Here is a 288,358-nt window from a genome sequence, read left to right as displayed (position 1 = left end):
GGACAGAGCTCTGAACTAGATGACCTTTAAAGGTCCCTTCCAACCCAAACTATTCTATGAGTCTATGACAGGTAGACAAATATTATGATCCACATTTTAAAAGTGATCTGTGATGGGAATGTCTCAATTCCTGGATAACTGATGTTTCACCTTTGCAGAGATGCTGACAAACTTTTGCCAGTAATATGAAACAGAAACTGTCGATGTTAAACAGCTTGAAATCTAGATCTATTTATTCAGAGAACTGGGGTACTTCCATTTCACAACCAAGTCTGCAAAATAATTGAAAAAGGGAATTAATTTCTTCTGACTTTCAAGCCTCATTTGTGTGATTTAACCACTAAACCAGGCCTCATAAGAGTTATGAACACACCTTTCCAATTGTGCATTGTTATAAATGTACAGAAATTAATGAAGAAGTGATCTGTTACGTATTCAGAGACAACTTGGTTATACATGTGTAATAAAAAAGTTTACACCACATAATGGCATAAATTATGCACTATATCTGCCTTAAAATTATACTGCTATTCCCATTCCCTGCACGCATGTAATGTTCAATCCTGATTTTCTTATTTTTCTCATCAGTTTTCTGTTGTGTTCTGTTTAATTATTGTGTATCAGTGCTGTCAGACAGAAAAGCAGTTGAGAGCAGTAATTTAAATAGTCTGATATTACTGTAAGTTTGCAGGACTCACAGTGTATGCTGTGTTTGTCTCTTACCAGAAAGAAGGCTGCAAGAAAGAGCTTGAACAGCGGATGGAGTGATTTTCTACTTTGCTGTAATTTCCCTCTCCTCTTGTTTCTGTCTTGTTTTGAATTTGAAAGAGCAGGAACAGATTTTGACACAAGCAACAACAGGTTCAGTCTAATCCAATGAACTTTTGCTGATTTTTACAAAAAAGGACCATTAGTACTCGTTTTCCTTATATAATTTCCTACACCAAAAAAGGAGAACCTTACATAATGCCTTGTGTGTTAAAAGCTTTGACCATTTTCTTAAAAACATTAAAAAACCCAGTGGTAAATGGCTACTCCCTGGCATTAAGCAGCTAATGCTCACTATGTGAAATTGCAGCACTGAAACATTCATTTTGAGTTTGCCCCAACCTGAAAAACCTAAACAAGTTTTCTGGCTCATGAAGTTAGATTGCTATGTTACAATTTACTTCTTTAAGAAAACTATTATTTCCTCTCAGAGCTGAATGGCTCTCAATCTTCTCGTCTATTGTTGAAGAAATACACAAATGCCACATTTAAATTCCCAAAACAGAGCCAGATCAAAAAATGCTAGTAGCAAGTACAACGTAGCTGGATTTCAGTGATGAGGTACCAGTCAGATTTGGCAGGTCTGGTCATAATGGTCAGAGTATAGATTTGCCTAACTTTTGTCTAACATGCTACCAACTAAAGCATTGCCTGGAAGCATCAATAGCAGCTTGGCTATGTGAGCATCTGCAGGACAAGGAACACATCTAGGAAGTTTTTATGACTTGGATGGCTTTTACATCAAATGTCAGTGACACTACTGTCTTCTAGAAGAAAGCAAGCCCCTGCCCTGCCTCCAGTGAGTTAATTGCCAAAGACCTAGACTTCTTTTGCCCTTGGCCAAATTTAGAAATGTACAGGGTTTCAATTATGTGCCCTCCTCTTAACATTCCTTCACGGCTCACTAAGGCTGGCCCTTTGCTAGTTTGCTACTTGTTGTGCCTATTTCTACAACTCTTAATTCCACATATGAAGCCAGACACTTCAAAGTTAGCATAGCAGTTTTGAGCACTGAAATGTCTACATCTCCTTTTGAGTCTGGGTCTTAATGTGTAGCCCTCTAGAAATACAGGAAATTTCTAGATATTTAAGTGTACTTAAGAATTTGACTCTTCCACTTAAGAGGATGAAACTTTTATTCTCTAAATACCCCCATTTACCTCTACTATGTATGTGATAAACTTGAGATTTGAAATAAACCAGGCCTTCTATGGCAACTGATACACTGGCTTAGGTACCTGAAGATGCCCCTGGGCATGGCTGTCACTGCTCAGGTCCCTGGGGCTCCCCCCACCCACCCACACCGCAAGACCCCATGTCAGCCCCCAGGGCCGTCAGCTCCTGCCCCAGCAATGCTGCATCAGGGCTGGTCTCCAGCACCCCACAGCCCTGCCTGGCCACAGGCTCTGCTGAGCTGCGCCCACTCATGGGCTGCCATCCCAGCCTGGCCTCAGCACACCCTTGTCTCAGGTGCCCAGTGCCCAGTACACAGCTATTAGACTCACAACTTGGTGGCTAACCTTCTTTCTATTTGAAAGATTATTAGTCAAAACATAAACCAGAAGTGCAAAACTGCAAAACTGCATATCATTAAGCAGAAACACTTTGAAAATTTCAAGTAGTCTGATCTTAAATGATAAATTATTTTTTCTTGAAAATTTTTATTAATATTTGCATTTTACTAAATTACACATTCATTCTCTATATATCATATTAGTTTTCCCATGCAATGAAAGTTCTGTCTCTTGCCATAATTCTAAATAGGAACATGAAAATACCTTCCTTTTTATGTCCATTAAAAAATGTTGTGCAAATGGTACAATTAAGTATGTTATATTCAGTAGTGATGTATTCCAAATGAGACAGAGAGGTAGCCAGGTAAAACCTGCTTAATTTTGGGCAGTTCTAATGTGTTATGAAATGATGGTTATATTAGGAACACAGATTTTAAGAAAATAAGCAAAGGATACATTAATAACCAGGTTATGTGAGCTGCTTTTATTTTTTGGCACGTGCTATCCCTGGCACATTCACACTGTAGAAATCACATGTGCTGCCTTGTGAACCACAGCCCTGTTCAAAACAATAATGTATGCGAGATGGTAACACGTGCTGTCTGCATCTAGCCAGGTCGTCTTTTATAATCCTGCCCTTTAAAAACTCTCAGTTCTGAGTAGGTCACGGAGCTTTGGAAACACACAGGGAGAATGATGGGTTTAAATGAATATTTGACATTGTCTGAGGCAGAATATTGAACATGGTAATGAATCCATTCAATAGAGTGCTTCCCATATGAACCTAATCTCAGGCACGCAATTCATGTTACAACACTCCTGACAGCCCATACTTAGTAAATGGTGGACTCGCACATGTTCCAACCCGGATCCTCTAGACACAAAATTACAACATAGTTACCTTTCTTGTTTAAGGAAACGTACCCAGCAGCGTTATTGCATACTTACAATCATTACTGCATTATTGCATACTTATGGAGCTTTTAAATAGATTATACAGGCCTAAGGGAACTGGAGAAACTTTCCCCTGAAAAGAGGGTGAAGTACAAAAGAGAAAAGGATTACATTCTTAGGGAAAAGGAACAACCCCCAAAATGGACAACTCAAATTTTATTTGGTTTTGATTTAGGTATTGAATCTTATTAAGACAAAAATGTTGCTTTTCTGGCATATGGTTTGTTTCAAACTGGGTCTCGGGGGCTAAAGATACTGAAAATACTTTTAAGTAAGTAAGTAAGGCAGCTGTACCTTTGCCACTAGATACAAGTTATAATAATTCTCCTTGCAGAGGTGATTTATGGTGAGATGATACTTTCAAAGAAGTAAGAAGCATAGTCAAGAAAAATACTTGAAAAGACAGTAATGATTTAAAAATAAAAGGATCTGAAAATGCAAACACGATTCCTTCAGAGGCACTGGTGCTTGATCTAACAGTGTTGTTTGCAATTTCTTTTCCTTATCACAGAGGTGATAGAAAACAATTCTCTCCAGCCCCCAATCTGGAGTTTTCACAGAGAATGCCTACATTGCAGTCTCTCATATTATTTTGCTCTGTGTCTTCTTTGCCATTACCGAGCATAGTTACCATAGAGACAAAAAATCCTCAAAGGCTTTCTGCCCCCACATTCTCCAAGTGAGTTTCTGGGGAATGAAAGGCTTTAATATCTTTTTTTTGAGTGTTCTGCTAGTATTAGATATGACTTGTTCTGCCCTCAGTCCATACTCAGCAACAAAAAAGATGAAAAAATCCTTCTTTACTCCCCTCTCAAACCCTGCCAAAGCTGAGAAAGACAAGAAGCCAGCATGTCTTCTTCATTAGAGCTTAGCTATCAAAATAAACAGAAAGGCAAAAGGTAGCATAACAGTGACACTTCCATTCCTTGGAACTGATATGTATTTCATTATGAATGTATTTTCATTTGTCTTTTTGAAACAGGCCATGTAGCTTGTTTATACAGGCTTTTCATTACATTTTTTTAAATGCCGCCAAATAATTTTTAGCTTATTACAGTGAAATGTACTTAGGAGACAAACTTTTCAGTGTGTGCTGATTTATGGTGTTTGGGGAAATAAAAAAGTTCATTTTACAGATGAAACTGACTCTTTCTAAAGCATAAAAATGTGTATATTTAACAACTTGCAATTTAAAATAAAACTTTTATGTTGGATTTATTTATCTTCTGGACTTTAACATATTCTAAACATTCTAGTAGATAAAAGCTAAACTGCATATTTTAAAAAAGAAAACAGTCTCCATTAAAGATGAGTTGCCTTAAAAATGTTTTCTGAGAGAATGATACTACAGGATTTTGTTTATCTTTTCATTAGCTTTTGGTTTTATGGAGTTCCATGTGCTGCACAATTTTGCCTTACACCAAACAGAAGTACACATGACTTCATGTGAAATCTAGCAAGCTGTTAGCAGGACAATGGATGACTAAGGAAAATACAGGTAAATAATCATTTACATCCAAAGTTAAAATTCATTCAGTCCCATTTTTTCCCAAGATCCCTTGCCACAGTGAATGGACTACTAATTTCTGATTAATGTACATATGATATAAATTTAGAAATGGTCTGTAGGACAGGAGTTTGTAAAAACCACAGGTAGGTGTTGTGAATACTGCAATATGATTATTTCACACACACACACCCCCCCCCCCCATTTTTTCCTGGTATTTTCTTCTTTCTATTTTTTTTTCTACATTTTTTCCTACCTTCTACATAGCCCATTACAATGACTTTTTAAAGTCTTTTGTCCTTCTGATTTCCTTCCCTTATCACTTCATCCTGTAGAGAGTGCTCATGGATTTCTGAAGAGGTTATGTCAACCTGAAATTTCAGCAATTCTCACTTTGTTATTTCCTTAGATCTCTGTAGACATTTATTAATTTGGTATTTAGGCAGTAGATGCAATAGTGGGATTTTGTTGTTTTTTTTCAAAGTGCAAATACCTGGTTCATTATTTTTAACATGAAACAACAACAACATGCACTGCATATTTAATTGCATTTATAAGTGTTTAAATAACTTGAATCTGACTATTCCATGATAAACTTCTTTAAAATAAAAAAGTTAGGGTAAAGGAATGATAATACAGCTGATGGCTCTGATTATAGGGTTTTGTTCTTTTCTTCTGCAAGCTGTACTAAACCAGTATCTCTTAGCCTTTATTTCTCTGAATGAGAGACTAAAAAAAATTTAAGAAGTGAAAGTATTTGGGATCTAATTGAGAAAGTTGTTCATAACCTTTCTGGTTTAAATTTTGAAATTTTGCTGCCTAAAATGCTGTCATCACAGGCATTAGAATGTAATTGTGATATCTGGCTTACAAAGGGGGGCTGAAAATGGTTTTGAAGATCATGCAACTTTGCACAAAAACTGAACAAACTGAAATTAATATCCCTACAGCTTGATTTGAAGTTTGTAGTATGAGCTTGCGATCCCTTGTTTGTAAATTAATAAACTATCCTTGTTCAAACCCTCTCATGAAAAGCCTCCAGTTAGAGGAGGAAAAAAACCACAAACCACAAATCAGGATTGAAACCAATGAAGAAAAACAAAGAAAATATAAGCCTCTGAGGAGGCTGCAGGACTGAGCACACATTAATTGCCTGGTCAATGTTATAATTACAATTGATTCCAAAAAGCATCACTCTTCAAGCCTAAAAAGGAAATGTCCCAACATGTACAGGTTTAATTTTAATTTTTATTTTTCTTTTTCATTTGCCAATTTGTCAAAAAATTCTTTTTTGTTGTTATTTAAAATATTTTACTGAATTTAACACAATGATAAAAATAAAAAAGAAAGAACATATGAGCTCAAGAGATAGGTATTGATTCAACCCTCCACCATCTGTAATATGAGAAAGGGGGTGGGGATATCAATATTAAAGTGTTTAGAGCAAATATTGATATCAAAATCTGTGAAAGACAAGCATGGGAGGTGACAGTGGAAATCATCAGCTCCACCTACACATTACTTCTTGCAAGAACTTCTGCTCAAAGAGCAAGAGTAGCAGGAGAGACATGAGTGAAGATGGGTTTGTACTAACACACACCCTGAGCTACTGAGGTGTAGGCAAATGTGCTCCAGTTGAGTTTGCTGTAAGAAAGGCGTAATCTCTGGCAGAAAAGCAGGACTGACAAAGTACAGAAAATAAAGTCTTAAACCATGACAACTGTTTGCTTTAATGGACAAGATCAATTTCATGGGATATTTTATTGCTGAAACATGTCAAGAAATAAATATGCCAGGTTTTACTTCAGCCAGATTGGAGTGAAATCACAGATCTACCTAAAGTTGTGTAACTCTCCATAATACCTGAAATATATTTTCATGAAGTCATATAGTTGTCTCCCAGCACAAATAAATTCATACACACACAAAGCTGCTGCAAAAATGTTTAAATACACTAGGGAATTCCTGAAAATAATTTAAGCTCAGAATAATTGTGTGAAGGGACATGAAAAAAGATATGTGGCTATAATATTCAGCTAGACACTGCAAGCAAGAGTTACCAAATACCATTGTTTCATGTACCTTCAATAGACATTTTCACCACTGAACTTAGCTTCCTACTCAAAATACATTTGTTAAATTTATCCAGTCTCCTTCACCATTTACTTTTATTCTCATTAAGACAAGTGTAAGTACCTCATTACTGGAACCACTTTTTCCTTTTAAGTACAAATGCTATTATAAATTTGGTTATGTTCAGTCCTGAAGCAATCCCAGCTACTTCAATGTCCCACTGATGTTACATAAATTGCAATTATTGAAATGCACATTTATTTATATAGAATAGAATAGACCCTGCCTTGGCAGGAGGCTTGGAGTAGATGATCTACAGAGGTCCCTCCCAACCCTAACAATTCTGTGATTCCTGTATTATATGACACATGACACATCAAAAGAGTATGATTTGAGCTCTGGAGTATTATTCTGAGTTTTCATTTTATATATCGTAACTGCTATATAAAAGCTCCCAAAACTGTGAACATAGTGTTCATTTATATTTTTGTAAAGATATGTCACATGGGAGAAAAGCTGCAGTCAAATGTGCTGATGGCACATGTGAAATAAAACTGTTGTCAGGCTAAGAGCAGTATGACTAAAGTGTTTTGGTGAGTCAGTATTTGATTATTGAAATCAGTTGTAGGCGTAGGAAAACATGATTTTCTCTGAACAAGGACTTAGCACGTGTTAAGAGCACAACTGTGTATATGGTATTACTTCTCTCATTAATAATTGTTTTGATGTACTCATATCAAAATGAGTTAGATGTTCAAAACCAGGATGAACTTTGTTGTTTGAGACAGAGATAATAGAGTATCTGTGTACAACCCTTTGTATTTAATATTTTAGAACTCATTCACTTTGGAGAAGATTTACGTGTTTTATTAGCAACAATGAAAAATAATAATGATTTTTTTTTTTTTTTAGAAAATTTATATGCAATTTAAAAAAACCTACAAAGCTAGAGTACTTTTTTTTCAGAGAGTAGATTAAATGTTACTCAATTAAAAATTATAAGCATTTATTAAATTCAGTCCATCTTATACCACATTTATGACTTGGGCCTTGTTATATATAGGTAAAATAAACATCAGCCTGGATAATGAAAGGAAGTGTATGTGAGATATACTGGCAATACACAACTTAAGCTTAGCCATGATATTTTTCTATAGAAGCCAGTATGTCATGTTTGAAAGGAAGACAGTAATGGCAGTTTAGGGCCCCACTACTGAGAGGGAAAAAAAAAAAGAGAGAGAAAGAGAGAAAGAAAGAGAGAGAGAGAGAAAAAGAAAGAGAGAAAGAGAGAAAGAGAGAAAGAGAGACAGAGAGAGAGAGAGAGAGAGAGAGAGAGAGAGAGAGAGAGAAAGAAAGAAAGAAGGAAAGAAGGAAGGAAGGAAGGAAGGAAGGAAGGAAGGAAGGAAGGAAAGAAGGAGAGAAAGAAAGAGAGAAAGAAAGAGAGAGGAAAGAGAGAAAGAAGAGAGAAAGGAAGAAAGAAAGAAGAAAGAAGGAAGGAAGGAAGGAAGGAAGGAAGGAAGGAAGGAAGGAAGGAAGGAAGGAAGGAAGGAAGGAAGGAAGGAAGGAAGGAAGGAAGGAAGGAAGGAAGGAAGGAAGGAAGGAAAGAAAGAAAGAAAAAAAGAGAGGGAGGGAGAGAGGAAGGAAATGGGAATTCATGCCCTTCAATTTCTAATTTCAGCTCTGGGCCTTAGGTGATAATTTAGGCTATGATGGAGAAAACTTGAAATCCCATAGCAGAGGAAGAAAAAACTACACAGTCTCTATTCTTAACATAGAGACAGATAGTTGCGCATGGTATTTCATCTTGACAGCAGATCTAAATTAGACAGCAACATTCTTCTAAGAAAATAAGCAGTGTTTGAAGAAGACAAAAAGGAAAGTACAACCCTGAAACTTAATTTTGACTGTTGAGGTTCTAAACCTGGAGCCAACTGACAGAATTTTCTGAGGTTCAAAAATTCAGCCTATTTGTGACAGTTGACCTGCCCCCAACATCTTGTGCCTCAAGGATTATTCAATCCTGCCCAGGACAGCTATGTTTTCATTGCTGGAAACAAAGTATAGCACAAACCTGATATAAAAGTAGAATCTTTACAGAAAATAGAGAGTGGCTAAACAAAAATAGTATGTGTTTTTTTCAATACAGAACGAAGCAAAGTAAGAAACTCTTTACCCAAATATTTTATTAATACTGTTATTAGAGGGGAAACCTCATGTAATACACATAATTCTGTTATTTTTTTATGTTGTTAGGTTATGTTATTAAAGGCTGTGTAAGCACAAAGGAGGGGAAGCATAATGACAGGTGGGGATACTCCAGGAATCTGAGCAGAACAATCATAACCTTGAGGCCATTAAATGATGATGATGAAGGCATTGTCTAAGGGTGAGATCTACTGAGATGAGTCAACTAGAGAGGCTTTCCCTGGTTAAGGGTGATTACAGCCTCCAGGGTAAGTCATTCATTAGGGGATGTCAAGCAAAGCAGTTTGGGATTGTGAGAGACTTACAATATCATGAAGCATTTCTGAAAAGCACCAAAGGGAAGGAGGAAGAGGGATCAAAGTAGATTGGGAGGAACAAGCATGAATAATCGTAAGAAGAGAATGAAAGTTGAAATAGGAAGATATGCTCAGACTCATTACTGCATGGTACTAGGGACATGGGGCTTCAGCAGCCCCAACTCTACTGAGCTTCTGGATTCAGTAATTCATAACATATGTTGTTAATAGACTCAGCAATTCTTGCAAGTTAAGAGAGCCAGTCCCGAAATAATTTTTATTCCTTTCCATTGCTTCAGGCTGAGTTTCTTGGAGCAAAGAAATTCAGAGTTTTGTGATTCTTATCAGCTACTGGTGAAGTTCTAACAATGTTTTCTAACTTGTGAGCAAATACAGATTTTTACATGAGTAGGAAGTTTCAATACAGTTAATAACCCACTTAGAAAGAGGAGATAGAGAGTCCCGTCCTTCAAATTTATTGAAAAGCACAACAGTGCTGGCTGATTTACTACACATCTCTATTCTGTAGCATTGATTAAGAATGATACATAGAAATGAATACCTGAATCAGTGAAGGAAACAAAGATAGTAATATGAAGTAATTTGTTCTACCTGCTGAATGTGAAAAGGAAATCAAAACTGTAAAATCTGCAGAAAAAACAAATTGCTAAATGATTTGAAATACATAATTAGATTAAATAGAAGTAAAATTATACACACTTTTACCTTTCTCCTCAGTAGCCCCTAGAGGTTGTTCTTCCTCTGATACTGGTTTTTCTTGCATTTCTCCTCTGTAAGTAAAAGATTATTCTTCTTAAGACTAACATAAATACTGCTGAAAGAAGCTGCAGATACATTAAAGATGTAGAAAAATAACATTGGGAACTGAAATATAATTTGGGTCGTACAAAATAAAAATCAAATATATCTTATAATCTAAAATGCTATTGTCTCATGACATCAAAAGGCTGGAGTAATGAAAGGCATTTAGCAAGAGAATCTTCAGCCACCATCTTTACTAATCTAAATGAGATATTCCTCAAAATTGACACATATTGGCTTATTTCCTGTACCTCATAACTAATCTTAGTGTACTCTTTTACTAAAATTATGTTGATAAATGCACTGATAAGTTTAATACAAAGTAAGGCTACAATTTTCTTGTTCAGATATTTGGAATAGTTTACCTTTCTTCTTCTTCTGTTTTCTTTTCTAATGCTTCCTCAGTTAGTCTTTTCAAAATTTTAGGATTAATTTCATCCCTATTTGCTGAGTATGTTCTGCGTATTATATAGACTCCTGCAATACAAGTACATAACAATATTGAGTTTTATGCATCTGTATAAAATTAAAGTATTTGAGCTAGGAAAATTATTTAATAAATGATAGACAGCTTTCTAAAGCCAAGAAAATGCATATACACCACTTAATTCTTATTATACTCTTGCTTTCTAAGGTTTTAGAGATTTGATTTCAATTTCAAGCACCTAATAAACTGAGTCTAGGATATGGGAAGGTTATGATGAAAGCTAAAAGGACAGACAGCACTGAAAGGATTTATCTTGTATTTCCAAATGTCAAGCATTACTCTGGCATATATTTTGTTTGTACGCATATAAAGGAAACTATGAAGAAAAAATTAAAAACATTAAAATAAAAATATAAAGAATGTACACACAGTGTGCGCTCACAGCTCAGAAAGCCAACTGTATCCTGGGCTGCATCAAAAGGAGCATGACCAGCAGGTCGAAGGAGGTGATCCTGCTCCTCTACTCTGCTCTCGTGAGACCTCACTTGCAGTATTGTGTTCAGTTCTGGTGTCCTCAACATAAAAAGGACATGGAACTGTTGGAACAAGTCCAGAGGAGGGCCACGAGGATGATCAGGGGACTGGAGCACCTCCCGTGTGAAGGTATGCTGAGAAAGTTGGGGCTGTTTAGCCTGGAGAAGAGAAGGCTGTGTGGAGACCTCATAGCAGTAGCTGAAGGGGGCCTACAAGAATGCTGGAGAGGAGCTCTTCATCAGGGACTGTAGTAAAAGAACAAGGGGTAATGAATTCAAACTTAAACAGGGGAAGTTCAGGTCAGATATAAGGAAGAAGTTCTTTATCATGAAGGTGGTGAGGCACTGGAATGGGTTGCCCTGGGAAGCTGTGAATGCTGTATCCCTGGCGGTGTTCAAGGCCAGGCTGGACAGAGCCTTGGGTGACATGGTTTAGTGTGAGGTGTCTCTACCCACGGCAGGAGGGTTAGAACTAGATGATCTTCAGGTCCTTTCGAACCCTAACTATTCTATGATTCTATACTTCGTGGTTTAAGCCCAGCCAGTAACTCAGAACCATGTAGCCGCTCGTTCACTCCTCCCCCACGCCTTCCTCCCCCATGCTCCCAGACGGATGGGGAGGAGAGCCCAAAGAATGTAATTCCCACAGGTTGAGATAACAACAGTCCAGTAACTAAGGTATAACACAAAACCACTGTTGCTAACATAAATAATAATAATGATAAGGGAAATAACAATGGAAGAGAATACAACCACTCACCACCCAGCCCGACCCAAGCAGTGATATAACCCTTCCGGGTAACTGCCGCCGGTTTATATACTGGGCATGATGTGCGGTGGTATGGAATACCCCTTTGGCTAGTTTGGGTCAGGTGTCCTGTCTCTGCTTCCTCCCGACTTCCCCTCCTCTCTGGAAGAGCATGAGACTCAGAAAGTCCTTGGTCAGAATAAACATTACAGAGCAGTATCATAAAACCATTGGTGTTATCAGCGCTGTTCCCAGGCTGAAAGTCAAAACCACAGCACTGCACCAGCTGCTAAGAAGGAGAAAAAAGACTGCTACTGCTGAACCCAGGACAAAAGTAATGACTCAAAATGCTGTGAAAATGTAAACCTCACAGCTTCATTATTATTTGACAGAAATTAATGGGAATCAAACAAAAAGTTATCACAATTGTCCAAATTAAAAAAAAAAAAGAAAGAAAAAAGGAGAGAGAAACAAACAAAACCCCAAACCCAAAATGAAACAAAACAGATAATTCAAGGAAATATCTGTAAGCATTCTTATGGTTATTAAGAAAGAGCAATGCACTGTGTCCCAGAAACCAGGTTCATGAACATTTCAATATACTTGAAATGTCTGGGAAGCAAAGATGAGACATGGTAATGCAGCTTGTCCTTCAGTGCTTTCCGAAAGTATCTGAGATGAGATATTAAATGATAGAAGCAGCAAAAAAGATTTTCTGTCAAACAATCTAAAACTTCCCCATCGAAATGTTGCGTTTGTATTTAGTCTGTATAGGAGCTCCAGCCACAGTGGAAGAATTTTAATTAAGATGTTTGAAGTGTTACAAAATTTCACAAGGCTATGTGACTAAGTTCAGGTACTGTAGCTGAGTCGTGAGGATCATTAGCTGATCAGATTGCATGCTTTTGAAAAGTTGGTTTGGTTTTGGTTTAATAAGAAATCTGTTTTGAGCAGTCTGTGTAACCTTGGTTCGCTCAGGTTGATTTTTATATTCAGGGATATGGATTTGAAAAGCTCTCTGGACTGATTCTAATGATCAGGCAGTAAGCTTTCTTGAACTAAGTATGAGTAGACCTATCATTCCTTTCTTGAAAGGGAGGTTTCTACTACTGAAAGACCTTTGGATAATGGATTTGGTTGAACAGGTAATGACAAACATTGCCAAAGAGCAAGGAAACTTGTGGTGTGGTATGAATCAAGCAGGAAAAATCCATTAAGACATGATTTGAAAGGCAAAACTTTTAACAGCTTTTCATGCCCAGTACCAACCTTTCTTCCAGCTTGAAACAAACAATCCCTTCCTCTAATTTCATAGGTACTAAGCTATTGTATCAGTCTGGATAGAAAGTTGCTCGACTTTTTTTGACCTCATGATAGGGAACCCTTTACATATACCTATCAACACTGAAAAAAAGAGAAGATCAAGTTTCATTAGTGTGCATTTACTAACCGTTTTTTTCTGTATCCTTCAGACAGACAACAGTGTCAGGTAAAAGTCCTTTTTCTGATAAAGCTGACCAGTGATCTGTTGACAGAGGGTAGTTATCCACTACCCATCCTCCTTTTTCTGGAGCACCAGGAAACCTGCCTTTGTTATTCTTGATAAGCTGTTATAAAATGTCAGGTCAGTAACATAAAAAGACTAAGATAGTCTGTGAACTGTTCAAAAAGATTGCACAAAATGATTTTCTAAACATTATGACTTTTCCCTACTGTCATTTCAGGTCAATAAAAAGTAAGACATTTATAACTTTGTATGTCTGAATGAAATAAAAACATTTTAAATAAAAAGAGATTTATGTGCCAGTGATTTTCTAAGGTTGCCTGTAAAGATTTTAGATTCCACTTTCAGTAGTTACACAGCAGGGAACAAATCTTAAACAATTCAATATTCTTGGATAAACATTCATATAAAATTCTTTTCAGACACTCGTATCTGGCATTGAGCTCTTTAATAGTGATTATTAAGAGTATAAGAATAAGGTGAGCATACAGTGATACTTCCCTCAGATAATTCTCCCAAGCTTTAACAATTTGTAGCCCAGGTACTTTGCACAACAGAAACAATGCGTGTGTGTGTGTGTGTGTGTATGTATAGAGAGATGTAAGTCCTCATAGATTTGTCTTTCATGATCTTGCTCAGTCTCTCCTTAATCGTGTGTAAGCTTTCAAACTATGTGATATAAACAAAACTGATCTTTCACATGGAAAAATGAAGAACATATATCAATAATGTATAAGCTGTTATAGGTTGCTCTTAGAAAACAAGTGCTTTGCCATGTAGTATTTATAGCTTTACCTCTGCAATAGCACTCTCCAATACTTCAGCATATATTTCAGGTGGCAGTGTAACTTCAGAGACTGATGCACTTGTTGTGGCTTCTACCATTGCTTGAACTTCTGGGTGGTCAGCAGTTATCTCTGCCATTCCTAACAATGCAGATTTTTTTAAAGTTAAAAAGTCACAAAATTCTGAAATACTTATTTCCTCTGGTCAGGAATAACTGCATCACATGGATATTGAGTCTTAAGCACCAACTCCTTCAACCTCACAACCTATTCTGACAACAGACACAAACTGCAGACTTCAGTGGAGTTTCATAGCCTCGCTATTTAGGGCCCAACTGGACTTGGGAGCCCTCAGTGCAGCCAGGAAGCCATTTAACTAATTATAATGATATATCGTCCTTTGCATAATTTTTAGTGATTCTCTCAAGTGGTAGAATTTAGTAGGTAATTAACTAAATAATTTCATTAGGAATAGGAAATACTTTCTGGGATAATTATCTCTAGATCTAGATTCAAACATCCAAAAATATTTAATTTCTCCTTCTGAAGCTTTCCTCCTTTGTGTGACAATTTACATTCTTCATCTGTTTGTAGTTCTGTTTTGCAATAAAATCACTTGAGCTCGCCAAGGTTATTAATTAGGATTAAATTCTTATTAATCCTAATTTGATTTCACATACTATCCTGAAAAGTATTTACATACATCTGGAACATGAAACTGTTTAATGATTTTTATTTTGGTGTGATAGTTCACCACTATTCTTACTGCAATGACATTTTTTGTATCACTGTCAACTTCTATGTTTTGCAGCACCAAAGGAATATACTGATTTCTTGTTAGATATGTATCTATACATGAGTAAGTCAAACATGGTGATTCCTTGCTAGCTGAATAAGACAAAATGGCTTGACTGTCCATTGGAACCATAGCTAGAGCTAACTGGAAATGCAATTCCAATTCAGTGGAAAAATTTAATTTTAAAATAAATAATTTTGAAAAAAACCAACCAAAACCATTCACTTTTCTGAAAAAGGAACATCTAATTTTTGTTTAAAATACGTAAAAATAATATGTTATTTTCACCTTTTGAAAATATTTGCTGAATTTATCAAGCTGCAAACACCTGGGCAGCTTACGAAGTCTAAATATGACCAGAGCTGGAGAGTCTTGTGAATGTGCCATCTGAGGCAGCATACTTGGCAGGCTGCTCCAAAGTGGAAAATACGTACACTGTGGGTTCACATCAGGCTAGCTGATGAGGTGTTTTCTTGAAGAAAATTTAAATTTTGCAGAGATTTAACTTGTTAGAAAGTCATTCAAATGTAAAGTTTTAAACCAGTATCAATCAGAACTAATTTCTTCTTTGAAAAAGAGCTCAGAAAACTCTTTCTTACATTCTTGTGGTTTTCAGCTTCTGAAGATTTACACGTAATATCAAAAATACTGAATTTTACTTAGCTGTCCCCTTCACTGCATGTACATTTAGTTCATACTTAATGCACAGCAACCGTAACAACTTCTGTAATAATTTCTAAGTCAAAGTGACAGCAATTGCTTCAGTTAAATTACCTAAAGCAAATAAGATAGCTTCGAAGACCATGGAACACCTTATTCACCTGATTCTGTTGACTGTTCTTCCATCCTGTTTTTTACTGCTGTTATAGCTTTTTCTATTATGTCCCTCCGCATTTGCTCCAAGTTTTCTTCTTTTGCTTTTTCTAGATGGGGTTGAATGAGTTTGACCATATCAAGAACCTAGTGAAATTATTTGAAAAAGAAAAAATATCACAGAAGAGAAATGTAGCATCAGATACAACTTCTACAGAATGAAATGAGTTTGGAAAAGCTGTGCTAATTTCAGGAAAAAATACATATAATTCAAGTGCAGGGTTTTTTTTGCAGAAAAAATATTTTCTAATTTGCATTTACATTTCAGTATCTTATATACAAAAGTTATTCATGGTATTATTATGCTAAAATATAGTATTTGTTATATAAACAACTGACACAAATACTTGTCTTACACAGAGAGTAAATATTTTTGAAATGTAGCTACTTTTATACAAATGAGTTTCACTAAAATATTGTATTTCCTCTATAATCCATGTTTGCAATGTGTAAATAACACAACAAGAATAAGAATGGGCTTAACTGTTTTCCAAGCCTCAGCTGATACCCTTGTTACACAAGGCATTTACAAACCTACCTTTCCTTTGTATTTGTGTGCAATTAGGTTACAAAGAGTTGTTCTTCCAGAGAATGGAGGACCAAATACTAGTACTTTACAAGGAGGAAGTGGCATTGGTGGTAACAGGTAAGGCCGTGGATTCGACATAAATGCTCTCAATGCCGCTAGGGATGACAGTATGTACATTTTACCTAGAAAACTTAAAACAGAAGAGAAGCTAACAGACATAGACAATTATGTTATAAAATAGAAATAAATAGCGACAAATTCCACTAACCTGACAGCTAAGTCTGGATTTCCTATTACAATGTCACCTTTCTTTAGAGCCACAGGACATGCTTTCCCCCATCTGCTTCTACGCCATCGATATCTGTGTGCTATTAGTTGGTAAGACGACAGAACCCGGAAAAGTTCACCCTGTTTATTAAAACAGCAAGAACAGCATATGTAATTTTTGACTGAAGCTACATATGCCATGTTCTTCGTCTTTTTTGAAATATTTTGTTGGAAAACAAGAAAACCTGACTAGAAAACCACCCTTCTTAGTATACTTTTTAAAAATCACATGGATAAGAATTACAGGACAATTTTAAGGAGAAACAATTTGTTTTTTTCAAGTTTATTTAATAAAAGTAGTACCTAAAATAGTTCCTCTAGCCTTCATTTACTATTTTCAGAATTTTAAACTGATAAAGAGGTACAAATCAGCCACTTACTGAAGATGATAGAAAATGGCCAAGATTTCTTTTAAATGGGATAAAGAAAGAACTACGGTCTGTGAGGGGAATAGCAAGGTCAAAGTATCTCTTTTTGGCACACAAAAATGTCATGTGATAGGAGTAAATTTAATAGACCTTTACAGAATATGAATAGTGAGTTAATCCTAAAATTTATGCTGACTCTAAATTATACAGAATAGTACAGACAGATGCTGGCTGTGAAAAACTGTAAACAGGCCTCCAGAATCTAGGAAGCTGGGCATGAAAATAGCAGGTTTACACAGAAAATGATGGGCTGTCATTTACTGCCACTACTCAGGAACAGATCTTGGAATTGTAATACACACTTCCATGAAAGCATTTGGTCAATGCCCAAGCAGTCAGAAAACCAACCTGAATGTTAGGAATGATTAGCAAAGAGAGAAGATAATGGTTTAACTTTTGAATTGTATAAATCCTGCTTTCATCTTTACTGCTATGTGCATTGGCTACCCTCATCTCAAAAAGTATACAGTAGAATAGGACAAGTTTAAAAAAAAGATAATACGACTGATCAATCACACAAAAATATTTTCATGTAAGAATAAATAAGATTAAGTAGACTGGAACTCTTTGGTCCAGGAACAAAACAGCTATGTAAGAACAGACAAAAAATCTGAAATTATGAGTTATTACAGGGCAGATACAGAGAACAAAACTACTTACTGGCTTTTGTGTATCAACAACTAGAGGACACTGAGCTAAAAGGTGGCAGGGTCAACACAAAGGGAAGCAATTCTGTATAGAATGTCCAATTAAGCTGCAGAACTCCTTGCCCTAAATACTGTGGATGCTAAAATTTACACACAGATTAACACAAACACACAGACTAACTAATAAATACAGATGATCTCTCACACATAAAGTCTTTCACTTGTGAATTTTGTCAGGTACTGAGAAAACAGAAAAGCAAAAGGAGGGGTGTTTCTCTGAAAATGTATAGTGAGGTCTCCCCGTTACGGTACCATTTATGCATTCAGAGTTTTGATTAAGAAATAGGAAAGATGACTGCAAGTGTATATAGGTGAAAACATTATGCAAAGATCAATTTTTTTATTTTTATTTGGAAGGACAAATTATAATTGTCATGATTCAGAAAACTTCAGCACTAACTAGTCATGTTTCTAATTATTTACATGTTGCTAAATTTGTATTAGCATGCTGTTTCTCATCAGGAAAAGAGCAGGCAGGAGTCAGCTGCTGAGATTGTAATCTTTTGGCTAAAGTTTCTTTATTTTCTTGGAAGGAAATAATTCTTCCTCTATTGCTAAACAAACATTTTGCTCAAAATCTTATTACAATAATCTAACTTTTTTTTTTTTTTTAAATGCCAGAGTATTTTCTTTTCATACTCTTTAAGTGGATTTCAGTACCAGAATTAGCTTAAATTCACATTTCTGGAAAATCAAGGCTCAAAAAATACCCTTATTGCATAGAAAAACAAACTGGTTGCTATGAAACAGAGATTTTGTAGTATAAGCTTACAGCAGTAAAGAAAAAAATATTTTTGTGGTTATTACAGCCAATCACATTTTAGAAAAGCACACTTACATTTTCCAGTCCCTCCAGCATTTCTTCTTGATCACTTTGAAGTCTGGTTATAGGTGCTCCAGTTCGAACACCCAGAGATTGAAGTTGAACTGCCACTGACTGAAAAGAAAATAACTCTTGACTTAGTCCCAGGCAAAACTGCTTTTGTGTTATCCAAAAGGACCACCAAAGTATTTTTAAAATTGCAGCTTATCATCTATATAATGGCTACCTATACACTAAGGCCCAGTTTCTAGCTTGGAGTCATGCTAGTTATTGAGCTGAATTTTATTTGGTAGATACAGGCTGTGCAAAATGCTGCATCACACATGGCCTTTATGTCTCCTAATTATGCTGTGAATACCAAGCCATCTAAAGGAATAGGCTGTGAAGGGTTCTTTCCCAAACAGCCCTGGAAGTATTCAGATGAGCTTCAATCAGAAAAGGAGGAAAGTCTCTTTAGGACATCAGATTATGCACAATTGGAAGTAATACAACTTCGGGTAATTCCCTCAACATAAAAAGGACATGGAACTGTTGGAACAAGTCCAGAGGAGGGTCACAAGGATGATCAGGGGACTGGAGCACCTCATGTATGAAGACAGGCTGAGAAAGTTGGGGCTGTTCAGCCTGGAGAAGAGAAGGCTGTGGGGAGACCTCATAGCAGCCTTCCAGTATCTGAAGGGGGGCTATAGGGATGCTGGAGAGGGACTATTCATCACAGACTGTAGTGACAGGACAAGGGGTAATGGGTTAAAACTTAAACAGGGAAAGTTTAGATTGGATATAAGGAGGAAATTATTTACTGCAAGGGTGGTGAGGCACTGGAATGTGTTGGCCAGGGAAGTTGTGAATGTTCCATCCCTGGCAGTGTTCAAGGCCAGGTTGGACAGAGCCTTGGGTGACATGGTTTAGTGGGAGGTGTCCCTGCCCATGGCAGGGAGGTTGGAATTAGATGATCTTCAGGTCCTTTCCAACCCTAACTATTCTATGATTCTATGATTTAAAAAGATACTTAAACCAGATGTCTGACAATGAGAATCAGATGATATTAAATTTAATTGAAGTATTTCCTGAATGTAATCTTGATTGAATGCAAGTATTCTTAAAATCAAAAGCAAATTTTGCCATGTTTGGACTAGTCTCATAATAGGTCTTTGCCTTATAGGTAAAAAGTTTGGAATCATTACACAACCTGATAGCCTTCAGTATAGATTTTCTGTTGTCATGTTCACAAAAAGACATGAGTCACATAAATGAGGACATTTTCTGTTCCAACTCTACAAAATTAGTGTGGGGTGGTTTTTTTTATGTTGTTGCTTTTTGGGGGGTGTTTGTTTGCTTGTTTGTTTTGGTGGTGGTTGTTTTTTTCTCCCCATAGGACCACCCTTGGTGGTAAAGTTTAGCACAAATTTAAATAATACATACAGAATTATAATTGTTCTAACAATTTTGTTCAATTTGCTTCGAACAACAGTGGGGAAACTGCAGAAGCAGCTCACTTCCTACATTGTCAAAGATAATCTCTCACTTCATTTCCAGCCCCATACTTCAGGCTCTGATTTGAAGCAATTCTTATTTCTGAAGCAGAGGAGAAGATTATTTACATTCAAATTTTAGCATTGTATTTTTTTAATAGGGAGAATGAGTTGCTATGTTATGACCTCAAAAGCTAGACACAAACACCCCAAATTACTAAAAGAATGAAGTGTTTTCTGTTACATTGTAAACCAATATCAAATCTAATAAAAATCCTGTAATTATTTTAGACACCAGCACAAAATAAGCCAATTCTGTAAATATACTGAAAATATCTTGACTCGTCATTAATAATATGTTACACTAATACACAAAGTAAAGTGCAAAAAACAAATGGGTACAATATAAAAGAGTTTGTAGCCTGCCTGAAAATATTTTCATGTAACATATACGTAAGCCTAGGGCAATGCAGTGAATCTTATTATTGTTTTAATAAAGCAACAAAAGCAAGCGTTTCAGAGGTCATGCTTTCCAATAGCAATTAAATGAGTTTTATACACAATTTAAGATTTTGTGTAACCTTAATACAGGTTACACAACACCTTAATAAAGAATATTAAAACTTACTACTAAAAGATCATCTGGTTGCTGATTTCCATCCACTTCAATAAGATGCTCACAATCCTGTTCAGCCATCAAGTCCTGTTTAAGAACAAAGACATACTCATCAAATCAGTATAGTTAACAAGATTACGACATTGAAGCTCATTCTGTTCCTATACATATCAAAGGCTGGACTCCTGTGGACTCAGCAAAACCAAGATTTTTGGTACAAGTCATAAGTCATTTGATAAGTCATACTGATGACTTATCAAACCGTCTAAAGAGAAACTTTTATTTGGTGATGTTTAAATACAGAGAGAATTAAAAATTGAAGTAACAATGAGTTCAGAAAACAAATATCCTAGCTCAAATGCAAGAGAGCTACAAAGAATCAAGACACAGTAACATTTTGCATATGAATTCAACCTCTAATTGTCTAACTACCCCAATTCTCTTTTGGAAAATGGTGGCAGTGTCGATTAACAGATCTTTTGGAAATACCAGCAACGAGACCAACATTTTCATTTTGGTCGCAAAGCACAATTTCTATCAAATTTGAGCAATACCTTTGATTTTTCTTATTTTCAATTTTCCCATTAGTAAATAAGATATTAGACTAAAATAGACATCCCATGTCAGTTGTCAATGTCTCTGACTGAGGATTGAGAACATTTACTCCATTCCTGTCAGATGTTGGCCTGACCCCAGCCGTGAAAATGCCTAATAAAGGTGACTTTACGACTTTACAACTTTACAACTTAACTTACAGGCAATCTGTTCTGGTTCTGTACTACACTTACAGCTGGAGTTTATTTCCCTGCATCCAGTCTAAATCTTTTATACTATAAATTAAACTGTTTGCCATATATTTGGTAGAAATAGATCACTAATTACTTCTTTCTATTACTCTTCTACAGAGAAGATAATAGTGTTTACTTTATATACAATGGTCTTATTGGTACATCCATAATACTTGCTTTTGTACAATAGGATCGTATTTATTGACTCAGTTTTCAACTAGTTATTTCACGTGTTGCAGTTGTTCATTAGGTTTTCCCCTAACTGTAGTATTTCACACTTATTCTCCTCAATTTCATCCTAACAATTTATCAAGAAATCAAAGTACCTATCCCAGTTCAGGGCAAACTGCACATCTTACCTTTTTTTTTTTTTTTCCAATTTCATCATCCCAATCTCCACCTGAGCCAATGATAGACTCCTATGTTCTTCAAATGTACTAGTGGACAGCTAATACACTGATACATTTCTCATTAATAAGTCTAAGTAAGACCTACCAACTAGTGGAACATGTTGAAAGTGCTGAAGTTTGGTGTACAATGTAAAGTCACAGTTAATTTAAACAACTTTCCATTAGTTCACTTATGAGAAATCCATGGGAGATTGTGTAATGATTAATGATAACAACTCTTTGCTTTTCCCTTTGCAGCAGTAACAAGTTTGTTGTGTGAGCAAAGAACATTGAACCAGTTTTATATGATTTTATCTACAGAGTTATCTAATCCATAGCGAAATTGATGGGGTTAAATAAACAAAAATTGTCATGTGTGCAGCAAACATGAGGCTTTTGCATTTGTTTGTATCAGAAGGAAAAAAAAAAAAAAACAACAAAAAGGGGGGGGAAGAAAACAAATTATTGCTTTGGACCTGGTCTGGGGTTTGTGTTTTGCAGGGGGAGAGGAAAGATACATAGTAAATCCAATTTTCATGAACCCAAGGAAATTAAAAAGCTGCAGAAATAAAATAGGTGATAAAGCAAACTGATGGGCTAATCAATGTGTACATAGATCTGCAGGCAATGGAGCAGGTGAGGAAGGGAACCTATTGGAGTGGAAGTCAATGGATGAAAGAGCAGATTTGTTATAGGACTGCATTCTAGGATGGACTTCAGTAATGGTGATACATTGAGCTCTTCAAATACTTCACTTCCTTGATTTAGGAAGCATCTTTGGTGGCAGATACGATTTCACTTTTAGAACTCAAAATGGATTAATTTGTCTTGACTCCAGAGTGGAAACAACACCAGCAGATGACAACTTTGTATCATTGATTTCAGTATGAAATTCAGAACTTGGAGGTATGTTCTAACATGCCTTGTGCCCATATCCATACCAGAAATCTCAAACTAAAAAAAACCAACCCAACAATGAAAACCATGCAAGATATTTAAAAAAATATTTTGTTATATATAATCACATTATTTTGCTTTTTCTTACTTCTAAATGATGAAGCATGATATCCTTATACTTTCCAACTCTTTTCTCTGCATTTTCAAGAAAATCTTCAGGCCTCTGCACTAACTGATGCAAAAACTCTGACTTCTTAAGTGGATCTTCTTCAGTCTGCAGAATGAAAGTTAAATATTTAGAGATACAGAAATAATAACTATTTTTTGTCTTTATTCAAAGGTAAATAAAATAGATTTCCAGTGTATTGCAATGAGTATTAGTCCAGTGATTGCTGACTGTGATCCTGTACTGATGAAGTGTAGATCCTGCAAATTCAGAGGAATGTGACTAGAACTTGCAGTGGTAACTCTCTGGCCAGTATTATAAGTCAGAACAATTCAACCTGAATTCAATATTAATACCTTAATGAAAAGAAAAAAAAAAAGAGAAAAGAAAATCCATGGGTAGTAGTCTAACACCTAAATCAGAAAACAAGCTACTATCCTGCAAATACTAGTAAAACTTGCTACAATAAACAAAATTTTAAAACTCTTTTTTCTTTTTGCTTAGACCCAGAAACAGGCAATATGGAGTAATACATCTCCTTATACAACCTTTTAACTTACGGAAAGAAAAAGTTCAGTGCCTTCTGAGTCAGAGATTGAATCCAGGTTAAGCTGTACAATAACCACCATTTTCTCTCATTTAAATCTACCACTTAAGCACTATGCCACATCTCTTAAAGCAGAACAGAAACTGACTTAAGGTTAAAGTTGAGCAGAAGTTTCTTCACTATGAGGGTGCTGAGGCACTGGAACGGGTTGCCCAGAGAAGTTGTGGCTGCCCCATGCCTGGCAGTGTTCAAGGCCAGGTTGATGGGACTTTGAGAAACCTGGTCTAGTGGCAGATGTCCCTGCCCATGGCAGGTGGGCTGGAACTAGATGACCTTTATGGTCCCTTCTAACCCTAACCATCCTATGATTCTATGAAAATTGTTCTGCTTTGTGAAGAGTACATTATAATACTTTGCACTCTTTAGATGTTAGCAATATTTACCTGTTCTTCCAGCTCTTTGTCTTCTTCTTCTGCTTCATTATCTTCTTCCTGCTGACCTTTCTTTTTCTTATGCTTTTCTATAATGTCAGGATCCCACTGGTTTCTCTGATACACCTGCCCTGAATCAGGGTGTTGTCTTTGTCCTGATATTCTTTGGCATAAATCATAATCTGAACACTAGCAAGGAATAATTAAAAAGAAATCATGTGTTTATTGTACTGCCATAATACTACTATTTTTTCTGAAACTGCATAATGGGGGGTAAGAGTCTGACAAATATTTGGATTCATAAACTTCTCCAATGACATTCTGAGTAAACACGAAATTTTCAAAAGCAGCAAATATTAAAGAAAGACTTAAACACTTGCATAGTTTTTCCCCATCAGCATTTTACATTCTGTATCAGGAGTGTAATCACTACTTGAGCACATTGTACCATGCAAGTTATACTTTCCAGTATAACAAGTGTAGGTGCAGTTTATAGATAAAAGTACTTTGCAGACAGGCTCATGCTTGCTCTTTCAATTTATGCCAAAGTGGTTTGGACTTGAGCAAGATTAAGTTAATTTTACAAGGTGCCTCTGACCTCTCAAAGCTCTACTATTACCCAAAAGCATAATGCTATTGTGTCAGAAGCTAAAGGAGTTCAGCAATTTGGAGCTCTGGAAGAGAAAGATATGGTCTTTCTAGAAAAGCCCTCCAGACACAAATTTAGTTTAACATTAAACACCGATAAATCTGCATGTGGTATGTGGTGGTTGAATTATTAAGATTTAAGAGGTTTGACTAAAAAGTCTGTCCTAACTAGAACATTCCTAACTAAACACCCTAACTAAAACATTTACCCTAACTAAAACAGTCCTTTCAACTAAAAGCTAACAATCTCTGACTGTTTCCACTTCCCTGCTTCTGAGCTAAGTTAACACTGGCTGTGCCACTAATATATGCTCCACGAGAGTCTTCTTACTACATTGTCACATTACGTACTATTTGATTCCTCCTTAGAATTGTAGCTGTTAGCAAGATACCTGGACTTCAGATACCTGACTTTGCAACACTGAAAGGATTGTTTTTCTTTAACTCTTTCATTTCTCTCTTTTCTTTTTCCCCCTGCAACAAAAAGCCGGTTCGGTCTTTCCAATCACTCAGCAAAGGACAAGGGATCAGAAGAGGAGATACCTGAATGTTCACTGTGATCATAGTTAATAAAGCTTCTATCATCTCAGCTGTCCTGAACTATACATGCATTAATACACACTTAAAGTCCCCAGATCTCCAGAAGGTCTTAAGATAGATACCATAAAATTCTACCATGGAATTCGAGGTGGGCCGCAATAAAAAATAAATAATCTTTCTTCCTTTCTAATCACTGACACCTACCCTTCAGACATATATGAAAAACCTGAGATAACACAAAAATACTGTACTTAGAATCACAGAATCATAAAATAGCTAGGGTTGGAAAGGACATGAAGATCATCTAGTTCCAATCCCCCTGCCATGGGCAGGGACACCTCCCACGAAACCAGGTCACCCAAGGCTTTGTCCAACCTGGCCTTGAACACCTTGAACACATTATTCCAAGTGAGGTCTCACGAGAGCAGAGTAGAGGGGCAGGATCACCTCCTTCGACCTGCTGGTCATGCTCCTTTTGATGCAGCCCAGGATACAGTTGGCTTTCTGGGCTGCAAGCGCACAATGAAGCTGGCTCATGTATCAACCGAACCATACAGCTTGGTGTCATTGGCAAACTTGCTGAGGGTGCACTCAATCCCACTGTCCATGTCACCGACAAAGATGTTGAACAAGATCGGTCCCAACATCGATCCCTGAAGGACACCACTCGTTACTGGTCTCCAGCCAGACATTGAGCCATTGACCACAACTCTTTGCATGTGGCCATCCAGCCAGTTCTTTATAGACCGAGTGGTCCACCTACCAAATTGATGTCTCTCCAATTTAGAGACAGGGATGTCTTGTGGGACAGCGTCAAACGCTTTGCACAATTCCAGGTAGATGATGTCAAACGCTCTACCCCGTCCATCAGCTCCATAGCCCCATCATAGAAGGCCACCAAATTGGTCAGGCAGCATTTCTCCTTAGTGAAGCCATGCTGGCTGTCACCAAGCACCTTGCTGTTTTTCATGTGCCTCAGCATGCCTTCCAGGAGAATCTGCTCCAAGATTTTGCCAGGCACAGAGGTGAGACTGACTGGTTTGGAGTTTCCTGGATCATCCATTTTCCCTTTCCTGAAAATGAGGATTATATTTGCCTTTTTCCATTGTTGGGAACTTTATCTGACTGCCATGATTTCTCAAATATGATGGACAGTGGCTTAGCAGCTTCATTCCCTAGCACCTTCAGGACCCGCAGATGGATTTCATCAGGTCCCATGGACTTGTGCACATTCAGGTTCTTAAGATGGTCTCGAACCAGATCCTCTCCTACAGTGGGCCCAAGGTCTTCGTTCTCACAGACCCTGCGTCTGCCTTCCAAGACTTGGGTGATGTGGTCAGAGCCTTTGCCAGTGAAAGCTGAGGCAAAGAAATTCAGAACCTCAGCCTTCTCCAAATACAGGGTAGCCAGTTCTCCTGAGAGCTTCCGGAGGGGGCCCATGTTGTCGCTAGTCTGTCTTTTATTTGCAATGTACCTATAGAATCCCTTCCTGTTATCCTTAACGTCCCTAGCCAAGTGTAATTCTAACTGGGCCTTAGCTTTCCCAACCTGGTCCCTCGCTTCCCGGACTACATCTCTGTATCCTTCCCAGGCCACCTGTCCTTGCTTCCACGTTTTATAAGCTTCTGTTTTCCCCTCAAAGTTTCCTCAGCAGCTCCTTATCCATTCAAGGAGGTCTCCTGGCCCTCCTGCTGCACTTCCTTCTAGCTGGGATGCAACACTCCTGAGCTTGTAGTAGGTGATCCTTGAATATCAGCCAACAGCCTTGGGCCCCCCTGCCCTCTAGGGCTATTTCCCATGGAACCTTACTAAGCAGGTTCCTGAAGAGGCCAAAGTCTGCTCTCTTGAAGTCCAGGGCAGTGAGCATGCTGCACACTCTCCTCACTGTCCTGAGGATCTCAAATTTGACCATCTCATGATCGCTGCATCCAAGGCTGCCCTGGAGCGTCACATTTGCAATGAGCCCTTCCCTGTTGGTGAGCACAAGGTCAAGCATGGCACCTCTCCTTGTCGGCTCCTCTATTACTTGCAGAAGGAAATTGTCTTCCACACAATTGAGGAACCTCCTGGATTGCTTCTGCCAGGCCGTACCATCCCTCCAACAGATATCAGGGTGGTTGAAGTCCCCCATGAGAACGGCCTGCGAGCATGAGGCTGCTCCTATCTGTCTATCGAGTGCTACATCCACAGAGTCCTCTTGATCAGGCGTTAAGATCAAATTGTTACAGAAACAGCAAATTGATTTCTACAGAAAATACAAAGCTTTTGAGATTGCATTGCTGGCAATAGGCCCACTGCACTCATTTCCTGAGGTATCTCTTGAAGTATTCCAATAATTTAGGGTATTTCTATATTTCTACAGTCATGTAGCTGACATGACTGCTATAGGACACAGCACATTTTGAAACAGGGAAGGAGAAATTCAATCTGATATGTTTTCTCCTTTCAAAAGTGCATTTTCTGTCCTTTTTCTTGGAGAGAAAATATTTCTCTAAATTGGTCTGCTAATAACAGTATTTCATCATTTCCAGAGTTATCTAGAATCTCCCTTCTCTCTTTTTGGTATAATGAAAATGGTTACAATTCTAACATACCTGTGAAAACAGCTTGAACCCACTGAAATCAAAAGCAATATTATACATTTGATTTTGGGACAAGGATTTTGAATGAGCATTCAGTCTCAGTCATCTTCCCAGGGGAGAAGATGATGTAACTACAAGAAGTCAAGAATTCTGTGTTCTTTCTAGTGTAATTAGTATCACTCTTCTATTTGTACTGTTGCACATGAAACTATACAACATATCTTCTCAAGAACTAGGATTTCTCAGTATCTGGTATTGAAACAAAGATGGACTTTCTGTAGCTGAAAAAATCAAAACTGCCAGAAAAGCAGTACACTGATATGTTTCTCTGATGTTTTAAGGTCTTTCTATGAGCACAGAAAGAAAGGTTTAAAATAGGCACTCACAAATTTTCATTTTGGTCAAACAAATTAAGTCTCAAAAATATGACTTTCACAGAATTAGATCTTGCAAAGTCATAGACTAGGTCCATGCACTGGAATTTAGCATCTGACTAACCACATAGGTATTACAACTAGAATCAAAATCCCAATAAGAATGGAGCACAACACCAGAGGCTGATTATTCAGAGTTGGCTTGGCAGCTCTTTCTGCACATTCAGAGTAAAAGATGGAAATACTCTAGCTGATAATAAATAAAAAAAAATTGCAAGAGAAAAGGCCTGAGCCCTTGTTCATTATTATATATACCACTACTTCATCTGCATTGAATCTGTCAAAATTTGGTGTGGGGGCCAGCTAGTATTCTTCCCTGGTAAATACCTGGGCACAATCTGCAGAATGTCACAAGCCTGGTTTTTTCCCAGCAGGCAGTCTGGACACGGACACGCCATTCTGGCTAACAAGATAGATGAGCTGCGTTCTGCCAAAGCAGTTGGCTTGATGCCTGAAGAGTCACTCTTGATTCATTTTATTTACTAATATGGACGTAGCTGGCAAGTCCATTCTTCTAAGTTACACTGAGAAAGTCTTCTTAATCCTATACTAACAAAGATCTATATTTCTCTCTCTATGATCAGAGTCACTTTTGTAAAACGTCTGGTCTGTCACATTACTGTCATGAAGAAATTGAGATTTGTAAGTGAGATGAATTAATAATGACTAAGAAGCAGTTTCACAGTTATTGAGTAAAAAATGAAACAATTAGCTCTCTAACATCCATATATGAAAAGGTCCTTCCAGAAACATATGCATGGCAGATGCACATGTATCCAAAATTCCATAATAATCATGTTATTCAGAGTTTTCTTGAAAACCTGTGCCTTCCATTTGTTAGAAATGCAAAAACTAAGTGCTACTGAAGTTTTAGGAAATGTTTACTATTTTACATGAGTAATACTTATAATGGAGTGAGCTAGTGTAATTTCATTCCAATACAAAAGAGAACAATTTATTATTGCTCAAAAAAATACTATATGCAGATGCAAAGGGAAAAACAATATCTTTTGACATATGCAGCATATGAGTTCAATAGTAGTTAGAAAAATTACTAGCAAGTTACTGAAGATGACATTACCTTAATGTTGATCAGGAAATCCGGTTTTAATTTTAGATTCTTTATTTTCTGTACTTGCTGTGAAACAGTCATGTATTCCTCTGAGAGAGAAGGAAATCCACTGAGAACATAACCTGCCAAATACATTTTATTAAATATATCTATTAGAAGGTTATGACAAATATAGCACTAGTTACACTCACCTCCTTTAAACAATACATGTATTTCATGGCACAACTCTAAACCATGTACATGACATAACACTATTAAGAAAATTCTGCACCCATGTCTACTTCAGATGAAATACAAACAAAAGGGTGTTTTCAACTTGATAAAGGGCTCTCAAAGTCTGTGAACGCAGTTACGAAATATAAGAAAGATGTAGACATTAAAGATCATACTCAGACCACCTGCTTCATATGTCTAGCTCAGACACTGGAGCATGAAAAATTAATAAGCTTTTAGTGACCACTTTTGCTACTATAAGACTTTATAAAAAGCATAGCAAAAGGAAGACAATCTATGGTACAAAACATTTTAACTAGGAGTCCAGGCTTTTTATACAGCCTTTACAGAACTTCACTTCCATAGACAATCATAGAAGTATAGAATAGTTAGGGTTGGAAAGGTCCTTAAGGTCATCTAATTCCAACCCCCCTGCCATGGCCAGGGACACCTCCCACTAAACCATGTCACCCAAGGCTCTGACCAACCTGGCCTTGAACACCGCCAGGGATGGAACATTCACAACTTCCCTGGCCAACACATTCCAGTGCCTCACCACCCTAACAGAAAAGAATTTCCTCCTTACATCCAGGCTAAACTTCCTTTGTTTAAGTTTTAATCGTTACCCTTTGTCCTGTCACTTCAGTCCCTAAAGAAGAGTCCATCCCCAGCATCCCTATAGGCTCCCTTCAGATACTGGAAGGCTGCTATGAGGTCTCCCCACAGCCTTCTCTTCTCCAGGCTGAACAGCCCCAACCTCCTCAGCCTGTCTTCATACGGGAGGTGCTCCAGTCCCCTGATCATCCTCGTGGCCCTCCTCTGGACTTGTTCCAACAGTTCCATGTCCTTTTTATGTTGAAAACACCAGAACTGCACACAATACTCCAAGTGAGGTCTCACGAGAGCAGAATAGAGGGGCAGGATCACCTCCTTCGACCTGCTGGTCACGCTCCTTTTGATGCAGCCCAGTATACAGTTGGCTTTCTGGGCTGCAAGCATACAATGACGCCGGCTCATGTTCATTTTCTCATCAACCAACACCCCCAAGTCCTTCTCCACAGGGCTGCTCTGAATCTCTTCTCTGCCCAACCTGTAGCTGTGCCTGGGATTGCTCCGACCCAGGTGTAGGACCTTGCACTTGGCATGGTTAAACTGCATAAGGCTGGCATCAGCCCAGCTCACAAGCATGTCAAGGTCCCTCTGGATGGCATTCCTTCCCTCCAGCGTATCAACCGAACCACACAGCTTGGTGTCATCAGCAAACTTGCTGAAGGAGCACTCAATCCCACTGTCCATTTCACCGACAAAAATGTTGAACAAGATCGGTCCCAACATCGATCCCTGAAGGACACCACTTGTTACTGGTCTCCAGCCAGACATTGAGCCATTGACCACAACTCTTTGCATGTGGCCATCCAGCCAGTTCTTTATAGACCGAGTGGTCCACCTACCAAATTGATGTCTCTCCAATTTAGAGACAAGGATGTCTTGTGGGACAGCGTCGAACGCTTTGCACAATTCCAGGTAGATGACGTCAACTGCTCTACCCCCGTCCATCAGCTCCATAGCCCCATCATAGAAGGCCACCAAATTGGTCAGGCAGCATTTCTCCTTAGTGAAGCCATGCTGGCTGTCACCAAGCACCTTGTTGTTTTTCATGTGCCTCAGCATGCCTTCCAGGAGAATCTGCTCCAAGATTTTGCCAGGCACAGAGGTGAGACTGACTGGTTTGGAGTTTCCTGGATCATCCATTTTCCCTTTCTTGAAAATGGGGATTATATTTGCCTTTTTCCATTGTCGGGAACTTCACCTGACTGCCATGATTTCTCAAATATGATGGACAGTGGCTTAGCAGCTTCATTCCCTAGCACCTTCAGGACCCACGGATGGATTTCATCAGGTCCCATGGACTTGTGCACATTCAGGTTCTTAAGATGGTCTCGAATCAGATCCTCTCCTACAGTGGGCCCAAGGTCTTCGTTCTCACAGACCCTGCATCTGCCTTCCAACTTGGGTGATGTGGTCAGAGCCTTTGCCAGTGAAAGCTGAGGCAAAGAAATCATTCAGAACCTCAGCCTTCTCCAAATACAGGGTAGCCAGTTCTCCTGATAGCTTCCAGAGGGGGCCCACGTTGTCCCTAGTCTGTCTTTTTAGTGATTTCGGTTTTCGTAATTTTTCACAATAGTGAGCCTGAATATCCCTTTGGGATACACAGTGCTCCTGGAACTTAAATCCTCTCAAAAGGAGGCAGGAACACAGTGTGCATATTGAAGCACCTAACTTTGCAAGCATCCATTTACTCAGGATTCACAATGCTGAGTCCTCTTTGGCAGAGAGACACTGAATGTCTGGCGGTAATAATACCTTCTTCCTACCGTATAGCAAGGAACTCAATATTCATGAGGCCAGAATGAGAGACTAAAGAACAATCAGGTGGATTTTTTAAGTCTAATAGTGAGAATATTCCCTCAGAGAAATGGTTCATGCTCAAAATGCGTAGAATTTTATGCAATAACATTTAAATGCAGGACTAATACAAAAACATAGTAGTAGTCTTTGCAAGAGGTATTAGGACTGAAGATGACTCTTTCTTTGGGGAGCTATTATCCGTACATGCAAAATTTATATTGTCATTCCTCTAGGAGGCACACAGTGACCCACACCTTAAGTGTTTCTACGCAAGCTCACTGGAGCTTTCTCACTGGGGTGTGCATTAGAAGACTGCAGGAAATAATGGCACACACAAAGCTAGAGCACCCACCTTTCCCACAGAAAGTGTGTGTAGATAGGTCAATATGCATTCTCAGAAAAGAGAATGCGTGCTTGTAAACTGTCCGTGTTTGAGAGAGGGTTTGCATGTTTGAGTGTATTGTTTGGAATTAGTTTTAGGACGGTGTTCAGAAATTTGCAGGTGTTGATTAGTATTTGGCAAGTGTCTAGTGCTGTGGATTGTCTGTTTTGTGGCTAATATTTAACCTTTTCACGGATCACCAGTTCATTGATTATCAGTTAATTGTGTATCATTAAAAAATCTATAAACAACTTTGGTCCTGATATAAGTCATGCTAATTGAACAGTTTCCCTGTGACATAGATTTTTAATTTGTAAATATTATTTAGGTTAACATAAGAACTTCTGGTTGTTTTCTTACTCTATTAAAAAAAATAATTGTCAAGCATGTCAGCTAAATGGGGCTTATAATTCTGTATTTTCTTACCTACAATACCCTAAATTATAAATACGCTTGTTATTTTCCAGTCCCTAACTTATTTTTTAAAAAGACATTATTATCTCAAGAAATAGCTTCATACCTGACCTTCAGAAGTACAAAAAAAAAAAAACAAGCAAACTGTTTTTAGTGACTTACAATTTTTTAAATATTTTGCTTTAGTACTTCCAAATAACTTTGACAAATCAGTCTCCAACATGTGTTTATTATTTAAGTCAGAAGAGTATAATTGAAAATACCTTACTGCGTGTACTGTTTGGAAACTTCTATTTTACAGTGTTAAAACCAAATGTTCAAAGTAAAAAACTCAGCCTCTCACACAAACTGTTTTTAAAATCTTTAATGAATAATTAACAGTGAATTGACTGATTAGTTCCTGCTGAAAGTCTACTTAAGCTTTCCAAGGATTATATTAAGATCATTGTTGCTAAATAAAAAATCATAAGAACTAGAAAATAACAAAAATTGGTTTTGGGGCTGAGATCTAGTTGGCAGGATAAATAGTGAGAATTCTATTCCTTGCTACTTTGGGTCATCTGTAATATAGAAAATGGCTTGGCTACAAAAAGCAGACTTTTATCAATTTCATAGACATGTTTCCAGTCTCTAGGACCTTTGTGGTACTCTGTGATAAGACACATTTTAGGCATTCATCACCAGCATGACTCAAAGAGGGGAACTAAGATAACATACATCTCTTCGTGCTTCTAATAAAGACCTGACATGGATTAAGAAACTGGCAGTTCCGCTGCTACTTCCTCCCTCATAATTTTGTTTTTTTATAATCTCCTTTTTTTTAAAAAATCTCTATTTCTCTTTTGCATAGCGTTTTAAAAGAGTAGTTTCACCAGGTAAGGCTGCAACTTTTGCAAAACTGTTGCATCTTGGACTAGGAAAGGAATAAAAGCAATTGCAACTGAAAGCTCATAGAAGCATGCTAGTTTTCAGAGCAGCAGAATGGTACGTTTGTAACATTTTCTTGTCACTATATCTGTCTCTCTCCTATAATGGAAATTTCAAATAAAAGCAGCAGCAGGAAAAAGAAATTAAATTTTCTTTTACTTTCTTTCCACTTAGCAATATATTTGTTTTCTCTTCAGGAAAACACGTTCAGATTCCAGCAAATATCTACAGCGCTAGACTTAAGAGCCTCAATTAACATCATCTTTCCTCAAAAAGAATTAGTATCACTACAAACACTATTGTCATCCAACTTATTCCCAGTGACAAAATGCAAAGCAAATAAACAATTTTGTAAGGGAAAAAAAAAAAAGGAAGGGTAATAGTTTGCATTTTCAATATTTTTTTTTTTTTTGCTATCTTGTTTTCCTTCTTCATTATTTTAAATGTTCAATATATTTTTGCCAGTGGGATTTTGTAGTTGTTGTTCTTACAGAAATATTCAAGAGAAAAAAATCTGTATTTTAAACCATAGAACTTTTCTAACCTGATACAACTGTTAAATGAGAGTCATAGTAACACTTAAAATTTGGGGCAAATTCATTTTCTCAAAATTAACACAGCATAGGACTGGTATGACACTTTCTGATTTCCCATATTGGTAAATTCATCCGTAAATACATTCTCAGTTTAGAAGTATTCCACAACTGAAGGAGCACAAGAAAAAGTTCTACTGTCTAAAATAAATTATATTTGAGCAGTAATGGATGCAAAGTGTATCATAATTGTAGGTAGCTCATTCTAAGAAGCTTAAGTTATAAATATACTTACCAAAATGAGTAACTTGTGGTGACTCAATCTTTTTCAGTATCATTTCTGTAACCAGTTCTTCGGAAATACTTTGACCTTTAAAAAGCAACTCTTGACACTAAGGTAAAATTCAAAACATAGTCTTACATAACATGTATTTGTCAAGAATGTGACAAAACTCATTAGAAGGTAAGACATTTACCTTAAACCCATACTCTGTTTTTTCTTGAATATTTGTTTGGATTACTTCCAAAGCTGAGGAAACACAACAGATGGAATAAATTTAAAATAATTAATAAAACACATATTCTATAAAGACATGTACATGCAGATACATACATACACATTCACACATAGGAGTATGAGTGCATCTTTCATCCAGAGATTATATTGTCTTTAACCACAGAGTGTGTCTTTCTAAGTTATGGTATCTCAGATCTTTTCTTTCATTCCCTTAGTAACTTAGCCCGATAAAAAGGACATGGAACTGTTGGAACAAGTCCAGAGGAGGGCCATGAGGATGATCAGGGGACTGGAGCACCTCCGTATGAAGAGAGGCTGAGAAAGTTGGTGCTGTTCAGCCTGGAGAAGAGAAGGCTGCAGGGAGACCTCATAGCAGCCTTCCAGTATCTGAATGGGGATCACAGGGATGCTGGGGAGGGACTCTTCGTTAGGGACTGAAGTGACAGGACAAAGGGTAACAGGTTAAAACTTAAACAGGGGAAGTTTAGACTGGATATAAGGAGGAAATTCTTTCCTGTTAGGGTGGTGAGGCACTGGAATGGGTTGGCCAGGGAAGTTGTGAATGTTCCATCCCTGGCAGTGTTCAAGGCCAGGTTGGTCAGAGCCTTGGGTGACATGGTTTAGTGGGAGGTGTCCCTGCCCATGGCAGGGGGGTTAGAACTAGATGATCTTCAGGTCCTTTCCAACCCTAACTATTCTATGATTCTATGTATGTGTGATCCAAGCAACCAGACTGTTTTTGAATGAACAGCTATTATATTTAGGGCCATTATTATATCTTGTCATCCAGAACTTGGTACCTTCTGGCAATGTCTGGGTAGATGACTTCCCTACTGTCTAACCCTACAAATAATACTGATAAGTGCACAACAGAAGCCTTGCAGGATTACTTTAACTAATGACTTATAGCAAATTGGCATTCCTGCTGTGTAATTCAGATGTGGTTTTGAGCTCAAACACTTCACAGATTTTAAAAGTAGGTTTTAGAAAAAGAACTGTTTAGACACACAGAACTATCTGATTTAAAAAAGTTCTTAAAAAAACCACTCCTTATATAGTCTAATTATCTAAATAAATACTTAATAAATATCTTAAATAAATACTAAATTTAACACCCATTAAATTCAAAGACCTCTTCTCTGTCTCCGTGAACAGCGACATCATAGCAGAATGATCCTGGAAGTCTTTCACACTTCTATACCATTGAAAGAAGCAAACACTTAAAAATGTTTTTAAATACCCTTAAGACCACATCTATCTTACTGATAAACTAGGCCAGGGAAAGGTCCTGAAGCCAGATGACTGATACCTATATAGCTAAAATCTTTCTTCCTAAAACCTGGTGGCTGTTTTCAAACTGCTCCTAGTAGTAATGATGACTTGCTCATACTATCCTTCATACTGTGAATAGGTGCTTAGGAGAGCAGTATTTGCCATAGGCCAAAACTGAGACAGGGAATGTACTAAGCAATACAAATAACTGAAAATCAGCACTGTATGTGTACCCTGACCCTGATTTATTTATGAGTATAAATTATTTACCAATTAATTGGAGAAATGGATAGAAAGTATTTTGTGAAATTAAAAAGACTGCAAACTATTCTATTGAATAATTCTCTAGCATCTTGGATTATTTTTTAACAGATACTGATACACTGGAGTGAGTCCATTGGAGGGCACCAAGATGATTAGAAGTGCTGAGCATACTAGGAGCAGTCAAAAGAACTGACCTTGTTCAGCCTGGAGAAAACAGGATAGCTCTTATTGCTGTCTAAAACCACTTACTGGCAAGGCACAAAGACAGAACCACTCCTTTCACAGAAGTGCAGATAGGACAGGAAGCACTACACACAAGCAGGAACACGAAGAATTCCAGGGGGGTAATTAGGAAGCAATTTTTCATTGTGAAGGTAGTCAAACATTGGAAAGTGTTGCCCAGAGAGGTGGTGGAGTCTCCGCCCTTAGAGATATTCCAGATTCAGCTGGATATAGTCCTGAGCAACCTTCACTAGTTGATCCTGCTTTTAGTGGAAGGCTGGACTCAATGACCTCTGTACATCACAGAATCATACAACCGTTTGAGTTGGAAGGGACCTTAAAGCTCATCTAGTTCCAGCTTTATGCCATAGGCAGGAACACCTTCCACTAGACTAGGTTGCTCAAAGCCCCTTCCAACCTGGCCTTGAACGCTGCCAGGATGTGTAGAGGATGACTAGCTAAAAATTACTTCTCCCAGATTAATATTGATATATATTGAATTTCTTTGTTTCTTTGGTTTTGGTTTTTTAATGTGGAAAATCAAAAAAATTGATAGACATCTGTCAGTAGTGGTTTAAATACATTCAAAGAGTGTGGATTGGCTAAGATCATTTTGAATTTCGTTCTGATCTATGTTTTGACCAAGCATTAATATTTTGTTGGACAATACTATGAAGTAAAAGTTTTATATTTACATAAGTCAAAATAGAACTTTATGAAAACAGAATTTTACCATGTTATAATTCAAAATCTTCAAAATAAAATAAAGATACACCATTTGACAAATAACCCTACATACTCACAGGAATACAAAGTGTTACGCTATCCACTAGAGGAATTTTATTAGAATAATAAGAAATGCCAGGGGACACATTTAAAAGAAACAAAAAAGGTAATGAAAATTGATACGTGGTTATTTCATAAACAGAATAACTGTACACATATGCACCATAAAAATCAGATTTATAATTTGGTGTTCCCAAAGAGGCACTCAAGAAACTGCTTCATAGTTAAGGTTATGATGTGCTTTCAGTCTTTCCACTTAAAAAGTTTATATTAGCCTTCAAACTTCTAAGACAAATCTCATGGAAAAGTTTTCTTTTTTCATAAAACTTAAGTGAATAAATCAAGATTTGTGATTTATAATGTCACAGATACAGGGCTTTAAAAAAAAAAAACATTTATTTACTGCTGTCAAAATTAGTGCAAAAGAAAACTGCCTGAGAATTATTTTTTGTAGGAAACTACTTTCTTGGAGAGATGCCTCAAGATATATTAAAAATAACTCTCTAGTGATATAATGACAGGGAATAAGATAATGTTACAAGCAACAGGTTTTACTCTGCAGATCTTCAAAAATATTTGATGGGAGGGACCTTAAAATGGAGCTACATAGTTTAGAAAATGAACTTATATATTCTATTCTGGTAAATGCATGGTGGAAGAAATGAACTACACCTTCTGAAACAAGCCATCAGATAATTTTGGTTTAGAAATTTGAAAGTGCCAGGTACTATTCCTTCCATTATTACTCATGCTGATCCAAAAACTACATTTCTGGTTCCTGGAGTTCCTGAAGTCCCCCTTTGTATTAGTCACTGCACAAACAGAAAGGAAAGATCCTTCTTATTTTTCATGGTCTGTACTGAAAAATCTCTCTGCTCTCTGGAGTTGAATGAGTTGCCTCCATGTGAACAAGAAGGGTCACATGAAACATCTTACAGGACTGGGAACAGAATTTAATCATGTGTTATGTATATCCTCACCTGAAAAAATTAAAACCAGAAAAATTTAAAAAAAGCTGTTTTCTAAGCCTCTCTACAACTAAAGGCTATTTTTCAGCAATTGCATTTCTGGAAAAATGGTTACTTGGTCCCTACCAGTAGTCCTTACCTCATTCAGAAACTTGCCATTTTGAATTACAGGCAACAGTGAGGACATTCTAAACCAAAAGTTATTATGAAGCCAATGCAATATTCAAAATATAGTGTCTGTTTACCTTCTATGAAAATGCATTTCCATATTTGTGCCAATTTTCTCGCCAATGTTTTCTTTCCAGAGCCCTTAAAATGAAAAATACACATTTAAAAGGAAAACAGGTACAAGGAAAAAAAAACCCAACCAACCAACCTAAAAATATTACACAATAAGGAATATATTTTCATACGCTAAAAGCAATTAAAAGCTACCACGAAGATCAGGACCTCTGAGTTACGCATAGACACACGGACAAACACAAACATTCTTTTTAATACCATCCTTTATTTTAACTGCCCAGCATTGCTAATATACTGTTACTGCCTTTTGCAGTCATCTTCAAAGTAATTACATTGACTTTGTTTCTGAGTATCTCTATCTAAAATTCAGCTATGATTTGCTCATAAATTCCTATGAGAAGTTCGTTAGGACTGAATTTTATTACCTTCAGTCTCAAAGCAAATTATGACGCAAATCTGTTCGGCCATTTTTGAGTAAGATACAGAGGGATAATATTCTTTGACTAAACCACTGAATATAAAAAAACTGCTCTTGTTAGTCCACAAACCTGGTTTAGATACTGACAAAATGTTTATTTTATCGCTTACATGAATCCTGAGGAACCAAGAGAACCAAGAGTAATGAGGCCTCTAAGGTCTACCTGCAAGGTACAGCTACATAAATGGGATTTTGCAAAACTCACCATCTTCCACCCTTAGGATTATGCCCTTTTCTGAAGGACATACAAAACCACCTTTATTTGACAGTCTGTTTGTCCTAGATAAATTCTATTATTAAAAAATAGTAAAAAACCCACAAATAAAACACATTCTCAGTTAAGAGTGTATCAGTAAACACTCCAGCCTACTCATACCTTTTATCTTACAGGTGTGATGGGAATATATACATATGGTTTTGCTTTAACAGCAATGTGATTTAATTTAAAAGATGTATCTTAAATAAGATAGATGATCTACACAACAGCTGCCATATAGATATTATCATAAAAGCAGAATTTAATTCCTTTATCTTCTGGCCAGGCCTGTGCAATTTCAAACCTTTGTTAAAATTTGTATTAATATCAAGCACCTACTGAGGGCACTGATGAGAATATATATTTATTCTATGGTTTTTGCATTGTCTTTTAATGAGTATTTTATGCTGGTTTGGTCTATAAAAATGTAAAGTTATCTTCTTCGTGTAAAGTTAGAAATTCAGTGTTTAAAATGAGGCAAGCCAGTCTGCTGTAGTTTTCTACTGAGCTAAATGCACTGTTTCATCATGAACCTAAGGCACACTTTTGGCTATCACCTTAGATAGTATCACTTTGATGTTTGCATCTCATCCACTTGTATAACACCACCTTGCCTCCTTTCTCAGTTTGGTCAGATGTAAAGATTTGCAGTCAAGCATTACCTAGCAACTAGAGCCAAGGAGCAAAAAAAGGATACACAACTGTGCAAACACTAGGGTTGGAAGCCTTCCAGCCCCCTGAAAGTCTTTAAAGAAAGGAAACATAGCCTCAGCACTATGGCCATTTCCCATGATATAACTTGCCACCATCATGTGACTATGTGCTGGCATACTGCACCACAGCATGGCTCTACATTAGTGCATGGTGTGGAGCAGAGAGGGACTGAGGCTTGACTTGGTGGGTCAACTGTCATCAAAGCTTGGTTGATTGCCAGTTCTAAGTGCACACTGTCTACCTTTCTACCTGCTAGGTATAGCAAAGCAAATTTCCATACTGTGATTTCAGGCTCTGTTGTGGTAGCTAACAGAATCACACACAAATGCAGAGGACAGACTGCTAGAGGAACTTGCTTTCACACTGGTAGTGGGGTGCTCTGAAGGCATCTTTCACAGGCAGCTGCAACATTCAAGAGGAAAGCAGCTTTCAGGGCACCAGTGGTATGTTTAAGTGCATACCAGATTGAGTATAGACATTAGGCAACCTTGCACCACAAAAGAACCCCCTTCAGCAAACTGAGGTACTAATGTAAAACCACATATAGAGTCTTCTACATTTAGAAAAAAAAAAAGAAGTCTAGGATTAGAAAACATCAAATGTATCTAAGTAAAGGAGGCCACAAATTATTTGAGAAAAAGAGACAGCTTGAATTATAGTTAAAATACAGTACAAATCTCCTTATTGGAACAGCTCAGTGTACTTCAGTTATTCCCAAATATATGACATAAAATTATGTCAGTGTTTTTAATAATAAAGTTAAAATATTTAATATCTCATTGCATGTCTGAAAGTCTGTATATTAACCTGATGGTTCTTTTATGCCTATTTATGTCTTTAATCTGTCAAGACTTTTAGAAGTTACAACATTGAAATAAGATAAAACCAATCCAGTTGCCAATATGAAAAGAGAAGAAACTTTTTGAGCAACATGTGACTTTTAAGTACAGTTATAACAATTTCAATTGTAACTGATTGGTCACTCGGGCCAAAATTTGGCCTCATTAAATGAGATCAGAATCTTTACCAAACTCTGCAGGATTTGCAAAGTGCAAAAGAGTAAAAAAGTAGGTCTTTGATCATTTTGGCCACATTACTAAACTAATGTTTTGAAAGGAAAAGTATAATTGTTAGCAGAATATCTGAAGAACAAACTTCTATCTGACATCTTACTGGCTTTCCAAGGATAATTAAACAAGTGGGCTTGGACAACAGAAAGGATTTTTCAGCTTCATCTTCATTGAAGATGTCCGCAAAGGGCTGAGCTTGTTTTTCCTCTGCTGAAGCCATATATATTAGCCAGGACTGGAAAAAAAAAAAAAAAAAGAAAGATTGCTATAAAATACATATGTGTAAAATGACACATACTTTAAAAAGGAACTGAATAATAATGTGGTAAAAGGTGAATCGTTTTGTGATAAAAGCTGTTACAAGAAGAGCACCATCACTGTCAATGAAACTACTCGCTGAGCCCACAGCTATGTATGTGAGTAAGGCTTTGTAGAATTAATTTGTGGTTCATGATCTGTTGTGTCATTCTCACATAAATCCCAGCTCTTTCAGGACTGGGACTGTACATCCAGCGCTACATAACAGAGTAAAACAGAAAGCAGTTTCTAGTCAAGGTAAGCTGGAGCAAAATTTGGGTGGGCCTTTCCAACAAGTGGAGTCCAAAAACATGAGGTGCCTGATAAGGCCTTTTTTGAAGAAGGCAAACTTGCTTTCTTTAGAGAAACACTCAAGTCTCAACCCCATGCCCACCCCAGTCATTTTAAAATTAAAATACTCTACTTCAGGTTGAAAATTTGAAAATGTTTGTTTTGAAACTTTAAAATAAAACACTCAGATACTTTCAGAATAAGACCTTCTGAATAACAGGGGAAGTATGTTAGTGTTAAGAAACCCACCACATACAAACCAAGCTTCCATTTCTCTCACACAAACTCAGCGGCTGAACTTTAGCGTTTCCAGCAGTTTCCCTCCTTCCCAAACCTTTACAACTAAGGGGCAATTTCCTAATGACAAACACCACTCCAACCAAACCAAAGACATAAACTAGCCCCCCCCCCCCCCAACTAAAAGCCTGGTGGGGCTTTGATCCCTCTCCGCCCCTCCAGAACTCCCCTGACCGACAGCAACGATCCGACCCCGCTGGCCGGCGCCCCTCGGCGAGAAGGGGGTGGGTGGGAGGGGGTGTCACTTACGTAAGAGGAGTGTGGGGAGGGGGCAGAGTGTGGGCGCAACGGCCGCCGCGCGCGCTCGCCGCCGCCGGCTGCGTACCCCGTTACCCGGGCAACCGAAGAGCACCGCCCCCCTTCCCTTCGCTCCGCCCCCCGTGAGGGTGTTGAAAGCGGAGAGCCCCGCCTTCGCCGGAGCGGGGCTGCGGAGCTATTCCTGGTGCTGATCCTGAGCGGCTACAGCAGCTGCTGACGGCGCCGGCGCCAGCGCCAGCACCAGCACCAGCACCGCCCCGCCTGCACTGGTGACTGCCGCGCCCCGCCCCGCCACGCCGCGCCGGCTCTACCACCCCGCGGGAGCGGCGGCGCAGCCGCCCTCTGCCGCCCGCCGGTGGGCGCGCCTGCGCGGTGGCGTCCCGCCACTTCCGGCTTCCACCCGTCCGGTTTGTGGGCGGTTAGTGTTAGTCCTTAGCTCCCGTGTGTCCCGTCCCTCCACACGCCCCTTCAGCAGGAGCTCGGCTGCGCTCCCGGTTGCTGGCGGGCACCCCTTTCCTCTCCTGCTCCCGCCGCGCCTTGGTGCCGGGGCGAGGCTGGAGCCCTGCGCGGCCGCCATGCCGGCGGCGGCGGCCCTCATGATCAGCTCAGTGCAGAAGCTGGTGCTGTACGAGACCAGGGCTGTAAGTAGCATCTGCCCCACCGCCGCTCCCGGGGGGCGGGAAATGCTCCCTGTGGTGAAAGCTGCCGCGCCGCGGGTCACACATGAAAACCTACCAACAACTCATAAAAGTTTACTTCACCGTGTCCCTGCGCTTGAGCGAAGAGCCGGTTTCTGACCTACGTGCGGCTGGCATGCCCAAGCCAACCCGCCGAGCTCCGCGGAGCTGTAAGCGGAAGGCCCAGTCATCTGGGCAGGCCGGGGCAGCGTGAGTGCTGCGGCGGGTGAGCCGTCGGAGTTTAGGCCCCGCATGGCCCCTGCTGTTACTGCCTGCTTGTTTTGTGTGGCTTTTGTCACTCAGGCTGGTGTTGATTTGTGCTGTGATGAGTTAAAACTGGACAGCTAGAGTTGTCCAGAATTAAAGGTTTGAATTAAGAATTTAAACAGTGTGGCTAAAGTGGTTGTCCCCTGCCCGTCTGTTTATTACTTCTGCGACATTTCTGGTCTCATGGTCTAAATAGGCTGTGGAGCACCTTCCAGGGTCAAATCTGACCTCTGGCAGTAAGCTGTTCAAGATTTTTAGCATTCCTTAATCTTCTGTTGCAGAAACGGTAGGGATGTGCGTTTGCTACGGGCAAAGTGGACTGGAGGTTTGAGTGGTAATTACTGCTTTAGCCACGTGATGAGCACCATGTGAGTCAGAATCTGGTGGTGTAAATAACCTGAGATAATACTGCTGTTTATCATCCTTTAGCTGCCAATGAAATGTCTTTATGTGAATTTTCTTTTAATATTTTGTTTTGTTGTTTTTTTTTTTCCACTGGAGGTAGTTTTGGATAGAGGTGGGTGCCATGGCTTTAAATGCAACAGTTAGTTCTAAGTTCAGTTGTTACCTGCAGTGGTAATAGAAGACAGTTTATATACGGAAGTCAGTGTAGGCTCTTGAAAGCTTGCAAAAGTAGCACTGAAGGGAATGCATCTTTGTGTGAATGGTCCCAATACACAGAAGAATCTGACTTCTTTGATTCTGTTAGAAGTAGGCTTGTTCTTCTGTGTCAATTCCCCATTAAACAGCCTGGAAAATGGAGGAGAAAGGTTAAAATGTGTAGAAATATTAGTATCAGTAAATAAAAAAAGAAAATTGAGATTACTTTTGGTTTCCAGAATGTTACTTTTTTTTCCTGTGCCTACAGGAATTTTGATAGTTGCCTTAATAATCTTACTCAGCATTGCTGGAAAACACTGTTGTTTTATTTTCAGCTAAATTAATGCTGTATGGGAGGAGGGCATTGGGAAAATAGGATTCCTGAATTTAGTTGTTCTTGGCTCATAACTCATGCTGCTTCTCAGATAGCTGAGATTTGGCTTTTTGTGACTGGCATGCCTGGCTATCTGGTGTACTTCTCTCTGGGCTGTAAGACGCAAGTGCTGAGAGACAACATGCTGTGTATAGAGACAGTATGATGGTTTTGGGTTCTGTCTGGTAGCTACAGTTCTCTATGGCCTTCCAAGCTGATCCTTTTAGTTCAGGAACCACAGATTTTACATCTGGCTAGTGGTAGCTAGCAATATCCACCCAAATGGACAGGTTTGCTCATGCTTTCCTGTGTTCAGAATTCAGTAAGGGTCAAATCCAGCAGTCCTAATCACTTCAGGAGACAAGATAGTGTTGATCAGCTATGAAATGCAGGGGTTTATATGTGCCATCTGAAGTACCTCAGCTGACTAGCAGTGTCTCAAAGCTGTTTCTTCAGTTGTGTCTTGCAGGTGATGAAAAATGGAGTGTTTTCCCTCAGTGTGGTTATGTTCTTAAAAAATAAAAAGGTGTGAATTGCAGCTTTTTGAGTTTTGATACTAAAATTATAGTCCTTTTTGGTTTGTAGTTTTTTGTTTTGGTGGTTGTTTTTTTTGTTTTGTTTTTTGTTTTAAAGGAAAATGCTATGGGAATAATTTTGGTGTAATTACTTGAAAACAGCTGATGCACTAAAGAAACTCACAGACTAAGGTGTCTTAGAAAGGACTTATGGAGATCTTCTAGTCCAGTCACCTGCTCAAAGCAGCTTCAACAAGAGCATGATGAGGTTTGAAAACTTCCAAACATGTAGATTTTACAGCCTCTGCAGACATGTTTTGCTTGATCACGCTCATGTTTTAGAAAAGGAAATTCCTTATAGTAAGTTGGAATTTTTCATATTTCAGCTTGGATTTTTTGCATCTTGTCTGTCCAGTGTTCATGCCCCAGAAGTGTCTTACCTACACCTTCTCATTAGATCATTTTACAGGCAGTAAGATCCTGCCAAAGCTTTCTGAAGGCTGAACAAACCCAGTTCTCTCAGTCTTTCCCGATGCATCATGTACTCCAACTTCTGATCATTCTTGTAGCTCTGTGCTGGACTGACTCTGCTATGTCAGTGGAAGACTTGATCAGGTCACAGTGAATTTCAGAGGGAGGTTTGCTGTTACAGCTGATTCAGTGTCATGTTGGCTGGTGACTGAAGCTCCCACTTCTTCTCCCCAGTGCATCCTTATTTGCATTAAATCCCACAATCATGCAGTTGCCAGCTGTGACAGTCACTGATAGGATGGAAATATCACCCAGACATAAAATTTAATAGCTTTCTCCTGTTTCAGGTTACTCTTCTGATTTCCCTAAGGCCATATACTTGCTAGATACAGTGAAAGTACATGGGACCTGGCATTTTATCAGGTATAGTGTAACTTGAAACTGTATCCTGATTCCTTGTGGAGACCTTGAGTGGGCAAGGAATGACTTACATTGTCAGCAGCGGGAGAAACAGTGGAGATTACACTGATTGTACTGCTTATTCCTATTAAAGCAGAAAGAGGTGACATGGATGAGAATGTGGAAATGGTTTACGGGGGGGGGGGGGGGGTTGGGTTCATTTTTCTTTTGAGTTACGAATACAGTAGCATTATTTAAGTCAAACAGGAGAAACTCTGGTAGTGTTATTGCAGTCAAACAAGGAAGAGTCCTGGAGGTGAGAACTGAATTCACAATGTTGATTGAAGCAATGGAGAGTAAAATTCTATATTTTCTATTAACGTTTATAGCAACATAGTTGTTGAGACCTTTCTTTTAAACTAATGTTTTGGGTCAATAAATACCATGGAGCTGTGAATTGTATCTCCTCTTTGTCCTGGGAAGTTGAAGGCTTGTTTAGAAGTAGTCAGAAACATGAGCTGAAACAGTTGTGTTCAGATCAATGCCAATTATCTTTCATTTTACACATACATTTGCTGCTGAAATGCACGCCAGAGGGCACTAAAGATATTTCAGCAATATGACTAATAAGAAACAAAAGATGTTTTCCTCTCCAGGAGAAGGTGGATTTCTGTGTATCCCCCAAATGAAGCCCACCAAAAAGCTGTAGGTTAGTTCATTGGAAATTATCATTCCCCATAGGAAGTATGACATTGAACAAGTCAATTTGTGCAGTTGCTGTAAAGGCATATCACTTGCCTATCTTTCAGGATATTAGGAGGCTTAATTAATATTATTTTATTCTAATCATGTTCTTCTACAGTCTCCGTCTCCACAGTATCCAAATGACTTATTGAAGCTTATTAAGCATTGCGACTAGCATAATTACCTGTAGATTTCTCTGCCTTTTACCTCTGGGAAAACTGTTTGTCTTATTTTGGTTTTTTTTTTTTTTTTTTGATTGTTTTAAATTAATTTTCTTCTAAAAAATAATGCATTGGTTTATACAGGTTGTTATCTGGTGCACTTAAAATTTTTGAGTGTCGTAAACAATCTACAGGGCAAACATTAGTTATCATAATTTTCTAGCTAGAAGTGGCTGTGAGATTTGGTCTCTCTGGAATGATTTCATTAGCAGAAGACAGCCCCTCTCTGCTGACTGTCCTATTCCCTCTGTAGTGGTGTTACAGGAATAGTAATGATGTAATGGAATAGAGGATGGAGTAGGGGCAAGTGAAGGAGTTTTGTGAAACTTAGGGAAGTACTTCTTCTGTCTTAAACGTCTTGATGTGCTGCCAGATGTGTGGCAAAAAAATAGAGAAACTTAATCAACTAGTGTATGTGGGATCTGACACCATTTATGATTACGACAGATACTTAGTGGAATAGCAGTGATAGGAAGAGAAGTTTTGAAGGGTATATGCTATGGAGGCAGGACAAATGTGAAGTTCAGAGGTGGTAGCACCATGCAGCATGTGAAAGATGTGCTTTCAAACATCTACCTAAGTTGTTTTGGTAACTTACATTCTATTTCCTTTGTCCTGGGTGTCACTACATAGTCACTAGATCAACGGGATGAAGAAAAATAGGTATTTTCTATCAGTATTTTTTTATTTTCAAAACAAAGTTTGTTATGGTCCTAAAAATAAATGAATATATTTCCTTGTTTAGGGTAAGGATTTACTTTGAGTACAACTGTACAGAATAAGGGTAAAGATAAAACGAGTAACAAGAATAAGGTTATGAAAATGGGATCCATCAGTGTTTGGGTAGAAATAAAATTAAATATATTCAACATGCAAATTTGAAGATGTAAGCATAGTAAACAGTGGAATGACTGTAAATATTTTCAAGCTGCTCTAGTCAAGGGTGGTGCTGAGACTGGAACATGACGAGCGGAATATTTAACCCATTTTGAAGTCCTGTATGAAAGTAATTGAAAATTGAGGTAAATTGCATAAAATACAGTGTAGACTTACAAAGATGCCATCAGATTAACCTGGTTGTTTTGCACATCGTCATTTAAAAAAATAGGTGGCCTTATGCATTTAAACCAAATCCTCTATGGAGGTGCAGTGCCATAAGGAAAATCTCTGGCTTTGCTAGTGGAAAAAAGGAGGTTAGTAGAGAATTTAGTGTGGAGTGAATATGGAATGATCGGTAATGTTATAAACCCAAAATGTGAGTCAGCTCTGCTTAGAGTTTTGAAATATTGTAAATAATTAGGATACTCAGAGCACAAGATAGCAAGAAATTATGATGACCCTCATGAGTAGGTAAAAGAACGCATTTTCTGTCCATATTCATTTGAGAAATAAGGCTGTAGGATGCAGAGTGGGTAGCAATTTCTACATGCCTTGAGAGTGGTGCTTCACAGGGTGTATTCTTAAAATTTCTCATCTTGAAAGAGCGTCTTTTGAACAGTTTCAACAGATTACAGGAAGTAGACAGCACACCAACTGAATTTTTGCTATTTTTATGTACCTCTTTTTGCCTGGCGTACCATCTCTTCCTTTCTTCATGTCATTCTGCCAGATTCTACGGGATGAAAGAAATACTTCCTGAATTGCTGAAGGTTCTATAGAAAGAATGAACATAGAGTTTTTGCTGAACCTCACATCTAGGTGTAATTATTTTTCTCCCCTTCTTTGGTGTAGTAGAAAAAAAAGGCTAAACCTATATCTTTCTTAACACTATTTAATACCTTGTTTGTGCTTTGAAGATTTCTGATCTACAGTCAAGTTCAGTATTTATTAAAACTACCACGAAAATTTGAGGAAGAGGCTTTTTCTTGCATAACTTTATGCCCGATGTGAAGGAGGGTGGAGATTTGATGGCAGGTGACAGTTACCATTGCACTTCTCAGTTAAGGGTAAAGTAGCGAGGTGATAATGTGCTGATTCAAAGTCAATGTTTACATGAAGGTTTTTCACATCTGGCAGCCCAGTGTGTTGACAGAAAGTGTGATTAGCGTGTAAATGCCTTCATGTGTTGGGTGCCCAGGTACTGGAGGGGTGCAGGGTGGCCTCTGTGAGAGGAAGCAAGAAAGCAGCTGGCTGGGGGTCTGGCAGCTGTCCAAGGGGAAGCCACCACACTTCCTTAGGGTTTTGTGATTTTAGACATATCCTTGGGCTCACTGGGTAACTTTTGCAGCGTTTTATCTAAGTATTTTCTCTATGCTATTTTCAGGTTTAAAAATTGTCTATGTTAGTGCATTGCCATATTTTTTAAATAACTTCTAGTGTATTTGCACTTTTATTTCCTGCTGATTGAGCTGTGTGTTGCTTTTTACCTGATGAGTGAAAAAATGTTCTTTACAATGCTAACATTTATTAGTGATAATTAGTCTATACAAAGAAGCAAATAATAGTTTTAGACCAGGAGTTCTAAGAAGTAATCTTCTTAAAGAAAAAAAAAAAAGTCTAGAGGCAGAATGTTTGATTTCAGAACTATTATCCTGCCATTATAAACAACAAGTTGCAATAAGGTTTTTTATTTTGTTTAGACTCCTTTTAGAAGGAGCAATTTTTATTGGTATGGCTGAATCAAAAGGTTGATAAAAGAAGGTGTAATGCCTTTCAATTAGATTGTTTTGGTTAAAACTCAGTCCCAGGTGGAAGGGACAGTATCACAGTATCACACACAGTATGCTAGAGATTGGAAGGGACCTCGAAAGATCATCTAGTCCAATCCCCCTGCCGGAGCAGGAACACCTAGATAATGTTACACAGGAATGTGTCCAGGTGGGTTTTGAATGTCTCCAGGGAAGGAGACTCCACAACCTCCCTGGGCAGCCTGTTCCAGTGTTCCGTCACCCTCACTGAGAAGAAGTTTCTTCTCAAGTTTAAGTGGAACCTCTTGTGTTCCAGTTTGTACCCATTACCCCTTGTCCTATCATTGTTTGCCACTGAGTAGAGCCTGGCTCCATCCTCGTGACACTCCCCCTTTATATATTCATAGACACTTCTAAGGTCACCCCTCAGTCTCCTCTTCTCCAAACTATAGAGACCCAGCTCCCTCAGTCTTTCCTCATAAGGGAGATGCTCCACTCCCTTAATCATCTTTGTTGCCCTGCGCTGGACTCTCTCCAGCAGCTCCCTGTCCTTCTTGAACTGAGGGGCCCAGAACTGGACACAATAATCCAGATGGGGTCTCAAATGATTTTTCCTATTTTATGGTTGCTTAGTGATAATTGTGCAATAAATTAAGCTTCAGTACAGATCTCATAGCTGCGTGGTGCACTGCTGCGGTTGGTAAAGTGCACTTACCAAGTTTCAGCAAAGGCCAAGGGCAGACTAAACCTGGAAACAGCATGTTTCATCTCAGGTGATGATTGAAGGGCTTTGGCAGAGTAATATGAGGAAGCCTGTGCAGTTTCTCCTTGTGTGCTATTCTGCAGAGAAAGTACTTTGTTGGTCAAGATTGTCCATTTATCTAAATGTGGTGGTTTTGCTGTGGAGTGGAATTGTCTGGGACATGTGAAACATGCTTCAATTTATTCAGTTCAGCTTAGTTATAAATGGAATAAGAGAATAAGGATAGAAACTCCAAGAAAGGTTTCTACAGCTCAGCCATGGTTCTCATTTCTTTAACCATAAGGACTTGTATTAATCAAAATAGTTGTAAACAGTACAGTGCATTTGAGCTTTGATTAATTTTACAATTATAATACAAGCTCAGTAATTAATTTATTTGATGTTACATGCTCAGTGTTGTGTTGATTTGGTATTTTTCTTTATTCTTTCCTACTATTCATGTGATGGCAAATTTAATTGTGGTACATGTCACTGATAATGGTTTTGTTTGTGCTCCATATCATCCAGTAAGACAGACTTATTTATTCAATAGATGCATAAATTAGGTAGCAGAAGCAGCTAATGCTGAAATGTCTTATTTGTTTAATTTTTGCATTGTTGGTTTTCATATCATCTTTGTTTTCATTTCAGATCTTGAAAGTTGAATGTGAGCTAGCGTGTCATGCTGTTTTTCAAGTAATTTTGTGGTTGTTGATTGTTAGTCAGTCCTGAAAACTTCCGAAGTAGAAGTCCAATTTTGGGATCCTTGTTTTGAGGACTAGTCCAAATTCCAAAGTTTTTGCAGATGTTTCCTTCTTTATAACTTCAACAGGAATATCCTCTAACATGCAGTGGGTAAGATTCCCATTTGCTAAACAGATATTTGCCATTGCCTGGCTTTCTAAGAAGGTAGCCTTTTTAAGTCCATGGATCCTGGGTTTTGATGCTGTTCTTAACTGACCTTCCCTAAATACATAACACAGCCTAGCTTTCTAATGTAAAGCAACCCTGCTAAGTTAGTCTTTAAAGTACGTCAAAGAGACCTTGTTAAGTACCATTCATTATGGTGGTTGCTACCTTAGTCTGTGGATACAAATACTCCTCATGAAATCTAATTCTGCTGCTCTGAGCAGCAGCACCAGCACTTAAAGCTGGCACTGTAGCTGTGAGTAGCTCACCATAGCAGCTGCTTGTGATGTGAGTGATGTCTTCCTCATAGCACTTCCTTATGTTTAATTGGTCTATTAAAATGAAAATGGAGAAGTATCCAGCTGAACTTCTTTAGTAATAACATTTGCAACTCCATATCCATTTCTTTGTCTCTCTCTTCCTGTGTGTCATGTGCTATGTTCCAATTTTAAATGTGATCTTTGGTCCAAACTGCTGTTTGGACAGGCATTTTAGAGTTGTACTGTTGTTTTTATTCAGGATGATTTATTGGTAACCATAGGTGTCACTTTGGGAAGAAACTGCACTCATTTAATGAGCTGGACATCGGAGATCACTGAACTTTACTGTAGTAATATGGACTACTTAAAATTGTTTAGCTCTAATTAACAATTACTACAAATAGAGAAGTGGCAGTCTTAAAATGCAAAGTAACTTATCATTTCTGTTACAAATAAATGGTATTTTCCTCTACCCACTCATCTTCTACCATGGTATGGTGGAATGGTCTAAGCAGGTGTCTGTCTTGGTGATTGGGAATGTCTTGGTGGTAGGCGATGCAGAAAAGCGCTATCTTCCACCTCTGTGTCATTCAGTGCCATGCAGTGGGGGCTTCAACCCACTCCATGTTGTTATGATTTCCCTCCTGGAAAGGGCAGGTTTTGGCCCTAAGGAATCTCCTGTGCAGGGTACTCTTGAGTGGGCAGGCTGGGGAGCCTGGGCTGTGCACAGCAGGACACTGCTGCTAAAAAAAAAAACAGTAGGATATAGTTTCCTGTGACAAAGTGCTGATTCAAGGCCTTCAGTAAGGGAGTGATGTGATGGCAAATGGCTCTGAAGGGCCTTCTTTACTATTATTTGGGAGTAAACAGCAAAACTTGCTGCTCAGTAAGCATTGTAATGTCAGTGTACAAGGTGAATCCAGGAGTTGGTGGTGTTTCTTTTATGCTTTTCAAGTATCCTTTTTTCAAGTTTCCTTTTTTAGAGCTTATTGACTAGATGTTTTGTGACTTCAGGGAAGCTAAAGAGGGCTTAAAGTTCTTTCACCTTAAACATTTGGACAGTTAAATATGTTTCTTGACATGTGATTGGTATAACTCACAGAATTCTGAGGTCTGTGTGAATGTTATTGATTTCCTTTCCCACGTCTTAAATCCATGTGACTTTTAAAGTTAAGAGCTGGCTGCGTAGGTCCACATGAATTTGCCATGCTTTCCTGTTAGGCTGAGCATTATTAATGAGTTACACCTTGCTGTGTGATGGCACCACACTGATTAAATGAATTAGTAAAATGAGAGCTGCTTCTAGCAAGTCAGTACTGCAACTTGTGCTTACTGTTAATTCCTCTAAATGTAAAAATTCATTTGTAGTTTGATTTGCTTAAATGAGAAATTGACACTTTACATGTTTATTGGTTGTCTTTCATATTTTAAATGAGAAATAAAGCTAAACTTAAACAAAAAGTAGTGGTTTTAACCAGGCTGGCTGGTGAAATTAAACTTGAGTGTTGTGGAAGAACATTGGTGATAAGTCTATCAGAGAAAATGTAAATAAAAAATGAGGAAAACTTGCAGTATTTAAGTACTTAAAATTTTCCTGTGTTTAGTGTGGACTAAGAAAGACCAGTTGTCAGAAATAGCAATGGACATAGAAACAGTAGGTTTAGATCATGAGAAGTTACAAACTCATGTTCATAGGCTTCAGCTAGATTTTACAAAGCAAGTGAGAAGACAGTGATGGCTGGGGCAGGGTGTAGTCGGACAGTGCCTGGTGTAAGTTACATTTTTCCCCTCTCTACAGAGTTTTTCACCTTTTTTTTAATTTTACATTTTTGTCCTCCTTGTACAGTGGAGAGATTGAAGTCATAAGTTGGAAAGGCTGATTGTATACAAATGTACCTTCCTAAGGTACTGATGTCTAAACCAGTTTATTAACAGTCCATATGGAATATTATATATTTGATCTTAGTTGAAATGGATCTAGTCTAGAAACTATATAAATGGCACTGTTGATGTCTTATGTTACAATGGGCTTTGGTTGCTTTATCTTGTATAATATTCTGACTACTTTTTTTTTAATGTAGCGGTATTTTCTTGTCGGAAGTAATCCTGCAGAAACCAAATACCGTGTTTTGAAAATAGATCGCACTGAACCAAAGGATTTGGTTGTAATTGATGATAAGGTGAGTGCCCCTCTTGATTTATTTTTTTTTCCCAGTTATTCCAAATAATACTACCCATATTAAGCTGAATTAAAATATTACGCCTTTAGTCTGTTTCTGCAAAGGTATGTTACAGAATCAGTCATATAGCAATTGAGATTGAAGGAGATCTGTGGAGGTTTTCTAGTTCTGCCCTCATCCTCCGAGCAATGTCAACTAGATCAGGTTGCTCAGGGTCATGCCCAGTCATGTTTTGAGTATGGCTGGAGACTCTGGGTAACCTGTTCCAGTGTTTGACCATCCTCACAGTAAGAAAGCTTTTTCTTATGCTTGAATGGAATTTTCTGGTTTTCAGTTTGTGCCCATGCCTCCCATCCTCTGATGGGATACCACTTGAGAAGAGTCTGCTTCAGACTTCTTCACTCCCTTCTATCAGGTATTCATAGACATAGGTAAGATCCTCTCTGAGCTTTTTCTTCTGGAGGTTGATCAGTCTCAACTCTCTCGGCTTTGCCTCATGTCAGATGCATGTTAGCATGAAAATGACAAGTTACAGTAAGGGAGTGCCGAAAGATCTCCAGACAGCTGGTTCACTTAATCAGATTTTCCCAGTTTTTTTTGTTTATTATGTATATGTTCCCGGTGATTTTCTTATGTTCAGCCTTGCTGTTTTAAGTGCAAAATACTTAAATACAACTTAATTGTGATCTAGCCAGATTTTTAGTGTTTATGATATACCATATCTGAAGCAAAATAAATAGCAGCAGCAAGAGCTTTAATGTACACAATAGAATAAAACTTGATTTCTTTCCAGAAAGTTTATGGTTGAGAATCTTAAGATTTAGAAATGTTTGGATTCACATGTGACCATGACTATTTCTATTGTAGTGGATGGTGAATTTTGTTCTTGTTGTACTTGTTGGTAGGACTGAAAAAGGAGACAGAGGATGTAGAGGAGATACTTGGTTTATTGTATACTGAGTAAATTCTACTATTCTTTGACATGAAATACCATTTAACTACCAAAGCAGTAACTTAAGTCACTTTTTAATTTAAAGCATGTGTATACGCAACAAGAGGTGAGGGAACTTCTTGGCCGTTTAGACCTGGGAAACAGAACAAAAATTGGACAGAAGGGCTCTTCTGGGTTGTCTCGAGCTGTCTCTGCTTTTGGTGTAGTAGGTAAGTGTTTTGTTTGGTTTTATAAAATCTTTTATTTCTTGACGTGAGGTTTACTGTGTCGCACTGTATCTATCTGTCTCCCTCCCTTTATTTTTATTTTTAAATTGGATTACGATTGAGAAATTTCTTTCTTAAAGATAAGTAAGTTTCTATGTGTTTTGTGAAAACAGGTGGCCAGTACAAGGGTGAGATCTGTACTGTTACTAATCTCTTCTTTGTTGTTAAGGGATAGATCTAGGAAACAGCCAAACTATAAAAGCTTTGTTGAAGATCTCGCCCAACTCAACTCATTGTAAGCTACAAACCATGTGGAACCTTGCCTTCTGAATTCCAGAGCTCATGGAATGCTTTTTAAAAGAAAGCAAAAGTTGACATTCTTTATTAGAATGATTTCATTTTCTTTGTGGTTTTGTGTTTTTTTTTTGTGTGTGTGTTGTTTGTTTCAGTGACACATGTAAAGGTGTGGGTTTTTTTGTGTGTGTGTATTCAAACAAGTATAGCTGACTGGTATGTCAGCTGAATTTTTAAATGCTGATCAGATGTCCATAATCCTAGAGAATTGCCTCAGAGATTTAACAGCTTCTAATTTCATCTGAAAGTCACTACTCTCCTGCCTGTTGCCAGATGCTGAGGTCGTTATATTGATGAGTGATGTCTCCAAAGTAAATGTTAATGTGTGCTCTGACAACTCCCAAGAATACTTTGTGCTTTATCTGCATTAGTATATAACTGGACGTCTAAATCCAAAGTTGCAGAGGAGGTGGAGAAAGTAATTACTTTAAAAGATGCTCCTGAATTTTTCATAACACCCAAAGTGTAGAAAATATTATTAGTATTCTAACCTAAAGTGGCAGATTAAGCAAAATTTCTTCTATATTCTTTTTGCCCATGGAGTGTTTTGGATCTTAGCACTGGATCCTCTTTTCAGAAATTCATGAGATGAGGTTTATATGAAATATTAATTTAAGGGTATTGGTAATACAGGGAAACATAAAGAAGCCACTGACAGTCTTGTAGCATTGGCTTTTTTTTGCACAAGCTGTCAGTGCTCACTATCTAAATATGTGAAAATATATTTGGTTGGAATGTGATTGTGTTCAGTGAAGACTTACCATCCCAATTGTGTATTTGTTTGTATGTACTCTTTGTAACAGAAGAGTTTCTATTCTGTAGCTGGCCAAATGCGTTGCTTATCAGATAAGGTCTATTTCTAGATGATTTATTTAGAAGTAACATGCTCTCTTACATGCTTTAGATGTCTTCCATCTTGATCCTGTCTAAGCTGTATAAATACGTAATTTGAGTGAGTGCACTGGTTGTTTTTTTTCTCCTGGCTCAGGTCTGGTATTTTTTGTAGAATTGGAAAAGACGTCTTTGTTCTGTTCTCCAGTTACTTTGTTAGCCAGAGGCAGTGCATTCATTGCACTCAGAATGGAGGGCCTGATAGTCTAAGTTCTTGTTCACTGTATAGCGTTTAAAAGTAGAAATTGTTTTTAAATGGAGAGAATCAAGCAAAGGGGAAAGGCTGGGTTTCCTATGAGACTTTTAAAATTCAAAGGATAGAGGCTGTCCATATAAGTGATTTCAGTACCTGGAGGATACAGGAAGAACCTTGCTATTTAACAACTGAAATTCAATAGTCTGCCTGCTTCAACTGGAAGATTTGTTTCTCTTGTCAGCGGGATCTCCTGTGCTTGTGCAGGTGAGAGCATTTTTCCGAGGGGGGCTAATAAGGCAGAAGAAAATATCGCAGCTCATTCGATCACATTGCAGACTCCAGCAGTGACAGGGAGTAAAATGTGTACTTTGTTCATCCTTCTTTAATTCATAATAAAACCTAAAGAACTGAATATAAATACAACTGAAAATGTGAATCGTGAGTTGTTTACCCACACCCCTCACCCTCCCAGTTAATAGATTAAGAAGGACATGGAGCTATGAAGACAGGCTGAGAAGGTTGGGGCTCTTCAGCCTGGAGAATAGATCCTAAGAGATGATCTCCAGGTCCTTTACAACCCAAACCATTCTATGATTTGATGACAGTGCAGTAGCGAATGAGTTTCAGGCTATTCACTAGTAGCAACCCGTCAAAGCAGCTACCTCCAAGAGCTAATTTGTGTGATTTATTAGTTATTACAACTTAGTACTGCTGTGTCACTGTCTATACTGTATTAGAAACACATTTGGGTTCAGGGATATTTAGGTATTTCTATTTCTAATTTTAATTTACACATTCATATTGCATTGGAAAGTTTGTTACGATGTTTCCTAATTACATGTAGTAGAGACATCCAAAGAAGCAACTTGGTGAAGAAGCACGGCTATGCCCTGTAATGTTAGGGAATGAGGGTGAGGGCTTCTTAAGTCTCTGGTTTTAGGTAGTAAAGCCAGACACTGCCTGTTCTACTTCCTGTAAAAAGCAAATATACATGTGTCTTAAGTAGACAGCAATTTATTCTGAATTTTTGATGTCTTAACTCTGCTACCTAGTATTAAAAATATTTACAGTGGAAGGGGAGAAGATAAGTAAAATCTGTGTACTTTGTTGGTTGACACCTACTGGGGGAAACTGTAAAACTGTCTATGTGTATCTGTATTTCTGTATGTGTATATATATGCACATTGTACGTAACATTATGAACAAACAAAAATTCTATGAAGTCTTGGAACAATTCTGATGCCATTGTTCTAAATATGTTTGATCAGATCAACACAAACATCCAAGTAATACCATTTTAATGCTGTTTTAACAGGTTTTGTCAGGTTTTTAGAAGGCTATTACATTGTGTTAATAACAAAAAGAAGAAAAATGGCAGATATTGGAGGTCATGCAATATATAAAATAGAAGATACAAGCATGATCTACATTCCAAATGACTCTGTAAGAGTCACTCATCCTGATGAAGCCAGGTAAATAATGGTGGTACTCTTTGATCATTTTCTAAGCAGTGGTGATTTCCTTCTGTTAGTATGTCATTCAAGCCATTTTATCTTAGTTGATAAGTTAACATGGAAGGATGGAGAATCGGTCACAAGTTCTGTGGCCTCTAGCCTGGAGAGTAAAACAACTGTTATAGTCTTTCGGAGTTTTTTGTCCACGTCTTCATGTCGCCTGTGTGTCAGAGCTACATCCTAGCAAATATGCACCTGGAAGCATCCAGTATAAACATTGTTCTTACAAAGGCAAAGTAATACTAATACTGGTTTATATTGTTCAGAGTACAATTCTTCTATTAGTATCTCTAGCATCATGTTAATCTCACCTGAAGAGATTGATTTATTTATTTATTTTACTTTTTGTGAAAAAAGAAATTTGAGCCTTTGCAAGGAAGCCTTATAAGAAATGTACAACCACATTCTGGTGGTGTTTTTATCAGGGTGGGGGAGCTTTACTTCTATGAAATAGGAAGCACATGTTATCAATAAACTGCTTTCCAGTCTGTACCAAGTATAAATAGTCAAAAAGTGATGGATTTTGATAAACTGATGTCAGGTAATAAAATCAAGGCAATGGGAGCTACTCAGTAAGTTTCCACTTTGTTATATGACTGATTGTAAACCTCAGTCTCCCTCTTAGAATGAAGCAGACTGTATTCTTTAACCTATATGTGTATGGTGTTAGCCATTTTTTCATTCATAGAGTGTTACTGAATTTGCAAATTCTTTTCTGAGAATTTGCAGTAGTATGGCATCTTGAAATACGTATTTCTTTTCTTATTCATTCATTCGAGAATAACTGTGAAAATCTTTTAATTCTTAGATAGTGCTCTTGGGTGTTTGCTTGCATAAGACCTAGAGAATTTGACCCACATATGTGGAAAACAGCACTACAACTTTATCTGCAACTGCCTAAATAAGCAGAGTACATACATGAGTAGGCATACATGAGTAGACGTACATGAGTAGACACTGGGTTAAAAAAAAAAAAAGGCACTATTTGATTTATTTAGTCCAAATGCGACATTCTAGTGGAATTACCTGTCAAAACAGTTACAGTAAGATACAAAGGGAACATACAGCAGGAGTCAATATTTATATGTAGTTTAATTTCTGAGATTCAGTGAATGACTTCTTGGAACTGTCTGATTAAAAATTTCCCTTCTAATTTGAATTGCTTTGCTAGGTATCTGAGAATCTTTCAAAATGTGGACCTTTCTAGCAACTTCTACTTTAGGTAAGTATGAGTTACTAATTCCTTTAAAAAATTGTATACTTACACTTGCTATGAAATTCTGCTTTTGGATTTTGATAACCAACATCTTTAGTATTCTGGGGAAATAAGACACGTGATCACTCTGCTTGTCCATTTTCATCTGTGTCTTTTGAACCTGCTTTCTCCTTCAGCAAATTGATTAGATATATAGTCTTCATGAACTATAGAACTATTAGCATAGTAAAAGGTAGACGCTGAAATTATTGTTTCTACTGACTGTTTAGCCTTGCCAGATTACTCTTTGTAAAAGTATTATAATTTCAGAGGGTTTGCTTGTCCTGTCATTTTATCTTTTTTGATCTCATTTTCCAGCAATAAAGCTTTGCTTTGATTAGCAAAGATAGATAATAGGTCCTCATCCAAGATATACCCTGCACATGGTGCATCTTTCATAGGGCATTCTAGGCATTATTGATTCTCTTGTATTTTCATAAATACCATACCTAAGACAAGTTTCTGTGTCCTAGCTACTATAGCACATGATACTTTTGGGACAGCAGAAAAATGGGGGAAATATGGTGGTAAACCTGGCAGTACTAGTTAGAAGCCTTTAAGACTTAAAAAGGTAAATGAAAAAAACCTTCTTGTGAGCACCAAAAGGTGTGTCATTCTAGAAGATACTTCCTCTTGGAAAATAAAGGCTTCTTGTCACAACTGTATCTGTGAAGACAAACCTACCAAAGTTTCGTATCTGTGTTGTGGTTTTCCATGAAAAGGCTTTTTCATAGTGTAAAACCTGACTTTTTCTTCTGTGCTTTGTCTCTCGGCCCTAACACTATACAACTTCCTTTTTTATTATCCTGCTTAGAGAGGATGAATGTATACTGTTTCTGTGGTCATGCATATAAGGGAAAGGACAAGGTTTTTATATGACTCCCTGATAAACACATTTATCAGCTTAATTTAAATTGTTCTTGGCTGAAATCGTAGCATATTTGTCTGCATGGTTTTCGTATTAGTCCTGAACAGAATTAGAGGGTAGTTACAGGAAAACATTTGGTCTAAGGGGAAAATGGAGGAATAGCCTGAGCAAGTCTTTTACTGGGATACTTTTTAAAGATTGTTACATGTAAACTAAGCATGTAACAAACTGGGTTCATTTTTCCTAACAGATAAGCATGGCAGGTTGTTCTTATGAAAATGTGGTGAATATATTGGTTAGGCTTTGTTATCATTAGTGATAAATCTAAATGTCCAATGTTTAAAATTATTTTTGTAAGTTGTTAATAGTAAAAGTAATTACTGATGTTGTATTAGGCTAAAATGGAAATTTGTGTGTATTTCTGATTCAAGTGTTATGTAAATTTAGTTTCTCCTTAGGGAGATGAATCTTAGTGGCTTATAAAATCTAGCAATTAGTGTAGAGTGTTCTCAGTATAAAAGCCACAAGAAGCATAATTTGTTACTGTTATGGAACTAATTAAACAAAACCAACCTTTTCTTTATTCTGCAGCCACTGTCTTAAGATGCATCTGTGCTGCAACCACAAATTTGAGGACATGTAATTTTTGTCTACCCGAGTTTTGGCTGCTTTGACTTCAGGTAGCAGTTAGAGCATAGTACTTACTTAAAACTCAGAAAAGTGAGGTTGTCTATATGGATATTTCCAGTGGAATAGCTATTTTTGATCTTCAGGACTATTTCTTGGGACATAGTGAATTATGTTTGATATACTTTGTCCAAAAGGCATATTCCGTTTTCAGTTATAAGAAGAATATAAATTCAGTTTCCACTATTTCTACTGTAAACAGTTTCTATGTTGGAAAACTTATTTTGGAAATCAGTAGTATTATTTGCCATTATAGAATCTGAATCCATATATCTTGTTCAAAAGTCTTCTTTTAATGGCTAAAATAGTGTTAAATATAGAGTAAGGGCTTTCAGAGAAGTCCCATGCATCTATAGTTATTAATACATGGTAACTTTCTATCAGTTACAGCTATGATCTGTCTCACTCCCTTCAGTACAATCTTACTGTCCTGAGAATGCCACTTGAGACATTAAAAACTGAAACAACCCAGACCCGACAAGAAAGTTTTGATATATTTGAAGATGAAGGACTTTCAACACAGGGTGGAAGTGGTAAGCAAATATGCCTAGTTAAACTGATGTTGGTCAAGAATACATTTAAAGTATGTTCCACTTAAGTTTAGTTTTGAGAAACATTTGGGTCTTTTGTATTGGTCACCAGTCTCATAACAGTTTTGAGTTAATAAAAGATTACGTAAAGTTCCAATTACAGACATTTGAATAATGCAGTTTCTAGAGGTGATTAATCATTGTTTTGTTAATTTACATTGCAGCTCAGGGAGATAATTGAAGTTGCTGACATTATTCAGCAATTGATTATTCAACTGACTTGTAAGACTCCCAATAGGAATGAATTACAAAGCATGGGAAGCAATGACTGATTAATACATATTTTTATTTGTGTTGGAAAATACTGATGACAGAGGAATTACATGATGTTAGTATCAATTTGATGTAGTAAGCAGTATCATAAAGTCTGAGAAAAATTATTGATTTCAGTTTGAATCACTTTGGATCAACGTATTCGTAAGAGTGTGAAGATAACCAGTCAGACAGGAAAACTGTTTTCTCTCCCTTTTGCTTTGCTCACATTCACATACAAAAGTTCTCCTGGAATTCTTAATAATGGATTTCATTCTGTTGAGGTTGATGGTTTTTAGTTTTATTGCCCTGTGACTAATTATCTGAATGCTTGTCAAAATTGTGTTTTTTTTTTTTTAACTATTACAAATGTGACACCACGTTTTACTTAATTGTGAAGTACAGTGCTAGGCTTGATTCATAATAAATACATTGCTCTAAAAGTAGTCTCAAACAGGTGTGGAGATTCAAGTAGCCTTTTTAGTAATAGAACACCATGCCTTTTAACTACATCACTTGTAAGCAGAAGAATAGGGTAGAGTAAGTCTGCTGTGCTGTACTGTCTACTGTAGCACGTCTGCCTGCTATTTTGCTTAAAACTGTGAACCTGATATGGAAGCCAGCTTAGATACAACATCTGGATCTGTGCTAATTGAATCTTACTGGTTATAGAGGCTCAACAGCCTCTCTGCATTACCACCCTTATTTGTAGTCACCTGCTGTGTAACTTCTGTTGCAGACAAAATATAATACACAGAGAAACATGATACAAAATCCCACTTGTCCTAGAGTAACTTTGTTTTTTTGAGGTACTGTGAATTTCATGACTTGTCTTCTGCCTCTTTTAACCAAAATGAACCTTCCAAGGCATTGAAGAAAGAATTTATTGATGCTGCCTTCTGTGCCTGTAAAGTGGACTCTGAAGGTCTGACAAGCACATAGTTAAAATACAGAAATGCTTGAAACAGCCCCAGACCCAAATTTATGCAAGATAAACTTGGACACTGTCCACCCATTTTTCACACCCTTTTATCACGCCTAGAATAGACCTGCACTGACTGCAGCTGAGAGAATGGTAATTAAGTGTTAGGTAAGCAAGTAATTGTCTCTGATGCTGGAACTTTCTATGTTAAATAGTTTTAACATTTTTCATACTGTCATTTAAAAGCCTAAAAGTAATGGTATATGCAGTAAACTCTAAATAGTGGAGGGAGCAATAATTCCTCTGCTGTAAAGGCTCTTATGTGCAGGATTCCTCAGGAATCCATACAATGTCATCTCTATGTCTTTGTGAAAATTTTGGAGAAAAAAGATGCCATAACCTTGACTGAGCAGTGTGCTGATTTCCAGTAGATAGTAATAACATATCCTTCATATGATAGAATATGTATAAGAAATAGCCATTCAAGAACAAATTCTCACCAAAGCAATGCTGCTAGAAATGAGAAGGAAGGCAAACTGCTGACCAAGTGCTTGTGGCCCGGTTCTGCTGAGTGTGTACACTCCTTCACCAAAATGGTTGTATCATTTTTTCTTGGGCTAATGGTTAAGTTTGATGACTAGATAGCAACATTTTGTTCAACAGCTGCATTTTCAGTTTCAATCTGTTAGAAGAACTCATCTTTTTCCCCCAGCAGAGGTTGTGCTAATTGACATACTGCTATGATATAACTTACCATGCCAGAAATTTAATTTGCTAAAACTACACAAAAAATGTAGGTAATACAATTCTTGTCCTCTTCCTTTTCCTCAAGACTCATTTAATTCCTTTCACCAGCTTTTAGTGCTAGTTGTCATCTTGGTCTTAAATTTTGCAACAGAAAAAGACTTAGGTTCCAGTTATATCAGAAATTGAATTTTAATTTGCAAGTTTACAATAGCTGCATCTCTTGTGTCAGTGCATATCAGGAAAACCACTCTAAATTATGGGACAAGGAGATTGATGTGCATTTTGTGAAGGTGGCCAGGGATATACATGATCTTCCAGAGCTTAATAGGTAACTCCAGAGCTGACTCGGAACTGAAAAGCTTATAAAGTCCTGCTATGAATGTGTTTTTGCCTGAACTGGAATTTACAATTGGGTTTATTTCCCTTACTGTAAAATCCTCTGCTGCTACCATGCAGAGATGTCTTTTCAGTACTGTAAGTACCAGAAACTTCTGCATGAAGGCATTCACATACTTCAGTGACTGGCAACGACAGAAATATTGCAGATCCTCATAAATGCTGACCTTCATTCAGCATGTGCCTGAAGTTATCTGTGTTTGGCAAACTTCAAATATGTGGGTAAATGATACGCTGAATTACAGTCAAAGGAAAATCAAAATGAGGGTCTAGTGACCTGAATTTTGAAAGTCCAGTGCAGGTAAGCTTGCTTCTTAATTGCTAATGTGTTTTCATTATAACAACTTCCTAGGTGTATTTGGAATTTGCAGTAAGCCTTATGAAAAGTATGTGTGGAATGGCAAGCTTCTGGAGGCAGTGAAAAATACTGTTCATCGTGACTGGCTGCTGTATATTATTCATGGATTCTGTGGGCAATCAAGCATCCTTTTACTGTTGTAAGGAATGTTTTAAAACTTTTTTTAAATTTTGAATATGTGAAATACATTGATTTCTTTGTCATGTAAATACTTTTCAATTTTAGAACTATTGGCTGGCTTTTATTTTCATTACTTTTCTAGGTTTTATGCTAAATATAACAACATAACAGTGTTTTTTAACAGAATTCTCAGAGAGACACTGTTTGTAACCATGGGGTTTAGTAATAAAGAACTTGGGAGGATTTTAAGGCTCAGCTGTATCTTTTCACATATGTTTGAGGAAAGGGGGAAAAAAGCTAAACAGAACTGAACTGCTGACCCAGACATGTTCTCTCACTAATCTTTAAAACAGTTTTTAGTAACAGATTTGCAGAAATTCTTGTATTTATTCTGTTTCTGTTGAAGATGATGATAGAACTTTAGGCCTACTTTTCGAGTAGAGTTAAGTAAATACTAGGATATCTGAAAATCTTTTTTTCTTGGCTATGTATTATTTGAAATGAGTAAATGGGTTTATGTATATTGTAGTATTAGCAGAAAAAGCCCAAATGCATATCGCACTCCAAAAAAATGCCATCCCAACATTTTGGTAAGAATTTAGTATATTACAGACACACTCTAATTTAATCATCAACAGCATAATGTTTGTTTAAAAGCCTGTCAACAAAGTATCTGGGCAAGCAAATACAATTGTGAAGTTAAGGTTAGTGGTGTCTGTAAAATTTGATTTTAGGGTTTTTTTTATGATTATAAGGCTGCTGGTCATTGGCTTAGTCCCCAGACAGAAAGCTAGATCCATTTTTTATATACCACTATTTCATCTGTGGTCTTACTTAATCAGTGTAGTAGGAGAGAATTTTACCACAAGCGTTATGCCTGCTGCTACTTCATGTGTGGCATTAGTCTTTGCTCTAGGTATTTGATGAACAAACATCTTTCCTCTTTCTTGTGCCTCCCTTGCACTAAGTAAGCAGTGATAGTCATGCTAGACATCTCATTCTTTTTTGTTTTTAATAAAAAAAAAGCCTAAAAGGAAGCCACCACTGCACCTGCAGCTGTTTGTCTCTGGTTTTCAGTTGTTACCTAAGTAGGTGCAAATTTATCTACTTTTCCAGACAAATAATTAGAGGGTGACTGGTGTACCTGATCTGAAAATAGAAGCTCGCAGACTTCAATCCCAGTATTCACTAAAGCAGTACTGGGGGCCCGTTGTGAATCTTGGGCCTATTTCACTTCTGTTTCCACTTCATAAAATGGAAATACTTATCTTCTGTATGATGTGAGAAGTGGTTGATGTAATGTAGATTCCATTTTCAGAGTTCTTAAAAACCATTGTTGAAAAAGCCTATGCTCTCGCCAAGCTGCAAAAGAAGTTTGGAAGTGGTACTCATCACCGTTAAGGACATGTCAGGAAATCATATATTTCAGTTTTGTACACTTTTTTAAGAATTTGTGCTTAAAGTAAGTGAATGAAAAATTGCATGTGAAATGTAAACCTTAACTTCTCTCTCAAGAACTGTTAATTTATGGTCGCCCTATATACGTCACTCTGATAGCTAGAAGATCAAGCAAATTTGCTGGAACACGTTTTCTGAAACGAGGAGCAAACTGTGAGGTAAATTAAATCTGATTTTAGGGGTTCCCTCGTACCCTCCCCAACTATATGAAAGCTTGAGCTTGACTGACTGGAGAATTGAAATGTTTTAGAGAGTTGTTTCAGTTTTGGCTGTAAATTATGCTATTAGATAATGTAATCATATTCTTAATTGAGATAATAAAGCTGTTCTTAAAATAATAAGTCTTAACCAGCAATGATTTTTTTTTACACTTACAGTTAATGTTATTTCCAAAATAGAGGGGGGGAAATCTGATAATATGCATTTAGGGACAAATAGGAATTTAACCTTCAGTGGTGTTCTCACTACTGTGATATGATGTCTCACTGTTTAATTGTATGTAATGATCAGTTCTCTATAATGCATGCAGCCCTGAAGTGTCGTGTCTATACCATACATCTATTTCTGTTTGTTTTAGGGAGATGTTGCTAATGAAGTAGAAACTGAACAAATACTTTATGATGCTTCAGTTATGTCATTTTCTGCGGGAAGTTATTCATCCTATGTTCAGGTTCGAGGATCTGTCCCTCTGTACTGGTCACAAGATATTTCAACTATGATGCCTAAGCCACCCATAACATGTATGTACAAATTCTTTGTGGTAGATTATATTTAGCGCTGTCCCCTACAGGCAGTAAGTGAAAACTAAAAATGAATGAATTGTCTATACTTTTTTCTTTGGGAAGCTGTAAGTTAAGGTAGATCAATGTTCTTTATAATAAACATCATGGCATACAGCTTTTTATATGGTTGAATGTTGGTATTTGGTGAAACTGAATAGAAAACAATCTCTGTCTTAGACTTCACATTCAGAAATGGAATACAAAAACTTCTGTTTGAAGATGTCAGCTTTCTTTATGCTTTTGTATACAAAATCAGTTACATGTACCTTTGTATTGTGACTAAAATTTTGAGCCTATTGAAAATCCTGGGAAAAAGGCTGGCTAACTTTAGTGGGGCCAGAATAATTGTTCTGTGTGAGCATCTCATTAAAGTTTTGGTGAAGAAGTTGCTTCCAGTTTGGAAAAGGGAAGGTTTTTGTTAACAGCTTTTGCATGAAAAGAGGGGGAAGTATGTAATTGTATCATTACTACCAAAGAGTTAGCATGTGTTTTGTGAAGAGTATGTTTAGGGGAAAGTTATTTAAGTGACTCTGCAGCTCACTTAATATTGTCCTGAATTTATGTACTTATTGCAGTGGACCAAGGAGATCCTTTTGCACATGTTGCTGCTCTTCACTTTGACCAAATGCTTCAGAGATTTGGTTCTCCCATTATTATTTTGAATCTTGTGAAGGTACGAAAATTTTAGTATGTTCTATATGTTTTCTAATTTTAATATTATACTTCTGTAGAGTCTCTGTGTAATTTTTCATTATGTTCTAAACTAATATTAGCTCACAAATGCATTATTTTCTTCAGGAATTTCATCCTATACAGTACAGTACATAACTCTGCTTCCACTACCACTCTTCAAAAAAGTTTACTTTTCAAAAAGTTGCTTTCAGGTTTTTTCTATTACCAGTTAGATGTAAGTCCAAATAAATTTACCAATAAATTTAGTTGAGCACTAAAACCACTAAAATAGTGTGGTTTCATGCAAAATGAGGTTTGTAGGCTTCTTGACACTGATGACTAAGTTACTTGAAATATTATGATACTTACCTTCTTTATTTTGCTCTGCCTGGTAGACTTATGGAAGTATGAGCGGGATAGAAAACTGAAGCTTTTGATGTTAGCTAGTAAGCGGTGCCATTGTCAGCCTGGCTGGACTAATAGGGGGAGCTTCATTGTTTGCTGCAGTAATTCAATTTACTCCTGTGTAATAGGCTGAGGTACAAATCCTGGATTCTGGGTGGCACTTTAATTTTGGTTATTACATCTTGTATTTGTGCTGTGGGGTTTTTTGTTTCATTTTTTTCTGTTCTGGTCCAGCCATTTTCTGTGGTTGTGGCTGGTTCCACATTTGAATTTAGTATATTGATTTGTTTTGCTTGAATCATATCTTACTTCTTTTTTGCCTTTAAAAAAAATCATTTATCGTGTTGTAGAACTATATTCAGCAGAATAAAAGGACCTTTTTTGTGCATGCAGGACCTATTCCTGGTATTAAAAAACAGGGAAAATTCAAAAGGAATGGTTTTAAAACTCTTTAAGTTGTAATAAATGGAAGTAGATAATCTATTTTCTATTTCTAGAAGCTTTCCTGTGTAGGAGTGCTTTTAAGACTGTCCAGGACTGTGTGGAATCAGCACAGGATAGCATTTTTTGACAAAATTATTTTATCTCTTGCAGCCATAGTTTTCAAAAGCTGTTGCTATAGTGAGTCTAGGCTCACATGACCTTGACACGTGAATCATTATATGCTTTTATTCACAGGGCTTTTGATAGAGTGGCTGAAAATGTGTCTTTCTTTCCCTCCCTAGATGCTCAATATTAAAACGTTAAAGTTCATGTTCCTTTATTACTAGACTAGATGATCTCCAGAGGTCCCTTCTAACACTAATGGTTCTGTGATTAGAATCATAGAATTATAGAATAGTTAGGGTTGGAAAGGACCTTAAGATCATCTAATTCCAACCCCCCTGCCGTGGGCAGGGATACCTCACACTAAACCATGTCATCCAAGGCTCTGTCTAACCTGGCCTTGAACACCGCCAGGGACTGAGCATTCACAGCTTCCCTGAACAGCCCATTCCAGTACCTCACCACCCTTACAGTAAAGAATGTCCTCCTTATATCCAATCTAAACTCCCCCTGTTTAAGTTTGAACCCATTGCCCCTTGTCCTATCACTGCAGTCCCTAATGAAGAGTCCCTCCACAGCATCCTTATAGGATATAAATCTGTGTCTTCCTATATCTGTCTGTGCTGGAAATTTGTTAATTAGTAATGAATGCATTAGGTTATATATTTAAAGCAATTTCTATAATGTAGGTTCATTAGAAGTTTTAGTTTGGATGAAGTTGAGAGGAAAGCTGTGCTAATATATGGAGTACCAACACATATATGGTATTTTCAGAGAATGGCAACAAAACTAAAAATTTTTTTTTTTTTAAATTATTGCAAAGCTGGGAGATGGTAACTGTTTTTCCCCATCTCCTATCTGTAGTAGAGAAGAATTTGCCTGCTTTCTCTTGTACACCAGAATTAAATGGGACATTTTCCTTTTTGCTTGTCTTTTTCCTTCTCTTGTCTTTGTCCATTTCTTTTTTTATTACTACTTCTGTTTCCATGTGCCCTTCTTTGCTGTTACAGGGTTCCATTTTTCAGGCAATGATTATGCACAGTTGAAACAAGTGACATTTACTACTAATACAGATCAATTGTTAAAACCCCAGAATATTTAGATTTTTCTGTCTCTTAATGACTTAATTGTAGCATTTATGAAGAACTGCCTGTTGTTACAGCTTTCACTTTAAATTTCTGATACATATACATACATGTATATGTATATGGGTTACATACATTTGTTAGTAAAAATTGTAATGTTAACATCCTTTTCTTTTTGCTAAAGGAACGTGAAAAAAGAAAGCATGAAAGGATTCTTAGTGAAGAGCTTGTTGCTGCTGTGACATATCTCAACCAGTTTTTGCCCCCAGAGCATGCAATTATATATATACCCTGGGATATGGCCAAATACACGAAAAGGTAGAAAAGATCCTTCTTTGTACTAGTGCTTTAGCCACAGTGAAAATAACTGTATGCTACTGAGTGTGTTGTTTTTCAATTGAATGTATTGACAGTGAATGATGGGAGAATATTATAAAGGCCTACAGGCAGAATAAACCCTCAGCTTTTTTGGAGGATTTTTAATGTTTTCTGTGTTTTCTTACAAAAGTGGAGCAAGGCCTGAAATCTTTGAAATTCTCTGCAAAGGAAAATTTTAGAAAAAAGCTATTAGAAAGACATCAACATTCACTTTTTATTTTGAATTAGTCAAAACACTGCATTTGTCAGATACTCCTTGTCAGTCACTGAATTTATTGAGTTACAAAATTTTGAAAAACAAAGGGTTTCATATCAGTCACTCTTTTCAGTTTCCTTTACCAAAAGGAAATGAGGGCATTAATACCAATTTTTTAAAACATTCATATTGTTAGAAGCATGTATTTTAGAAAGGCAAAATATATACTGTAACTTTATTCTGCACTTTTGCGCAATAGAATGCTGTACTGGAATTGTGTGAAAAGGGTGAATGTTTTCTTTAAATATAGAACTATTTACAAGGCACAAACATTTTAAATCTGTATAGATTGCTACTCTGAAGTAACACACGATTTGGTTGTAAAGTTCTCCAATCTTCATATGTCTACTGTACCTTATTAATGCCAGAAACTGTAGAAGGATGATAAGTATTGGCGGGTCAACTTTCAGGTATCTGTTACTGTGTCAATCTGACTAAAACAATGGGAAAATTGGTATGGTTCAAGGGGCAGGAATAAAATTAATGTATTTTCAATTAAAATTTTATGGAAAAGCTTTGCAAAAAATCCTTATTTGCTATTTGAAATTACAAGTTTGTTCATACAGTTGGTCATGGGGGTGTGAAACTAAAGTTTGACTTAAAGAGTAGTGCTTTCACACTACCTTTTTGTTCTAAAATGGCATGGTGTACTGTTGGATGCACATGCAATTGTTTGTGTTACCACTAAATAGCAAATCTCAAAATAAGGCTAGATTTCCTTTCAGAAGATACGCTAATTCCAAGTTCTTGATTTTCCTCTTGATTGATGCTGATGAAGCTTAGTGGTCTGTCCTATCTGAGAAATGATACTAGATGATCAAAGGATTCCCCTTCTATCTTTAAGTTTGATGTATGTTTATCCACCCTTCTACAGATATAAATATGCCTGAGGTCTTTTAACAAGATTATTTATACAAGCAAAAGATATTTAGGAATGGAAGATAATGTATATGTCTGCTTAAGGAACTGCCAGTTTCAGGAATACTGAGAACATGTTTGCTTTAACATGTAGTTTTGAAGTAGGTCTGCTGGAAAGCAGTACTAGTTTTATTACTTGAAGTGTAAACACTGTAATAAAAAGTGAGTAGAACTTCATTTGAAAATAAAATTGAGTAAGCGGAAGTTGAAGTCCCCCACAATGAATGGATGGATCCCCTGATCTGAGCAGGAGGTGTAGGACATCATGAAGACCACACATGGGCAAATGTTACTGAGCAAAGCAACACCTTGCAGACAAAACGAGGGAGTATGATTTTAGCATAATCATGTATCCTTTTCTTCCTCATTCTTATTTTGCAAAGCAGTGGAAGTTTGTTAGGGGAAAATTAGTGTGATATGAAAGTCAAGAAGTTTCAGAGTTTCAGAGTCTTCCACTTCTAGTTCATGTAATGCATTTTAATAAAAGTAAACAAAAATGCTCAGATACAGTCAGTGTTTCCTAAGTCTGTAAAATCTAAGAAAACTATAGTCATAATTACTGTTGGGTAAATAAAGCTGTAGTGTTACTCTTACTTTAAATAATTTTTGTTATTGAAAGACCTTCCAAGCAGTGAATTTTTTTAGTATTAATGTATCTTGACTATGTTTTGGTTTTGTTTTTTTCCTCTTCTTAGCAAACTTTGCAATGTTCTTGATAGACTGAATGTGATTGCAGAAAGTGTAGTAAAGAAGACTGGATTTTTTGTAAATCGACCTGATTCCTACTGCAGTATCTTGCGGCCAGATGAAAAGTATGTGTAATTTAATTGATGCATAATGAATAACATCTATTCCTTGGAGAGTTGTTGGGGATTTCTATGTCTGTTATATTATTTCTTGTGACTAGAATCAGTATGAGGGGAGATTTAAATCAACTGGCTTGTGCTACCATATATGTTAGGCCTCTACTTTCCAGTTGCTGGCATTGTACCTACTTCAACTTTTGTGCGCTGAAGAAAATTTGTATGGCTTTGGAATATTTCCAGGAGATTTTGGCTGGTTAGTTGTGATGTCATTTAAAATCAGTCTTACTGTGGCGTAGAGTTTTCACTGCCTTTGCTATTCAGGAACATTAATTTTGCTGTGTGGCAGGTTTTTAATTGTCACTGTTTTTCACTGAGCAGATCAGTACATGGTATGACCTATTATTTTTTTTTTAATTATTTGTATGACATTCTGTTTTGTTTCTCTTTCAGATGGAATGAACTGGGAGGTTATGTTGTGTCCACTGGTCGCTTGCAGGTACTAAATTATACTTTATTAATTCACAGTTACAGTGATGTAGATCAGCATTTCCAAACCAGTAGTGAACCATTTAATTTAAATACCTACTTGATGATTCATGGAGTGTGTTTAAATTAATAATTATAGTAAAGAGCATTATTGCTGTCCATCCCAGAAATCCAGTTGGAAAATAGGTCTTAAAAGTTCTTGCATGGTACAACAAAACTTCATGCTGTTGGAATTCGATTTTTGCTGGAGGTAGTCAGAGAAATACTTGTATTTTAAACAAGTTTCCATTACTATTCAGTCTGCAGTGTTACCAGTGCATTGACAGTTAAAACAGTGGCATTTTAGCAAACTGCATGATGTCATGTTACCCAGAGAAGGTGAGGAATAAACATACTTAAGCCTGGTGACATTCACAGAAATTTTCACCAGTATTGAATAATCTGTATTTTGTTACAATTTCCATCAGTAAAAGAAAATAAAACTAGGAGCACTGCTTAACACTGGGAATGAGTATTTTATTTACCTCTTAACTTCAATCACTTGTGGTATCACTGTTGGAATACATTTAAGCATTGGGATCACAGTTCATCTCTGAATCTTGAGTCACACCCAAAAGTGCTTCTTTATTAAGGCAATGAATTTTAGTTGGCTAATTTGGATGTAGCCATATATATTTAAGCACAAGAATTTCCCATGCTGATATATTAAACTATGTTTCTTACAGTTGTTCATAATATAGAATAACTTTGTGTGCATTATGGAATTGACAAATGGTGGTGCAAACTGTGTAAAAGAATATGTGCATGACTGTGACCTTGAGTTTGTGTGTGTTGCTCCAGATAGAGAAAGCTTAATAGATAAGCGCCATCACAGTAGAACCACGGCAAGATCAGAGAGTGCTTATTTTTTGCAGTAGTTGCAACATAACTTGAAAATAAGACCTCCTTTACTGAAATAACATAGCTTTTCTCATTAAGGTGAATCTTTAGGGCTGTTTGTGAATAGGAGAGATGCAGTTTGTGTAATGATAAAAGCAAGAATATTTTGAAAATAGGCATTACAGCAGTTCAATGTAGCTTGCTAGAGATGAGTTGCTTTTGAACATCTTTAGAAATGGCTTACCTCAAATTTTTGTGAACTGATTTAATTTGAGATTTGGCAAGTCTTGGATAGTAGGAAAAAACTAATGATTGTGAATATAGTAATTTGTTAATTAAGAAAAATCTCTTTATCTGAATTGCTTTCCCAGACAGGAGTTCTCCGAACCAATTGTGTGGACTGTTTAGATCGCACTAACACAGCCCAATTTATGGTGGGAAAATGTGCTTTGGCATACCAACTCTATTCATTGGGATTGATTGATAAACCAAATTTGCAATTTGATACGGACGCTGTTAGGTAAGAAATATTAATAAAGTGTGTCATGGTTTTATTGTTTTAATTTTGTCAAGACATTTAGGAAAATTCTATAGAAGAAAAGTGCAGTTCTTTCTATTGGAATGATTTAAGAATATTTATTTATCCAAGTTTAAAAGATCTTCCATACTTGAACTCTTCTTGAGAAAATCCAGTAATGCTGAAAATTTATTATTCTGGAAAAGTATGTTAATCAGATTTCTTTTAAGATAACTGCTTGACTTCGTTCTCTTTGTGTGCCTAAACTTAAAGCTAAAAGCTGTCCTATAAATAAATGTAACAAAACCCCCACCCCAGTCTTTCACTTATATTTGCTTGACGCAAAATGCTGATGAAAAATGAAAACTGAAAGAAGTATCATGCTTTTATGGAGAATGCTAAACTGATACTTGTATGGCAGTCCATCTTACCTTTCTATTTCTTACTTTTCCTTTGGATAAAATGTTGTGCTTTTTGATTTATTGAAGAGAAGTTTTCAGCAAAGTTGTTCTCTCAGATCAAGTATCCATGATACTTATTCAAGCATCCTCAAACCATTTAAGAAAACTGAGCATTTAAATTGAAATGCTTTGGGGGTCATGGGAACTAAGCTACTTAATTTGTGAACAAGCTTCAGAAAATAACATAAGAGTCCTTGAGGTGATGTGGTTTTATTCCTTAAATATGTTGTCATGACTGTGAAACTGAGGGCTTCATTTCTGGTTTTGACTAGTGGTTTGATAGTTTTAGAACACGGAGATGTAACTCTTATTTCAGAAAAGACAAAGTACTCAGTCGCACCTTTACTCAGGACATACCTTCAGCTGCTCTTCTTTTCCCATTAGCTTCCAGGAGTTGGTAGTTGCCATAGAAATAACCTTACTTGCAGCACGTTGGCTCACTGCAAGCGGTGGCTGCTGGCTGCCTGATGGCCAGAGAGAGCACCCACTGGGTGGCTTCCTCATTGTGCAGTGCTTGTCATCCACAGTGTCCCAGCTGCTAGGTGCTGTGTGTTTATGTCTGGGAACAGCTGCTGCTACAAATACCAGTTGCTGTGCAGCCTTCTGGAGCCTCAGCAGTCTGGACTCTTGGATTCTAACTAGAGGGGATCCAGGAAGTGGACAGGTCTCTGATACCCGCTCTGGTATTCCCACCTACCATTTACTTCAGCACCTCAGACTGGATTTTACTATCTTTCCTTAGGCTTCACAACCTCCCCCCTTTTCCTACCCTATTTTGGGAGCCCAGATTTCCTCTGTTGTTTCCTGCTGCAGTAATCCTATGTTTGTCTATCTTCTCTGCCTCCACTTTACTTTCTATGCTCCAACCACCGAAATGTCCATCTCTTATCATCGTCTCTTAAGAGTATAGTGGTTGCTTTGTCTCTGAATTTCCTGATATCTTATTTCTCATTATCTCTCTGAAATATGGCTGTTAGCCTGGCATAAAAAGTTGCTTTCATCTGCCTGCATTTGACTTATTTTTATTCTCTGTTGCAATAGATATCTATCTGAAACAGATTTTGTCATCTAAGACTTTTTTCTGAATTAGTGTATTCAGAATAATTAAAAAATTCTCCATAACGCAACAAATCCTGAACACAAGCATGTGTTAGCTATACTGTCTCTATGGTGCAGTCTTTCACTTTGGGCTCCTGCGTTCTTGTTCCCTGCATTGCATTGCATTGAGTATGTGCTTCCTGTATACTTTCTCTTCATTTACACTCTTCTAACTGGCCAAATGGGGTAATCAGTAGCAGTCTGTCTTCCTTAATTTAGCTAATGTGTCTGAAAAAAAAAACAACAACATTTTTTCGTCACATTCTTTAACTGTCCTTATAATTCTGACTTCTCTCATGTGGTCTCATGGGCTGGCTACAATTTAGGATATCTTTTGAACTAGATTTCTGAAGTCAGCATTTTATTTTGCTTGGGCATATGAAGGATATGAACAGGATATGCATCTTGAACAGTCCAATTTTGTGTCTAGCCAGATTGATCTTAATGACTTTGTTGCACAAGACCATTTCTGCAAGCTGTATTTCTGATTCTTTCACTTTAACTGTTGTCTTATGTAGAGAATTTCCTAGGCAAAGTGTATCTTAGCAGCTCATTTTATCACATGCAGTTAAGTTCTCTTTCTACAGAAAACCACAATTTGACTGCAGGCTTAATATTTTGAGGCTACGGAAGGGTAATTCGTTTCTATCAGTCTTTTCCAAATCAAGTGGATCAGTGTCCTTAATGAATTTAAAGTTGGCTGTTTTCTGTGAACCTTTATTGCAAGGTCATTGATTCATCAATACTCCATAGCTGACTGGGAAATTTTTGAGAGGTATCATCTTACCTGCCAGTTTTTTAATCAGGTTTTTAACTTTTAGTTGACCAGTCGTCCTTCTGCTTGTATTGAAAAAACCCAACAAAATAAACAAAACACCAACCAACCAACCAACAGCAACAAAAAACAACAACAAAACCCCAAACCAAAACACAACAACAAAACAACCCAGCAAACCCAAAGAAACAAAACAAGTTATCATATATGATATCATGAGCTCTGAACAATTTGTGGTTTAGTTTATTTCTTCTGTTGTATTTTGGTTTGCTGTTGTTATTGTTGGGGGGGGGGTTAAGTTAATAAGCAGATGTTTCCTCCTAATTGATCTTTTTGTGCTTAAACTTAGGACAGGTGTTTTGTTTTTACAGAAATTGATTGGCTGCTCAGATAAGTGCTCTTCATTCAGTACCTTTGAGGACTTCAGTCACATGGATGCTTTTGCTGATTTGATCATTTTTTTATTTTTGTAGTTATTTTGTTTCTACTCTCCTTTATGCTTCTTAAGTATTACAGTGTATCCTGTGCGGATGCCTGAGTTACTGTGTTTTGCTATATTCATGTGAAATACGTTTTCACAGATTTGGTTGTGGTTTGGTGGTGGTTGTTGTTGTTGTATTGTCCTGGTTTAGTTGGCTGACTCTTAACTAAAATTCCAGCCTCTTTTAGTAAGATGTTATGCTTGTCATTGTCTTCCTCAAGCAAGACCTTACTCTCCATTTCTGAGAAGCATTTTTCAATCTGTTATTTTCTGGACTAGGATAGCCTTATTTTCTGGGACTGTGGTTTTTGTCATTGCTGGGGAGCTCTTGATAATTTTTGCTAATTGGATTGCTCTCAGTTTGGAGTCTGCTGTCAACTTCTTAATGATAGAGGACTCTCCTGGTTTTAGCCAGCTCTCCTTGTTCATCTTAGCAGGCAACTCTTTCTTGCCTTCTTCTTACATCATATTTTTCCAGCTCCAGCAAACGGTATTTGCCATTCACATTTCTTACAAGTCATGTTTATTCAGTTTGTGCCTTTCAGCCGTCATTATTGTAACTAGGGAGATTTGGGGAAAATTATGATAACTTCATTCCCAGTGGCTGTGACAGTAAATATAGCCTTGAGATATTGAAGTGTTCTGTCCCATTTAGTGTATTTAAAATACCTTAGTTTGTGAAGGTGTACAGTTTGTTTTCCCTCTGCACAATAGTAGGACACGTTAATCTTCTTGAATCTACAGAAGTGTATATTCTGTAGTGTGAGCGCATTCTGATACATTATAAATTAGTGAAAATCTAAGTCTAATGATTTTTAGTGATTATTGCATCTGAATAAAATGTCCGCATACTTACCTGAATGAAGAATAGAGACAGATCTTGAAATTTCAGTTTTTGTAAGTTAATAGCTTCATTACTATCAAGTTAATGAAATACCAGTTTTTGTAAACTGGCAGAAGTACTTAGGAGAAGAAAATGCATTGCTTGTTAAACAGAAAAACTTTATAATTACAGTACTTTATTTTTTCTTCTAAAAAACTTTTTTTCATTAGTTTGATAGATAAGACATTTTGCTTTTCCTTCAGATTGTTTGAGGAATTATATGAAGATCATGGAGACACACTTTCTCTGCAATATGGAGGTTCTCAGCTTGTCCACAGAGTAAAAACCTATAGAAAGATAGCTCCATGGACTCAGCATTCCAAAGATATTATGCAAACACTCTCAAGATACTATAGTAATGCTTTCTCAGGTAAATTGAATTTCAAGTGCCTTTTTCTTAAGCCATTATTTAAAAAGCGTTTTACTTGTGATGTTTCAATAATCCGTACTGTGATCTTACGACAGAGATCCTCTGTATTATAGTTTCCAAATAATTTGGTAAGATCTGATGGCTGTTCTGATTTGATGAAGTATTTATATCCTACACAAGTGCACGTTGTAGCATGCAGCATTATTTGATAAAAGTGAAATGATGTAAGAAGTATTTTGGAAACGTATACATGTGGCACTGACAGTGTCAGTGGCATCTGTAGATCAATAGAGAAGCAGGTAGCTGTTACAGAGCTGTTAAAGTGATGGGCAGAATGACTTCAACAAATAAAAGGAAACTGGTAAATCTAAACACAAGTAGAATGCTTTTGAATGGAGTATTTCTTATATTTCTCAGGACTTCAAACAAAATGCAAGTCTGATGCATGTAATTGTTTTGTACGAATGAAAGTTCCAAACTGTTGGATCTGTGCTAGAGAAGACAAAATTAAATTAAAAAAGTGAGATCAACAAAGTAAACAACCTATTTTTGGGGGGTTAAAGAAATTGTAAAATAGTAACTTACTGCTTTTACTAGCTTGCATCAGTCACTGATACTGTTCTACTTCGTTCTGTATAACATTGCTAAGAAAAAAATCTCTTTGAAAAATGCTGAGCCATTGCAAAATAGCTGAAAAAAATGCTTAGTGCTTTTAGAAGTTGTAGTATGAGAAATGTCCAGATGACAAACATTGAGTGCTTCTAAGTGTTCTAAGTTTTGTGTCAGTCCTCTATTATTCTTTTTCACAAAAGCTGCATAGCCAGGGAAGGATGTAGCTTTTTTTTTTTTCCAGTAGACTGCAATTATATAGAAACTATATGAGCTTAAACCAGTAAGTTGGACACTGGCTAGAAATACATCACTAATCTCTGATTTCTTTGGCTGAATTTACTGGTTTTGTTAGTGACAATTCTGTGTATGCAACAAAAGGTGAGAGCATAGTGGTTAAAGTACTGTTTCTGGATGTAGGTCATGTAATTTGTGTATTGTATTTGCCCAAATTAGATGAGAAATGGCAAGCCTGTTTATTTCAGTGATACGGTCTTTTATTGTTTGCAGTGGCAATAAGGCATGACCTCATCAATTCTTATGAGCAAAAGGAAGCACACTTGCAGGGTATCACCTGTACCAATAAATACAAGATGAAACAGATCTCTGAAGCTGTTCACTTGTATGCCAGCCACTTAAACAGTTAGATGGAAGCTTGGGTAAAGTGCTAGATCCACATTTGGCGCTGTGGTCTGCTTACAAGGACAGTCATGCTATACATGTGATTTAGTAATAAAAAAATTTGTCCTGGAAAAGGTGTTACAAAAAGAAGGAATACACAATGAAAGAGTTCATTTTGTCACCCTGGTGAACTTGTAGCTGAATATAGAAACAGTCTTTAATGAGGTCAGTATGAAAAATGAAACTTTCATAAAGTTGTTGCACACTTTCCCCAATTTACTGATGGCTTTGGTTTTGAACATGTTTGAGTCATGTATTTTTGGTGGTTTATGCATTTCTTGGATTTGAAGATTGCGTCGTTGAAACATGGCATTCAATGTTGTATTTACTGCATTTTTAGTATGAAGTTAAAAGTCCACTCTACAACACTGCCTGTTCAGCTGTCATCTGCAAGCCTGTTAATGTGACATGTTGAGAAAGATCATTTTATTCTTGAAATTTTTGTAGAAAGCAGAGATGAAGGAAGTATTTTTAGAACAAGATTCTGAGTTTCTAAAGTATGTAACTTAATATTGTTACATACTTTAAAATATAAATAAATAAAAATCTGAGGGCCAGGCAGTCCAGGAGGCAGAACTTGTGTTTCTGATCTGAGAAACATTTTTAATACTTATGAATTTTATGTACTAATGGTGAACTCAGAAAATGTGCTTGAAGTTGCATGGTGTATCAGATTCAGAACAAGACAATGTGGCCTGCTAACAGTGCCTCCTAAATACGTCACTCAGCCACACTCTTCTGTCTATGGTAAAAAATAGATTATTCTAAAAATAATTTACATTTTTAAGAAAATTGTTTCATCTGTTGACCCCAAAGTGCCTTGGATAATCATTACTAATTAAGTTGTACAGAAGAGGAAAAAGTAAAACAAGTATCAGTTAAGTGATTTGCCTGAAGGTGGTAATCTAATAGGTAAGCCTTGGACTTGTAAGAAAGGTAACTTTGAATGCAGTTCAACCCTAGTTCATGATATGTGGCTTAGCTTTTCTGTAGATTTTTCTGTACCTATAAATTTGAAGTACGTTGTCTATATAAAGAGATATAAAGAAGAGATTCAGAGCAGCTCTGTGGAGAAGGACTTGGGGGTCTTGGTCGATGAGAAAATGAACATGAGCCAGCTTCAGTGTGCGCTCACAGCCCAGAAAGCCAACTGTATCCTGGGCTGCATCAAGAGGAGCATGACCAGCAGGTCGAAGGAAGTGATCCTGCCCCTCTACTCTGCTCTTGTGAGACCTCACTTGGAGTATTGTGTGCAGTTCTGGTGTCCTCAACATAAAAAGGACATGGAACTGTTGGAACAAGTCCAGAGAAGGGCCACAAGGATGATCAGGGGACTGGAGCCCCTCCCGTATGAAGACAGGCTGAGGAAGTTGGGGCTGTTCAGCCTGGAGAAGAGAAGGCTGCATGGAGACCTCATAGCAGCCTTCCAGTATCTGAAGGGGGGCTATAGGGTTGCTGGGGATGGACTCTTCATTAGGGACTATAGTGAATGGACAAAGAGTAATGGGTTAAAACTTAAACAGGGGAAATTTAGATTGGATATAAGGAGGACATTCTTTCCTGTGAGGGTGGTGAGGCACTGGAATGGGTTTCCCAGGGAAGTTGTGAATGCTCCATCCCTGGCAATGTTCAAGGCCAGGTTGGACAGAGCCTTGGGTGATATGGTTTAGTGTGAGGTGTCCCTGCCCGTGGCAGGGGGGTTGGAATTAGGTGATCTTAAGGTCCTTTCCAACCCTAACTATTCTGTGATTCTGTTCTATGATTCTATAATAGAAGAGTGAAGAATTAAAATAATGTTCTCAGAATCAAGTTAGTGACTGAAACTTAGAAGAAGACCTGGGTTTCCTCCTAAAAATATGGGACAATCATTTTTATGGTGACTTGAAAAAAATCTTACAGGACTAGGCAAAAATTCTGGCTTTTTTTCATGCATGTTTTTAGTTATGGCATTTTAAAATATTAGTGGACATGGTGTAGTTTGGGTAGTCAACTTCTGATTTAAAAAAAACTGGTTATAAGCAAGGGAGTTGTATCAGAAAAAAGAACGTAATCTAGCTAAGAATATAGGTCTTCCTTCAACACCCTCTCTGGCAGGAATTCTGATTAGTTGAATTTTAACATTTTTATTTCATTTGTGACCCTCAGAAAGTAGGAAATGGTATTCCAAATAATACCTTTCTAGCTTTTATGCCTTTTAGAAAGTAACCTGACGTTGCAGGCATCAGTTCTAAGAGTTGCAACATGCATAATAAGCTTCTGGGATAATTTATTTATCCACAAACAAGACTGGGTATAGTAAACTACCTTGTAGCATTCAATAAAAGTAAACTTAATTACTATAACCTTTTAGTTGCAATTGTGTTGAATCTCCCATGACTAGTAATGTGTCATGTACTGCAGTTACAAGCTCAGATTGAGAGCAGTAGATTATTTTAGACTAATTCAATTAAATGGCCCCTTCAGTTCCTGTTTTCTCAAACGGTCTTAAAAATGTGCCAGTATACACGTACATTGCAGTATCTTTTGAAAAATCAGTGCAGTCTTTTTACTTGCTTGTACATAATTACAACGTTTGGTGCTAACAATGAAGGGAGAAAACCTTTTTGCACTTTTGTCTGTGCTCCGCAGTGCATTGACAGATTATTTGTTTACTTTTGAAAACAGATTTTTTTTTTCTATCTAAATAAGAAAATTGATCTGAAAAGCTCAATATCCTGTTTTCTTTGGCCAGCATTTCAAAGAAAGACAAAAGCTTTCATTATTTTTGTTCAAAATTAAGTCATTAAATTGTTCAACCCTTAAAGTAAGGCAGGGGGAGGACTGTCACCTTTTAGGTTAACTATCTGCTTTTCCAGTCACATGGTTGTGCCTGCTTGAAGACTTGATTACAAAGAATCTTTAATGCTAAAGGAAGCATGCAGTAGGAAGACATTTTTCTGATAAATGTCCTGTATTTCTGTTAAGTTTAAAAACATAACTGCATAAATGAAACAATAAATGCAAAAGAGAGTTTGAGTCCTTTTGCAGTGTAACATTTGAACACCAGTCTTTTTTTCTTTTGCTATGAAGCAAGGTAAGAAGGATTTAATGAACTGCTGCTATTGACCATTTCAGACAACAAATTGGTTAATTCATTTGGTATGAGTTTAAATTCAAGCTGTTTTCCACAGAAGAAATTTAATTTAGTTTTATTTAATTTTAGCATCTGTCATATAAGTAGTGACATAGTTTGTTAACTGAATTATCTTGTTTTACTTTAATTGTTTTATAGTTATTTAGTTAACAGTGTCAGTATACCTTCCGTTCCTGGCAGGTGAAACAATGGTAAATGAACAAAGGAGGCTTATCTCTGCCTTTGGCTTTCATAAATTACTATCAGTTTTAACCTGTTGCTCATGTTAATTTTGTCTTCAGGGCTCCTCCGGTTTCTATGCTTAGAGAACTTTCTTGGGTTTTGTTCGGCGCTTTCTTTAAACCACTAAACAAATAACTTACCAGGAAGAAAGAATACGTGTTACTGCTTTTGACTTTTTTTTTTTTAATTCTCAGTGTCTTCAACAATCTTTTTGTTTTTCCAGAGCTTTTTATTGAGTTTTGCATAGCTTTCTTGCACTGTTCCCAGCCTTCCTAATTCTCTCCTTATGTCTTGGTTAAACTGTGACACTACATTGCAGAAACAGTATGGCCTACAAACCATAAGGACCTACATATGCTTTTGAGTATTACTATGTAGAAGAGTTAATGTTCATAAAGCGATCCTCCTAGAAAATTGAAACGGTAAGGAGCAAGAAAGAAAGTAGAATAAGTATCTTTCTGCAAGAGTGCTCTGGAGGGACAGCAGAAGTATCTGTATGGGAGTATAAGTGGATAGAAAAGGAAAAAAAGTCATGTTCCGGATGAAAGGTCCTCAAGTAGGGGAGGGGAGCCAGGTTACATCTAGAGGTTTGCCTTTTTCTTCCCTTTTCCCGAGGCCTTGACCTGTTTTACACCCTGTGGCTGTTTAAACAGAAGATTCCCCTTCCAAATGCTGACCTCCATATATGCGTGCTTCCATAAAATAGGATACTTTTCTATAACCATATTGTCACCAAATTTCTACATAGCACTTCATTTGCTTAATTCCCTGTAAAAAATATGTTGCACAGAGGAAAAGAGACATTTGAATTTTGGAGAGAAAGAGGTATTGACTGAAATTTTAGTGGTAGACAGGAACCAACTTCGTCCTTGCTGTCATACTGGTGCTTTGTGGATTCTATTTCTTTTGCCTGCTTCCTGGTATACTGAGACTTCACTTCGTCTTTTTGATGCAGTGTGTTGCTAAAAGGACACTCAGCTGTCAGAATACTTTTTCTGAAATATGGAAAGAACTGAAGGAGTAACACTGTCTATTGAACTAGTCTGGACTATGCCTGTCCGGTGATTACTGAAGTGCAAACGAGGGGAGACAAGGGCTTTCCACATGCTAATTCCTCAGGGCACGAATAGTTCTCCACATACTCCCCTTATCTGAAGCTTCTTTGCATTTAAGCCTTCCTCTGCCCCTAGGACTGTGCTTGCAAAAGTCTTTATCACAGTTCACCACCCCCAAGCCCGCATCTGACTCCAGCTTTTCTTCATAACTGTTGCAACTCATCCGATCTGCAGCTAAGTAGCAAAAGAGGTTTTAAAGATGCAAGTGAGCAACGTTTCGTGTCTTGCTTCATCTACCATGGTATGTAACTACTGGATTTTAGCACTGGCCTTGATGAAGCTTAGAATATGGCAAGAGAAATTGATAATTTAAGCCAACAGGAAAAAAAGCCCAAATCATTAGAAAGTGTTTGTGAAGTTTAATCATTTTGCTGATTATGTTTTGGCTAGAAAACCTGAAAGAATTCATAATTTGTGTGTTGTGTGGGAAACTTGTGTATTGTCTGGATACTGTTTAACTTCATTAAATCATTCCTCTGTTAATTAAACTGCAGTAAATTCATATGTCAGACTCTCCAATACAAGCACATGCTTCCTGCATACACATATATATGCAGAGGTGGGAGACCTCATGAGGTCTTGCTTCTGCAAAGCCGCTAAGCAGAGCTGCTGCCTCAGCTCCTTGTGAGAGAAGCCAAGGAAAGAGGCACTAATGGTACCACCCCCATGTGCGGCAGAAGTTCAGGTCTAAAGGAAGTTTCATTATGGTGGTTGAAACCCAGAGGTCCCTGTAGAAGTCATACACGCTCTGTGAGGAGCAAACATAAACAAGCTGATGTCTGAATGAAGCTTGTGCTCTGCAGTGTTCCTGGTGTTAAGTGTATCTCTTGTCTAACAGATGCAGACAGGCAAGATTCTATCAATCTCTTTCTGGGAGTATTCAAGCCTACAGAAGGAAAACCACATCTCTGGGAACTTCCCACTGATTTTTATTTGCATCACAAGAACACCCTCAGTCTGTCACAGATCAGGCGAAGGTATTTTGCTGTTCGTTTTTCTGTTTGGTATTGTTCTAATGAACTTGAAAAAATGTGTTGTTAACAAAATAATTTGGTCAGCCTGTCAAACGCTTGCTTACTGTTTTTTAAAAAATCCCAGAACACCCAGACCTTGAAGAGATTACCAAAACTGTTGGATGTTGGTGTTTTGAAGGTTTTGGTTTAGTATGTTGTTTTCTTTTTCTACTAGAAAAAAGGCATTTCATTTAATATAAGTTTCTATCATGCAGTGTGAAAGGCCTTCAATATTTTACCAAAATACAGTTACCAATGTCTCATTAAGCAATATGCAAGTGTATTTTTTGATGGTTAGATTTAGTAAATTGTTGTATTTGAGATTAGGTGATGAGGATAACTTTTTGTGTGTGTGTAATGCACTTAGTCTGCAGCTGTGTATACCGAGATGCCCATGATTTTCTACCACCTTTTCAGCCATGTCTAGACTATTTTTCTTCATTTACATTCCACTGTAGTTGCGCTGTAAGATGTAGAAGTAATAGCGCTAAAGTATAAAGATTTTAAAGTAATTTAGAGCACTTCACAATATGGCATAATTTTAAGGATTATAAATACTGTGTGTAAGGGAATAAAAAAAATCCATTTTAAGAAAAAAAACAGTACTACTTGTTAGCTAAACCATCTCTCTTGGGAACTGTGCTGTTTGTGTCTTTGTTCATTCTGTGAGTCTTAAAGCTCTATTACGAATGGTAGATCCGAATATCTGAATTTAGGTTTTTGTCTGGGGAAAATTGCAAGGTTTAAACAGTGCATTCATGCCCTGTTGACTACTTATTCCATTAAACCATTGTGGCAGCTGGCATGTTATATGACCATTTTTAAATTTCAGTCCTTTTGTATTGCCTCCTGTGGCTTCTATGGATGCTAGCTCATCTCAGCTATACAGCCAAGTGCTGTTTCATGCACACATGAAGCATGCAACTTTAATTTTGTTGCCTACTGGTTCTGAACATTATGTCAAAAATTAATTCATCTGATATATTCAAATATACGAATGTCCTGGTCTCCCTGTCATCATTTACTTTGTAAAACTGTGTCTGTTAGTCACAGATACTGTTCTCAAATGAGGTGGAACATTTAAAAAAAATAAATTGATGGTATTCTTCATTTATTTGTTAATTATTCATTCTGTCCAGAATTTCTTCTGAGCGCTTATAATATACAACCAGATGTCTTCTTATACGAACAAAATGACACCTCCATCTAATAAGTAGTAAGGTGAAAAATGCTCTTCTAAGTAATTTTTGGTTTCTATCAAACTGTTGGACAAATTCTTTGTATAACTTCTTCCTGCCTCTCTGTGCAGTGCCTCTTTTGTATTCCTTAGTCACAGCAACAAAGGAAATAATGAAAACTCATAATGAAATCAAGGATAGAGGAAGAAGGAAGATGTTGTTTCCTGTCATTGAAACATCTTTTTACTATCTGTGCATTTCCTATATTGTATTTGTCTCTCCCTCAGAATGAAGAGCTTTCATAATGAGTTTCATATACTACTTTTTATATAATTTGTAATTCACATGAAAGGACAGTGAATATGGAAAAGGAGACTTTCTGTTACCATATTACGTACCATTTCTGAAAAAAATGCCCAGCAAAACTGGGTACGTCTGCACAGTTTCTGAAAGTACTGGATAAAATGGCTTGCTAGCATGACCTGATACAGTGCTGCAAGAGGAGATGGGACTGTCAGGTGTAACTCATTCCTTTCTTTCTCTGACATATATAGTTGATATGATTGAAGTGTGCTGCCCTGCCTGTTCTCCACCATTTGTTAAGTCCCACTAACAGGTCTACCTCTGGGCATGGTGCACGATGCTTTTACAGCCCTTACAATATTGTTAATACATACATATTTGAAATAAAAAATCAATGAAGATAAATGTTTTTCTTTTCATCTGAAGCAATGAAACAGAAGAAACTATCAGAATAATTTAGAAAGGATATTAAAGTAAATTTTGATGTGCAGAAGTCAGCTGCTTTGTCAGTCTTCTGATTTTATTATCATTAACCTTCATTTCTTCATACCCTTATCCTAAATTTTAGGATCTGAATGACAAGTGGTGGGTGGAGTACGGGGTGATTATTTTTTTTTTTTTGAAAACCAAAACAAGAGAAATATGTAAATATCTTCTATGTGTACTGAGAACTTTCTGTACTGTAGAGGTAGGCACCTAATACAAACCATTCTTGCCTCTATACCTGTATTGACATTCATGTGTTTTAAATTTCATTACCTGAGAGCAGAATAGTAGGAAGGATGCCTGTTGAAATAAATCCTATATCCACACTTGATTTATAAAGTAATGCTTACTGAAGTGACATTCTGTGGCTGGATAGTTGTTGTTATGTGTAAACGTTTAGACTGGATACAAATCAAACCTGCTCTATCAATTGAGTGTCTGTTTTTCCTGTACAGTTATACTTACTGGTGGACAACAGGTGTACTACAGCATTTACCTCTTCCTTTTGATGAAGGTAGGAACTACATTTGCTCCTTGCCTTAACAGTGTATCTCACAAAAAGAAGTTTTAGTCACAAATGCTTTTTAACTGCTTTAGATCCCCAATCTGAAGAAAAAATAAATGTTTCAGTAGTGATTGCTAAATACCTTCTTTGTTTATTCCCCCTTCCACCTACCCCCAGTAAACTATGATTTTTTAACTGCAGGATGCAAGGCACCTAACTGGCTAAAACTTGACCTCCATATGTTTATGTGTTGAGGGTGCACTTCTTTTTTTTTTTTTTTTTTTAACTTATTAACTTATATTTAGCATATATTTATAGTCCATGGTGGTCGTTACATTAGCTGGTGTGTTTTATTTCTCCAGGATACTGTTTTATTAGGAATTGTTGTCATGGAGGGAAATCAATTTATGGTGGTTGATCATGCATATTTATTAAAGATGTTCTATGCATCTTCTTCATGTCATATTTTCTTGTCTTAGAGGGAAATAGGCTGAGAAAGTTGGGGCTGTTCAGCCTGGAGAAGAGAAGGCTGAGTGGAGACCTCATAGCAGCCTTCCAGTATCTGAAGGGGAGCTGTAGGGGTGCTGGGGAGGGACTCTTCATTAGGGACTATAGTGACAGGACAAGGGGTAATGGGTTAAAACTTAAACAGGGGAAGTTTAGATTGGATATAAGGAGGAAATTCTTTCCTGTTAGGGTGGTGAGGCACTGGAATGGGTTGGCCAGGGAAGTTGTGATGCTCTATCCCTGACGTTGTTCAAGGTCAGGTTGGACAGAGCCTTAGGTGACATGGTTTAGTGTGAGGTGTCCCTGCCCATGGCAGGGGGGTTGGAACTAGATGATCTTAAGGTCCTTTCCAGCCCTAACTATTCTATGATTCTATGAATATGTCTGTAGGAAAATGCCCGTTAGGGTGGCTAGGTAAGGAGGCTGCTGTTTGTTTAGAATTTGCAGAGTCAGTAATTGTTAGTATAAAGATTATTTTGTTTTTCTTTTCCCCAGTGGCATGTCCTGAAAACAGACGCAAGTTGACAGTGAAGAAATTCCACAAGTATGAAGAGGAAATTGATATACACAACGAGTTTTTTCGGCCATATGAGTTGAGCAGTTTTGATGAGACCTTTTGCTTGGCAATGACGAACTCTACACGGTATATTGGGTTCTTTTGTGACTATAAATCTTTAACTGGAAGTTGATTTGGTGTGAATTAACTGTACATTTGATGTATTTGGTTACATCTGCGTAAGAGGAGTTTTGGCAACTGTTTGTTTTCTGGGGACTTTTTTTAAGATAAAAATTTAGAAAACGTAGAAACTAAATCACAGTACTGAAATGGGAATGCTACTGTAAAAAAATTCGAATAAGATAGCATTTAAGTTTCCAGTTATTTTCCATTAGGGGATACCAAATGTTTGGGCACTTGGCTGAGAAATGAGCTTTTCTCTGTGGACTCGGATCGCAGAGGCTTCCTTCAAAGCAATTATTTTCTAATTGTTTGGCTTTCATTTTACAATTGTTTTCTTCAGTTCATCAGCTTCTCACAGCTGGCCAGATAGTTTTGGTTGTGGTTTTGTTTTGTTGTTGGCAGCAATCAGATGGATATTCTGAGAATAATCTTAATCACACTTTAGCTAAAGTCTTCCAGGCAGGTTATGTTTCATGTAGCTTTTTGACCCAATTTGGGTGTTGGCAGCATTTTGAAAACAATATAGCAGAGTTACAGGGCTTCTTCATCAGGGGAATGGAGCAGATTGCTCGAGCCTCCTTGACAAGTGGTAATGTTTGCAGTTGTTTCATGGGACTAAATGCAACTGAAAGCTTTTTAAATTCCTGGGGGGTAATATTTACATGACTCTTAACTGGTAATGATGAAGTTAGAACTTGATGTTTATTTTATATATATATATATATATACATATATATATATATATTTATTTTTTTTTTTTTTTAATTCAGAGGGAGATGTTAGATCGTGGCTCTTCCACGAAGTTTTAAAACTTCCACTTATGAACAGTTATTCCTTTCTTTTTTGCCAGAGACTTTATGCCTAAGAATGTGGGGATTGATCCAAGTCCATTTACTGTTCGTAAACCTGATGAAACTGGAAAATCAGTGTTGGAGTAAGTCCAAAATACAAAATTTTGTTCTAGTTTTAATAGTAGTGAAGTAGTAATGCAAATATATAAACTCTTTGTGTGTGTCTTTGCAGCATATTTTCTGTTACATGGGAAATAAGTCATTGGTGTTATAGTGTAGAATTGTATACTTTGAAAATCATATCAAATTTGAGATTCTTACTTGACACTGGGAATTCTTTATTCAGACTTGTTTAATCTTTTCTGTTTTCTTATACTCTAAGTGAAACCTGTGAGAAAAGTTTATCTAGAATAAAGATAAAGAGGTTATTAAAATTTGATCATCCTGTGTAATCATTATAATACTAGTGGCAACTGTATTTTCTATTGGAGATGACAGGAAAAAAAAAGTTCATTTTGAATAATAGAACATAACCCAAACCAGCAATAAATGCCAATGCCAATTTCAACATAGTTGTTGATAAAAAATGTTATTAAAATATTTACAGATAACACTATATAAAATAATTCACCAACAGTTATTTGCACAAATGAATGTTTCATTTAGCTGCATCCTGAACTTGCTTTGTTACTTTATGCATTCTATTGTCGTGTTTGGTCTGCTGGACCACAAAAGGGCTATGCAGATTACTCCTGAACCAATTCATTCTCTCTTTCTTTAAGGAAACCTTTTGCCAGTAATGACTAAACTTTGCTGTCACAACATTATAAGTTCATCTGAAAACTTGTTGTTCTGCAAAAGGCCACAAAATTTGACTGTCTCATAAATAACATCTGTTGTGCCTTGACCCCGAGGGACTCACTGTCAATAAATGTTGAGAGTAGACTATGCTCATCACTAGTAGAACCTGATTTCATGCTACTGATGGGAATACTCTGGGAATAAGCAGAACGACTGTTCAGCAGTTCTACAGTTTATTTTTGCTAAGAATTGTGAGTTTATGGATACTTTTGAGGATAAGCTTTATTCTTCTGCATTGATATAATGTCAGATTTTGGGTTATCTAATTTCTCGACAGATATTCCATTAAATACTTGACCATTATACATTTTTCTCAGGCACTTTGCTTCAGGCCCTCCGCTGTGATTTTTAGGGTTTTTTACCAGGTAGAGAATCAGCTAGATCAAAGCCATGTTCCAGGGCTCCTTGGGTATTGCTCCTAAGGCTTCTCATGCATTGGCTGTGCAGTGGGGTAAGATATCGCTTCAGTTGTCCACCTTACCTATATTTAGCTCTTGGCAGACGTGGTATCTTTGCCTTTGTAAGTGTTCTGTTTCCCCAGGGCAATTAGATTTTGGCCACCTTCTGAGTATGTGTTGAGGGTGGGGCTATCACTTTTACCTGTATTTGACTACCTGCTTCATTCTGCAGCTCTCAGAAAGGACTATTTTTCTTGTGACCTCTACCTCATTTAGAAAAGCAGGGAAGATAACCTTAATTTTCTCTAAAAAGAATGCAGTATGTCTTCATAGCTGTCTGTAAATTTCAGTCTAAGGGGATGTCAGTTTCTGCATAACTAGAAACTAAACTTACCTCTAGTGTTTTCTCCCTTAAGGTATTTGTTCAATCTGTAGGAATTATTCTGATATATTAAAGTCCTTGTGGGCAGGGTATGCTCTCAGATCAAGAACCTTTGGGAGGATTCTCCTACTTGCTTGTGTGTGTTCCTAAAGCCTATAGAGTTTAGCTAGTTCACTACAGGGATAAATTGCTGTATGAGTTGGACTGCAAGGGGTGGAGTTCTTGTGACAGTCATGATATGCTCCACTAGAGCTCAGATGATACTGGTGACCTCCATGCATTTGCTGATTAGAACATTAGACCTACAATTCAAAACAGCATTTGCACCAAACTGCATGCTGTTGTCAAAGGCTTTTAGCAAGCTGCTGTCTTCCTTTAGAGCTTTCCTTCAGAGTACATCACACACAGTGTCAGTGTATATATGGACAATCACCTCAGTGAGGAGGTGTGGATTCCCTGTTTCCAGAACGTATTTGTGTAAAATATATTAATTGCCTGTCTTCCAGTCCCTCTTTCTCCAGAGTCCCTGAAAGACTGTGACAGTGTCTAAGAGGAAAGTGCAGCTACATACCCATCTATGAGCAGTAGGAAAGGATATAGAGGATTAAGGGTGGTACAATTTCTGATATGTAGAATAATGTGTACCTTTCAGTTTGTACAGTTAAACCCAGTGTTAGTCTACTGAATATAGATGCTGTATCTTGAGCAATTTTTGCAAATAAGGCAGCTCTTTATATTGCCTAGAATTTCTAGAGGGAGAAGTACATGGCACATAAGGAAACGCTGCTGATTAAAAAACTCAATTGAGGGGAGAGATATGGAAAAGGAAGGGGGAAAAGTGACATTATGATTTAGACTTTGGGGCCCCAGATTAAGAAAGCCAAAAAGTGAAACTTTTTCCCAGATCAAATCCAAAGATGTTACGTCTCAATTAATTTTTATTCCTTTTTATTCATTCAGTCTGGGGAAGGGATTTAAATAAGAAATCAGAGAATTGGTGGAGAAAAGCTGACGTGATCCTTTGAGCTTTCTTCAAATGCTCTGAAATAAGAAGAGATTGAAGAAAAGTAAATCAATTGGGGGTTTCAAAAGATTAGCAAGAAATTGCTCCAGAGAATGGAACTCATTTCCCCAAATAAGATTGTAACCAAAATTGGGAATTTTAAATACTTGTTAATATCACACTAATTTCATAAATACACACTGCTTTTCATAACAGGAGCAAAAGTAATAGAGAAGAAACTGTGCTGCAGCGGAAAACAGCTGCTAGTGCTCCTCCACCCCCAAGTGAAGAAGCAGTTTCAAGTAGTTCTGAAGATGATTCTGGGACAGACAAAGAAGATGAAGGTGCTGTGTCACAGCGTTCAACTCCAGTAAAAGTGACTGATGCAGGAGACAATACAAAAATCACAGAGGTAAGAAATTATTGTAGCAGGCAAGAAGGTTAATCATGGACTTAAAATTCACATTTCCTTAAAGAAAATCCCCACTAAATGTTATAGAATGGTCAGAAGTAAAGCACTGAGAAATTAAGCGAAAAAGGTCTCCAGTGTAATTTCTTTGTGTAGATATGTGATCATGAGATGCTCGAATTTGAGATCCTCAAGACAGTGAGAAGAGCGTGCAGCAAGCTCACTGCCCTGGACTTCAGAAGAGCAGACTTTGGCCTCTTCAGGACCCTGCTTAGTAAGGTTCCATGGGATACAGCCCTAGAGGGCAGGGAGGACCAAGACTCTTGGTTGATACTCAAGGATCACCTGCTACAAGCTCAGGAGTGTTGCATCCCAACTAGAAGGAAGTGCAGCAGGAGAGTCAGGAGACCTCCTTGGATGGATAAGGAGCTCCTGAGGAAAATTCAATTGAAAAAAGAGGCTTATAGTAAGTGGAAGCAAGGACAGGTGGCATGGGAAGAGTACAGGGATGTTGTCCAGGAAGCGAGGGACCAGGTTAGGAAAGCTAAGGCCCAGTTAGAATTAAACCTAGCTAGAGGTATTAAAGGTAACAGGAAGGGACCCTACAAGTACATAGCAAATAAAAAACAGACTAGGGAGAAGGTAGGCCCCCGCAGGAAGCTATAAGGAGAACTGGCTACCCTGGATTTGGAGAAGGCTGAGGTTCTGAATGACTTCTTTGCCTCAGTCTTCACTGGCAAAGGCTCTGACTGCACCACCCAAGTCTTGGAAGGCAGATGCAGGGACTGTGAGAATGAAGACCTTGGGCCCACTGTAGGAAAGGATCTGGTTCGAGACCATCTTAAGAACTTGAATGTGCACAAATCCATGGGACCTGATGAGATCCATCTGTGGGTCCTGAAGGAACTGTCCATCATATTTGAGAAATCATGGCAGTCAGGTGAAGTTCCCGACAACTGGAAAAAGGGAAATATAACCCCCATTTTCAAGAAGGGGAAAATGGATGACCTGGGGAATTACAGACCAGTCAGTCTCACCTCTGTGCCTGGCAAAATCTTGGAGCAGATTCTCCTGGAGGGCATCCTAAGGCACATGAAATCAACAAGGTGCTTGGTGACAACCCACTGAGGGGAAATCCTGCCTGACCAATTTGGTGGCCTTCTATGATGGGGCGACAGAACTGATGGACAGGGGTAGAGCAGTTGATGTCATTTACCTGGACTTGTGGAAAGCATTCGACACTGTCCCACACGACATCCTTGTCTCTAAATTGGAGAGACATCAATTTGCTGAATGGACCACTTGGTGGATAAAGAACTGTCTGGATGGCCGCACACAAAGAGTTGTGGTCAATGGCTCAATGTCCGGCTGGAGACCAGTAACGAGTGGTGTCCCTCAAGGATTGGTGTTGGGACCGGTCTTGTTCAACGTCTTTGTCGCTGGCATGGACAGTGGGATTGAGTGCGCCCTCAGCAAGTTTGCCGATGACACCAAGCTGTGTGGTTCGGTTGATACGCTGGAGGGAAGGAATGCCATCCAGAGGGACCTTGACACACTTGTGAGGTGGGCTGATGCCAACCTCATGAAGTTTAACCCTGCCAAGTGCAAGGTCCTACACCTGGGTCGGAGCAATCCTAGGCACAGCTAAAGGTTGGGCAGAGAAGAGATTCAGAGCAGCCCTGTGGAGAAGGACTTGGGGGTGTTGGTTGATGAGGAAATAAACATGAGCCAGCTTCAGTGTGTGCTTGCAGCCCAGAAAGCCAACTGTATCCTGGGAGCATCAAAAGCAGCATGACCAGCAGGTCGAAGGTAGTGATCCTGCCCCTCTACTCTGCTCTTGTGAGACCTCACCTGGAGTATTGTGTGCAGTTCTGGTGTCCTCAACATAAAAAGGACATGGAACTGTTGGAACAAGTCCAGAGGAGGGCCACGAGGATGATCAGGGGACTGGAGCCCCTCCCATATGAAGACAGGCTGAGGAAGTTGGGGCTGTTCAGCCTGGAGAAGAGAAGGCTGCATGGAGAGCTCATAGCAGCCTTCCAGTATCTGAAGGTGGCCTATAGGGATGCTGGGGATGGACTCTTCATTAGAGACTGTAGTGATAGGACAAGGGGTAACAGGTTCAAACTTAAACAGGGGAAGTTTAGGTTGGATATAAGAAGGAAATTCTTTCCTGTGAGGGTGGTGAGGCACTGGAATAGGTTGCCCAAGGGAGGTTGTGAATGCTCCATCCCTGACAGTGTTCAGGACAAGGTTGGACGAGGCCTTGGGTGATATGACTTGGCGTAAGGTGTCCCCGCCCATGGCAGGGAGGTTTGAACTAGATGATCTTAAGGTCCTTTCCAACCCTAATTATTCTGTGATTCTATTCTATGATTCTATATTAGCACAACTGCTTTTAAAACTTTGCTGTTATTGTTACTGTGCAATAGTGAAACATAGCAAAAAATAACATTTTAAAAAAAATTCCCTGGTGTATAAAACTATTGCAGTTGCAATCCCTTTAGTGCTGATTTGTATGAAAATATTAATTTGTAATTCATGTAACATTACTTCAAAATCTTTCCTATAGGTATCCATTTCGGCTACCTCTGAAAATGTCTTAGCGAAAGGGTATGCTAATGGCGACTATACAGATTTGGAAAATACTTGCTGTATTTTGGGTTTGTTGTTTTTTTTTTTTCCTGTTTGTAGTTTTGGGTTTTTTAGTCGCAAGTAATTTAAATGGTTATAGTGCTGTGCTTGTACACATTATCACTTTTAAAGAAACATCAGTATTTATGACCTCAGTCAGTGTAAAATGCCATGTCTGATAATCAACAGAGAATAAAACTACCTTTTTTCTACTACAATTCAAATTTTCATTCTATTCAGTCTTTAGCCTAGGGTTATGTATTCTTAGATAATGCATTTTTCAGCCTTCTGTAGAGCACTGTCTTCTTCCTAACCTTAATAAAGCATTTTCAATGAAATAACTAAGAAAGTGTAGTATTATTTTGGGCAATTTGGCTTAATTGTCATGCCAGTACAAGTACATTTGTTTCTGTCTGTGCAAGATACTTTCTCTGGAAATTTTTCATTATCTCTGAATAACAGAGTACCCGGCAGAGCAAGTGTTTGTTGTTTATTTTCTTTAACAAAAATCTAACCTGAAATTTTATTCTTGATTCTTACCATTGCGCAAGTGCTCATGTCAGTTTTTCTATCTGTATGTTGAACACAATTCAACACTCAGACCTAAGGTACCTTTTTTAGATTTTTAAGATGCTTAAATGAAAGATGCATGTAAAAACAAAGTAAGATTTAAGATAGTATTGAATTTTAATGGCTTACAATTGGGTGAGCTATTCTTATTGTTTCAGTAATGCACGTGAACAAATATTTTCCTATTTATTAGCACATTTTCATGCATTGAATTTTAGTTATAATTTGCATTATTAATTTTTGTCATTGCTTATTAAGGTTGCAGTGCTGAAAAGTATTACCTATTCAGTTATGATGAATTGCTGCGTTAGCAATTAACTTGGGTTATTGCTAATGTCCGCCTGCCCATTGTAAATCTATTCTCTTCAAAAGTTCAAAGCTTCTCTTAGATGCATTATTTTTGAGGGCATAGTACTTATGGAAGCTTTCTTTTCAGGAAGAACCCAAACAGGTAGTTTCTTTCTGTTCACATCTCACAGAAGTCAATAATAAAATGCTTTAGTACTTGTGGTCAGCACATATGTTTCTAAAGTTGTTCTTTGACTTTGGATCTTTTTAAATGAGAAGAAAAATATTTTTACAGTTGACTTGCAGTCACATGTCTTGTCAGTAAACCCCCTCAGTTCAACACTGAATCATTCGACATTGTTAGTGAAGCATTGCATATGCATTGGATCCTTGTTATGATTGACTGACATGATTTTGTAATGTATGAAATAAAAATAGTTTTGTTCAACCTGAGGTTTGTAATTATTTCAGAACTGACAGCAGGAAATGTGAAGGCAAATGTGGGAGCATGTTTGGAATGAATATGATTTATTCTATATTAAGTTCCAACACAGCAGAATTTAATACCTACATCATTATATCTATCCTACAAATATAGTTTATGCTACTAATATGTTGTTTTATCTGATGTTATCTTTCAAGAATCCTTTCCTTTATTTGTTGAACAAATGTTTTGAATATTATTTTTAACTAAGAAAAACCCACAAAAAAAAAAACCACAATCAATCAAACAAACCCAATCAAACACATGCACAAGCCAAGATTACTGTGGATATGAGAAACTTATTTGGTTTTGCCTGCACTTTTGAAAATATTTTCAAGTTTAGAAAGAATTCTTTGCTTGAAACCAAACATTTCTTTGAATATTGTTATGACATTCTCAGTATGAACCTTTCTTCTTATGTTCCAGAATGTAGTGCAATCAACAAAAGATGTGTATGGAGTCAATCTTTCAGATGTTCCTTCAGAAGAGGATCTCACAATATACACTAGGTGAGATAAATTTCCAGTGGTAATCAGTAAAACATAATTGGAGCTAGTTAAATGTAGCTTGTCAAAGTGTTGCTCTAGATTACATTTATTTAAATTATAAATTTTAGACATATTTGGATATATGCACTTTTCTGTTTGTAAAATCAAACTCTTTTCAGATGTCTGTGTTGATTCTAATTTCAGTGAAAGTTATGGAGATGTCTCTGAATGCAAAATTTGGAACTTCAGTCGAATGAAGGATGCTTCAGTAGAAATACGTATCACTTAATATAGTTCTAGAAATTAATAAATTCCATATGAGGAGTGGTTTCATGGTTCTAAGCTGTGTAATCTGGGGGTTTTTTGCAGTTTTCAAATGTTGAATTATGCCCGTTCATATCGGTCATTTGTGAAATAGCCTCTTCTATAAAAATGCATGCAAACCAGGAGAAGTTAAGTCTCTTTTAACACAACACATCTCTACAAATAGGACATTAACTGTCAGCCTTTCCTCAAATTTAAATGGTTGTGTGACTTTGGTCAAGGAAAATTACTTTTCTGAATAATATGTAGCCCTTTTTCTTGAATTGTTTTGGCCTTTGAGCTTGAAATAGAAAAATTGTGGGTTTTATATGGAGATCTTGGGACTGTTACAAAATATATGGCAGGTTATGAGGAGAAAAGTTGAGAAAATTGGTCAGAATAACTCACACTGTAGAAGCATGGATATCGAAGTGACAGATATTTGCAGTGTAAGTTTCAGGAGAGGGGGAAGTCCGTTTGGCCCTTGTCATTATTGGAGTTCCGTGAAATAATGAAGCGCAAGTATATGCGGCATGTGGGTTTACGTGTGCCTCTGTGTGTGTGTATATATATACATGCACAGCACTAAGCATAGTGTGCGTGATAATGTGCTCTTAAACACCGCATTGTGAACAGCCACTTGCTTTTAATAAATGGATATGTAAATTCAAAGCATACGTACTGGAAGTGAGTAATATACAGCAAAGCACAAGACAAAACGCAGCTCCTAAGGTGGTCTGGCAAATCCCCACTCAGCTTATACACTTTGAGGTAAACTGCTAAAGTGTGAGGCCACATGCTGTGCAACACCTGCAGGCTCTCCTCAGGAGCTGGGAGCTGCTAGCTTACTGTGAGCAGTTGGAGGTAGGTGTTGGTGGGAAATCATCAAGGTATTACCTCTGAGCTCCAGCTACACAAAAACTGGTTCTATTCAAGGGTAACTTGGTGTTTTATCCTCTACAAGACAGTTATCACCACTCCTGCAGGAGCCATGAAACTGTCAGCTCCCCAGGAGTGATCAGCAAATTAATGGTATGCTTCTCCAAGAAAAAGCAGTGACTCCCATTGTATCAGGAGTGCTGTTCTCTGAATTTAACGCCGTAGAGAGTGCTGGCTATGTGTTGCCATTGTTAAAAGATGCGCATTTAATACTATTGTTCTTACATTCTTTCCTTGATATCAGTATCTCACATTCTTTCCTCAGTATTTTGACTGAAGTCAAAAAGAAGCTGGTTTAATTTTTATTTTTTTTTGTTAAATGAGAAATCAGTTTGAACCTTTTGAATTAGCTCAAACCAAAACTGAACTAGAATAATTTCAGCAATAGATGAACTAGAATGGAATCAAAAAGTTACTTGTTCAATTCCCTGGTGGAGGAGATTCTTTATTGTACTGTAATCTTTTTCTTTAAAAATTAGTCAGAATAATGGAATTTCAATCCTGGAGATCACTTGGAGAAATTCAGATCCAATTCGAAGAGCCTTTTAATTCCTAAAGGTTTATTCTGCTGTTACCAAGAGAGCGATCGCCAGTGCAAGACACCAGAAATGCAAAACAATAACATTTGCTTAATAAACCAATGCTTCAAACACCTGTTTAGATTGTACAATTAATGGAGTTTGAGGAAAGGGGTGTAAGAAAACTAACATGTTGAGAAAAACACTGTATGGTGAACACTTGTGAGGCATGCGTTGAAAGGGGCTTGTATACATTTGTTTTCATTTTCTAATGTCTAATAGCAGTTATTACCTTTTTTTACTTGTAATCTCTTCAACTTGTGAAGGAAGTTTTAATTCACTAGGGTATCTTCTCATTTAGTGTTATGTGAGGGTTAATCCTTAGTTCATTAAGCCTCTCAAAACATTTTTTTCCTTTTTATTTGAAAGTCTTTTTCTGTTAATTTTTCTTTAGTGGGAGATACTCCTCTTGCACTTTTTAGTTCAGTGAAATTCCCATTTCTGTCTATTTCCCACATGCTGAGTAATTTGAAGATAGTAGAATCATGGAATCACATAGAACAGTTAGGGTTGGAAAGGACCTTAAGATCATCTAGTTCTAACCCCCCTGCCATGGGCAGGGACACCTCACACTAAACCATATCACCCAAGGCTCTGTCCAACCTGGTCTTGAACACTGCCAGGGATGGAGCATTCACAACCTCCCTGGGCAACCCATTCCAGTGCCTCACCACCCTAACAGGAAAGAATTTCCTCCTTACATCCAATCTAAACTTCCCCTGTTTAAGTTTTAACTTGTTACCCCTTGTCCTATCACTACAGTCTCTAATGAAGAGTCTATCTCCAGCATCCCTATAGGCTCCCTTCAGATACTGGAAGGCTGCTATGAGGTCTCCACTCAGCCTTCTCTTCTCCAGGCTGAACAGCCCCAACTTTCTCAGCCTGTCTTCATATGGGAGGTGCTCCAGTCCCCTGATCATCCTCGTGGCCCTTCTCTGGACTTGTTCCAACAGTTCCATGTCCTTTTTATGTTGAGGACACCAAAACTGCACACAATACTCCAGGTGAGGTCTCACAAGAGCAGGGTAGAGGGGCAGGATCATCTCCTTTGAGCTGCTGGTCACGCTCCTTTTGATGCAGCCCAGGATACAGTTGGCTTTCTGGGCTGTAAGCGCACACTGCCAGCTCATGTTCATTTTCTCATCAACCAAGACCTCCAAGTCCTTCTCCACAGGGCTGCTCTGAATCTCTTCTCTGCCCAACCTGTAGCTGTGCCTGGGATTGCTCTGACCCAGGTGTAGGACCTTGCACTTGGCATTGTTAGACTTCATCTGATTGGCATCAGCCCACCTCACAAGCGTGTCGAGGTCCCTCTGGATGGCATTCCTTCCCTCCAGCCTATCAGCTGAACCATGATAGTACTCTTGAATAGGGCTGAGGAGGATGTTTCTCATTATCTCTTAAATTTTTAAGTTTCCTTACGCCTCTAACTTTGGTTCTTTATTTTTAACCACTAGAAAATGGATGCCAATGTGTCAATTACCGTTTGGTGTACTGCATAGTTATTGTTCTGCAAATGGCCTAGTGAGAGCTGGTGTCTACTACAAGTCACTTTATGCAGATGAACAGCTTTGTGACAACATCCAGAATTGCAGCTACTTCCCATTTAATCATTTTTCAGGCTGGACATTCAGTCTATTGTTACAGTAACACTGTAAACTTCATGGGGGCTTTTTAGCTCCCCATCCATATCAAGACAAAAAAAGATTGCATTTATTTTGTTTTTCTCAAATAATGCTGGTTTAAAAAATATATGGCAATTACAGATTCTTTACCTCTTTTAGCTAAAAAGACATAGTGCTATTTATGGTCTCATGTGGAAAGTATAGATTTTACTGACGTCCTTTATTACAATGTACATCGTTTGAGAATAGCAGCAATTTATTTCACAGTAGGATTACAGTTCTCGCTTCAAGTCTTTTTCTATTATTGTAATAAAGGAAATGGAGATGCAAGATTGTGACTCTAGTTGACATCATTGGACATGTTATGTATGTTTTTTCTTTATTAGCATCAGGGACTTGATTTAAAGTACTTCAGGTTAGGTTACCTTACATTGATCTACATTAATTCTATATGCAAATGAGAAGTACTTTGAATTTGTATAGCAAATTTTCACTGAGATAACTGTGTTAATTCTCATCAAAATAGAAATGACGGAAACTCAGATTGATTGAGGTTGGAAGGGACAGGAAGTTCTTCAAATAATTTGAGGATGTGTACTGCAGATCAGCTGTGCAGAGTATCTTATTGATGTCTGGTTGCATGTGTTAATCTGGGCCTTGTTTGTTTCAGAATATTGGATAATTTGAAGCAATTAATTAAATTACACTTTTGGTTTGTCTTTATTTGGTTTGGTTCCTTTTTTTTTTTAAGCTTGTTTCAGTAGTAAGCTCCTGCACCAGAATATCTTTATTTCCACTTATAATTTTTGCATTTAGGAATGAAAGTATTCCTTCGACATCCAAAGTGATGTTGCATATTTCTGAGACTTTTGTTTCTACAGAATAGAATCTGAATGGAGCAGAAAGAAAAGCCAGAATAAGTTGTTTAAGGAATGTATTGTCCCTTTATCTTCTATACACTCTTCCATGCAGTTGCTTTTGCACTATTAACTGTCCTCTGTTCAAATGTAGTAAATATTTCTGAAATAACCAATAAGACTATATTAAGCTAAATGGAAGCTAACTATTAGGAAAGACCCTCCACATCAGAGAATTGAAGTATTGAATTACAACTAACATTTACGTCTGTTTTCAGTAGCATGGATGTGTTGGAAAGCAAACAAGTTTAAGTGTGGGAGAGCTACGTTCACATATATTTGAAACTTATTTTTCTTCTTAGACTGAATGAGATTAGTGCTTAACTAATTTTGCTCCTATTCATTGCCAAGAAAAAAAGCCATAACAGTATTTTCCATTTTCAGTGTTTTCCAGCAAATATTTGGAGGTGGGGGAGTTCTCCCAGAAGGTTGTGCTTGTAAATAAGAGATCTGGACTAACCACATTTCAGCTGAATAAACTAGACTGACTTTGGCTGAGGACCAACCAAAATCTGAAACTTTTCTGTCTTCTGCTGAGTTTTCTGATAGGCTATTTTCTTTGGAAAAAAGGCACAGGAAGTTGACTGTAGCAAGCTGCCTGTTTCATAGGGGTGGAAGGTCTGTTTGTATCCCTGGACATACTAGGTGACACCAGTTAACAGGCAAATCTTTTTCAAGCTAAAAGATGCTGCTGAGTTTGCACATGCACCATGTAAATTTTTAAAAATCCCTTTTGTTTATCAGAGAGATAGATCATGATCATTGACTTACAGAACATGACTTAAAGATTCATTTTTTATATCATCATCTTTCATTTGATGAATTTTGGGGAAATAGTTCTTTTATTTATTTGATTTATTCTCCTGTCTACTGCTTTCCACAGGTTTGTTCAGCTGGGACAGAGTCAGCATAAACAAGACAAGAACAGCCAGCAGTTGTGCTCAAAACACCACTTGGATAGGGTTATAAATTTGTAAGTATTCTTTTTTGTTTTCCCTTCAGCTTGCTTTTGCTTTTTTCTTTAGACCTGGAAAATCATCAGGTAAATTTGATGATAAATTGTTTGAGTCATACTTCTGTTGCTTTTTTTGTTTTTGTTTTGTTTTTTTAGTTTCACCTAGGCAGTTTTTATTTACTTTTGTCTCTGGAGTATGTCATCTCTTACCAAGCAGCACAGCTACTTCATAGTACTACAAGGCCTTTACTGCAATCCACTGATTTACAGAAACTTTAGCTTTGTTTCTTGTACTGCTTCTAGTCCACCCCTCCCATGCTGATGGAGTGAGTGATGCTTGAACACAGCACTTAACCCAAGCAAGGGATAGAGACTGGGAGTGTCTCAGTAGGGCTGAGAGAGCAGGATAACATGAAACAGATTTAATATTGTGTATGAGACAGTTTTGCCTAACAGCAGTGCTTTGTAGTTTGGTATTGTATGCATTTAAAGTGATGATACCACTGTGCATGGTTCATCGTTCACTTGCACTTTGAAGGTAAATGTCCCTGTAGTTTTATTAAAAAATACATCTGATGGGTATTAAAATAATAAATTAGGTTGGCAAACTGTAAAACTGTTTTTTAAATGTGAAGGAACAACCTTGAATGTTTGAAGGGAAATGGTTATTAAGAAAATATTTTCAAATAATAGGAATACTTTTGCCGTGAGCAAAGGCAATTGCTTTTATGTAATGGCATTTTTGATGGTGTAGGAGATAATCATTCTTTTCTTGCCCCCTTAGAGTAAGTTATTCCCCATGCTATGCTGCTGTAAAATGAACACAGCATTCATTAGAGTCTATCCACATAATTCTGATGGGTCAGATGTTCATTTTTCTCCTTTCCCAGGTGTAATTTCCATGTGTTTCTGAATAGTGGAAATGTAAAAGTCATAGAGCACACAAATCTGTGTCTCCTGTCAGTGCTACTGTTCAAGTCATGCAGATCCTCCTTCTCTGACAGTTCTATGGAATGTGCTTTTCTGTGCAGATCTGAGAGGAAACAGGGTATCTTACAGTATATAATCTTTTCCCCCTAAAATTCTATCTTTATACAGCTTAGTTTTTTTCTTCAGTTTTTGTTCTGCAGCTTTTTAAAAGCATTTAAATACTGTTTGGACAGTGACAGATTTTTCTTTCAAGAAAAGTTATAAATGTAGCCATTTCTTAGAGGCATGTTGTTCAGTTCTGAAATGAGGAAGCTTTCTCAGAAACAGAGTTTGAATTTCTGCTCTGAATCAGAAATTTCCTTGGAGAATACTAACTTTTTAGAGGCAAAATAACATGAATGTACTATACTCAAGATTAGATCAAAAGAGAGGGTTTTCAGTAACAGCAGCTGAGGCACATCTTGCACTTTCTGGGCTGTGTATTTCCTTATTTCTCAAGGAGCACTTGAGGAAATTGAAAAATTATGGTAACTTGTATTAATTTAATGTTAGGTGCATTTTTAATTGAAAAACGAAAAAAAAAGGCGAATTTGATTCTCCAGTAGTTCCTTCGAGATACAAATGCAATTAAACCCCAGTCTTTTTCATAGTAAAATAAATCGCTCAATCTAAAGCTTGGGTTTCTCATCAGCACTGAGATACAATGTAGGCTTAGGTTAGTTGCTGTCATTTCCACGCTTTCAAAGAAAACCTTTTTTCTTTTTTCTTTTTTTTTTCTTAATTCTTTTTCAATCGTAAAAGCCCCTCACAACTTTAAAAGCTTTTGACCATTTTTATCAAATACGTAAAGCTAATACTTCTTTTTGTATTTCTTATGTTTACAGTGTCACTTCAGTAATATTTATGAACTCAAATATGTATTGTAGAAGTACAGAAGAGATGCTTCTGTCTTAAATTAAAAGCTGTGAGCACAGATTACGAGCAAAAAGTGGATATGTGAACAGGAACTGCAGTGACTCAGTGAATTAATACTGAGGAGGAGTGGAGAATGTGGAAGAATATTGAAGTTCCTCTTTTTGTTCACAGAAATTCCATGAAGGAAAAATAGAATAGAATTTTAGAGCTAAAAGGAGCTAAACAGAGCTGGATTACTTTTAGCACAATCTATTATCATGTATGTGAAGAGAGACATTGAGAGCTGTAGTATAATTACTGTTGGCAGACACAGTGCGCTTGTTCCTAGTTCCCTAGTACTCATTGCTGTGTAGTGTAAGTAATACTGTTGAGAAAGATACTCTCAGTAACTTTCTAAATGTACTTCTTGCATTTGTCACGGAGTACAGAAAATTATCTCCTGAACAGGGACTTGAGTGTTTTGATTGACTACAGCCCTTCTGGAGAAGAGTGTGGAACTGCTTTAATGCTGTTATAATAGAGTAGCTGGTTGTGTACATCGGAGTACAAGCTGTCTTCAGTGCCTGTACCCATTGTAGCCTATGCAGTATAGCAGCAATGTTTGTGCACCAGCTTTAATTCATTCATGGGTATCTACTCTCCTGTTAGGTTTTGTGAGGCACTGATGATGCTCAAGCAGGAGAACACTTTAGTGAGTGATACCTGCAGCATGGTCCAGGCCTGTGTTCTCTTTAAATACTTGAAAAACATACCTCGTCTTCAGAGATAGGCCATACAGTCCATGTTTTCAAAAAACTCCCTTGATATTAAATGTGTAATCTACGTACAAGTAGTATATGGGCTTTTTTACTGTTTATTTCTGTGTATATGCACGTTATATACATTATTTTCTCATGAAGATAAAAGTAATTAAGCAAAAATCAGTGAACAGTGGAGCACCCTGTGCTTTCCACTTTATTAAAGAAGTGGAAATTAAACGCTCTGCTGGAGTATTTTTAATCTATAATACCGCTTTAAAACATAAAAAGTAGAAATAGGGCAGTACAGTTTATAACTTTAATGAAGTTTTTTAAAATACTGGTTACTTTTGAGAACTCCTGCCTCAGTTTAGAGCAATTCTCTTGTTAATTCAGTACTTCCATTTAACATTGTTAGTATAATGACTTTTTTGGAGGATTAGATAAAAATAGCTTTATAGTTGTAAACATGGCATTGTTACTCATAACTGTACTATAAAGGTTGGTATTCAACTTGTAATTTTTCTGCGTATTTACATGCTAGGAGTTCTTGGGGTGTTTTGTATGTTGAAAGGCAGAAGTAAATGAATAAAGGATGTTTAAATGTTAAGTTCAATGAATAAAGGATACTTAAGTGTTAAGTATATTTATGTTATACATTAAACCCATGCAAAATATCTAAATAGTTTCTTGACTCTGCTGTGGAAACAGTGAGTCAAAAGGTGCCATTAGTCAACAAGTGACTTTGGAAAATACAAGTTATCTTGGGTTCTGAACTGTGTCATTAGTTTCACAGTACAGTGATTTTTTGCATGCGCTCTGCTTCAGATATGCACCCCACTATGTTGCTTCAGATCAAAAAGTTACATGAATGTCAGTGAAAGTGTTTATATATAATATAAAGAATTGTTATGAGTATTCTTGGAAATTATAGGTGAATAACTTGTTTATGTTGTCATCTGTTTACACTGAGCTTAAATCACAAAGGTGTCTTATCTGTCTTCTCCTGATAGGGTGGCGGTCGGGATTTCCTTTTTCTTCTATACATATTCTGCACTTCAATAAAGTGCTTTCTTGCTAGGTAGCCCCTTGCTTTGTCAGAGCAGCACCTAGTCTTCCGCAAAGGTGCTTTGCAATTTTTTTTTATCCGTAGTCTGCCCTTTGAAATCTCCCAGAGGGGTCTGAATAGATACTGTGTTTTTACCTACAACTCGTTTTATTTCTTCCGTTTCTTGGAAACAGGATAGCTATGCCTCTTAATTAAAACAAGAACTGCTTCAGCTGCTTAGAGATATAAATACCTGTGTTAAATTGGGAATCATCTTTCTTACTTCCCTCCTTATCTAAAAACTCTTTTCCTCTATGATGGATTAAATTCTTTTCTGTTTGCTGACTATTTGGATTCATTTTACTTTGAGATGTCCTGTACTGGATCTCACATTCTTTAACAGCTGTATATTAAGAAGCACATATGACATAATTAACCATTTTGGATTATCTGATCCAACATAGATGTATTACTATAACTTTTAATTTCTGTTTAGACCCCCATGTATCCACTGTTGTAAGCATTCTAAAAATAGCTTTAAGAATTAGCCTTTCTCACTTAATTTGACTCTTTCCTCTTTGTGACTCTCAGTATTTTAAACAAAACATTTATGTGATTCTTCAGCATTTCCTGCCTGTGATAATTCTCTTGAAATTTACTTGTCAGGCTGTTTATAAATTACCTGGATTTGTCTTTTATCTGAAGATGAAAGATTGCCCTTCACTGGGATTCTGAATGGTTTTAGCACCGTCTTTGTGCTTGTGTCTTGCAAAATGGCTTGACTAAGATGACTGTTACTGAGAGTATCTTCATTTTATATTCTGGGGAAGTGGTTTGAAAATCACTGTGGGCACTTTCCCTGAAAGTACTTAGTACTTCCGGCTGGCTAGAAAAGGCAAGAGAGTATCAAGAATCAACACCACATAAAAGGAATAATCTTGTCATTTGGGGCTTGAAGGCTCTGTTCATTTTTGGTCACACACCTCAAAAGAATTCTACTGGGAAGGCTCTGGGGAAAAGCAATAGCATGATTGGAGTTGTAGGATCGGAGTTGTAGGGAAAAGGGCTGTCTGGGAACTGAAGGTTATATTTATAAAGTCCATGTTGTGATGGTTTATTAAATGGAGTTTGACAGGTGAAAGAGTTTGGTATGTTTTACGTCACAGCACGATTGGGTTTGACAGTAGAAGTTAAACTGAGAGAATTCTAACAGCTCATTGCCACCAAAAGGGGAAGGTCCTGTTCTTTCCCTTCCTCCCTCCTTACCACTTGCTCTTTATGTTACTTGTGCAAGCTTTGCTGCTTGTTACAGTGCTCCATAAATCAGTTCAGCTCATCAGTCTGCAGCAAACTAATTTCAGCAAAAAAAGCAAATAGTTTCCTGGTAGATTAATGAGTTTATTTAGACCAGTGAAAGTCACTAGGGCAAGCACAGAAGAGACAGAGCCACGGGGTCAAATGCAGCAGAACTTTCTTATGCGACTGGTAGCAATTTGTTAGATTGGCTCAGTTGTCTTGTATAATACCATTATGACAGATCAGGGAGCAGAGCATGAGCTGTTTCCAGGGATCTGGGGAAAATGGTTTGAACTCCTTGTGATTCAGATCACTGTGTGTAGGAGGAATTGTCTTTTTCCCATTCATCTGTTCTGTCAATATTAAGCTCTGAGCTTTTCAGATGAAAAAGCTTATGTGCCTAGCATTTTTGGTAGAGTTGTCAACTGAGATGCTGAATATTATTTTAACAATAAAACTGTTAACATTTATCTGCCTCATGGTGACTTAGATCATAATTTTAATTTATTTATATCTGTTTAAAATTTTAAAAATTACATTTTTAATACCTGAATGTTCACAGTTGATCTGGGGTTCCTCCATGTTTCCTCGCTGTTTACAGTGAATCATAAATTAAAATCTACATGTCAAATCTCATACCATCCATTGATGTAAAGCTTGCAACAGTGGAATGCATACCTTCAGAATGATACATGAGTTGTGATGAAATTTGGCCATCCTTTTTCAAAACCCAAGGGTGCTTTTTTATACTGAAAAAAATACTTCAAGCTATAAAATAGTACTTAGTGCAATTCTGACTTGATGGGGACTTTGCTGTTACTGCAACACACATAAAAAATTAGTTTGTATCTGCTGTCCACCTGGTTTAGCCTTTCTGTGTAGCATGTGTTAAAAAATTAATGTAGTAGTCTCAGAAGACTAGAAAAAAAATAATCCAAAACCACAAACCAACATTTTGAGGTTTATAACTGGTCTTAGACTCTTTTTATTCTTAATATGTGAAATTCTGTTGTGTTACTAAATTTGCCTTTTTCCAAATCATAAAACACTGTTGTATCATTTAAAGTAGTGATCACTGTTAAAATGCTTCAGAAGTTCTGCTATTTGAATCTTGGGAGAGTTTTGTTGTTTTTTTTTTTTATTTTGGGGTTAGTGGGCTGGTGTTTCTCACTTTTGCCTGTCAAGTCCATTTTGACCATAATGTCAGCAGCACTGAAATCATATTCACTAAAAATAGGACTGTAACCAGTTCCTGTGGAATATAACAGTAAATCTAGCTCTTTCTTTTTTGCTTTTGTTGAATTTGGAATTTTGTAGTATTAACAGTTTCTAGCAAAAAAAAAAAAACAGAAAGTACTGAACTATATGCCACCTTAGCCCATCAACTTTTAGACTTCCTTAATGTATTCTCAGGACCCTTTTCAACCTGTCCTCTGTCTTCTCTGTGAAGTGATAAATTTCTATTCATTAGTTTAAGAGAACTGTCTTCCTCAAGTAATCCTACTTGAAAAAGTAAGTCTGAGCTTTGCCCTTCCAAAACCATACACAATAGTCGTTTGGGGTTTGTCTTGGTACTTGTTTTGTTGTGCCCTGCACTACCCCTAGGTTCATTTGTGTGTTTGATCTTTAAATTTTGAATTAGTTTGAGCTCAGTATAAATCATCCCTATTTAAAAGATTGATCATTCCTCAGAGACCACCTTTCTGTATCAGATGTTCTGACCTTCTCATCCCTTCTGTCTGCACTGTAGAGAAGCTGCTTCTAATTTGGATTGTAAAATGCTCATTTAGATGTATACCTGTGTAGAAAGAGTCCCTTCTTTCTCTAACCTTTGAAACTATACATGCTGCTGAAATTCCAGATGATTGTTGTAGGAACAGGGTGCAGTCCGAGTTTTGCTGCTGGTTGGTTCTGTAAGATACAAGCACTATTATTGGACAGAGGAGGTTTCCTGTCTTTCAGTCTTCTCCACTCACAAAGAATGTAACTGAACCTTTGTTATATGGAGGTGGTGGTGCCTAAGGAAGGAAAATTCTCTTGAAAGCTTTTTCAAGAGCACAGCAAGCAATTTAAAGACATACTGTCTGGGGGGGCGAGGGAGGATCAACCAACATACCAACAACAAAAAAAAACTCTGGTTTTGTTGGAGTTTTGTAGGTCAAATATATTTGCTTGGGATTCAAATAAGGTGACAGTACATTTTGTCCTCTTCAGGCATGCTTTAGAGACTTGAGGAGAACTAATCAATATTGAAACAAAGTGGTTTTCTGGTGACTGCTGTATTTCTGAGAGCTCTGAGCTAAGCACATCACCATGCACTTTTCCTTCGAAGTATGGTCCATCCTCATTATATATATATATATAACTGAAGATTTTAGCTGTATATGCTTTTACTGAAGAGATAATGTTGCTCTTGGTGTAACCATAACACCATGGAGCCTGCTCACAAGTGGGATAAAAATGAATGCACTTTACATGTCAAAGGTGCTGTCCTTCATGACGTGTATGTTCTTATCTGTGCAGTTTTCACTGGGAGGCCATAGAGATACAGATCTCTATAGAGATCTGATAGTCAAGTCATAAATAATGTGCTGTCCTTCGCGACTGTATTGTAAGATATTAAACTTATTAAGCAAATTAGATTTTTACATAATAGTGTTAAAGAAAAGACTTTAATTAAATGGCTGGATAATACAAGTACTCTACTATAGTTACAGCTTAATACAGGGTTATTAATCAAAATTAGCATGCATGAACATGCAGTTCTTTCAATATATTTTTATCATGTTGAAGTAAGTAGGTGGAAAATTGAGAATTAGTTAGTAAGTATTCAAAATTATATACTGTTCGCTGCCCAGCTTCCATGAGCCTAAGGAAATGACTTCTGACTCATTAGTGCTTCAGAAATGTCGTGTCTTTAGAAAAACATCAATAAATAGAGAAGGCATCAAGTTAGTGTTGTGGCTTTGGTTTTGTTCTTTTACTTCATTATTCACTTGCTAGTTGGCTAGAGAGGGCAGCTATATCTGAGTAAATGACATCTTTTGGTGTTAGATAGTGACATTGCGAACTTATTACACATGCTAGCGTCAAATACAATTGCTGGAGTCTCAGATCAGATGCTTTCATCTAGGTAAATATCTGCAAAGTTATGGTTGCTTTGAAAAGCAATCTACTTTTTAAGCATTTAGATAGAAAGTGAGACTAATGTTTGGTATCAGTTCTGCAAACACCTACCTTAATATTTTATAATAAACTATCAAGAAAATGTTAAGTATCATAGAATTTCCATAGTGTTACTCATACAGTTTGCCAATAAAAGCTAAAATAAAATGCTGATTTTAGTGAGAGTAAATAGCAGAGGTTGGACTCTTCAGAAGAGCTTCAGCTCTTTTGAAATTAGAGGTTTGTGTTAAAACTCCTGAAACTTGTTGAAATAAGAGTTTTAAGAAAAGCATAAAAATGGCAGGCATTTTGGAAATTTTATCCTAATTATACGGGTAGGTAACTTGCTCACATTTTTAGTATTTGTTTACTTTCCACTGTAGAGCCACAGAATTCTAAGACTCATAAGCCTAAACAGGAATTGAAAAAAAGGAAAAATAAGAATATGTTGTAAGCAGTAATTTTTGCAAACTTTTTGCAAACTGTTCAGCTTTACTTTTTTCTCCAGTTCTAGAATAGCCAAATGCTTCTGTGATGTAACCTAGCAAATTCCGTTGACATCCTGGTAAAATGTAACTTGGTTTTAATTATGCAGCCAAATGTGGGTGGCCAGTGATTTTATTTTTCTCAAATTCAGTAGTTTACCTGTATAAGTAATTCTGTCATTACAGTCAAAGTATAATCAACTTAGTGTATTGCTGTGTGTGTTGGAAAAATACAAATGTAAATATGAAATTGAAAAATACGACTTTCATCTTGAAAGTCATATTTTATTTTTACATACTATATTCCAGCTGTAGTGGAATATTATTCATACTATACTGTATGATACATTGCAGTCATTTTATAATGATGATATAAGGTTTATATATAATGTGTCATCATCATCATCACATGATGAAACATCCAAAATCCAACATATTTTAGTGAGAAAAAGAGCTACAAAGTAAGGGAACAAGGATTTTTTCGGTCGTTTTAAGAGATCTTGGATTAGAAAGTGTCAAATGTTAGCTTGTGCTCTTAATGTAACTAGAAGATTATTACTGCATTTCATTTGTAGAAGGGCTCTGCCATTGTTTGGGTGTCCCAGTTTTCCGTTGTTTTTCCCTTTAAAATAGATTGTACACATAAAAATACCTCTTGTCCCTTGAAGAGCGCCCAGATAGTGAGTCATGACAGTGGCATCTATGGAATCATAGTTCTGTCAGTTGTTTTTTTCGTGTAGCTAATTTCAAAATTTGATTTCCTCTAAATTAAATAGATGGAAAAGTTAATGCATAGCTTACTTCAGATGGCAATGTTAAGTTGTGGAATCCAAACTCTTCTGCTATCACACAGGTAAAACCTCTGTACTGTTCAACTCTGGGAGTATTTTATAAATAAATTACTAAAATATCGCTGGGAAATGTACATAGTGTATTTCTGAATACAGCTGAAGTGCTCTAAAATGGAAATTGCTACACAGGTACTTTTAGCATTCATTTATTATATATTGACTATAAATAGTTTTGTTGTTACTTTGCTATTGGTAGTGCAGAACACATTGCTACTGAAGAGTTTGGCTTAGAACCATAGAATATTAAGAATTAGAAAGGACCTTGGAGGTGATTTGATCCAGTCCTCTGCTCAGAGGAGGATCAAATTAGATGAGGTTGCTCAGGGCTACATATACTTGACTGTTGAATATCCTTAGGGAAGGAGGTTCCACAGCCTCTCTGAGTAACAATAGTGACTGACAACCATCACAGTGGAAAAAAAGTTCTTTTGTATCTAATTGCAATATCCCATGCATTCCCTTTTTGAAATTTGTCTTTTCATCCCACACTTCAAGTAGAGTCTGGTTCCACACAGACCCCCTCCCATGAGGTAGTTCCAGCTAGCAGTAAGGTTAAGCTTTTTCTCTCCATGCTGGACAAACCCAGTGCTTGCAATCTGTCTTCATATGCCATGTGCTCCAGCTCTCTAATCATCTTGGTGACCTTTGCCAGACTCATCCAAATATTTGTCTGTCTTGTACTGGAGAACCTTAAAGGAGACACACACTGCTCCAGATACAGTCTCTCAAGCCCTGAAACAATCACTTCCCTTGACCTGCTGGCTATGCAGTTTTCGAGAGTTACAGTTAGAAGACAAGCTTCTACCTTTTGAGTGAGTCTGATTAACAGCATTGCTTAGAAAAGGTCTGACAAACTCAGGTTCTTACAAAATTTCAAACTTCGTGTTTTTCTCATTAGTGGGTTTAGATATTAAGATTCAAATATACTATGTGTTTTATGAGGCTATTTAAAAAACATGCTTTCATAAGATATCAGCAGTCCCAGTGTACAAAGAGCTATTGTTGCTAACAAGTTGTCTGTTTCTTTGTAATTAGATGGAAATTTCTTGTCTGATAAATCCTTTCTATTCAGAGCATAATCACGTGTTATAATTGCTACTACGTGGATAGTTCAATGAAGTTTTTCTGTTTTCTGCTGTAACGCATGGCACAGATCTGTTTCAACTGGGGTGCTTACTCACCGAGGAAGGATGAAGAAATGAGGGCAGAGTGGAGGGAAGTGAGAAAGTATTCTGTAATGTGATTAGTGACAACTTACCTAATTACCCTACTTGGAAAGCTGGGTCTTATCAGGTCTGCAGTAGTGATAAAAATCTAGGTAAATGAATTATCTAGTTGGACATTGTCCTTTCATTGACTGTCATGTGTATTTCAAGGAAAAGAAATACTCTTTCTGTGGAAAATTTTTACCTGAAGTTCCAAATATTCTCTATGTTTTTTTTTTTTGCCAGAGTACCCATCTCCGCCTTTTCTCAAGACAATATTTATGAAGTTCAGCCTCCAAGAGCTGATAGAAAATCAATAGAGATTTTTCATGCGCACATTCAGGCTGGAAGAGGAGACATGCAGCCCCTGGGAAAAGATGACTTCCTCATGTACAGAGAGTACATTCGAAACAGATATCTGTAAATACGAGCTGGATTCTCCTGCAAAGTCTACTGTACTGATAGGTCATAAAAATAATTTTAGAAAGGAAATCTAGTTTTATTATTTTGCAGTAATAAATTTATTATCTAACATTTATATTTATTATTCTTTACTAATATCCATTTACAGTTTGTGCTTTACAGGATAAAAGTGATTTAAGTATCTTCTTTTCAGATGAAAGAGAAAGTGTATCTTAAGAGACTAGGTACATAATCAGAGCACGTACCGTCACTGAAGAATATATAGCAATTTATGGCAAAGAAAATTCTGCAGCTTTAGGTTTTTATATTAATTTCTTACATTGTTTGCTAGTAAAGCTGATTCTCCTACATAAGAATCAGAATAGTTTTCTTCCTCTTTGTTCCATGACAGCATTTTTATTTTTTTTTTTTACAGCAGAATGTTTTTTGATATTTCTTTAGATTTTTAACAAACTGAGTGCTAAAATGACTTCCATCAAGACAAATCAGCTTTATAACCCTAATTTGTGTCAAAACTAATCTTACTGGTGCTAGTAGCTACAGAATCTGTCACATGCCGGTGAAGATGGTTTGTGACAAATTATTATGGGCTTCTGGTAGGAATCCGAGGTAAACCACTTACTGACTGCATCTGCGAATGAAGGAATGCTCTCCACTTTATTGGGTTTAGTCTCTTACAGGGCACAAAACCATCCTGTCATTTTTCCATATTGCAGGCATTACCCTTTTTGCAGCATTGTCTTTCCATCCCTGTGTCTGTGTTTCTGCAGGATGCAGGGTGCTAATGTTACTTTTTACTAGGCTTGCATAAAAAAGAAAACAACACACAAACCAAGAATTCCAGTTTAACACTGCCTGAATGATAAACTTTCAGTCTGAACAGATCTGCTGCTTAATACATGTAAAGGGTTAATTTAAAAAGAAAATACACCCATCATCCATCTAGCAAGTTCAGTTCTACAAAAGACTCAGAGATGCTGTCTCTGCATCTACCTATTTTATTCCATTCTTGTGATGGTAAGGTTCAGGTCTCAGCCGTGTTAGAAGTTCTGAATAGATGCTTATATCTCCCTTTCAGAAGCTGAAGGAAAAGTGTGTGAAATACGTATAAACATGAAACGAATGGATTGTGTTGGCTCTGGAGACTAACATGGTGTTCTCTTTAACTCTTCAGTGCTATTAATAATCTTTCAACTACATGGACAAATAAAATAGTTACGAGAAATTTGTTGGTTCTCCTCCAAAATATATGTAGATTGTTTCAGTGTGTTTGAAGGTTGCACTGAAATACAGTACCAAAATGAACACCTTACAATGATGACTTTGGTTCTTGTGGAGTCAGGAAGTACAAACATCAAATGAGAACTCAGTCATTTCTGAGCCACTGGTTCCTTGATGCTTCTCCCAAAAGCTTAAGCTTTGCTCTGTGACCCTCTTTGGACTGATACTTTTGTGCCTTTAGGAGCAGTTATTCCCCAGTGTTTTCACTGGAGGTTTCATTCCCTTGTGAGTTTTGCTTGTGCTTGCAATGCCAACTGACTTTTTGTTCTCTCACTCTCATTCCTTTCCAGAGAGACTCACCTGTGGCGCTGAAATAGGATCCTTTTAATGTGCACACAGCTATAGCTACCAGAGGGGAGAAAGCAAAAGAGCTATAGGTAGTTCTGGGGTGACATTTGTGGCAGCTTTTTGTTTTGCTAATGACTTCTTGAGATTTTTGTGCAGGATCCCAGGGAAGTTCTGTTGGCTTTCACAGACTCGGGCCAGATTTCACTTGTATAAACTCCAAAGCATGTAGCCTGTCAAATAGTCATGTTCTTTTTCTTCTGACTTTTTGGTAGTTTATTTGATTTCCTTTTCTCTTTCTTCTTCACCACCTGTGGTTCAGAATTGTTTTTCTTACCCAGAACTATGCCACAAGTTGTAGATTTCCCACTGTATCAGTCTTCTCCTTTTGGAGATCTCACTTTCTGGAAGAAAACTATGTAAATTTTATCCTTTTGTTGAGAAAAAAAAATAAATTGCCATTTCTTCAGCAACCCATATCCCTTCTTTTTAAATGCATGCTGTGGCATTATCTGTCCTGCCTGATTTCCTACTTCCTGTAGCAGTGACAGACGTGTGTATTGTTTCTCTTGGGTTCTCTGTGTCTTTGTAACATTTTCTTGAGAAGTGGTTGGCTTGGGTACAGGATGTTAGTGCTTGAACAAATTGTAGACATCACTTAGAATCTTTTCCTCTAGAGAAAGTCAAGCGCTGCTCTGATTAAGAAAGTAAGAGAACATTTAAAGTGGTCTGATTGTCTCAAGTCCTGCTATAGCAGCACTCTACATCCTACTGCGTGGAGTTGTCCCAACAGAAGAGAGCCTTTTTTTTTGTTCATACTCCCAGGGAAGTGGGTACAGCCTGTTTGAATAAGCTGGTGTTGGCACATGTCAAGGTTCACTGGTGTGTCCAGTGAGGGATTTTGCAGTGACAAGGCTTGCTTAGGTCCTTCAGGAGTTCTGATCCTTTCAGTTCTGATGTCTCTATTCCCTCACAGCACCTTTTCCTCAATATTAATGGTGGGCTCAGACATGCAGAGAGCTGGGACTCACTTCACCACCTTCTGTGACTGTTACCTGTGCTAAAACTGACATTAACCATGCCGCAGGGTTAAGCTCAAGGGCAGGCTCTGCTCCTCCCTGGGAGGGGGGGACACAGAGGACACCTTGCACACACAGCTCTCCTGGTGTGCTGGTTACAGCAGGGAGGATTCCATTATTTCTCAAAGAAGGAAAATAATGCTGATGAAGTTACTGTCTGATTATACCCGCTCTCTTAATCCTGGAATATAATCAGGATGTTTGTTGGCTTTGGGAGATGGGTGTTAACACATTGACTTGTGTGAGTAAAACCTCAGGTTGAAAAGCAGATTCACATACTTAAAATCAGGGACTGATTACCTTCATCTGAGTGCTTTCAGAGAATACTGATCTGAATCCGTTCCTTAAAGCATGTGTTACCATATCTCGGGTATCTTGACAAAGTAGGGTTAAAATGTCTCTGGGACGCAAGGAAAAGCAGCTTACAGGCTGTGTTATTTATTCTTCTTAAGATAAGCAACATGTTACTTTTAACACATTAACACTGCATCAGGAGCCATTCTTTCTGTGACGCAGAAAGTGGGATCCCATCATCCACATACATTGTCCTGCACTAAGGCGCTATTAAGGTAACAGGCAACAGCTTATATGCTATGTCAGGTTCATAGAGGTGGCAGTATTTTATGCCTACCGCAGATATTTCCTTCCAAATTCAGGCATCCAGGTGTAGTTAGCAGCATTGTGTGTTGAGCTGGTTTTGCAAAAGTGCTGATGCTCAAAATCCCCCTGAAGTTCCAATATTCTCCACACATACAGCCACTTTATATCCAAAATCCAAAATCATTCAGACCTGAGATTTTGCTGGAAGTTTCTTTAAACCTGCCATCAGTGAGTCACCTGTCCTGGCTGTGTCCCCTTCAAACCTTTTGTGCAACCCCAGCCTACTCACTGATGGAGTGGTGTGAGTAGCAGAGTAAGCACTGCTCAGCAGTAACTAAAACATCCCTGTGTTACCAGCACTGTTTCTAGCACACATCCAAAACATGGCCCCCTTCTCTAGGTACTGTGAAGAAAATCAACTCTATCCCAGCCAAAATCAACATCCCTGTCATCTGGTAGAGAAACCCTTTTTCCCTAGAACTTTCATGACCTTTCCACAGCATGACCTAAGTGAGCTTTTCAGGTATTTTTCCTTTTGTTCTCCCTTTTCTCCACATAAACCACAGTCCCTTACCAAGAGTGAGCAGGAGCTCGCATCTTAGTGAGGCAAGGGGAAAAGGAAAAAGGCAAGTATGAGAAGAGCTACGGTAGTCTGAGTGAAAATAGGGGGTTGGACCTCAGTGAGGTTTATTTGAACAACAACAGGAAGAGCAGATCTGTGGGGAGGCCATAATTTAGTTGCTAGGATCTGCGGAATTGCTGTGCATGAGCCTGAGCACATGCACATCGTTTGCTTTCACGTTGTCAGGCAAGCGGGCAGGTTGACATTACAAAGCTGGAACGCGCCGTGTCACAGAGCCCCAGCTGGGTGTGTGAGCATGGGTCCAACATGTACCAGGACACGTGGAGCCAAGGGCTTGCGCTGCCGTGGTGGGGAGGAGGCTGGATTGTAACACGTGTGAAACAAGCAGCAAGCCTGCACTTGAGACATACTCCATACCCACATGAACCCTGACGGGAGTCACAGCAGTTGTTCGGAGGATACACGTGCCAAGCCTAATTTGAATTTCCAAAGGTCACTTTTGTCCCTCTCAGTGTACTGGCATTCTCATTAACAAGTGTCTCCAGCTGTCCTGTGCAATGGCCTCAGGGACTTGCTGTTGTAACCAACAGTGCAGCACAGGGCTACCACTGAGGCCTTGGGCTCATCTACTCTGCTCTCCGCTTAAGAGGTGTCATAGGAGAGGAGGCTGTGTACCAGACACCCTATTTTGACTTAGCAGGCATGTCTTGCTGTGTGTCGCATGAAACCTGTAGAGCAGCTTTCTGAAGGTGCAGGTTGGTCTGCAGGAAACCTGTCTTACCTGATGTCAGTAGCTTCAGATCCAGGTAGGCTGTAAACAGAGAGGAGGGCTTCCAGTGGTGAGCCAGCTAACCTGTCTTAGAGTAGTCGTCCCTGTGCAGGTGCTTGTTTCTCCCCGTTGTGCCACCTCAGAGGAACCTATACAACTGGCTTAGCCAAGATACCTGCAATTAAAAGGTAAAATTAGATGACTTCCTTGGCAGCCTTTATAAAACCTGGCAGAGCTGTGAGATAAGTGACCAGAGCTATAACATTGTAGTCAACAATTGATTCCTTACAAAATGGTTTTATGGCTTTAATGGGTGTCTCAACCACTCACACACATAGGTACACCTCTGGTACAATGCTTCTCTAAAAAAAAAAAGGGCATATACTACTTCAGGGCTACCTGTGTGGTCAGGAGTAGATAGGACTTCTGATCTATGGCCAGCCAGGGCACAGAATGGGATGGTCTGGTTCAGCAGAGCTCGTCAGTCATCAGTGGCTTGACCAAAGCAGGGCTTGTCTATGTCTCCATCACTGATGGGTTATGGTCAGCTCTACCCACATCAGGAGCCTTGTCCAGGAGCCAGCTCTCCTTGACTCCTCTGAGACTCTCAAAGCATAGCTCTGCTTCTCTGCATGATTCCAGCATGTTCTCCATCTGCTGTCTTGGCTTGGATCTCTGATGAACGCTGTGTTATGGAATGGCTTTTCCAGTAACATTTATACCATTAAAGACTCTGCAGACCCATCCACTTCCCACTCATTAAGTACTTTTCCTTCAAAGGCTGGGTTTGAGTAGTGTTAGTTTTCACTGCAGCCTGTGGAGCAAAAGTGAAACGTGGGGGAGCTTCACTCTGCCCAAAGCACAATGAAGTCTGCAGCCTGAAGATGAGGCTACCTGCTGCCTTGGTCAGAAGTAATTGGTCACAATTGGTAATCTTCACTTATCTTCCCCAGGCTGTTCAGCCTAGAGAAGAGAAGGCTGCATGGAGACCTCATAGCAGCCTTCCAGTATCTGAAGGGGGGCTATAGGGATACTGGGGATGGACTATTCATTAGGGACTGTAATGACAGGACAAGGGCTAACAGGTTAAAACTTAAACAGGGGAAGTTTAGATTGGATATAAGGAAGAAATTCTTTACTGTGAGGGTGGTGAGGCACTGGAATGGGTTGCCCAGGGAAGTTGTGAATGCTCCATCCCTGGTGGTGTTCAAGGCCAGGTTGGACGAAGCCTTGGGTGACATGGTTTAGTGTGAGGTGTCCCTGCCCATGGCAGGGGGATTGGAACTAGATGATCTTAAGGTCCTTTCCAACCCTAACTATTCTATGATCTGCCATATAAATACCACCTGGCCCCTTACCTACTTCATGTATTCTGTTTTCAGATGTTCAGTAGAGTGTATGTTCCACAGGCCACTGAATCTCCTGATCTGTTTTAATCACCACCACTCATCTCCTCCATGCTGCCATTTATTAAATGTTTATTTTTTCCTCAGCAGAGGCTCAGTGATTTGTCTATTAGATATGAATGCAAAAATAAAGGCCGCATTTCATAAAGGCAGTTAACACACTTCCCTTGCTCTCCACAGGCTGTCACCTCTCTTCTCAACTGCATGGATGTGTTTCAGACTGAACATATCTTCATGGCTGTATGTCAACGCATAGGCACATGCAGTGGAGATGGACCAGCTTGGGCTGGCTTGGGTTTCAATCACAGCAGGAGGCAGAAAGCATGAAGCATTTTGAAAGAGCATTGCTTTTTCCACAGAATCCCCTGAAGCTGAACAGTTTTATGTTTTGTTAGAGGATAAGTTTTCCAGTGCAAACTAAAAATATCATTAAAACACTGTCAGTACTACAAAGTGTTTGGTACAGTATGAGTTTTCTCAAAGGAACTGTTTAACTTGAGCTGATTATTAGATCAGTCTGTAAATCCTCTGAAAAATGTTTATCCTCAATGTAAGTGCCATGAGGAAAGATACACATGCATTCTTCATAAGAATAAGATGCTTTCCAGCTTCTAATTGAGGAGTAACCACAAACAACCCTGTAAAGAAATTGGCATGCTTTGATATTTGGATGTAATTAATACTTTTGCTCATGTTCTCACTCAGTCAACAATTTTGTTAACTCTCAAACAGTGCAATTTTGATACGCTGTTCAGGTGGTCCATGGCCCTGGCCTTTATGCCTTCAGACCACACAGCAACCAATAGCGCTGCAAGTTGTGACCTTCTGTGCCAACTAACTACAAGGTGAGAGTGAAATCATAGAATCATAGAATGATTTGGGTTGGAAGGGACCTTAAAGATCATTTAGTTCCAACCCCTCTGCCATGGGCAGGGCCACCTTCCACTAGAGCTGGTTGCTCAAAGCCCCGTCCAACCTGGCCTTGAACACTGCCAGGGATGGGGCAATAGATGTTTCCCTGGCATCCTCTGGCACAGGGCACAAAGTCTGAGGAAGCCCGTGTTTATTTCAGGTTCTGGTGGGAATGCGGTGTAATTGTTCTCCCCATCCTTTTTTTTCACCACAGCTTCCTCTCATCTGCCTGTGTTAACAACCCAAGTGCTTTCACTCATATTTATACTCTTTTGTCCTAACATCTCCCTGCTATTCTCTACATCCCTGTCAAGCAGTGCCGGCCCCTGGCATCCCTCACCCAAAGTGTGCTGACAGGGTAGGCAAATGATGGGGCACACTGGTGTATCTGATCTGTAAGAGGGCACAGGGGAAGGAGACAAGTAGTGTGATCTCTAGCTCATAGTTAGGCAGTCTAGGTTTAGGTGGCTGTTGCTAATGGCTTTTGTATTTAGATTGATGGGGATTCCAGGATGGATTTGGAAATGAAATTTCTGATTTCTTCCTACTCAACCATTAACTAGAACACTACAGGAACACTGCATTTTTTGAGTTGAATGAGTCAAGGCTCAGTCTTATCAGGCATGAAATAAATAACTTTCTGCTGAAGCAATAAGGAACTTACTTAACTTGCTCTCAGAGCAGGGTTCAATAAAACCTACATTGATCTGAGAAGAAAATCATTAACTTCAGGAAAAGAGGGGGTATATTTTTCTGAACAGGAGTTAGTTCCATTACCACTGAAGGCCAGTCTGCTTAGATAAGTGGACTTCTAGTAACTTTGAAATCACAGAGAATATTGGGTTTGTTTAATAATTTAACAAATAGTTTCAATGAACAGAGGCAGTGTTGGCCTAGCCACAACCAGACAAAGGCCATTGTGGATGTATTGGGTTTGCATAGCAAGGTTTTGGTAGCTGGGGGGCTACACAGGTGGCTTCTGTTAGAAGCTGCCAGAAGCTTTCCCCGTGTCTGATAGAGCCAGTGTCAGCCAGCTCCAACACAAACCTGATGCTGGTCAAGACTGAGCCCAACAGTGACAGTGGTAGCATCTCTGAGGTAACATAATTAAGAAGGGGGAAAAGTTACTGTGCAGGAGCAATTGCAGCCGGAGAGAGGAGGGAGAACACATGAGAGCAACAGCCCTGCAGACCCCAAGGTCAGTGCTGAAGGAGGGCAGGAGGTGCTCCAGGTGCAGGAGCAGAGATTCCCCTGCAGCCCATGGAGGTCCATGGTGGAGCAGATATCAACCTGCAGCCCATAGAGGACCCCACTATGGGGCAGGAGGATGCCTGAAGGAGGATGTGACCCCAGGGGAAGCCTGTGCTGGAGGAGGCTCCTGGCAGGACCTGTGGCCATAAGGGGGACCCACATTGGAGCAGGTTTGCTGCAGGACTTGTGACCCTGTGGAAGGGACCCACACTGGAGCAGTTCATGAAGAATTGCAGCCCATGGGAAGGACTCACATTGGAGTAATTTGTGTAGAACTGTCTCTTGTGTAAGGGACCCCACACTGGAGCAGAGGAAGAGTGTCAGGAGTCCTCCCCCTGAGGGGGAAGGAGCAGCTTTACTCTGATTTGACTGTACTAAATTATTTTTCCTCAGGTTGAGTCTGTTTTGCCTCTGATAGTAACTGAGTGATCTCCCCCTGTCCTTGATCCCTGAGCCTTTTGTTATATTTTCTCTCCCCTGTCCAGCTGACGAGGGCAGTGACAGAGCAGCTTTGGTGGGCACCTGGTGTCCAGCCATGGTCAACCCATCACAGTGGAAAATGTCAGTAAAACCCAGGGTGAAAAAGTCCAGGATGAGGATGAATCATCAACAGTTAATGGCAGAAATTAACATTTTTTTTTTAAGTTTACTCAGTAGGAAAGCACTGATTTGCGTTTGGCTTGAATTTTGAGTGACCTGGCTTACCTTTCACGGATTTTAAGCTGAAAAATATGCCTAACTGAGAGTGTTTATCCTGCACAATCTGTGACACATTGTCCATCATACACCATAGATGGTGCCCACAGGCATAATAATTACTAGAGCATGCAGCCCATTGTAGCCCCTATGCATTTTCCTCTGAAATGTATTCCAGGAATCATGCACATTTATGGAACACTTAGAGACACATGCATCTCAAACTGCAGTTCTGTTTCCAGCTCTTTTCTCAGCAGTAACACAGGGGACAATGACATCCACTACGCTTCCCTGACCATTTCCAGAATCCTGGTTTTGGTTGTTATGACTCTGTTGAACTTCATGTGTTCAGGCTAAAATTTTTCGTGGCAAGAAGCAAGAAATTTTGACCCTGTCTGCTGTATAGAAGACAGTAACATACACTGAAGGCACAGCATGAGAACAACAGCATATGTATAAAATATATTATAAAATATATATACAATATTATCTACAGTACACACATTATATAAAATATATAGCATAACCCAACATAATATAATGGGGTTTATATATTAATATAATCATAACCCAAACTGGATAACTCATATTGTTTGCCCTAGCCCACCTAAGAGAGAAGCAAGATGGGTAGCCGTTCAATAGGACGGTTTTGTTTGTTCATTTGGGCAATTCTCATATCATTGCTGGTAATACAAAACAAAGGTATTTTAAGATCTCACACATGTCACTTAGCCTTGATTAGGATCCTGAGGGCTTCTCACTATGGGCTTTCTGTCAATGGTACTGCTTAAATACTTACAAAGAAACATGTATTTAAGTACTTACTGCTGGAGGGTGAGGGCATTGGCAGCTTGCTAGGCTGAGCCCTTCCCTCTCCTCACTGCCAGACACGGCGCTGGGAGGGAAGGAACTCAGCTATGTCCTTCAGTCACAACTATTTAAAACAATGCAATGGAGGGGAGAGAATGAAACCAGCTGACAGGAAATGGTAACACCTTGGAGGGGTACTTCTATCACTTTTATCCTCCTTTGACCACCTCTATGTCCTAGCAATCATACTGATTTCAATGGAGTAGGCTCCCCTTTGGCATGTATTTAACAGACTGTAGCCGTGACTGAAAGCAGTGTATACACTCATACATTATTCATAGGGTAGGTTGAAGAGCTACGGTACAAACTGACTGAAAGTAATGTGAAGGTGACTACAGAGAAGTCCAAAATCTATCTGAACCTCAAAGATCCAAATTACAGGCCTGAATCTTGTTTAGACGGAAGAAGGGAACTGAACTATTTGGCCATCAGAAGAAATGTCCAGGTTATAGAGTAGCTGCACTCGGCACCAGCTGGGTTCTCTGCTACGCATGTGTTTCTCGGGGTGATTTTCCAGGTGAAGAGCCAGGAGCACCACCACGTGAAGACCTCAGAGGTGTTCAATGCAATGTACAGTGTATAGCAGTAGCTTGAAATGACAGAGGCATCAAAAGAAACTCTGCAGCTGCTGCTGACTGCACTAAATACACAGAAGGACAATATCAGGGGGGGTTTAATTTCCTAACAGGAGATCAAGGAAAAGATCAAAACTTCACCTGCATTAAAGTGAGGGCCTAGACCATAAAAGCCTGGTTTCTCCAAGATGACTATGTGAATGGATTTTGAAACCAGGTGCTTAAAGTGGTGTCCTGGTACTGTAAGCAGAGAAGGGGGTGCACTGGCACCCCCAAAAATGAGGCACAGTTGCCCCTAAAGGGCTGTCGAGGAAGGTGCTGTCAGCACTGTTGGAGCAGGGAGTGATTCACCGGCTTGCAGCAGTCTAAGAGAGGGGAACAGATGACCAGAATCAGCATTTAATAAGTTTATTCAGCATCTTTTGAGCCCAGCTGCCCTATTGCTGCATTTTTTTCCACAGACCTGGAAATAATAACCTTTATTTAAGTGTTTATATTCAGCCATATCAGCATGTGCCTGTTCCAACATTAAGGCTTTGAAAGGGATATTCGATATGAGACAATTATTTGCTAAGCCATCAGGTTCAAAAGTAGATTTTTGGAAATAGGCATGACCAGAGCTGTTTTTTAAAAGTGACCTGCAAACAGCTTTTTAAAACTCAGCAGTTTTGCCTTTTCACTCCATGCTGCCTCCTATTCACCAGGAACCGAGTTCATTTCTGAGCAATGACGACCTCAGTTCTTGACCCCCAGCAAAACAATTGTTTGCGTTTTTCAGGTGTCCCACCTGTGTCCTTGCAAGACCCAGCCGCATCTAGGAAACAACAGTATCATTGACTACATCATGATGGCTACAGTTCGCTCTCCCATTTGAATCTTGCATATGCTAACAGTCAAGTACTCCAAAATAAGGTATATTTTGTTGGGTTTTGGTGCTAAAAATAAATGACTGTAATGAAAGGCACTGTAGGTACCATTACATTTGTGCTAACTGCAATTAAAATGCATTCTTAAATTCATCAGGTTGGATTTTTGGTGACTCATCCATTGCTTTTCTCTCTGAATTCAGATATTTTCAGAGCATGGATGAATTCCAAGTATGAAATCTCAATTTAGACAGGATGAAAGAGATAACAGCAGGTTGGGAAAGAGACCAAAATTAAGGGAAATTTGATGCTTTGATGAAGATGGTTCCTCTTTTTTTTTTGCATCAGCATCCTGACTTCCTGCTCTCACAAGACGAGGGTGTAGCAGCCATGGCTGGGACAGGCTGATTTCTCTCATGTGCTCTTCAGTGAGGATTTGCAGCTCTCTCCTCCTAGTGCAGCCTGTGCTACCCCACTCAGTGACCATGTCATGCAGCAAGACTAAAGCCCACTGAAAAGCTGCACTGGTTTAGCTACATCCCAGAAAGTCTGTCCCCTGTGCTTTGTGTAGTTGCTTGGATATCTGGCATCCATGGTGCAGACCTGCAAACCTGATGATCTTGGGTCTGCTGCCGTGTTTAAACATGTATGGCCACCATTTCACTCACCAGGAACAGTTTATCAATGCTGCTTGGTCTGTAATCTGCAGGCTGAAGCTTTAAAACCACAAGTGGTTCAGAGATTTAAAGTCTGCAGCATCACAGTGCAATTAAGGCAGAAGTACCTGTGTGCGCGTCCTACTGGTATGGCAGTGTTTTTCTGTGAAGGCTCTTGGGTGCTCGCTTTCATCCCACGTCCCTCCTTCCTTCCCCACAATCCCAAAATGATCAGGAATAATCGGGATTTCTTGAGCTGAAAGCTTTCAAAGCCTGCATTTCTGCAGAGCTTTGCAAACAGCCAAGGTGTGATTCATGGGAGCTTGGAGCCGCGTGAGGTCCAGAGCAGGCAGCGGGAGGGCTGCCTTTGCCACATGGTTGCTCTGGTGCTGCTGGGGCCAGTTCTCTGCTGCAGGGAAGCATGGTTATAAAGAGGTCGTAGGGCATCCAACACCCGCAGAGCCCTTCTGTACAATCCTCCCAGAGAAATCAGTGCAGAGAGGCTGCTCTTACACATTTCCTTCTCAGCCTTTTGCTTTCCATGGGCAGGAGCGAGCTGTTCCTTGTTATAATTCATCTTGCTTCCATGAGACACACAGCCGACTTGCTTGGCAGGTGGGAGGCCCAGCCCTGTCTCTCAGCTCAGTGCAGAGGGATTTTTGGCTTGCCAGTGCCATTAGCCAGGAGCCATAGCCTCCCAGGCCATGCCTCGTTCACTGAAATGCCCAGCCCCTCAGTTAAACACCCTTTATTTAAGACCTGTCTTCGTATCGGTCATTGCTGTCACTGGGCATGGAGGCTCCCTGCAAGCCACAGGCATGCCAGCTGTGTTGCTGGTGCACTGAACGCCAGGTTGTGACCAGAGAAAGGTCATACCAAAGCATATTTCAGTGCAAAATCACCTTCCACCTGGGAGAAACTTGTCCCTTCTGTCCGTGAGACTGCATCCTGAGAGTAAAACCCCAGACCCGGTTGTGCCAAATCTCAGCCACCGGGCCAGGGGTCTTGCCACCGGGCAAGGGCCTGTGTCCTACAACACCCTCCCCATCTTCTCTTGCCATCTCACCTACTGCCTCATATTCATCAAGAGCAGAGAACAGCATTTCTTTCTGTAGCTGTAATTCTTGCCATCTACCTGCCTCTGCCCTGCTGATTGCTGCTAACCATGGGGGTTTGCTGTCTCTTGGTTTGCTGCCGCCTGGCTGGAGATCAAGTCATCCCCATAAAGGAATTTCAGGCAATTCCTTGAAAACACAGTGGCAGCACAGCACAGGCAACCCCTGCCATGGTGAGGGCAGTGGGGGAGAAAACTCCAGAGCCAGCTGCTCCCATTGCTGTTTCCTGTCCTCTGTTACATACCGAAGAAATACAGCGTTAGGAAAGGATTAACTCCCTGTGTACGACTGCACTTCTGGCAATGGCTGTCCATCCACAACAGGCTGCTGAGCTGCAGCTCCTGCATTTGGAGAGGTCCAAGGGGTAACAGCCCATGTCTCCAAGGAAATGGAAGTTTTTCTGTGCCAGTCACCTTTGCATGAAGTTCTCCCCCTCACTCAGCAGCTGTGTTCACCTCTCCAGCTGCTCAGCTGTTCACTGCCAGGATTTTCTAAAGGTCCCTGGTGCTGCATGAGAGAGGAATAAAAGTGAATTTGGGTGGTTAGAAATGGAGGCATCTTGTGCAACCCATGAGAGCATTGTTGGACCAGCAACTCTGGTAACATTCAGATACCCAGTAAAGGTGTGTGCCCCATGAGTGATTAGATCAAATAGATCACTTACTCGGTAGAGTAAAAAACATTGTGTTTTAACTGTATTATTGGGGACAGCTGATAACCAATAGAGAAAACACCATTAGAAGTATATCAGTGCCACACACAGAAAAAAGCCCTTGTTCTTGGTTTGGACGCTGCATGTGAGCTCAAAACCAGCTTCAAGGAGGTCACTACAAACACACCAAGGGATGCTCCACTGAAAATGAGCTTCATGTCTTTTTCAAGTCAGACCTGAAGTATTCCCCTACCTGTAGCAGGGCAGCATCTGGGCATGGCAGGGGGCTGTGTGGAAACTCAGGAGTGGTTCATCTCTAAAATTGTACTGGGGCATTTCCAGATAAATCAATGAAGATTCATCTTTCCACCTTGAGAGTGCAAACTAATTTAGCAAGTTGTCTGATCCTGGTGATCTACAGAATGTCTTTAACTAGAAAAGAACTCTGACTTTACAGACATTTAAAATAAACATTTATATGCTCTTAGATAATAAACACAAGCAAAGCCATGTTAGCTCTTTAAATGTCAGATAGATAGGGGAGCATCATTTTTTGAGAGTTCTTCAAAGTATGTGGGTTTTTATATCTTTTGACTCCCACGAGGAATTCACAACAAGGTTTTCTGAGCAATTTAGTTTAAATACCAAAGCTACTCAACAATTTGCTCAGGGAATGATATCTGAGAATAAATGGTGTTGTCCTTACTGTCAATGAATAGCTCTTTCTGTGAGATATTTCAATGTACAGTGCCAGTGTTTTAACATGCAAAGCAAAGAAAGGCTAAGCTCTACCTGAAGTTTACTGGCTAATGTGTAACTGGGAATAGCAGAAGGGCAATAAACATAGAAGTGCTTCGGGGCTTATGGAAATCTCTGACTCAAGTTTGATGACACAAAGGTTGTCGAAAAGCCACCAGCACTGGGATGAAGCAGACAAAACACAGCAGCGCAGTGTGCAGCATCCTCCCACAGCACAGAGGGAACTCAGACAGGACAGAAATGCTATTGCTAATCTGCTCCTCTTCAGGCAGCACACGTAGAGCAGGATTTTGCCTGCTGCTGGCACCACCTGCATGGTGAGAGGTGGCACCGTGGGTGGGCAGCAAGAGGGGGTTCTCCAGCCTCCATCCGATGGGGCCCCTGCTCCCAGCTACATCGCTGAAACAGGGTTGGACCCCATTGCCATAGGGCTGTGCTGCTGACTTTGTTTTGGATGGTCGGTCAGCTTTTGGGTTTGTGCCTGTACTGTGAAAATCAGGGTCTTGCAGTCATAGTCAACCTCATGTACAGGAGTGACTTCTCATAGGGATCTTCTTGAAGGGTAGGACTTGCTCATTTTCTTTTTCTATGTGTGCATGCACAGTGTGCAGGTGTGTGCATGCATATAAATAAGTCCTAATAATATCATTAAATTAATTCCTCCTGTTGCTATGGGAACACACACAATTGCATCCAGCGTGTGCAGCAGAGGTAGGTTATAAGGCTGACATTGGAGCAGATCTTTGAGCTTATTTTCTAACACATTTTCTTTTTCAAAGCAGACTGGGGAAAAATAGGAGTGCCTGAATCCCAGAGCTGCAAACCAGGAATTACTGATCTTTTCTCCACTTTAAAGGAACCACTCTTCATACCTAACATTAGCATGCCCACCTGCCATGCCAGCCTGCACTTGGGGCTGTTTTCCAAGGAGATGTGGCAGCGCCACAGGAGCCGGCAGTGCAGGGCATCTGCCCCTTCAAAGCCTCGCAGTGATTCATCAATTTGCGGAGGAAAAAACCCAAATCCCAAAACCCACCCAAACAGCAGAGCCTTGCAGGACAGCTAAGGGTCTCAAAGTCATGATCCTCCAAGCCAGGTGGGGTTTGCTCCTGGACTATTGTTGGTCTCAAATAAGAGTTCCCATGTTGGATGGCAAATGTGCACACAACCATCCCCCACTGATGGGCACTGTTTTAGAGGCATCATGGTCCAAAAGGTCTGGTGGTGAGGAACCCTCTGTCCTGACCACCACCACCACCACCACCAGCCTTGCTGAGGGGCTGGGAGGTCTCACAGTACAACCTCAGCTTCCTCATTCCCTAGTTGCAGCACAGAGAGCAGTATTTACCCATAACTTCATCAGCAGGGCCATTCAATTCTCTCCCTGCAATGTACAGGTTACAGCCCTCTTGCTGAAATGGACCGGTCACCTCAGGGACATTTTCTTCCTTTCCATGGTCACAGCAGGACTACAAAGCCCTTCGAGGTGAAGGATCTGTTTTCCCTTCTTTTGACTTCTAGTCCAAATCTGAGCATGGTGTGGCCCACGTCCAACAAGCAGCCACCTGCCCCAGGCAGGGACACCTCCTCCAGCCTGAGCTGGAGACAGGGACACCAGCAGCCACTCTGTTGGCTGTGGGGTATCTGCAGGGACAGCTTTCCTGTGACAGGTTTTCCCTGCTCTGCCTTCCCCCTCTACACCACGTTGAGAAGGCATTAGTCAGGGTGCTTGAGATGCTTCGGTCTTTAGGGGTTCTTCATCAACTCCTTTTCAAAAACATGCTTCATCACATTGGGCTTGCTACTTTCTTTACAATCTATTTACAATCTTATTGTAAAGGCTCTGACACAGCGCCTTGCCTCGCTAGCCCCACAAGAGCATACTTTGAAGGGTAAGCAGCAGTTTGAATGGAATATGAATGGAAAAATATTGCGCACAGAAGAGTAGTTCTGCCAGGTTTCTCTTTGACTTATGCTGTGGTGGACTTGCAGGCAGGGTGTGAGGAGTCAGAGACCGTATCATAGTGTTCAAAACGATGAGGGCACACAGGAGGCAGAGCTGGAAGCACCTGGTATATTGCTACTTCCAGGCAATCAGATGATCTGCAAAGAGCCAGTTGCCTGCTTCTAAACTTCACAAAATGCAGTTAACCCCTAGGTCAGCCTCAGGCCAATCAGGTGTGACACATTTTGGCTCTGGCTCAGTCTTGTTCCATTTGGCTTTGCTGGTTTTTCATTTCCGTAGTGCTTTGACTAGGAGGGACCAGCAGTCTGAGCCCCGCTGTGCGCTGCACCCTCTGCTCAGCAGAGGTAAGTGGCGGTGACCTCCACACATCCCTCAGTCCCTTGTAACAGCAGGGGATTGATGAAGCAAGATGAATGAGCCACATCCTCCTTTACAGTCAGCTATGAGGCCATGTCAGCCTCGAGCTGCTGGTCAGGACCACCTTTGGGGATGAAAAGGGAAAAAAGGAAAACCTTTGCTATTGTCAACTCAGAGGACACAGCTGGCCAACATCTTAGATACTTGACAGGAAGGTGAGAAAGCACCTTGATTATGATTATAATAATAATAAAAAAAATGAAGCCAGCAACAAAAATGAAGCCAGAAACAATTCCTTAAGATTTGGAGGAAAAAGCCTGCTATATCCTTTGAAGGCAAGCAGCTGAAGCCTTGCTGCAAGAGGTCTGGAGACCATTGCCCTAATGCAAAAACACAGAGCCCTGCAGAAAGGTGTGAAGAAACTCAAGAGTTGTAAGGACCCTCCACCCCGATGCACACTCATCCAATTTAATCCTACCCATGGCTCCACACTCCTCAGAGCCTGGCTTAACACATACTTCTAAAATTATGGCTAATTACCATTTGAAGAAAGCAATTTCTGATCCAAAACTTACATGCAAGAGTGGTTATCCATGTCAACTGCCACCTCTTCCTTTGACTTGCAGCTTTGCTAGATTGGGCTGCATTCTTCAGGAAGACTTCCTTGGAATTATTTCCAGATGGAGAGCCTTGCCTTTAATTGTAACTGAAATACATCTGCTCAGGTTGTAGCCCTTTAACCAGAGGATCCCGCTCTTCCAAGAGTGATAGCTTGTCTCGCCCCTTCTCCACCTGCTCTGCCGATTTTTGTGCTGGCTCTGAACTTTACCAGTGGTGGGGTTTGCTTTTTCTTTATCATTTCCTGTTTTGCTGATACTGGGTGGTTTATTAAAAAGTAATAATTCAGACATCAGTGAAGGCAAGAGCCTTTGATTCCCCCCTACCACCACTGTGCACTACTTGGTGCGATCCGGTACTTGGTGTAGGTTTTGACCCCTGCACTGTGTGCCTTCTCAACACCATGTCTCAAAGATCTCTAACATTGCAATGTCACACAGTGACAAGCCACATGCTTTGGAGAAATCAAGTGTACTTTTCTACAGAGAGGTGTTTATCCCATCAAAGGGGGAGCCTAATCCCACCACAGAGGGAAACAAAAAGTTGTGTAAGGTGATCTGTCTTCTGAGAAGCTGTGTTAACCACATTAGTTAGGTTTGCAACATGTAATAGTTGCTGCTAGATTTACCCGTGCATCTTCGTTTAGCCAGGAGGGCTTCTCCCCAACAAAACATATTGTCATGGTTTTGGGGGCTTTTTACAACGCTTCTGGAACTGTTCCTGCAAGAGCACCCACAGAATGATCTGAATGATGTCCGGGTGGCATCAACATTTCCATCACTAAACTCACATTCCCATCAGTTGCATTATACTTTGGAAAACCAGCCATTTTAGAACCCTAAATATACATCTGAGTGTTTTGTACTGCATTCTGTTTGCACAATGTAAATGTCAACAGAGTCTGGCCGGGGTACCTAGGCAACAGCTAATTTTGAGGTCAGTGATTAACTCTTCTTTGTCAGAGTGTAATTTACCATCAAATTATCTCTAGCCAAATATAGCACTTTCTGGATTTAAAAAAAGGCCTTATTGCTACTTTTAGACATTATTATTGGTGGCAAGTGATGTTTGCTGCATTTTCTTCTGGTTGAAATACTGAGGGGAGGGGAGCAGTCTCTTAGGGAGGATGCCTGCTCCCCTTACTCTGGGATTCCCAAGAGGAGGAAGCAAAGACTCAGCTCAGCCACGGCACACCGTGTTTCAGTGTTTGTGGTCATAGCAGGGAGCAATTGATTTTTATTTTTTATGGCACATATACACACTTCCTTGATTAGATAAAAAGTGGATGCCACCAATTAGCACATATATCAACAGTAAAGCACCAAAACTCTGTTTTGCTCCTTCCCTCCCCAGAGCACTTTGCTACCTTCAGCTCTTCAAGCTCCCTTGTTTTCTGATTAACTTCTGGCTACTGACTCAACCCGTAATTTTGGATTTAAATCTCTCTAGCATTGTGTTTCAAATGCATTCTCTCACCTCATATGCCTTTTTGGAAAGAATAGTGCAAACCTGATAGCATATATTAAAAGGTCGTTCTAGCAGTCACCTCAGGAAACAGGCCCTTCTGCAGGGATTAGAGATTAAGCAAGCATCCTTCTGCCTGGAAAACTACTCATTTGTGATCTACATCAATATGGGCATTTGTTTGGAGGGGTCCAGGCCTATGGATAACACACCACTGGGTCCTCCCCCTTGATTTGGTGCTGCCAAGCCAAGCATGTGCTCACCTGTAGGATGAGGAGGAGAGGAGCAGGATGGATGCCCACAAGAGGATGATGGGCTTTGCTTGCTTCCAGCACCTGCACATTGCTTTCCCCTTGAATTTTTCCCAGCCTTTCCAACTGCCTTGGAGATGTAATCATCCTGGCCACTATGCTCTCCCCTGTAAGCATCCTGCCATGCTTATAGCTTTACCCATGCACCTTTACCCTTGGTTTACTTTTATGTTAGAGCTGACACCATAAGGAAAAAGAAAAAAAAAATTTAAAAAAATAGAAGTTTTCTGAGAATTTACTATTCTCTGCCACTGCTGCAGCTAAATAATCATCATTTGTTTCTTGCTGGCAGAGACCCAGGCTGCTGAGCAATAACAGGCTTGTTTTGAAGTTGCTTTAATTTGTTCTCTTAGAAGAAATGTCCTTGCTAAGTGTTGCCAAGCTGGCATGTAAAGAAATATGAAATTGCATTTTGTACCTGAAAGACTCAAATAAAATATGTAAAGCGCTAAACATGATAATAATAAGGGTGCATAAGTAGATGCTATTGGATTAAACCCAAAACCTTACTGTCTCTGGGTAATGTTTAATTTAACATCTAATACATTTGCTAGGTTATATGGATTTGTGCTGTGCTGTGATGCTGAATTCCTAGGCCAAACAGCCCAGGACAACATTCCCACTGGTGGGCAGGGGCCTTGCTTTCTCCCCGTACTGTGCCCTACTACTGAAGGCACAGCCTTTCTCTGCGCAGTAGCTCTTCCCCCACTTTCTCATTGTTAACAAGCAAGATATCTTTTCCTCTGTTTTTTTTTTAGTACACAATCTTCTCTGATGTGTAGGATTTCTTACAGTTTAGTGAGTCCAACCCACCTAGTGTTTCTTGGCTACCACCTTGTAATTAGGGAGGTTAGTTGAGCCATAAAAGAGACTGCCTCTGGAGATGAGACAAACTCTGTCACTGGAGTTTTAAGAGCAATTGTAAGGGCAAATTGGAAAACCATCTATCAGGGATAGCTGGTTTTGTAGTGAGGCTATGTGGAGATGTACCAGAGCAAGCACAGGGAAGAAAGCCTCACTACATCCTCACAGGGTGATTGAAGAGGGGGATTTTGGTCCTGTCTGAAAGACAACATTTCTGTATTACAGGCAGTGACTGCTTAATGCCTTATAGTTGGTTTTCCATATTTTTGGTAGGACATGTAGTTAATACATTCCTGTGGGAGATGAGGAACAGGGAACCAGACCTACCCCTCCATTTCCACAGGGACTTGTTCAGTCACCAGGTGAGTACCTACAGGGCTCTGTCTGGGCAAACATTCTCTCGCTGGTTTTAAAGCCCTGATGAATAAGCCCTGGTCAGGTCTCTCAAAGCAAAGACATGGGAGCAGTTCTGGGGAGAGAGTTCTAGTGCAGATCCTTCTTGGTCAGATGTGCAACTCTACTTCTTCAGCACATCCCTCTGGCCAGCTCCACAGAGGTCAAGGCTGAGCTTATTCCCTTTTCCATTTGGATCCTATTCTGAGCTCTACCTGCTCAAGGGATCCTCATCATTGGGATTCCTGGCTTAGAAACAGGTATTTTCCTACTCTGTGCTGGCAGGTACTTTATTGTAGTTCCCCAAGCCCCTTATAGGGACTGGCCTACGCAGCCAGTTCTATGCTGCAGGCAGGGAAATTGCTCTTGCAATTTCTGAGAGCAATTTCTGAGAGGAAGATGGGCACAGTGCTTTTTCCACAATGAAATTTATTTTTAGCTTGGGTTTTAGTTTCTGGAAAAATTGTTCTCAAACTTGCTATTAACTTTAATGAAAAAAATATACCTACACCCTCCTGTGAACTAACTAAACAGCAACTTACAGGGTCATATGAAACAACACAAATGTTTTCATGAAATAAACTTGCAGCTTCTTTTTACAATGCAGCAAAGGACATTGGTTAGGTAAACTCAGGACTTCCTCACTTAGATGTGCAGAAAAGCCCTTGAACAATTTAAAGGCTAGTTTGAAGCCATTTAAAAACTTGAGCAAAAAGGTTTTGAAAAAGTTTAAAAGAATAAAAGCAATAAAAGACCTTATTCCACTGCACTAGATGACACATCTAATGACGAATGACCTCTGCTGCTTCTGATTTCTTTCTATCAACTGAACAAGCAGGTCAAGGAAGGAAAAGTTGCAAAGTACATATATTTACCTTCGCTATATTAATCACTTATCTCTAGAAATAAACAGAGTGGACCAGAGGCTATCATTTTTAATAAAGGTAAGCAATGACTGTGCCTTTCCTAACGAACTCTATACAAACCCATGTGCAGCTCTTTTAGCATCCAAGTGTTGCTAACAAATATTATTCCTTCGGAAGCTAAAGCAGCCTAGGTGGCTGATGGAAGTGGGCTGACAGATGTGGAGATTGCTAAGTAGATGTGTAATCTCATAGTCACAGAGTCATAGAACCACAGAAAGGTTTGGGTTGGAAGGGATCTTAAAGCTCATCAAGTTCCAACCCCCTGCCACATGCAGGGACACCTTCCATTAGACCAGGTTGCTCAAAGCCCCATCCAACCTGGCCTTGAGCACTGACACGGATGGGGCAGCCACGGCTTCTATGGGCAACCTGTGCCAGCGCCTCGCCACCCTCACAGGGAAGAACTTCTTCCCAATGTCTAATCTCAATCTCCCCTCTTTCAGCTTAAAGCCATTTCCCCTACTGCTATGACTGTAAAAAGTTCCTCTCCAGCTTTCTTGTAGCCTCTTTAGCTACTGGAAGCTGTTCTAAGATCTCCCTGGAGCCTTCTCTTCTCCAGGTTAAACAAGCCGAGCTCCTTCAGCCTGCCTTCATAGGCGAGTGCTCCAGCCCTCAGAGCAGCTTAGTTGCCCTCCTAATAAAAAAGCTCAAGCACCTGAAAAAAAATACCCAAGCAGCAGTCTCTGGGTGGTGAGCACTCAGAAGGTGTCTCCCAGGGGAGAGTCCCTGCCTGACTTAAGAGGTCAAAGCTGCATCAAAATCTCATCCTGTCCGAAGTGGGAGTGGTAGGAGGAGGAGGTTTCATAGCCTGAGACCGAGCCACTGTCAGCCACGGGCAGAACCAGCAGCTGCCAAGACTGTGGGATAGGGCAGGAAGAGGGGAGGCTGGGTGGGAGCTCTACCCATAAAGGGAAAAAGGGTGGAGGAAGAATCTCACATTAAACTGTTGCAAAGAAGTCCTTTAAGAGCCATAAGTGAAAGCTCACACTCGTGTTTGCTCTATTTTTCTGTACATACCCATGTTTACATTCTCTTCTCGTTGAAAATGAAACGCATGACAGCTCAAACTCTGCAGGCTTCAACCTAAGGTTCAGTTCCAATTCATCCCTGATAAAAAGTATTTGTCACCCTAGTTAAAGCATATTTTCACCTATTTATGTGAAGTTTGTCCCTGTACTTTCAGCTAGTGATTCACAGACCACATAACACAGTACTGCTTTCCAAAGCACCCATAAAATCTATTGAAGAAATGCAGCTTTGTGAATGCGACAAAGTAAACCAGGATTTTCATTCTAAGCATGTGCTAGAAAAAGTGTGATAGTTGTGCTTATGTGGTCCCATATTGCCTTATTTTGCAAGTAAAATAGATTTTACAGACATACAGGCTGTTTTTTGGGCTGTATCTGAATGGGGGACAGAGCAACCGAGCAGCTGAAATGCACCGAAGGGGAGTTACAGCACCACGAGTGCTCCCTCGAGAAGCACAGTCAGAGACCACGTGGGAAACACGATGTGTGGCAGACAAACGGGACTGGGTAGGACACTACCGAAATCTTAAATGGTGCCTGAACCCTCCTGAGGTTTATGTCATCAGTAAGTTTTGCAATGCAGCATGTTTGCAGGTGCCTACATCTGAAGGATCAGCCAGGGGGTATCTCTGATGAGTGACACCCGTGACAAGGCTGAATTCACCAAGTCGGGGAAATGAGGAACTCGAAGAGGTGCCTAAATGGATTGCTAAGTGCTTAAAACATCTTTTCACACCAGCTGCATAGAAATCTCTGAAATGTCAGCACTGGTTAGCTCACCATCTGTGTTATCCCTTCTCTCTTCCCCTCCTCCTGCCTTTACTTTAAGGCTTCTTTATGCTGCCAGAAGAAAAATGACTCTTCAATATTTTCAGCGTGTTATTGGAGAGATAAATTTTGAAGTGCTTTTTATGTTTTGGTTCCAACTCATGCTATGTAAAGCACATTTAATAATACTTAACATTTACTCAGCCTACTTATTAATCATTAAAGAATACCAACTATCAAAATAATCCATATTTAACTGAAATTAAATAATCACATATTAAAATTGCACCGCGATATTGCTCAGCTCTCAGAGCAGATGGAGAAGTCAAGGGGAGAGGTTTTACATCGTTTATCTCAGCAACTTTTTAACTGTGTTGCTGCTTAATTTTTGGAAATCTGCTAAGATAATTACTGAGGTATATCATAGGCTGTGCTTAGGTATGCACTGCTGAAACACAGCTTCTTACTTTTACATTCCCCTGAGAGATCTACGGATCCAGTCTCAGCTAGGAAGTCAAGATGAAAATATCCTGATGAGAGGGCAGGTCCTGCCAGACCTCTTCCCACTGCTCTTTATGGTGCTGGGATAAATGAGTATGGCTGTTAGGTGACAGCTTTATCTACTCTTTGAGTCCTCTTTGTCCTAAAACCATTTGAAATTAAGAGCAATCCAGGTGGCTCACCTTTTGTTGGAACGACTGAAGCAAGAAGCTGCCTTTAACAACAGCTCTGGAAATATAAACAGTTCCCAAGGAGGTGTAGCCATTTTAATAAGTGTGGTGCTGGTCATTAACCCTGACAGCTGATACTCGGCAATGTGAGGGAGGTGAGGGAGATGCACAGCACTGCTCGGTGAGCTCAGTAAGAACTGGACATGGATTGTAAGAGCATCCGCCTCTTGAAAGGGTAAAAGTCCAGAAAAATGTTAGCACTAATGCGATGGAAGGACTCAGAAAACACCTGATAACAGGGAGCAAAGTAAAGATGGACACATGCATCTCCCTTTCAGAGACACACTACAATGCTTGAACAATCTGCTTACTGGGTGAAATACAGGACAAGAGGTAAGGGCTGTGAGACTGGACAGGCTCATAGGTCAAAACCTCTTCCTACATCTTACTCTGAGATCCAAATGCTCTCACGAGGTTTCACCACACATGAAATGACTTCTGCCTCAATAGCACGGGTTCACAATGTTTTCAGTTAAGAAAAAAGTATTAAAGAACACAGAGGTTTAAACTGACATATATCCAGAAGATAAAATGCATGCGCTGCCTCATGATGTACATGCTATCATAGAAAAGACCTGCCATATACTTGTCTCCCAAAGGTAGTAAGTTGGTTAAACATGTGACAAATCACCCACAATTGAGACCTCCCACACCACAGTTCATTACTGAAAAAAATAAATTGCATGTTTCAATTTATCTTTTAGAGATGCCGCAAAAATACTGCAGATATTGTATTTTCACCATGGAGCCCAGGTGGCCCATGTTTGTAAACCTGACTTGCTAAGTTTGAATGGCACCATTTTTAATCCAGTTTGGAAGATGTTTGGAATAATTTATTCTGTCACAGACCTTTTAATTAATGTTGAAACAAGCCACCTCTGTTTGAGGGCTAGATTGGAGGATTTCCCCTAGGCAAGTCCAAGATTTTACTTTACCTTGGGTTTTACCTTACCTTATTCCACCTTGCTCAGTAGTGTCCATTTCTGCACTAGGATACTTGTGGTCTCCATCTTAATCCAAGCTAATGTTGACCACACTCAACCCATTCTTTACTTGGCAAAGAGAATAAGATAACACTGCATTTTCTGAATTGTAGTGGGGGTATGTGGCCAACTGCTTGAGCTATGTAGGCTTACAAAACCCTCTTAAACCTTCTTACCACTGGTTTTGCTGTTACAAGTGCTGTTATAATGCCTGGGAAGACATGGGGAAATATACAAGCAGTGGGATACCATGCAGAAAGAGGGGCTGTGGGCTAAAGTTGCAGTGAGGGGAAGTCCAACTAGATAAATCTTTATAGTTGAGGGTGAAGCAGAGGCGCAGGTTGCCCAGAGAGGCTGTAGAGTCTCCTTCCTTAGAGATAATCAGCTTGACTGAACACGACCCTGAGGGAAACCTTTGCAACGGTTGATGCTGTCCCTGCTCTGAGCAGGTGGTGGGACCAGAGAAATGCCCCAGACCTGACCCCCACAGGTCATACCCAAATTAAACTACTCTGAGATTTGTGTTTCAGAAATCCTGGGAAGGAACAGCTTTGGCAGTTTACAGAGATACAAAGTGTCTGCAGCTTGTCTTAATAATAGTGTTTAGCCTGCAGGAGGAGGTGGATGGATGTAATGAATGATGAAACTCTAATTCCCACTGAATGTGCCCACCTTTGCCTGTGTCGTGGCCTGTGTGCCTTCTACGTGTGGACTGTCCAAGACAGTAAACACAATATTTTTTAATGTATTGCTAAAAATTGTACCTGAGCAGTTTGCATCCTGTTCCCATAACCGAGAGGTCATTTGATTGCTACAATATTTTGATCATCCATTGCAGAACAAACACTCTACCAGACTGGGGTGGGAGGGCAACTTTTGGCTTGTCCCCTTAGCACCAGGAAAGCCGTGTTGCTGCAGATGAAAACTACCTGCTACCCACGTTTGTGTAGAACTGGGTTTGGTAGTGACAGAAGAAGCATGACCAACAGGTTGAGGGAGGTAATTCTCCTCCTCTACTCTGGTCTCATAAGACGCCACCTACGTTATTGCATTAAGCTTTGAGGCCCCCAACACATGAAGGATATGGACGTGCTTGAGTGAGTCTAGAGGAGGGCCACAAGGTGCTCTGAGGGCTGAAGCACCTCTCTTATGATGACAGGCTGAGAGAGCTGGGCTTGTTCAGCCTGGAGAAGAGCAGGCTCCAGGGAGACCTTAAAGCAGCTTCCAGTACCTGAAGGGAGCCTGCAAGAAAGCTGGAGAGGGACTTTTTACAAAAGCATGTAGTGACAGGACAAGGGTGAATGGCTTTAACCTGATGGGACATATACGTTTAGATATTAGGAAGAAGTTATTTACTCTACGAGTGTGATGAGACAGTGGAACAGGTTGCCTATAGAACCTGTGGCCTGCCCCATCCCTGGATTTGTTCAAGGCTAGGTTGGATGTGGCTTTGAGCAACCTGGTCTAGGGGAAGGTATCCCCTGCATGTGGCTGGGGGGTGGAACTAGATGATCTTTAAGGTCCCTTCCAATCCAAAACATTCTATGATTCTATGACTAGCACAAGACAGTTCTCCTTGGCTTCATTGGTTCATATGCTTTAGAGAGGAAATACCTTGGCTGCTGGTTCATTGTGAGACACCATAGGGTGAGACATGGAAAGAGGGACTGTTTTTTACAAACGTGCAATTGGGTCTTCTCTGGTTTGACGTTATTATTTTGAGGGACATCAGGCAATAGCGTGGATTCTTTCGTTGGTAAACAGATTGTCAGCCCTAGAGTATATGCTATTTAAAGGGAATCAGCGTGAAGCAGGCTTTTCCACAGCAGTTTGTAGCGCTGTTTGGCACCACTTACGTTCCGCGGTATACAAAGCCCCCGGCAGGGTTCAGGGCCATTCCAGCGAGCGCCGTCGGAACGCAAAACTCGCCCTGTTCTTCCCTAAGGCTCCGTGGGGGCACTCAGGGCGGGGAAACCACCGCCTGCTCCCGGCCGGCAGCCGCAAGGCGCCTTCACTCGCTCCTTCTCCGCCCGCACCCCCGAGCAAACCCTCCGGCTGCGGGGCCGTGCTGCGCCCCGGCGCAAAGAGCGGAGCACCGGCCCGCGACCGCCCTCCCGCCCGGCTTGACGGAGCAACCGAACCCGCTACCACCCGCCCTCCCCGCCCCACGAGGCCCGCCCCGCTTTCCCGCCGTTGACGTCAGCGCTGCCGCCAAAGCCGGGGCGGGGCCGGGGCGGGGCTCGGGGTGCGGCCGGGCCGGCGGGAAACTTCTCCCTGTTCAGCACCACAGACAGGGCGGGCCGGCACCGCCGCCCGGCATGCGCGCCCCGCCGCCCCGCGCCCCGCTCCACGCCGCTGCCCGCGCTCAGCCGCGGCCCCCCGGGCGGCCATGGAGCTAGCCCCGGCGCTCAACCAGAGCGGAGCGGCCGCCCCGCGGCTGCCGGCAACCGGCGCAAGCGGCGGCAGCAACGCCTCGCTGGAGCTGTCGTCGCGGCCCCCCGCGCCCTCCGCCGTCAACCCCTGGGACGTGATGCTCTGCGTCTCCGGCACCGCCATCGCCTGCGAGAACGCCCTGGTGGTGGCCATCATCTGCTACTCGCCCTCCCTGCGCACCCCCATGTTCGTGCTGGTGGGCAGCCTGGCCACCGCAGACCTCCTGGCCGGCCTTGGCCTCATCCTCAACTTCGTTTTCCAGTACGTGATCCGCTCCGAGACGGTCAGCCTGCTGACGGTGGGCTTCCTTGTCGCCTCCTTCGCAGCCTCTGTGAGTAGCTTGCTGGCCATCACGGTCGACCGCTACCTCTCCCTCTACAACGCCCTCACCTACTACTCGGAGAGGACGGTGCTCTGCATCCACACCATGCTGGCGGGCGCCTGGGGGGTCTCTCTCTGCCTGGGACTGCTGCCCGTCCTGGGCTGGAACTGCCTCCACGACCCTGCCGCCTGCAGCATCGTCAGACCCTTGACCAAAAGCAACGTGACACTGCTGTCTGCCTCTTTCTTTCTCATTTTCCTCATCATGCTCCATCTCTACATCGAGATCTGCAAGATCGTTTGCAGGCATGCCCACCAGATAGCTCTCCAACAGCACTTTCTGACTGCTTCACACTATGTTGCCACCAAAAAAGGGGTCTCTACCCTGGCTATAATCCTCGGGACTTTTGGAGCCAGCTGGCTGCCCTTTGCCATCTACTGTGTAGTGGGAGATCCCAACTACCCTTCTGTGTACACATATGCCACGCTTCTACCCGCTACCTACAACTCCATGATCAACCCCATCATTTACGCCTACAGAAACCAAGAGATCCAGAGGTCCATGTGGGTGCTCTTCTGCGGCTGCTTTCAGGCTAAAGTGTCCTTTCGCTCCCGGTCCCCCAGCGATGTCTGAGTCTGACTTTTCTCTCTGTCATACCACACCGAGTGACAATCTACCCAGTGAACTATCACAGTGCCTGTTCTAAACTTCAAACTGCGTCGTGAAGTCATTGGAAACATGCTTAAGTATTAGCACTTTATACATGTTTGTATCTCTGAGAGTGGTTCGGGGTATGGGGTTTTGGGTTTCATGGGGGAAAAAAGAAAAAGTGGTTGTATATAAATTTGCACATCACATTTGTAAAGTGAAGACATTCCAATACTGCTTAATTATAGCACCTTATTTCTAGCTGCTGACCTGCCACAACAGTGTTGCCTTTCTGAAGGGCAGAGAGGAAGAAAGTTGGGTTTGTGATGTATTTGTATGTGTGCACGTGTTGGGGGGGTGGGGGTGGTGGTGGTGTATGTATGTATGTATGTGTGTATCTATACTTTGCTGCACAACGTTGATAAATTATGACATTTTGTACATGAATAAAAACATATAAAATGTAATATAACTTTGTGTGTTTAGATGCTTTTAGAAATAAGCAAGCTTGCAAATTTGCCTGTTTGAGCAAAGTCCCTTTGTTTACTTTTGAAAGCTCCTGGTGTAATTCTGCCTAAGGAGATCATCATTCACTATGGAGATGAAATACTGCACCAAGAAAGGCACCTTCCTGCTTGCTTGCTTGTTTGTTCTCTTCTTTAGTCTGGCAAAGGGGGAGTAATGAAAAGCACAAATGGCTTTTATTTTCCAGCAACCAAAGAAACAAAAAGCCCAGTTAAATAGGCTGCTAATTACAGCTAATTTGCCAGGTTTCCAGTAGCTTTCATCTTCAAGTTGTAAGTTAGCCCTTCATGATAATGCTCCATTAAAAAGTTATCAGACTGTGGGGAAAAATCAGACTCTAAACCCAGCTCTTTTTGTCCTCTTGTAGTCTAACACTGGGGGGGGGGGGGGAAGGAAAAAGGTCACAGTCTTCTTCCCTGAAAGCCTGTAAAATGCTCAGTAAATAGACTTTCCTTATCATCCCCGGTTCTGAGGGGAACCTGAATTGTTTCTCCTCCTCCTTTGTTTGGACACCGTGCTGTAGAAAAATCATTTAAGTGCATCTTTGCTGCCTGCCTGTCTTGGAGCAGTATCCAGTTTTCTGATAATCCCACATCTTAGTGGCTTGAAAGATCCCATCAGAGGTCAATGTTGTTCAGAGTTCAGAAACTCTTCTTCCCTCAGGTTCATATTCACAGACCACTGATTTATTTAGAGCAATGACACGCATGGCAGATCTCAGAAGCAGTGTTACTGCTTGTTTATATACAGTTATGCTACATTTACATCCTGCTTATGTTCTAGTTTACCATTATCATTTCATTTTATATTTAAGGGCCAAAATAAGATTACTTTTATGTGCCTAGTACCATATGAAAAGTTTAGATTCGTGTTTTCCAGCTTATGACCGAGCAATGCATCAAGCCTTTACCTGCTGGAGCAGCTGGGCCACAAGGATCCAACAAGCCTCACCAAGGCTGTGAATCAGTAATGCTGTATTCATGTGTGTGCAAGTATTACGAAAACCAGTATCATTTCTCTGATAATACAAAAGATAGTTATTAAAAAAAAAAGAGGTATATTCCAGATTCAGCTAGCCCCATTATTTTTATCAGTTCTAATAATCACAAATGTGATATTGTAATTGATTAACACCTTCAGGCGTGCCAGTTCCTCAGGGCACTGTTGCAGTCACGTTGCAAATATGATTTAAACCATATCTTATGATAGGTCAAAATGCTGCTCAGATGGAGAACTCTAAAAGTTGCTAGTGAGAAAGATTATTTTTTCCCTCTTTTAAGCCCCATATCACACACTAGGTCTAAGCCTGTAAATAGAAGAGGGCAAGTCCTGCCCTCTAGCCCTGAAGCTGGGTGGCACAGAGAATGCTTGAACTCATTTCCCCCTGAAAGCTAGGTACCAAACTGCTGCCTGGAGCATCCTGGCCCTGCTCTGGTAACCTGCACAGACTCAGACAAAGATGCTGCATCACCCACAATAGTAACTGCTGACAATAAAAACCAGCAAGTGCCTCAGACTGGTGAAATCGGGACAAACTCTCTGGTGAAACTGGAAAATTGCTATCTGCTAGGCTTCAGTCCCATGAACCTCTGTCATTCCTGTGTGGGCTGAAATAAAACCGCAGGGCAGGGTTGCCATCAGTTCCCTTACTGATTTCCTCACACTCTGGCACCAAACCTGCACCCAAGTGTGAGTAGAGCCTGAGCAGGCTCCTGGGAGCCCTTGTGAAGGCTCTGAAGACCAGTATCAGCTCTATAAGCCCCTAGGAGAAACTTCATATGCATCTTTTCAGCCCATGAAGTTAGGGAGACAGAATCTGCCGGAGACCACCCCTGATGCCACCTCCCTCCATTAACTCTCTTGGGAACTGGGCACCAGGGATTTTCACCACAAATTCATTGAGCAGTGGCAACCTGTATGATAATTAGATACAGAAAGCTTGGATGGATAGAATCCTACTTGAGCAAGAAACCGCTTAATCCAGGAGAGCAAAGGACGTAGGTGAGTTACCTTTCCATTTTTAGCCCAGAATGCTATCTGCTTTGTTTCATTTTATTAGTAAATGACCACATTTTCAGTTTAGCACTTTCCCAAGTGATTTACTCTATCTACAACAGAAAGTTGGATCCCTCCTGTTACAAATGTGACTCTTCTAAGCTATTTCCCTGAGTGTTCTTCCCCTTTCCTAGGAAGCAAGTTTGGGTTGGAGTGATCTTAGACATTCACACTGTTGGGACAGTACAAACAAGGGTTTTGTTTTGTTTTTTTTTCTATATACCATGTTCACAAAGCTTTTGCTGACCCATAATTTCTGGGAAAGATTAAGGCAAAAGAGGAGAGAGTACTTGGATGGGTTTTTTTTGGTTAGTCCTGAGAGTGGAATTGATGTCAACCTGCTTGCAGTAAAATACAGCCTTTCAATTTCAAAGTGAGTCCTAGTCTGCAGGGATACCTGAGCAGAATAACATAAAGCAGACTACATAATCTCTAATCTCCCAAAATAACATCTTACTTTAGAAAAAGAAGAGCTGCAATTCTGATGGAGGAAATCTGGTAACTGTGTAGAGCATGATGCCTATATTTTCCTTGTTGAGATTTTTATTGAAACAGCAGACATTTATTTGAGAAAATGGAATTGCATTTGCTGTATATCTGGACCCACAAACTCCTCCTGCTTTCAGACAATGGCACTTTTACCTTTGTCATGAAGTGATTTGTGGAAGACAAAAATTCCTGGAGCCCCTGTTGCCATTCACTGGGCAGTGCATTGCTGTGATCCCCACACAGCCCCAATGGGGAGCCAGCTTGGGGAACAGCCGTGTACTGTGTCTGATCTTCTGCTTCCGAGAGTCAGCGAACAGCTTTGCATGCACAGAGACTGCAGAACTGCAATAGAAATTGCCATTACCGCTGGTGAGTGCGAATCTTCCCTTGTCCCTGCGGGCTCATGGGCTCAATGGCTTTTACATTCTCACATCAATGGCACAGTCTGTGAGGGGAGAAAACACTGCGCCAGGTACAAGTATCAGTCCCAGGTTTGGTAATGATTTATATTATATGCAGCCTTTACTGAAAATGGAAATGAGATTTCATGCTTTGCCACCCTTAAAAATTCTTTGGCTTATTCTGATGTAAGTAAAATAACGTTGGTCTTGGTCTAAAGAGCTCTGAGCCTGCTTCACTAAAGCCAGTGAAGCTCTATTGCACATCAGCCAGGATAATGACAGCATCTCATTATAAAAAATTACCATTTTGAGGCAGGAAGTCCTTGGCCTCAGGTCCAATTTTCATTCAAAACTAATGGTTTATTACTAACCTTGAAACTCTTAGGAGACTTTCAGTGCCTCAGAAGGCCTGATCCTGGCAATTTCACTTGCATGAAGTACCTCTTTCTGTGATTAGCTCCCTCATTTCAGCAGGAGCATTTACAGGAAAAGGAGCACAGCTCTGGTGAGGAGGGCCTGGTCAGGAACCAAAAGTCTCCCCACTGCTGGATTTTCTGTGGGGTTTCTGCTGAAATCAGCGGTGTAACAGTGGAAACGAGACCGACTCTGCAGGCTGCTTTGTATGAGTCACTGTGTATTAAAAAGCCAGCTGGATTCAAAACCACAGGTCAAACAAAACCTCTTTATTTAGCTAAGCAAACAAAAGGACAAACCACTTTTAAACCTGAAAAGTGAGTCTGTACATATTTTTATCAATGCAATGATCCACAGGTACTAAGTAACACCCGGCAAAGCACTAGAAGCTCTAATCTCCATTCTGCTGCTCTTATTTTAAAAGGATAATTTTTTTTAATGAGGTAAAAATAATTTCTGATAGTGCAGCTGCTCCTCAGCTCTCCGGCTACTTTTTGTGGTAGTCATTTGAATAGAAAAAAGACAAGGGGGGAACAAAGAATCATGTTTTCTCCTTCTTTGCTGCTTCCTGATGGAGACAGGCAACTCAGAGATCAAGGAGTGACCAAGCGGGTACAATTCATCTCTGCAAGGAGGATGAGCACATCTGAAGCTCACCTTATCCCCTGCTGGGTTTGCTTGTTTGGGGGATAGTCTGAGTTAGGAGGTGTATCCCCATTACCTGGTCTTCATAGACTGAATTCCTCCCTGAGACCTGCTGCAGCTGAAAGCTCACGGATCAACTCCTAAGCTGCATTTTGCTTAGCAGTGCCTCATGGAGCTCCCCTTGGTGGAGAACTGATATGCCTTTCACTACCCTCTCGATGTTTAAACTCTTTCCTCTGACCATAGAAATCTCCGCAAAACATTCCCCCAGGGACAGTTTTATTTATTGAGGGCAGTAACTTGGCATGGAAATAATTCAACTGCTGCTGGGGCACCTGGAGAGCCGTAAGTACTGATTCAGCACTGACAGCAGAGGTGGCAACTGGTTCAGAGAGGGCACGTCTGCTCGTGTCAGCTCCGCCTGCTGCAAAGAAGTGACAGAAAGCAACGGGAGATGAAGCAATGGAGTGGTCTCTGTGCAGAGTCCACATGTTACAGCAAAGCCTGATAGGATTTTTTTTCGGCAGATTCACATTGGGTTTTTTATAATTCTACTTTGTTGGCATCATAATAGAAATGGTGGAAGAAAATGCTCAAGGCAAAACCCAAACATGTTAGCACCTGAGTGAAGGGAAGAGTACACTGGTTCAAAGTGGGACACACAACATGGAAACAGCTCCTCTGGCGGGTACCTGTAGTACATCACTGAATGTGGTGTGTCCTTCCACAATGGGGTGGCTCTGCACACAAAACAAAAGACCAAAAGCATTTCTTCACTGCGGCGTTGTTTGAGCTATCATCAGTCTTAGACCCCTCAAATGGACACCTGCATGCACAGGCAGATCCTTTGAGCTGCCCAACCTACTGTACAGCCTTGTGAAGGAATAAAACATAGTCCAGATCCACTTTTCACACTGCTTTTGAGCACAATTGACTTCTAGCTGCAAGCCCAGACTTAGCAATCGCCTGGAAGACAACTTGCCTCTTCCATCCCCTGCTGCCCTTTGTGCCCTGACACAAGATGCTTGGGCAGAGCACCTTTGCACCATTCCTTGTGCCTTCCCCTGCTACACGGGCTTTCTCTCCACCCAGGCAAGACCAGAGTGAGGCAGGCACTGAGCCCACCATCGCCCTCTGCACCTGAGCGCAGCCAGCTTTGGTTAGTCCATGCTTCTTGCTGTTTTCCTTAAAAAACCCTTAATGTTTTCCTTTATTTTCAAGCAGAGGAACCCTTGCTTCTATCATGCATGTTTGGGTCTGGAGCAGAAACATCTAGCATCCAATTAGGTGCATTAAACACATTTAAAAGACCAAATCCATTAAGAAAAAAGAAACAAAATTTATAATGCCCCAATGGTGCAGAAGCCAAGACGTGTCCTTATTGTCTTCACAACCTGCTATTTGCATTTGCTGTTTTTAGCTTGTATTTCTGTGCGCTTCACATCACCCACACCAATGGACGGCATATTGGCAGAGAGGGTTTTTTATGCAGTGGAGATCTGTCATCACTGTTGGAAACTCTTGTTTCTCCAGCACAGGCTGTTTTGGTTCAGTGATGCAGGAGCAGGGCAGGCTGGCTGCAATGCTTCAGGCCCAGGGGCTGGATGGGGCGCGAGGAGGAGAATCAGCTCTGGGGGAAGGAAAGAAGTTCTGAGCTGGGGAATTATTTTCATGCATCTTCTTTTTTTTTTTTCTTTTCTTTTGTGCTACTCCGTGTCCAACACTTGGCAGATTTAAATTGAAATCCTTTTTCCTGGAAAAGAGTTCCTCTGAGTGGCCTGCTTGTCATGCGGCTGCTTCAGTTCGTAGCTTAACTGAAAGACTGAGATTTTTTGGGGAAGGTTTGGAAAAAGTTTGTAAAAATTAGCTTGAACCTTCTGTCTTTTTTTGAGATAAGGCATATTTTGTGTGGATTGGATCTCATTTTCTCACTGACAGCATGATGGCATTCAGGTTAGTAATTACATTTGAAACCAAGGCAGAAGGAGAGGCTCTGGAAACATTCTCCAAGATCTAGATTGTTTAAATAAAGGTTGAGTCTTCTACAAAATGTAATTAAGTCTACGACACACTTCAAATGACTGATTTTTTTTCTAATCACCTTCAGTGACACCTTATCCTTTGCATCATGGTGAGATAATGTGATTGCGTACCTGCAGGCAGATACAATGTGTCACTTTCAGTCACTGATGCTTTTTATAGAAAGAAGTGCACCTAGGTAATATGAAGATGCTGTCAAAAGAAGTCTCGTCTGTTGGAAATTGAATGTATCAGTAAATATGGGGACCTTGCTGCTTTCCATTATCAGCCTCTGACTTTTGATACTGTGCTAATTTTTCTTAATCAGTAGGAAGTTAGGCTTTCCTAAAGCATTTAGCATTTTTCCAAGCAGTGGTGTATTCTGTTTTAAAAGCCATTGTGCGGTGGCAAATAGGGAAAATGGGAGACCAGTAAATGAACGGCTCCACCTTTCTGTACACTTGCTGTTCTATAAATGGCTTAAAGAAAGCAATAAGGTCAATTGAATTACACTGTCAAAACAAACACATCAGAAAGCCTTTAGCAAGGAGAGTTTGGGGATAAAGTGTGACTTTCAGCAGCTCCCCAACTTGATGTGGCTGAAGCTGGACTCCTTTCTCACAGGAATCAGAGCTGCTTTGTGGCAAAGATAGACAGTCATGTGGGAGACAGGCATTTGCAGAGCAATCTGTTGTATGGGGCCTTGCTCATAACACTGGAATAGAGCCCTAAGAGTTATCAGATACTGCCTCTTCATGAAGAACTGCTAATTGAATTATTTTAATTTGAAATGCAATTGGAAAGATTAGCATACTTTGCAGGCTGGTCTAAGAAAACGCAACAAGCTCTTCCCCTGTGGCAGCACTTGTGGCTCCCTTTTAATACAGACATGCAACCCTGGATGCCCCATGCTGGCAAGAGACAGAGGGGAGATGGCAAACCAGGCAAGATGGGGAGGGCAGCCCAGCTGAGGACAGCAGGTGGTGGTGACATGCTGCTAGAGGGCCTTCCTCCCCACCCTGTCTTGCTGCCTCTTGAAGAAGCTTCAGTCGTGGTTTGTAATTTCCTGTCTCAGTCAGAAACTGAGACTGAGCAATCCACATTTATGTCCTTGAGCATGGCACCCACAGGCAATAAAAATATCTTCTAAACAACCTAAGCCAGCTTTTACATCATCTTGCCTTCACTCCATTTCCAAATACCTTAATATGATGTTTACAACTTTGTCCTGGTATCACCTCTCTTTACTTCCACATAGAAGTTGCTGTTCCTGCTTCTCAAAATTACTCTCAAGTGACTTCCCTTTAAAATATGTAACACTACCTAAATCCACAGCAGCAATTTCTTGGCTATTCCAGCACTTTGAGCTATTGACTTGCTGTGATGTGCTCACTGTGCTGTGGGTAACTGGCTGCATCCCCCCAGTTCACCCAAGCAAAGGAGAGAGAACTATTGCTCAGCACAGCTTCCCATCAAGATGTGTTTCTCAAGAGCTCTTTGCACACATCATCTATCACGTAGATGTCCATCTTTCTGCAAACTCCTTTATGCTGTGAAGCAGCAGTGGTGGTTTCTAACTTTTTAAAATGTTCCTTTGTAGAGAGATACAGAGGAAACCTTTATGGTTAGTATTACTCTTCTTCTGGTTTTAGTTGTTAAGGTCTTATCTGGTAGGCAGCATGGCCAGCAAATCTGCAGAGCCTGAGAGCCTTTTTATTGCTTGTCTGTGCTTCTCCTGCTGTTGATTTTATTTTGTTTTCTTTCTACAAATGTAACAGCTGCTTTATGAAATGTGCTTCATAACTATAGTACAGGAGGAAAGCCTGACACAAACTTTAATTCTTCTGTGAAATCTCTCAAGAGCATTGAGCTAGGCTCATAAGCAAAGGGAGGAGAGCTTTGTATGAGTGGAATTTCTCTGTAAAGCCCCCTGTGAGAGCAATGACTGGGGGTGTGCTGCCAGAGCAGGAGGATGTACCGAGTCATGTTCCTCAGGTGTCTGTCTCAGCCAAAGTGTGATTCAGTTTTTTCATAAATGACCTGGATGATGGAGCAGGGACAATACTTACTCAGTGGGCAGCTGCCAGGCAGCTGGGAAGGGCTGCAGTTGCCTTGGAGGACTGCCTTGGTTTTCAACGTGATATTAACAAGTCTGAAAGAGAATCTGGGAAAAGAAGGAGATAGGTAGACTATCAGGGCAAGCACAGCAACTCAGCAGGAAAATCAGCAGTGCAAGTCCAGGATGCGGAGTTACCAGCCACAGAACAAACCCATGGAGGAATACCATGAGCTGATCTTGGTCAATAGTCTCACCTCACCATTTTTGAAGGCTCAGGGAAGCTCCTCCAGTATGTGGAAGCTGCTGCGAAGGTGGAAGGAAATCTTGTGCATCCAACACCCCTGGCTTGTAGAACAAATGAGGGGTTTAAACGACAGCAAGGAAGAGTCAGACTTGACACTGGAAAACTAGCAGAAATAAAGGAACACTGGAACAATCTGTGTAGGGAGGAAGCAGGGACCTTTCTCACTGGAAGCCTTTCACAGCAAGTTGCAAATATCCACCAGGAACAAGACAGGGAGAATCAGTCTGTCTCCAGGCAAAGCAACAGATTGAATAAACCCATGAGGTCTCTCCAGTGCTATTTTATTATGTCACTGTTATAGTCACATGTACTTCTTTAATTTGCTGTTTGCAAATACTTGAGTAGCAGGTATTCAGATACTACAGATGCTACTGTTGTCTACCTTCTGTTTAGGCCAGATTTGTGATTTAGGTTTGTGATTACTTCGTTATGTAGTGCTGGCTTCCTAGAGCCAGCAATTTTTCTCCCAATTCATACAACGTCTAAGCACCACAATGGAGCCCATACAAGCAGGATCATTTATGAATAAATGCAGCAGGCTTTTTCCCCAGAATATTTTCTACAGAATGCCAGCATCTTCTTAATCAAGCACTGAACTCTACGTTTGCTTCTGTGTATGTACACACAGCTTCTTAAATTAAGTTTTGTTTCCTTGGACTTCCTTGTGTGCAAGCCCATTGCAAGGAGGGAGCGCTACAAATCATCCCTCACAGTAGGAAGTGCTTTGGTACATTTCCCGTAATGATTATACCCAGCTGACCTCCAAGTTGTGATAGAGAAACAACTGAGGTCCTCTAAGGACAGCTGAACCTGCAGGTACAAACAGACATGTTCTGTTTCTTTGAGATGCTGCACAAGGAAAGACTATGGATAAACCATCTTTCCTCTTTCGCTAACACTGGATTTGGAAGCTGGTGAGAAAAAACAGTCTAGGAAAAATGTCCCAGGTAAAGTGATTTCCAAGGAGATTTTTTTTATTCCAGGTTGTTTACAACAAACAGGAGGGAAGAGTTATTGAATCACTATGAGCTCCTAATACCAGACTGCCATCCCCTGTTCACAGCTGCTGATCTGAGCCCTTCCCATCAATACAGTGTGAGCCACCGCTTGCCAGGCAGAGTGAACAGCCTCCAACAAGTAGGGTTGGTGCTACCAAAAATAGCAGGAATGGAAGAAAATCTCCTTGGGATGCTTTAAGTCTGTTGTATGTGCTCTGTTAGCAGCTGGCATAGCACTATAGAGACTGCAAATTAAATCGTAACAATATGGATGAACAAATGGGGTGGAATTCTAGTCCATGTCATTAGGACACAGGCATTAATTTTAGTTAATGGTAATTGTGACGTACTGGTGTCTGACAGCTGAGTTAAGGTAGGTATGTTTGTGCATGTTTTCAGAAGCCAGTGTCTGAAGCCTCAGAGGACAGACGTTATGGCTTTGACAGAAAGGTCAGGATAGAAGGGATCTTAAAGGAACATCCAGTTCCTTTTCTGCTCAGGCCATTCAGGGAACCTGTGGAAACTAGGATAAAATAATACCATCCCTCTGACAAACTTTGACCAAGCTTTGCTGAGAAAACTGGAATAAACTAGAGTCTTTGTGAAGGTTGGGCTCCGAAATTGCCAAAAAACTCCACCAACTTTTACAGCTGGTAAATACAAAGCAAATAAGGGAATCGATATGTAGCAATGTAGCCAATACCCTGATGAGTAGGAAACTGCGTGTGTTTGTATGGGATAGATCACATCAGACAGAATCAATAGACACGTTTTTCAAAGCTATAGGCTTGGTGACAAGAGTAGACATTTATCTAAATTATAGTAACTTTCAACAAAGTACCTTGTAGAAAACCTGAGGAGAGGCAATCTGTTCAGATGCTCATGCTGCTGAGTTTGAATTAATCAAACTTTCTTAGTTAAATAAAAGGCAAGAATTCAGCTTTTTTGGACTATTGAGAGATGATGACAGGATGCATTTTGAATACAGATTGGGGGCCAGGTGCTGTCCAGCACCCATAGAGCTGTGTGGTGCAGTCATCATCCCAAGTGGAAACTCCTCGTTCACTACGCTAAATAATTGTTGGCTGAAAGCCTTTATATGGCTTGGAAGATGTGCGTTACAGAGCAAGCTGACTACAGCGAGTGTCACTTGGGTGCATCTTTCTAAGGACTTGTGAGCCCCAGGCCCTTTCCATGGGCACACTGTGAAAAGAGATACAAGAACTGACTAAAGGAAGAAAAGGCAGAGGGCTCTTTGGACAGTGGAAGTGGTATGAAGGGGTCATGAAGACACTTGTTTCTGGGGCAGGCATGGTGGCATGTGGCAGTGGGTACCTGCGCAGATGTGGCTGTTACCCAGAAAGGACATTTCTGCCGTGCGTGCAGCTGGATACAAGATTCACAGCATTGGGTTTGCAGCAGGATTCCAAGCATTGTGTCCTCAGCAATGGGCAGGTTGGCCACATCCCTCATACGTGGTCCTGCTCCATGGCCAGAGTTTGGGTTAAGTTTATGGACTTGACTCATTTTGGCAGCTCACATCTGTAATGTGCTCTCTCTGCTTTCTCTGCTGTGCCTAAACAGTGCTTCTGGTAACCAGCTTTAAAATGGTCATAGCAAAGCACAAAGCAGTCCTGTGTGATCAACTGCCAAATAAAATGCTACCCTTGTTGAAGTTTTCCCAGAGCATTTGCTTTTCTGTGGATATGAGGTTAATAGAGATGTTTAAAACAACCACATGGTTGCAATAAGAATTCATATTATCTTGTAGCTAGCTCTTTGTGTTGGCTTTACCTTGAGAAGGGGAGGAGAGATTCATGCAGCATTTTTTTCTGTACTATTGAAAATGTTCATGTCAGAAAGGTATGTGACACAGGAATATGGGCAGTCATCAGTGATAATAACTCTAATCTGCAGAAAACTAGCTAAAAGAAAGCTAGTAATTTATCCAACATCGTTGGCCTAATTTATTGCAGCCTGTAAAAGGAAAATCTGTGCTTAAACACGCTGCTGAAATCACAGACACCAATACCGCAATATCTGGTCGCCGATAAACATACAGCCTTTGCTGCTTGCATGAAAATGTTTAAGAGAGAGGGATCAGTTATTTCATTTAAAGGGACTCGGGGGGTGTTTGCCTTGCCAGCCACATTTATTTCTGAGCAGGCTGGCCTCTTGCCACCTCACACTGCAGCTCAGCCCTGCACCGCTTGCCCAGGTTCACTGGAAGGGGCAGGATAGGCATCAATATGGTGGTAAAATACTGGCACAGGTTGCCGGAGAGGTGGTGGATGCGCCATCCTTGGAGACATTCAGGGCCAGGCTGGATGTGGTTCTGGGCAACCTGATCTTGAATTGAGCCGAAGTTGTCCCTGCTCATTGCAGGGGGGTTGGACTAGATGGGCTTTGAAGGTCCCTTCCAACTCAAGCTATTCTATGATTCTGTTCTATTCTGCGATTCTATGGTCAACCAGGCAGTAACAAACACCAGCCCAAGTGCACATGGATGGTCTTGCGGGGGTAGCAGGCTCCAAATTTATACATACTTACTGGTTTCCTTTTGTGATATACTGTTGTGCCAGCTCCATGTGGAGAAGTGCCTCTGAGAGCCAGTCACCATGGACAAGCAGCTTTGCCCGGGTGGAGGCTGGGGCTTGACCTATGAATCTGAGATGCAGAGAGGTCTCAGTGGTGTCGCTGCCATTGCCTCTCTCCTTCCCAGGGTGGACAGAGCCACTCTGTTTGGGCTGCTTCTCCCCAGCACCAGGTGAATGTTAGGAGACAGGTATGGCTGCAATGAGTAAAAGCCTGGGCATTTATCGCTGTGCTTGCCTGTAGAATGCTCATTGTTTTAACCTGAGTGATGCTCTCAAGAAATGTCTCTGTGGCAGCCCACCTGTCCTCAAACACCTGATTAAGAAGACATGTTTTCTTGCAATGTCTTATGCCTACAGATGAAACAGATACTCAGAAATTCATTTGTAGACTTTAGTTTTCTTGAGCACTGCAAATGTTTTCAGCCAAACTAGGCTTTCCTGTCTTCCAGCATTTCCACACAAGAGTAAAAGCCATTTCCCAGGCTGCTGCTCTGAAATCTCTGGGAGGTGACAGCATTCAGCTTGTCACATCACCAGCTTCTCTGTTTATATGCTTAAACCAGGACCTCGGAGGTCAGCTTTGGCCAGCTCCTGGCAGGACTGTTTTTCACATGGTTGTGTTGTTCCTAATGACCTGGGGCTGCGGTGAGGATGGGTGAGAAAAGCCCCGCGCAGCAGCAACACAGCATAATAAGTTCGCAAACATGTGAGTGCCAAGTATGTTACTTGCCAGGTGTCAGTGAAACGTAATGAGGCAGAAGCCCCATCTTTCAGTGTTTATAAAAGTCTACACTTCTATAAGATCGCACAAGATTATACCAGCCTATAAGGAATTAAACCTCCTTATTCCCCCTGTGTTCCCCCAGTGGTGCTGTGAAGATCACAGCTTTCCGACCGGCAGAAACACCATTTCAGTGCAGAGGAATAGCTGCATGTGAATGGCGCTCTGCTGATCCTTAGGGAACAGCTCACTTACCCTGCTATGTGCCATCTGCTGCTTCTGCCCAGTCTAGTTTATTTAGTAATTAGCACTCGGGTGAATTTTCCTGCACGAAGGGCTGTGCTGCTGCTCTGCTGGGGCCAGCATCCCTCTGACCAGTTTACAGCAGACTCTGACTCTGCTGCTCTTGTGCATTTAAATCCATGGCTGCTAGTGCTCCTTCCCACAGCAGAGCTGGGTGTTTTTCCACTCAGGATCTTTCTGCAAACAAGGGGGACCATTCTCAAACCAGCTATGTCCCACTGGCAGAAATAGCACAGGAACCTGCAGATGACCTTTTAGGCTCCAAAACATCGTGGCTTCTTTTGGGAAAGAGATCTTGTGTTATCCAAAGTCATCTGGGTGCTTTTTAAAAGTGCTCTCAAGCTCTCTTGGGTCTGAACTGATCTGTGGTCTGCAGGAGGCTAAAGCTGGTACACTGAGGCCAAGGAAATGCTTTGGGTTTTAGGAACATTTTGAGCCGCTGGTCAGACATGGGCTGATTGATTAAATCCCTCAGAGGAGCGATAGGTCTGCATCAGGGAGGAGCAGATGGGCATCTCTGCTGTGTCAGGCCATTGCCTTCTGTAAAGCAAAGGTGTTTCAGAGCTCTCACTACAGGAACCACCCCAGATTTATGTTTAAATGTGTTTTATGTGGCTTATGGCCTTCCCAGTAGGAGACCAGGACGGTGGGGCTGTGACACCTGCTCCAGCTGCACTGCAGCAGGCCTGGGAGGGCTCAGGAGGTGGATGCAGGTCCGGCTGCTCTGAGTCCCCCCATGGGTCCCTTCTCAGGAGTCCCTGTGCTTCATGGTGCCCGTGCTATGGAGCTGCTCACAGGGCAGCAGCCGTGCTGCTTTCCCATTCCAAGATGACCAGGGGAAGGGAATTTCTCACTTGATTCGGGGATTCTCCCAGGACTCCTCTGGGGCTTGTTGTGCCATCTCCGGGTGAGCAGGAGGCTGGGGGGAACTCCCACCACATGAGGCATCCAGCCCCCATTCCATGGAGCCTGGTCCTGCAGCGAGCATCCTATGAGTGACACTGGTGACCCTGGATCCCGCTCCTTAGGTATCCAGCCTCTCTGAAGCCGGGGTGATTGCGGGATGCTGCTCCAGCCGCAGGCTGGTTTGCTGTCTTTCTGCCGCTTCTTTAAACTCCTTCTCGTCTCATAAAAGAAAAAAAGGAAAGGAAGGGAGAGCCAAAAATAGCAGTAAGTGGTAAACGGGAAGCATGAGGGGCCTTGAAATCAAAAGTAATTAAAATCGCTTCTTTTTCTCTTGAAGAGAGCCCGTGAGCCGCGCGGGAGGCTGCGCCCGGCCCGGCCGCGGGCTGTGGAGCGGGAAAGTGCTGCCACCTCCCGGTGCGCACCTGCAGCCCGGCAGCGGGGCCGGCTGCCTGGTTCGGGTCCCCGCCTCCTGGCCGGTGCAATGGAGGGAGGCGGGAGGCGCCGCGCTGGGTTTCAGCATGGCCTGAAGTGGGTTCACGGCTGGCCCCGGGGGCAGGCAGCTCAGTGCTGGAGCAAACCCACCCGCGCGCCAGCAGCACAGAAATCCTGCTAACTTGCGGTGGTTGATCAAACGTTACCTGGTGGTGAGCGGGAGCGAAACAACACGGACAGACAGGGAAGAAGCAGCCTTGCCAGAGCAAACAGCCAAAAGGAAAGCAGCTCTCTTCTAATTCTATTTATTTCATTATGATTACATTTTAGTTACTGTGCTTGCACTGAAGGAAGGCAGAGATATAAGGTGGTAAATGTGGGGTGAATAGTTCCTACTGGTAAGTGCAAAGCGGCCTGTGTCATTCTTCTGAAGACTTATGACCTGCAAAGGGAGAAGGGTGGCCGTCCTGCACAGGCAGATAAAAATCTGCTGGCTTGTCCCCGGCCTGCCTTCAGCTGCCCCTGAGCAGCCTACTTGTCACTCAGGAGGGTGCAGATATGTATTTTAAGAATAAATGCAGCATGCAGTCAACACGCTGCCCAGACACAGCGGGGATGGCCATGGTTCCAGGGAGGCAGCTGGCCGCAGGGCCCTGCTCCCCACCTCTCCATGACAGAGAGAGCAGGGGCTGAATTTTCACTCCAGCAATGCTAAGAATAACATATACGATCAAAGGGTTGGTTTCATCTCTGGGGATTGTGAGTCTGCTGAAGGTTTGCTGTAGGAAATAAGGGGAGAAGAGCTGGTCTGGAAAGGCCAGACTGTCTGAGTAACAGTGTCTATACGCTGCTCTGTTTTCAGATAGCTCTCTATCAAAGCAGCCTGTAGCTTGCTAACCAGCTTCTGACGTTTTAAAGCATGGTGTGAATTAAAACTGAAGGTTTGCAAGGGCCTCGTTGTTGCACTCAGTTGGAAGAAGTGGAATTTGGGGCGTTTTGAGCATGAATGAATTGATACATCTTACCCTCTGCCCTGATGAACGAGGGTGAAAGCAGAGAAGGGAGAGGTGCTGTGGGCTGGAGAAGCAAGGAGCCACCTTCACATGCCCTGGTAAAACCAGCCACAAGCTGCACAAACCAGAACACCCCACAGGTGAGGGCTGCAACCTTGGGGATGTGGACTGGGTGCTCGAGAGCAGCACAGAAGTGGATGTGGCCAGTGATGGGTGCAAGCAGGGCTCACTGCAGGCTCCTGCCCACCGTCATCCCCGTCTGTGCAAAGCTCTGCTTCCTTTTGTGTAATCAACAAATTAGGTTCTGTAATTTACCTTACTAACAAGATGCTCATATGCTCACTCCTCCCCCTTTCTTTTCAGAGGTTTAGCAAGCAAACAGTGGGAGACCAAGGAATTAAAACCGTAAAGTAATCTGCATATGATCAGTAATTACCGTGAATCAAACCCTCCCCCAGTTCAGCTGGTTATTATTTCCCTGATAATGTAATTCTCTGTGCTGACAGAACTAGGAAATGCTCATTTTCACCAGAATGGCAAATAATTTCCTGCTGTGAAGATAATACTATATCAAGCAGTTTAGTGTCCAGATAAATCCACCTAATGAAATTTATGGGGAATATAAGGACTATTAAAACCAGAAAACAAACCCTGCAAAAGTAATTGCTCCCATGTGTGTTGCGAGGGGAGGATATTTTGCCAGCAGAATCCCATTAAACACCTTCTTACAGGTGTCACTGTCTGTGCCAGCACTGAGGGTTGATGTGGGTGATGGCAGGGTGCTCCAGCAATCATATGTGGTTGCAGCCAGGTGAGCCCCTTCGGTTTGCCCCTGTGGGACCTGCTCCAGCCTAGGGGCAGAGAGAGGGCCCCGTGGCCACTGCTGGGGTAGGGCCTCGGCCCCAGTGCTCCTCAAAACACCTCTTGGCTGCAGGGGGTGCAAGGTCAGCGCTGCTGCGGCTGTGGGGACGGGGCTGGCTGTGCCCTGTGCTTGCAGGGCTCCTTGGAGACGCTCACATCCCAGGATTTTGTGAGCTCCAGAGTTGTGATAAGTCAGCCAAAAACCCAAAGAGGCATCCAAGCCTGGTCTGAAACCCCCTGGGATGTAAGGTGGTGACTTTTCCATGTCACCCCAGAGATCTCCCTCAGAGACATTTACAGAGAGTGACCTGCAGGCCTGGGAAGCTCAGTTATGTTCAGGTGCTCCCAGAACTGGGCTCTCCGTGCAGAGGAGTGGAGGAAAGACAAGGGCTGAGTCGCTGCTTTCTACCTCTGATTCATCCCAAAATGAATCATCTGTACTGAAACTCCTCCCAGCAGGAGCTGGGGCACAGCAGAGAACAGAATATAGAGAAGCAAAGCAGTTACCCTAATGTTTTATTCTAATTAATCACCTCTGAACTACTGCCAGGACTCCTGCAGTACGATGCTGGGCAACACATGTCCCACTTGGGATCACTGCCAGCTTCCTTGTGCTTTTAAAACCCAGAAGACACAGTGGTGGAGGGCAGCCCCCAGACCTGGCTGCTCGATGGTCCCCAGCATCCCTGCACAAGGCCATGCTGGCCACATGTCCTCCTGCTGATGTTTACAGACTGGTTTTGGCTTTGGCATGAATGGGCAGTGCCAAGGCTACACCAGGAGGCTGCTTTCTCGTGAGGTTAGAAGCCTTGGGCAGTTTGCTGGAGTTATTTCTGCTGGTACTGAAGCACAACACCAAGCTGTGATAATATGGCACTGACTATGGATGCTTGCCCCATGGGAATGAGTGGGGAGGCCAGAGGCAAGGAGCCCTGTTCTGAAGTTTCTAGAATGTGGTGAAGAAAATGCGTTGCAGACAAGTGGAAGTGGCTAAAACACAGTTTAAAACTGCACTGAAAGGAGGTAATTTTTGAAGCTTTTCTTGGAGTGCTCCTGCCATGAATCTGGGTTAAAATGTCATGGTTTTGTAATAACACTGTCATTAAAGGCATTAAATAGGGAGAAAGGAAAATGGAAACAATCTGTCTGTAAGGGGTCCTCAGCTATCTTATGTCTGAAAGTGAAGCCATTCAACCATCAGAGAAATGTGAGGAGGGGAATATTCAGCCCTGCTTGGCGAGAGATGCTCAATACCTGCCCTAATCCATCCCCAGCTGTTTCCAGTTCCCCACAGGAATGCTGCTGGAGCAACTGCCTAAAGCCTGCAGAAACTCTGAAAATAATTTCAAAGAAATGGGACAGATGCAGTTTTCTGTGGAGGCTGTTCCTGATGCTGCTGTCACAGGCTGCTGGCACTCTGGGAGCATGAGTGATGACTAACGTGGTAGGAACCATTCTCCAGGCAAAGGGGCTAGCAAGGGAGAAAGACATCTGCTTGCAGCGCGGCAGGGATCAAAGAAAAACCATGGGCTGCACAATATTGGGTCTGTTGCTCCAATGGGAACACGATGGGCTGCTGAGCCTCACCCTCGTGGGGTCTGCTCCGTACCGCAGTGACCATTTACTGGCACTTGTCCGTGTTTTCTCTTCTAGCAGCAGTTGGAATGGGGATGAGGTTCCCATCTCCCGCCTGCTGCTCTGCGGCCGCCTGGTGGGGTGCTGCCAGACATTCATTAAGCTCTCAGAGCTGACAGCTACATAGCTCATGGGAAAAGGTTATTCCAGGTCCTTACAGCTGGAGCGGGTTAGGGAGCACTGTCTCAAGCAGCTCAAGGGGCGAACGGGGGGACACTAACACCTACCAAGGTCTGGTGATGTACCCCAGAAGCAGTTTGGAAATCAGTAAGGTCTGTACTGGCTGCAGCCACAAAGGATGTGTGAAAAGTCTCCTGAGGCAGGCTACAACCCCCAGGAATCAGCCAAGTGGGAAAAGTAGCCAGGAGTGGAAAGGAGAGGGAAAAAGTGTCTGAGTGCCCCTAAAAAGGGAGAATGGTATTGCTGCCCCTGGCGTCTGGCTGTGAGTCCTCTCCTGGTGTTCAATTTGCCACCTGCAAAAGAGAATGAGAGGAAGTCTTTCTTAGCCTGTAGCTGAGGCGACAGAGCAGACACTTGATGGAGCTCGAGTCGAATTTCCATCATATCCCTGCTGATGCAGATCTGGGCTGCAGAGGCTGCGCTGAGGCTTTGCTTTGGTGTCTCCTCGGAAGTGCTCTGGTTTGTGCAGACGCTGGGTTCTGGGGCCCTGGCTGCTGACTGCACTGCTATGGGTACTCTGCTGTGAGCTAGCAGCTTTGTGGAGCCGTGCCTTGCTGCTGGGCAGGGGTTTCTGCACCATGCTCCAAAGCTGGTGCTGACACCCCCTGCCCACGGTGATCCACAGGCAGGGGAGACACAGCCCACCAGAGTCTGTACACATGCTCAGAGCAGGCCACCAGGTAAAGCAAGCAGGGATGCACTTCAGGGGTGGCAGCTGCATAAAAGCTGAGATCCCAGCACTGTGGAGAATGCCCATCACAGAGATCTGGGGCTGCCGGTACTGGTTTGCACTCTGCAGGGAGAGTGAACCATCTACATTAGTCTGTGCATTCATCAGACAGGCAGTGGTGTGTCAGTGTCCACCTGAACGCAGAAGAGTGCACCCCTGTGCCCCACACACGGAAGGATGATCTTATCAATCAAAGGTCTATTTTAAAATACCTCCTGCTTTTTAAATCCCAATTTAATGGGATTAATTAACATAATCCCTTAATGATATCTAGTATTTAATGGTTGCTGTTCAGGGGACACTACTGAAAAACAAACCAGAATGATATCTCTTTGTAATTTTTGTTTCTTTGGTACTTGTTCACTTCCACTTACCTATTGATTTTTGGTCTATGATGGCTGCATCATTGTTACTACTTTACCATTTTGCACGTCCCTAGTCTTCTGCTCTGGTTCTGCCACCAAGTGCCTTTTGTTTCTTCTTTCTACACTTTTAATTTTGTTCTTTCCCCCTCATTTTGCAGTAGGAGAGGTAGATAATTTTTAATTGTCTCTGATTATGGGACATGAAGAGAAGCATGAAGTTGGACAAAGTTTTCTCTTCACTTACACTGAACATTACTGGTGCGTTACTTTTGTGGCAGACTTTAAGCCTTTGATTTTAACCAGCTGCTGTAAAGGTACAGAAGTAAACAACAGCCTCTGTAACAGTTCAATACCGAAGACTTGATTTAGTACCCTCCAAGACAAAGCAATCAATAATCTATTACACATCTAATCACAGGCACGAATAGCCCAGCAGCCGTCTGCACAGCATTCCACCAAAAGAGAAGGGCTGTTGGAGACTCCAGTACGAGGGACACAAATCACTGAGACTGCAAATGCATCGCTGGGGGTAGATCTATAAATGCAAATATTCAAATTCACAGTCACCTCTCGCTACTAGTGATTCATGCTACTGCTATCTGGAGACTAGTTGCTATGGCAGAAAGCTGGAGCAGTGGCAGAAGGCCAGGAATCCCGCCTTTCAAATGTTAACTGAATTTAACTCTTGACTTCTCTCAGACAAGGTTCATTACTTCCTGTGACTGTGTCATATTAAATGAGTGCTTTGTCTGCCCTGGGTACTGGTTTGGAAGGGATATTATTAATTGCCAGGCCAGCAAAGCAGGTCAAGAGCAACTGTTTGTCAGTAAGGAATTTTTTTCATACCTTTCATGCCCAGTATGTGATAGCTGCAGTCACATAACGGCCTTTTTGCTTTTTTTCTCTCCCTTCCTTTCTTTTCTTTTGCTAACTTGTCTCCTTTAGACAAGTGATGCCCAGTTCACAGCACCTGAACGCACTCAGAGCACGCTTGCTGTGCAGGCGTGACAGTGTGATGAGGAGATCCTCTACCTTGAACAGTTACAGCCTGGACACTGACATGCTGCTCTTCCGTTTGAGTGATAATGCACGCTGCTGTCTGGAGCATCCACCAGGAAAATCAGTTTTTTTTTAAACTTCAGCAAGGAGCAGGTATAAACATCAACTGAAAAGTGATTTTGTGAATGGCAGAACTACCTACAAGCGGAATTCCAGCACAAGCTCTTCTTTCAGCTGCCTAATGTGTAGACCTGGCTCCCTGCTTAAAGGTATCTGCAGGAGTGTGTACTGCGCTTTTGCTTGAAGATCATAATCCTCTACAGCTGCGTAAATGAGATCTCCCTCATTGAGTTACTGGGCCAGATTTAGCAATTTTGGATTGCTGAGATCCAAGGAAACACCTAGACTGAACACCATGAAATATTCCTGCTGTGGTGCTTCTGACATCTTTTCTTTGACATTATGAGGAGATATTAAGAAGGAAATACACTTGGAAAGTTAACTGAGAATGGCAGAATGAACCACATGGCATTATTGTGAAAACAACTATGGAAGAGAATAGCACATATAGAGAGCTGCTTCCATAGTTATGAAGGTGCAGATTCACAAATTTTGACAATGACTTTTCTCCCACAAACACAACAAAGGCATTACTGTTGCAGAGGAAAAAGCCCTGAATACAGTAAGCTATGTACAAGATTATAGTGAAGGCTGAGATGGTGACAGTAAAGTTGGAAGGGTTGCTGTATGGTATTCCTACTCCAGACTGTACCTCTGGAGTTCTGCCCAGTCCCAATAGTAGGTTAATAACCACATGCCCTTGTAGGGGCTACTATTCTGTAGCCAGTAGAACATTTCACGTTCCACATTCAGAAATCTTCTGACTTTTAACACTTGTTTTCTTCTGTTACACAATTCCATCTTCTAGGCACAAGCTTCAAGGTAAGAGTGCTCTTGCACTCCCACACTTTCCTTCTCAATAGGCTTTTGACTGTGGGCTCAGACTTGGAAGGAATTATTCCAGAGAAGGGAAACACAAAGCCCTGCACAACATGCAGTACTGCTAGACAGCACTTAAAAAATGACTTTGCAGTATCACTCATGTTGTCATCTTTCATTAACCATGATTTTGACTGCTGCTTCTCCCCTTCTCAAGATACACTGACGGTAAAGTTTTTTATAAAAAAACCCCAACCCTAAATTCTATAAGCCACAAACTACAATTTTTTTTTTTTTGGGGGGGGGGGGGTTTTTGGGGGTTACAAATCACAGTAAGATTTCTGCTTTTTTTTTTTGTTTTTTTTTTGGTAGATATGCATACAGGTATAATGTGATGACAGATGCTTTCTTATTTAATATGGATCCTTGGGTAAGCAAAGAATGTTTATTGTAACTTTGTAGACCACAGATAAAATCTTTGAAATGCAAGGACCCCCAGGTATACCAGTGAAAAGCAGGCTCCATTGAAAATGCAACAACCAGGAACATTTAAAATGACCCATTTATTAAACCAAACTGTTATTTTAACAGTTACATAAGTTACACAGCATGTTTAAGTCAAAAGATTTCACAAGGAAAAAAAAAATTAAACTTTTATTATGCAGGCAAAAATAGTACCACACAATATGTACCTGGGAGGGAAGGGAATCTCTAAACATTCAAATAAGGCCATAATTATTTAAAAACAACAATAAAACAATAATAAAACCCCCAAAAGACCCATTTTCCTTTCAGTCTGTTCAGTGCTGCTAACTATATGTACTTCTAGTGTACAGATGTAATCGAGGCAGTGATATCTTGATAGCTAGGTTTAATGCTTTAAAACTCTATCAGAAGTGGAATAAGGCTCATTAGTACATACAGCTGCCCTTGGAATGTCAATCTCAGTTGCCTTCATTAACTTAAAATTCACAAAGTGCACAGTTAAGATATGCCAAAAAATTGAAACTGCTACTCTACCAACAGCTGCCCATGCTTAATACTTAGTGGTCTATTGGAACAAAGTATGTTCTTTCAAAAAAGATGTGTAAGAAAGCCACTGTAAAACATTTAGTTTCAAAGATGCACTAGGAGCTTTTTGTAAACAGAAAAGTAGAAAAACATGGATTAATTATGTAAAGAAAAGAATACAAAAACCACTAGAAATGACCATCAAACTTTCAAAGAACAAGCACCACAATGGACATTAGCATTCGATTTTGCAGAGTACAGCAATGTAATAATTTTACTCTAACCAATCCACTTCATCGAATTCTGAATCATCTTCTGAATCGCTATATTCCACAGCAATGCGTCGAGAAAGTATAGTAGCAACATCATTCTCAATGCGCTCATGTTTAGCTTCTTGTTCACGTTGCTCTTCAACTTTGCGTAGCTGAATACCTGAAGAACATCCAATCACAAACATGTTACTTTCCTCCTTTAGCATTATACAAAGTATTTAACTCATGATTCACACAACCCTTTGCAAACAAAAATGAAGGCTGTGGACACTGTCCACCTCAAGTTCTCCATCAAGTTTTGAAAGAGAGGAATGTCAGAACGGCAGTGGCAGACCAGATTGATCAATCCTTCTACTATAATATCCTGTCTCATATTTTTCGTTAAAAATACACCCACATTTTCGTTTTTTTTCACTGCCCTGCACCTGTGCCATTCCCTTGCACTGTCAGAGGGGCATCTTGCAACATGAAGACTGCTTTACTACTGCATTGAGACATGTCAAGAATAGATACTTTACAGCTTTAAGTCTTAAACGATTTCTGAATGCCATTTATATGTGCTTGTAATACACTGATATGCGATCAAAATTCCAATGCCAATGGGTCTGTTCTTTTACCTAACAGTCTGTGAGAAACAAGGTTTTTGTCTTTTATGCAATCTGCAGGTTATCAGTAGTAGCTGCACTTTTAGGTAAACAGAAATGAAGAGATAATCTAGACAGATCATCTATAAACACATGTACTTTTTTTTTAAAAATCTAACTTCCACAGAGAACCAGTTTTGCATCCGAACTAAACATCTGGTAAGCACAACTACAAACTGGAAAAATCTATCTACTTGGCAATGCATATGCTGTAGAGAATAGAAAGCAGAAACAGACTTAAGATGCATTCCTCTAACTTCTTACACATGTGAAATATTCCATCTCTCAAAGCGAATGTGTACTTAGCAAGTGGCTGAGACCATTCCTTTTGCCCCTTAATAGCCAAACCTTACCTTTCCGTATTGCTTCCAGCAGAACACTTCTAGCATCACTGATTACAGGAAGAGTTGAAGGATGGCGTTTGGGTTCAGGTGCAGGAATCACTTGGGATGGTGGAGATGGGGGCATTAAGGGAGCATGAGGGCCAGGGACAATGGTTGTAGGAGGAGGGTGCAGAACAGGAGGAGGATGAGAAAGGGCTGCAACTGTGACAGGAGAAGAGGGTCGAATGCCAGGAGGCGGCAAGGGAGGAGGTGGTGGTGGTGGAGGCAGTCCCTGTACTTCAGCTTGTGGAGGACCTGGGTGAACTGGTACAGTTTCACACACCTGGGCAGCTCTAGTGACAGGAGGAGAGGGTTGTGCTAGGGGAGGAGCAATTGGAGGTGGCGCTGGATGTAGGACTCCAGGAGCTATCTGGAGAGGAGCTGGTGGAGGTGGCACAGCTGGGGCCTGCAGAGCAGCTGTGGGAGGAGGTGGAGGAGGTGGAACTGGGGGTGGAGGGGTGGAAGTCATTGCAGCTCTTAGTGAAGAAGTTGACAAAGCAGATGGAAGAGGTGGTGGCGGTGGAGGAGGAGGAGTGGGGCTCACAAACACTGGTGTTCTGCCTGCTGCTGGTGACTGAGGACGATTTTCTACCAAGCCAGTCGTAGAACTGAAACACAGAACAACGGGACAGTTATTAGATCTGGAGAGTGTAAAAAAATTACAGAAACAAAACCAACAAAGTAGTAGATTCACTTCTGCAACTTAAGAATATTAAATGCTGGGCATTAAAGAGCATTACATACTATGATGATTTCAAGGTATTTATAACATAGAGAAGGAAATCAAACTCTCAGTATGAAATATACATCAATCTTCCACCAGGCCTTTGCTCAAATTCAGCTATTAACTGAGTTAAGCTCTTATGCAAACCTGCATCTTTACCAAAGGTTTCCTATACTAGTGTAATTCCCTCCTCCCATCTCTAAGTAAGTCCAAATAATTTTTCTGAAGTAAGGGAACTGCTGGTTGGTTAACTGCTTTGATTCACAGAACTTTAAAAACAGAACAGTACAGGCAATGAGGATTAGTTACATCAAAATACATATTTTAAGGTTTGATGACAATATGAGTGAGGCTAATATCAAAGGTCACCGATTCTATGTACAGACAGGTATACTTATATGCTAGATACTCATAGTGCAATGAGCAGGTAAATTGAATAAAACAAAAGGGAACAGGAGAATTATTTTCTTGAAAGACCACTAAAAGATTTCTTTCAGCTGCTGTGGAAAATTACTCTAAAGAGTTATGCATTTCTGTGTATAATCTTCTGAACAGTAAAAAGACATTCTTTCTAACACATCTTGCTGATTGCAACAACCATGTCTGAATTAACTGTCCCCTACTCTGAGCTTTAAGTACCTGACCATAAAGTAAAATTTTGGGTATAAAACAACACGGGAGTGACAATCAGAGCCTCAGTCTAGAAAATACTTTAACTATGTATCCACTCCTGGAAAGGCACAGCGAAATAAAAAAATAAGAACATTAAGGGGAATTAAAAAAATAAAAAAGGCATTTGCAATTTAGTAAATATGATAAATATACAGTTTTGACAGCTGTCTTACAGCCATATATGCTTCCTTTCATGTAGGCCGAAACACAAATCTGTTGTACAAATTTCAGATTTTCAATTCAAAAATACCAAAGCTATATCCTGAGATTCTAACATCTTTCACAGAAATATTTTCCATGCATATAGCTCAGAAGGTGACACAGTCTCAATATTAATGGCAAGGTCTCCACAATGGCACCCTAGGGGGTTTAGATGCTAACCTTTCTCTCCAACTCCTATATGGGCCTGCATCTGCCCGTGTATCAGGGCTGTCAACTGACTGTCCCCAGGACGTGTGTCCTGCCTGAGCTGCATGGGAATAATACTAATGACTATTAGCGGGGTGGTGGAAAACTAAAACTCCCCAATAAATCTGCAGGTACCTAACGCAAGGTGGCACAGGTTTCACATCTCCTGCTCCATGCATCGGGGGTGGCGGTGGTGGTTCATGTGGTCTGACCAACACTCGCTCCTCGGCTCTGTTCAGAAGTTCAGTCATCTGGCTGTACGGTAATGCAGAAAGTGAATATGATCCATCCATATGGTCCACATATGCTTGAGATCTGTAGGAAAACAGTGAAAAATGACCCAACCTAACCTTTAGTAAAAGCAAGTATTAGCACCCTGAGCTACTGTTCAATACTTCAGTTTGATTTCTGTATTCACGTATCTTCTCTGCATCAATGCTGCATATTGTACTTCATAGCTTTTTAATAATTTATCCCACTTTCTATGCTATTGCTTCTAGCAGCTTCAAGAGTTTAATGATTTTGACAGGTATATCACACAACTTCTATAGTATGTGTGTGATCTTAGTGTTTATTAGTCACACTATTTTGAGTTAAATAAATAGAGCAATACAATCAGAAGTATACATATACCAGAATCTATTATGAAACAGAAATTATACTCATTGTTTCTTCTCCTTGATCCCTATATATATGCAACTATATTCTTTTGTAACATTCATGAAACACTCATCAATGTTAGAACAGTAAAATTAACAACTGAATAATTACCTGAACTTCTGTCAGAAGACATACGGAGAACTCATTACTTCAAGACCTAATACTTTATAGCTATGCAATGAATATAAGAAAGATAATCTAAATATCTATTATTGAATAGTAGTAGCAAATAAAGATGATTTAACTTTCTTGTTAATGACAACTTTTGAAACATGTCAAGTCCTGATCAGTGAGGAAATTCTCAAGTATGCAAAGATTTCAAAAAGATTTCTCTTTGCAAAAAGTAAAGTAATACTCTACATTTCCATACACTGCCACCACTGTAGTATCTAGGTCTATTAAATTTTTCAGGGGTGAAAAACCATGGCGCTGTTTTGTATCTGAACAACCTGCTCTGCACATGTAGTACACTACAACCTAAGTGCATAAGTACTGAGATAATCAAGTTTTCAGACAGGGTCCTGGACATAAAAGGAATCCTGCAACAAGTATGGGGAATCTGCAACATGTATGTATCCTGCAACAGCATATATGGAATTTGATGTACAACGCAACAGAAGGACAGGGGGAAAGCATATGTTTCTGCCAACAGTGTGACACAGCAGCTTACAAAGATAAGACACTATAAAGTTGTTTCCATTAAAATGCTTGTAACCGCAACTTGAGTTGTACCCTATTGAGCGAAATGCAGTGAGTCCATTTCATTTTCTGAATTGAGCCAAGTTTTCTATAAGCAGGTTTTCCCATTTTTCAGACAGCAAACCTAGAGTTATCATAATTATCCACTGTCACTATTAAGTTAGTTTGAAGACCTTACAAAGCTAAATAAAATACTTTCTTAGGGTGCGCTTTTGGCCAGAAAAGGATAAGGGAAAAATACAACTTTTTTTGGAGGACAATGAATACTTTGGAATTAAAAAAAAAAAACACAAAAACCCAAAACCAACCAACCAACCCTCAGAAACATACCCCTAAGACTCCTGTATTACTTGTCAGCCCTCTTTCCTATCAGACATTTCTTGGCTGGTAAAATGGACTTGGTTTTGCACAAACACCAGAAGCATAAACACAGCAGGTGTTTACCATGTGAAATGCTACTTTTAACCACCAGCAAATATGTACTGTGAAATGAGACTCCAACAGGTTTGATTCTGTAATAGCGTATAAGCAGAAATGTCAATCAAATCTTGGATTTGTTCAAGAGTAAAGAGAAGCACAGCATTCTCATTTGAGTTCCAAGAAGACGTTTGTTCACATCACACCCACCATATAGTCTTGCCAGTGTCTGCTGCACTAAAATCAAGAGACTGGAATAACAGGCATTTTGTAGGTCAAGACTTGAATGTAGTGACACACATGGGTGCAAGATTGCAACAGTGACACTACACCTTCTTCAAAATGCAGACAACACATCCTCAAGGATACAATGAATTCCAAGAATACACACTGCTATTAAAAATAACAAGATAGTAACTACTGAGGTTTGACTGAGCTAAATCAGTGATTTCCAGTACATCTCAAGAATAGCAGTAACATCTCATCATTTACCATTTTTCAGACTTGTTCACCATGCTGTATGAATATCTGTACTTAATAAAGGACAGAAATAATAAAAAGGGACCTTGATTCAAAATGTGAAGCTGGGCCATTAACAACTTCAGTGTGCTTATGTAAGAGGTTAGCATCGTCTTCTGCAAGCTCCGGGCCTTGGGCTAACTTCTGCCACTCTCTCCGTCTGTCATGAGGTGCCCGTGGCACTTTTTCTGGTTCATGAGGGCGATCCAGATTTTTCTGCTGTAGGAGAGTTGTGCAAACAAAACTGACAGCTAAGACAGTGCTTTCTGATTAGCCGCATTTAAACATTTGCTTCAAAATAATGAAAACCAATCCCAATTCAAGTGCAAGAAAAATTTACTTTCAGTCTAAATATATGTAAAGCAAAATGACTTGTAAAAAACTTCAGTGTAGTGGAAAATTAGCTGAATAATACAGAGAAAAATAACTGTATAGGTAGGGTTTTATTCTAAGTCTGAAAGAATAAATCTGACACATTTACTGTCTCTGTGTCTGAAATGTACATAATAATGGCAGAACAAGAAAGTAGATTCCCTTTGCAAAAGTGTTTGGAACATTTTCAAAAAATATAAACATATTGCTCGATTCCTATTATTTTTTTTAGAGGAAACATACCTATTAGAATGTTGTTCAAGATTTTTCACCTGTGAGATTTTCAGAATTTTGCATTATAAAAAAAGGTTCCACTGAAATTCTTTATTCTTGCTGTATTCCTCTTTTTTTTCCTCCTTTCTGAGCAATTGCTAGAAAACTTAAAAGTTTTGGCAAGCCTGATGTTAGTTACATTAGGACAGCATGAAAGCTCTAGGCCCCTCTATATTATTTTACTAATTATTAAATATTTATTTCTTAAAGTTGACAGAATTGAATACAAGTAGTTTTCTTAGAATGAAGATGACTCTGTGAAGTTTGGATTGTTATTAATTGCATAACCAAAAAAGTGTTACATGTGCAAGCAAACCCTTTCAAGGAAGAAACACCAGAAGCTATAGAAAACTCACATACGTACCTTCTGCTTCCTCTTTTCTTTTCTTTTGTCCTCAGTGTCCTGCAGCATTTTTTCCTTCCACAGATCAAAGAAGTATGAAGGATTTGTATAAAACTTCAAACCCTCTTTTCCATCATCCCTGAAATACAGTGATGCAAACACAGCATATTATTTATTGGACAACACACGAATCCAAACATTAGGGAATGGCCTAGTATCTCAGACCCTGAAATATTTTACTGAAGAACAGTAAAAAGATGAACATTGACCTCCTGCGCCATTATTCTTTACTAGCTTTCCCTCTATTCAAGGTCCTGATTTTAGAAAAGGAACTTTAATGTAACCTGCAGATGAAAAGAGTATCGTGAATCAGAGAACTCCCATTCCAGTGACTCAAATCTTGCTCTTAAAACAATGTGTGAATTTGTGCGGCTGCTCTGGTTCCAACTAATGATTTAAATTGACTTTGGGACAGCAAACAACATTTCCATTAAAGAGCTTTCTTTCTATATGCTTAACTGCTTATTTTCTTTGCTTTGCATCCAAGAGCATTACACAGCTCCATAAATACAGGCAATAAAAATGTCTTTTTCTTACCATCGTTATGCTGGGGTGAAGTCTGAGTAAAGTAAAGTTTTAATGCTTATAATGTCTTCTGCTGCCTGTATTCCTCCAGCACCTTTACAGTTTTCCAGCCTGCTCCTTAAATATTCAAGTGCTAATCAACATGAGCAATGTGCCTGGATATAGCATCTCTATTACATAAAATAAGCTAGAAATTAGTTTAGATTCATTTTATTTTACTAACCTGTAAGGAGTGAGAATGTTAAGCGGAGGAGGCTGTTCACAAATGTCGTAAGTTTCTTGCAAAGGAATAGGCAGAGTTTTCCGGTCAAACAACTGTTGATCTTGAATTGTGGAACTCCGGAAAGCCTTCCTCATTGTAATGTCCTGCAGTGACACTGAAAGGGCACATTGCCGTTTAAAAAAAAATAATCATAAATGGCTTATTATTTGGATTAATCTGGAACTGCATAATACTGACTGGAATATAAATATTAAGCATTGCTACTAGTATCCTTCAAATTTTACAGCAGATATAAATTCATCTAGCACCAGTATCAGGGTTATTTTACATTATCCTCCATTTAGCTTCATAGGAAATTTTTGCTCACATGGATAGGTATCAGAGCTCTGTCTCCCCAAAGTAGTTCAACAAATTGCTTGCTGTAGCTATAAAATATTATTCTGTAGTTCAGAAGTACCTAACAACATTTACTAATTCCTTTTCACAATTCTTTTGGTACTAAAAAGTTACTCTCTATCTTTAGGTATAGATTTTACCTTTACGCTACCAGCAAGCCAAACTTTGCATTCCTTACACGTGGGTAGCAGTTCCACTGATGGCCCACTGAGATGTCAAACCAGATCACTTAAGCTTATGCTACTGCTATCAGTGAGTTTGAATGGGATGTGATACTGTGTTCCGATACATGAAACGAGTCAAACGCTGGTTTTAATCAGACTCTTTAATCAAGATGAGTCTTCTCTGTTCAATTCAGGTGAGACACTTTGAGTTTTTAAGCACAGTAGTTAGGAGTATTTTTATGTTTATTTTATACAAACAGGCTGGTAGTAGTGCCACTTTATTCAAGATGAGAGGACATCCCCTCTCTCCCATATCACTGGGGCCTTCATCAACTATTTTTTAAGAGAGTGCATCTGTTTAAGCTGAAAGCTGCATTTTACTCTGGTTCCCGTAACATACACACGTACACACAGAGCTAGATTTCTACTGTATGATCACAAAGCAGCAGAAGGCAGGATTTTTTCCAGAGGGCTTGCATTGCATGGAATGTTCTATCTTCTTACCTAAGCATATTGGCAGCATCATTTGTGAGGCTAAAGATGGGATTTATTTGATTTTCAGCTTCTGAAGTTTATTACTGTTGGCAAGGTTTTGTGTTTATGGAGAAGTTTCCTCCTTTTTACCCTAAGGTTCTGTTTCATTACAGTGTCTTTCATTCCTTTTAATACCTTTAATTAGCTTATCAGCAGTCTTTTTAAGTATGTGAAAGAAGTATTATATATGAATGTCAGCCAGAACTCCCAATTTCTCCAGGTATTTTTGCACCCATAAATAACCCTACATATTTAGTACCTGTCATGAAGTATAGGTTATTCACAACTAGAAGAAGCAGTTTTTACCTCATCTAAAACCCTAGTCTTAGATTCTTTTGTACTTCAGCTGTTTTACCTGCAGGTTGTTGGTTTTACAAATCTTACCAAATGTACTTGTTCAGAGTTGCTTGGTAATCCTGCAAGTCTTTAAAGCGACTGTCACTTACTAGAGACTATGCCAACAAAAATGAAAGTTAGTATACTTCTCTTTGAACCTGTGTGCATTCTTAAGGCAATGAGGCAAATGAAATGTACTCCAATAAATACAGTTGTTTTAATATTAAAATGCTCACAGAGTATGTGTCACCGTATTACTGAGACCTACATTGTTCTATTAACTCTTTATTAGCAGTCCTTAATCTCTTCAGGGTGGTGGGGCACTGGAACAGGTTGCCCAGAGAAACTGTGGCTGCCCCATCCCTGGAGGTGTTCAAGGCCAGGCTGAATGAGGCTTTGAGCAACCTGGTCTAGTGGAAGGCATCCCTGCCCATGGTAGGGGGGTTGGGACAAGATATCTTTAAGGTGCCTTCCAACCCAAACCATTCCATGACTCAAACAGAGCCAGTCTAATTCATAATATCCATTTTCTTGTTTAAATCTCCACTTTCTGAAAGCATATACAAGGAGAGTAACACACCTGAGGATAATCAACCAACTCCCAACAGTAAGTGTAGATCACTTTCTTTATAAAGCTAAGCTACAAAGAAAAGGTCTTCACAGAAAACATATGCTGTAGAATTTCAAACAGCTAACAGAATTTGCTGCACTGATATCTAAACACCAGTATTCACTGAAAAGCATGCCATTATTTCAAAACAACTGACAACATTAGGACAACATTGCTAAGGAAGTGAGAGGACATGGCACAAGCCATACTGAGAATCATGATACTGATGTAACTCACATACACACAGGGATCAGGTAAATCCCATGCTGCAAGCACAATGTAATCCTGGGCCGTGAATGGTTTGGCTTACAAAGCCATTTGTTTAACTTGCCAGCTGGCTGAGAAACAGAAGCCCTCTGTGGCTTGCCACCTCAGGGGGCAATGTATGTGAAAACCTGGCTGGTCATCCAGCCACTCAGCTTTGGCTCACTGACAACCTGGCACAGCAAGAGGACAAACTGGATGTAGGAATTCAGGTGTGAGAAGAGACAAGACACTGAAGGAGGAGCTGTAAATGCTGCAGGCATTTGACTTGATGCTGGCACATTTAAGCTTCCAGTTGCCTAATTCCTAACTAGCACCAAAACCTTTGTATAGTCCAAGATTCTAAATTTCATACGATACTTTTTCCTGAAAGTCCATCTGCTACACCACTTGGGTTTACTGCAATGAATGAAAAATGGAGTGATTTCCTTAAATGTTAAGACGTTCACAATGTAAGTTAAAAACTAATTCGACAAACTGAATAAATGCCATTTTATCTTTCCTGTGTCTGTTGTTTGGATTGTACAAAAAGACCTATTATATCAGCCAGTCCAACTTTCTGTACACAGCAATATTTTCTACATAATTAAAAATTATTTCTGTCTCTCTGTCAGAAAGCTAAACTACCAACCTTTTGTATATTTGGTTTTGAAAAAATCTGCCAGTATGCTTTCATTTGTAATCAGCAGTGAACTGGGAAAAAAAAACCCTTAAATTGCATGCTACAATAACTGGGTTTCTTTTGCCTGAACTACAAATTAAATTAAAGAGCACATCTGTAGTATATATATATATAATAACATTTTACTTCCCCTTAAACCTCTCATTAAACTGCAACCCAATTGTAGTAAAAGTCAGGAATGGAGCACATCAGCATACTGACAGAAAGTAGCTACTTTTACATTTCAAGGATATTAAAAATTACATTAATTTTGCCTCATCAGATGAAAAAAAACTGTTAATAGATTTTTTTTTTTTATTCTTTTAAACTCACTCCAATGTACAATTTATGAAGAGGTTCTAGGCCGAAAATTACAGTTCTCCTAAAGATGGCAAATGAAGAAATAATGTATATTCCTTTTAAAATGGAGAGCTCTCGACACTTCGCTGTCAGAATTTCATCCTGACAAGTTTTAAGACCATGACATCTTGAATGCCACAGCTATGACTCCTGGCAGAACTGAATGACTACAGGAAATGATATACAAGTCAATGGACTCAGTTGTCCACAGTTCCCTTTCTCTGTTCAAAATTTTGCCCAGCAATTTAAAAAGTGCAGGGAAGGAAGAATGACAATATCAAATTAGCAACTTTGTCATAAGATTCCAATTAAAGGTAATTAACTGGGGGGTTGTTTGAAAATTCTCTTCAGATAAAGATTTCAGTTCCTGCAGATGCTGTAATCTTGAAGTCTGATTTCCACATTATATATTTTCTTTTTTTAATGATTATCCACTTCAACAATGCCTACAAGTACACACATATTATGTTGCCCTGCCTGATTGCTCCAGGTTTAATAGTAGTGCTAAGCAGAGAGTCTTATTTTGCTGGAACCACTCCCCTTTTTAGGTTGTCCCTAAAACAACCTAACAAGAAATTAAAATTTTCTGAAATATCTATTTATAAAAATCCAAACCAGCTCAAGTACTCTTTGGATAGAGAATGTGTGTACCTTAATTACAGGTAAACAAAGAGAGGACGTAAATGTTAGAGCAGTAATTTTAAGAGGACTCAGAAGCTGCTTTAGATGCAGCACACAGAACCAGAGAGGCCAGAGCAGCCCATTAGGGGAGATGTAAATCACCCAGCTGCATCAAGCAGTGTGGTCTCAACAGAACTGCCACATTATTTAACAAATGACATTTTGTCCAGATCCCTCTTCTTCCACACAAAATACAAATTATGCTATCATGGCTTTACCACTGAACTCTTAAGCCTTGGACACACTAATTTAAAACTGATTTACTTAATAAATAACCCATAAATTGAATTGAGTGATAAGAAAATGGGAGAAAAGGCATGGAGAGCAGTTGGAGCTCAGCCCATCTGCACAGATCTTTGAAAGGGAGGCATACCGAAATCCAACTTTCATTACATGGAGATGTGCCAGGAAAAGTTACTTTCTATATGACTGAACCATCTTTTTCTTTATTTAACTTTGGGGATAAAAATTCTTATGAATGAACTGGCAGTACTGCTGTTCTCCACATTAAGATATTACATGTGTAGGTCATGACCTAATTTTCATGTGGTCCCTGTTCTTAACTTAGATTACATTTATACTCAAATCACCAAATTCCTCTTCAGAGGCTAGAGACAGTAAGTGAGCTGGCCTTCAAAATGGGATCTACTACCCTCTCCTTTTAAGTCTTGTAATAGATTGAGTATTGTCATTGGAAAGTTGATCGAGTCTCCCATTTTCAGCAGTATAGAGCATAATTAGCTGTCAAGCCTTTTAGGTTTCGCCCATCTGATGCCACCTTTTTTGCCTATAGCAAAATGTAAAATTTCTCTTTAGCATTAATCCAGCAAAACTTCTGAAATACTGTATTTCTTATGACAAAGCAGTATTTTTAGAATGCTTAGGGGGAAAAAAAAAAAAAGCACATGTATTCAAAGCCAGAAGCCCACTGAAATACAATTCACAACACTGTTTGATTCCAGAAGCATGAAAGGCTGCTCACCCATAGCACTTCTGCCAGTAAGTTTTTTAAGCTGCTTGTCACAGTTACAACCGATACGCTGTAGAAATCAAGAACTTGATACCCTGCTGCTGAGATGAAAATCCTCTCCAGTTTGAGATTTAAATAGAATTAGGCAGTTCATATTAACGAACCACTAGAATAATACCAAAATAAGCACATAACTCTCAGTTTATGAATTCTTCTTCTGCCATGATACCATTTATCTCTGAGTGATACACAACTGTTTTCTAATACTTCATTACACTGCACATCAGAGCTGTCCTGTGTATGAGCATTTCAAAAAAGAACAACATAAAGGCTAAAGTGGATATTCTTTTAAAAACTTTAAAATTTATACAGAAATTATTTACTTGCAGTAATACTTCAAGCTTAATGACACAAATAAATTCACAAAGATGTGGTAAATTCACAAAAATCTATTATTATAAAATTTGCATATATATGGAAAGAGTTAGTAACACTATAAAGTAAATACTGAAATTAAAAATAGTTGCCAAGAAACTATACTCTTGGGGTTTATTTTCTGACCTATAAGGAGGATATCTTACATTCTAGTGACACTGAAACTATCAACCTTAGTTCACCTTCATAGCAAGAAAATGTTTTCCCAGTCCTAAAAAGACCCCCGATATGATAACTCTTGAATACATATAGACTAGTTTCCTACACAATTGAAATAAAAGTCAGTTTACTTAAGGAAAGCAGAGGATTTCTTTTTGTCTACATGCAAGTTTAGTATTTCTTCTGAGGGGAAAAAAATACATGTATATAAAAAGAATAAAATGTGTAGAAAAATTATTACAATTAAAAATGAATAATTATGAGACATCAAGAATTTTAAAACAGTGTAATAATTCAAATAATTTAAACAAAGTTCACAGCAATTCTTCTATGACAGAAAGATTGTGCACTAGGAGTTAGGATACAATCCTAACCTTGGTTTTATTTGGTTTATTATTTCAGAAAGATATTGTAATAATTCAAAATGAGAAAACATACAGATTATTAAAAACATTCAGAGCTTTTTATTACTCTGACTTTACCAGAAACATCTTGTCAAGTATCTGCAACTTGTTCAATGAATCTGATTTGCGCTGGTTTTGTTCATGCCACTTAGCTTTAAATGAATCTTAATTTCTTCCTCTTGTGTAATGACATGAGCCCAGAGGAACACATTAAAACTTGTTACTGCCTGCTGGCAAAGAGCTAGCAAATGATACTCATTTTACAAGTACAGCCTATTTGACACATGCTGTTAGCTAAGCAGAAGGACTGAAATTTGTTTCATTCTTGCATGGAGGGTTAAGAAAGGTAAAATCAAATGTTTTCCCCACACCTTCATATGTTAACATCCTCCAGCTATTTTAGCCCAGATCACGTCTAAAACAAAACTATTTGTGATGAATTTCTAAATTTCAAGTCCCAAATAGGAGAAATAGTTTCCTGATCCCTCACTTTTAAGGAAATATAATATGAAATTTCCTTTCATCTCCTTTGTCTTCATCTGGTGACTCATTTTGAGCAGACGTTTGTGAATAAGGAACACTGGGTTAAGGACTGAATACTCTTAGGTTAATAAAGATAGTAATTTAATAGGTCCTGACTGAGGACTGCATGTGTTCCTCTGAAGTACTAGCAGTCACTGCTATTCTATGCGTAGGAGACAGATCCAAAGTATCAGATTCAAGTCACACTTAACCACTCAACTTGATCAAGCAGACACCTTTTCAGCCTTGTTGTCTTTAACTGCAGTGTCTGTCCCTTTCTTTAGCTATACAGTTCAGTATACACAGTACTATGAAAAGTTACTGATCTGGTGCAGTGGGAATTACATACTATTTAAAAATATTTCTAGCAATTCTCTAACATTATATAGTTACGGATATTTAGCACTGACACCTACAGCCAAACTTGTCAATGCCCATTTACACAGGAAAGCACAATTTTTCACTTTGCTATCCTGCAACATCCTTAGATGCTTTAACTCAGTGACTCAAAACGGTCTCTCCATTTTCCTGAAATGTGAATGGCTGCCACACTAGAAACACCGCATCAACATATATCCCACTTTGATATAAACTAAAAACCAAGGCTGTCATGGGTAAACACAGATATGACATTAACACTCTGGAATACTACAGCTATTACAAGATGACAATAGTTAACAACTTGTTACTGTATATAGAAAAGATTTTTGTAGTTGTCCAATCAATAGTAAACATGGTATTTTATTGGTGTCCTGGTTTCAGCTGGGATAGTTAATTTTCTTCCCTAGTAGCTGGTACAGTGCTGGTTTTGGATTTAGTCTGAGAATAATGTTGATAACACAGGGGTGTTTTAGCTGTTGCTGAGCAGTGTTTACACTAAGTCAAGGATTTTTCAGGTTCTCACCTCACCCCACCAGCGAGCAGGCTGGGGGTGCACGGGAAGCTGGGAGGAGACACAGCCAGGACAGCTGACCCCAAATGACCAGAGGGATATTCCATACCATATAGTGGCATGCTCAGTACACAAACTCAGGGTAAAGCCAGGCAGAGGCCGCTGCTCAGGGACTTGCTGGGCAGTGGTCAGCAGGGGATAAGCAATTGCATTGTGCATCACTTATTTCTATATTCTAATTATTATTATTATTTTCCTTTCCTTTTCTGTCCTATTAAACAGCCTTTATCTCAACCCACAGATTTTACTTTTTTTCTCCACTTCCCTCCCCCCTCACATGGTGTGCAGGGGGAAGTGAGCAAGTGGCTGTGTGGTGTATAACTGCCCACTGGGTTAAACCACGACAATTTGGAAAAGAGGTGCATGTACATGATTTATGCTCACTTGTCAAGAGACTTGGAAAATCCCATTAATGTAAGAATTCCCTTGGGCAAGTCACTATTTCGTGGAAAATCTGCTACTAGCTGAGAACAGCTGTCTTTTGAAACCTGCTCTAAAATTAATGTAATGCAAAATACTTCCTTAGCTAAATTTTGTTATTAGTGAATTGCAACATACAGAGAGACAGCCTGAAGACCACGTTCCTGGTTTGACAATTACTCCTGAATGACATGTAACTATTATACCTAGACAGTTAGAACTGAAACAGCTTTCTATACTTTAACATTGGATCTCACAAGTCTGAAGTTATTTTTCATTGATTGGATGTTGCTCTCCTGTCCAGGCTTTAGCCATATAGTCTAGAACACCCTAAACCTGTTTTAGATTACAAGGCCTTTCATAGTTCCATATGTAACCAACAGATATCCAGGAAGGCAAAAAAGCTTCACGGCATTTATGCAAATTTATGTAAATTAGGTGGTCAATGTTCCTGCAGTCATCACAAAGCCTATGCATCATTAAAATCCCATACAAATTTTGTCTTATTGGCATGAGACATACCTGACTGACTTTCGGCACTACTTGTTTTCTCAGTGCTAACCGATATTTATAGTTCTTAAAGCTATTTAGGAAGACTCCAAGGGGACATACTGCATCAGTAAATGGAGCTGTACAACTATAACTTCATAAGCTGCAGTAAATAAGATGGTAACAAATTAAATGCAAAACCCCAATGTAGCAAATGGTTACATCCCATGGGAATTAGTAGGAAGGTTAAAAAAGAGTGAAGACTTATCTCCAAGCATTCAAACAATGTATTACTAATATTAAATTCATTGGTAACACTACTGTTCAGTAACCATGAAAATGTTCAGCTCAGAAAGATGCTCAAGGCTATAAAAGAAACCTGCAGCAGAAATACAAACAGACCTCTCTCTACTAATGTTTTGCTTTGTATTCTTATAATTTAAACTATTATTATTTCCATTTCAGGTATCAGTGGTGTCTGGTGACAAAAATAAGAAAAATTCAATGCAGGAGTTAACTTACATTCCTCTTCCTTTGGATCAAGCTGTGTAACACTGACAGATAACCGATCTACACGTTCTTGTAAGGAGTTGACTCTAAATGAGAAACTGTGTGCTTCATTGAAAAGTTCACCAAATATATCTTCAGCATATTTACCTGAAATAAAAAAAGTAAATAAAAAAATCAACCATACCTCAAGACAGCCAAATGAGTTTGCCCTGAAAGAGATTTGTATTTCAAGTAAGTAAATCAAAGATGCATTTAGTATCACTTGTAACAACCTGAACTTACTGAACCTATTAAGAGTGCTTCAGAAAAGTGAAATTACTTTAAAAATTTAATTCACTAACAGAAAGATTACTAAACTTTTAATATACATTTACTACAAAATTAATGTACTTCAGATAATATATTCATATTATTCATTTTAATTAGACAACTCATGTAATATTCAGACATGCAAATTAATATTAAAATAAAGTATAAAATTTAATGTATAGAATTAAAAGCAAATTGCAGGTCTCTAAAATCTCATCATTTCTCTTTAATAGGTGTGTTTTAAGACTACAGTTTGTTTTATCTATACCATTTTATCAGGTTTATAATTCACTTACCTCATTAATACGCTCCAATTGCAAATATCTGACTCAAAAATCTTTCATATGTTGCATATAGCCACAAACATGCTGCCAGGAATAATCTGCAGATACTTATGAACACTAACCCTCAAATGGGAAATAAATTAAAAATACCCTGTTGTGTTTTAAGTGTTAACATGAAAATGCCAACCATAACATCTCTACCTACGTATCTGTTGGCAGTCTCTTTATTTAGCCTAAAGCGTATTTTAACTAAATGCTTTTCCAAGCAAAGCAAGATGTTTGCTTTTAGTACAACTTGCATTCAAAAGAATACTACATGTGAATGTATATATGTATACATCATCTATAATGCAGTATTTGTTGCCATCTGTGTGTGCATTCTTTGTCAATTCTACTTCATTTTTTTAATGGATTATCAAAGACATGATTATAGGTCATAACACTGAACACAGTGTCACAAACTAAAATAAGTAAAAAAAAAAAAAAAAAACCAACAAACCAACCTGATTTACTGTATTCGCAAACCTTGCTTAGTTGACCAGAAATGTACCAAAATTTGTTATTTTCAAAAGGCAAATCATATTCTCTCCAATATTACTAGTTGCTCTTCTTAGTCCATCACACTGGCATTTATTTTTATTAACAGGGCACAAGGTTTTTTTATTTAAATAAGAGGCTATATTTTTATTTTAAATTAAGGAATATATTATTCACTTTATTCTTTTCACAAGTTTTTCTCTTGTCTCATAGGGCTCTATTCACAACTAACCCTTCGGTAAGAAAAGGGATACAGGAATCCAGCTCCCTCTGGTGTCAGTCAATGTCCTTTTTTGTGACAGTCAAATGTCAAGAAAGTAATTGTTCAAAAAAGGCTATCAAAACACATTCACCTTCTTGGGGGAAGGAAGGACAGCATGTCGCTTCCAAGCCATTTTAAAGCAGAGCCGAAAACAGAATACTAGCTAGTAGTTACTAGCTGAAAATAGAATGAAAATAATATTGCTCACTGCCTCCCTCATTTTTTTTTTAAATTGAAACTACCAAAATAGGTATCATCCATTCATGTTCATTACCACTGCAGTCAGTATACAATGGCTTATAAAATCTGAAAAAAATGATAGACCTGTTTTACAATTCTTTTCTTTCATCATTTGTTTCTCTTTATCTCCTGATTTTTCCCCATGTCTTAAACATTTGTCCAGCACTGGTATCTATGCACAAACGAAAAATTTCTAACTATCCAATACACTAATATGAAGGAACACTAAGGTAAAAGAAATGTTATTTCTGTCTTGCTCTGGGGGACTAAGTATTTATAAGATGAAGTGAAGTCAACTACAATCACCATGTAAAGTTCTGAACTTCCAGACTAATTAAAGTGTGGCAGAGAGATATAAGACATTGTGTTGTACAAATTCCTAGAACCACACTAGCATGCTGCAGAATCAGGGCAATAAATCAGCAGTATGCCCAAAACTCCTTAAATTCACTTGAACTACAGCATTCTTATGCTGTATTCATTAACAAACCTTAAGGAAAGAGCATCTAAATTAATCATTTTACAACAACTGGATCAGTTATCACCAGATCCAACCCTAACTATTCTATGATTCTGCGATTTAATTACAGGCTCTCAGACAAGGAGTGGGACATGAGTCCTGATGCAGGACTTGTCGAAAAAGCCACTTCTTTACTATCCTTTTTCATTTTTAAAGAAAGAAGTTCCAAACTTTTCAACCGCGCCTAAGCCTGGAACAGCATCATGAGAATCGGTTATGGCATCAGCAGCCTTAGGAACCACGGTCTAAATATTAAGTAACTATCTGGATAAATAAATTGAGTACCTAAAGTGCTCAATGCCATGAAACAGCATCATTTTGCAACATTCAAGAGGATGACGGTAATCTCACGCCAATGCAAGATGCATCAAGCAGGACAATCAAAATGAGATAATTACTCAAAGTTACCAGTAGTATTAATCTTCATTAATTTAGCCTTGACTCATCTGTCAGACTGCTGGAGCCTGAGGAAGGGAAGGAACCTGACTAATGCGTATATGAACAAACTTTAATACGATATATTTAGGATTGGAATAAAATTGTAAAATATTATAAAATATTTATATATTAAATATGAAATTATATTATTAAAGGCAATGTATATTGAAGTGCTATATCATTAAATTTAATAATATTGTTATTTTAATGTTAAAATAGTAAATGTGTTGATATATTGAAATATACAAACCTCAAATGTTATTACAGTTTAAAAATATAGGTTTGGAAATTTGATTTAAAAAAAAGTAGAAATTGATAAAAATATCAGAAAGAATAAGCTTTTAGAATTCAGCCTGTTACCCACCTATATGCTTTCATTCCTTGATTTCTACTATTTCCACCCCATTCACGTACTAAACAGTATTTTTGCTCAGTACAGCTTCTAAAAAATAGAAGCATAGAACAAAAGCAGCCATAAAATCTGTCTTGTGTCCTGCTGTACAATCCCTTCCCAATATACTTACACTACAAAAATTACATTATTCACTACACAATAGTTCCTTCCTACACAATATAATGTGCATACTAGAAAATAATTCTTTCAGGATAATTAGCTACCACATAAGCTACTAACAATATATAACCAGTGTCCCTTTATAAAAAAAAAAAAACAAGAAAGTTATTCTATTAATACATTTTTCCTCCTCCATTAATTCTGACACATAATTTACCCTATCCATTGCCTGCTGATTTAGCTTCAGATCTTCACTACATCAATTTTATCTAACTTAGCAAAAACCTAAGTATATCTGAGTTTCACTTGAAACTCCAGGTTTGTTTCTCATCGGATCATTTCAATTGCTCAGCTCAGTCGGTAGGAAACGGACTGAAAGCCAGGAGACTGAACTGTCTCCCAGGCTTGGAGATAAGAACCTTGACAGATCCTTGAGAACTTGAGTGACTATGGCTGAGCAAGCTCTGAAGAACAAAGTACTAAATACAGTTCAATGATGCTCATTAGGAACTTAACATTAGGAAGGTGTAAGGGCAGTCCACAAGGACTGGATTCAAGGACTACAGGAATATCAGAGTACTGAAGAGGCAACTTGGTTCCTTTAGCCAACAAAACTGTGCCAGGCATTTATCAGACAACCTTATCAGGCTATCATAAATACCAAATAAACTGTTAAAGGTCACCTCTGAAGCAGGTCTGATGCTTCTTGTTGACAACCAAAAAGAAAATGAGCCTTCAAAAGTCCCCAGTCCTGGAGGTCTGAGATACCATTTCTTATCTCCCACTTGAGGACACCATCAAGTAAACTGGCCAAGATTATCCAGGTATTCAGAAATCTGTGAAAGAGACTGCTGAGAGCTGAACCTGATGCTGAAGGTACCGGTCCTAAAGATCATTTCACAGGGAAGTCTTGCTCTTCCTTTTTTAATATCACCTGAATTCACTGCTCTACGGAGGCAAGGAATTAATGACAGAAAGGACTTCTTTCTGCTAATTCACAGTTGTTTTCCATGAGAAATCACAGACCATTTGCTCATCCCCTCATTATCATACAAGATAGACACGAAAGAGCATCACATTGCCGATACTGCCACTGCTGGGTAGACAACATCAAGAAATTAGGCAGAAGTATTTGAGAAGATGTGTGGTGTGTGTGTTTGTGTGTGTCTCTGAAGAGCTGAATAAGCCTTTAGTTTTCAAGTCCATCACTTCCCTTAGCCCATGTGTTTAAGAACACCTTCTCTAGTGTTCTCTGGCAATTATAGTAATAAGGAAGAAAGGAATGATTAATGAATAACACCTACGGAGAATACTCAATATGCTTGTGAGGACAGTGAAAAGGAGGATTCCCAGAGATTCTGCTGGTTCTGGAACACTGACTGAAGTTCTAGCTGCAGATCTGTAGAGACCTACCTCTGACAATGCAATATGCAGGGGCCTCACATGTGCTGAGATGTTGTAGAGACAGGATGAAGAGAGGGTGGTCTTTGAGCTGAAGAGGCCTGATTCTAAAGATCAGTTGCAGTCCAGACAACTGCTAAATGTTTCTAGAGAAACATTTCCTGCTTATTGAATGTTAACACCTTAAGCTACAACAAACTGAAGGTTGTCCTGAGGTGAGAAAATGTCTCTCACAAGATAAGCCACGATTAAAAACCCTCTAGGGGTTGGCACAGTAAGCAAAAAAAAAACAAAACACAAATAAATATGGAAGTTAAAAGCACCTAAGAGCGGAAAAAAAAGGAGGAGAAATAATGTTGAAAGTTAGGGTTTCACCCCTGAAAACTAACAGATGAGGAAAGAAATAATTAGGAGAACTTGGTAAAAATAGGAAATAGTAAAAAGAAAAGACAGAAAGAGGGGAAAGGCTACTAAAGGTTCAATATTAACTGAAAGTTGTTTTCACTAACAGAAAAGGCACTCCAGCTTTGCAAACAGTTATGCAGCATTCTCTATACAGAGTTCGAAGAAAAAAAAAGGAAAAGATATCTTGCTACAATTGAATAAAAGTTCTGGTCTGAATGTCTACAATATAAATATTCATTAAAGGAACATACTCAAAAGAAGAAATGTTCTCCTCCCCAGATGGAGGTGTCAGAGACCAGGGCTAAGAACAAACCCCATCAGTTACATTTCTTACGTGTCATCGAGATTCTGTGTACAGGGAACTGATGAATAAAAGGATAAGCAAGATTGGTCAATGGCTATGAACAAAATGAAGAGGTTGCATGCACAGAAGAGAACTATTTACCCATCTTCTAACAACAGCACAGCTGCACAGCGCTATCAGTTGTGTTTCATGTATGCTGAAATGCTGTAGACTTGACATACACCAACATATGCCAACTCCGGCAGCACTGGTGTACTAATTACCTGCAATATTGCTGAAAAAAGTAGGTAAGCAATATTGCTTTTCCAAAGCAGATACAGTCAGCAAGCAAGAAATACAGGGAAGAATGGCAAGGATACTAAGACATCTGTTGCTGTTGTCCAGAGAGTTTCTGTCGCCACAGTGCTAAGAAAAGCTGTCAGAAGACAGAGCCTTTTATGAAGGCAGAAAAGACTGGGAACAGACAGGGGAAAAAAAAATAATTACTTACTGGCAATACTGTATGTTGTATCAAGACAGACTGATATGCTTTCATGCTCCAGGGAGAAACACAAGGACTACCACTCAAAGGGGAAACACATATTTCATTCTTTCATCTCTACTTCTTTTAAAGGTCAAAAAAAAAATCTCAAACTGAACAATTAAAAGCAACACATCAAATAAACTATGAAAAGACTGAGAATTTGTCTGGAGACACATAGCATACTGGCATACATAACACTACTCCTGACATACGGATGTAAAGCTCTGTTCATTTTATATAAAAACACAGCAAAACAGAATTCCTGTCATTTAATGGGTATTGTTTCTGCATGCCTATCCTACTTACATATAGTATCCAAGATCATAGAAACATACCCCAGTTCAGGTTGAAAAGACCGCCAGAAGTCACCTAGTCCAACACCCTGCTCAAAGCGGGTCCAATCAGCTCTAGTTGTTTGACCAATCCAGTCATTAATAACTCCAAGAATGGTGATCTAAAGACTTATATGAAAAACTCTACACTTAGCTTTACTCCATGATGTTTTTCAAGATCCTTTAAAGTACTTGAGGCTCTAATTCCACCACAGCACTCTTTGTCCATATCATAACAGAAGAAAGCTTAAGAATGGTTGGCCTTGAGAGTCATAATGTCGGGAGATTAATCCTCTCTCTATCTGAGGGCCAGTAACTGAAAAATTTTAGAGGCAGAAATGACTATGTGCTAATTAGGTCAAAGACCATTCACTTCAATTTGCATAACTTTACCATCAAAAGCAAAAGCGGCTTTAAAGAAAATGAAGCCCTACCAGCACACTCAGCTGCTGCTCTGAGAGTCTGCAATTTAAATGCTGGTTCTCAAACATACACACAAACAAAAAGGGAGGCCTACAGAGAAGTTGGTTGCCAGGTGACTGCTATGAAATCTTGCATGGTGGTTGTGACTCACAGGCAACTACTAAAATTTATTTGCATGTCAGCAGCCCTTGCTAACATTGTTACACACTGGTAACAGTGACACACGACTTTAGATTAGTTATTTGGGTTTAAGCATGTGAGAGACAAAATTCCTATGGCAGAACTCCCAAATCTTTTTGAATTTGTATTGTTGCTAGCACAAACAAGCAAAAAAGCTAAAGAATTCTGGAACAAAATACTTTCACAAATAGTCATGCCTTTGTAACATGATGCCCCCCCCCCCCCCCGCTTTTTTTTTTTTTGAAAACATGCAGAGTATAAAACAGGAACTTGCTTCAGTTGATATAAATACTGCCTGCAGAAAGTCTACGAACACCATGATGCTATATGGAGGGAAGAACAGAAGACTGAAATAACAGGTCCTGCTCATCAGTAAAAAAATCTAAAAGACCTATTCTGGGCTTGCTGTTGCACAGTAAATGAGTGCATTTTCCCTCCTCTTTTACCACTCTTGTCATTTCCAACGTCACATGCCTTTTTGACCACAAGTGAGTCACAAGTTCATGACAGAAACTCTTCTCAAGTGAAAACAGCTCATTTAGGTCTCATCTCCCGTGTGCACACTTCACATAGCACCACATTCCTTTTACGAAAATGAGTTTACGTAATTACAGTTGCACACCCTTGAAAGCACCACTCTAACTATGCTATGCATTCAGCAAGCCATATGACAAACATGGGAGCACTCAATGGTTATTCTTCAATATTTTTTTCTCCTTTAGTTGAATTCTTCCTGTTCTGGTACTGCTTCATTCTGACCTCCTCCTGAGCAGCTGTATACACAGTATCAGCCATAGGCTCTGTATACCAAGAAAACATAGCAAAGGCAGCCAAATTTCAACAGGTTAAGTGCCGACACTATGTTGTCGAGTTAGACGCTGGTATTCTTTAAAATTGAAAAGCCAAGTGATTTGTTTGTTGGGTTTTTTTAAGGTCAAATATGAATAAAGCTGGGTTGTTTTCAAGTTGTTGTAACTTAAAGAAAAACAATCCAGGAACCAGCCTTTTCAGAAACGCTCCTTTAGAGTTCTAGAGCTTGAGAAATTCACTCCTCTCAAATGCATCGACAGAAAAAAAGAAAATGTTGCCAGAAGGGAGAAGGAGGAAGAAAAATCTTCAGATGTTTGAAATACTATGTAATAATTATATTTCTGGCTTTATTATTTTAAAAGCCAACTACTTTATTTTCTGAATGACCACAACATTACCAAGGGTTTAAGTTAAGAGAATTAAGCCCCCAGTGACATATTCCTCATTATGCCATATTCCCTAATCAAGAATTGCTCTAAGGTTAACAATTACTGACTGACTTCATCAACTACCATGTATCTGTTTCTGGCATGTTTCACTGGTAACAGAAATAACGTGCTGCTGGAAAAATTCCTAGCTTTCTAGAACACAAGTCCATGCTAGTCACCAGCCATAAAAGGAGTACATTCAAGGCTCAGCCACAATTCTCTACTGGAGATTGCAATAGGTGTTCCTACTTCAACCACAAAAACTGTGACAGTAAAGCATATTCGTTCTAAACACAGCTATTAGGACAACATACTTACTTAGGCTACTCAGTTGTCTGATTATATTTGCCAAGGAAATATTGGTGACACATTCCAATTCATTCTTGATACCTCGGGGCAGAGCTGTGTGGCACAGGTGCCTAGGGTCTATGTTCCTTTTTACCAGTGGCATTCTGAAATGTGTCAGAGGACCAGCAAACCTGCAAAAAAAGGAGACAATATACAGTTACAAGTTTAATTATGTTTTAAATTCAGATTATGTCTAAACTGACTAAACCTAACAAGGTAAAAATACCTCCATAGCACTGATGGAATTCATTGCTCTGTGACTACTTAAATCCTTTTCTCTTTGCCCAATGAAAGACTATTTCATTCTCTCTCTTTAAACCTTTACCTGACTCAGAAGCCAGTGAAATGACAATTTTTTATAGTTCATGATTTTTTTTCAATTTCCCTCTGGAAAAAAAGAACAGGAAAATCTTTGTGGTACAAAACCATGAAAGAATTACTTTCTTCTTGCTGGACTACTTCCTTATTCAGGCCAGGCAAAGTCCGACAACAATCTCCCTTTATTATGATGTCAAAGGCAAACCAGCTACCTGATCCACCTGAAATGTAGATATGACCCAATTATTATGCATTGTCATGTTACTAGCAGGAATTACCCTTCTAGTCTAAACATCACTTCTAAATCATACCTAAGGAAGATGTTTCCCTTCCACCTACACTGCTACTGGAAATAAATTCAGCTAAGAACACATCTTCCAAATACGAAAGTCTTCTCAGAAAACTTGCAGTGCAAAGTCCTCCACGACTCAGAAATCCTACCCCTCCACACCTTTCCAAATACACATGTTAAATTAATCAAGAGTCTTTACTAGTTCTACAGACAGCTTAAGAATCATCTCTGGCTGTGAATCCCAGGCTTGTAATTTTCTGCTCCCACGGCACTGATTGCCCCTGGAGTTCCCCAGGGGGCAAGTTATGCCTCTCATCTTATTACAGCTGCTTATTAAGATCTGTCCACTAAAACTTTTCTTCATGAAGAAAGGATTCCCTAAAATTCTGTAATTTTTCCATCATCTGTCAGGTAAAACACTGAATGACCAATGCAAACCTCCCATTTGATACACAGACACAAGTTTTCCACTATACAATCTGCAGTCCTAGTCACTCCACCAGACAGTCTGCCACAGCTTCATCCGTTCTCTGCTTAGATGCTTTATCTCAAAACGTTCCCAGCATGCAGCTAGGGCTTTGTGTTATGCCACAGAACGCATCTTCCCTACAGTATATAAAGATATATGAAACTGCTGTAACAGAAGGCCATGGTGGTAGGGCTAAAAATTTGCTGACCTAGAATGGCATAGGGAATTAGAAGAGTCAAAGACGACTTAATGGAGTACTTTACTCCCTCAGACTGCTTAGATTTCTCCTTGCCACTTTTCTTGAGAGTATACTCTTTCACTGAAGCCAGGGCTCACTGCGGAGAGACAGAGGCCAGGATCCGTAAGTCTACCTGAGAAACACCTCTGCATTGCCAGGATCTGATTAGACTTTATGTGCTGCATTTTAACACCATGTCTACTGCCCTTATTTTCTTGAGAGAACGACAAAATATTTTATGCTTTTGAGGGATAAACCCAATGAAAATAATTCTTCTCATCAATGACTTAAGGGAAGGATTATTCAGTTCTTAAAATTTTGTAATTTAGTTCCTCAATAATAACAGCAAAAATTATGGAAGTGGGCATGGGGCAGGGGTAAATTATAAGAACAGATTATTATTTTCGTTTTCTAGGAATATCCCAAATCTTTCTAGTCCCTAAACACCTACTTAAAAGCTTGCAACATACAAGCTAAATTAAATAAAAAAGTGCAAATCTGAACATTGCCAGACAACAGACAGAAGCAATGACAGAGTGTTTACGACTAAACTGAGACCTTAATCCTGCTGGCATAAGACACAAATGTAGCATGAAGCAAGGGACATCAAACTGGCCTCACCAGCAGAGCTTCTGCTGTCTCAGGAGGCACAAACCCTCTTCCTGCAGTGACAAGACCCTAAAGAAACCCTCAACTACAGGCTCGTTGTTATGGTTCCCCAACAGAAAATAAAGGAACCATTCTGTCACTGTCAAGGAAGCACAACAAATGATACGTGAGCAATGTTCTACAGAAGCAATTAAATATTAATTCCAGAGTTAAGCCCTTTCTTGATTACTGCTTTAATGATACTGTTGTATAAACAGCACAGTAGGCAACTCTTTTAAAAGCAGGTCCAAGCAAGCATGCAAAGAAACATTTTCACAGAAAATACAGATCTGGAGTATAAAAGTAAAAAAGAATTCTGTAAATAGCAAGCAAAAAAGCAGTTGACGGCTAGGGCACTTTTTCTTCTGTTTTATCTTATATAAGCAAGATGTAAGTGATGATATTGTTTTCTTTGATTTTATACCATTCATGAAAAAAAAAACTTGCCAAATTTATATTACATACGGATCATAAAATTTCAGATGCTCAAGTGCCAGATTCTTTAAACAACTGCGTGCAATATCAATAAAATATACAGTAAGTAATTCCAGCCAACTGCTAGATAGGTTTTAAATAACAAGTGTCTGAGTGTGTATTGCCTTTTACTGGCCTCATTTGTCTCTAGGATACAACACTTAACAAAATAGCTGAAAAGATGCAGTACTGGCCCAAACATTTTCTCCAACAGACATAAAAAGATGCTGCACAAGCAGAGATTAAGCCAGAACTCCTTGACCTAAAAATGTACAACTCTGAACCTGAATAAAAGTCCATTTACAACAATTGAAATTTTCTTCTTTGCCTTCTCTCAAATTTGCAGAAAATCTACTCTTTGACTTGTTGTTCCCTTCCTGAACCCCCACAAATACCATTTTCTAATAGCCGAATAACACAGTTGTGGCTGTCCTACCCAAAGATAAAGTATAACAAGAAAAGGTAGAAGAGAGAAAGTAACTGTGATAAAATGTAAAGTTTGAAGACAAGGATAAACTCGCAAGGGAAACACGTAATAGAAGATATAGCTTTATACCTTCCAAATTATGCATCATGTTTGAAAACTATGGAAAGCCTGAACAAAGAGTATTTCCCTGTCTCCCACAGAAACAAGGAGGGAATAAAGGAAAACATCATGCAAACATGCTTCAAACAAAAGGTATTTCACACAATGTTTGATAAATTGTGGAACGCATTGCCACGGGATGTCATATATAACAAAAGTACCTGCCAGTAATTTGTCCACTACAGACCACATACCCCCTGCAGTTTGTTGCAACCACTAGAAGGTCTTGGTAATTCCTTCCCAGTTATATTTAGCAATCCCAGCACAGGGAGCAACAGGTGTGTAACAGCAAATAGAACTTTACTGTAATCAAAAATGTCTGCTCCTATAAAATATGCCTTTCCTAATGCAGCTCTTGTCCAGAACGCTGAAAAATCCTGAAATCACTGTATTTATTATGCAGCTTTAAAGCTGTGAAAGAGGAAAACCAAACAAAGGCAATGATAAAAATCTAGCATATCCCTAAAGTGAAAAGCAAAAACACCCCCAACATACATCCCCACTCCCCACTCCCAAACCATGCATTACCCAAGTCACTTGGGCAGCAAAGGAAAAACTCATTCCGGTATCATAAAATCCTGTTACCATGTTGCTCCCAAGTAAGCCTCTGGAACTGTTCATCACCCCAACCAGGCAGAAGAGAGAAGCAGCTTGTCCGTGCATAAGAAGATCCCCTATGCTGAAAGGTTAGGTGACACCTCTTCAGAGGCTTACAGTCCTCCTCCGGCACAGGTCTCAGAGCAATCCCTCACAACAGCGCCACTGCTCCCCAGCTCAAAGCTCAGGGAAGGAAAGGCAATCCTCAAATACAAGTATCTCCTCTTCCCCACTGTGCCATACAAATCTTTGAGGCAATTTCTGAGAAGTGGCACTAGTTTACGCTCTAGTTAACTGAAAGTGCTGTACTTAATAGTGATCTTAAACTGAAACTCCTATTTACAAAGAGATGCTGCTCTCTTTTGCAGAACCACTAGCGAGAACTCTTCCCCCTCACTTCCTATGCATCCTTTGAAGCACTCCAAACTCACTTGAGAAGCCAACTCTAATCTTCTTTACAAACCCCTCTGATACTTCGGTTGTACAATGGCTGGCATAACCTCACCCCCACACATACACTGAAAGTATGAGTACAGAATATGAATGTATGAAGATAGGCTGAGAAAACTGGGGCTGTTCAGCCTGGAGAAGAGAAGGCTGCATGGAGACCTCACAGCAGCCTTCCAGTGTCTGAAGGGGTACTATAGGGATGCTGGGGAGGGACTCTTCGTTAGGGACTGTAGTGATAGGACAAGGGGTAATGGGTTCAAACAGGGGAAGTTTAGATTGAATACAAGGAGGAAGTTCTTTACTGGTGGTGTTCAAGGCCAGGTTGGACAGAGCCTTGGGTGACATGGTTTAGTGTGAGGTGTCCCTGCCCATGGCAGGGGGGTTGGAACTAGATGATCTTAAGGTCCTTTCCAGCCCTAACTACTCTATAATTCTATGTGTGCACATAATGACTGTCTAATGTTCCTGTTAACCTACCATGCTTTCACACGTAAGCTTTTAGGAATTAGGTAAAATGCTCCAGTTACTTTTTCAATTAATTCCTATTGCTTAATAAAACTTCAAAACAATAGCACTAATGAAAGTTAATTATTATCTTTCTAGATGAACAATGCTATTGAGATTTGACTATACTTCTTTTCAAAAGGCAAGTTGTTCAGTTGCTGCACAGCCCTCCAGCTATTAGAGGCCTTACCAGTGACACTCTTCTATCTCTGTACTTACCAAACACTGCTAGCAGCAGCTGAGAAACCTGCTGTTGGGGTAACCCCGCGGCTACAACCAACCCTGCTGCTGGTACCAAGAGAAAGCCCTGGGTAAGAAACAGCTATCAGTTTCCCTTCAACACACTCCTGCAGAGTATTTCAGAATTGCAGGACGTGTGGAGAAATGTTACATCACTACAGGCTTGTGGAAAGTTCGAAATGTCAGTTGTCACAGTAATGATTTGGGATTTCTAGCATGTACAGTAAGACAAGCACAACATTAAGGTGGGGAAAACTAACTAACCTGCCCAACAGGTTAACTGATAATTAAACTATACTTCAGTTTTACTTTCAGACGACCAATGACTTTTCACGATTACACGTCTTTTTTAATTAAAGTTTACTTCTGCTTAGGTTACATTTCATCCTTAGTAAACTTGACATTTTCTTAATGAAAGACTGTAATTTTTATACAATATACCAATAATGCAGTATTGAATGCCCTTGCTTTCATGGAATTAAATTTAATTCAAGCAATATCTACAGCATATCTTTATGCCTTAACATTACCATACGTCTTGTAATTTTCCTTAAACAATGTGCCACAGCAATGGCCTTTGATATGCCTCATTTAATTGATCACGTTCTATCTGCTGGCAGAACAGACCACAGCTTGAAATGCAACAACCAATATAACACTTTCCCCACCCACCCTTAGAAACAGAAATAGAATATACAATAGTCTTTATATTTGCTTGAATAATCATGTATCTACATTATACAGAATTTGGGACAGAACTAAAGTAGCTAATAAAAACCCTCAAATGTGTTAAAGAATCTGGTAAAATCAGAATTGCATCAGTTAACAAAACAAAGCTCATTCTCACGTCAATTTTTCTTTTAATTATACTACAAGACATGATGTTATACCAGCTGCAGAAAATTCAAAGATAAAGATCTTCTAATACACACCTCTATTACGCAAAAGCAAATGTGCGGAGACTTCATCCAGTTTGTTCCTCTACAGTGCTTGATGCAAGATCAAAGTCCAAGCAAAAGCTTTAGGAAAAACAGACACCAACAACATGGTGTCCTTTGAGAAAGTAGGCCACTACCACCTACTGCTGAGTCAACATAACAATTTTAAAACTCTAAAGGCAATTAACATCCCTTAAAGGACACATCTTGGAACTGAGAAGATGACAACTGACATCTTAAACTGACAATTCAACAGAAATGTGTTAAAATTACGGATTTGCAATCCTTTCTGTTATGAACCATGCCACAGAATGGAAGATCTGCTCCTCGGAACACCTCCCTCAAACCTCAGTCTTCTGCAATTAGCTCTCAAAAATTTTTCTAACAGCAAGTGACTAGGAAAAGATGACCTTATGGTAACTATAAAGCTGTCTTAAAGGAAATAAATGCAAAGTCTATTACTAGGAAGTAATGTCAATGAGTGTAAAATGAATTGTTTACATCTTGAGGCCTCTTGTACTAAATTGTCTATTCAGAAAAGTTGCTGCACATTTGGTCAAAGTAGGGAGCAATACCTATATAGAGTATGTAAGAAAACTTGTAATTATTTTTTTCTATTAAACTACAGAGTCATTAATAAAGTCTATTTCATCTGTAGTCAGAAATACAAAAAATACTGTTCCTCAAGTAATACCAGTAACAGTCTCTCAAATGTTGTCTAAATCTTTTGGAGTTGAACTGAAGATGAACTACATGGATGGATGAAGACATCAATGGGCCACTGAAGTCTCTATCTCAGTAACACTGTATAGGTATTTGATTTGCAAGATAATAATGAACAGATTTGTCTTGAGTTCAGTAAAAAAGTAACTCATAAGATGCATTTGTAATTTCTATTCTGTATTTAATATTGACTGCCTTCTGTTTTAATTGTCTGTGACAATTTCTGTTTTCTTCCTATAGAACAATCTGTAATCATCTTAGTACATCTGCCACGTATCAGAAAACAGACAAGTCCAAAAATGGGCAGGACTTGAGTTACATTCAATCTGTAAGACATAATTACAGACAGTGCAAAAAAATTACTTTCAGCTACTACCATGAGCCAATTTTCTCCCAGATGTGTAGCATAAGACCACAATCTCTCCCACATGCATGCACACCTGCACACACACAGGTACACTTTTCCTTAAAGCACATAGAAAAAAACATTTGAAAATTATGGGTTTGATTATGGGCACAAACATTTACTTCCTTGGCAAGATTTCTAGGTTTCACCTTTATTCAAGTAAACAAATGAAAAAAGGGAAATAATTTTTTACACTCAAAAAATAAAATAAAATAAAATAAAATAATGCTTTCAGCCTTATATTGGTTGCGACTATCATGAGGCAAATTATGGGTGGGAAAAAAATTAACTGATTAATTATTTGTGTGCTGACTTTTAAGAGCTTTATCTGTGATAAATTAGCTTTTCCTAAAAACAATTATTGTCACTGAGACGACTCCGGTCACGGCAGCAACAGCAGAATTCTCAGCATGCATTAACGCTGCAAATATCAATGTAGTATCAATGCAGCAAATACAACTTCATTAACAGAAATAGCAGCTGACACACCAATTCATAACTACAGGGCTACATCAAGTTTTAGAGGAGGCAACAGCATATTTTCAGTGAGTGAAACATTGCAATATGGGTTGAATCAATGAAATATGTGTAACAAAACACAACATCATAGCAACTACTTTCTCATGAGTCCAGCCCTCAGGGCTTCCATGCCACTTACAGTTCTGTTGAGGAAGACCTTTGAAAGTCAGGCTCTGCCTACAGCCCACAGTATAGCTTTGGGCTTCCTTACACACTTGACTAAAATTCCTCCCACCTGTGTTGTCTGTGCATTACTGGTCCCTCTTGTCCCAGCATACAAGTCATAGGGGCTGTCACCATCATTTATGCACTGTTCTCCTCCCCATAAACCCTAATGAAAGATTTTTCTGTGATCACATGTACTGAGCAAAAACCTAAGGATCCTGAATAAAAGGAGAAAATATCCAACTCAATATTGGTTTCTTTTCCCCAGTACAAGTGCAAAATACAACAGGGTTAAATAAACAGCATATGGCTTTTTCAAATCTTGTCCCTTTAACAAAAGCAGAATTCCTGTTAGTGAAGTAGAATTCAAACAGTAACAATTTAGAGAACAGCGGCTTACAAACACAGGCTTCTTAAGACAGTTTCTTTCTACAAGGCTAAGCTCAGGTTGATTTCATGTAACCAAAGCTTTTTTCTTTGTTTTCACCTCTGATTATCTGGAATATACGCAAGAACCACTGATTTGTCTATTTGTTAAGCAGTGATTCTTTCAACCATGTTGCTTTCTTCATTTCTCCACCCTACCAACAGCTTCTATCTTACCGTGGTGTCTTTTAAATACAAGTTGTTCGCATGAACTTTAACAAATCTATAATAAAAGCAAATTAAAAAATCCAGCCACCTTAACTGCAGTTACTTGACATGTCTAGCTAATAACTGTAAATACATTTCATCTCAATAAAGGAACTATTAAAATCAAATCGCTCTTGCAAAAATCTCACATTCAGAACTACATCCTGTGAACAGTAGGGCTGCTGGAGGCAAAAAGGCACTAAGCCAGTTGCGTATCTGGCTCACAGACAGAATTCAATAGGTGAAGTCAGATGTAACAGTTTTGCATGTCTACAGCAAGAAACATTCAGACTGATGAATTTCCTTAAGTATTTTACGCAAAAATGGAAATTAAAAAATATAGTGAAGTTTTTTCATATTACAACTAATTCCCAAAATATAAAACACAAATCACATGAAGAATAAAATTTCTGGTTAAAAACAAATTCCCTAAGTATATACATAAAAACATAACAACACTAAAGATTTCCAGATGTTAGATTATAATTAATCACTATTCGGTAGGGTTTTTTCCCTTACAATTCTTCTCGCTACCATTTAACTACAACTTTTGTTACATATATGATGATCATTATCTTCTTTACCTTCATTACCATTATCTTCTTTGCCTGTGATTACCTGTGATTTACCTGTGATATTTAAGTTTATGAAACAGTAAACAACCAGAAACTGAACAGCATATAATTGCATTCTTCAAATCCAAATGCAAATCTTAAGGGCACAAAATACTGAATACACCAATTCTTTTACTTCCAATACTGAGACTACAGTATTAAACTACACTGAAGACTTACAAAAGCAATCTTGTGAATTCACAGAAAAGAGGAAAACCATAGTCCCCAAACAGGCACAAAAAAATTAATGAAATTCAGCACATGTCCATATATTACTGAAGAAACATTTAAGCCATGCTGAACCACACTGCACTTTACTATTAGGATATTAATCAAGGAAAAAAAAACAGTGACTCTTTGCACTTGTATTTCTATTAAACTTTCTGAATAAGTTAATTTTAAAAATACAAACCATGCACAATGTATTTGGATTATATACATGCACACACACATGGCTTCCTCTAAATCTTTTGAAATATTACACCTAAGATTTGAAAAAAGAACTGCAAAATGTCTTATGAGCATCACTAAGTATTATTCAGATGACTCTGTACTCATTAGTTTTCTCCTAGTGAGCTCCAGTCAGGTCATTTGATTAAAAGCAATTTTGGAAGTATCCTGGGTTTTAATGTAGGTACAGCCAAGAATGCTCAAATTAATTTTTGATTACAAGTTTTCCTCTGTTCCCCAAAGGCTAAAAATGTATTAATGCATAACATACTATGTGATTTGAAATTGCTTTTTGAGAGCTATGTTTTATCTGATGACACTTTCTCTCTCTGCATTAATCTAGTCTTCCTGTTAACGGTTTCTATGTACGGTGTGTAACACAAAAGCCCTATGATGGATTGCAACAAAAGCTCTTTATTATAGTCTTGACAGAGACAGATAACTAATCCAGTGTTAATTTAAAATCAGAACCTTAGTACTAGAACTAAGGGAACAGCTTTTGTGGCTTTTGTATCTATCATAACGTACCTTTGAAAATTTTCTACACTTTTTCTTGAAAATGTATATTCTATATATTAAGTTACCTTTGTAACATACTCCTTTACCAGTTCACGGTAAGACCTATTAGATGCACGCATCAATTTTCTAACTTAATCTTACAAAATTTGCCAAAAAGCATGTAAAATGAATGCCGGTATACTTTTACTGCACAGATAGGCCAACCTGCTTTTGAATGGACAGTATTTTGTAGCAGTAATTTATAAATATTTAAAGAAAAGGTACCTGAACTTCCCAGCTGCTAAGAAAAGTAACCTGGCAGGTACTAGGAAGATAAGCAGTTCCACCCTGGCTACGGCACTGAACCGCTGGTTCCCCACCAGTGGTGCATTGCCAATTTCCAGAACTCCCCACGCTGAGGGAGTCCCAGGGCTGTGGCACTACTAATCACAGCCAACACCTCCCACACTGGACCACTTTGAAACAGGCTGGCTCTCGCACAAAGGCATTAGAATTCAACACACAGTGCCCTGCCTTAACAACAGAGCTGTCCTTACAAAGGGAACACAGCAGCACTCACTCCCGGTGACCAAGCCTGCCCTTCTTCCCCAGACACAAGTGGAGAACCCCCTGAAGGCAGAGCAATTCAGAAATAATTATTCCTTTGGTACCAAGCTACAACTATAAATATTAAATTACGATGTACCAAAAATGGAAGAAATGAGTGGCTGTGCTTGGGTGAAGAAAGGAAAGAATGGGAATAGACAGTCTGGGCCTTTCATGTGCTGAATCTGAGAAGGGAATTGGATACTAATGAAATAATAAATAATGTCAGGAATCCACAGTAATAATGAGACCAATGCACGAGCTACTTATGCAGTTCCCATATATAAATCCACTAGTGATACACACTATGCTAATTAGTTCTCACTAACTAAACAACAGGTATCAACAATGACTATCAGAAGCTTTTTGTGCCTCAAAACATTACTGGAGATTTGAAGAAGTGATGGTAAGCACTGCAAGAGCCAGAGGTAAGCCATGTATTTTAAAAATTAAATTTTCACTGCACTTTATGCTATGATACCAAACACATAAATGCATTTTATGTTAGGATACCAGAACCACAAATGACAGATTATTTGGTTTTTCAGTTTTAAAGAAAGAATTAAGATATATCAGCTACCAAGTAAGACATACAGATGTGTAATAATAACCTTATTATTACTAGCTGAGCTTCTTTGTAGATGACTTTCCCCCCTTGTGAAGAACAGAATTCCTCAGAAGAGGATTTGTTGCAAAAATGTGAATCTGCACAAACAGCATTTTGCCCTGTCTACTGTTTATGTTAACATGTTTGAACAGTCATGCTGTGGGGAAAAATGTATTAATATACACAGGGAATTAGTTTACTTTTGAACAGAAATGTTATTAAATATTCAACAGTCCAGAAACACTGATGATACATATTGTTGAAGGCTAGAAACTGATCATTTCATCCTTCACGTGGCATAATGCCAAAACTCCCCACTTTAGTGAACATAACATTTACTAAGTAAAGACTAGAGGACTCAGATGGGCCTGTCCCTACCCAGTGCAGTGCTGTTTGGGACAATAAATTTTCCAGTATTTTTCACATTATTTTTTCATAATTTTAGCTGGGTGGCTTCCAGCAATTTCTTGGGTAAACTCTTCTATGACCACTCTATCTCATACACAGGAAAATGTGTCAATTCTCCCTCCTTCCCTCTCAGATTTGTTCCCCTATACTTTCAGATTACACATATTAGTCCTCATTTCTTGTTGCTTGTTGTATGTACCCTTCAGGTATTTATAGTTGCTGTACTCTTCTGTGCTAACAATTCTAGCAAGTTATAATTCTGTTCCTATTTAGCACAAAAAGAAAAAGAAAGAAAGTAAAGTATCACTAATTCCAGTGATGCTTATTATCCTTATTCAAATACCACCTATTTATCAGCATTATTCTAACAATGTGGTATCCAAAATTGGAAACAGCATTCTGTTTCTGCATTTGGGTTACAGGAGCATACCTAAGCAAGTCCAAACACAGGATGGTGTTTCACCAGCAATGTGCGCTTGCAGCCCAGAAAGCAAACCATATGCTGGGCTTCATCGAAAGGAGCGTGGCCAGCAGGTTGAGACAGGTGACTCTCCTGCCCTGCTCTCATGAGACCCCGCCTGGAGTACTGCATCCAGCTCTGCGCCCCTAACACAAGGGAGATCTGGACCTGCTTGGGAGAGTCCAGAGGAGGCCATGAAGATGATCAGGGGGCTGGAGCACGTCTCCTGTGGAGACAGGATGAGAGAGCTGGGCTTGTTCAGCCTGGAGAAGGCTCCAGGGAGAACTTACTGTGGCCTCTCAGTATGTGAAGGGAGCTTGTAAGAAAGATGGAGAAAGACTTTTTACCAGGGCCTACGGTGACAGGAGAAGGTACAATGATTTTAAATTGTATTAACCTGATTTGTATGATTTCCAAACAATAAAAAACTTACACAGTATCAAGAAAACTACTCATGTCAATATTTATTAAGGAGAAATATGACACTATTTGCCCTTCTGTAATAACACTGATTAAATATAAATAAGACTCAACCCTTTGGCCTATAAAAGAATCAGCATCCATTTTTCAAATTTATGTAGCAAGCAGGTGTTACTTGCATGAAAGGTTTTAAACCTGTTATATTTTAATAAACTAATTCTAATATTTCAGCAGTTTTGCAAGCCATAAACACTTTAAAATATATCAGAAGGAAAAACTTATTTTCCAGAAAAAATCAGATTTCCTCATAATTTCACAAGCAGAATCTAAAGACCTCATATTTACATATGTATTTTTGCCTAAATTTAAATACTGAAATTAATGCTAGCCAGTATTTACTTTCACTATCCATATCTGAATTTGAGAAATATTCTTGCCAGGAAAGGAATAAATAAAAACTCATTTTTTTGTGAACACTGGAACTAATTAAAGCTGGTCCTCTCAAGGCTTTTCTGTCATGGTTGATTGTGAGCTTTAACTAAAGCTGTTCCTATAATTGGGATATCTGTACAGTGCCTTTCCTCTCTGGTTTCCTGTATCTAGTTACATGTAAACTAACACTATCACCTTTCCCTTGCCCATAACATTTGCAAAGACATACATTTTCATAATATGTGCAGCAGTTTAATGATCTTTAAGTACTTGTCCCCCTATGAAATCTGTCTAAAATTAGACAGCAGTTTAGAAATTATTGGGATGACTGCATTCACCTTCTTTTCTTGCCCCCAGGTTTGGAAACTTGATTTTGAAAATAAGTTGGTTTTATGCTATGCTTCAAACAACAATTACATCGAGTTACTAGCTGAAATAACCAGAGCCACAAATATGAAACAAGAACATACTGAAATTCACAAATTCTAGCACTTTCTGATTTGAGCTTGGAAATACAATATCCATAGAAATGAAAACTACATTTACTAAACTGGATTTTTAATCAGAAACAAATTAGTCACATTTGGAAGCATTGCAAGGGAACTTATCTTCACAGGGTCAGAAGACTCTTTTCAGTTCAGTCTTACATCAGACATCTTAACTATGATACTGTAAAGGTACACCCCACAAGGCTTACGGCATCAACATTATTAAGTCACTAAGACTAAAAAACCTGCATGTACATACGCATCAGGGAAAATAAGGTGTTCTCAGTCTGTGGGGAATACATCCATGACCCTCAATACATGTAAAAATCATAGTATCTTCTGTGATAAGGGAATCACAGTAACACAGAAACACAGATCTCTGCTGGCTCCTTTAAGTGAGTTCAGGGACTACAGGCATGATAAGAAGGTGAATCTGTTTATTCTCTACAATACAGCAAAAAGATTACCCAGCCAGCCAAGAGGAAGGACAGACCTGGTAAGGGAGTTAATAAAAGTTGGCTCCTTCTCTCTTCACAAGTATTATCAAAAGGTAGACAGTGATTGAATAGGAGTGGAGAAATGAGATATCTTTAGCTATCTCTACAGGGTGATCTGAAAAGACAGCTTGGAATTGTTAATCTGCAAACTATTGCATGTAATTATCAAGTAATAAAGACACCTGTTTGCTTCAGAGGTAGATAACAGAAGAATCAAACAACTCTGTAATTTCAGTAATGTCTTCTGCATTTAAGATATATTAACTGTAGGTATTAGGAGAATTTAGGACAAAGTACTAGAATAAAACAGTGTACACTTCTAATTATCAAATATTGGTGCTGTCATCAAAATGTCTGTTACAAAAAGAAACGAAACTGGCATAGCTGGGAAGACGGCAACACAATCACTTCAGCAGTGCCTGAGGACAGCAGTGGAAAACCACTGTTACCTACCCAAATGTCTGCATTTCCACAGAATGCGCATAAATCATGGGTGCCGATAAACAGCAGTCCAATCAATTTACATTATTTTATCTTTCTACTATAGATGTATGGAACCACCATAAATCTAAAAGGCCTCCATGTACGTCAGATTTACTCAATCCTCTTTAAAGTATAGGCTCCAAAAGAAGGATGGTTCTTGCCTTCTGAACAGCCTGCTGTTTGGAGAACCCACTTGAGAAATAGAAAGACTGATTAAAGGATAGAAGCCAGATTAAGAGGAATGAATTCATGCCTCCCTTACTGCAGTAATCAAAAGCATTAAACCACAGAGCATTTTGTGTGAAAGCACTTGAAACTGAGCAAGAAAATAAGGAAGCCAAATCTCATCCAGAATTATCAGTTTATCTCATCTCAGAAACATTAGATATCTTATCGAGGGGCATTAGCTGCAAGCAGCAGAACTGGGTTTCCAGATCTTACTCCCAGAAAATAATTATGCATTTAAATATATATACACACATTGTCATTAGATAAAACAATCTCCAGAATTATTGATGAGAAAATTAGAGAAGCGTTCTTCCAATTTCATGTGCTGGTTATTTGAAAGGCACTTTTCTTCTATTCCCTAGCCCTCTCTCCCCTAGAAAGATGACAATGTAGGTTTAAATCCCCTAGCTTGAGTGCTGCACCCATACTTCTCAGTGCTGTAATATGGCATAACCAACTGAATGCTCTATCAGAGGCAGTAATGACCACTCTCACATGCGATAAAATCAGCTATAGATCTAATCCCCAGCTTTTCAAGACATCTAGACAAATTAAGCACCTCTAAGCATGTGTGGGTGACTCAAGTTAAATGTCTCAGCTAGGCAGGGAGAAGCCTAATGTATTTATACACACAGTCTTAAGCAATCTTAGAAAATAAATAGATTTGACTATCTGAGAGCTATATACTTTGAGGGGCTAAATTTCAATTTGGGTAGGACATGCCACCCTTAAACCACAAATTAATTCTATCCAACACAGAAGACAACACTGTATAGTCCTATTCCTGAACTAAACTGATATAGCTCTATCTTAAATCTAGTTAAATCCTTGCCCTGATACTAAATTTAAGCACAATTTACTCCTTAGATGACAGGAGACATTCTATATTTATGATTAATATTAGGCTGTTTCCCATTCTAAAATGTTCTTCATTGCCCATTTTCCTTAGAAAATTCTGGCTCTCCAACTGTACTTCTGTCCTTTACTATCTTCCCAGTTTTACATAACTAAAACATATTATAATTAAAGACAATTAAAACCAGGCAACAACATGCCTTTCTGATGGAAAGACAAGTTGTGTAGTCATGGAAGTTCAAAATACCTTGATTATCACATGGACTTTGTGATAATTAGGTGTTCTTTAGATACTGATTCAGGTTATTTTACTGACTTACAGATGAGAAGACCGTCCAGGAGACTGTAACTAGTACGCTGATGGAACGCCAGTCAGGAATCCAGATAATCCAGAGACATGCCTGAAAAGGAGTGGATGTGGAATTTAATGGGGAATTCATGATAGGCTGTTATGTGACCTAGAATACCTAAGGAGCTCACCAGTGTATGGGAAGAGGATGTAGTGAAGCACCAGGAAAAAATCCATTGTACAGACCACAGATTGGAGAAGGTAAACATAGGTGGAAACCAAGTCAGAATGGTTCTGCTATTCCCTAATGGCTCACATATGGGTTAGAAGAGACTTTTTATATTTACTAATATCCCAAAGTGATTTGCCAGGAGCGTTTAACTAATGAAAACATATCAGCCACAATGGCACACAATAACGGCCAGATCACTGCTGACTGCAAGGTGTTTTCTGCCAGATAGAGGATAGAGGAGTGTCCTGAAAACCAAGAGATGTTGGCCAATATCTCTCTCAAAGAAACAGCATTATGTCTTGCACATTACCTTGAACCAGCAAAAGCAGGCATCCACACTTCTCTGATCCAACATCCCTCTCTCTTCGGCCTGAGAAAATAACTGCACTAAATTATTTTCTTGAGATGAGAAAGATTAATTCCACCTCTCTCTGGTTGGAAGAGTAGCTTTTTATTTCAGTCTTTCGTTTAAAAAAAAGAAAAAAAAAAGGTAACTGAAAAAGATGGAGGTGGTAAGGCTAAGAGTAGCTAAGGAATTGGACTAGATGTAGGGGGTTACTGAATAGAATGATGTTGAATATTTCCTTTCAAGGTGAAACTGCTTCAGGGCTGATCCCAAAGAGATGACAGGAAGAAGTAAGAGCTAAAGGGAAGCATCTCCTAAGCAACAATGCAAGGTGACGTCTGAGGTGCAATGAACACTGAGCACAAAAATTATCTGCTGCAGTGGTTGAATTCTTAAGATGCCCTTGAAACTCATGAGGTTGAAGGGGGGAAAAAAAAAAATAAAAAAATCAGAAAATTCACCTCAGAACCAGAGCAAAGACTCAAAAAAGGTCAGCAATATCACCACTGAATTTTCAGAAAGACAGTTAAATTAGCACCAAACTAAACACCCTCCATATCAGGGGCAAGGGGGAATGACATATAGTGGCACATCTCTAGATGAACAGCCATGGCAGCAAATTCAAGTGATGTTAATTGTGGGGAGGAACTCCAGAGTTACATCTCTAAGAAGCAGACCTTGTGTTAGAGGAAAATTTATTATGCAACAATTTTTGTGTTCTGTGTTCACTGCACTTTTGGTGACACTCAAAGTCAACAAGCAGACAAAACCCAGCAATTGGGAAGGAATCCCCTGACCTCACAATTCAAGTATTGCTGAGAACTGATTGGCTTTAAGTTGTATGTGAAGATAAAGAATTTTAAGAAGGGTTAGTCTTTGTTTACAGCAGTTCTCATATCCCCAAGATAAGAGAGTCCATTACCCACGCAAGAACAGAAGCTGCCATCTGAGCTTACTCGCTGGCTTGAATCACTCCTACAGTGCTGTAGTCTTATGCCATAAGATTTCCTCCACAATGTGACAACTGCTTAGGCCAAAGCTTTCAAGAGGTTTGAAAACAAACATCATTTGAGAAGCAGACTATTGATTTGGGTAGCTACACAAGTTCTTCTAGTGTTCCTGCCTGTAGTACCACCAGGGAATGAAATACACATCTCCAATTTACAGACATCTGAGACAATCAACCTACAGCATTCTTTACAGTATGTCACTGGAGGCTTTGAAGTCCCAGGGGAAAAGTAACTCTCTCAATTCTGAGTGAACTGGAACCAAGAAAGTGGCTCTAGGTACAGTAACTATATTATGGCACCAAGGTATGTAAAGCACTGACATGTAAAACTAAGAACTTCAGAGGACGTAACAGGGCTACCAAAAGCATGACCTATATCCTCTGAGCGAGAGCAACCCAAAGTTCTCCCTTCGAAGTGAGGAAATTCCCTGACATGCCTCTTTAGCCCTCTGCAAGCTGACAAGTCTTAGAGCAGTTTTTAATGGAGTGAGGAAAGTAAAGCCAACAGACTCAGCAGAAAATAGCTGAAATACTAACAGAAACAGCTTGGCTGAGAACATGTCCCTGAAATGCACAGTGGTCTCACAGTCAGAGGCAGTCTTATTTGTCCTTGATAGAAAGTCTGGCTGAAGGGAAAAATTGTAAACAGTTAGGAGTAGGATATAACATCAAAACAATGGATTTATTTTCCAGTTTAAGTTCCTGGCTGGAACTGAAGACCAGTACCAGCTTAGATAATTACTATTTAACTCGCATGGCAACTCCTGGGTGTTTAGAACTACTCTATTAGCACTGAGATGATACATTCCAATATACGAGTCAGGGGAAAGAAGGGGCACAGTAATCTGAGTATTAAAGCAACAAGAAAGGAACTGTTTCAAAATCTTTTTCCCAGTCATAAACTAAGCCCACTTCCCCCCCGAGAACTAACCATAAAAAAAAAACACAAAAAAACAACTAAAAGGAAAACAACAGGAAGAAAACCCTTCTGTATTGCTGTTAAGCTACATAAGTCCAAAGCATCTTCTCCCAATACCCAGCCTGTATCAGAGTATTTTTCCTTTCTTCTTGTATTAGCAAAAAAGTAACAAAGCCCGACCTTGTACAAGACTTTACAGCAATACCATTAAATTATCATTTTGTAAATATTTAGACAACCTTATCCATAAACAAAAAAGCTGAAAGTCATTGGCTGGCATTTGTAGTCATACAGTCATTCATAATAAAGGCTGTAAATTTTCCAGCCCATACTTATTCCCCATAAAGAAATTATTCCCTACTGTTGCTGTAACTCAAAAATATTACTACTTGTTGAAGAAAGGAAGCATCTTGCCATATAATTAGAGAGAATAAGGACTGCACAACACTTAGAGAAAAAGTGTTAACTTTGAGGCCAAGGATAAGAAGAGGTACTTATTCTTTGTAGAGCCTGTCAATGTAACAACACAGTAACAATTACATTGAAACAAAAAAAGCTTTAGGAACAGGCTTTTCTCACTACAGAAGTAGGTATTTTCACTTTGAAGGTACTTTGCTAAGAATGCTTCATTTAAATCTAAGTCTTCAATCACTGCATAGTTTTTGGTTATTTCTAATAGCTGACACTGAATGAGTAGAACATGCAGAAAATAAGTTTCCACAGTTCTCAGAAGTTTGCATGAGATTGATGTATTTTATGTCTTCAAGAAGCCTAGTTTCCTACCTGCCACTTCCAACTTGCTTAAAGGTCACCTGTTCCTTCTAAACACAACTGTAGATGGGAACACCAACTTTAAAAACCCCCTTTCAGCCTCTGGTCAGGATTGCTGAAATAGCACTGCTGATACATTACTAGGCATCCCTGGGCACGAGGCAGGTACAAAGCTGCTGAAACAGCTCCATAGGAGGAGTTCCTTGGCAAGAAAGTACTCTTACCCAGAGACCCATCTCTGCTTCAGGAAGCTCTGAAATCTCCTGCAAGTTAAAGACACTCCACTGCAGAACACAGGAGGAGATCTGACAGGGCTCCCCAAAAGAGACTCCCCTAGGGACAGCTGCTAGAAGTTCCTGCTGCTTTGAGTCACTTTGGAGAGAGCCCAACTCAATGGTTGGTCTCTTTCACCAGAGCATTATGCTTTCCTAAACCCTCCTGGCTTTTGGAGGGGGGAGGAGGCAGCAAAGCCGCCTTCTGCCAAAGTGTTCCTCTCTTGAGCCTGCCACCCTACAGAGGTCACTCAGGAAGACCGGTCTCTGCATTCAACCCATCCAGGTGCTCAGGAGACTGAACAGTGCACAAATCCACAATAATCAGATCCCAAGAGTGCTCCTGTAGGAGTTTTAAAAGACTCATAAAGCCGAGTTCAAGAGCAGGGAAGGTTTTAGATCATCTACAGAGTCCATTCTTCCATTCTAAGGGAAGGCTCAATGATATGAAGTTATTCGTAGCAAATAATTGGTTAACCTGTCCTTAAAAACATCCACAGATGTTTCAAAAAGTCTGTCAAACTCCCAAAGAAAGTTGCTGCAATGTTTCACAAAAAAAACAAAGGTCACCTGTACTGCATACTTAAGTATCTTGCTTCAGCTACAGAAGCTCTGGCAAATTTAGCTGAAGCTATCAGTGGTGTCTGCTGATGTACTGAATCAAGAACAGGTGAAAAGCAGACAAATCTTTGCAAAGGGGCATCAGATAGGTGGGACAGGCAGCTGAGTGGAGCATCTTAAAACTCAACAATAAACTTGAACAGCATTTGTCAAGAGTCTCAGTCATCTACATCAGGAGCATAGGACTTGTACTGACTTCAGGTAACTGCCAAAATTATAGAAAATTTACATGCCTTTATCCCCTTCTTACGTAAGGAAGATAGTTTATACCAAAACATTGTCTTTGTTCAACACCTTTAAAAAAAAAATAAAATTCAGATACATCTAAATCCAAAGTAAGTATGACAGAATTTGAATAGTTCTGCTGTTAACTCCAACCAAACTCATTTCTCAGTTAGGTCACAGGATGGCTCATAGGCCCAGAGTCTTCTACCTCTCAGCTGCAATCCAGGCTAGACTGGGAGTGGCGAGCAGTAACTACCACGCAATTCTTTCCAATGACCCATACAGAAACAGACAATTAAACAAGTGTACAATGCCCCGCAAAAAGGCAACCTGAAGAACAAACTGAGCCTGCCTTTTTATGATAGGGATTACTGAATTACTGAACACAAACTCTGGTTTTGAGACTGCCTCCTACATTCAAGGTTCCTGTGTTAGTTTCTAGCTCTGCGCTGCCCTCAATTACCAGCATTCAGAATAGTATCAGATGCTCTCTGATCTATCAGTTTAAAGGGGAATGGTTTTAAAACTGCACTGTAAAGAACTGCATAGAGTCATTGTACTCCATACCAAGATGCATTTTATTTGCCTCCATAAACTGAAATGGGGAGAGAAAGAGGCTATTGTCAGGCATAATTATGTGCTGTGTAGTATCCTGTGAAGCTGGAATGTGCTTGTTTTCTGACTGAACACACTAACAGTGTCTGGCACTGCTGTCCTGGCAGCAAGGTCCCCAGATCTCCTCCTTACATTGTAATGAACAATCCTATCACTGAGCCTCTCTCCTGACATTACTGCAAGAGCATCTTCAGTGTGGAGTTCAGACAGGCCTGTAATGACCCCCAAAACGCACACAGAGAAGAAATAATTCTAATTATTTCCAGATAAAAAACCCAATGAGGGAGGGCAGAAAGTAAGCAGAAGTGTCTTAGACTGCGAATCTAGCTCTAGATTCTCTCTCCTAGAGAAGGCCCTGATAGTTCCTGTAATTGTAATGAAGCCAATTCAAAGTAATAAGCAATGGTGGTAAAAATATTCGAAGTATTTTTCAGGGATTAATTAAAAAAATTCAAAGCAGATAAATCAGCCCATCAATGAAAAAAATATATCTATTTTTGCATCTACTACATTATTTCAGTAACAAACATATGCACTACCTGGGAGGCACATTTCAATAGTTACAAATATTACAAATGTTTTTCTTAATTTCAACTGGTAATGCTACTGGAGTCTTCATTTATGTTTTCCCATTGAAAAGAGCAAAGAATGAGCAAATTTCACATTAAAACTAAGAGGAAGTATTAAAGCTGTATAAATGTTCTGAGAAATTCAGGCTAAGTTGCTACCAGAAAGTATATAAACACTATATTCAGTATTTAATACATTTTAAATTATCATCTTTGGGTGGCACATACTACATTTGCCACATTTCTGTGTTAACGAAAGCATTTCACTTTTTTAGTATTAAAATAGACTCTTTCAAGTTCCAGTACAAATTAAGCAAGAAGTAATTGCTTATTCCTATGTGCTACAGGAGATGTTCCTATGTGCTAATCCTCTGCATTAACGGAACGTGTATATAAAACAAGACTATTAGAAAGTCTTGAAACAGTTTCCTACAAATTTTAGTAGCTTATTTGCTGCACTCATAATTCTATTTTTAATTCCTTCTGACAATACAGAAATATAAAGAAAATGGAAGGACTTCATTGTACAGCTCTGAAGGCTGGCTGAATTTCAAACAAAGGCTACGCGGGGTGGAGGAGGGAACACAGACAATACTTACTTATGTTATCGCCATTATTAAAATGCAAGCTTCCTGGAGCTTGTTCACTGAAATGGGGATAGTTAATCTTAAGTAAATTCCACAAAACACCTGAAAAATCTTCTGAGGCCCAGATTAAAGAACTTTCACCAGACATCCCTAGTTCTGGCACAGAGAGCTGCCTCAAAACGATATATGCTAGATCTGTACATGTAGCTGCTTATCTACAAATCCTGCTAGGATAAGTCAAAGTTGTTCAGCGTGTTAGATTTAGATAAAATTAGTAATAAGGCCAAATGACCTGTGTGGGTTTTCGTAACGCACAGAGCAAAGGGTAAAGAAGCGAGCATGAAAATTGCAACAGTTTTCTTTCTGTGCTCATTATTATTTTTACTGAGGTATCATGTTGAGTCTTAATTTAGTGCTAGATGCTGAATAAAGACATTACTCCTGCCCTGAAGATCTTATTTAGAGGTCAAACCCAAATAACTGTGGAATCTCTGACCTACAGGTACCAGACTCACCTGATGCTACAGATCAGGAGGAAATGCTTATTATGTGACTTAGTTGTTGGGTTGGTTGTTTGATTTTTTCTTTAATTAAGAGAAAATGCCACATGCTTTTTTTAAACAAATTATTTTCCCCTTAAAATGAGAAGGATATACATTTAACACAAAAATGTTCTGTCAAGTACAGAATTCTATTGTTACTATCCTGGCTGATCTGTTCAGCTATTTGTTCTATTTTATTATTCTAGGCTTTCAACAGAAGAGCTGAGAAAAGTACCCATTTGCATATTTCTACATCACCAGAACTTCCACATTAACAGCATGCACTACACAGCTCATACTTTCAGCACATAGCACTTAAGACATTTCATTTTGTAATTTTCTGTGCCACTTTTTTTCCTAATATTCATTTTATATACAATTACTTTTTAAACTAGGTTCTAAACGCTTAATTTGATCAAATTAGTAACACCTATGTCTCAATTTATGGAATGCATTAATAATGCAGAATATGTTATTTACACTTTCAATATTAGAACAGGAATTGAAAATTCAAAGGACCATTTTAGATCAATTTCCTGTTCTAAATAAAAACATTAATATACCAGACATATTTGAAGCTTTGAGAAAGGAAGCCTGGGGAAACAAAATGCCCAGATAATGCAAACTGTGCTAGGTGTACAAGAGGACTATGTATTAAAAAGAGAGTTTAAAGTCAAATCTAAGTAACTACCATTTCAGTGACTAGCAGACAATCTGCATCAACTGAAATTACAAATAGATATACAAAGTTCTGCTGCATATTGCTGCCTCCCCTACCACAACAGTGACACCAACTGCAACAGAAGCATCACCTGCTAAAGACATCAGAGACATAGTGAAGGCAGAGCATTTAATTGTATTAGGTATTATGCTGATGGAACAAACATCATACACATGACATTTTATAGATCCCACTAATATTTTAGATCAGAGGTTGCTTCATGTGTTAGCATCACAAAACAGTAAATACAACCCATGACATGTTTTGCACAGAGGAATGGGTGGAGCTCCCCAAAACCTCACAGTGCAAGTGCCACTGAAGCAGTGACTATAATGTACTTAAGATCAGTATCACTGCATGAGCAACAAAGGCCAAGAAAAATCACCACAGCTGTGCTAATCTTCATAAGGTGAAAGCATGTAAAAATGAAGATGACTCTGAAAAAGCCAGAAGGGGCTTTTAGAACAAGGATATCACATCAGAACCACAGTGCCAGAGACACAACTTACTAAAGCAAATGCTGGTACAGGGTAAACGGTAATCAGCTGACTAAACAGCTAAATCCGTAAGTCACTAAACAGAAATTCAGCTTAAAATAAAAGTATCTGTGGAAGAAGCTATGGTACAAACACACAAATTAACATATCACCTAGGCTGAATGGGTTCTAATGAAATAAAAGATAAAATAGCCAAATTACTACAATTCCTTTGGTACCTAAACACTAGAGCTCACTAATACAATGCCTAGCTTGAGAAACAATAAAGATCTGGGGAAAAGACTGGAGCAAGCCTAAGATTTGATAATAGAAAGTATAACAAAGGACAGAATTAGTGGACATCTTACTAAACATAATCCATCAATGAAGAGCCAACCCAGCTTCTCTAAAGGCAAGTCCCACCTTACAAACCTGCTTAAGTTCTCTTCAGGGGTTACAGCCTCATGCACAAGGGTGATCCTGCTCACACAGCCTACTCACTTTTCTTAAAAAGGCTTTAAACAAAATTCCTCACTAAAGGCTTTTCAGGAAACTGAGCTGCCAAGACATAAAAGCAAAGGTTGTGGTATGGAAAAGTAAGTGATTAAAACAGAGGAACCAGAAGATAGGAGTTCAGACTCAGTTCTTGCAACGGAGGGAGAGGAGTTCAGACTCAGTTCTTGCAATGGAGGGAGATCACAGGCATGGGAGCTGCACTGGAAACTGTCCTGTTTAGCACAAGCAAAAGCAACACGGCAAGGGAGAAGGAGAAAGGGATGGCAGTACATCACTGAGGTAAGAAGATCTACTGATGGTACATACTTATTCAAGGTAGTAAGGATGACCGCCTTAAAGAAAACAAAAACACCTTATCAGACTCAGTGATCAGATAATAAAATGGCTGGTGAAATTCAATTTAGATTCATGTAAAACGATACATGTATTGAAAACTAATCCTAGCTTCATATATAAAACAAGAGGCTCTGAGTAGACCAGTAACACTAAGGAGCAGAACAGTGGAGTTATGTTAGATAATTCCATGAAAGCATTAGCTCAGTGCTTGGCCATACAGAAAAAAAAACCCCAAATTAGAAACCTCAAGAAGCATTATGAAAATTAGGAAATATTAGGAAAGGAGTATAAACCAGAAAAAAAAGTAATTCTATATAATTCTGAAAACTTGTGTTTGTTCCATACTTTAAATATTGCATGAAGCTTTTGCCTGGTCCTCTCAACAAAGGACACAGTGGAAGTGAAAAGGGTTCTGAGAGGGCAATTACGTACTCTATGAATTACCCACATCATACAAGAAATGCCCAAATAGGCTGGGACTCTGCAGAAAATGTGAGTTTGGGAGCTGCTATGACAGAGATCTACAAAATCTTTATTGGCAACACCTGAGACAAAGATAAAATATTCATAGCTTCTCCCAATAAAACAAACAAAGGAGTATCACATAAAGGCAGAAGGAGCTGGGTTGAAAGTAAATATGCCATAATCCCCTGCAGTATTCAAGGCCAGGTTGGACAGGGCTTTGAGCAACCTGGTCTAGTGGAAGGTGTCCCTGCCCACGGCAGGGGGGTTGGAACTGGATGAACTGTAAGGTTCCTTCCAACCCAAACCATTCTAGGATTCTGTGATTCTACAGGCAATGAAGAGCAGCTCTCTGGGCTCTGAGCCAGGGTCACTTAATACAAGAAGCTTACACGATGCGGTCAAGGAAAAGCTAGACAAGTACCTGTGAGAGAGATTCACTGCAGGTAAGTAAACAGACTAACCTGAGAAGTTTACAAACCTTCAAGCTGAAAATGCTCCAAAGCTAAAAGAGATTAGGAGGTATCATATGGGCTAGCCCCCTTCTTACTTTTCTCTAGGCATCTGCTGGTGGCTATTATTTGGTTAGCTATTTTGGTGCAACATTTTTTGCAAACCACTAGCAATCGATTCACATTGGAAAGACTGAGATAAGAGCGTACAATAGTATCTAATAACCTTAAATAAAATTAAGTATTTAAAAGATAAGCACTCAAATCACTCTCCTAGTCCTCAGCTGCATGTATTACAATCAGAATACATCATTCCTGAATAAAAAATTTTACATTAGATCTTCCCAGTGCTTTGTAAAATAGCCTCATTTAGCTCTAGCTATTTCAGAGATAACTTCATCTAATACAGCCTAATATCAAATGTGCCTTTACAGAATTCAGATTCATTTCTGCTTGGCAAATATCATCTGGGTCAGCTAGCACTCCTCAGGTTTTCTTATGCACTCTTCTACTGATAAATGCTTTTTTTGACATTTGCACTTTCCTATTATATTTCACCCTAATCAATTCAGTCTCCAAAATTATTCCATCTCTCCTCTATAATATGATCTTTCACTACTAAATAAAGCTTTTCACTGTCTCATCTAGATATATCAACATCTTCTCACTTTCTGTGTACTGATTAAGACTGGTATCTCCAAGACACTTGCAACAGGAGACAAGAAAATAAGAGACAGAAGAACATAAGCACAAATACCATCATGACTGTTTAGGCAGGTATTTGACAACAGATTATAAGGGGTGTTTTGATGGACTATAAAGAAGTATTTTTACAGATATGAAATAACGAATACCATTAATACGAGCATGACAAGCAGCACAGTTCAGGATATCCATGCATGCAAATTGCACCTGGAAGTTTTCTTTACATATGCACTGTCCATTTTTGCAAAATATTCCGCACTGAAAACCTTCCCCTCTCCCCACCTCTATTGCTTATGCTACTTTTCCATCAAAGATACATTCATCAGGAATCAAAGATAAGGCTGTTTTCAGAATTTTTAAACCAATTTTTTTATATAACTGAAAAACAGAATCTTTTTATTTACTGTGTAAAGAACTGCCAAAATTAACAAATGTGCCTTAAGTGACCTCACAAAATTAACTGTACCAGTTTAAACTACTCTTGTTAAAGTGTATCCAAGGTCAGATCAAAAGTAAGACTTGGCGCTAAAAGCCAGAGCACGAGAGATTAGGTGGCTGGCTCTAGGGATGGAACTCACAGGGTCCATTAAGTACCTGTATTTTCTATATAGTGTATGTATACCCTTAGGTATAGAAAAACAGTACTCACAATACTGAGTAATCTGAGTAGAGGAAATACGTACAATTACCAAAATGAAATGTGCCAGAGAAATGCATTTCTGAAATTTCAGATTTTTTAATGAATTTGGATACCTAAGCTACACTTGAAATAAGCACCTCAAGTTACGTTAAACATTTCCTGTAGTTTTTCTCAACCATATTATCTGTATCCAGACAAATGGATTAATTGATGTTTTTGCTCATTTCTCACATAACAGCTCAGGCACTACGGCACTAAGGGGAAACATTGATTCACTATGCAGAAGCTCCCAATCTATTCAGATGCATCCTTCTCACCTCCTAGGAAAATGCCTTTAGCACCAGGATACAGGCATTGGTACCCTATATGTTTCTGAAATCTGACAAAGAAAAAAGAGCTGTGGTTTGGGCTTAACTCCCTGCTTTTTATGTGTGTCAAATGTGCTCAGCTCATTCTTCCTGGGTTGCATTCCTGGAAGAACACAGTAGTACTTATGTCCACCCATGGTTTCTAGACAGCCTTTGCTGGAAGTCAGACACTTCTCTGTACCTCCAGGTCTGGGTTCAGCAATCTTCAAAGTTTATGGAAGTTTTCACTGGAAACTTTACACGCTGGTAATAATTAAATTTTTCAGATCTTTGAGTTATTTAGATCACTTTCTTGACCTTGGAAATCCAAATCCAACACAAACTCAAAGCTGGGAAGGTATTTTAGAAGAGAATAGCTGTATACATGCCTTCCCTGTTCTTATTCCTTGCAGGTGGCATAGATGGAATATGAGATATGTCTTCTCCATTTTGTCTTGGCTCTGCACAGCTCTTAAACAGCACTTCACACATCTGTGTGTTTCTGGCAATTTGTCCTTTGGTCTCTGAATTTAATTAAGCTGGATATTTTACATGTACTTCTCCTAGCATTAGTAATTTTTTTTTCCTCACATTACTGTTACTCTACATTAACAACCTCAAAGTTAACACCTTTTTTTCTGGAAATATGACACTTTCTGGTTCAGGAAACATTTAAAATATAAAAGACAAATCTATTTATAACCTCACAAGTAGCTGTTGTTTGCCATAATAATTAAATACATATGTAATGCAGTGATGATAGGAAATGTCAGTATTTTTTTCAGCACCATGCTTCCTTTAATACTCTTTCAACATCATGAATTCCTGCATTTTTATATACCTGTGCTCAAACACAGTTTCTAAAACTTTTAAGTGCCATTTATTTTTAACAAACTTATTCTCTAATCCTCCTGCAACAGTGAATTATTCCACTATAAGGCGTGTCTCAACAAAGTTGTATGCTTTCAAGGCTTTTGACAGTTTCTGTGACTACTTCTACCTTAAGTCAAAGTTGTACATGCATTGTATGCACAGCTGCATATAAAAATGTTTCTTACATCCCTCTCCTCCCTCATGAAGAGAAACACACAGTGCTTACTATCAACAGGCAAAATCAATTTTACATCGTAAAGGAAGATTTCAAGCTTACAAAAGTGAAGTACTGCAGGAAAATAAAATCTGTTTCATTACAACTGTATGGCATTCTCCTGTTCTTCAACACTGAACACACATAAGGATACAGATGCAAGTGTACACACAGAACACAAGCAAAACCAGCTGAAGGACAGATTTCTTGTCGCAACACAGTAATACTCTTGCGAATTGAAGCCCTTAGCGTACAAGACAGTTTCACGAGTCTTGTTGGTTTTTTGCAGCCTATAGTTACCTAATGCTTTATGTCTACATTTGAACTACAGAACGAACAAAACCACACACCCCAAAACAAGCAAATCACAAATTATTCTTCACTTCCCAAAGTGCAACTCCGTTAGTGGTTAGATTTTCTACAGGTGAGTGCCAACGCATTTTATTTACTGTTAGGAAGTAAAAATCGCTTCTGTCATTCACTTTTATCACTCCATCTGTTAGCATAATCTCTCGATGGCAGTAGTAGATTTGAAACAAACAATATCAAGCAACACTAGATCAAGGCATAAAGAAAATATTTTTGATTTGTGACTTGTGCAGGCATAGCCTGTGAAAATAAATCTGGCTTAATCCTCTTGCCTGAAAAAAATCGCAAAGTTCTTTTCAAGCACTTAAAAAATGCAGTTTCTCTTTAATAAGCATTAGCAGTGAAAGTAGCACTATGGAATGAATATTTCAACCAATATGCCTTAAATATTCATTGTATACCTAGACTGATGAAAAATCAATAAATATTTGCATCTGATAAGCTGTTTCTGCTGATAATGTTTAGGAAGTGGTGCTACTCCTTCCACAGACATCCTGGGAGCCTTCTGTGAAGCAACTTTCCCAATAGTTCTGGGAAGAAAACACCAGCTGACTCTGAGGAGGAAACAAAGGGAAGATTATGAAGCTCCTTTTCCCTAGGAGAGAGACCCAAGGAACACAGTTTGCAAAAGAACTGATAGTTAATTTAAGACTATGAAAGCAGCATTTGGTCAGATCCGTGAAGAACTGAGCACACAGGATGATCTCATGGCTAATACAAAAAGTGAATTCATCTTTACTTCAGACAAATCTAGAATCCTAAATCAAACCATTCCAACAGCCCTGGGCAACACATGTATTTGGAAAGAGTCTTACAGAAATTGTGGGCTCAGACATACACCTCTGACCATCAACTACTACCAAAAAGGGGATACATAATGAACTAGGAATAATAATGTGGGTTTTGTTCCAACACAATCAATGTACCTCACTCTAGATTTTGCAGAGTGCTGTTCAATCTGCCTCCAGTAAAAGAAGCCTTTTCAAGAACAGGGACTCCCAATTAATGGCACATGTTCCTCCTACAATACTTTCAGGTTTTGAAAGCTGTACACAGTCCAACACAGAGCTCAAATTTTAGATCACTGTTTCCACTGCCAGTGACGTACTCAGCATAAAAAACCAAATTCCCTACCTTCTTCTTCCGGCTGTCCTTCTAGCAAAGGGGAGCTGAAGACTTCAGATGGCCAACTCGGGTATTATTTAAATATAAAAGAAAAAGAATGCATGAGATTCCATAGAATCATAGAATATTTAGGATTGGAAAGGACCTTAAGATCACCTAGTTCCAACCTCCCTGCCATGGGCAGGGACACCTCACACTAAACCATCTCACCCAAGGCTTCGTCCAGCCTGGTCTTGAACACTGCCAGGGATGGAGCAGTCACAACCTATTCCTGCACCTCACCACCCTAACAGGAAAGAACTTCCTCCTTATATCCAACCTAAACTTCCCCTGTTTAAGTTTTAACCCATTACTCTTTGTCCTGTCACTATAGTCCCTAAAGAAGAGTCCCTCCCCAGCACGCCTATAGGCCCCCTTCAGATACTGGAAGGCTGCTATGAGGTCTCCACACAGCCTTGTCTTCTCCAGGCTGAACAACCCCAACTTTCTCAGCCTGTCTTAATTTCAACTGTCAAAATAAAACCTCATGCTCTACTACAGTGTCTGAAAAGAAGCCTCTTATTAGAAATAAGAGATCACAGATTCTCTATCCTGAAACCTGTGCAAATCTGAATGCTACAAACTGATCTATAAAGAATGCTTTTGTCATTCTACTCAGTCAAAATAATTTGTAGGAATGAGAACAAAACGCAAGGAATTAAAACTCAATACTGTTGCCAAGACGCACAGTCCTTATTTTGTACATACAAGGCATTAATGAAAATGGGGTTTGTTTCATTTAAAAAAAAAGCGGATGGGGGAATGTTTTGCCTGGTGTTTGGTGGTGGGTTTTGGATTTTTTTTGGGGGGGGGCTCTTTTCTGTGGGTGTCAAAAAAAAAAAAAAAAAAAAAAGAAGTCTGCACAGCCTTTTTAATATCACTATCTATTGTGCAGAACCTTTCTTTCTGTGGCCTTCTACAGAAAGAAGTCATACGCTTTCAAAATTTCCAGCTCAGGATCCTGTTTCTGAGAGCAGCTACTTATGAATGTTTAAGGAAGCCATCTAAGAACAGTGCAGTAAAAACACACTTCCATTACATAGCTTAGCAACTTTTCACCAACAGCAACTTAGGTGCTCCCTAAATCATGAACTGTACCCACACTAGTGATTCTTAACTGGATATCTAATAATTTTCCTAAAGCATAAAACAAATCACTCAGCATACAGATTCAGAAGCAATTAATGTCAACACTTAAGCATTACTTGAAAACCTACTCCCTTGTTTTAAAACATCTGCACCCTAATTTCATTACATTATACACTAGCCTACTTCAGAAAGCACATTCACATTCTTCAAGCTTTTGAATGTTGTTTTTTTTTTTACAAGCTGAAAAATCCCAGTCCATTTGATCTTTTCTGTAGAAACTAAGGGAAAGGCTATTCAGTTCTAATAGAATTACTTCAGAAAAATTAAAAGTTAAAGCTACTATCCCATAATTTTAAAGCGTATCAATACTGTGACCATTTTAATCATCACTTGTATGCACAGTGATAGGGCACAGTCTAAATTGCAGAATAGCCAGAACATATACATCACATGTTCAGTCTGAAAACTTGGTTGGGTTTTTTGTTGGTTTTTGTTGGTTTTTGTTGGGTTCCGCCCCCCCCCCAATATTGTGTGTGTGAGGAGTGTGAGAGGGGTGCTTAATGGACCATCCTCACTTCTTCACTCCATTATGCCCCAGTGAGTCTGTACATTTCTGTACATAATATGTAATTTCATTAAAGTGTCAGAAGCAAGATGAAGCAGAAGTATGTATTCTTTTCCTCAAGTGGTCCAAACGAATCATGGGTATTTCTTACAGGGAACGATGCCATCTTCTTCCTGCTATGCATAGCCCCCACCTGCTCATCTCTCCCTTCCTTTCCCAATCTTTGAGCACAGTAAACGAAAACTGAAAGAAAAACAAAACCAAATCACAAATAAAACATCTCTCTGTAAATCCATGTATTTCAAATCATTAAGCTTCCCAGGGATTTTCAATCACATAAAAATTGAGCCATTCACCTAGAATTAAATAACTAATTCAGGCTGAACAGCATGGTCTTTCCTTAATTGTTCCTACTATTTTTTGAGTATAAAAATCAGAAACACAACTATCACCTTTGGTCTATGCAGGAGTTCAGCTTTTTCATAGCACATTATCTCCCCTTAAAACCTTAAAGCTTGTCAGGACAAGGGCACTAGAAAAATTCTTTTTTTTCTATACTGACGTCTGTTTTGAAAAACTGATGAAAAAAAACAAACATATCTGCATGGATATTACATACATCTATTCACATTTTGTTACGCTAAAGTATGTGAGTCCTATTCTTCCTCTGCCTTCCAATTCTACTATTGCCTATAAATGCAAATGTGCAACCCAAAGCGAACAAGCTTTGTGCAACCAAAACCAAGAGTTTCCTTGTACATGCAATTCTGTCCACTTCAGGTCTTCAGCTATGCAACTAATTTGCTGATGTTGAAAATAACTCAAACAACACTAATTTAACTTAATTAAATTTGAATTTAAAAGTTAATTTCATTTCCCAACTCCTCTGATACCGTATTTAATGGAGATGAAAGTGAAACCACTTTCACTAGAACACAAACAATGTTTTCAAGCACACTTGGTGAGTTTGCTTTCTTTATGGCCACAGGTGATGTCGAACCAGTATCCATGTATTTTTATTACCAAAAGGGAGAGAATATATTTTGCCATCTTTGTAAATAATAGTTCGGGATGGTGATTTTTTGTTGGTTTGTTTTTCATTTTTAAGAAGTTATATAACCCATGATTAGAATTAAAAGTATTAGAGACATCTTTCATGGGGACAGACAATAAGGAGGAATTGTTGTTGTTGGGGTTTATTTTGTTTTTTTTTTTTTTTTGGTTGGTTTTCTTTGTTTCAAATTTAACAGTTTGTGTTCATGTCTTGCAAATGATAACTCTGATCAGAGATCAAATTGTTTAATTCTCCTTTTTCTGTGTCCTTATACCCATTACTCCATCTTACTTCTTCATGCATTCTCTATTGTTCATTTTCCTTTTTTTTCCTTTGTTTAGTTGAGTAACTGTTTCTCCTCTGCATTTCAGTTCTGTTTTGGCAACTTGGATCTCCAACTGTTCCTTCTTTCAGACACCAAAAAGCTACACGTTGCTGGGCAAAAGGAATGCATTACCTCACCCAGAGCACTAGAGGAACAGAAAAGAGGCTTAGGTCTGTGATCTGTTGTCAGAACTTTTGCAGCCAACATCAGGACTAATAGAAAAAGCAGAGAGGAAAATGGGATTGTTTTTCTTAAAGACACCTGTTGCTTTTCTACTGTGTATACACATGTAGGTCTTATTCCCTACGTCCTGCTTCTATTTAAACTACCCTGACAACCTTAAGATTAACAACCACTGCGCACAATGTAAACTGCCTAATGTTTCACTTACTAAAATAGTTTCCATATTTAAATGTTTATTGTACCAAATATACATTATGATATGCTCTTTGTTTGTAGAAATAAGAATTTGAGTAACTACTACATTCCTTGCAAAGAAATGGAGGGAAAAAAGTCTTGAGTTAACATAACCTGGCAGAATTCTACAAAACTTCTGATGTTTTCAACTTAATTTAACAAATGCTGCTGCCATTGCTGAAAATGCAGAAAATGGGCAGATAACACTATTTACTATATTTAGAGGAACACCTGCTAACACATACAAACCCTGCTTTCCAAGTTTGCAATCAAGCTACTGAGAATAATTGTCTGGAACTAAAGTACACTTAGCTATAATTAGCTATGAGCATGAAAACCATTTTTTTCCTTTTTTTACTTCAAAACCATATATACTGATATGATACATTTATTACAGATAAACAAATACATTTAGATCTGTGTGCAAGTGTGTGCACAACTATACAACTAGATCAGTGAACAACTAGATTACTCAGTGAAGCAAACACTTAATCTGCTGCATGATTTTATGTCAACTTCTGAAAACATCTCTCATAAGATGCACACAACCTGAAACCACCTACATCATTCCAGATGATGTGCTGCAACATGATTTTCAGTGTTGCCTCATTCTTCCTTCCTTCCCCCACCTCCTACCCATCCAGTAGAGGAGGAGGAGACAATGAGGAACAGAACAGTGAGGACAGTCTTCCATTTGATAATCAACACTAAAAACAATCAAAACAAGTCCACATGCTGTAACTAGCATAGGTATGAAAAGCCATGAAATCTTGCCATTATTTAATAGTACAGCAAATGTGACACTAGCTAAAGCTAGTTACCAGCTGACATGAAGGGATTTGATTATTCACTACCATTCATTTATTGCAGAGTCATCAAAACGGATCAGCACAGAGATAAACTATCCTTACCCCAGTGACAATCTCTACAGGTTACTCTCAAGGAAAAGAGAGCAGTGGAACTTAGGTACTTCTGTTGCATAAACTTACACCTGTTTTATAAACAGAAAACAGTTACTGATCTAGAAGCAAAACACAGTTACTCCAGATGTGTTGACCTTTCAAGCACCCTGGTAAACTTGGGCTTCTTTTTAACCAAAAACGTTTTCTTTTGCTGCACTCTCTGCGCTATGACACCTGCAGGTATAACAGATTAAGCTGTTCTTTGTGCCTCTGCAGTGGCAGGAATCCTCAACTGCAGAAATTCCAAACAGTCGGGACAGAATATAGGTCACCATGTGCATAACAACAGCCCCTTCAATGAACTGCAGCTACAGGAAGTTAAGTTGCTTGGATCAATCAATCACAATGATCTCATTCATGTTGATTAGCAAGAACCCTTATTCACTTTCTAAATGTGTGATGCACACATGTATCTAAAATTCACAGGGACACAGAATCACAGAAATGTTTGGTTGGAAGGACCTCCAGAGATCATCCAGGTCAATCTCCCAGTCAAATGAGGATGTCTGCCAGTACTAAACCAGGACAGCCTTGAGTTTAATTCACCATGGTCTAGAGGCCTGAAAGTATGAAGACTACAATCTCTCTGAGCAACCCATCCCAGTGCTGCACTACCTTCCTAAAATGTAGACTTTTTAAACTTTCTGGAAACATGTTTGATGCTGTAAAACCTCAGTTCAGTATAAAAGCAAGTCAGAACAGCTTTGGACAATAAATCACAGAATCAATGCAGTTCAAAGAGACCTCTGGAGATCATCTAAACCAATCCCCTTTTCAAAGCAGTCAACTACAGCAGTTGTTCAGGCCTTGTCTAGTCATGTTTAGAGTACCTCTACAGTCCACAGTGTCTTGACAACCTGTTCCAGGGTTTGACCAGAACCACAGAGAGCAATTATTATGTTTAAATGGAATTTCCTGTGTTTCAGTTTGTGCCCGTTGACCCTTGCCATGTCATGGGCACCACTGAGAAGAGCCCAGCTCCATCTTCTTTACTGTCTTCTGTCAGGTATTTATACACACCGATAAGATTTCCCCAAGCTGCTTCTCCTCTAGGCTAAACAACCTCAACCTTGCAGAGACTCTCCCCATGTTACAGATGCTCCAATCCTTTAATCATAGAAAGGTCTGGATTGGAAGGGACCATCCAGCTCTTGCTAGTGCTGAGAGGAGGGGAATGATCACCCCTTGATCACTGGTGACCCTTTGCCTAAGGCAGCTCCAGACTCTGCTGTCCTTGGCTGCAACAGCACCTTCCTGGCTCATGCTCAGCCAGCACCCCCAGCTCCTTTTCTGCCAAGCTGCTTTCCAGCCAGCCTGTCCCCAGCATGTACTGGTGTCTGGGGTTGTTCCTCCTCAGGTGCAGGGCTTTGCACTTTCTCTACAGAACTTCATGATGTTCCTGTCAGCCTGTCTGGGTCCCTGAACAGCAGCACAACCACCGGATGTATCAGCAAATCCTAGGTTTACATGTTTTGTTAAGACTATTATTTTCTAATGATCTTTTGAAGCAGGCATATTTAAGTGTGTATGAATCACAGTGGAAAACACAAACAAAAATTAAGAACCAACACCAATGCATCTGGCTGAGCTTTACACTTGCGATTTCTTTCCAAGCTTTAAATAAAATACAAACAATAAAACATCATTAGAAGTCACAGGGACTTCATCATATACCCGAGTTTAGAACAAAACCAGTTTTATATATTATATTAAACCAATCACACAATCTCTGACATTTTTGTTTCTAGTGTTGATTCTTTTAATAAATTGTTACAGCCTGCTGGACAGATGTACAAACACTCTGGTGGTTTCTGTTTACATGTATAGTTGGCTCTAGGCCAAAAGACAGGAACTAACAGAACTGCATCTATTTCTGTATAAATTTTATTGTGAGGCAATGATAGGATAGCTGTTGTTCTCTCTACAAATCCACCAATTGTTTCCCTGACCCAGTTAAAGATAGTGACTTTAAAGTCTCTAGTACTGTCAACCTCAAATACCTCAATGGTCATGTTAGGTAGGAAAGGGCAAAGTTCTTAAATTAACATTTCCTCAATTGGAGGCACCTGAAAGAGCAGACAGGCTTCTGGAAAGATTCCTGGGTTTGTAGCATGGTTTTATTTCTCTGCAGGTGCTCGTTATTCTCACTGGCCAGGAAAACAAAACAGAACAAAACAAACCACAAAAACAAAACCCAAAACCAAAAAACAACCCAACCCCCCCCCCCCCGACAGAGACATCAGTCACACATACACTTTTATTTCATATATTTTCATAAAAAAATACAGACTGGAGCTATTTTCTTTGTGAACATAAAACATTCAAGGGTCGAGTACTTTGTTAAATTAAAATATACTTGATTCTTACATTCATCTTTGCAAAGCTCAGTAATGCATATGGCCAAATAGGGATATAGCACCTGGTTAAATGTTATGAAAGAATGTTTTTTAAAAGCTTCAGGTTTTTTAATATATGAATATCAGGCAGTATTATTAAACTATAGCTATTCTACAGCATTTTAGTCATTACAATATATTTATTATTAGTTCTCACTGCAAACAATTAAAAACTCTTTATCTACATTTTCTAAGGTATGATTAAGATCCTTGAGTCAACAAATGTACTTTGACTTTCTCCATTTCTTCTATTGTGTACATCTACCATAAAACCTCTCTGGTTCTCAGCATCACAGCATGGTGATGGGTTGGGAGGAACCTTAAGGATGACCTAGTTCCAACCCCCCTGCCATGGCAAGGGACACCTTCCACTAGATCAGGTTGCTCAAAGCTCCATCCAACCTGGCCTTGAACACTGCCAGGGATGGGGCAGCCACAGCTTCTCTGTGGGCAACCTGTGCCAGTGCCTGAACATCCTGTCTCACCTTACTATGTATATATACTCTAATTTTCACCTGGTACTTAGAAGTGGCCTACTCCTTCCAAAAAACCCTAATATGCAACAGAAAATTAAGAGGCCTGTTTTGGAGCTGGCTGAAATGTTCGATGTGGGGGCAACTCCTGACGCCTTCTCACAGATGCAAGCCCTGCAGCGCCCTGCCTTCAAAACCTTGCCACATAAGCCTGGTACAATACAATAAAATCTGAGCTATTCCTTCACAGAGGTGATACTTCAACATATACACAAGCAAAGCTGTACATGTGGTTTCTGGACTCTGGAGAGAATAATGATATCTCAAAAAAGGAGTAAAATGAGATGCTGAAAGATACTGGCAACAAGAGCAGGAAAAAAGCTGAGATGTAACAAGCAGCTTACAAGAGCAGGTGAGAAGAAACAGCAGAAGGAGCACATAATAAAGTTCTAATGTGACTCAATGGACTCATAGTTTTTATAAATTCCAAGGTAAAAATTCAGAGCTGGTAGATTCAGATGATATCAGAAGATTCCTGATGTTATGACAGCTCTCCCTTTTCTCCCTGAATTCTTTCAGATTGCTAAAGGCATTATGCGACTGGACAGCACTGGGCTCCCTCATAAGAATTTTTACTGTCACATTTGCATGTAGGCCTCCAGGACTAAGACAACTAACAAAAGGTGCAAATCCTTTTCTTTCAGTGTGGGCCAAGCCCTATATCTTCACATCCAGGGAGTAAAGAAAGGGCAGTAAATTTTTTACATTCCTGAAAAGCACTTACAATGAATGTACCCATGTAAGTAGCAGGAAATAATCTTTGGTAATTTTAAGTAAACTTCAGCTATGCATTTAAGGAAAATAATGAAAAAACTACCCGAGCTCATGAGACGTACAAGATGTGTGCACTTTTTTGTTCTATAAGCAGAAAAGCTCTCTATACAAACTACACGATTTCACATACTTGCTACAACCACAACTTCGCAGCTCTGAATAATATCAACCATCACAGTATCTTCTTCTTGCTTAGAATTTATTACTATAAGAATATAAACGCAGGCAGATAAATTCACTCTATCTGCATCAGGGATGCTGTTCAAGCTCATAAATGAATAAACTTAGCAATAAAAATAAATGATCTAATCCTGCAAGATGATGTAATCTTCAAATGTATTTCAATGCAAATCCAGATAAAACAATTCCTCACAAATTTATATTCCAAATATCAGCACATGCAAACAAAACCACAGAAATCTTGAGTCTCTGCCCTGACCACAGACAACAGGCTAGAAATCAAGATTCAACATTGTTCTTGCCAAACCATTTTCAACTTAACAAATCTGGTATGTGGTTGGTTAGATCCAAACACTAACAGAAAACCACGGTCATCAGAATACTTTCAGCCCCTTCAGAACACCAGCACTTCCCAAGTGACATTGTTCAAGATACATATGCAACTTGCCAACCCAATTCACCTGACACGCAGTCCACATGCTATTTAATACTTTTCAAACGTAGTAGGGGGGAAACGGACTGCAGATGAACCAAACTGCTCTGTAGCTACAGTCTGCTCCTAACTGACACTTCTTTTGCTCCCACCATATGAGAAAGACACATTCAGTCCTATGACAGGGTAGAGACTCCAAAAGAGAGGGAAGATGGAAATAGACTGCAGCAGCCTAACTTGTCATCAGCGTATTTTTCATAGTTCTCAGGAAAGAATATGGTTGGGAGCACACTACATAAATTGTTGTGGTGCCATTTCTAGATGCTGCCTTTTCACAGACCAAGCACGAATGTTAGTGTTCTTCCCTGTACTGCATATGTTCCTTATAAGCACTAGTCCTATCAGAAACATACAGATCACATGTCATAAAAGTAAGCATATGACAAGGTGCCTGTGACAAACATCCCCCCGAGCTCATACAGAAGACATGGAGAAAAGCCTATCTATGGTAACTTTTGAGACAAACAGAGGTCCTATACAGCTGAGGGAATATGTCTTATAATTCAAACTAAAACCTGTACTGCCTTACAGAAAAAGGTTGCTTCTGACAATTTCATTGCTAATTGTAGAATACCTCTCCTTTAAGACTTCTGTTAGCAAACTATTAGATACCCACTGTTGACTGATCCCATCAGTGAAACACCAAAGGGATGCTCTCTGCATGCTTGTTGGTCTTTTTTTTTTTTTTTAAATCATTGAAACTGTAGACAACAATAATAGAATCTATTTCTGTCAGGAAAAACACAAATCAAACACAGTAAGAGCCCCTTTCTTCAATTACAACTAAACTAGGTTGTCAAATCTCAGCTTTAGTAACCAAGCGTCTTTTGAGATAGATGGTATTTATGTCACACTGTTCTGCAACCTGGAATTTTGCAACTGTCTAAAATTTAATGTTGAAATTAAATTCTGAATGCTGAAAAATGAAAAATAGTATTTTGGAGATTACAGCATAGGGAGTCTGGAGAGTGGGCTCTTCTTCCAAGCTTCTCAAATCGTGTTAATTTTAAGCAGTTCACAAAGATTCTGTATCCCTTTAGCTTTTCAATCTGAAAGAAAACAGATAGTTCCCATGGTTTTTGCACGTTTTACTAAATCAAATTAAGCCTTGATGTACATAAACACCTTTAAACAAAAGATATTGTGTAAACAGAATTCTTGGAATACCATAAAACTGCAGAAATATTTCACAATAATGAAGAAAATAAACATCGTACCATTTGGGTTTTTCTTTATAAAATAAGTATTTGCAATATAGAAAATACTAGCAACTTTTATATGTTATTTGGATAAGTATATATTTCCTTCTCTATATAGGATAAGAAATATTCTGCTCCTTTAAAAAGCCAAACAAAACCTTACACAAATATCCAGTATCTCTCTGCAGCAATTGCTTATGCATCAAAAGCTACCCTCAAAATGATGCTGCCTACACATAATGGTCACTCATTTAAACCAGAAAGAGAAGACTTAAAAGAAGGGTGAACACTATCTTTATACCAAAAGAAAAATTAATGAAGAAAAGCCCAAAGAATTAGAGGAGGTGTAAGTCATAAAACCACACTTGCAGTCATAGCCTGAGAACTTCAGCTTCTATCTCCTTACTGTCAATCAAAGAACACGGACTGTGGCCTGTGTGCCAGGTAACACAGAGATTAGCGTACATCAAGCTTCCAACCAAAAGGATTTTTCTTCCCAGAAGGGTTTTAAGGTTCTATGAAGTATAATTCATGACAGTAACAGGTTCATGATCACAAAACACTGACTCAAAATTAGTCCATTTTCATGCTTTAAGATTAGGAATTTCTTCAATTCATACATGCACACGCACCTCTCATTACAGTGCCTAGCTCTCATGCACTGCAGAAGCTGCTTCTAAGCAGAAGCGCTCTAAGACCCCAAATTCAGATGCTTTTGGCTGGCCTGATTAGCCCTATCATCACTGTTGGCTGCTTGGGATCACATAGCACAGGAGAGGCCATCAGACTGCACTGCAGACAAAAAAAAGTATTTCCCAATCTCTGTCCTTTGTCGCCACATAAGCTTTGGTTTGGGTTTTTTATAGGTATACCAGCCCGTCAGATGATCTTGCATGCAACAGTCACATACAAACATCCTCTGCTCAGCTCAGTCTGGTCCTCAGTCAACCTGGAGCAGTTTGGCTATGCACGCATACACCTTAATGCTTACCTGTATATTAAGGCATCCTCTATTAATTATTTTTATTCTGTGTGTATTTATAGATGTATCTTTCTGCTGAACCAACCTGGAGGTACTTTTATCTTTTAACAGATTGTAAGTTCCACATCCCCAAGCTGCAAATACCAATTCATAATAATTCCTTCCCTGTGCACAGTACTGGAGACAGAAAAACATTGAAAGAATTGTACATACTCAAAAAAAGCGCTTTTGTTTGCTTTTGCTGTGGTAATTACTACCCTTTGTATCCAACTACACACAGTAAAACTAAATTAAAACCAAATGATTAAGATTTCACACATAAGATAGCTTCCTCTTTGCACAACATGAAACTGAATCACGTGTACCTTCAAAACAACAAAGACTAGTTAGTGTATTTTCCATTTGCATGAACTTACATGGTGAAAAAAACTTGTAAGTTAAACCAGCATCTAAGGGATTCCCTAACCATCCAGACCAGGCATAGGTTACATTTTCTCATCTATGTACCTAACTCAGTGCATATCTGGTGACATTTCAAAAGGCAGAGTTGGAAGGGTGCCTCTTTTCTATCCCCCACTTCCTTTTTTGCTTTAATAATTACTTTTGCTTTCCTCCAAACGCCCTCTCAGGTTTCATCAAAATTACTTGGGCTAACGAGAATATCAGTAACTGGGAAAAGACACATCCCTCCCCTTTGAACTTTGGTGTAATATTAAATAACAACAAAAATGGACAAGCTGAGCTGAAATCCCTTTACTACAGCAACATTTGATCTGTCTCAGAGATTTCCATAATTTGCTTTGGCTGCTAAGCAACAAATTAAATATGATTTGGTATATTTAAATGCATTATTCCTCCTACTGCTCTTCTGTCTGAAAAAATACAGTTATAATAATGCTCTTGTCACAGAGCAATATTGTTGAGAAAGGGTCCTGTACTTCAGCAGGTATACTGCTTATGAGCAAAAGAATATGCGCTTGTTTGCCCTGCAGTAAAAATGAGGAAATACAGAGAACACAATGTCCTACAATCTATTTCCAGAGTCACTATTGTCTGGATTGTCACAATACCTGCAAGGATTAAGATTCTGCCTAAATTAGCCAGCTCATGGCAAATTAATAGCAAAACAAACATAAGATGGATAAGTAACTCCATCTGGGGCTCTCTGTCTGAGATCTACTGGGAATTCACCACTCCATTCTGAGACTTTACACATGGATGCTTTGCTTCCAGCTGAGAAAAACAACTGAACAAAACGAACCTTCAGCATCAATCAAAAACGCCCCCTACTCAGAGATCAGAAGCACCACACTTACTAGTCTTGAGGTTGCAATATGCTACTGCTCTACCAAAGCACACAGAGATCTAAACTGAATGTAGATCTCAAGTAGAGTTGCAGAGTAATCACAATAGGCCTCTGTCTTCCAATTCACATGCACTACAAATTCAGAAAGACAGTTCTCAGAATGCAAGAGAACACCCATATCTGTGCACCATTAATTTAAAACATAAAATGTTGTCAAAGGTGGAAGCAGCTATGGCAAATATGAATTGAAATCAAGTAATAGCATTTGGTGTGTGGGCAGGAGACTTGCATTGCTACTACAAATGTTTTTCATGTGTCTAATGAATATAAGCACTTTAGCTCTTAATCTTGCAGTCTTGATTGGTAAAACAGTTAAAAAAATAATAAGGAAAGTTGTATTTGTGTACATCTTAGTATCTATTCTCCAGACAGAAATACTCTTGCACTCTTCATCTCAGTCTCATTAACTTTCTGTGTTCACTATTCAAATCACTTGCTATTAACTACGTTATTGCTAGATGAACATTAGCCTGTAATAACAACCCTGTGAAGAATATTTTCTTTATTTATCCACATCACTATGATGGATGCTTTTAATTTCAGCTACAATATAAAAAATAAACTACTAGATTAGGTTGTCAGAAAAACTTTAAGATTTTTTTTCTCTTAAAATTTTAATGAGCAGATTAACAAAAATTAATTCCTTCACACACAAATTTATCAGATCTCATTCCTTCGCTTCCTGTTCAAATCGTATCTTCAAAAGAACTACTTAGATATAAAAGTGGTAATAGGCTTAGTTTGAACTTGTTTTTTTATGTAAAAAGAATCCAAATATTAACTGCATTAATCAAAACAAAGGATGGTAATAACTGCAATACATGGCTATAAATCAGGTTTTACTGCAGACACCCACAATGTGACTGTACTATTATTTTTAAAATAGCTGTCCATCATTTTTCCTCCTTTGAAAGCTGCTGGTACTTACATCCCCCTAAAGGAGGCATTCATCTATAAAACAGATTCAGCACATATAGTATATCGATGGAAAGTCTACTGGGATAACAACATCCTTGAAGGGCAACACAGACTAACACTGCGTTAAAATGATGGTGGAACCACTGCTAGTGCTACTACTAAGAAATCTCACACACACCACTATGCACCTGTTCAGTAACAATAAATTCTCATCACTACAAAGATGAAGATTAAAATATAAATTTTCCTTTCCTCTTTAATTTACAAGTTTGGAAATCTGGCCTTTTGATTCCTAACTCTAAAAGAGCCCTTTTTTTAGGACTGAGATTCAACATGTTCAGGGCCATTTTTCACTTTGATGAGTCCTTGATTCCCAAGTCATCTTTAGACTACCACAGACTGTAAGCAGAGTTGTACAGAACATCTAGCTCTGATCCTTTTTTGACACAGTAAAACAAACAACTTGTATAACAAATAAACAAACTACTTGTATAACAGTAAAGAGAGGGACATGAATAAACTTGAGGAGTAAGTCATCTTAACTGTGAAGTTCACTAAGAAGTACAAAAGTTACCATTCCCCTCTAACACAGCACTAGTAGGGCAATACACAGGATACTGGTCTGTGTTTTGGGGTTTCCATTTCAAAAAGACTATCAGGTAACTGGAGAGGGTCCCCCTAGATGGTAAGGGACTAAGAACTCAGCCTCCAAAAAGACTGAGCAAGCTAGACCATTTCAGCTAAAAGGACTCAGAAGCAATTTCATAACCACAAATGTTAACTACTGGGTGGGAGTTACAAAGAAAATGGAGTCAAGCACTTCTTGGTAGAAGCAGACAGTTAAAAGCAAATAGCCATAAATTGCAATTCAGAAGGTTCAGACCAGACTTTTGGAGGAAATTCTTCCACAGGAGGATGGTGCAGGGCTGAAACCAGTCGCAGAAGAGCCAGTGAAAGCTCCATCCTCGCAAGTGTTTGACACTCATCCAGATGAAGGCACCTGGCCTGGCTTAGTGCTGGCCTTAGTTCCAAGTTTGGCAGGAGTCTGGTCTAGATAAAGTGAGGTCCCTAGTCACCATGCCTATGGTTTTATCTCATTAAAAGACTTTAAAATGGCTAACATATTAAAATAATAGGTGGATGACGATACAGAAAAACTAACCCAGTTTTCCTAGTGTTACAGTAATTGTTTAAGAATTCTAGGACTATGTCCCCTTAAAGTAGTTGCGTTCTATACAAAATGAAACAGGACGGAAGTTTGGCATTACCACTAAAACAAAATGTGTCCTTTCACCTGAAACACAACATACAAATAACCGGTCTGAACTAAACCAGTCCTGAGACTGCATTAAAAAATTATTTTATGAGAAGAATGTCATGCAAAACAAACTTCTACTCCCTGCATTACTTTAACTTTTTTATATTAACTATGTTATTTTATTCTTCTGGAAAAAGTAAGTAACTACAGCAGTCTGTTTGACATGGCATCAGATTACTGATTACTCACTTATACATGCAAACTGCTTATTTGATTTTAGAACAATATTTTTCTGCTGTCTTACGGAACTGACAGCATAAAATCCCACTCCATTTTAACTGTCACCCCTTCTTACCTATTTTATTCCAAACTCTCTTATCCCCAAGTTCATTAATAAAGCTTCCCTATCCATAATGTTGCACTTGCAGTTAAGTTAATTTAAGGGATTCATGGAATAGGGCATCTTCAGCTTGGAATAACCTATTTGCCAGAATCATTTTCTACTGAAAACCAGTCTAGGTTTAAAAATAATAAGGACCACTTACAGCTATAATTTTAGAAAGAATGTTGTAACCGTGTAGAATACTCATCGCCATTATTTCTGACAAAAGCCCAACACAGATGTCTTATTTTCTTACTCTGCTGGCTTCAAATTAAGCATACTGTGATGGAAATGGAAAAGATGACTTGCATCTTTTAAGAAAAAAAACTCAGGAATTCCCTTCAGCCCCCCAGCTTATCCAATCTATTTTTTTTTTAAATTTTTTATTTTAATATAAGGAACCTGATTCTACTGACATCAATTGCAAAACCCCCTGATTTCACAAGTGCAGAAACAATTTTGAAGAGATTTCATGGAAAAGTTCTGTACAAAACTGCAATGAATATTTAGGTAGTAATTTGATAACCACTCCTTAAGCAGCACAGAAATCCTGCAGTTTCTTCCCCTGTCTTTCTACGCCCAGCATGCAGGTAAAATTGGCTGTGAAGAACAGAAAATTAATGCAAGTAAAATGTAATCTAGCAAATCTAAAAAGACCTTGAATGAGTACCAAATCCCACCTACCGTAAGACAATACAACTGCAGGGTGACATGAATGCAAGAACCAATAGCAGGGGCTGCCTACCAAAATTGTTACTGCAAGAATTTCTTAACAAGCCTATTTCTGAAACTCACTAAGCCTACTTACAATATTACAGCTATATAGAATCCATACTTTTTCAAAATACAGACAGCAGAGAGAGAGAGACAGGGTTTCTGTCTCAAGTTCAATGACAACAGCACAAGAATTTTACGCAACATATTAGCCTAAGTTATCATGAAGTTCAGATTGTATAGTGTTCTTAAAACACACCATTGCTAAGGCCTTGTGCAGATTGTTAACATAGGGCACTGGATCCTCATACACGCACTTAAATAACTTGCTCCGCAATATCTCGTGTTTAATGAAGAAAGCATCTGCCAGAAGGCAAGATGAAAACCTAAGTGATACTCTAAGATTCCAGAATGAATGAAAACGGCTAACAAGATATTAGTCTGACTGTCTAGATGTTCCTTTGAATAAAACAAACATTGCCCATAAAGCAGCTCTAACCTACATGCCTTTCAGATCTGCACGAGGTTTCTAACAGCAAGTTGTAGTTTAAACTAGATTTATATCCTATATCCCTCTTCCTTCCTCATGTTTTTGTGAGACTGTAAATTGGGGTGTTTTTCTTTTCTTAAATGAGCCCCTGATTTAGGATGGATATGCATTTTGATCCTCTGTATCCTCAGAACTTTACGTTATCCTTCTCTGCTTGCCTTCCTCCCTCCACTATTTTCAGTCACATTTTCCACCAATTATATTTGTGTATAGAATTTTGTTTCCCAATGTTATTTTCCTTTCCCTTACTACTGCCCTGTATATTTTCTCAAATGTACATTTCAGCATGTTAGAGCTTTCTTCCAAAGTTCCTTTACCTTTTACATTTTCCTAAGTTGTTTATCTACACAGCATATTTATTTCCCTTTCTCCCTTTTCCACCTCCCAGATTCACTTCCTCCTCCAAGTACATCTATCCTTTTACCCCTCGCCACCCTTTCATCAACTTCAACTCTTCCCAGTGTATGCAACTTACATAGAGAGCACTACCTACATTCAATACATCATTAAAGAAAACTTTGGGAATATTACTATCAGTTTTGAAAAGGTCATGGCTTTGTTAGGGCTTTCAATAATACAAGATAAAAATTGACAGTTTTTAAAAGTGAATTTTCCCAAAGGAGAAATACAGAAGCCTCCAGTGTCTCCCAAACTCAGGGAACTGAAAATCACAAATGCTTTTTTTTTTTCTATTCCCTAACTCCTCCAAACAGCTTCTTGCTGCACTGCTTCACTCATCTTATCTTGGTGATTAATTCCTGTGCCTTCTCAGATAATGCCATCTATTGATCCCAGTCATCCACACATCTTGCAGCTCCATTATACCACGATGTGATCACACACAACTATGAACATAACCACTCCTATTTCATGCTGAAAAGAGCAAAAAATCTTCCTGTTCTACACACATGAAGAATTTCCTCTACACACAAGTTTCCTCATATTTTCAAAACTGTTGCCTTACTGATGTAAGTAAAACAAATTGATAAGTATGACACTGGCTACATTCCCCTTCTCATCATCTGTCAGGTTTCATTCTCCTCCAAGAGGAGACAGAAATAGAAAACACTCTTTGAAAATAAACCCAAATGTCAAATAAATGGATTCAAAGCATGACTGACTAGTCTGTGTCCTTGTTTCAGCCTTTCAGGTAAAACAGGGGGAAGAGTGTTTGCTGTTGGGGGTTCTTTGGCTGTGTTTTCACTCACCTCATTTGTTTATTTTTTAGTAGTCACCTATTTTTTTCCCAAAAACCTATTGCAGCAGGCATGCTTAGAAGAACTTTGAAACCTCCCCATCCCTACCAAGCCCACCTATGCTAGAAAGCTAAGTGGTTCTGATAACACAAGAGGCCCTTAAACCATATTTTTTCACCTTGTACCAAAAAAGCTGTATCCATAGTCTGTAATTGGAAAGAAAGGGAGTATGAAAAGGGCTAGAGTCTGACTTTCCACTTTGAAATTTTCTAATAACTGCCAGGGGAAAAGACAGCTACAGTGGCAAGCAAGCAAGCAAATATTAAGCTGCATTTTACTGAAAGAATTACGTATTCTTTGTAACAAGAACAAGTTTACTGAAAGACAGACCAAGATTTCATTTGAACATGCCAAGTGACATGTAAGGATAGAACAAATTGTGATTGAAAAGCTTATTTTTGTATACCATCTTGGTAGATTTCAAGATTGTATTTTATTTCACTAAATCTGGCTCATTCCAAAAAGCTGTAATACTTTAAAGATTGTTTGCTGAGATGCCCACATAGATCATATGTTCTAATGGTGATTCAGAAATATCCAGAGATAAGACTACTATTGCAGACAACCACACCCGAGGTTCCCTTTAATTTGGTGGCAGTATTTTTAAGACTCAGCTGGGAGTGTGAATGAATTTCTGTCAGAACATACCTGCTGCACATGACCCTGGACGTGCTCACTGTTCACACTAATAATTTCCTCTATTTTTCCACATCCTCTTTTTCACCTGTTAAACCTAATTTCTAGTTACTCGTTTCTTCCAGTTTTGAGACAAAAATAAATGAAACCAAATAGTTTTCTTCCTTAGTAACACTGCTGCCCAGACTTTGAAGAGAGCAGAGAAGCTCTAAAAATTTTGTTTGACTTTCATTACAACAACTAGAAATGCTATGAGCTGTTACATGGTATGTATATATAGCACAGTTGTGAATAGTCACACAGAAACCCTTTAGGATTTCCTTTAGGATTCCACATACACATCACCTATCACCAAAGACAACTGTTTTCGCCAAACTTGTGCATGTTTGTCCGTTTTAATAAACTAAAATTTTTTTAAAAGTCCACTCAGGATTATGGCTTTGTTATCACTAAATACAGTTCTGCTTAGAACTGCAATGAGCACAACCAAAAAAAAATTAACAGTAACTGCAAAGTTTTGTTTCAAAAGGTATTTTCTCAGTTCCCAGGCATACACAAACCCATCAAGTTAGGTAAAAATTCCTCTCCTGAGCAAACTTCACATAGCATAATGTAAAAACAACCTCCCCAAATAAACTCCACATGTATGAGTGGCTAATAATACAGAATCACAGAATAGTTAGGGTTGGAAAGGACCTTAAGATCATATAGTTCCACCCCCCCTGCCATGGGCAGGGACACCTCACACTAAACCATGTCACCCAAGACTCTGTCCAACCTAGACTTGAACACCGCCAGAGATGGAGCAGTCACAGCTTCCCTGGGAAACCCATTCCAGTGCCTCACCACCCTAACAGGAAAGAACTTCCTCCTTATATCCAATCTAAACTTCTCCTGTTTAAATTTTAACCCATTACCCCTTGTCCTATCACTTCAGTCCCTAAAGAAGAGTCCATCCCCAGCAAGCCTATAGGCCCCCTTCAGATACTGGAAGGCTGCTATGAGGTCTCCCCACAGCCTTCTCTTCTCCAGGATGAACAGCCCCAACTTTCTCAGCCTGTCTTCATATGGGAAGTGCTCCAGTCCCCTGATCATCCTTGTGGCCCTCCTCTGGACTTGTTCCAACAGTTCCATGTCCTCCTTATGTTGAGGACACCAGAACTGCACACATTATTCCAAGTGAGATCTCATGAAAGCAGAGTAGAGGGGAAGGATCACCTCCTTTGTCCTGCTGGTCACACTCCTTTTGATGCAGCCCAGGATACAGTTGGCTTTCTGGGCTGTGAGCACACACTGAAGCTGGCTCATGTTCATTTTCTCATCAACCAACACCCCCAAGTCCTTCTCTGCAGGGCTGCTCTGAATCTCTTCTCTGCCCAACCTGTAGCTGTGCCTGGGATTGCTCCGACTCAGGTGTAGGACCTAGCACTTGGCATGGTTAAACTTCATGAGGCTGGCATCAGCCCACCTCACAAGTGTGTCAAGGTCCCTCTGGATGGCATTCCTTCCCTCCAGCATATCAACCGAACCACACAGCTTGGTGTCATTGGCAAACTTGCTGAGGGTGCACTCAATCCCACTGTCCATGTCAGCAACAAAGATGTTGAACAAGACCGGTCCCAACACCAATCCCTGAGGGACACCACTCGTTACTGGTCTCCAGCCAGACATTGAGCCATTGACCACAACTCTTTGCATGTGGCCATCCAGCCAGTTCTTCATCCACCGAGTGTCCATCCATCAAATCGATGTCTCTCCAATTTAGAGACAAGGATGTCGTGTGGGACAGTGTCGAATGCTTTCCACAAGTCCAGGTAGATGACATCAACTGCTCTAGCCCTGTCCATCAGTTCTGTAGCCCCATCATAGAAGGCCACCAAATTGGTCAGGCAGGATTTCCCCTTAGTGAAGCCATGCTGGCTGTCACCAACCACCTTGTTGTTTTTCATGTGCCTTAGAGTGCCTTCCAGGAGAACCTGCTCCAAGATTTTGCCAGGCACAGAGGTGAGACTGACGTGACATAAGTAATTCAAAATTCCAACAGTAAATTTTACCTTCTCTTCATATCCCTACCTTTTTAAATTATATTAGTTATTACAAACAAAACAAAAAATTTATTGTCTTTACATTCTATAATTTACTGGTCAAAACAGGATTCCTTTGCTACTCTCTTGATCTTGGTACATTTTTCTAGTTTTCAGTTCAAAATTCAACTGCTATTAAATGCAGGGTTTTTGCTTAGGTACATAATGATGAACTCATGCTTACAAAAGTAAGCACAGGATAACACATCTCATCAGCACTCCTACCTTTAAAATATTTGAAAAAAAAATAAATTGTAAGCCATACAACTAGAATGATGTAAAGAAAATTATGCATTACCATTTACAGCAATTAGTGAAAAAAAAAAAATAATCAAGCAGTATCTTTAATTTTCAGGGTTTTTTGTAGGCTGTCAAGCTGATGAAGCCTTCCATATACCTGTATTAAAGTGACCCACAAATGCAAATAAGCATAGCTTGACACCTGCTGGAAGAGTTTGTAACAGTTACTTGCCTAGCCTTGTGTATTCTACCTACACACATTAAAACAAGTCCTGCACATCATCATTCTTCTTTATCACAGAGAAGACTTACCTCCAGCACAAGAAGAGAGCAAAGCATTTTAGCTTTGTAGAAATGAATGTTCATGTAGCAATGAACAAAAAGGCCAGAACTGTTCTGTGAACAGTAATTTACTCCACGACAGAGGCTACTATCTAGCTCATATTAGGACTACTCAGCAAGTAAAACATTGCAATTTTGTAGAAAAGAGGAGGAGAAAAACATGGTGTGATATGGGGTGTCTGTGTGTGGTGTGTGAAAGGGGAGAGAGGAATCAGAAGACAAATGAAGTGCTAACTTATAGTGTTCATCTGACACAAAATACTGACAAGGACAATATAATACAGCAACAACATCTACTAAGAAGAGTTTAAATTATTGTTTCCTTACATTTTTATCCAAAACCTCAAAAAGCAGAAATAAACATTTTTTTCAGTGTCTGCTAATACATGCTGTCAGCTTGTATAAATTTTATTGTTCAGGTAAGAGTTATTTTTAGAAGAATCTGCAAGAATTATATTTAGGAGCAAGTTCAACTAGCCTGTTCACATTGCACACACTACCTCTTAATACTACTGTAGCTGTTTTCTTTCCTTCTTTTATGGCCACCTTTAAGAAAATCCCATTAAGAAAATGACACTCTTGAGATCTTACAGCAGAGCTTTAGAAGTTAACAGACAAGTGAATGCAACTACTATCCCAAGCAGTAACATGGATTGCAGAGGTCAGCAAGGGCTGAAGCGTAATGTTCACTCCAATTAGCTTCTGATACCTGAAGTTCAAAATGTTCCTACAAAGAGTGACTTACGAATTCCATGAAATACCCATTATATACATGTCACAACAGAATGTTAAAAGTGACAGAAGGTCCCGCTCTTAAAATGTAGCAGTCACACAACATCTGCAGAGACCTCTTTCTCCATGAGAGCAGATGTCAGTCTGAGAGGCTTTTAATGCTAGACTGAAGCATGCTTTAAGGGGTGACCCCTTACAGGTAAGGCTCTCTCTGGGTGCATTGTGGGTAGGTGGGAGAGAGCACGAATGGCAAAGCTCTGAAGTGAGAAGAAAGGCATTAGCCGGCATTCTCTAAAGGAAGCTCATCCGTGCCCTTCGGAAAAGAAACAGTTTCAGATACTATCCTGTCTCAGTCAAGAGCAAAGTCTGCATTCCTCATTCTGTGCTGTGTATTGTGGGTACCCATGGAGGTAGAACAGAGCAAATTAACCAAGCCAGTATTTCTCAAACTGCAGTAAACAGAAACTCAGCAACTTCCAGGAAAAAAGTTTGAAAACTGCTAGTTTAAGAAAAAGTTCTACTTACATTCATATTAGTTGCTAGACAGCAGTGGAGGTCTGCAGCACACCACCAGACTCAGAAGAGATTAAAGATCTCAAGCACTGAAAATGGTGGATCAACACTAAGAAATCTTTATTTTCCTGTTCAAGGTTTCTCTTTTGCCTCTAGAAACTGATCACCTTCATAAATTCATGCTCCATGGCAATAAAAAAAGCTGATAGTAAATCAGCTTAAAATGCAGATGTGGTATTTAGAAAACTGAGATGAAAATGGTGTGACTTTAGACTTCACAAGTCCAGGAAAGAACAAGATCTTTCTGAGACCAGCATTTGGGTGAAGGAAAGAAGTTTGTAAATACACATGGGACATGATTTCGCATTCTAACAATTCTTATTTCTCAGCCAAACCAGGATATGACAGATACTGGTCAACTTCATTTTTATTGTCTGTCCCCAAACAACATTCAAGATGACTAATATGCTATAAATCAAACTTACATTAAAACAAAATGCATCTAACAACGCTACTTCACTTAATATTGAAATACTGGGAGGAGAGGAGGTAAACAAACCACAAAAAAAAGCAACACACGTAAAACCAAACCTACCCAACCCAATGCCCCAGGGTTCATTTCTAGGCATGCTTGAGTTTTCTAAGAAATGCACTATGAAAGAGACACTATAACTCCATTTTCACAGACCTGTGTTAGCTTTCATTAAAAAGGGGCATTTTTTCACTACTGCATAGACAGCTTTACTCTCACACACAAGGAAAAAAAACCCACCAACAAAAAAACAAAAAGCAACACAAAAAAAAAACAACACACACAAATCAAACCAGCTTGCTTTTATTTACATGTTGCATCAAGTAACTTTGCATTATACACAATTCAGTCAAATCTGATCTTACCATTAAAGCTTACATTGAATAAAATGTTTACAATATGTCTACCTGAACAGCTGAAGACAGCTATCCATTAAGATGTCTGGAGGCAAGCCCAGCACTGCCTCTGCCCCACCCTATGCCCATGGTGGATTGGACCACCTTTCAGAGAGAGAAGAGCCCTTATTTAACCTTCTAGATTACCCACATACAGTATGATGCAGAGAGGGTACAATCTAATAATCTATGGATGCCTGTAGATACAGGTGAATTTTATGTTCCAATCCCTTTTCTACATTTCACCTGTCAGATTTAAACATATAGGCAAGTTTCTTTATCCACTAAAGATGAACATAGCTGGTCACATCCATTCCTTCAAAGAATGAAGCAGATGTCCTTATTTTCTCTTACAAAACGCAGCCAGGAGAGATGCTGCCTAATATCTATGATATTAGGTCTGTCGCCTACAAAGTGGAAATATCTTCCTTGGCTTTCTGGGAGTTCAAAAGCTTATGCCCTACTTCCCATGGGGGAGAATACATATATTGAAGATAGACTATAGGCAAACAAATTAGAAAACTATTCAGCTTCCCTCTGCAATGATTCCACTAACCACAAAATCACTAAAAATTCACAATAGCAGAAAAAAAAAGCAAGCATTACAGTATGACTCATCTGTTAGGACACACAACACATCCTCCAGAGAGCCTTTCTGTATTTCATTTTATAACTTTCTAAAATTCTCTGTTATTACAACAAAATATATGTTCCAAACTCAGAACACAGACTACATCCTTAAAAAAAAAAAGAAAAAATGTATGTTCTCAGGAAGTTTGACATTATTATTTTCATTTTATTTGTTAGAAAAAAAGCAGGTAGATACTAAACAGGACAAAACATCAAGGACTGATGATTTGCCAGACAATATTTAGCCACAATCCAAAGCAGCAAACAGTTGACACCCTTTTTAAAAGGTGACGTCCACCACCAGTAACTCAGTTTCAGTTCCCTTGTTGAAGCTAGTAATCTACCACTTTCTTCTTGAAAACCAAGATCCCTGAAGTTTGTGTTTTCTATTCTAAAGTTTCATATACTGGACACACCATATCTCAATTAGCACTAAAACAAAGCCAAAGAATGTTTCCTCTCCTTTCATTTTCATGCAAGTTACACAGAAGAGATGAGAACATACCTAAGCCTCAACCAATTTGACAGGCATTGATTTCAACCTGCAACTTGACAAAAAATTATTATTTTCTATTAATACTTTATAAACTATAGGTATTTAATTGAAGTATAAATTCTAAACTTACTGAGCTTTAGGTTGGTTTTCATACCCAATAAGGGAAACTTCCTGTTTACTGACAAATAAGGTAGCTTCTTAATATCGCTGGTTGTACCAAAGATTCAGCACATCAATTTCTCCGACGCTAATCAAACTTACCAAAATTATTTTGCCATAAAACAACATACTAGTTACCTGAGATTTTGAGCACTAGTTTTCGAACCTTTAGGAAACGCTGAAAATGCCAAGCAGAAGCACATCAAAATTACTAAGCAATGGTCCTGTATCATGATCTAATTCTGATTTCAACTATGAAAGACAACTTGTCATTTAATTGACAGACACTGCACAAGTACATCCACTGAAAACACTATGTTTTGGCTCATACAAGCTTCGGACTAGAGTCAAACTGGGTGCCGTTCCCTCATCCGCCCAATTCATGCTCTAGCTAACTGGATTTAATACACCAATTTCTCTTTGTAAGGGTATCCACTAGTTACAGAATATATTGTTAAAATCCTAACAGCTGCACAACAACAAACAGTACCAGCAATACTTTTAGTTTCTAAATATGTCATAATTAAAATATATTTCATTTTTACTATAAGCTTTCACTAACTTTGGACAACAAGTGGTTTTGAAGCACTCAATTTTAATTACAAAATCCACAGCATTTCTAACAAAAGGAAAACCACTACATATCAGCAATTAGCATTATTTTGTCCAATTAAATCTAGAAGTTATATTTTTATAGTTTAAAAGATATGCACATCGCTTATTAAAACTTATCTCCAAAGCTTGCACAATTCTACCCAAAATACATGCACACCAGTGAGACCACCATGTGCCAGTTTAAAATTTTCATTAAGAAAATTAAGAAAACAAAAAACCAAAACAACACATGAATTTGAACAGCATCATGATTATTATCATCATGATATTTAAATGTTTCATTGCTGTTTTAGGCATCCTAAAATGTCTTCATTTCTAAAGGGTTATACTGTGCACTGAATATTCACTTTTGCTCTCTAAGGCTCCAGATATTTCAACATTCCTATAATCTTACAGAAATAAGGTCCTGACACAATATATATTTTTCTGAAGTGTATCTTTTGAATCAAATTACTGTTCCCAAATACAGGAGAATCAGGCTTCTCAAGAATCCTTTCAACAACAATGTCCAAAGGGTTGCTCGCTCGTGTTCCAACATGAAATCAAAAACATCTATCATTTTGTCTGCAACTCAAGCTTAGAGATAGTCGACTACTCTAAAAATGAGGCTAACAGATGTGTCTTGGGATCTAAATGGGATTAATGTCTTGAAAATTAACATAAACTACTAACCTGCAAAAATGCTATATAGGCAAGCTGCAGGTCAGAAACAAAAACATGAAAAGGCTCATGTTGCAAGTCAGACATTTGAGGAAAATGGGAAACAAAGATAAAAATTCTTACAGTGCAGATGACTGTATAGGAAGAACACAAACCTATCCAGAGCTTACAGACAAGTACATTTGTCATCCTGGAATAAAACAATGCATTTATTAGCAGAGTACAGAATACCTGTGGGCACAGGTATAGAATAGAGGTCCAATTCTCCTCCTGTGAGAAAAAACAGTGTGTGAACAAAAATCTGCTCCCTTGTTAATAAAACTTTTTCTCCTTTCCTAGACAAAGTATTTATTTTTTATATATATATAATATATATATTTAGAAATAGAATGAATAGAAGTCTAGCTAGGTAGGTTAGACACAGATAACCCCCAATATTTTATTTCCATTACTGCAAACATCATAGCTGGTATGAAGTATATTCTTTTTGGACTGAATTGTACAGAACCTCTCCCTGTATCATGAAACTTGCTGAATGTAGATTTGCTTTACATTTATTCCTGTGGGAAATGAAAACTGCTAACTTATTTGTAACTCAGATTATTCAGGATTTTTTAATAGACCACTCATACTAGCTACAGCCACAGAATCCATTCCATTGTCTTGCCTGGGGATACAGACAGTATTGTTTCAAGCGGGTAAATGCATCTGGGGTTTCCAGAGTGCAACAGTCTTGAATCTTCAAGCCTACAGAATAACATCAGTTCATTCTGTATATGAATGATATGCATACGTATTGTGCCACATAATGCCATTCTTCAGCTGCACTGTAGATCCCTGCAACACCAAATACCTGTTGTAGCATATTTTATGTATTTTCACAAGAGCAAATTTAGATCAGAATGTGTCAGAAACTTTCACTACCACCTCTACAGCAGTCTAGCCCACTATCACTTCTCCTGAATTCTTCGTAAGATATTTTCCCCTCCTGCCACGAAGATCATATAAACATAGAACATTTGAGATTGCCCAAAGCAGGTTGAACTGAGCAGGTTGTTCAGAGTATTAAGATGTCTTGTATTACCAGAGACTGTCATTTGCCAGCCTAGATAGCTGGGAGGCACAGAAGTAAGATTCCCCTCCCCAAGAACTGCACAAGTTTTGTAAAGCCGCTGTTCCTGAGGAGAGGCTTCCAAATGAAGAGCACCTGTGACAAACTCAACTTGTATTTTTGGTTGTGTTCTCAAGCCTGGAAGCGTCGTAACTGCACATGGAATCACCACTGAAAAAGTTTCTCAATCACAGCCTTCTCTTTTAATATCAACAAAAAGGCAGAACCAGCTGAGGGTATAAGATGTCTCTAAGCATTCCTGCACACATTTAGTGACTAGTGGCTGAGCAAGATTTAACAAGTTAAGCATTTCCTTTTTTAAACTGAAAAGCTGAGTCTGCATGCCATTTTTACATGAGCTGGTTGAGCTACTTAAGTTCACACATATTATCAAGTATATAAATGACTTGTTATTTTCCTTTTTTTTTTTTAATTAAGATCTGTGCCCAAATAACTACAGAGGGCTCTGGTATAATAATGAAAATCTTCTGTGGAAAACTTCTCCCAGCTACCAACAATGGCTCTTCAGTAGTGACCCTCCTTATCTGATATAGCTGATCTGGCATATAATCTTATTTGAACCCACACCACCATCCTGAATGTGCCTGAAGGTAAAAGACTCTTGTCCCTCAAAGCATGAATGTTATCATGTCATAGGTAATAGAGATGACAATTTTGATTACGCTCACTCCACAGCCATTACTTTAGAGGCGGCAATTAGGTGCTGCTGGACAAGCCATAGTATTTAGCCTAAGTAACACCAGTAATGTACCTCAGTGCCAATCACTCTTCCAACTGTCCATAACTTATGCATCTACTATGCAGCACTGATACTTAAATAAAAAGGTTAATCTGAAAGAAGACTCCACCCCTGAAAGTGACCCTCACGCTCCTTTGCCATACACTTTCACTATTAGCTTGCTGAACTGGCCTAAAATGGCTTTCTATTCAAACATCAATCTTCATCCATGGCTTGTGTTCAAACTGGCCATTCCCATGCTACAAACCATTTCCGTATTCAACATATTGATGTAAGAATTCCTCCCATTAGCAGACCGTTTCATTTTTGGTAGAACAGTTTGTTACACTGAACAGCCAGAAAATTACTCCAAAGCCCAGAAACTACAAAATTCATTTCAGCTATGGTGGACTGAGAATATTTCACTCCAATGAATATTAATTTATTTGAGCAGTCATCTCTGAAGAGAAAGAGCAAAGTTCAAATTATTGGTTTGAAGCAAATAAAGCAAGGAGTTTAAGCTGGTTCTGTGTATTCAAGAGAAATCTAACACTGAATGACAGATACATACAGAATGACAGATACATACATACATATATGGAGAGAAATCACAGAATCATAGAAATACAAGTACCTTGAGTGGAAGCAGGGGAAATCTTCAGTTCCCCTCCCCCTTTCAAGAAGTATTGCTTCAATAAATTGTATTTTCCTGAATGTATGGGTTTTTTTTTAATTTTGCATCTGCTATTGGAAAGCCTAAATTCACATCTACTTTATAACTTCCCACTCCTCACTTGTTTGATCTGTACTTCATTTCCTCAGGTAAATAATTCTCATCTTTTCAATGCCTTGAAAAACTCTGCCATATCACATCAAACTTTCTACAACAATTGACAATAACACACTCTGAACAGCAGATAAGAATTTGTATAGAATGGCACTTTCTTCTTTTTTCCCCCAATTTCTGATTACAGCTATAAATTGGGTAATTATACCTCAGCAAACTGCAGTGATGCCCAAATTTTCTTGTTACATTAATACTGGTTATTTGGGAACTTTTAAGACATATTTAAATGTTTTCTTATTCTCCGCTTCCAAAACATACTGTTGGTATAGCTCAACAACCAGGTTTACCTGTCATACGGCTGTCCTTTCACATCTTGATTAGACTTCTCAGGTGACTTTCCCGCCTTTTCAAATTTCTGAGTTTGATTAAACAGCTTTGAATCCCCAGAAAATACTGATGCTTTAGAAATCAAATTCTACAAATGATTAGTAATATTATTGAACAGCTTCTGATTTAATAAGACAAAACATTACATCTCCTGTAACTTAACAGTTTAGTTCTGTTACTTCCTCTCAGATATTTTTGTGACCAACAACAGTATTTTACCTCTCACATCCTGGCTTCTTTATCTAACAGCCTGGTGGGAGGAACCTTCAATTACACCTTTAAAAAGTATACGTAAATTAGAACTGCATTAAAATTTAATCTGCTATGCTATTACCACAGTGAAAACCCCAGCAGATTAGGTGCAATCGTCTTTGCAGAATCAGTACTAACTATATCAGCAACACTAGTTAGCACTGTGTCTGCCATCAGTCTTTGTTATCATCATACACTACTTCTATGTACAGGCAGCTGCAGCTGTAAGGGATGAGAATTACATGTGCAATCTTTCATGTTTTTCTTTAAGAGCACCAAACAATTTTCAGACCTGCTTCCTATGCAAACGAAGTTTATGAGATCACTTGCAGAGTATTTGCTCGAAGCTCTCCTTCAGCACCTTAAAATCTATAGACCAGTTTCTACTGGAACTGAACTCAAGTACATTGAGGTTCTCAAATTTTGTGAGAACACAGCCAGATAGAGAACAGAGACTCTATTAATACTCCCAGTAAATTAATGCAGCTTACCATGGAGCAGAAAAGAAGGGGGAGAAAAAAAAAAAACACAACAAAAACCCATGCAACAAAAAGCTGTAAGAAATACTTTAACAGAATTTAATGCCAAAAAACTCAACCTGACTTTACAATAGATAGAGTCCTGGTTTTTAATAAGTTTTAAGTGTCAGACAGTTATGGCATTCATAATAATCTGCTTGGAGTCTGCTGTCGGAAGACTAAATTCATATATGTCGAAATCACAGCATCTAACTAAAAAGTATAGTGCAGCAAGATATAAACTCATTGAAAACTATCCACAACTCCTGCTCTTCATTAAGCATTTTGTTAAAATGTAACTGCCTTTGTTATTCTGTAGTTCTCTGCATATAAGGCAATTTACTACACCAACACATCAGCCTAAGTAAGCCACCATTCAATTTAGCTTCCCACCACCCCAAAATAGGCACCTAAATTAATATATTTTTAGAAATGTACACACTTTTGATGACATTTTCTGTCCTTGGACTGATTTTTAAAAAAATAAAAATTCAGACAATTAAGAAATCCAGTATTAAAGACATGAGCATTTCTAATTATGCTAACTAGTTTATTTTCCTGGAAGTCTGTAATTAGTGCTTTGCTAGCTCTCAGAGACATTCTTCATTCAACTTGTGTTGTAAGATGCAGGTCAAAGCACTGCACAAGCACTTGAGCAGTCTGAAGAGGCTGCACAGCTTCTGACCTCTAGGAAGGAGGTGGCTCTGAAAAAAAAATTGTTTGCAAAGACACCTGAAATAAGTGTGACATTCCAAGTTGTTCCAGTCTTACCCCATATCTTTTCTTCTTTAAAACCATGTCTTGTTAAAATGAAATATAAAGCCTGTAATCTGTACGACCTCAAGATCCCTCCCAAAAAGCTTAAAGAGACTGATTCACAGATGTACTAGAACACAGAACTCCTATTGCAATCTGGCGCCTTGAAATCTTTCAGAATCCGGGACATAGTCCAAAAAAAAAAAAGGCTGGAAAAGAGGTATTATCACTCTCACAGCAGAGGTTCCAAGGTGGTAGAAAAAGCAGAGCATGAGTAATAAAAGGTGCTTCATTCTTCAATCAGTTAAATTAGAGTATATTAAGATGCATCAGACACAAGCAGAAGGCTATAAAAATGCCCAATCTGAATGCAGTAACAATAACCTGGTAAGACTTCCATAATACCTTCTTCTCAGCATCCAAAAGCATAGATACAAAGGAAAAAAAAACTTCATTTTCTTTCAAACTCTACTTCTCACAGACAATAGAGCCTCATATTTTAGTTCAATCCTGTTAAGTGTCTGGCTTGTGGTTTTGGGGTTTTTTTCCCCTTCCTTCCAAAATGCAGACTTACACTTACATCTCATCCACCAAGATCTGTATACGCAAGTGGGCTGATAGCAGTTTAAGAGTATTAAAAAAAAAAATAAATAGAAAAATAGAACAAGTAGGATTATATGCATTATCTTCTGTGGGGAAGGAAAACAAACAGAAAATACAAGGTATGAGATAAAGCACATCTATCATGGAAACAACAAAAAAGAACTATGGAAGAGAAAGTAAAAGAAAGTAGGATTTAAAAAAAAAAAAAACACATTAAAGCATAAGGCAACAGATTCCATTATCTACTATATGGAAGAAAAGATTGATACGAAGGAAATGTGAAATGTTCAGTTAAAACTTAAAATATTTTACACCACCTTTTTCAGGAAATTAGTGTTATACAGGAAGTGTGGGGGGATCTCCCACTTGGAAACTGCTGGATGAATTCAATCAGATTTGACAGAAAGGTAGAGGTCTCAAAGATAATTGCCTAAGAAAATGTTAGGTTCATGAAATCAAGATGCTAAGAGTGTCAGGACCAAGGAAAAGCCCTTATTAGACATTAGATGATCCACAGAAGGATGACACTATAAAATATTCCATTAGAACTTACGATCATCCCTGAGATTTTTTTTAAAAAAGGGTAAGAAGCCAAAAGCTTCTACCGCTCAAGGAACTACTCTTTAAAAGTACTCCTTCCTGTTTCACCTGCGGGAGAAAAAAGGAAGTACACAATAATACTTGGTATAGTATTCACCATCGGGAGAAGAAACAAACAGGTGCCAAAAGGCCCCTTTTATATGCAGAAGTGCTGTATAAAGCTGGATATCTTTATTTTCCTTTGGAGAAATCAAAGCAAGAGAGGCTAAGTGACTGCAAGAAAAAACAGCAGTGGAAAAGCTGGATGGAAATAAAAGCCAAATAAACCAAATCACCTTCCACCCACTACTCCAGTCTGCCTTTCAGAACCAGCAGCATCCAGCATGTAACATAACACATCTCCTGGAACCCGATTAATACAGAACACACAGCATATAGTAATCGACAAGAAGACTTTTTTTTTTTAAGCTGTATCACTCTTTTGATTTGTTTTACACTAATCAACTTAATAGTTACTGTGTTAACAGACTATCTCGATATAAATAATGAGCAGCAATTCCTCATCTCTTTCAGTAAAACCACATTTTAGATAGCTATAAATATTACCCATCAACACTTTTAAAGCACAGTCATCATTTCATACCCAAAAATGGCCTCTGCATGCTTACTAAAAATTAATCTTCGCTACAATTTACGCAAAGAGAAACTTCAGTGTTCTACTGAACACCTTCTTTTGTGTTTATTACTAGCCTGACAGTACCAGAAGGGCAACTAATTTAAATCATCAAGTGATTTTCCTAAGTTCTACAATGAAAACATTTGAAATTTAATCATCTGGGATTCTAATAGCAAATGATCCAGGATGCTTGGATGCAACATAGCTGGACATACTTAAGCAAACTACCAAAGCTTTGCCAATTAAACACTTGAGATTCAAGAATAACGAGGTAGAATTTATTTAATCATTTTCAACACAATTCTCCAATAAAATATCAGAGGCTAGTTGCACAAATAAACTTGAAATAGTTCACTTTTCAGGAAGAACACCTTTCAACTTCAGACAATACCCAGCCTCTGTATGCCAAGAGAAAAAGGAATGCAGTCATATGGAATCAGTTAACAGTTACAGCCAATAAACAAATTGACTGCAGTGGAAGATCCACTTTTGACATTAATAAGCAGTGATTCATGCATAGTGCCATACAGCTTTCCTTACTTATAGATTCATCATCCATGTATTTAACAGAAAAAGTAAACTCATTACCATATGAAATGCTAGTTTAAAAGTACATTTCAGCTGTTGGAGATGTAAACAAAAGAAAGGTCTCAGTGTTGTTGAAAATGTGGGAATTTCACCTAAAATCCCTATTCTAGGAATCAAAGACGATACATGCCCATGTCGAATAAAACAGGTCTAAAGGCAGCACTTCACCCCATGCTATTAATACTTTCTATTTGTCCTTGTATCTGTTTTTTTTTTTCCCATAAAAAAATAAGTAATCTGTTCTCAAGCCAAGGTACTTGTTTAAAACCGTGACTGATGGAAAGGATGGAAAAATCAAACCAGAGCATTTAATCTGATTAAATGCCACTGTGTCACAATTAGATGTCACTGTATGTTCACTTTAATTCTGGAAGCACATGCGGCACACGAAAGGAAGTCATGGCACTGTACTAAGCGCATGCAGTGCATATTACCTAGCATCGAAGCTAGCCCCTCAGCGCTCTGCACTTGCCAATTATTCTGCCCGCGAGTGAAGCGGGCGCAGGAAAAGGCATTCTACCGCCTGGAGAAGTTGGAACCTACGCGCTTTCTCCCGCTCCCAGCCGGCCGCGATCTCCGAGCCCGCCTAACAATGGTAGCAGTGTTACAGCGGGCAGCTCTGCCCTTCGCCGCTCCGCATCCCCTCGCCTCCGATCGGCGGCCCCGCCGGCTGTGCCCTCCCGAGCCCCCGCCACCACAACGGCCCTTGGGAGCTCCTCACCTCAGACCGGCCAGGCGCGAGCCACTCGCACCTGGCCGCGGCTGACGTCACCCCCACCCGCTGACCCCGGCCCCGCACGGCCCCACCTTCCCCTCCGGGTACGGGCACACGGGGCTAGGACACCGGGAAGAGACCGAGAGGAGGGAGCCGCCGCGCTCCGGCGCGAGTGCGGCCCCCTCCCCTCTGCGCCTCGCAACACGCCCCCTCCTGCCCCGGCTGGCGAGGGCGGCGAGGAGACGGGGGAAGGGGCTCCGGGGCCGCGGTGTGCATCCCTCCGTTCCTCCCGCCGCGCCGCCGCCCCCCGCACGGGAACGGACAAAGGGGAGGGGGCCAGCACCTGGTGGGGGCTGGTGCCTTTGTGAGGCGGACACGTCCCGCAGCGCCGGGGAAGGGAAGCGGGGGCCGGTCCCTCCCGCCCGACGCGATGGCCGCGAGGGAAGGGCGCGGGGCACTTACTCGCCGGCCCGTCTCTGTCGCGCTGCCTCCCCTCGCCTCACACCTTCACGCCGCTCAGCCTCAGCCCCTCCCTTCGCCGCGCGCTGCCCCCGCTGCCGTTGGAACTTCAAACGGTGCCAGCCATTACGGCACAGCGCCCCGCGGCCGGCCGCCGGCTCCGCGGGGCTGAGGGATAGGGGGGGCCGCGGCGGCGCGGAGCTCCCCCGAAGGCTTCACAATAGACACAGGGCAGCGCGCGTGTGAGAGAGCGTGTGTGTGCGCGCGGGGGGAGGGGCCTCGCCCGGCGCGCCGAGCCGAGCCGAGGCGGGAGGAGGCAGGGCTGTTTACCCAGCGGACGGACCCGGCGCCCCCCCACCCGATTCTCGGACTGGTCCATGCGCCGCCGACTCCCCCCGCCAACGTGAGGGAGGCGAGCCCACCCCACCCCGCGGGCGGCAGGTGGTACGGTCCAGCCGGCCGGCTCCCTCTCTCAAGCACGGGCAGGGCGGGGCCCGCCATTGTGACTTGCCCAAAGCCGGCAGCTGGCTGCCAATCAGCGGCAGGGGAGAACCTTTTGTGTGCGGGAGAAGGCGCCCGCCCTCTGTTGAATGTTTTTCTTTGCCGTTAACGCAAGGTGCAGGCGAGAGCGGGTGGAAACCCTGAGAGACCGTGACAGGTCGTCACGTGGGGGACCTCGAGCTGGAAATCGGTGGGGCTCGAGAACCAGTCATCGGCAGGCGCGCGTTCCCTTGGAACGAGCAGCAGGAAGATTTCCCCCCGCGCCCCCCACTCCCGCTCTCATCTCCCCGCCAAGAGCGGCGCCATAAAACTCGTTTGCCTGGGCAGCAGGACAGCAGCGGCTGCGCTACGCTACTCAGACTGGCTGTCCCCCACCTCACGTGGAGCCCGGGCCCGGCCTGCTGGCGCCGCGTTGCATGCTGGAGCTTGTAGTCCTGTCTGGAAGTCCTGAAAGGTTGAATACCGACAAGAGCAAAGGAAGATGGTCCTCCCCCTGTAACGCCTATGTATCCAATAGAAATCCATAATTTATCCCACACATTGTGGGGAGTATGTTCCGTTCTAATGCGCTATCTCTTAATGGGCAGTCCCACCCCTCTCGTCCTGCGGGAGAAAGCAGGCGGTGAGTTCCGCGGAGCTGCCAGGACCAGCTCGTCCCGTCATCCTTCGCGCCAAGATGTCGGCGGCTATCGCCGCGCTCGCCTCTTACGGGGGCTCCGATTCGGAGCCCGACTCGGAGCCGGAGGCTGAAGGCAGCTCCCAGAGCGCCGCTGTGGTCGCCACCCGCGACGCCGTGCTGCACCTCCGTTCGCCGCCCGCCGCCCCAGGGGCCCTGGCCGTGGACGCAGCCCCGGAAGTAGCCGTGAAGGTAGGCGTCACTCCGCCGCCCGGGAGACCGGGGCCCCCGGTGCCTGCGCGCCGCTGTGGCCACTACTTTGGTTTCTGTCGCTGGGGTCAGACGGCCTTGGGGCAGCCCAGGCCGGGGAAGCGGGGCAGGCTGGTGCGGGCCCGGCGCGGGAACGTTGTCGCCGTCTGGCCTTGCCCTGATCCGCGGTGTGAGGCCGGAGCTGGGGGTTGAAGGCGTTTGCTGAGGAGCTCGGCCGGTGGATCCTATTGTGGCTGTTAAGCTTATGAGAGCGTATTATGTCTATCTCAAAGGCGTGCCTTGTTTAGCGTTCCTCACATACTCTCGGCTTCAGTTCCCCTGAATTCAGGATGTTCTTCTGTGTGGTTTGCACCAGTGTTGGGGTGAAACCGATATTTGGTAGGCTGAGTGCAGCAGAATCCTGCCCTAAAGAGTATCCTGGAAGCTGATCAGTGTTTCTGATTTCAATTCCACTGTTGCTTGGGAAACCTTAATTTTCCAAGTTCAGTATCATATTAGTTCGCTTTCGTGATTTCAGAAAGGGGAAGGAGAGGATGTTGGTTTGGGTTTTAATACAGGCAGCTAGTTCCTAATTAAAAGCAGGTGGCTCACCATGATGGCTGTCACTGTAGTACTGTGTTGCTTCCAGTTCTGAAAAGTTTCCTACTTTGTGGCAAAGAGGTGAATGGACTCTTTCTCTTTGTTAGTTAATTCACAGGGTGTCGCACCTAGTTGTATCTGTGTGTGCATGTTATATTGTATGTCCTGACTAGATGTGCATCTTTGGATCCCTTGGAATCTTAGAAATACTTAACTTATTGAATTGCAGCTTCTGGCAGACTGTCTTCCCATACAGGCTTTGAAAGGAATGCTAATTAACATCTGTAATGTTATTTGAGTGTGAACGATAAGCGGCAAGTAGTATTGGCTGTTCTCTTCACTGCTCTTGGGGCTGTAGGAACAGCTTTGCCATGACAGCACAAAGGCTTGTGTAGTTGCTTGGTGGCTGACATCAAGGAACTAGTCTGAATGTCTGAATTCAAGAAAAAAAAACCAAACCTGGTGTAGTTATTAGGTCTCGGATCCATTCCTTGATCTCTCTTGCCGTGTAGCTGCACCGTTGCTGTGCCAGCACAGTTAAATTCCCAGTGCCAAAGGAGAAACAAGCAGCTGGAGGAAAGAGTTAGGTGCCAGTAGCATGTTCTGTTCAAAGCTGTTCTCCAGGCTATGCCCTGGAAGGGGTATCTACCAGTACAACTAGGACTGCCTCTGCGGAGGGCCTTCTGCTAACCAAGGTCAAAAGGAAGTGAGGTTTCTAAGTGCCAAGGTGTTTAATTAAATGAACTGATTAACTACCGTTAACACAATGATAATAAACCCAGAATAAGTTTAAGTAATGTAAGTCTGATGATTTAGAGTTTCTTTGCCATTGGCTATGCAAAAACGGGCTAAGGTATGTTAGTGGTGGCTTTTGTGTGGTGTGAATTAGGCTAATTAAGAACATAAACTGTAAAAGTCAAATAGGTATTCATTATTTGGTCTTTAACACCAGTGCATTATGAATGTTGATGTGAAAGTAGAGGCCAGCGTGTTTCAAGTCCTATAACATAACATTTTCCTTTTTTCACTCTAAACTTCTTATTTTAGGATTCTTTCTAAGTTACATTTTTTCTAGACATTGCCAAAACCAATTAGAATCAATTTTGCTACAGCTTCTACTGATATGAAAAAAAAACCAAACAAAAAACAAAACCCCAAGATTGCTCACAAAGTATTTATGTTCACTAATGAATTAAAAATGCTGAAGAAAATTGTGTATTCTGTAAAGAAATAACTTTCACAGGAAATGTTGCAGCTGTAAGCTTTGCCTTACAGGCAAAGAAGAGAACATTGCCATAGTTTAACCCCAGCCAGCCGCTAACCCCCAGTCAGTCGCTTGCTCCTCCTGGTGGGATGGGGTATAAAATCAGAAAGGAAAAGAGAGAAAACAAATGGGTTGAGATAAAGGCAGTTTAATAGATAAAGCAAAAGCTGTGCACAAACAAAGCAAACTGAATTCATTCGCTCCTTCCCATGTGCAGGCAGGTGCTCAGCCTTCTCCATGACAGCAGGGCTCCATCGTGAGTAGTGGTGACTTGAGAAGACAAATGCCATCACCATGAGCATCTACACCCAGCTTTATACACTGAGCATGATGTCGTATGGTATGGAATATCCTCAGTTGGGGTCAGTTGTCTCAGGTGTGTCCCCTCACAACCGCTTGTGCACCTCCAGCCTGCTCACTGGTGTGGTGCTGTGAGAGGCAGAAAAGGCCTCGGCTCAGCAGTATTTAAAACATCCCTGTATCATCAACATTGTTACCAGCACAAATCTAAAACATAGACCCATACTGTTTACCATGAAGAAAATTAACTTACCCCGACCAAAATCAGCGCATTTACTGTTTGATCTCCATCAGTTCAGGGTGGGACTTGGATGGCAACAGATTTTACCATATTTATCTACAGTGTTGCATTCACTGGTTTTGAGAGGAGGATACTCATCTTGGTTAAAATCAGCTGGACTGGCCTGGCCCAGCCCAGTACAAGAGCTGGAGCACTTGGGTCATCTTCAATGTGGGAGAGGGTTGGAAGTCTCAGGTCTGTTTGTAGAATCTAGTTTACCTTTGGCAGTATGCAGGTGTCCAGAAAAATATTACTTCAGTGGAAGAAAGAGACTTCAGTCGCATTTCTTGATGTTCTTTAAAACCTAATGCCTCCCCATCTATGGAGATACGAAGGATGCAAAGTCAGCGTGTGACCATTCTGTAGCAGTAATGAACATTAGTGACTTTTAGGTGTTATTTGTTAGGAATGTTTTGGCTTCTTTTAATATCGTGGGGTTTTCTGCTTTCTTTGACACAATATTATCTTTGTAGAGAACAGATGTTTAGAAACTGGCATCCTGCAAGATGCTGGGAACGTAGACTAGTTCAACAAATCCATTTAATGTACCCTTTTCTTCCTGTTTTGTTTTTATTCTATTGAAGTTAGTGGGATGGACATTTACTGTTAAGAGGGGTTGAATAGGTATAATGAGTAAAAGCTGAAAACAATGAAATATTGGGACTTCATTGCAAATGCCATTCTTGGTAACAAATCTGAAAATCTTTAAAAAAGATAATACAGCATATTTCACAGTTCAAGTGGTTTATGCAAGAGTTGGTAAGTGACACATTGTGTCAGCCTCTGTGGCTCATAGGATGGGGTCTTAATTTACCATATTGTAATTTAATGGATTATTAAAACTAATTAGGTCTTATGCAAAGCAGCATGCCCTTTTTAGATACTTGGCTAATTAGTAATGAATTTACCTAGGGAGAAGGAAGCATTGTAGATTTATTATCTAAAATATCCAGAAAAAAAACATATAGACATCATAACTCTTTGCTTGCATGATATGAAACTGGAAAACTCTGACCTTTGCTTTGTTCTAACAAACTTTGTGCTTACACAAACGCTTGAGATTTAAGTGTCAAATTCTGCTTCTAAATGCAATGAATGGTTCTTATTAAACTTACAGGTAGCCACATAATAGCACAGTGGAGATTACAAAATTTGTCTGAAGTTTTAAAATATTGTGGATTAAAAGGATTGTGAGTTGCCTCAATGTAAATAACATTATATTCTTTCTAAGGAGCAGGTAAGTGTTGCAGTCCATGCTGCAGATTCTTTTTTTTTTTTTTTAAGAACTTTATTTAGCCTTTATTTAAGGTTTGCTCTGATGCCTGTGACAGGGATTTGGCCTGTGTTTAATTAAAAATGTTTTTGTCTTGCATACATATAAAGAGACAAAAACGAAGCAGAAAAAAACTTCTAGTGAGCTTATTATTATTGAACTTGTTTGAATTCTATAAATCAAGTACTTTTCATATACAATAATGGTTTTGTTTTATGGCTTTCAGACAGTGTTTTTCCAAAGAAAACTAGGACTGTGGCATGTTTAAGGAATCCATAGGAAGGAAAGCTAATTTGATTTATTGGATTTATAGTCTAAAATCCCTTCTATATCCTGTGCTCTTTCCTATGCTGACTTTTAACTGGCCAAAGGGCCTTTATGGTAGGACGGAAGGAGCATGCTTTGGTAGGAGCTAAGCATTCTGTGATCTCTACGGAGTTATAACATCTACACTTAATATCAAAAGCTTCTTTCTGTCCTTACGTAGATTCCTTAGGAAATGCTAATACCACAGAGTACAGCCCTGAGCATCATTCCCCTGTGACAGTGTGATGCTGTGCTGGAGGGTGAAAGACGCAAAAGGAGAGCATCTAAATATCAAATAATTTTTTGCCTAATCCAATCATATCTGAACTGTAAATCAACCCAATACTGCAACTAAGTAGACATCACACCTATTAAAAAAAAAAACAAACCAAAAACCCAAAACAAACCAACATATCAAGTGGTACAGTGATAAGACAACATGCTGCCTTTTTGCCTTGCATCAAGAGTAATGCCTGTATCTGCTTAGGTAGACGCTCATTTAACTTTGCTACAGAACTTCAGTGGATCCGTAGACTGAGAAATTCAGTGTTTGGCTTTCCTTATTTCTGCTAATCGTATAATCTGAATCTTTTTTAGGGTAAATTAGGTTGTTTAGGTTTTCTGTACATGTCATTTTCTTAGACCTCTGATTCTTGATTTTCTCTTTTGGATCCTTTTTGGTAGTATGTGTCTTAGCTGATATGCGGTGCCCAATGTAGCCACTATATTTTAGTGGTGCTTGTTACCAGTGCTGAGAAAAGCAGAGAGGTGAAACATAGAGCAGAATTTTGCAGCTCTATTGTATTGTCTTCCAAGAAAGCCATGTTTGGTAAAACACAACTTCCTAAAACCATTATTTTTTTCTTGTTCAGGTTATATGGGATATACCACCATTGATGGTAATATGGCATGCCATAAAGCCCATATTTATACAGTTTCCAAGTTGGAGCAAATACAAACTGCTTCATGGCCAGTCCTATGGCTCAATTTTCATTTTTCCCTGGAGAAACCCTGTATCTGTTTAAATTGGCAGCTTCTTAACCCTCCTTTTTGTGATTCCTGTGCCTTTGTGAATGAGAAATTACACAGGGTAATACTTAGCCCATCATTAAGTTCACAGGTGCCCTCCTCTTTCACTCTTTCACTTGTGTCCCTCTTGGGACATAAGCTGCATGATAGATTGTGCACTTTAGGCTTTTAGATAAATCAAGATATGTTGTATGTGACCAAAGGGAGAACTACAGCACAGCAGACGGACATGATCCTTTAGATTATCTATCTCAGTCACACAGCTCTGCCAAACTGCTGCTCCTGTGATCCCTTATCTGTTTGCTGTAGCTATGGTGACTGCCTCTAGAATGCCAGCATAAAGGGACAGGGTTGTAGGACCTGCATGTTTACTTTTTTCACTTTCTGGGTGTTGGAATGATGAGTTCTGCTGAAATGGTCTTCTGGCGATGCATGCAGTTGTACCCAGGATCTTCACTGTGTGCAGAGGTTGCTGGAGTTCTTTTCTCTCTCTTTTTTTCCTTTTTTTTTTTTTTAAAAAGACAAGCCATCACAACACCCCAATGCAGACAGTTTGGCAATTTCTGAAATGGTTGATAGACTAGTTTCATATTTTTTATGTTTCTGCTACCTACCAGAGTCTCATAATGCTATACAAAATAGCAGTTATCAGATGCTGACCAAAGGATAATTTGTCTGCTGCAATTTGAACTCTTGCTGTAGACTGACATTTCAGAATGTTGTCTCAGTGCTTTATTTTCTTATGAAGATTTTGATTCTTTAAAATACTGAGAAGGTAAAGTAGGGATTGGGACACATTCAAATTATTATATAGTTTAAAGTAAAACGGCATAATGAAAAGAGAACCAGTATGTGCTTCAGCAGCATATTAACAGATCATCATTTGATGCCCAAATGTATGAAAACATGAATAAGGCTCCAGGTCTTGGGGAGTGTAGCTCTGGTGAATATAACATGTGCTTCAATTTCAAGGCTCGGTGGTTTTCACACAGAAAGACTATGCCTGTGGTGGGTCTAGGAGTGAACATATTGTATGGCTTCCAAGTGACTCAGCACTGTTCTACCAGCAGTGAAGTAGAACCAGAATTGCTATAATCGTCCAGCAGAGGATCAGCTTTCATGGCACAATCTGTTTCTTTTCTCAATTACCAAGTGGCATATAATAGGACTTAACAGGGAGAAAAGAGGAAGAAAAATAGCAGAACTGACAAATTCTTGGCAGTTTTGCAATACTGGATTTTTCTCATTTTTGCAGTTTTAAAGAGCAGGGGAAAAAAAAAGATGTCTTAATTTCAGGTAAACTGATAACTTTTTTTAATGTTGCTAGTGGTTCATAAGATGAATTTTGCCAAATTATCAATGACATTAATTTTCTCAAATTATAAGGTTGGTTGCTAAGATATGAAGTCTAGCTGGCAGAGCAAGCTGTGTGACATGACTTGGAAAAGTGCCCTGTGGAGAATATCCTCAGGTCATGGAACTGCGAAAGGGAATGTGTATAGGTAATACATGTTACAGAATGGTTTTGATATGTGCCTATTCTAACTGAGGGTGCGGGTGGTTTTTTTTTTTGTTGTTGTTGTTGCTAAATGACTGGATTAGGCCTGCTGTGCTGTTCCCAGGCAAGTTCATATAGTGTGTGAAAGTCAGGGCTGTGAATGTACTGGTAGCCATTATCGTCTAAACCCAGTGAATTGTTAAGGTAGTGTGATGAGAGGAACAAGGTCAGGCTGAGAATTGGCAGTGCTAAGGGTTCAAGCTAGAGCAGTGCAATGGCTGGACTTGCCTGTTAGCATAATTGATATACAGTGAGAGTAAAGTTTTCTAGTTGGATTTAACAATCTAAGACAGTGATCTGAGTAGAAAAACAATTGATGGAATGGGTGGTGTCATTCTTTAAAAAAAAAAGCAACACAAAAACAAAACAAAACAAAAAAAAACAAACAAAAAAAAACAAAACAAAAACTAAACAAACAACCAAACACTCAACTTTTGGTTGGTTTGGTTTTATTGAGCAGTTTTAACCAAATATGATCAGATAACATGCCAAAGGTACTGTTTTTCTGTGTCTGGAAAACAAGGTTTTAAAAGTTGTTAAGTCTTGCATGTCTAAGCAAATTCATTTGTAATTGAACTACTACTAAATTGGGGAGGAAAAAAAGGCTTCTGGGTATGCCATGTTAGAGAATAGCTAACAATATTAAACAAGTAAAGAACATGCCATTTTGGTCTTTCAAGATACTGTAATGCAAAGCAAGATAGAGTTTCTTAAAGGTAATTTTGTACTGAGGAAGTGACTGCTAAAATGCGATCCTCTGCTGTGCCACTTCCTTCTCTGAGTTGCAAATGTTTTTGGATCGTGTAGGTGAGTGCTGATTAGATGCTGATGCTAAGATAGGTTTTTCAGTAAAATTACTAGGAATATTATTAATATACTAGCACACTGTAAATCCCTTTCAAATGTATTTTTTCTAGAATAAAGATGCAGGAAGCAATACTAGTAATAATATCGCAAAGTAACATTCTCCTTCATGAGCTCTGAATTGGGGGTGTGCAGGTGTGTCAATTCAGGGTCAATGTAAATGAGCTTCAGTAGAGCTCTGTGAAACCAGGTGTTTTTGAGCACCGCCTTTCTCTTTCCCATCTTTTCTGCTGTTTTCAGCTGTGTGTACTCATCTAAGTTTTTGTCTTTGAGTTGCTTGAGAAGTTGTTCTTTAGTTAGGCCCTCTTTCTTGTCTCTTCATCTATTGAGTTAAATTTTTGTCACAACATTCTTGGAAATGCATTTAAATACTGAAGTTGAATTACACTTAACTTTTGTTAAAAACCTGGAGATAAGGGATCATTGGATTCTCTGAAACTCATTATTCCATGTTATGTTTGCACTGATGTCTAATATTTTTATCCCAAGTGTTTTCCAGAAGAGTTGCGTGTGACTTCAGCCTTACACTTTTTGTAGACTCTTAATTTCGCACTTCGATATTACATCGGTGACCACTTAATTGACTCTTCTTTACGAGGTCTGGTTTTCAAACATCCTCAAAGAAAAAAAAAATAAATAAATATTAAAAAAAAAAAGCTTCCCTCCAATCTTGCCACTGGTTTTAAACTGTGTGCATGAAGCCTTAAAAAAAAAAAAAAGTAGTAATAATACATATGCAGATTTCCTCATGTATGTTAGATGGATTTCTCAGAGAGGGCCCAACATGGGTTTTGCAGTCAGTATTTTTGAAAAATAGAAACCTTGCCCAGGCTACTCCTTTCACTGTCCTGAAAGTGTCAACTTGAACTACAGCCCTAATTTGGTCTGAAATGGGGTAATATAATATATTTGAAAGTCTGTACGTGGAAAATGGTTTATTAATATGTCTGTTTTATTTCAGGAAGATGTGGAAACAGGAGTCCATCTTGATCCTGCTATCAAGGAAGTTCAGTACAATCCCACTTACGATACCATGTTTGCACCTGAGGTAAGAAACAGTATTGATCTTTAGAGCAGAAATGCCTTTGGCCGAAAGGCAGAGGTTCTGTAAATCTCATGTGAAATTCATATAAGACATATCTTGTTTGGATGCTTGCTCTATTTTGGAATCTAGTTTGAGGAAATTGAAAAAAGATTCTACACAGTTGTGTTGGTATTGTTAATGCTTGAATTTTAATATTCTTCATAAAGCTGCTTTAAGAAAATTCTTAAAGTGTTTATTAGAATAATAGCTATGGAAATTGAAAAATCAAGATAGGAAAATAGCATTATAAAGATGTTGAGAAAACATGAAGTGCATTAAAGTAGTCTCTTGCTATTCTCACATTTTTGCTATTTGCTCAACATGCTACTTAGAAAAATGAATGGTTAAATTTTGGGGATATGTGGCTTTTGGAGCAGGATTTAAAATTAAAATCCAAGTTCTTTCAGTATTTTGATTCACATCAACTTTAAGTATTTTAGTAGCTTAAGCTATGCTGAATGTGTATAGTGAAAAATCATTTTAGGCTGAATTTGGACTGCCTGGTGCCATGTGAGCTGCTTTCTATTTTGTTATAATTGACATGCTATCTGAAAGATAAAAATAGCTGTTCAGGCATTTAGCTGATTTCAGTATTTAACTTCTTTGTACAGCTTGTCTTCTGTTAGACCAGGTGTTAGTATTTTAGGTAGACAAAGGCTGCATCAATCTGAAATTTCTATATTAGTTATACTTTATGCTTACAAAACCTTTTGTGGAATCACATAATTTGGCCTTTTCATAGCAAGCTTGCTTTTTGCAACATACCAAGGCCATGAAGTGTGTGAGCAAAAATACTGCTTTAAACTTACTACAGTGCTACCTTGTTTAAGTGTTTTTAGTTAGGGAAGCCTAATACGGGGTAGCCTCAGGTGTCTGCAAATATGGTAACAATCATAAGGTTACAATTACATTTTTTTTTTGTATTAATCTCAGTGTATTGCATTTGTTTGTATTCACTGTTATTATTTTATTTGGTTTTCCCCTAACTGTGGTATGGTCAGGAAGACTGGCAATTGTTGTCTTGCAAGAAGAAAAACAAGACAGGGTTTCATAGTGAATTTCTTGAAATAACACAGCAAGTTCCCAGTTGCTTTTTAAATGCAGTTGGCAGTGTAATTTCTGCATTAAGTACACAAGTTTAGTAGGTTTTGCTGTCTCTCCCTTAAGAGGAACATTATGGAGTTATTTTGTCTTCTGAATGCTTGTACTGATCACATACTGAATGGCGGCACTTTGTGTCAAGTAGTTGATATTGATTTGTCTGCTGTACCAGTAGTACAGGCTAGAGAGTTCAATCACAAAATGAGCTGTACAGAGCAACTGTGCAAGCACTTACTGTGTAAAATAAAGGACTGAGAAGCTTATTCAGTAGTTCTAAAGAAATACAAAGTTGAAGTGATTTTGTTACAATTTTTGAAAGACAAGTCAGGTGCTGGGATTTTTTTCCCCTGTGTTTTTCTTGAAAAATTACACACACATAAATAAGAAATCAGTAATTCTGGCATACTTTCTTCTAACATTTTTGATGTAGTTTGGGCCAGAAAACCCATTTAGGACTCAACAAATGGCTGCACCTAGAAATATGCTTTCTGGATATGCGGAACCAGCTCACATCAATGATTTCATGTTTGAACAACAAAGAAGAACCTTTGCAACCTATGGTAAGTCCTTAGTAGTAGAATTCACCTCCATCTGTATTGTGCCCATGTTGGACTCCTTCTATAGAAGAGTTAATAGGACTGAAAGTTTTGTAAATTGCTTTTTAACAGACTTACTAAAATGGAGGAAGGTCTTTGAGAATCCATATGGCTAGAGATCATAGTATTTATTTGGGAAATGTAATTTTGTAATTCCCTTTTGAAACTGTAATCTAGTTTATGACCTCTGACAAAGCCCCTCTTCATTAATCCTTCCATTAGTTGCATCAATGGAGAAAATGAATCAAAATTTCACACTTTTAATATGACAAATAACTGTAGATCTGTTTATGCAAATAGATTCTTTCATGTGATTCTAACTAAAGGTAACTCTCTCAAAACTAAAAGGAAGTCTTACTGAGTTTCTTCAGAGTGGTTGCCTCTAGATACAAGCTGAATGAACAGGAATTGAAAAAAAGTGGGAATATGTCACTAAAATATTCTTAGCAAAGACAGACCCAAATCACTCCAGGTTGGTGGTCATTTTAGTAGCTGCTTTCTCATCTTGAAGAATCTTTACACTTGTAAATAGCTGCATTTGAAAAATAAAACGTCTGAGTTGTGGGGAGGCTTGAGTTTTAAATAGACTTCTTACGGATTGTGAGAAAAAACGTTTTTTTTTTAATAGAAAGACTGTGGATTGTAAGCATTATTTTGGACTCATTTGAAAGAACAAACCTGCCATATATTTACATATAACAGTGGTTAATTTTTCTTCTGTGTTTCATTGTAAGCTTTCATTTCAATTTTAAATTTGGCTGCAAGGGCTTGTCTTGCAAATATGCATCTTTGGTTTCAGATGAAGTATCACTCTATATACTTCAAATTCAGTCTGTTTTGCAAGTAATGATACTTCCTGTGTAGCCTTAAGGTGTTACAACACTCAGCTTTTTGCACAACAGACTTGAGCCTGTCTTTATTTGTGTTTACATTCAAAATACTACTACCTGCAAACTCTCATGGCTCAGAATTACCTCTCTACTCACAAGTCTCCTTAAATTCATTAGGGCTTTATGCAGGCATGGATTCACTTACTGCATTCTGTGATGGACAAGGTTGGGATTTTAGTGGTTACATCTGTAGGAGCCATGTATTACAGTGAAACCTGGAAGAGAAAAATACCTAAAATCAGACACTATAACATCCTCAGTTTCTCTTCGTATTTGTGTTTAATATTAGAGGTTTTCTTTTAAATGTTAAAAATTGAAACATATTTAAGACAGTTTGGTCGCGGGGGATTTGTTTTGTTGTCTTTTGTTTGGGGTTTTGTTTGGTTTTGGTTTTTTTTACAGTTTTATCTAATACTTACTTTTCATTGAGTTGTTAGGACGTGGCAACTAAGAAATAGGTATCTAGTACCATAGCATAACTTTAACTTACTAGACTGTAATTTGGTGTTAGAACTTGATAGATAATGCAAATAGGAGCCCTAATCAGGGTCTGAATTGACAGATGAGATTTTTTTTCTGTGAAATAAAATGTTGCATTTTATGGGTTGTGCATTTTGTGTGTGTGTATGTGTAAAACAGATACAGAAAAAAAGGATCTGTATGCATGTAGTGTTTGGGGTTTGGATTTTTTTGTTTGTAAAATTTAGTTTGGGGAAAGATAGAACTAGTAAATCTGCCCAAAGCCCCTGCTGTTGATATATGTCACCAATGTGCAGCATTGAAAGCTGTCTTACAAGAGAGTATAAAAAATACATTTTTAAGACTAATAACATTGGCAACTGTGCAACTATAGTATTCGGCTTTATGGGCGTGTTCAAGAGATAATGATCTGGGTACACTGATAATGGAGCTATGAAAAGGCTGAGATATAGGCAATTTAAACTGCAAGAACAAGCACTGGGAAGTTGAATTTCAAGCTGGAAGATGCAGTAAATGAGCATGATATCCTGGCTCACTAGGACTGAGGGTCCTTTCAACCCTTTATCCTGTTAGACACATGGGCAGTAGTTGGTACCTAGTGAGGAGCAGAAGAAAGATGCAAGAAAATAGTGATGCATCTGAATACTTTTTTCAATATGTAGTCTCTCAACTAAGGACAATGTCTATATTTATGAATTTTCAGTGGTCAGTCTTCTTTTCCTCTGTTTTCCTCTGTTGCCTCTGTTTCCTTCTGTTCCTCCGTATCTATGACTGTACTTTCTTTCTCTTCTTAGTCTCTGCTAGTTTCACTATATTGTTCCTGATGTGAACAACAAAGCTGTGCGCAGCATTTAAGATGTAATCTCACCGTGAATTTCTGTGCATCAATAATGTGAGAGCTTTTTCCCTTGAGTTTCTAAGAATTCTTAACATGGCTTTTTTTTCTTTTTTCTCTACTACTTTGAGTAGCTTTGTAAAAGCTACTTGCTCCTTTTTTCCAGATAATTTATTGATATGTTGAACAGCATGGGCCGGAGCATGTGTCTGCCAGCAACTTGCTTGTGCTGTGGAAACTGTCCATTTATTCTTGACAGTGTCTACTGTTAATAACTACTTTTAATAACTTGAAGACCTGTGCAGTTCTTAAAGACTCTTTGAGACATTCTGTAATCAGTCTAACTTGGTTTCGTAAAGGTATCCAACATCAACCAAGCTTTGCTCATTATTATATTCTGGGGGTTTTGTCATTGTAATTTACCTCTGTGGAGAGCTGTGTTGTCTGCTCTGCTGTGATATATAATGCTCATCCAAGTGCCTACTCCTTATTTCCTTCATTACAGTTTCTACTGCTTGAAACTTCTAACCATACAAATGTCTGGCTGGTTGACCTGTAGTTCTCCAAATCTCCTCTGAAACATCTTTTGAAAGTTGGCATTGTATACGTTCCATTTCTATCATATTGAGGTGATACAACATGAGCATTTTTGCACTGTGTTTCAGCTTTAGATCTCTTGAATAACTACCATCTGGTCCCAGTGTTTCGTTACCACTTATTTGACTCTTTAGTCTCCTGACATTTTACTTTGCGATGGATATTTTGTCACATTACCCATAAAGAAAGGTTCTTGCACAGGAGCCTACCACATTCCTTCACAATGAACATATATTTTAAAAAACCTTGCTGATGTTCTTTTCATTCCTGTATCTGCTGGCCTGCATGCTTTCTCCCCCTGCAGTTTCTGACAAAGGGCAAATGTTATGTTTTGTACCTTATGTGATTTGCTCCTTGTTTTTGAGGGGAAAGGGGGGTTTGCCTTACTGTAGTGTTTACTTTGTCTGCTAGAGTTTGATTCTTTGTATCTTTCACATCTGGATGCAACTTCAGCTCTTTGAAGAATAGTTTCTTATTTCTAATAGTTTCTCTTTACATACTGTTCAGCTGTGCTCACTTCCTTCTGCTTTCTTTAAAGTCTTTAATAGCTGGCAGGCATTAGTTCTTTTTCTCCTACATGGTGTCTTTGAAGTGTCCCTGCATTTGGAAAAAGCTTCCTTTGCTCACTTTCTGTTCCTTTTTAAAATCTTCTTTACTTAATATAGCCCTCCTGCTTTGAGATTGAGATCATTGTAGCAAATGTTTTTATGGCTTGCTTTGGTTCCTCAACAGTGTTAATTTATACTGCATTGTGGTTGTTGTTAAAATGTGTATACTTGGAAAACAAAAGATGTTTTAACATAGTTTCCTGTACTGCTCAGTTGGCCCTTTTTTGATTTTTGATTTATTTTTTTTTGCTATGTGAGCCTCTAATGTGACTGTTTCATGGTACAAGTACGTGGTGTAAAAAAGCTGTTTCTGTTACGTCTTGGTGTGAGATTTGCAGTCTGTTACAAGGAGGTGACTAAACCGTGTCATTATTACTGTGCTTCTCTCCCTAGCACCTGTTTAATCTCTGTTACCATTTCATGGTTATTGTACCTTCTAGCTGAATGCTCAGAAAGGGAGTCCTAGCGAGTGTACTCACCACTACTTAAAACTGGAATTTCAATCCAAAGGAACCTTTAATGCCTGTTAACTTGTTCATCTGAATTGTCTTTAAGCTTCCTGTAGCATATAGCATGTTTTTCCCTACTGGTATGACCATCTTATTCTGTGTTCTTTTTACCTGGTAAAGAATGTAATACTGACATAACTGAATAGAATATATTAGTTTATAAATTTAAAACAAGATATGCCAATTTTACTATGTTTTTTTTTTAGGCTCTGCCATTTTGTATGCATGCTTGGGTTTTCCATTTCCCTGCCCTCATTTGAAATAGGATTTTGTGCTTACTGCTATCCTTGTTATCTGAGGTTTTAGATTTCTGTGCTGCCTTTTGCTTAAGGATATGGCTTTTTTTAAGATCCTGAGGGATTCAAAAGATGTGTAGATGTGGTGCTCAGCGACATGGTTTAGTGGTGAACTGGGCAGTGCTGGCTTAACAGTTGGACCCCATGATTTTCAAGGTCTCTTCTAACATACTGCATGATTCTAAATGTTGTAGGTTTTTTCACAGGTGTAATAGTTGAGATTTTATTGATACCACCCTAAAACTTCTGTGCTACAAATCAAAACTATTCCTCATATTCCCTTCAGCAGCCCTGTCAAGCCGTGGGTCATTGTTGTCTCTAAGGTTTTGCAAACTGAAACTACCTTTGGTTCCATCAGGTTTTTGCCATTTGTCCTTCATCTCTCTTCAGACTGACAAGCATGTTTCCTCAGTCTTTTCTAGGCCTTCCCTTCCCTCCAACATTCTATCATTCTTGTTACTCTTAATTTTTCTCTGAATTTTTATTTTGACTGTATTGCTTAAAACTGGACATGCCAGTCTAGATTAGGCCTTCCCAGTGCTGTTCCATGTTTTATGTAGTTTTTCCTTTGCAATAAATCTCAGATTTCTTTTTTTATTATTACTTATTTATTTATTTTTCTTATTGGTGTCAGAATACACTTGTTAAGTGTATCTGCACTAGTACCCTGGCAGCCTGTGTTTTTCCCCTTGGACCTAACCAGTTTCTTGCTTGCTTGCTTTCGGTATTTATCATTCATCATATCTTTGCTGAAGTGAAGTGTTTCACACTTGTCTTTGGTGTCAGCTGCAGCTTTTACAGGTATAGGATCCTTTTCTGATGGCATAATCCATAAAAAATACTGAATACGATAGTTGGGCAGGCCATTTTAGTATAAAATCCTCTCCCAATTTGATGGAAAGCCTTCAGTAGTTACTCTGTGAGAGTCTAACTTTTTTTAATTAGTAACCAGTTTTGCACCTGCAGTCATAGGTAATCTACCCTGTTTTGAATCCATTCATGTAAGGCAATCTTCTTCTATATTTTCAACTATTAAAGAGAAAGCTTTATCTCTAGAAGAACAAAAATTTCACTTCACAGGCCACAGTGATGTAAATGGTCAAAAGCCAATGTTGTAGTCCTTGGAGCATGGCTAAAAAGACTAGGAAGCCCTGGAAGATAAGCCCTTATTTATTCTTCTGTGTCTGTACCCTCAGAAGAAGCAGTCTGTTTTCTTGACAATTCCTTTCTGAGCATTTTTTTGAGAAAGACAATACTGTCCTTAATTATGTGGGCATATATCAGTTTTCAGCATGGAGCAGAATTGCAGATTATTTTTTTACATGCTGCACACAAACTGTTTATGAATATGGTAGAAAAATAATTTCATGGCTCTTTCAGCATCAGCACTCATTGTAGAAGTAGACTGCTTCGTCCATGGGGCATTTAGTAGTTTAAAATCTCTCCTTCCCAAGGTATTGAAGTCTTTTTTAAAGGAACAGTCTGCTGCCCATGAATCTCAAAGCTCGTTATAACCAAGTTACTGAATACTCATAACAGGTTTACTTCATCAGTAAGACTGATATTTTAAGAGCTTAAAATGACTGACTTTGGAAATAACACTTCTGATTTTATTATTTTTTTTCATCTTCTCATGTTACATGAAACACCTACAGTCACTATTACCTATTACAATTGTAGGCACTTTATTCTCTGATTACTTTGATTCCATGGAGAGGCCAGTGCAATCAGAATAGTTTAGTCCAGCTGCATTTTTCTACATACCTGAGCTATCTTGGGTCTCTCTATGCTGCATTGCACAGTACAGTGTAAACATAATTATCTGTCTTTATGGAATGTACCAAAGTCTGATAATTTAACCAACCATTTCAGGTGCACTGAAATTATGGATGTAGGTGGAATTGTACCTTTCCTTGCTAAAACATGGCATGAAATATCTACCTCCTAAATAACACTGGAGGAGATGTAGAAGTCAGGGCACATTATATGGCATACCAGCTGAGTAGGATAAAAGCAAGCTGTCTTTTGCAGCTGTGTTTAGGAGTCCCAGCCAGAAAGAAAAGATTCTCTTTCACATATCCACTAGAAAGTAGAAATTGTTCAGAGCATTTCTGTGAGAATGATGCTGGACTAAATTCAACCCAGCTATAAGAAGTCTCCACTTCCACGGGAAGCTGTGCTTGGCCCAGGGGCTCTATTCATTAGAATACTGTCCCTCTTTTACAAGTACTGACCAAATAGAGTCCCAGAGACTGTGTCAATACAGTTGGAGGACAAGTAATCCACTGTATTGATTTTGACATAGCGCCAAAGAAATATCTCTCTGCTCTTAACAGAATCATTATAGCTTGGAAGAGAACTCATTGAAATAGGGGCTTAGTTAAAGCAGGCAGTCTAATTAGCAAAAGTGTAATTGCAGTGTCTGCTCAGTTTGCTTATCCTTGGAAGTGAGTTGTAGTAATCCTTTTTTGTTGTTGTTTGGTATAGGTATAGTGGGAATTTATATTTCCTAAGAGGGCATTGGTATGCATTTCTATCTTTGTATCATATTCATGGAGCGTCTGGGCATATGTTGTTTTGGAGCTGGGTCTTACCAGGTTTGAAGCTCCAGAACTGGTCTACAAATTGCTCCACCTGTATGGGAACACTTGCTATGTTCTTGGAATAACTCTTCACTAGTTTTTGTTATATTTTTTTTCCCCAGCATCTGAAAAGAAATTATGAGGGCCATCTTCTAGGACATTAGTCTTTGCGTAACGTGGAGGAGGGGGGGAGATGACCTCCTTGGGCTGTTGGAATGGTATTGATAGGTTCTCAACTCGTATGCATCCAAGTGCTTTTATGGGCCATTGGTTTCTGGGGTGGACTGGGCAATGTCTCGCTGTTCATGATTGTCTCTGAATCATCAGAAATTTAAGAATTAGATTGTACGCTGTAGGATTTCTTTGATTTCTATGTATGTGATTACTTTTATCAGTGATTTAATATATTCATTGCTGTCTTTCTGCCTCTGCCCCTTCCTGATTCAGAGAGAATCTCATTGAGTCCTCAAGGGACATTTTGTCACTTGAATAATGTTTAATAAGAATTGGTGATATGTCCACTAGGGTGCAGTCTTTCCAAAAAAAAAAAAAAGCCATGGTGGTCAGTAACTGACTGTTCAGTGCACCTGTTCCTTGGGAACCAGATGAATTTATTCATCTGTCTTATTCTTGTAAGATCCTGCTATCCGCTTTAGAAATGGAGAAAAACTGTGAGATACGCATATTAAAATGAGAACCTCATTATAAAAAATTGTAAATATCCTGAATATCTATGAAATGCTGGTACGTTTTATAAATTACTTAAAGAGTGAATTCAGCAGGGGTTTCATGTTGGTTTTTTTGTTTGGTTGGTTTGGGGTTTTTATGAGACTCAATAGCTGTAATCAGGAAATGATAATAAATACTTGATTAAAAGTACTTGATTTTCTTAAAAATTAAATGTCATTGCTGCTGCTTCTGATACTATCCATGTTAGTTGAAGCAAGTTGAAGGAACTTCAGCTGCTTTCAAGTTGAAGGAACAAGCTTTCCCAACTCTGGCAGGAAGAAGATGAAGTAATTTCAGCTGGGGGAGACAGAATATGCACAAAGCCCTAGAAAACTTGATTTCTTTCATTTTTTCCCTGTGTCCTCTTCCTTCCAGCTGCTGCCATCCCCAGGCTTGACAGACACAAGTAGCATTCTCTTTGACCCAGAAGAGGTAGCGGGCAGAGCAGGAGGCTGCAGGGCCAGAGGTTATTGCTGAGGCCAGACAGCTCTGGGTGTGTACCAGCAATGGGCTGGTTTCAGTGTGACTGACTGGCTTTGAAAACCAAGGAACAGGGCACTGAACTAAAGCAGCATCTGTTTGAAGTCGCATCGCAACATAAGATTTTGAGCTGGTCTCTTCCTTATGCCATGTTACAACAAGAAGAGGCTGCTATGGCATTTCAAAAAACTAGTAAAGTTTGCATTACAACAAACTGGTCTGAATTCAGTGTTGACCTTGGTTGTAGCAGGACATTGGGCCAGGGGCCTCCAGGGAACCCTTCCCACTAGAAAGATTCAGTGACCTTGCTTCCTGTGACAACCCTCCCTTTGTGTCTTATGTTACCTGTTGCCTATTATATTTATTTGCTTCTCTCTTGTACAAATGGAAGCATTCTGGCAGCAGCATGTACGTAGGGCTTCATGATAATACTTTGTGTTAATACTCAGGCTGAGTGAAAAGTAGATGGGATTTGAAAGTATCAACCCTTCCTCATCTCTAGCTCCTTGAGAGTCAACAAGAAAAAAATTTGGGGGGCAGGGTCAAAGTATTAAAGGTTGTACAAGACTAAAAAGCTTGAAATAACAGTATTTTATCTCTCTCCTTGTTCTAGGTTATGCGTTAGATCCCTCCATAGATAACCCTGAAGTTGCTACTAAATATATTGGTTCTGTAGAAGAAGCTGAAAAAAATCAAGGTAATTAGTTCAGAATCTCATATAATGACTTGCAACTGATTACTGTTTCAATTTTATTTTTTTTTTTTACTGAGAAATGGAAGAGGTATTAGCAAAGGAGGGAACTATGGGAGACTTACGCATATCCAAAGATGCAATAAAAAAATGTGTTGTAATTGTAATGTGAAAAGGGAAGAGAGATATGGGAGTGCTTTGCTTTCTTGAAGGGGCAGATATTTCAGGCTATCATGTCAAATCTCAAAATTAGTATTTGCAGTTGGGACCTAGCATGTGCCATCGCATAAATAGAATTGATCTGTATATTTGAAACAGCTTTTTGGTCTTCTTATACTCCGTCTTAGCTAATACTGTCATGTCTTTATTAGGATACCTGTATGTAGCTAATCATCTTAACTGTGCTACTCAGTACCAAACTGATCACTGTATACAACCTCTAGCACCCCTGCTGGAAATTGCATGGTATCTCTACTCAGCAGAGTTAAGCTGTTGGGTTATTTGGAAAAGAAAAGCCATTTGAAGGCTGCTAAATGGTAAAAGGGGTGAGGGGGATCAGAAGCCAATTGCTGGGACTCTACTTTCAAACAGTGCACTTATTTCAAGTATGAAAATTGATGTCAGCAGACTCGGTGTTAAAAATGCATGGGTACATTCATGGTTGCATTGTCTAACAAACCATAAAAAGCAGTTTAAGTGGTTCCTCTGTTATTGTACAGTTAGAAGTGTTCATAGTTAGAAAAGTTAGCAATGCTTTCACCAGTTTTAGGCAAATGCTTTTTCCATTCTGGTGTGCATATTGGGAAGAGTGGTAGTGGTGGCTTTTTCTTTTAAACTGACTATGGTGTGACTTCTGATGTTGTATTCTGTGTTAGCAGCCAGGCAATGTATTATTTCCTTCTTCAGGTTTAACAGTGTTTGAAACAGGACAAAGGAAAATTGAAAAAAGGAAGAAATTCAAGGAGAATGATGCATCTAACATTGATGGTTTTCTGGGACCATGGGCAAAGTATGTTGACGAAAAAGAAGTAGCTAAACCATCAGAAGTAAGTACTACTTTAACACAATAGCTACAGATTGTTAGTACATTACAGTGGCTTACCCATGCTATGCTTTAGGATGATATACATGTCAAGTTATATATCCAAATAAGGTAATCCAAATATTTTGCATACTATTATTTGAAAGACTGATTGGAAATAAAGGGCATTGTATCTGTGCATTGTGTGTAGAGTGATTAAAAGAGGTTTATATACAGAAGCAGCTTGAAAAGAACTGAAAGTTAAACTTGTTTAAAAACCCAGCCAAACAAAAGAACGCCCCAATAACATACACACACAACCCTCCAACACACATCCTTGGTCAGACAGTGATGCTTAGCTGTAGTCTATGAATAAAAAGATAATATTAAGTTCTTTTCAAACTATTCTGGTTTTGAGAAAGGTATTCTCTTTACTGATGCTTAGAAATATTTCTAATCTCATTTAGCAAATAAATGTATTCTTAATAGTAAATAAACAAACAGTGATACAGCTCTGGATTTTGTGATGTGATTCTGGACACTGAATTTTTTAAAAATCCTGGTTTATTTTTCCAGGAAGAACAGAAAGAGTTGGATGAAATAACAGCTAAGAGGCAGAAGAGAGGAAAAATAGAAGATGATAAACCTGGAGAGGAGAAGACTATATTACATGGTAGTGCCATCTTCCTGTCTATTCTCCTCATCTTGTTCACAGTGTTTTCTTGCCTGCTGTGTTAATTAGCAAGGAAGGCAGACAGCCGCAGTATTTTTGCTGAGGCACCTTCGTGTCTCTGTGTTGAAGATAGCAGCACTCACAGCACTCACCTTTACTCAAGTATAAAGGACAGGGAAAGAGATAAACTTGGACTAATGCCACTTCATACTGTGAAAAGCAGTCTAGAAATGTCATCTTTGAGGGCACTGATTTTATTTATTTACTTTTAATGTTACTAGACATGCGCATCCCTTTGCTGTTTTACAGAGCAAACATTTTAAAGTTATGAGTTTGGCTTAGTTTCAGCTTCAGAATTACTGCAGTTCTGAATGCCAGTGTTTTTATCAGCAGGTCGTGCTTTGAGTTATGGCTTACATACAATTTAGAAAATTGCTTGGACTTCATACTTCCTCAGTTTTAATGTATATGTTCTTGCTATCCTATAAATAATTGTGTGTCAAATAATTACCCTATGGAAGCCTATAGTGTCAGTATTTATAGTGGTACGGTCAAATAAAATGGTTTAGTAAGTAAACTTAGTGATTTTGGGAAACTGTTACTTCAACTCTCTGCATGTAAAACAGTCCTGCCTTATATTGCTTGGCATAGATAGCTGGTAAACCAAATCTCTCTTTGTTTACCACTTTCGAGAGACAGGCTCACATGCACAAGTTGGAGTATCCTTTCTTACATGCATTGAAGAAGTGGCTGACATTAGTACTTCGTTCTTTAGTAGAAGATCATGACAATTTTTATTGAATAGTGATCATCTTAACAAACCTAAAATTTTAGCCACTGAGCTCCTGTAGAATAACCTTTTCAATCCATTTTTTTATGGCCTCTACTTGAAGTTTCACAGTGAAAGACATTATAAGATAAACTTTAGTCTTCTCAAAAACAAACATTGCAGAAATATGTAAGCATTGATACTGTGCAGGAGGTTACTTGTACAACTGAAACTGCCATAACAATATCCCTGAAAGGGAGAAATTAAATCAGTGCAGACCTTAATGTCATGGCTATCCAGCATGAGTCTACTCTGAAGTACCCATTTCCGAGCACAGTGCATCCCTGCATGTCTGATAGTCTAATCACTTCTTCTGTCTAGTTAAAGAGCAGCTGTTGGCTACTGCTGACCAATATTGATTCACACTGGCCAAATGTATCTTTTTTTACTCTGATTAGTCGTTCTGTTGACATGACTGACACAGCACAGAGCTGGCTGGAATGTGAGTTGCAAGCAAATGCCAGGGTTAGAGTTGCACATTTGAATCTATGTAGAATTAGCGTAAGCAACCTTTGTGTTGGGCACTCTTTTGCTGTTTGATGAAGAGTCAGGTGTTTGTGGGCAGAAACTGTCTTCATGTTCAGATTATCAGATTCCAAGCAGACTTTGCTGAAATGATTTAATTTGAGCTTAACTGATGCCAAATAAGATTCTCTATCTGTATCCTCTGAAGTGGATTTTTCTTCCCCTACCTCCTTTCCCTCCCACTTCACAGCAAATCAGCTATGTTCAGAAAAACCTTAATTTTGTGTGGCTGTTGAGCCTTTCAAAGACTATAAACTTTTACAGTACAGGGTCTTGGATTCTCAGAGTTCTGTGTTTATCTTTTCAGTTAAGGAAATGTATGACTACCAGGGGAGATCATACCTTCATGTCCCTCAAGATGTTGGAGTTAATCTCCGTTCTACAATGCCACCCGAAAAGTGCTATCTTCCAAAGAAACAAATCCACGTGTGGTCTGGACATACAAAGGTAGGAAGTCATGTTTGTGAGCGTGAATCATAAAAACACACTTCACTTTGTGTCTGAAGCTCGTAACTTTTGTAAAACTGAAGTGTCAGGAAGGGATATTTTTGTCTTTACTATGTTATGCATGTAATTGGTTGCACTACATGCTCAGACAAGGTGTTTGTCTGCTGTAAATGCAGTTATTACTTGCATACACCTTTTCATTAGCGTAGTGGCTTCCTGATCTCCCTTAAAGGGACAAGTATTGTTCAGTGACTTCTGTGGTATGTGTAGTTATTTCCTAAACTACCACATGAATAAGAGTAAGACTAATTCTAGGGATCCCTAAAGATGCCTTTTTTTTTTTTTTTTTTAATATAGTCATTAAGGGCTATTTCCTATCAAACTTATCAAAAGTTATAATGGTTTTGTGCTTATGGTGCATCAGCAAGTTTCCCAAATACTATTACCCAAAAGCTACTACTTTTAAAAGGTGTGCCTGGTTGAGACTTTTCTTTGATACGATTTAACATCTACAGTTTCTTCTTGTGCAAGAGCCCATAACTATATACATATTTTGGTATTAAAGAAGTCTTCCACGGTTTAGGTTTGTAAAGTTTATACTCAATTTGCTGCTGCTTCTATCTCTAGTTTTCAGTGTTGCTTGAAGGAATATGCTATCTGGCAATGGACACCACCTTAATGATAATGGGAAAGATGGAAAAAAGAAAGAAGGACACAGGGAACACTTTCAGTTTTTACTCCTTTTGACTTGAGTCACAGCTCTGAACTTTTTTCTCTTTTTTTTTTTTTTAATGATTGCTGCATCATAAAGCTTGTAGCTGCATCTATCAGTGTTTGCCAGAATAACATTTCCTCCACAGAGCTCTAGTCACTCCTCTGCCTATTATCCTATTAAGGCAGACTGATGCATAAAACAGCTTTTTCCTGAGATGAATGACATTACTGATGTGAGAAGCAGATGAAAGATGGGCTGACAGCTCTAGAAAACTGGACAATATAAGGAAACAATGATAGGGAGGATAAAGAACCCAACTCCAAACGGGTGGGAGGAACTGGGTAGAATATGAATGGATAATTGACATGAAATGGAAAGAAGGACATGAAACAATGAGCTGTTCCTTGGGCTTTCTCTGGAAGGAGTATCTGAAATAGGTAAGTGGGAATCTGCTGTACTCAGGGAATCTGAGTTCATTAGGTACAAGCCATTGGTAGTATGTGTAAGAAATGGAGGTCCCCAGAAACTTTTTTGTGGAAAAATTCCTCACCTGCCCCACCCATAAAGGCTTGTTATACAGAAACAGTCGCCCTAAACCCACAGGTTGGATTTCTTTGCTGTGTTTACCACAGTAGCAGTGTGAGTGTTGGAAAAGGGTATATATACAGCTGTTGAAGTGAATCAACTTGTCAATAACAATTGTTCAAAATGCATTGCTGTTTCCACAATGGAATATGGGCAGGTTATTTGTTTTCAAGGCACAGTATCTATATTTTATGAGGATAAGCTTTTTGCTTAGAAAAGAGGGCAAGTGAACAGAGGAAACATCTAGATGCTCCACTTACTGTTAAATTATGTCCTTATTTACAGGGTGTCAGTGCAGTTAGATTGTTTCCTCTCTCTGGGCATATACTGTTGTCTTGCTCTATGGATTGCAAAATTAAGGTAAGTGATTTTACTGGTAATGTATCTGGTTTTTTATATATACAATACTATCATTGAATACAGACAGTGCATTTGGTGCTTCTACCAAATATCTTTTGTCTGTGTTATTTTTGGTTTTCTGACTTGATTTTTTAATTGCAAATTTGTTTGAGCAAAGATGGAAAAATATACAAGACTGTTGGTATTAGAACAGTGTTGATCATTTAGTAATAGCATTTAGAAGGTTCCAGGTTCCTCAGGTTATTGCCTTTGCTATAATAATTCATTTTCTGTGGAGCCTAGTTTTACAGCTCACAAAAGGTTTCTCTTGAAGTGTTTTATTGAAGCATTTGTGGTCTTAACTATTCTCATTTTAGTCCAGCATGCATCATATTAGGAAGCTGGTGATATTTTTTGGTTTTATTTCTACTAGTAAAAACTTAGGGCTTTAAAGTTGGAATACGGTATGGGGGTTTTAGTTATTTTAAGGGTGCTTTGCTAACAAGAAGGTGACAGAGCATTCCTCTAAATTTCTGGGTTTTGAAAGTTATGATTAATCAGTAGGTGTCATATGTTTGTAATTAATTCCTTAATTAATTACATGTTGCCATGTATGTTTGCACATAATTTCAGTATCATTATTGTTTAACAACTGACGTCTTCTCTCCCCATCCCTTTTATTTTTCCAAGCTGTGGGAAGTATATGGTGATCGAAGATGTCTACGAACATTTATTGGTAATAGTCTTTTCTTAACTGATTTTTTTCATTTAAGACAACTTCATGGAAGGATATGATTTAGGTTTGCGTATTAATTTATCATAGAGGAGGCTTGTAGACATCCAGCACGTAGTATTCAGTATGATCTTGGCAAGAAGAATTGAAAAATGTGCAAGTTTTTAATGAACCTTTGTCATTATTCTGTATAATTTAGTGTTCATGTAGAACATCTTATGACCGTTAAACCAAAACATTAGTGTGCTGCAGTCGTCAATACTTTATGCAAAACTCCTTTTCAAAGGCAAAATCTTGAAATTGAATTGCCCCAACTTCATGTTGATAACAGCAGCTCTCTGTATTTATGCAGTGAGGGCATCTCATGGTCTGATGATCCCATCTCAAATAGGTCATTTCTTCTGTGCAAAAAGCATGGGAGTTTGTGGGGTTTTTTTAGGTTCAGTTGCTGTCTTTGTTCATGTAACAAGTGCTTTTTAAAGCAGATATCCGAGAGAGACAGAAATACAAACTTCTTAGCAGCCTTGAATACAGAACAAAAGCAACTGATTCCCCTTTTGAAATGGGAACATTTCTAGAACACTGAGTGAATATACGTTGAGTAATAACAAAGAAGTCTTTTTTTCACCTAATGTTTCTAATGACAGCAGTGCCATGAAAATGATGGCTCAAAAAAGGTTATCTCTCAATAGCCTACTCTTTCTAAACAGTTTGACTGCTTTTCTCAAAAGGTCCTTATTATAAGCCAGATTCACCTGCTATTTTGCTGTATTTAAGTTACTGTGCCAATATTGTAACTAAAGAGGTCTCCTACAAGTCTAATGCAGTGGTCACATGAAACAATTGGCATTGAGGGATAACAAGGTTAACACCAGATGAAAGCACTATTAATTTTCTGATCTAGTATTTCCCATATTTTGTACTTGTTTTCTAATTATAAATGTTTTTCTTTTAAATGTATCTCCTTTAGTGTTTCTTTCTTGTTTTTTGTTAGACATTGACAATTATTATAGTGTTTCAAATTCCTCTTTCAAATCTTAACTGTGACTCAAGATTTGAAGATTGATTGTAAATCAATTTATGAATGATTCATAATGCTTGGTTCTGTGAAGTGCTGTTGTTTCTATCTCCAGTGCTTTAGAGGTGTGAGGATTTGGGGGTTTTATTTTCATTATTCTTTAGGAGTTACACTTTCTTTTACTTGATTTTTTTTTTTTTTTTTTTTCCTTTACTAGTGCTCATGAGTAACTTCACTGAGTGATTTTCTTGTTTTCTCTGCATTGTTAAAAACTGGAGCATTTAACATGCATAACATTTTAAAGAAACAAACCCATTAATTTTAGGCATGAATAGAGAGAAGTTTATCAATGCATTTTTTTTCTGTCTTGTAGGACATAGCAAAGCTGTTAGAGACATCTGTTTTAATAATGCTGGCACTCGGTTTCTTAGTGCTGCTTATGACCGCTACCTTAAACTCTGGGACACTGAAACAGGTAGGCTTACAAACTGTTGTTTGGCACTATGTTTAATTAATAGTAAATATACTGATATATCGTCAGTCATGTTGTTTCCAGTTGTCCTTAATGTCATCTTGTAGTTCAGTGCTCAGGCTTTTATTACAGGATGAATAGTCACTTTTTTTTTCCCCTAAATGTTTTGTTTTGTGTAATGGTGCAGTTGACACTACCTGTATAGCTTTATTTCATATACCTTTTGTATTTGAGAAGTCTGATAGTTATTTGTAGAACAGTTTTCAACAAAAAGACAAAGTTTTACCAGATCAATTAATTTTATACCTTTTTATACCTGTAAATATAAGCATGCTAGTTAGTAATAGAATCATACTTTAATATGCTTAATTTAAAAGAATTCTTTCACTTAGTCTTCTGGTTAACATGAACTTGAAGAGCACTCCAAATAAGATAAACTGCTGGTATAGGGAGATGGAGGGTAGGCCTGATGCTCTCACAGAACCGTCTGGTAGATGCTCTGTAGCATTCTGCTCTAGCAGTTTCTTAAGCTAAAAAGATACAGGATAGATTTTTGTCAATATTCTTTTTAACCTTAAGTCTGTTCCTAAGACAAGAAGCTTCCATGTTTGAAAGAAACATTAGCTTTCTTGGTTAGCAGTGCTACTAGTCTTACACAGGAGACAGTTAGGAAGGTGTAAGTCAGATTCTCCAGTCTTGAGTCTGAACTCGGTCATTTAGACATCTGAAAAATGTCTTGAGCTTTCAGATTAAGACAGCCTCCTGCAAGTTACGGATAACATGTAATCAGGGTATTTATGGCTGAGACTATGAGAGGAGGAGGTCAGTGGTTTGTTTTGCAGTTGGATTACTGTTACCCTTTTCTAAGTTTAGGATTGAGGAATTCTTCCCTAAGTTTGTCTCTTGTTGAGAAGACCTCTGATGGTAAGGAGGTGATGCTTTGCAAAGACTGGTCGGCTTGTGATGTCCTGACTGGTCCTAATAGTTTTAATATGTCCTGATGACATACAGGGTACTGTGCAATTGTATTTTTAGAAAGCTGTAGTAAAGGTAGGGAACAGTTTATATGTGTGTTTGTGCAGGTTGCATTAATATAAACATGTAAAAGAAGGTCTAATCAAAGAGCAGGGTAAATTCTACTCTCTAATCCTCTCAAGGGCTATAAAACAAGTATTTTCTGCTGTTAGGAAAGTAAAAGTAAAATGAATGGTTTTCATCAGTATCTGCAAGAACTAATCAGCCCATAGAACTTCCACCCTGATGCACTATGAATGGCTTTTCTGTTGCAGGGCAGTGTATTTCAAGATTCACAAACAGGAAGGTTCCTTATTGTGTCAAGTTCAATCCTGACGAAGATAAACAAAATCTCTTTGTTGCAGGAATGTCAGATAAGAAAATTGTGCAGGTATGTCTGTGTACTATCTCTTACTCTAAAATTTGATATTTAGTAAAAAATAAAGGTCTTATTCTGACTTTTTTATTTGTAGTGGGATATTCGAAGTGGTGAGATTGTGCAGGAATATGATAGGCATTTGGGAGCTGTCAACACCATTGTGTTTGTGGATGAAAATAGAAGGTTTGTGAGTACATCTGATGACAAGAGCTTAAGAGTCTGGGAATGGTAAGTTTAATTTTTTTAATTTTAACTTAAAGTGTATTATGAGCAAACTGAGACGAGAGTTTATTTTTAAAAGAGCGCATAGCGCGTGGAACACTGGAGTGTACCCAGTTCTAGCTAGCTGAGGAAGAGCTGGCTTAATGCTTGAGATACTTCCCAGATTTCCTCCTCCCCCAAAGAAAGCATAAGGTAGCCTGTCAGTCTGAAGCACACTGCACTTTAAGACTGATCTCTGTTCTCTCTCCTTTCCTTGAGTATTAGGTCTTAAATTAACCTGCAGTCTTACATTTGTGTATGCGTGTCAGTTTTGAATGCTTTGAACTTGGATATGCATAGTATCATATGATACTTAGCCCATGTATTAAATGAGTAGTTTAGCATTAATATAATATTATTAATATAATAATCATAACCCCTTTGTATTAATTAATGTTGATACAGGACATTTTGCATGTGTTTTCTGCTAAATACATTAATCAAAGTTGCTTAATATCTGGGTGGTTTGGCAATCATTGATACTCATGAATAAAATAGATGACAGAAAAGGGAGAGTCTATCAAAGAAAAAAATCATAAAACCTGTAAGTTTAAATGACTTCCAATTCTTAATATACCTGAGGAGGAAGCAGATCTCTCCAATCTGAAATGTTTTCACAAGTTTTTAGGTACTAAGATTTTCAGCTTAGGACCTGTAAGATTCCTCTAGGATTTCACACTTCTCGCTGAAATAATCAATTCCATATCTTTAGGTATCAGTTTCCTTTCTCTTGCTGCTCACACATGCAAAGCTGTTACACAATACAGACACTAGATTGACAGCTCTGTGGCAAATCTAGACAAAAGGGACAAAAAAATCTGTGACATTTGAATGTTACCCAAGCAGCCAGCCAAAACCCTCAGCATGTCTGTGATCAGCTGCTATCATTGCCAGTACCAGCAGTGGTAATGACCAAAGTCTGGGAACTGAGGCTTAGGCTAGACATATAATGTTGTCACCATATGTCACTCCAAGAGAGCCTCTGTTCAGTACTTCATAATTAGACCCATACATTTACTGAGCTCTTTAAAGAAAAATCTTTGCAGTAGCATATCTTCTAAGGAATGCCTCCTCTCTAATGAGTGGGAGGATGATCTCACTTGCACAAATCTCTTATTTCCTTGAGATTGGATTGCCCTTGTTTTGTGAGCTTTGTGTTGATGACTGAAATAAATAGTGAAGTGGGTGGATTTAGTCACTCTGTGGGGAAGAGCAGGAAAGGCAAAAAGGTTCTGGCATGGGAATATCACAACCTGATTGTTCCAGTAGCAGAAGCTTTTTCCCTCTGAAGAAAAAATGCGTACTGAACTTGTTGTATGCTTCCTTGTTCAAATAACAGGGAAATCAACTGTTGGCAATATGGCATAAAACAGTAGTTGGGTTTTTTTTTGTTTTAGAAAAAGCAAATGTAATGCTGTCCTTGTAAGCATGACTTCAAAAACTTTCTCCACGACATACCTTGATATATGTATTATCATAAATAGTATATATTTCTCTAATTTTAAGATCCAAGGTTTTATAATGCTTTAAAGCCAAGTTAATATATTCACTACACAAGCTTTTAGAGCTTAAACTTCTGTGGAAAATGATTTCTTAAATCATTTTTTCCTAAGTTCATAAGGAAAATAATTTGCAACTTAGGGTAATTTGGTTACTAAAACATACTTTTTTGTATGTTTGTTCATATGTTCTTCAGCACAATATTTCTTTAGTATCTTACAGAAATATGATGCGTGTATGGCCTTAAAAGCCAGTAATTAAAGCTGGTTTAATTGCTTTGTTTCAATGGTCTAGAGGAATTTTGTAGTATGTTTTGTAAACTCCTTGACTTGGCCAGAGCTGGTAATGGGGTGCCATGTCAGCCTTCATCACAGTGAGAACTTCTCTGCTGAGAATTCAGATCTCCTTTCCCCAAGAGTTCATCCCAGGCATAGATCTCACTCAGTTGCAGCTGGTTGGTTGCTGAACATTCAGACTGCGAGTATAGCACAGACTCTTGCAGATTATATGGTTTCTTTAGGAATCTTAATGGGAGTACTTTTAAATTTGTCTGCTTTCTCATTTCCTGTGATTGTATTGTTACAGCAGGGATATTAAACTTGGCATGGGTATCATATGCAGTGTTCTTTTGGAAATGAAAGATACTACTTTGTCTTTGTCTGCTTCATGTGCATCTGATCCTACTTGGAAAAGCAGTGAAATTATGTGAGCAATTGACCTTGGAGACTTTTATTTCCTTTCACCTTCAAGTGAACTAGCAAAGCAAGAACTATACTGTGGTAGCTTAGTTATTATCCTGACAGGTTTAGGAGGCTTATCATCTCTGTAAAGCTATACCCCTCAGCAGGCCTTTTCTCCATCATTCTCAGTAAAGATACTGTACCCTTTGAGAGAGCTCTTCATGATGTGTAGATCTTAAAATTGGGTTTGGTTGGGTTTGGGGCTTTGGTTTGGTTTGATCACACACACACAGACAAATACACTTTTCTTTAAAAGGATTTTTTGCTCTGCTGCTTAGGGCAGAAGTTGTATTAGAACCCCAGAGTATCACATTTCTAAATCTTATCTAGCAGGTACTACTTTTGATATTTAAAACTTTTCAGCCTTTGAAATGCTATGAAGTGGGAACCTGAAGATCTTTAAATATTTGAACAAGCTGTATATCACATGAGTATTGAGGTCAGGAAGCTATGACAGCATCTTTCTTGATATTTTTTTTGGTTTAGCTTTTTCTTGAGGCAGCAGGCTGGTATTACTTATTTAGAAATTAGACTGGAAAAAAAATGTGAAATGTAAGTGTATTTCTTTACTCTGATAACTTAATGCAGTGTATCTTGCAGCTGTCCTAAGTGTGCCTGGTATGCTTCAACATAAAGCAGACTTGTCGTGAATAAATCCTGTAGATGAGCCTGCCTTCATCTGTAAAGGAATAGAAAGCAGGACAACCTGTGCTGCATTTAAATTTCTTGCTGCAATACAACTCGGCATTGGAGATGCATCTTCTGTGATGAGGCTTTTTTTTAATGGGCCTAAAGTGGGGTTGCTTTTACCTTGGCATTGAGGACTCCAGATGACCAGTGGGCTTGAGGGAGTGTTGGGTAGTGGGAGCTGATCAGGATCTGGCCTTACTGCAGTGATGACTTTGTGTTGTGCTGCAGGTGGGGTTTGAAGCTGTTTGGGTGTTGATGCAAAAGGATAGGGTGGGGCGCGAGGGGCTGCACTTTCTGTGCCATTATGTTGGTCAGCCCTTAGAGATTATGTGGACTTTGTTAATCCTTTACAGTTTTACTGTCCAACAGTAGTCTTAGGCCTGCCTGTTTGGAAGCCAATTATCCCTGCGTATGTTCTTTTCTACAGATTGTGTTAAGTGGATTGACCTTCTTATTCTGAGGGGTAAATGATTTTACCATCTAACTCACAGGAGCATTTGTGTTGTTTCCTGACAACAGAACAGCTTCTCACCCTGTTGCCCGTGTGCATGTTGCTTAACATAAGATGACAGGAAATCACTTACTCTGTAACAAAATAGAATTGTAATTACCTTGCTAATGTCAACCATATTGCCATCCAGCAAGGCTTGGTCAGCTAGTACAGAACAGCCACCCACACTCTGCTCCAATAGTGTCCCAGCAGCTCTTCTACTTGTGTGAATTAAACAATGAAGGCATAAACCAGTCATAAACCCTTTGTATTAATTAATGTTGCTACAGAACATTTTAAATGTGCTTTACGCTAAATACATTAATCAAATCTATTTTCTGCTGGAGAATTCTTTTGCTTAATGAGAAAGACATGTGCATGCCTTCCCTTCTTACCAGTCTTCTAGTGTAGGGTATGAGGAATACTGTGAGTATGCATGACCGTTAGTAATTCAATTTATAAAGTCAAAACCAAATTACATTTCTGTTGAGTAAGGATTAGACTGTACTTCTTTTTTCCTAAAGCCTTGTATAGGACAGTGTATGTTCTTAATATGCACTGGCATAGTCCTGTATGCAGTTGAGACCAGGGAGATCACGGTTCAGGTTTGTGAACATTCAGAATTGGTTAGCAATCTTTTCTGGGAGATTAGGATGAAAAGGGCATTTGCAGGGACTGACGATTAAAACACATAAGACATTCCAGAAAATAAGACATTCCAGTAAAATACCTGCATTTATCAGTCTATTCTACTTACCTACATAAGAATTTTGTAAGAGCTGCAGTTAAACTGGAGGCAATAGAATATCTTTGTGTTGCAGTTTTACTCTTTAACAATTGGAATTACGATTCTGCTTTGCACTTGGGATTATTTGATTGAGGTAAATTCACTGTCAAAGGTTATCCTCTAGGTAGCTCTGCAACTGGAGCTGTCTAGGTGGGCATTCCTAATATTTTTTGAGCTTTTACACATTCAGCCTTTGGGCACCACGATACACTCTACATGGCTCAGTGGCTGAGTAAATCAGCTGACTGGAGGCAGCCCTTTGGAATATCTCCATGTCTTCATAAAACATACTTCTTCCTTTTGCAGGGACATTCCTGTAGACTTCAAGTATATTGCTGAGCCAAGTATGCATTCAATGCCAGCTGTGACTTTGTCTCCAAACGGTAAGTTAAAACTTTACTGCCTTCTTAGGCATAGTTTACATGGGCATGTCTTACTGATTATATCTCCATAATGTTGCTGTGCTGTCACCCCACATGACCCATTCCGAACCAGTGTGTGCATTTATTCCGAGACTGGACTGGATCTGGGTTTGATTTAAAAGTCTTAAGAATAAAAAATATGTCAAAAATTAGAGTTGTATCAGGATAAATGTATCGGTTTAAATTTAGACCTTCATCCAAACAGGGCAAAAGGACTCTTTCTTTTCATAGAGCTCAATATGCTTTTTGCTATATTTAAAATATTAAGAGAAACAATGGTGGGAACTGACAATGGCTGCAAAGTACTAAGGAAGTACAGCAGTCCTTGTGGTGCCACAGTTAAAGCAGAAACTGATGGTGTACATGATCCTGGTAATGCTATTCTTTTCTGTTCTGAATATAGCCCAAAACAATTCTTGCAGAAGAGAAATACCAAATTACCTCTGTTTCTGGATGTTAATATTTCGCTGATGTTTATGTTCTTCAATTAGAAGCAGACTGAAGGAGAATAAAGGTTTAGAGCTTCCAGTAGTCAATGAAAATCCTTCTAACAGGACAGTCTTTGTTTTGGCCAAAATTAAATTGCTTTAGTGTAAACATTATTAAAGTGTTGCCAGATTTACAGTTAACAGTCCCATTATGCCAAGTAATGACTGATCAACTTGTTATACAGCTAACGTTTTCAGCCAGCTGTCAACATCAAATTGTATGGCTTTCCAGTGTAGATACTTCATTCTTAACAATAGAAGTGGGTTTCTAATATAAAAAGGAAGATTCTGGAGAAAGAGATAGCTGTGTTTAAAAGCATTAGCTTCCCAAGCTGGCCTTTTTCAACTCCTGTTTCTGCACAACTTGCTGTATTCTAATCCAGTTTTTCAGTTCATATCCTTCCATATTGAAATACTGGATTTTTCATTCTTTTTCCAGTTCTGGCTGCTATCATTTGTGTATTTGATCTCTGAGATGAGACAGCAAATGATGTTGGGAATGAAGTAGTCATCTTTTCGGCTCAAGACATCACCTTAACTAACACATTAGTTAACTGTCACGTTAAGTAACGTTATCATTACTATAATAGTCCAGTATCACACAAAAGAAGTTATTTAGGAATAGTTAAGATGCAGATTGTGCCAGACGTGTCATGAATCATTTTAGTGTCAATAAAGGAGCTGAGTCCTTTAAAGAAAAGTCAATTGAAAATCTTACATATGTGGAAATTTTCTACTTATGGGCACTGATTTAAGAATCTTATCAATTAAATTTTTCCTCCTGAGTGATGGAGGAAACAGACTTTTTAAGAAGTAGGAGAGTAACATGCTGGTGGTATACATTTGATTTGTTTCTTTGGGAGGCTGCAAATATCCTCAAATTCCCAGCTAGTAGCTGTAAGTGTGATCAGATTTACAGTCAAGTCAGCACATTTTATGTTGTCACTGTTTGCGTAAGAATCTGTAAAGACAGTGACTATATGCTGAATTCAGGACAGAAGTCTCTGTTCTGTGGTGTTCTGTAACACATTATCTTCATTGGATTCTCAATCAGGAGTTAATGCACTGCCAAGATGCAAAATGAGGTAGAGTTAAGAAGAGAAAAGCCTGGGTTTTTCCTCTTTCACTGAATTATGTTTATTAAATTGCATTCTGTTAGGGCAGAGAATACTAAATAGTTGCAAAAATGTAACGATTTAAAAACTCCCCTGTCTACCGTAGATGTGCTTTTCCTCTAAAGAAAATAAGAGGTGACAGTCTTAGACTATCCACAAGACAGGTAATCAGATAGATTGCAGCTAGATGTTTGGTTTTTTTTCCCCCTCATCTGAATTACTTGAGTATGTGCACTAGTAAATTTAGTAGCTTAAAAACTTATCAACAAGTCAATGGGGTTGATACAGGTTGATATTTTTGTAACAGCTAGAGCTTATCTAGAGTCCTGAGTGCATTTTGTAGGAATAGGTGTCTCAACTCCTGTCAAATGTAAGGTTTTGTCTCTTGACAGTTGTACCAGGCAGAAGAAATATCAGCTGCTACCTGGAACCCTGTTACATAAAGAACATCTGGATTAAGATAGTGCAAGAAAAGTTATAAAAATCTCTTCAAACATTCCAGTTAAGTCTGTTTATTCAAGTGCAGCACTCTGATACCACCTTTGTTTATTGCATTTATAGGGAAATGGTTGGCTTGCCAGTCGATGGATAACCAAATTCTGATTTTTGGAGCTCAGAACAGATTCAGATTAAACAAAAAGAAAATTTTCAAAGGTCACATGGTAGCTGGCTACGCTTGTCAAGTGGATTTTTCACCTGACATGAGGTAAGTTTTATTTTGAGAGAATAAGCTTCATCTTAAAACTTGCTAGTACAGACACTAAATTTCTTTTTGAATCTTCTGCAGTATTCATTGATGCACAGCCATCATATTAACTCGGCATCAGACAGAGTTCTCTAGCCAAGCAGCAGAACGGAGTGTTTAATCTTGTCATTTGATCAGACTAAGTTATACTCAGTGGTTACTCTGAGCAGCATTTAGGTAACAGTCCATGTAGTCCTGATCCCCCATTCTGCAAAGATGATTTACACTGCTGTTAAACCATTCAGAGACTAGCCCTGGTGTAGCAAGCCATAAGCCTCCTGTGCATCTGGCTCTTTTTGTGTGTGGTCTGTAGCACAGGGTCTGTTCCCACAATACGTACTTGTCTAAAATACCTGGGATTCAGACTTGCCCAGTATTGCCAATTTGCAGGCCTGGTGTGGGTATCCTCATTTATTGTTCAGAGAACTGTATTTTTCATCCTCTTTGCTCAGTAATACGCTCATACATTTACCACTATACATGCATAAAATACGTATTACTATAAAAACTGGAGAATAACCTCAGCAACACTGCAGGAAAAAGTAGAATCATCTATAAATTTTAGAGAAACTTCCAGCACTCTCTCTCTTGCTAATGTATTCTCTTTAGTTCCAGTAACACAGTATATGGTATAATCACATTGCTTAGCGCATTTACCTTGCAGTTGATGAATCGCCTTCTGCAGGATTTATGCGCATTAGAACACAGGATGAATGCTAATTCTTTGGTAGATATGTTTGCAGACTGTCGCACAGGAAGCTCACTGGGTGAAGCCCTTTTCCACTGCTCAATATAGAAGTATTATAATACAAGCGTATTATATGATGATACAGCTTTTATTTCAATCCTGTTAATACAGCTATGTGATATCTGGAGATGCAGATGGAAAACTTAACATCTGGGACTGGAAGACAACAAAACTCTACAGCAGATTAAAAGCACATGATAAAGTCTGTATTGGTGCAGTGTGGCATCCACATGAAACATCTAAAGTCATTACGTGCGGCTGGGATGGTCTTATTAAACTATGGGACTAAAGAGGATGCTACAGAGCTCTCAGGATTTAAATCCTGTGTACATCTGAGATTAGAATGAATTCTGTAAGGATGAGTAGAAGTTTGTAATACTGCAGTTCTCAGCTAGCTGTGTATGTATGCACTAAAAAATGGGAAATCTTCTAAAGACACAACTGAAAGGATTTCCTTCTCAATATGACCTCTGGGTATGAGAAGCTGAGGTCATCTGAAGCATGCGGAATCAAGTGTTGTCATGTCACTGTTTATGCAAAACACTCTTGTAAAATAAAATAATTTTAAGAAAAACTATTTTTGTGGTTCTGACTGCCAGAGATGTGGGGAGTTAAAAGAGAAAAGGAGCAATTGTGTAACTTGCTTCCTAAGAAGTATCTTTAATACCTGCTGCAATAGAGCTGGAAAAGCTGCATTTCTTTACCTGTTTTTGGGTGGTATTTTGTTGTCCCCAATATACTTCTACATTTATAGAACACAAACCCATTTGCTAAGATCTTTTAACTCGCAATACAAATGAAGAACTAATTGGAAGCTAGCAGCTGTCAGATAAACTGTATCCACTGAAGACTATTCATGGACTCTTATTTCTGTCTTCCTTTAACAATAGCATCATGCTGATCACTGAGTTTCATCTTTGCAAGTAGTCATTGATTTCCAAGAGTTTGCTTGTAATGATTGTGTGTTAAGTGTTTGTTTGTTTTTTCTCTTCCCGTATGCTTTTATGTTCCAATAAGCATGACACATTTAAAAAAAAGATGTAATGTCTCTTGCTCAGTTTGGAATACATTGTATTATAAGCCCCATGAAGGATTTGCCAATTTAATGTATATAGGTGGGTCACACTTTTTCCTCTTTAAAGAACTTATTTTTAATAAATCTTTTTATAAGAAGTCTGGTTATCTTTAATTCTTCTGTCTAGCATGTCCATATAACGTATTTCTTACTATTTGGTGTTTTCATTTGCAGTTGTGTACCAGTGTTCAGATAAACCCATTCTCTTACACTTCATACAAAACTAATGCAAGTTGAAAGCAGGAGAAACAAATCCTTTGCAGTCCCCATCTTCTCTCTTTTTAAGCACATAATGGAAAGACATTAATTACACATTTTTATCCCATGAATCAGTCTTCAATTACAGTTTTGAGTTACCCTATATTGTTTACTAT

The 288,358-nt window shown here is 39.1% G+C and overlaps 5 protein-coding genes across 10 annotated transcripts in view; 3 read left to right on the top strand and 2 right to left on the bottom strand.

Moving 5' to 3' along the window:
- Window positions 1–41,965, bottom strand: part of AK9 (adenylate kinase 9) — a 72,202-nt gene extending 30,237 nt beyond the window's left edge. The window contains exons 1-17 of the mRNA XM_062632533.1: window positions 41,929–41,965; window positions 40,973–41,104; window positions 38,354–38,417; window positions 34,556–34,608; window positions 34,375–34,471; window positions 29,211–29,323; window positions 23,938–24,114; window positions 22,930–23,055; window positions 20,720–20,794; window positions 18,635–18,733; window positions 16,603–16,742; window positions 16,344–16,524; window positions 15,754–15,892; window positions 14,147–14,277; window positions 13,298–13,454; window positions 10,505–10,616; window positions 10,038–10,108 (exon numbers count right to left, since the gene is read on the bottom strand). Of these exons, the coding sequence (XP_062488517.1) occupies window positions 10,038–10,108; window positions 10,505–10,616; window positions 13,298–13,454; window positions 14,147–14,277; window positions 15,754–15,892; window positions 16,344–16,524; window positions 16,603–16,742; window positions 18,635–18,733; window positions 20,720–20,794; window positions 22,930–23,055; window positions 23,938–24,114; window positions 29,211–29,323; window positions 34,375–34,471; window positions 34,556–34,608; window positions 38,354–38,417; window positions 40,973–41,089 (1,852 nt within the window). The 5' untranslated portion in view covers window positions 41,090–41,104; window positions 41,929–41,965. The remainder of the gene's footprint in view (window positions 1–10,037; window positions 10,109–10,504; window positions 10,617–13,297; window positions 13,455–14,146; window positions 14,278–15,753; window positions 15,893–16,343; window positions 16,525–16,602; window positions 16,743–18,634; window positions 18,734–20,719; window positions 20,795–22,929; window positions 23,056–23,937; window positions 24,115–29,210; window positions 29,324–34,374; window positions 34,472–34,555; window positions 34,609–38,353; window positions 38,418–40,972; window positions 41,105–41,928) is intronic.
- FIG4 (FIG4 phosphoinositide 5-phosphatase) lies at window positions 41,280–111,787 on the top strand. Its single transcript, XM_062632541.1, has 24 exons — window positions 41,280–41,289; window positions 42,223–42,653; window positions 52,899–52,997; window positions 54,035–54,158; window positions 56,912–57,068; window positions 58,282–58,332; window positions 60,305–60,453; window positions 63,180–63,308; window positions 64,821–64,921; window positions 65,341–65,503; window positions 66,121–66,218; window positions 68,438–68,571; window positions 70,501–70,617; window positions 71,062–71,107; window positions 72,348–72,496; window positions 76,395–76,561; window positions 83,160–83,298; window positions 85,757–85,815; window positions 86,809–86,956; window positions 87,843–87,926; window positions 90,644–90,839; window positions 95,239–95,321; window positions 100,546–100,635; window positions 111,496–111,787. Exons 1-24 carry the CDS (start codon window positions 41,280–41,282, stop codon window positions 111,671–111,673), a joined length of 3,102 nt encoding a protein of 1,033 aa, XP_062488525.1. The 3' UTR covers window positions 111,674–111,787.
- A 27,038-nt stretch (window positions 111,788–138,825) lies between these two features.
- On the top strand, window positions 138,826–140,303 carry GPR6 (G protein-coupled receptor 6). Its single transcript, XM_062632543.1, has one exon. The coding sequence runs from the start codon at window positions 138,826–138,828 to the stop codon at window positions 139,822–139,824; it is 999 nt and encodes a 332-aa protein (XP_062488527.1). The 3' UTR covers window positions 139,825–140,303.
- Window positions 140,304–161,973: 21,670 nt separating this feature from the next.
- On the bottom strand, window positions 161,974–250,133 carry WASF1 (WASP family member 1). 6 transcript variants are annotated; one of them, XM_062632531.1, is made up of 9 exons: window positions 249,859–250,133; window positions 186,730–186,890; window positions 178,514–178,648; window positions 169,635–169,788; window positions 168,848–168,965; window positions 167,885–168,054; window positions 165,679–165,858; window positions 163,710–164,347; window positions 161,974–162,872 (listed from the first exon to the last, which is right to left on the bottom strand). In XM_062632531.1, exons 2-9 carry the CDS (start codon window positions 186,860–186,862, stop codon window positions 162,715–162,717), a joined length of 1,686 nt encoding a protein of 561 aa, XP_062488515.1. In that variant the 5' UTR covers window positions 186,863–186,890; window positions 249,859–250,133; the 3' UTR covers window positions 161,974–162,714. The 6 variants fall into 6 exon arrangements, with proteins under 6 accessions (XP_062488515.1, XP_062488510.1, XP_062488511.1 ...); XM_062632526.1 differs by having other exon boundaries at window positions 167,885–168,057; window positions 249,859–250,132; XM_062632527.1 differs by having other exon boundaries at window positions 167,885–168,057; window positions 249,895–250,132.
- Window positions 250,134–250,710: 577 nt separating this feature from the next.
- CDC40 (cell division cycle 40) lies at window positions 250,711–288,082 on the top strand. The gene is made up of 15 exons (XM_062632525.1): window positions 250,711–251,224; window positions 259,657–259,743; window positions 261,311–261,440; window positions 270,096–270,179; window positions 271,080–271,219; window positions 271,771–271,867; window positions 273,529–273,668; window positions 275,254–275,328; window positions 275,998–276,043; window positions 277,432–277,533; window positions 278,820–278,935; window positions 279,018–279,151; window positions 283,698–283,774; window positions 285,978–286,122; window positions 287,021–288,082. Exons 1-15 carry the CDS (start codon window positions 251,033–251,035, stop codon window positions 287,196–287,198), a joined length of 1,743 nt encoding a protein of 580 aa, XP_062488509.1. The 5' UTR covers window positions 250,711–251,032; the 3' UTR covers window positions 287,199–288,082.
- Window positions 288,083–288,358: the final 276 nt, after the last annotated feature.

This window comes from Pezoporus occidentalis, unplaced genomic scaffold (assembly GCF_034315485.1).
Source record: "Pezoporus occidentalis ecotype Australia unplaced genomic scaffold, CSIRO_AGI_Poc_V1 ctg39, whole genome shotgun sequence".
NCBI classification, from domain to species: domain Eukaryota; kingdom Metazoa; phylum Chordata; class Aves; order Psittaciformes; family Psittacidae; genus Pezoporus; species Pezoporus occidentalis.
This window is presented reverse-complemented; position numbering and strand designations above follow the sequence as displayed.

Bases quoted from the DNA above. Each gene is read 5' to 3' on its own strand.
- WASF1 (XM_062632526.1), bottom strand. From the start codon at position 186,862: ATGCCACTGGTAAAAAGGAACATAGACCCTAGGCACCTGTGCCACACA. The intron at 168,058-168,847 runs GTACGTATGTGA...ACTCTCCTACAG, and splicing joins AAGAAAAGAGGAAGCAGAAG to CAGAAAAATCTGGATCGCCC. The intron at 162,873-163,709 runs GTAAGGTTTGGC...GATGTTCTTCAG, and splicing joins GCTGGAAGCAATACGGAAAG to GTATTCAGCTACGCAAAGTT.
- FIG4 (XM_062632541.1), top strand. The intron at 58,333-60,304 runs GTAAGTATGAGT...ACTTTCTATCAG, and splicing joins TCTAGCAACTTCTACTTTAG to TTACAGCTATGATCTGTCTC. The intron at 64,922-65,340 runs GTAAATTAAATC...TGTTTGTTTTAG, and splicing joins AACGAGGAGCAAACTGTGAG to GGAGATGTTGCTAATGAAGT.
- CDC40 (XM_062632525.1), top strand. From the start codon at position 251,033: ATGTCGGCGGCTATCGCCGCGCTCGCCTCTTACGGGGGCTCCGATTCG. The intron at 276,044-277,431 runs GTAATAGTCTTT...TCTGTCTTGTAG, and splicing joins ATGTCTACGAACATTTATTG to GACATAGCAAAGCTGTTAGA. The intron at 279,152-283,697 runs GTAAGTTTAATT...TTCCTTTTGCAG, and splicing joins AGCTTAAGAGTCTGGGAATG to GGACATTCCTGTAGACTTCA.
- GPR6 (XM_062632543.1), top strand. From the start codon at position 138,826: ATGGAGCTAGCCCCGGCGCTCAACCAGAGCGGAGCGGCCGCCCCGCGG.